The 288358-nt window shown below is 42.8% G+C and overlaps 4 protein-coding genes, 6 long non-coding RNA genes and 1 pseudogene across 22 annotated transcripts; 5 read left to right on the top strand and 6 right to left on the bottom strand.

Annotated features, from left to right (window-relative positions):
• Positions 1–4025: 4025 nt before the first annotated feature.
• Positions 4026–8068, top strand: LOC111839640 (retinoid isomerohydrolase-like; annotated as a pseudogene).
• Positions 8069–8705: 637 nt separating this feature from the next.
• Positions 8706–19458, bottom strand: LOC111839637 (probable methylcrotonoyl-CoA carboxylase beta chain, mitochondrial). Of its 5 annotated transcripts, XM_072699949.1 has the most exons (14): positions 19374–19458; positions 17791–18075; positions 17254–17450; positions 16623–16801; positions 16444–16524; positions 15915–16093; positions 15106–15298; positions 14928–15019; positions 13109–13265; positions 12416–12538; positions 12167–12291; positions 11962–12043; positions 9028–9140; positions 8706–8828 (listed from the first exon to the last, which is right to left on the bottom strand). In XM_072699949.1, the coding sequence occupies exons 1-13, from the start codon at positions 19403–19405 to the stop codon at positions 9054–9056; spliced, it is 1812 nt and encodes a 603-aa protein (XP_072556050.1). In that variant the 5' UTR covers positions 19406–19458; the 3' UTR covers positions 8706–8828; positions 9028–9053. The 5 variants fall into 5 exon arrangements, with proteins under 5 accessions (XP_072556050.1, XP_023659483.2, XP_072556051.1 ...); XM_023803715.2 differs by having other exon boundaries at positions 8706–9140; XM_072699950.1 differs by lacking the exon at positions 19374–19458 and adding an exon at positions 18195–18442 and having other exon boundaries at positions 8706–9140.
• A 26-nt stretch (positions 19459–19484) lies between these two features.
• LOC140578497 (uncharacterized) lies at positions 19485–23038 on the top strand. The gene is made up of 3 exons (XR_011982711.1): positions 19485–19574; positions 20066–20260; positions 22922–23038. It is a non-coding gene; the product is annotated as an uncharacterized lncRNA (long non-coding RNA).
• Positions 23039–25473: 2435 nt separating this feature from the next.
• LOC140578496 (uncharacterized) lies at positions 25474–26547 on the bottom strand. Its single transcript, XR_011982710.1, has 4 exons — positions 26493–26547; positions 26007–26060; positions 25797–25814; positions 25474–25717 (listed from the first exon to the last, which is right to left on the bottom strand). It is a non-coding gene; the product is annotated as an uncharacterized lncRNA (long non-coding RNA).
• A 31632-nt stretch (positions 26548–58179) lies between these two features.
• LOC140578542 (uncharacterized) lies at positions 58180–61924 on the bottom strand. The gene is made up of 5 exons (XR_011982802.1): positions 60266–61924; positions 59595–59648; positions 59089–59142; positions 58466–58519; positions 58180–58234 (listed from the first exon to the last, which is right to left on the bottom strand). It is a non-coding gene; the product is annotated as an uncharacterized lncRNA (long non-coding RNA).
• Positions 61925–88253: 26329 nt separating this feature from the next.
• On the top strand, positions 88254–93031 carry LOC140578520 (uncharacterized). The gene is made up of 3 exons (XR_011982758.1): positions 88254–88312; positions 88573–88641; positions 92726–93031. It is a non-coding gene; the product is annotated as an uncharacterized lncRNA (long non-coding RNA).
• On the bottom strand, positions 92973–124223 carry LOC111844610 (uncharacterized). Of its 5 annotated transcripts, none has more exons than XM_072699919.1 (46): positions 124166–124223; positions 123893–123937; positions 121894–121947; positions 121511–121618; positions 121355–121408; positions 121184–121237; positions 120954–120998; positions 120813–120858; positions 120381–120425; positions 120133–120186; positions 120003–120056; positions 119622–119675; positions 115594–115647; positions 115191–115244; positions 115058–115102; positions 114908–114952; positions 114566–114673; positions 113453–113506; positions 113278–113331; positions 112270–112323; positions 112037–112144; positions 111834–111887; positions 111468–111575; positions 111087–111140; positions 110893–110946; positions 109306–109359; positions 109155–109208; positions 108872–108979; positions 108709–108762; positions 104675–104728; positions 104169–104222; positions 103542–103595; positions 103257–103310; positions 103037–103090; positions 102758–102811; positions 96910–96963; positions 96754–96807; positions 96268–96321; positions 96058–96075; positions 95916–95978; positions 95586–95633; positions 95191–95371; positions 94949–95055; positions 94707–94787; positions 94286–94486; positions 92973–93647 (listed from the first exon to the last, which is right to left on the bottom strand). In XM_072699919.1, coding segments are annotated over exons 1-46 (3066 nt in total). In that variant the 5' UTR covers positions 124168–124223; the 3' UTR covers positions 92973–93497. The 5 variants fall into 5 exon arrangements, 4 of the variants coding, with proteins under 4 accessions (XP_072556020.1, XP_072556022.1, XP_072556021.1 ...); XM_072699921.1 differs by having other exon boundaries at positions 95191–95305; XM_072699920.1 differs by having other exon boundaries at positions 120805–120858; positions 123901–123937; positions 124166–124204.
• Positions 98400–101256, top strand: LOC140578519 (uncharacterized). Of its 2 annotated transcripts, XR_011982757.1 has the most exons (3): positions 98400–98658; positions 99015–99510; positions 99611–101256. It is a non-coding gene; the product is annotated as an uncharacterized lncRNA (long non-coding RNA). The 2 variants fall into 2 exon arrangements; XR_011982756.1 differs by lacking the exon at positions 98400–98658 and having other exon boundaries at positions 98911–99510.
• A 450-nt stretch (positions 124224–124673) lies between the features above and the next one.
• LOC140578498 (uncharacterized) lies at positions 124674–146406 on the bottom strand. 3 transcript variants are annotated; one of them, XM_072699803.1, is made up of 18 exons: positions 146006–146406; positions 136715–137759; positions 136370–136440; positions 134625–134678; positions 134307–134426; positions 132451–132489; positions 131793–131846; positions 131579–131632; positions 131043–131150; positions 130460–130513; positions 130147–130200; positions 129328–129372; positions 127993–128046; positions 127866–127910; positions 127716–127769; positions 125812–125856; positions 125358–125411; positions 124674–124754 (listed from the first exon to the last, which is right to left on the bottom strand). In XM_072699803.1, exons 1-18 carry the CDS (start codon positions 146042–146044, stop codon positions 124680–124682), a joined length of 2064 nt encoding a protein of 687 aa, XP_072555904.1. In that variant the 5' UTR covers positions 146045–146406; the 3' UTR covers positions 124674–124679. The 3 variants fall into 3 exon arrangements, 2 of the variants coding, with proteins under 2 accessions (XP_072555904.1, XP_072555905.1); XM_072699804.1 differs by lacking the exon at positions 146006–146406 and adding an exon at positions 140568–140851; XR_011982713.1 differs by lacking the exons at positions 124674–124754; positions 125358–125411; positions 125812–125856 and having other exon boundaries at positions 127719–127769; positions 130468–130513.
• A 9664-nt stretch (positions 146407–156070) lies between these two features.
• On the bottom strand, positions 156071–287513 carry cacna1ea (calcium channel, voltage-dependent, R type, alpha 1E subunit a). Of its 2 annotated transcripts, XM_072699682.1 has the most exons (47): positions 287411–287513; positions 258033–258298; positions 247111–247217; positions 246157–246296; positions 206720–206823; positions 205721–205879; positions 204187–204368; positions 195752–195855; positions 195492–195607; positions 194627–194680; positions 192035–192124; positions 191491–191700; positions 191080–191192; positions 189588–189700; positions 188241–188372; positions 187684–187753; positions 187320–187437; positions 186951–187018; positions 186691–186782; positions 181929–182723; positions 180944–181206; positions 178595–178706; positions 178117–178246; positions 176509–176568; positions 176030–176136; positions 174989–175085; positions 172311–172471; positions 171778–171915; positions 171460–171661; positions 169428–169592; positions 168612–168722; positions 168394–168474; positions 168148–168267; positions 167954–168019; positions 167760–167851; positions 167462–167654; positions 166985–167112; positions 164785–164881; positions 161434–161539; positions 160726–160833; positions 160347–160447; positions 160055–160161; positions 159303–159423; positions 157568–157696; positions 157142–157292; positions 156776–156963; positions 156071–156609 (listed from the first exon to the last, which is right to left on the bottom strand). In XM_072699682.1, the coding sequence occupies exons 2-47, from the start codon at positions 258295–258297 to the stop codon at positions 156097–156099; spliced, it is 6879 nt and encodes a 2292-aa protein (XP_072555783.1). In that variant the 5' UTR covers position 258298; positions 287411–287513; the 3' UTR covers positions 156071–156096. The 2 variants fall into 2 exon arrangements, with proteins under 2 accessions (XP_072555783.1, XP_072555782.1); XM_072699681.1 differs by lacking the exon at positions 287411–287513 and having other exon boundaries at positions 157142–157289; positions 258033–259208.
• Positions 172396–173232, top strand: LOC111844636 (uncharacterized). The gene is made up of 3 exons (XR_002838440.2): positions 172396–172516; positions 172802–172869; positions 173182–173232. It is a non-coding gene; the product is annotated as an uncharacterized lncRNA (long non-coding RNA).
• Positions 287514–288358: the final 845 nt, after the last annotated feature.

Below are 288358 nucleotides of genomic sequence, written 5' to 3'. Positions count from 1 at the left end.
AAGGTATGAAATACACAGGTCAGGAGCTTCAGTTAATGTTCACATCAAACACCAGAATGGGAAAGAAAGGTGATTTGAGTGGCTTTGAAATGCGGCATGGTCACTGGTGCCAGCCGGGCTGGTATGAGTATTTCAGAAACTGCTGACTTATTGGGATTTTCATGCACAACCATGTCTAGGGTTTACAGAGAATGGGCTGAAAAAGATAAAACACCCAGCAGGCAGTGGATCTCTGGGCGAAAATGACTTGTTGATGACAAAGGTCAGAAAGGAAAGGCTAGACTGGCTGGATCAAGCTGACAGAAAGGCAACAGTAACTGAAATAAGCACTAGTTACAAACAAGGTATGCAGAACAGTGTCTGAATACATAACATGCTGAACCTAGGGGCAGTGGTGGCCTAATGGCCAGGGAAGTGTGCTTGTGATTGAAATGTTGCTGGTTTGAATCCCTGACCAGCAAAGTACCACTGCGGTACTGTCCCCACACACTGCTCCCCAGGTGCTGAATTAACTGCCCACTGCTATTGCTACATATGGGTTAAATGCAGAGGACACATTGTTGTTGCTGTGCTGTGGTGTGTCAACAAGGACAATTAATTACTTTCACTCACTCTTTTACCTTTAAGCAAATGGGCTGCAGCAGCAGAAGACCACACCGGGTGCCACTCCTGTCAGGTAAGAACAGGAAACAGGCTACAGTGGGCACAGACTCACAAAAATCGGACAATAGAAGACTGGAAAAATGTTGCCTGGTCAGATGAGTCTCGACTTATGCCACAACATTCAGATGGTAGGGTAGCATGAATCCACAATCAGGCTGTATCAACAATTTAGGCTGCTGGTGGTGTGAAGGTATGGTGGCACACTTTGGGCCCCTTGGTACCAACTGAGCATTGTTTAAATGCCACAGTCTACCTGAGCATTGCTGCTGACCCTGTCCATCCCTTTGGCCAGTGTACCCAGCTTCTAATGGGTAGTTCCAGCAGGATAGCAGACCATGTCACAAAGCTCATATCATCTCAGACTAGTTTCTTGAACATGACAATGTGTTTACTGTACTCAAATGTCCTCCACAGTCACCAGATCTCAATTCAATAGAGCATCTATGGGATGTGGTGGAACGGGAGATTCGCATCACGAAAGCCGACAACATAAAGCCGACAAATCTGCAGCGACTGTGTGATGCCATCATGTCAAGATGAACCAAAGGCTCTGAGAAATGTTTCAAGCATCTTGTTGAATCTACGCCATGGAGAATTAAGACAGTTCGAAGGCAAAAGGGGGCCCAAATCACTAGTAACAACTTGTACCTAATAAAGTGGCCAGTGAGTGTACATCTCAATTAAATTCCGGCAAAACCTATGAAACTGCAACATTGCCTTCTTTCTGTTTCAATTATAAGGTAATTACTTTCTCTTGGATCTTGAACAACATAATTAGGATGGATCTGAACAAAAAAGTGATTAATTACAAGTTTGTCTGACCTTGGCCAGCACTTGCATTCAACTGATAATGACTGGACAAAATCAGTCTCATTAATCACATCACTATCAAGAAAAGGGAAAGCAGCCCCCCATTAGAGCAGTATACTTGTAAAATCATAATGAGTTTCCCTTCTTCACCATTTGTAATAAGGGACAGTGCAACAATACTATCCATTAACATTTATACGCTCTTTGTTTTTGATTTGTGTCCCAACTTGATAATACCTAAATAAATTCCCAATTTTTTACTATTAGCTAATAATAATCAATAATATTAATAGTGATTTAGCTAACATGCAAATTTAAGATGGTCATTAACCAGCATAGCTGTAAGGGAATACAGTCTGTACTTTTTAACACAAACAAGGATGAAACTAATTTTGCATTTTGCTCAAGTTAGTGTTGAGATGTAGTGCTGCTGTCAGTACAGGCACCGTTCTCATTTGGGAGAACGCTGTTGAAAGCCATTATCGTAAAGCCAAACACCAATGGAAAAACCTTAGGACTCAAAGGGATTGTTGTTCCACAGGGACTAAGGGATTTGATTGGCTGAGAAACATCTTTCACTCTGAGCTGCTGTGTTTGGGAAGCGACCTCCCTGAATTCTCAGTGTTTCCCCCCAAATGCAAAAAGTGGATTGTTCTTCATGCAAAATGGCTAGCCGGTGAGTACCCCTCCGCTTCATGCATGGTTTATATGCTTTAACTATGGAATTACTGGTCTGATACCACAGAAACATCTGAACTGAAAATGTTTCACTACCATCAGCAGTCACAAACAGAAATTATTTGAAGCAGGGAACTTACCATACATTTTAATCAATCTTGTAACCTACTGCACCATGTTTTGCATCCTAAGTTCGATCATTAAGTTTGATGTTTTCATTTCAACCAGATGAAGCAGGACTTCAGACAGCATAACCTGTAATTATTTGAATAATTGATAATTAGCCCGTATGCCTTAATAGATCAATTAAAAAGCCAAGTAGCTTCATTTACCCTAATGTTTTTTTGCTGTTTGGTTAATGAGTCAGATGGAGTTATGAGATATAAGAACCACGCTGTTCTTTTTCTTTAACTGCAGCATCGAGCTGCCAGGAGCTGCCACAGCCTATTCCCACTCAGGTCACAGGTCAGCTAGGGGATACATTACCCCTTGCATTGCTTTTCACTAGGTTCTTTAAACTGAATTGGTAAATCTGTAAGTGTTAAATAAGTGAGCAGAGGCTCTGGTTTCTCTTGCCCTGTGACCCTCTGGCCCCAGCACAACTGGTACTTTAAGCAAGGCTGCTGTGTCTTTCCAGGAACCATTCCACCCGAGGCTGGGGGGAGGGCTACTCCGTCTCGATCCCGGCTTATTCGAAGTGGGGGGGGGGGAGCCGCTTCCACACCTCGTTGATAGACAGGCCCTTATAAACAAGTTTGACTTCAAAAATGGCAAAGTTACCTACAATTGCAAGTACAAATTTTAACCTCATCATAATGCGATTTTAGGATATTTGTTTATTTTGGAGATTAAATAAAAAAGAGATGGTGAAGTATATAGAATAATGAAAAGTACCTAATAACTCATGAAAATGAAAGGGAATGTCAGAGTCGGTGTTGATCACATTATCAGATATATATAACACAACACTACAATGAGCAAACAGGATAAATTGTTAAATAACCTACATACAGTATAAAACAGACGTACATCATCCTAATGATAGAAAAAAAGTTAAACATGTTGAGTTATAGTTATAGATATTTTCATATTCACTGTCCACTGTCCAGGTTATGAATTGATTGTGAAATTAGGGTTATTTGATATGAACAGAGGCAGGATGCATCCAATTAGTGTCACATTCCTGTCCCAAACGTCCCCTGCCTTCATAACCAGTGGGCGCACACTGTCCACAGAATAAAAATGTTATGGGTTTTAATGCCAAAGGTATGAAGAAAAGTAAAAGAATTATTATTAAATTATTACATAACTATGTGCTATATTTAATATCAGTTAGAATATTTTACTCACGTCTTTAAAAGATATTTGAAAGTAGCGTTATTTAATGAAAATCCATTATTAATATCCTGTGCATATTTTGATTATTTTTAATGAATGCATTTCCAACAGTGCAATTAACCAAGTTTTATGTCATTTTAGATTTTTAGGAACAGATGCCTACTCTCGTGCCATGACAGAGAATTGGGTGGTAATGACAGAGTTTGGCACCGTTGCCGATCCGGACCCATGTAAAAACATCTTCTCTTGGTCTGTTATTTTCATCATTGCTGCTTAGTGGCTGCTAACATGCTATCCAAGCTAATGAGAAGATTTCTCTGTCACTGCACAGGTCTTCACTGTCCTAAAATATCAGATCATTGCTATATTGGTCTTAGAGAAGAGCAGGCATGCAGGGCTGCTTAATTTTGGCACTTAACTACACACTCACTGCTGAGAGAGTGTGCAGTTTCAGTGCTACCCAAGTGCATAGCTATAACACGAACCAACAAAACACTGCAGGACAGGATTTCTGAACCCGGTCCTCAGGGATCGCCATGACAGGCCAGCTTTACCGGGAGCTGGGAGGGAGCAAAAACGTGGGACTCACTGAGGACTAGTTTGAGAGACACTGACTTAGAAGACACAGCAGCTGGTTCTATATTTTAACATTTATGTTACCTGTATATCTTGGTGCTTGTGTGCAGGACAAGACAGGCACATCTAGTGACGTGTGTTTGCATCAGTGGACCCCAGGGAACAATGCACACCCCTTGGATTTTCAGCTTATTTTTCTCTGTACTAGTTATTGATTATCATATTGTATCCATTTAATGTGCAATGGGCCAATACACTAATGGGTTAACAGAACATAAACTAAACAAGATAGACACACCTAGTAAAGTGTGCTTTGAACAGTGGACTCTAAAGAACAATGCACACCCACTGGATTTACAGCTTATTTTTGCCTGTAATAGTTATTAGTTATTACATTATATGCATATTATATGCCACTGAGGCAATACATAGCTCTAAAACCAAATGAAACAGGCATGTTGTGTCAAGTGTGCTTTGAACAGTGGACTCTGGGGGACAATGCACACCCTTTGGATTTTCAGGGTAATTTTGTAATAATTATTAATTATATTATGTCCATATAATATCACATTGGGGCAATACACTAAGGGGTTAAGAACTCTAAAAACAAATGAGGCAGGCATGTTCTGTAAAGTTCGCTTTGATCTGTGGTAGGTGTGGGACAATGCACACCTCTTAGGTTTTTGGCTTATATATGCTTAAATGGGGCAAAATACAAACACATTCATAGCTCTAAAACTAAACATGATCATCTATGAATGGACTCTTTGGGAAAATATTAATATCTATCTATAGGTGTTCCTGAAAATCCAAAGGGGATGCATTGTCCCCCATCGTCCACCGATTAAAGCACACTTTGTTAGATCTGTCACTTGTATTTAGTTTCAGAGTCAATAGCCATTTAATGTCCTCCAACGCACAATGAATGGACAGAGAGTAATTAGTAATAAAAAGTGTAATGTAAATACATAATCTGAAAACCGAAAAACTTTGCATAGTCTCCCACAGTCCGCTATTCAAAGCATACTCTCATAAACTTCGCCTGTAATGCAATTTGGAATACCAATTAAGGGGTGTGCAACAGTTGCTATAAATCCAAAATGTTAAACCAGTACTTCGATCATTACAGCTCAAACGACACATTTTCATAGCTATTAACGAGATTCTGCACAAATTACGAAATGACTTGAAAAGCAAAAATAATCGGTGTGCATCGTCTGTGTACTGGTCATTAAAAACCTTCCATCTTACTTCCGTTATTAAAGTTATTAAAAGTTATTAAAGCCGGAAAACTTTTTATTGAATACGATGCTAACTTAACCGCGGTGTTACCATCATTATTTCAATAGTAGCTCTAGTGCTGCTAACTTTAAATACTGGCTCCCGATTTCGATATGTTACTAATACGACTTACATAATCTACATATTGTTTGTTCTGTCTTCATGAGGACAATATGTTATGAAAAACAACAACAATAATAATAATAATAATTTAAAAATATACTGCTGAAGAATCGTGAGTGAAAATCACATTACAGATTCTGAGTGACATAGTCGTATGAGTCATATATTTTATCCAGAATCGTGCAGGCCAATAATAGTTTTTTTTAATTGGGTGAGTAAGGATGATGGTGCAGAATGTGTATGAATAAGAACTCATTATATGGCTCAGAAATGTAGTGACTTGAAAGTAAAAGTCGCAACAACTTAAAATTCTCAAGTACAAATTCAGAAAAAGTACAGTAATGAAGTAGTTGTACTTTATGTTACTATAATTCCGGTAAAAACTTCATCGCGTTTCATGTTCTGAATGGCTGACTCTCACTTACTCCCTCATTCACGGATAAGTCTGATCCATTTCAGAAAGCAGAAGTCATTGTGCAATTTCTTAGCAGCGAGCGCTTTAAGCCTTTATGTGTCCATATAGGTTCGTTCAAATTCTTTGTGATGGTGTGATTTGTCCAAGAAGCTGAGTTACGGCACAAGCTTGACAGCTAACTAATGAAAATGATGCTTCTCTCAAATGAATCCCCTTTATAACACAAGAATGTAGCTAAATTACATCTCATAGCTGATTAACTGTAGGCAGGTTAGTAGGACTTGTTTAGCGATTAATGATTTCTTTGGTCAAGTATTTGTTCAAATCCAGTTTTGGAATCACTGAAAACTATTTTTGTTGAGACTCCAGTTAAGATCAACCTGCTAAAATTCCTGTGTGCCTGGGTAATACGGGAAACCAACTACATGGATTGTTTTGAGTCCAATGAAAACATGCGTGTAAGTGCAATAATTATTCGAAGAAACATCAATTTAGATGCATCATAATTCCATTCTGTTATATATATATATATATATATATATATATATATATATATATATACACATACACACACACACACAGTCATAAATGCCAGGTGAATATAAAGATTATAAATTCAGAACATCTGCCTTCAACCTCTTCCATCACACATCAACTGCTATGAGGACCAAGGATTCATTGTTATTGACTTACAGTATGTACCTGGAAGGGGTGAGGATTGTCTATATGTAATTATTTTGTGATAAAAATTAACTACCATTTTATTACAATCACTATTGTCTCCGTTGTGCTGGACTGTAGATTTCATTTTGTCTGTAACTACGGTACCTCTACCTGGTGAATCTCCGCAAAAACAGGGAGGTGGTTAAAAAATTTGCCATGGTGGCCCCCCAGCCTCAAGTGCGCCGATACATTGTACCCACCGAAGAGAACTGGGTGAGTCGATGTTCTCCAAGTCTCACATTCTTGATGACAGAATAACACTTCAGAACGATAGATACATGGGAAAACGGTGTCAGTGAAATTGGCATGTCCCATCCCACAATCTTCCTGTGACCGCTGAATGGTGTAAGCCCCCAACACACACACACACACACACACACACACACAATACTGCAGACTTTGCACAACTTATCTCTCTCTACTGGAGGAATGTCTTTTTCTCATATCTGTATCATCATCATACACAAACACACATACACACATCTCCTGTTCCTAAATGTTTATATGTTTACATTGCACAGTCTGTCTTTGATATGTCTTTTGTTTGATCTGTGTCAACTGTGCCCAGACGGAACATACAGAGTAAGATTTTCATTTTCATTACCACGCACAGGACAGTAAACAACAATCCTAGAGAGCAAAGGAGAAGAATCTGATTACTCTGCCCTACTCCACAGCCACTGCAGTCTTATGCAGTGATGGAACCATTTGGTTAGAACCAGAGGTTCTGTTCTCTGGCCCACGTCAGGGTACTTACAGTATGCGTTTTTTCTAAAAATGAATTCATTCAGAACATGCATACATGTACATCTTTTGTCATGTTCTGTAGCACTCTTATAGCCTATGTTGATTGACTGGTGATATACGCTAATGAGCTCACAATAAGAATTAGTCTTAGGGAAATGTATCTTTCTTCCAAAGCATTTGAATTCCCACAGAATAACTACCGTAATTTCTGTGGAAAGGACTACACTTACGCCTACGGACTTGGCCTCAACCACATCATCCCAGGCAGGGTGAGCACAGCAACCGTGCTCAAGAATGCCCGTGTGTTTCTAAAATAGCGATGCTAAAGGTCGTCAAAGCAGTTTTCCTTTCTTGTCGATTCCCAGATATGTAAACTAAACGTGAAAACGAAGGAGGCCTGGGTGTGGCAGGACGCAGACTCCTACCCCCCCCCCCCAGGCCGCTGTCTGCGCAGACTCCAAACAGGCCTAAGGAGAATGACAGGAAGCATGCAGACTGTAAGGCTTCTGCCAAAAGTGGGTTTAGCAGAGCCCTGCGTGATACTGCTGACTGGTTGCCTCTGCAGGAGATTTGCTGACCATCGCGGGGAACCCCAGGGCCGCCCAGAGGCCAGGATATCTGCTGATTCTCAACACCAAAGACCTGAGAGAGACTGCCTGGGCAGAGGTGGAGGTCACCTTCCCTGTGACCTTTCACAGCATGTACAAACCTTAAAGAGCATGTAAATATCATTACAGGTGCCTGAAGCATACACTCTCCTTGCCTAAATAAGAGTGGAAATAACTACATGTTTTTATTTATAGGATAGTAATATTAAACATTCTGTTTGCCCTGATTAAAGGTGACATTTAAACTTTTAAATTTAAACTTTACTCTTAGCTGCTAGAGACAAAAATCCCCTTAAGGGACGAGGCTCTCATTTGTTATGTTGTTTGTTAAAGGTAAATAGGACGTCAAGGGACAAACATACTGTAAGGCACTGTCCTATATGGCATTAAAATACTAGAATGAAAAGATTTTTGCAAATATAATGTATAATAAAAATATGTCAAACATTTTGTTGTTAATATAATCAGTCATCAATTACTCTTTTATTTGTCAAAAGGACAGACTGGTTTTCCAAAATGGTGCCTTGTTTCTAAAAACGTCTGTCGAGGCGCAAGTCAGTCAATCAACAGACAACATTCACAGTCAGATTATACAGATCCTTGGAAAAGCATTTATACCCTTCCTTAAAAGTTGTTAAAATGTCCATAAATTATTCTTTAATTACAAAATTATAAATACAAATATAGTAACAAACAAAATGTTATGCTTTGAAAAGGTAATTTTAGTTGGTGTTAGGACTGGGCAATATGGCAAAATATTTTATTGTGGTAATATTTTTTGGTATCTATATAATTTCACAGATTCTCAATAGAATTCAAGTCAAAAATAGATGCAACAATGAACTTTGCCTTTGTGTTTTGCATCACTGAAAGAAAAAGAACATTTGTCTGTATATTTATCATTGACAAGATATCAAACTGGGACATCACAGACAAGGTGTAAATAAGTAAAATATAAGGTAAGCAGCCTAAATTTGTCATTAAGCTGTATAATGCTTTTCATAAAACTTCATGTGCAGATTAAAAAACAAAAATAAAAACAAAAAAAAAACCTGAAATCAGCACCTTGGTACAGATGCACAGAAGCAGAGTTACATCCGTAGAACTGGAGAAGATTCTCTTCCTTTGGAAGTCTGGTAGTTTTGTTGCTTAATAATCTTCAAACAATTGCTCAACACCTGATAAAACACACAAAAAATCAAAACAAAGAACGACAAAGCTTACCAGCTACTTATTAAAAAAGCCAGCAATGATCTGAGCTCACTAAAAGTGATTAATACCAACGATTAGATTATTATTGTGATATATGGAAGAGGTGCACAGTTTTCTGCAGATTTTTACATTCTTGACTGAATTACCCAACAAAATGACTCCAGATTTAAATAACTTAAAAATTAATGTTGCCCAAAAGGCAGGGTTGGACAGACCTACTCTACAATATTTCAAACAATCATTCTTCCTTGTTCCCATTTCAGCCACTGTGATCCTTTTTCACTACTTTAGTTTAAGACTTCCAAAAATATTCCGCTGGATGAAAGAAAATTACATTGACGTATTGATGAACCAGTGGATAGATTTTTTTGCAGCACATGTTTTTTTTATTATAGCTAGAAAAGACGCTGTCGGAACTACCATGTATTCCCGGACAGCCCTGTAATCCCCCCCCCCCCCCCATCTACTCCCTACTACTCTAACACTCAACCCATGTTATTTATCCCAATCTTAGTCATGACACATAACTCTGAAACTACACCTATTCATTTTCTGCACATTCCACTTACATGCACAATCCTTCCCCACTGATTAGATGGTTAACTGTATTACTCTATGTATGCATTAATGTCCAGGTCTTAAGACCTCCATTTATATATAGTTTATATTCTTTATATGTGTAAACATTTATATTCAATTTCTCACTCACACTATGACCAACATTTTTCATGCCATAAGAGTAAAAGCTGTAACAGACATACCACTGGAATAACTAAATGTCAGCCACATTTCACGTCCTCTGCTGCCACCTATCGCTGCGGTTTCAATTTTTGGGGAGGTGTCAGATTTTCAGATGTATATTTTCATCCATACATTGTTTTTGTGAAGTGGCATTAATATCCATCAAAGATCAAATAGAGTAATAATATCAGAGTTTATCCTGTTCACAAGGTTAAGCATCAAAATCGATCGTCAAGCATCAATTTCGCTCAAAATCTGAACAGGTCCAGATTGTCTCCCTTACAATAGCTTGAAAAAGATCTGCCATGTATAATACACCTTTTGAGTTATTGCACTGGATAAGGATCTTTCTGGATCAAGTGTCTGAATCTGCCCTTTTATACTATCACTATGCACCGCTGCTTCAACTTTTGGGTGATCCATCTCAAAATTTTATCACTTCCAGTTTGCCTCCTATACAAAATGTCTGCAAGTTTGGTAAACTTACTTTTAAAGTGCGTTTTAAAGTGTTCCAGTGTCTTAAAAAGACACCCTGGTAACTGGGCTGGATGATATTCAGAAACTTGATACCAGTACTGATACCGATACTGTAGCTAGACATTGATATTGGTTCCTGAACAATACTTTTTCTTGATACCGATTCTATAAAATTTATTTTAACAAAAAGAAGTTTATATTACAGTACAAATTTTTAGTTTTATTTATATCTTTGTTTGGCAATGCTTCCACATTATCCTATTTAAAAAACCCATATATATTTGTTTTTCCTGCCAACATTTCACCTACTGCCTCACATTACCCGTACTGTACATAAATCACAAAACTGCATAAATCATGGGAAAGCAGTAGCGGTTTAAAAACAAAGATCCATTTGTTTGCAGTAGCCTATGAGCCCATTAAGGGTTAACTGGTCATAAACAACCTACAAAATCTTTGAGTGATTGACATTCGCCTATATTACGCCATAAGTTCATCATAGTTTACCAAATTATTCTCTTAGTAATTATGACTAAAGCAGGTCTGCCATTCACAAAAAAACACGCATTATACCGAACAAATTCCATGGAAGATTTAAACAAAATGCACGTTTAATATCAGCTTGATGACATTTACCCCTTAGCTATCAAAAATTTGGCAGCGAATGACCAGGCATTTTTCAATACTCAATAGTATCTAAGCAATTCGGTCGGTGCCAAAAAAGTGTCAATCCTCAGTATTCAGCACCACCAGGTCCGACTTTCAGATCAATCTGCTGGCCATAGACAGTTGATGACGTAGCACATGCTATAATCTGAAATATGAGACTGTGGGTGTGTCCGAAATTGCGCACTTGCCTCAGTGCACTGAGATGTAGTGCGCACTGCGCACTTCCTTCTGTAGTGCACACTACCATGGGTAAGTGCTGTCCTAAATGGAACACTAACGTTTTGCACTTACTGGAAGTGAAGGACTAGCATTTGATCGCTATTCTCCAGCGCGCCAAAATATCTGCCATGTGTTGTTTACAATGAATTTCCTTGTGGTTTTATTTGCGTGTATATAACCTATCTACTACCGCCTAACTGGCTAAAAAACTGCTAACATTTACGTGTGCAAACTCTTTTAAGTCGATATAAATTGCAAACTCAAAATTATCTATAACTGTCAGAGAGTGACAGGCTACACACCGCAGTATACATCAGTAAAATAATTTTATTAACGTTACTTAGATTTATATGAAGCAGTTGCCTCCGCTTGGGCTTACGTGTCTGTTGTTGTCCGCCTTAATTTAACAACGAAAACTTGCCGAAAGTCCCTCCCCTTCCGCTACGTAGTCAAAATGGCGTCCGTTTAGTGCGAGTAGTGTCCATCATTCTGCACCATCCGGGTACTTTCAGTGCACTGAATTTTGGCTTAGTTGTCAGTGTGAACGCACTACGCCCTAAAATCGCGCACCAAAAGTGCACAAGTGCGCGATTTCGGACACACCCTATGTATGGGTTGAGGCATTATGTCGGGCAATAATCTGACAGGCTTCCAGAAAGAGTTTTGCTCAGTAAGGTTTACCTTTCTAGTGTCTTGGGGCAGAATCACACCATCATCCCAAAGTCTTCCAGTTGAAAAGAAAGCAGAGCTTTCCTCATCTAACCTAAAGAAAGAATGAACATTTGCATCAATACATGTAACATTCTCTTAACATCTTCTCTTAACATCTTGATGTCCTGCTTTCACACAAACATCCCAAAGGCACTTCTGGTGGATCAGGGCTCACATGTCATTGATGCTCTGGATCTCATCTTGCTCTTGAAGCAGAGCTCCAGAATGCCCAGGTGCCACCAGCGACACCCTGGCATTGGGCCACAGGAATAAGAAGTTGGGATCAAAGGATCTGCCACACTAAAATAAAAGCAGACAACAGGCGTCCATGATGATGGGAGAGTCTACTTAGAGTATACAGTTAATGTTTAAGGTATTTACTGTGTAAAAAAACTGATAATGGATTCATAATAAACGTTACTACCATGGCATAACTCTCAGGTCCATGACACCCTCCAATGACCACGGTGATCTTTGGCGTGGAGGAGCACGCTACGGCTGAGATCATAGAGCTCTGGGCCTTCAGCCGGTTGGTGTTGAACCCCGCCTGCAGCAGAAATCACAGTTTCACTACAGTATTAGCAAACTTTAGAGTTTTGGCAAACATGTCGGGAAAGATGCATTTGGAAATCGTGCTACGCTGGGCGAAAAAAGAAATCGTGCTTTCCTTGCAGAAGCACTCAGACAAGAGGTTTATTGGTAAACCTCTGGTAGACCTGCTGGTCGTATGCAATGGCACCAGATCAGATTTTAAATAGAAGTTGGGATTTGTAATGGATTTGTTTCTAAAGAAGCCAAACCAGGAAAAGTCACCAGGTAAAGGAAACATTTCTCATCTGAAAATATTTATTTCTGCTCAGGCACCTGGAGTCTATTTACAGGACCTGCTGCTCTGAAAAGAGCCGGCTGTTAGGGGCAATAGACAAGTGGAAAGCTTCCGAAATAAATAGAGGTTTAAAACCAAGGACTTGCTGTGAGGCATTTGTCTATTCAGGTCATAGGGTCAGGATGTTCTGCTGTGACCTAAACTGAACTGCTTGAATAAATGGATAATCACAGCATTTACTGAGCACCCAACAAAGGTGTAAATACATCGTAAAATTATTGGGGGCAGTACCTGGGCTGCCGTCAGAGTGTGGGCCAGACCTGGAGGCGTGTTCTGCAGGAATATTATGGGAATATCTCGCTGGTCGCACAGCTGAACAAAGTGGCTTCCTTTCAGCGCTGCTTCATACCTCAGCTCTCCATTGTTTGCAACAATGCCAATGAGATGTCTGGGGCGGAAAATGAATTAAAATTAAAAATCATAAATTTTACACACAGCTTTTTCAAGAGTTTGACTTGTAAATTTTGGATAGTAAACATCACAGTTTGGTTAGATAATAAATGGTCACTGAATTCTCTGCCTAATCCTTTTCTGTCTATTCCTCCTTACTCTATTCTCTTTATTCCATCTAGGGTGGAATAAACTCGTCACATCAGAACATTCCTGCACCACAGCAACCAGCTGGTCAAAGGAAACTTTTTTTAATAAAAGAAAGCCAGCACAGAGCTGTTATTTTTTTTCCAATGTACATGTTTTCTGTTACAGAGGGTATTTATAATAAAAAAAAATCTCAATGTTGTCTAAAATGTTTGAGAATTCAAATAAATACATGAAAATACAGTACTGTGTGAAAGTCTTAGGCAGACAAAGTCATGTTTAAATGAGCTTCAGGTTGGTATAAAACTATAATATTGTAGCTGCCAAAGTGTGTCAGCTTAGCGATTTCAAAACCCCACCTAAAATGACCCCCGTATTTGCTGGAATTGCTCTGTAACTCTACGTGGTCTCCCACTTCGTGGCTGTGTTTCTGTTATTCCTAAATGCTTCCACTTTGCAATAATACCATTTACAGCTGACTGTGGAATATCTAGCAGGGAAGAATTTTCACAAATTGACTTATTGCAATAGTTGCATCCTATGACAGTACCACGCTTGAATTCACTGAGCTCTTTAGAATGACCCATTCTTTCACAAATGTTTGTAAACTTGACTGCAAGGCTAGGTGCTTGATTTATTCACCTGTGGCAATGGGTCTGAATGAAACACCTGAATTCATTGGTTAAGAGACATTCATAAAGTGTTTTTTAACTAGACCACTAGCACTCCATGTTTGGATAATCAATACCGCAGATTTATTAACTAACAACTAATTTAATTGATCAATTGATTGATTAATTGAGCTATAGTGAAATTTAAGGAATACATGGAATGGCAGGGGTGCCCCTAAGGAGAGATTTGGGAACTGAAGCGGTGTTCATCCAGCCATCCAACTAACAATATTCTTGTTCGTTTTTAATTGTGTTACTCTTCATATGCATGTGTTCTAATGTTAAATTGGGTTTATTTTCCTAAGCAACTGTACAGTTATTTTCTTTGACTACTTAAGTGTTATAACAGTAAGGTACATGTCCAAATGAGAAAAAAAAACATTTTAAATAATTATCTATTTTACCGAACAAATTAACTGGTACATTTAACCAGCAGATAATGATGTAAAATAAAGTCTGCCTGTAAACATTTAATTAGCATTATTCCTGTAATTAGTGATGAATTCATGAGCTGTAGAATTTCTATGCAAATAAACACAAAACTGGCAACTGCACTCAATGTGCAGACCGTCCCTCCAGCAAAGAACATCACACGAATCATGAAACGGCTCCATCTAAAACTCTAGGAATGAAAGGTACTGCACCCCAAATGCATCAGTCCCCTATGTACTGAAGAAGATGCTCTCACCTATTACAGACAGACTCACTCAGCCACATGTAAAAGCTACAGGACAGCTAATGCTATTATATACATTCCCGCTTTCATTTTGCAAATAAATATTTGTACTTATGTGGCTCTTTCTAGACAGGGTGATGCAGGTGGCATAGCCTATAGATCTTACCCTTCAATTCTGCCAAATCCAACAATGAGCGTCGTTCCGTAGCGAGCTTTGAATTCCTGAAACCTGCTGCCATCAGTCAGGCGACTCAGAATCTACACGTGACAGGAGGAGTGTTTTGAAACATCAGTGTACTGCCTTCCTGTGTCGTCTGTGTGAGACTGGTACACCATTTACATACCAGCCGGACATCCAAGCAGTGGCTGTAATCTTTCGGAGCCAAACCTCTCAGCTCCTCCGCACAGTAAAGTGGTTGCTCCACGCTGACGTCATTGTCACCGGGAAGCTCATAATTAAGCGTGGAGATGATGTTTCTGGTACATTCGTAAGCTTCAGTCTCCTCTTGGGCAAAGTGGTCCACGCAGCCACTCACTCTGGAATATCACAAATTATCGCTAAGGCCTCAGATTTCCTCTTCATTTGAACAAAACCTTTTAGTAGAAATGTATTTATCCAGTATGACTAATATATGCATGCCCTATCGGGGTCTCTGTTAAAAAGCTCATAATCCGGTGGATATAAATCAGAGAATTTAACTGGCATGATTTGCTAAGAACTCAGCATGCATGTGTTCTATACAGTAACTTTATAAAAGTTTTTTGTGACAGCAAACTCTTGTGTAGGGTGTTGGTGTGTCCCTGTATAATGTAAACTACATGCTTTGATGTGATTGGGTCACTTCACAAATATTAAATCCCTCAAAATCCAATTATATAACATGTTGGCTTGATAGAGGCTATATAATAGGCTGGGAGCACAGTTTAAAGGCACAGGATCACAGAAAAAAAAATGCTGAGAAATGGAAGATAGACAGAGGGGAGGAGAGGAGAGGATGAAGATCCCTGGTTGGTCAAAACAACAAAACTGATTGTACTTGTGTTTCTAAACAAAGAAACAAACACAGATAAATAAATTCTTTAAATTTAAACTGAGTATGAAGACACAGCAAAGGCTTTGTGCCTGTGATGAATGTTCCGGATGTTCACTTACTCAGCATGCAAACGGGCCCCTCCCAGATCCTCTGGAGAAACCTCCTCACCGGTGGCTGCCTTAACTAGCGGCGGCCCCCCTAAGAAAACGGTCCCGATCCTGTGCACCATGACAGCCTCCTCAGCCATAGTGGGAACGTAGGCGCCACCTGCTGTGCAGGACCCACAAACTACAGCTACCTGCAGATCACAGACACACATTAAAAGGGCAGCTCACACAACACGGGAAGTACAGAGTGTGAAACAGGGCACGCCCTCGACACAAGGCCAGTCCCTCACATGGCACACACGCATGTACATACTAAGGGGCCATTTAGAAATCCCAATTCACAAAAGACGACCTCCAGAAAACCCACATAAACACGGGGAGAATGAGGAGACGTCAGACAGGGCAGGGGCCGGAACAAAACAGATAACCCTGGAGCTATGAAGCAGCAATTCACAGTGGATAAAGATTTTAAATAAATCAATATATCATTATTCACATGCATGTAAACACACAGATACAGACATGCTGATTGTAACTGTACCTGCGGGACCTTCATGGCAGACATCAGTGCTTCGTTGTAAAAAGTCCGGCCGCCGTGGTTTTTGTCAGGAAAGATGTCTGACTGGTAAATAAATACAAAGTCACCATCCTCTAAGAAGTGCAGTATAAAGGAACCACAGCAAACAACAAATGCAGAAATTTGCCGTGGCCCTTCGGTACCTGAAGAGGTAGGAAGGCACCCCCGCTGTCGACCAAATAGATGCAGGGCAGGCGGTTCTGGATGGCCACCTCCTGAGCTCGGAGCTGCTTCTTCACTGTGATGGGGTACGCCGTGCCCCCCTTCACCGTGGCATCGTTGGCAATGAACACGCACCACAGGCCGCAGACCTTCCCAATGCCTTCCGGAGGCACGCAGAACAACAAAGGTATCCGTTTTCAGTACTGAACTATGGACATGCAATGCAAGATTTAGAAATTGAATTCTATCAATACAATGAATCACTTTTTTTTCCAATTACTTAATTTTTAAATTCCAAAGGCTTCACTCTGTTTAGTGTTGCAAGCTTGGGTACTTGAAGCCACCTCCCATGATTTTTTCAACAATGAATATGAATGAACTTCTTAGTAAATGATGCCTTATCAGATAAGTTTTTTAACTAGGATTTTTTGTTAACTGAAACCGGCTTAGGTAAATCGACTTACATTTATTCTAATGTTAGATGGATGGTCAGATTAGAAGTGTCTAAATTTCATAATTAAATTTAAAATATTTATAAGACGTAGTATAGTCTCCATGCCTTCATGTCTACGTCCAGGTATATAGCGAGACTTGCCCCAAGATGAACGTTACCAGTTACGCAGCCAGCTGAGGGGATGTCCCCATAGGGCAGGCCCAGGCCGGCAAAGGGGGAGAGCTCCAGAAAGTCCTTCCCATCCAGCAGCAGGCCGAGTCGGTCCCTCACTAGCAGTTTCTTGTTCCTTTGAGTATGGCGAGCTATTGCATTATCACCACCTCCCTTTCGCACCTTCTCTGCACACTCCATGTACCTATCAGAAACACCAGGGAAGAGGTAGAAAAAAAACCAGCAGCGGGTGAGAACGTGCCTGCAAGGATTGTAGAACCATAACTCAATTTGTCACTGTTTAGAAAAAAGAAAGCAGAAATTTCACCAGGTTGCATGGGTAATTCAAAGGAAAAAAAATCACTAATTCATTAGTCACCCAGTAAATCGATGCTACTCAGTAAATCAGAAACTTATCAGCAAATCAGTGTGTCGCAGTTTTATCATAGGCAGTTATGAGTTCACCCCAAAACTGAAAAAAATCCAGTTTTAGAGATCTGTCTAATGATGTTTAATGATGCATATGATGGGGATATCACACCTACTTCACATGGCACCTCACGCTGTTTCGCAGGTTCGCCTCGTACACATGCCGGTGGATAGGCTGCAGGTCCCCAAGCAGGACCGGGAAAGCGCCGATCGGACGTCCCCCTGCGCACCCGGTGCTCATCGAGCTGACGGACATCAGCCTGCGGAGCCGACCTTGGACTAACTGGGTGAAAGGCTGCGGCATGTCGTCGTGCGCCGATAGCCGTCCACCGCACACATCACCCCGCTGCGGGGTGGAATGGACATATGCGGAGCATAGTGCAGCCTCGGCTTTCACTGTCCTGCGAAGTTAATATATTAATCAGTCATACGGCATATAGACATAATAGAGCGACTTAATGAAGTTAAGTGCTTAAACTATATATGATGATACAACGTTACAATAAATTTTACTTTATACCTTTGATCGGGGCTACATTTCCTACCTTGAGATACTTCTGTACATAACTTGACTGACTGTCCAGCGAGACCGAACTAGATACTAGAACTAGAAGGACGAACGAGTAACTGCGGTGTTACAGTAAAGCGAGTCCGGGGGAACAACAAGCTTACGGAACCATTAAACGAGCGAGATGCACGGGGACATGATATCTATCCGCATCCATCCTCGCGAGCATTCTGAATCGTCCCTACTGAAAACGTCCCTACTCAATCCCTGCGTCTAGATCATGATCATTTTTATTACAAAGTGCCGTCCATGACATAAAATATAATGCATGTTTTGACCACAAGATGTAGGCCCTGTTCCCACCGGGTATTAACATACGTCTCTGCTTGCGTCTCGACTGACCGCTTGTAATCGGATCTCACTTTCCCGCAATCAAAAGCTATTGGTGCATTCCAGGGTAAACAAAATTTGTAAGAAGTTTATAATGAACGCCGTAAAATGAAATAAGTATATATATATATATATATATATATATATATATATATATATATATATATATATATATATATATATAAATGAATAAATAAGAATTTCAATGATTTGTCCTTTTATTTTTAAATAATAAAGGGTATTATCTTTCTTAATATCGTTTATGTTCTGAGTATAATATTTAAATTGTATTTCGTAATGACGTCATTATTATAAAATATTATTTTATATGATGCAAATGTGATTTCTTAAATAATTCAAACTATGTTTCATAAGTTCAACTTTTCACGTTCTATGTATGCACTTTTACACCGCGTCAGGTTAAAAATGCACGTGTTAAAAAAGGTCTTTCAATAGGCTACTTGATACTTATAATTATCTATTCAAGGGCAAAGGGTTAATTAGTCTATAATGCAGACTTGGTTGCCATATAATAACATTTCGACTTTTAATCAAAACCAATGAAGCTCAAAATTTGTGAAAAATTTCAAGGAAGAGGTTTTTTGTTTTGTCTGATACGTTGAATTATTATATGACTGACTTGGAGCATGCTAAGTAAATGAAGCGAAGTAGTCAGGACCGGACTGGAACTCAATTTCTGACCACAATCCAATATAAAACTATATAAACAATCACATTATTATAATAAAAATGTTTCCATTAACATATCCATTATGCAGGCTATTGAACGTACATTCTTACCTAAGCGCTTTAATTTTGCGTTCATGTGTCATGCCCCGCTCGTCCTACCATCCCGTGTGCCACGCCCCCTCATCTACCCTGTGTGGATTCCCTATCCGGTCATTAACGTTGCGTATGTTCCGCAAATAAATCCCTTTTTCGTATCCACGGCTTCCTTCGCCTGCTTCCCTGTGCCGATCGCGACATGCCTAATTTTTACAGGCAAGTTTAACTAACATTAATAAAGCGTGGAGCAGCTTTGACATAAGCAAGCTTCATCAAAGTGCACATTAAATATATGATCTTTGAAATTTTCAAAACATCTTTATTAAATCACTTCTTGCACAATTTATTTTTCCCTAATTTAGGCGGAACATTTTTTCCAAATTGATGAACTACGTTTCCATGCGATTGGGTCGCGACAGTCAGATATTAAACCAACTTCCCAGTATATTTGTAGCAGTGTTTAATCTGTGTCGTCTTAGTTTTGTGTTCTTTTAGTGAAAATAAATATCTGTTTGAACTTGCGGTGAGGTGAGTCAAGGTAGGAACTGAGGTAGTGTTGTGGTTTCCCAGCGGATTGGTTTTGAGACGTATTTTCTGGTTTTTGTTTTTCCGAGATTCGGGTGCCGATCGCTGGTGATGTTCGTGTTAAGGTGTTCTCCCACCTTTGCACGCAGCTGCTCCTCACGAATGTCATACCTCCTTTTCAGGAGCACCCAACACCTCTCCACTAGCGGGCGGGCCACTGGATCCCCCTGAAGTTCCAGCATATTGGTCCACCAAATGACCTCTTCGTCCAGGGTGAGATCCTCCCTGGCAGCGCTGAGCGTGTGAGAGAGATCTGTCATTCTGTCACGTTCGGAGACGGCGAGCCGGGAAGCAGACGAGAACAGCCAGGAAGTCGGGTAAACAGGGGTTTTAATAATCCAAGGAGAGACACGCTTGGACATTAACGAGTCACTACAATGACAGATTTGACAAGACTGATTGAGACTAGGACTAAATACAAGAGACAAGTGTTACGATCCAGTCTAGGGTTGGACCGCAACAAAGTGAAAGGGAAGGAGGGATTGGGGAGGACAGGACAACTAGGGCTAGGAGAAGGGAACACGGGACACAGAGGGAGTCTTTTTTTATAGTTTTTTTTTTTATAGTTTTTCCACAAACAATACAAACACTAGGTGTAACGAACGTCAGGAGTGACAAAGGCCAAAGAAACAAACAAAAACACATCTACCGAGTAACCCAAGCTGAGCTACCTAAGTGAACACAAAGAAAATGGTGAAACGAAACAACAATGCCTAAATCTATCTCCCTGACCAAACAAACAATAATCCCCACGTTAATGAATAAACAAAAAGGCAGACACTCCCTACACACCTAGTGAAACACGAAACACCAAGCCGAGGCAAAGGTATCAAAAGGGAAAACCGAGAGGCGAAGTCGAAACACACCACTAGCGCCGCACCACTTATCAAATAAGACGGCTTTCTCGCGTGCGAACTCCACGTATGTTTGGCTGGCGGATTTGGGAAGATTTCGAAAGTTCTGCCGATAAGCTTCCGGCACTAACTCATAAGCGCGAAGCACAGTAGCCTTCACAATGTCGTAATCCAGGCTCTGCTCTAACGCGAGAGCCGAACAAACCTCCTGCGCCTTACCCACAAGCTTACATTGCAGTAACAGTGACCAAAGGTGTTTGGGCCAGTTCAATGTCATAGCAATGCGCTCGAAAATGGAAAAGTAGGCGTCTACCTCATTTTCCCGAAACACAGGAACAAGACCGATGTGTCGGCTCACATCAAAGCTCGATCTACCAATTTCCGGGGAGACAGGCGAGCTCAAGGGAGACCGGGGACGGGGTCTAGGAGCGTCTTGGGCGTCAGCCTGGTCTCGGGCGGAGCGAGCTGCGGGTGGAGGTGTACCTGGTGTGGGTACCTTACGCGGAAGAGGCATTGGTTTTTGGTCGCCCATGCTCATCCGACGTAACTCCAGCTCCTTCTCAGCCTCCATCTCCATAGCCCGGACACGGAGTAGCTGAGCCTGGTACTCCTGTCTCTTAATCTCAAGCTCTAACTCCCGTAACTTAATTGTCAGCAGTAGGTCCTCCCTGGTTGAGCGGGGATCTCCAAGATCCATGCGGTGTCCACTCCCTGGATCGTCGCTGCTGGCCTCCGCTACAGCAGACATCCGAACCGGGGTGGCAGCAACACTAGGGGATCCACCTAACTCAGGCAGTATACCTTGCTGAACCAATTCATCGAGCAAAAATTGCTTAACGACCCGCTTGGAAGCCTCAGCGGGAACCAAAATGTTAAAGAAGTCTGCTATCTGTAGCAGATCATCCTTGCGGCACACATCAAATTGTTCGAGTGTGGGGTAAAGGGTGAACGCAACAAGGTCGAATTGGGCCATCACGATTACTGCAATCACCACAACACCCCCCCACACAAAAAAAATCCGCCAGACAAGCACGAAAGGGAAAGAAGGAAAGGACGAGCCCCCAATTTTGTTACGATCCAGTCTAGGGTTGGACCGCAACAAAGTGAAAGGGAAGGAGGGATTGGGGAGGACAGGACAACTAGGGCTAGGAGAAGGGAACACGGGACACAGAGGGAGTCTTTTTTTATAGTTTTTTTTTATAGTTTTTCACAAACACAATACAAACACTAGGTGTAACGAACGTCAGGAGTGACAAAGGCCAAAGAAACAAACAAAAACACATCTACCGAGTAACCCAAGCTGAGCTACCTAAGTGAACACAAAGAAAATGGTGAAACGAAACAACAATGCCTAAATCTATCTCCCTGACCAAACAAACAATAATCCCCACGTTAATGAATAAACAAAAAGGCAGACACTCCCTACACACCTAGTGAAACACGAAACACCAAGCCGAGGCAAAGGTATCAAAAGGGAAAACCGAGAGGCGAAGTCGAAACACAGGCGAAAGTCCAAAACCAATCAAGCAATCAGAGACCAAGGCGAAAGTACAAATAAGGGCGAGGCGAGAATCGGAAGTCAAGGGCAAAACAGTCATACACGATCAATCAAACAAAGCAAAAGCGAACAGAGAGCGAGCTAGCAGGCGAGAAGCAAGTAGCGGGCAGACGAAGGGACGAAGCGGCGAACTCTTTAGCCGGCGAACCGGAAACGGCTCCGAGGGCAAGGGAGGCGGGGTCAGGTCCTGAGGGCGGAGTCGAGGGGGCGGGCGACCAATCGGCGAGTGGGCAGGACGTCCGAAGGACCTGCAGGCATCCTCCTGAACTTACGGCACGTAACACTTACGGCACGTACCCGAAACTTACGGCACATATCCCTTACGGCACGTAACCAAAACTTACGGCACGTAACACAAGCCAGAAATAACAGGACACAGGTGATCACAATCAGGGCTGAACACGAGGTAACGAGGTGGGCGTGGCACACATTAGGAGCGGACGGAGCGGGGTGTGACACGGATGTATGACATACATATTTGTGTAGCTTAAAGATTTTTTCCATGTGTTGTTTTGTATTTTCATAACTGTGGTATATGCCACTGTGAACGCCCCCCTGCATCGAAGCCGCAGCATAAGAAGGTGCGAATAAGAGCCCGATTGGCGCCCCATCCTGGGTTGTTCCCTGCCTTGAGCCCGTAGCCTCCTGGATAGGCTCTGGACCCCCACAACCCTGAACAGGATAAGCGGTTTCAGAAAATGGATGGATGAATGACACCAAACAAATGTGGAAACTGCAAAGTAACCAATTTCAACCGCGTCAGCTTAAAACGGCAGTTATTGTTGAATTTTGCTTAACATGAATTCCCTGCAATGGTGAATAAAATACCTTTTATTAGGAAAGAATGTGCTGTCCATTAAAATATTGTAGAAAAAAATCCTTTTGACCCATGTACAGTATTTACCACAATAGTGGCCATGCGTCACACACGTGAAGACATCAAAATATCCCTGCAATGTTTTTAAATGTTCAGTAAATAATTTTGTGCATTATAGTTTTTACAATGGCATAGCAAATAGGTAAGTTGCACATAGGATACATATTATCCTGTAATCTTCAGACAAAGTTTAGGTTCAGATACATATAACAATCTGAATAAATGAAATTAATATTTTCTCAAGTCACTTCCCACATTAGAAATCATGATTTATGAGTCACTTCAAATCAAATTTTAAGAGATCAAACCATTTTTAATTCTGCCCAAAATTACTTTTGCTCCCATTGCCCTTAGCTTTGCTAGGGATATACAATCCAGTGTCCGTCCTCCATTGTTTCTCCTGTCTCAAATCAAAGCCTTAAAAAGCATGTCCCTCCATGTTGAACAGCTGCTTTTCATGGGATTCACTGCTCTGCAGTCTTTCATCCAGCTGTCACCCCAGCCTTTCATGCTTAGGTCTCTGATGGGTAGCTGGTCCATGGTCCCGTCCTGAGAGTCTGACCCGCTCTTCACAGCAAACCGTACCTCCATCTGCAGACACAAGAGAACATTTATTTCTGAATGAATGCTACTCTGTTCACAAGTCCTCATAAACACTGATTTAAGACTCCCTTTAACATCAAACATCATTTTGCCATGTCAAATGTACTAATTATGTTACATAATCTGTTATATGCTGGCATCTTGTGGCCAAAAGATTAATTACATTTGTAGAAAATCCATGGGTAGCGATTGGTTATTGGTAGGAGTAAATCAAAGCAATTGGACTTGCAGTAGAAAGGCATATCACTGCAGCCAGGAGCCGAATGCCGAGTGGGAGGGGCAATGTTGAGTACGAAGTGCAATTTGGGAGGGGTTTATAACTGTTGTTATCTGACACCGTAACCCTAACCCTCATTATATACCCCTCCAACCCCTCGTGATAAACCGCTCCTACATGACCTTGTCCCTCCTACTTGACACTCTGCTCCCGGCTGCAGTAACATATACATGAATGTTTGTGACACAGCTGTTGTGTGTTTGTTATGAATGTCAGACCTATATAGATAATGAACTGTGACTGCCAGTCATTGAAATTGACTACATGGAATATACAATGGAATACAAAATTAAGGAACTTTAGTGTCTTTATAACATATTTGGATCCCTTAACGGGCTACATTTCTCACCTCACAACCACGTAGCGACACGGTGCTGTAGGAGGAGTCCAAGGCTCTGATCTCATTTCCGTTGTCCCCCATAATATGTATTGTTTTGTTTCACAAACCCATAAAATCCAGTGGGTGCCCTACATATAAATGAGGCACAGCACCCTGAGCACCCCTGGTCCCCGATGGTATGATTTATCATCATATTTTACACCCAGCATGAGGATCTGATGCAGCTCAGCACCTGTGATCTGATGGGCGATATGCAGGTGGACCCTCCTGCTGTGAAGTTACAGAAGACATACAGGGCATCGAAAGGGCAGCCCTGATTGGGGTCCAAAAAAAAATGCCCTGCAAACAGGAAGTTGTGATAAAAATCATTTTTGTAGACCATCACCTACAGCTGAGTCTGAGTGGAGTGTCCCAGAGCACTGGGCTTTACAAGGCATGTATTTGTCTCAGGTGCTACCAGAACATACCACTCACCATCTTTTAAGAGGGGATGAGTTAGCTTGAGCTCTGAGCATGTCGTGGCAGGGCTGTCTTCGGTGCCCCGAGACCAGCTGAACATCTCCAAAAGTTCTGCTGCACTTTGGTCCTGCTGTGGATCAGAACCGCTCCAGGCCACAGTCACTAATCCCCGAACCAATGCAGACAGCCCAGAGTACTAAACCATTCCAGTCAAAAGACCAAAAATACATTTTACAACTGCAGAACTGGGATGAACTCACCGTTTCCTGTAAAAATACGGGCCAAAAATCACACTGGACATGTGTGAATATACAGAAATAAATGTAATTACTCTGACAAATCAGTTTCAAGTATTATAAATGGAATGACACAATAAAATAAAATGAAATATTGATATTGAAGCTGTACATCTGTATACCTACATTTAGGAGTTCGCTTTGTATGCTCTGTCCAGGAGGACCTGATTTTCCCTGTGAGAAATGATTCAGTTACATGTCATATTCTAAACCTTATAGATGAAACTAGCGGTACATTATTGCTTCCTAGTTGCACATGGCCTTTCTTTTAGTTATGTACTTGAAGCTTCCAGTAACGGTTCACAATGTATTATAATATCCATCATTAAAGAAAGCTGGGCTTTAGGGTTAGGGTTACGGTTCACATTTCGCTTTTTAAAAGCTCCTGATGTATCAGAGGTCACAGATTACTCTTATTATGGTGGATAACATACAGCACTTCCTTACTTTGGGGCCTCTGTGTCCTTTCTGTCCCTTTGCTCCAGCTATTCCCTGCATGCCTTTCATCCCCTGTGAATGAAGGTGCTTTGAGTGCTGGGAAACCCTTCAGTCCACCACATGCCCCCCGGAATCTCAACGGGCAAATTACCTTGTTTCCAGGAAGTCCCTGCAAAACAAATTCAAATCACTTTGAAATCCACCATGCAGGGAATTTACCGAGCTGGGTTTGCAAGAGGAACTTGAGACAAACAATGAAGTATTTTGGTTTCTTAATTTTTTTACACTAATGGAAATTATATTTGCCCTCATCCCACGGAGACTCAGTGGAAATAAAACAGGATGGAGCAGTGGAATTTACCGAAAAACCTGGAAGCCCTTTCCGTCCTGGTGGACCCTGAGGACCTGCGATACCCTTAAAGAAAGAAAGTAGTCATGACATATCCATCCATCCAACTCTCTTCCGTAAGCTTACCAAATACAGGGTTATGGTGGTCATATCATGACATTTTATTGGAGAACACAATGGATAATGAAGTTCATAGTGTATGACTGGGTGTGTGCCCTGCCATGGATTAGTATCCTGTCCAGGGTGTGCCCTGTGCTTACTGATGTAGAGTCCAGCCAGTCTGGAAATATGTATTAGCTAAGCAGTCGGGGATGGATGTATTTCAATTGCGAAATTCTGCTAAGTGTGTGAATGGTCATAGAAAATAGCATCTTCTGTTGTTGTTGCTATACACTGATTTAGATTACATACATTTTAGCTGTTGTACATCCTCCTGACAGAATAAACGGAATGATGTATTTAAACATCATCTCAAACAGAAAGTGAGACAGTCGATACCTGTTGGCCTTTAGGGCCAGGCGGACCTCTATATCCCGGCTGGCCTTGTTTCCCCTAAAGACACAGAGAACCCTTTTTCACCTGAAGTACACACTGGAACAGATTCTCGGTGAATCCTATCAGGTTATGTCTTTTTTGAAAGTTAATGGACTCCCCTGTGGGCCCACAGGTCCAGGAAGCCCTCTATTGCCAGGAAATCCCTATATAAAATAAGGAAATGCTGTGAAACAAGAAATGAGACGTGGTGGCAGCTGCATCACGGTCTGGTATGGAAACTGCACATTATGGAGGATCCCACACACACTCTTCACCCTCCTGCCTTCTGGCAAGAGGTATCAGAGCATTCGGCCCCTCACTGCCAGGCTGTGCAACAGTTTCTTCCCCCAAGCCATCAGACTCCTGAACAATCAGAGACTGGACTGAGACACACTCACACACACACACACCTTTATACACAACACTACCACAAGAACTTTTTGCACAACCCATTGCACTGTTGCACTGTTGCACTTAGCCTGTCTTACACATTATCATTTCTTCTATTTCCTCTTCCACTGTCTCATGTTGAACTGCAATGTTTGCACTTTTTGCACACGTGCACTCTATGTAGTCCTGTGTTGATATACTGTGATATGTAGCACCATGGTCCTGGAGGAACGTCATCTCGTTTCACTATGTACTGTATCACTGTATATTGTTAAAATGACAATAAAAACCACTTGACTTGACTTGGCTCAGTGGTTAGCACTGTTGTCTCACACCTCTGATATAGGGGTTCATGGCTCCATGTGTGTGGTGTTTGTATAATCTCCCTGTGTCATTGTGGTGTTGCCTCTGGGTATCCTGGTTTCCACTCAAAGTCCAAAAACATGTTGGGACTAATTGGAGTTACTAAACTGCTCCATAGGTGTGATTGTGTGAGTGAATGTTGTGTGAGTGTGCCCTGCAATGGGTTGGCGCGCCATCCTGGGCTGTTCTCTTCCTTGCGCTCATAGGCTCCAGATCCCCCATGACCCTGAATAGGATAAGCAGTTACAGAAAACAAAAGGATGGATGGGAGAAAAGATGCAAGAAAAGTTATTAAAGCTCCATGTCCTCATACGACAACCAATAGGAGGGATTGTAAAAGAACTGCTGTGGTTTGTACAGCAAACTAGCTGATTTACTTGTTCCACAAATCTGCTAAGATGGGTGGTATTTGCTTTGTGAAACATATTTGTGGACAGCGATTTACAGGAAAGTTTCTCAACTCGTGGGTTGCCACCAAAATTGTGGTCTGAAGAGGTCGAGAACCTTTGAATTGGAAAATTGTTAACCATTATTCTCCTACTTAAAATGTTAGAATGGCTCATTTATGAACAGAAACAATCACATTTTCAGATGTCTAGCTGTAGTAGGCATGATGTTGAATTTGAGAGAGCTGACTAGTTTTACTTTTTTTATTTAGCTTTACTACTTAACTATATAGGGACATGGCTGAGATGGAATGTTAAAAATTGGGTTTGACAGTACTGATATGAAATTTATGACATGTATGTGGTTCTTATACGTTTAATTTCAGTCAAAGCTCAGCATTGAATCCTCCAGACAAAATATGAAATAATAACATATCAGCACTGAGCAATTTCTCCACTATAACTGTTTTTTCTTAGGCCAAACATGGGTTACTCCCTGTGTCATACCTTCTGGGATAGGCTCCAAAAGTGAGTATAGAAAATACTATAATAAATATTACACATTTTCTAAATTACTGTAGAATTAACACAAAGGGGAGTATATGGGTCATTCTCATAAAGTCATTATTGTAACATATCAATTGTCTCTCCCTGCTAGGCAGAAATATCAATGAAACTCCCTCCCTAGCCAGCCTAGATATAGTTTATATACAAATTTGTTGTTGACTTTGGGTCTCCATGGTGTCTAGCATCTCAAATCATCACAAACATTCTGTAGAGGCATCAGCAGTATTTTACAGAATTTCAATCATAACACCAGACAGATTCAACAGATTCTGATGCTGAGTTCCTGCTCTGTGATAATTATTTTGCACGGAAATTTAAATGATGGTGAAAGTAAGTTTGCCAATTACAATTAGCATTTCTTTTAGCTTTTGTTAGCCGTAACTTTCATTTGTTACTTTGTATTACGGAGAAACGGGCGGTAAATCTGAAGAAGAAGAAAAGCTGGGAAGAAAATGCAGCCGATATCCCGGAATTTCGACCCTCGCCCCCCAAATCGCCATCGGACCCATTCCTGGAGGCTCTTCGGCAAGCCAGGGGGACGGAGCCGCTGAGGATCCACGGGCGCAGCGTAGAAGCGCACCGGGAGATATACCGCTGTGTCGTGGAACCGATGCTGCTCTATCCTTCTGGCCGGGCTCGGCCCTACTCCCTCGAGTTGGGGCGCAGGATTAAGCAGCGCCTCTGGGTGGCAGTCTCCTGCCCGAAATTTACTGAATTGGCGAGAGCTGAAAATACAATTGACATCACGGAGACCCTTGCCACCCCAGGGCGGAAGAGCTACGCGCCCCAAATTGAGGTGGACGTACGGGACGAGCCCCCGGCCGAAGAGCCTCGTAGGAAAAGAGCGAGACATTAGTCCCTGTTTGGTGTATATACTGTATATATGTAAATACATGTGTAAATACAGGAGGACGGAGCCGCTGAGGATCCACGGGCGCAGCGTAGAGGCGCCCCGGGAGATATACCGCTGTCTCGTGGATCCGATGCTGCTCTATCCTTCTGGCCGGGCTCGGCCCTACTCCCACGAGTTGAGGCGCAGGATTAAGCAGCGCCTCTGGGTGGCAGTCTCCTGCCCGAAATTTACAGAATTGGCGGGAGCGAAAAATATGATTGACATCGCGGAGACCCTTGCCACCCCGGGGCGGAAGAGCTACGCGCCCCTAATCGAGGTGGGCATACGGGACGAGCCCCCGGCCGAAGAGCCTCGTAGGAAAAGAGCGAGACATTAGTCCCTGTTTGGTGTATATACTGTATATATGTAAATACATGTGTAAATACAGGAGGACGGAGCCGCTGAGGATCCACGGGCGCAGCGTAGCCGTAGAGGCGCACCGGGAAATATACCGCTGTCTCGTGATGCCGATGCTGCTCTATCCTTCTGGCCGGGCTTGGCCCTACTCCCTCGAGTTGAGGCGCAGGATTAAGCAGCGCCTCTGGGTGGCAGTCTCCTGCCCGAAATTTACAGAATTGACGGGAGCGAAAAATACGATTGACATCGCGGAGACCCATGCCACCCCGGGGCGGAAGATCTACGCGCCCCTAATCGAGGTGGGCGTACCGGACGAGCCCCCGGCCGAAGAGCCTCGTAGGAAAAGAGCGAGACATTAGTCCCTGTTTGGTGTATATACTGTATATATGTAAATACATGTGTAAATACAGGAGGACGGAGCCGCTGAGGATCCACGGGCGCAGCGTAGAGGCGCACCGGGAGATATACCGCTGTCTCGTGGATCCGATGCTGCTCTGTCCTTCTGGCCAGACTTGGCCCTACTCCCTCGAGTTGAGGCACAGGATAAAGCGCAGCGCCTCTGGGTGGCAGTCTCCTGCCCGAAATTTACAGAATTGGCGGGAGCGAAAAATACGATTGACATCGCGGAGACCCTTGCCACCCCGGGGCGGAAGAGCTATGCGCCCCTAATCGAGGTGGGCGTAGGGACGAGCCCCCGGCCGAAGAGCCTCGCAGGAAAACAGCGAGGAATTAGTCCCTGCTCGGTGTATATATTGTATATTTGTAAATACATGTAAATAAATGTGTGTACATATTGCTGAAATGAACTTGCTTTTCTCCTGTGTTCAAATCTATTAGACTAGAGTTTGAAATGAGCTCATTTCAGTAATTCCCGCACGGATATCAATTGTACCATTCCTCGTTGACACACTTGTAAAATGGCACATTTTACAGATAGTCTTAATTTCGGAACCAGCGTTAGCAACGCTTCTCCATAGTTGAGGAGCTTTGGGGACAAATACCTCCGCGTCATCTGCATTAAAACGGTTTTTTTACCCCTCTAAAAATCTCACCTGGAAAACAACCAATGTTACGTTCTTCTGAGGACAGTTTTTGGACCTCACATTATATTAAAATGCGCATATATTGGCAGCATTTAAAATGAGGGCACTTTTATTCCACAATATCTCATTTAATGGACACGGATAATGTTAAAAACACAATGGGTAACCCAAAAAGATGGTTTAGTAACTAAGCAGGTAGTGACGGAAACCTGGGATTTTACGTAAAAACTGACATTAAAGTCTAGGTCAGTTAGTAGTGAAAGTTACTAACCTGAAGATAGTGTGACCGAGCGTTTGTGCAGGGTTCGCCTACGCACTTAAATAGAAATTAGGAAACAGTAAAACGAGAGCGTCTCAACCTTTTTATTATTCTTAACCACTTCACTAGGGAGAGGCCGAGAGAAAGCTTAAGAAATTCCTCTCTCCCCCAGCATGAAAAGTGCGCATGCCCCATGCCCGTCCATGGCAAGCCACGAGGGGAAAAATGCACCACATACACAATGAGCGCCAGTACACTCAGAACCAGTGCAACACAACAGCATGAAATAAAGTCTGTTACATACGTCCCCCCCTCACAAAATAAACGTCCCCATTTATGTGCCAGAATAACAAGGTCCACAATCAGAAACAATAGACCCCTGTGTACAATAAACACAAAACAGTACACAGCATACTGTCAACATGGCAAAAAAAAAAACCTATGCACAGAACACAACATGTGCTCCAAGAGCCATTACACTTTAGTTCGAACGCACTTTTCCTTGCACCGTTCTGCTTTATGTCGTTATTTTTTCCCCAATGATATTTATTTATTTTTGTTGCATTACATCTTAAAGTTGACACAGTAACATATCCCCACTCCGCTACTGCAAACCTTCTGTCTTCTTGCATAGAAACAACAGGCTCAGCAATAGAACAAGGACAGCCCAATGTCCCAGTACAAACAGTCATATCAGTACAGCACAAAATCTTCTAAATGGCCAGGAAGCCTACGAGCCCTCCCAGTTTCACTGACGCTTGGCTCAGCCCCCTTATCCGAACATTGCGAGCCAGACAACGCACTCAGTCCATCCTGGGGTGAAACACACTCCGCTCCACCAGAAACGTCACACTCCAGTAGAAGTGACTCAGGCTGCGAAGACGAAGCATCGGGCAGTGCCGGAGTTCGTGACAGGGCAGAAACAGGTAATGTGTACGGCCGCACCCTATCATAATGCACTACCTGTGCCCTTTCACCAGCATCAAAAGGATTTACAATCTGATAAGTCAGTCCCAGTTCACCACATGAATCCATGACTTGCACAATTTCATAAGGCCCTTTCCAATGGGGTGCCAGCTTCCTGCGGCTCTCCACTGGGTTGTGGAGCCACACCATGGCACCTACATCATAAGGCCGGTGACGCAAGCCAACATCATGGTACAGCTTCTGACGGTCATGAGCTGCCTCACTGTGCATCCGTGCACCACTAAAGGCAGAGTTCAGTCTTGTCAGCAATGTGGAAACAAATTCAGCATGTGACACTGACATATGAGAGACAAGAGCACGAGTGGGTAACAGGACATCTGCGGGAGCCTGTGCTTCCTGCCCATGGTTCAAGAAGAAAGGTGTGAAACGAGTGCTGGAGTGAGCCGTTGTATTGTAAGCAAATGCCACATGCTTCACATAATCGTCCCATTCACCCCCATAAGTCAAAAGCGTCTTAGCCAGTTGATCGATCAGAGTCCGATTGAACCGTTCAATCATACCATCTGACTTCGGATTGTATGGCGTGGTGCGAGTCTTTTTAATGTTCAGAAGATGGCAGAGAGTCTGGACCACCTCCGCCTCAAACTGACGACCCTGGTCCAAATGCAAAGTCTCAGGAACGCCATGAAGTAAAACATAGTCCTCAAACAGGCAATGCGCCACTGTCTGCGCTGACTGATTGGGCAAGGGATACAAGTTGACAAATTTAGTGAAGTAGTCCTCGATGACCAACACATACCGGTTTCCTTTCGAAGTCACAGGCAGCTCTAAGATATCCATAGCCACCCTTTCAAATGGCCGCACTGACAGGGATCCACCCATCGGCGCACGGTAGGCCGGAACAAGACTGCGCCATGTCTGACATGCCTTACACTGCTCACACCATCCCTTGATGTCTCTGTACATGGAAGGCCAGTAGCAAAACTGCCTCGCCTGTTCCCACACACGCTCCGATGAGAAATGGGCAGAAGCTGGAGCACCATGTAACTGCAACAGAATGTCAGAGATTAGTGCAGAGGGAACAACTATCTGGACTACAGGTTTACTTGTGAGGGGGCAGCGAACTGAGCGGCATAACAGCCCATCAATGATAGAAAGATGGTTGAATTCAGTCCAAAGCTTCCGTAAGCACTGAGAAGCTCCTTGTAATTTTTTTCTGGATGGTCTTTCGGAGTGCTCCACCCAGCTCAAGGCAGTCTTAATGTCAGGGTCAACATTCTGCATGGCTCTAACGTCAGATAAACTGTGGGACAACGCATTAAAGAGAGGCATGACACCTGAATTATCAGGTGACTTCTCCACAGTCGCATCACCCGCCGAATCAACAACTTCAGATGAACAGGAAATGTCAATGTCCGTTGGATCAGAGCTCACCACATTCACTTGCAGTGCACTAGTAACACTGCCCCTCCCCACGTCCATGTCGGATTCCTCAGGGCGGCGAGAAAGCGCATCCGCATTTTTGTGTTGATGTCCATCTCTGTGCACAATGACCCAATTCAACGGATCAAGCTCCAGGATCCATCTTGCTCTTCTTCCTGTAGGGTAGGCCTGGACGATATGGCAAAAATTTATATCACGATATATTTCCTAATTTTGGTCGATACGATATAATTCCGATATCGATATGGACAATATTAAAAAGCCTCAGGAAAAAACTGAAGAGGACACGCACAATGGTTGTCTGCAAACTGAATTTGCAAAGTCTATAATACCTCCAGGCTCCTCCTATTAAAATTATATAATTTTTTTTTTTAAATAAAAACAGTACAAAAAAAAAAGGTTCACTTTTTATTTGTATTTAGCCTTTACAAACAAGAAATGTGAAATAAACTATCAAATAAATAAAACTCTCAGACTCAGACTCAGCTTATTAACAATAATATATTTCCATTTAAACTAGAACAGGCTGATTATTCATATACAGTCGAACCCGGTTATGTCGCCGGCCTAGGGGGTTGCCAAAAAGCGTCGAGATAACCGAAAACCAATATGGCAGCAATATATTAGCATGTGCTTGAAATGTATTTATGTGTGTTAATAACTGAGAATGTACATGCACGGGTTTTTGGCATTGCCGCGATTTGTTTGACGCGATCGGCATGCTATAAATATGTACATACATCGGGGCCGGTTCTAGACATGCATATATGAGGGGGCAGACAGAAATGTGAAGGGGGCACATGGTGGCGACAAAGGCGGGAAAGGGGTGGGGTGGTGCTCTGGATAACTGTTTTTGTCATGTAATTGGATTGCACTTTGTCAGGCCTCTGCCCTAAGACCTGTCCAACTTGGGTGTCCCACCTGAAGGCTAAGCTTCTGCTGGTGTAGCTCTTAGGGTCACTGAGGCACGCAAAGCCCCTGACCACAGTAAGGTGGCAATCCCTCAGGGGGAAAACTGAAAAGTAAAACAAAAAATAAAATAAAATATTCCTCATCAGATTAAAAACAAGACATTTACCTTAATTGGATAGCCTATATCAAACATATTTGAACCCAACAAAACACTTTTCACTATTGCCAATATTACCAAAACTAAAAAGGGTAGGCTAAGTTATGAAAAAGAAAAAATCAATTCACCGAGTCTTGAAATATAAAACTGAAAAATAGGATCGGTCAGGGTTCATTTCACTACATGTTGTACTTGTTATAACTATGTATGTGACGAATAAAGAATCTTGAAATCACAACGAACAAGTCGCTCAATGAGAATGAATGACGTAACCGACTGGCTAAGCTGCTTCTAGCGCCAAGGTGGTTCAAATGGTACGATCCACACTAGGGGTGTCTAAAATCGTTTTACATAAAATTTTCCTACAAGGTGAGGTTCTTTCTTAAAAAAAAAAAAAAACAACCAGAAAAATGTTAATACCCCCCCCCCCCCCCAAACTGCTATTTTTGTCTATTTGGGGGAGGTCTTCATCGGGGGGTACTGGGGGGTACAGTACCCCCCGATCAAGACCCCCCCAAATAGACAAAAATAATTCGAACCATGATCTCACTAGTCACTATGATTTTGACGAGAGAGATTGCTGTTTCCTCCAAACCTTCCGCAATCACGCAGCTCATTTCGCTTTGCCCTGCCTACTGAGAAACTGGCTCATTTGCATACTAACAGTGATTGGATGTTTAGCTGGAGGGAGGGTGAGTGGGGGATCTGCCGAGTGCTGCGTGAGCCCGCGCACAAACAGAACGCGGAGGGAAAGAGCGAACAAGAAGTGAAACTTATCATCTCGTTTGTGCCTTTTTCAGTGGATTTTTCAGCTACTGTAGTAAATCTTGTCCATATTCAGTTTGTGGGTAATTATTATTTTCTTCAACTTCTAAAAGTTTGATTTAAGGGGGCAGGACGTTTGCTTAAGGGGGCGTTGCCCCAGCGTAGAGCCGGCCCCAACATACATGTTGGCTAACAAAAGGCATACCACCAACTAACAGCAGAGATTTACCAGTATACAATAAAAACCACCGTCGTTTCTTGATACAAACCTTTAATTATATTCTCCAACATTGAAAACACAAAGATCGCTCACAAAATCACAAAAAACCTGCGGGGTGTACTGTAGTTCGTTTTCACAAAAAGCTAACCAGTGTCAAAATTAAATTCACGAGTCATTTCCCTCTGATGCAGCTCTGAAAAGTATCATACACGTGGTTACTATGGTTTCTTTACAAAGTCTAAAATGCTTTGTTGCTTTTGCTTTTAACAGTCTGCTTGAAAACAAATGCTTCAATATTATTTATGCTGTCTAAAAAAGTTTTACCTGGATCACGTTTCACAGCTGCGTTGTTCAGCAAATTACCATGCGAATGCGATTTGAATACGCGCTGTTTAGCACTTGTGATACATTTTTAAAAGCCGGTGAATATATATAATATTCAAATGTATATCGAAATATCGGAAATGTGTTTAAAAATCGTATCACCGTTATCGAAAAAAATTATATCGCGATATATATTGATATCGAATTATTGTCCAGCCCTACTGTAGGGTCATCATCAATGGACATTTTCCGGAGAGCTAAGAGTGGTCGATGATCTGAGATAATGGTAAAAGAAGCAAGTCCAATGTAATGCTTGAATTCCCTTACCGCCCACACTATAGCCTACAACTCACGATCAAACGTGGACCAGCGCTTTTGTGTGGAATTCAATGCCCGACTGGCATATGCCACCACGTGCTCACGCCCATCCCTGTCCTGCGCAAGAACCGCACCGACAGCCAGATTGGAGGCATCAGTGTAGATTTTAAAGGGCACACTGAAGTCAGGCAACATCACAACAGGCTCAGACGACAACACATTCTTCAGGTGGGAAAATGATTGGTCACACGCAGTGGTCCATACAAAGGGCACATTTTTACAAACGAGTTGGTGCAGTGGCGCAGCAAGTTTAGAAAAGTCCTTGACGAAACGTCTGTAATAAGAACATAGTCCCACAAAAGCTCTCACTTCAGCAGGAGAATGGGGAACTGGCCAGTTCAAAACTTTCTCTGTGTTCTTCGGGTCAGGCTGAAGACCCTTTCGAGAAACTACATGGCCCAGGAAAACTACATGATCTCTGGCAAGGTGGCATTTGCTTGGGTTCAATCTCAACCCTGCAGAACGGATTCTTGAAAACACCTCGTTGAGGCTCGACAGGTGTTCCTCAAAGGTTTTATTGTAAATCAAAATATCATCGAGGTATACCATGCAGATATGCCACGGGAGCCCCCTGAGGACCAGCTCCATCAAACGTTGAAATGTGGCCGGGGCGTTGGAGAGGCCCATCGGCATAGATCTCCACTGATAGAGGCCCTGCCCTGTTGTAAAAGCAGTCTTTTCTCTGTCCTCCTCCGCAACTTCGACCTGCCAGTAACCATTAGAAAAGTCCAACGTGCTGAACCAGACAGCTCCTGCCAGTGCGTCCAATGTGTCGTCCACTCGGGGCAGAGGATGAGAGTCTTTAATAGTCACACTGTTTAAACGTCTATAATCCACACAGAAACGCCAGGTCCCACACTTCTTCCTCACCAAAACAACTGGCGACGCCCAAGGACTACAGCTCTCCTCAATCACACCGTCCGCAAGCAAACCAGCCACCTGTTTCTCTATCGCACGTTTTTCAGGGGATGTACGATGTGCACGCAGTTTGATAGGTGCCTGCTCACCAGTCCTGATGTAATGTTTCATCAGCTTACATCTGCCATCATTCTGTCTGGAGGAGCTGAAGATGTCATGAAATCCCAACAGCAATCTCGACAGTACAGCTTTCTCGGAATCAGAGATGGGTGAACCATCCAATGATACAGGAGGTGCAGTTGAGGCAGAGGTCGCTGCAGCTACATCAGCCGGGGCCTGTAACAGCTGAACATCACAATCATCAACTGAGTACAACTCACCCAGATGCATCCCTTGTTTCAGTGAAATGTCATGTCCCGTAGGATTCAAAATCCGAGCCTTCGTCAGTCCGTTGTGAACTCCAGCCACTGTGTGAGCTACTATTAGACTGGAAGAATCTGCCACATTGGGCTCTAAGTATCCAACAAAGTCACCTGCAACATGGGTTGTGTTAGGCAGACATACCTTAACTGGCACAATCGACTCACTGAGAGGTGGCAAATTTATAGTGGTGGCGAGTGACACATTGCAGCATGTTGGAACAAAGTCTTTCCTGGTAAGTAGAGGAACCGTGACATCCCACAATTGTAGCTCAGCACGACTGAGGTCCAGTAAGGCATGGTTTTTCAACAGAAAGTCCCAGCCTAGCAATACAGTCTGTGTGGTTTCTCTCAGCACATGAAATACATGCTGCCATGACTCAGTTCCCAGCTGGAATGCGACGGTGATGGTGCCCAATGTATCTAGCATCTGTCCATTCACTGCATGGGCCGACACATAGTCCTTTTTTAATGGCCGATTGCGAAGCGTTGGAATTGACATACGAAAATCCGCACTCATTAGAGACACACTAGAACCAGAGTCCACTAACATGTGAACCTCCACGCCTTCAATCACTCCTTTAACATATGATACTAACAGTTCCTGGCCAGTGTCTGTACTTACATCGCTGTTCCTCAACACAAAATTACAGTTGTCGACCATGTCACTTTGAGGGCCCATAGGAAACATGGCTGGTGTTTGGGCCGCAACATCAGCTACAGTCCGTTTCCCGGCTGATGGTGGCGCTCCACTTTGCTAGGCGACATGAAACGAACTCCCCGTTTCCTTGAATTATCCTCATAACTGTTCCACCGTCGAGAACCGGGGCCGGGGCTGTGTCTCGCAGGTGACAAAGGAGAGCGACAGTCTTTATAATTACGAACATCCAGGCCAGAAGTATGCTCATCACAGTTGGAGAACAATTTCCTCTCGGGTGAGCGGCCTCTCAGTGCACTATCAAAGACACGCGACTGACATCCACGACCCCCGCAGGCACACTGGCACCCTCTATTAGACAGAGAGCGGCCTCCATCCCACTCGTCCATTGCCCCCGAACTGACTCTCGCTCTCAGTTTTTGGTTTTCATCGCCCAAGCGCCTCAATTCCATTCTGACATCCCTCATTTCTTCCGCCAGTCGATCAACAGCTCTGTACAGTCCTCCATTATCAGTCACAGAATAAACAGCAGCTACAGGTCCCCCATCATTAGCACTCCCTGCACCAACAGCCATGTAATCAGGCCTTATAGCGTCTCTGGCATTTTCGCACCGACCAGCAATTATCACAGCCTCCCCTAAATCTGTTGCTCCTTGTTCATGGCATTTAGCTCTGAGGACAGGATCCAAACCCGCAAGAAAACGACGAAATTTTTCTTCGCTCTGGGCTCTGTCGCCGTACTCAGGAAAAGCTTCGTCCACTAACCTGCTGATCTCCGTCGCATACACTTCCAAACTTTCCCGCGGCACACGAGGGCGGGCCGATAGGCTGGCTCTGAAGCGATCCATAAACTGCCGCTGTCCAAAGGCCTCTTTAAGTCTTTCTCTAGAGGCTGCATAATCCATCTGAACAGTACGGGGAAGACTGTCCCACAAAAGAAATGCTGCGTTACTCAGCCACGTCGGTAGAATCCGCGCCAGTTCGTAATTATAGGACGCAACGCCGTCTCCCTCTGTGAGCGCTCTGACTGAGACCTCGAACTGCCGTGCCCAACATAAAAAAACTCTGCTTCTCATCCCCAGAGAACGGCGGCGGTAACTCAATTCTCACGTGTCTGTTAATCTTGTCGCGGTCCCGACTGGAGCAGAAATCATCCTCATCCTTACACCACATGATGGCCGTGTTCACGTTGACCCCGCGCGCGCTAACCTCACTAAGAACTTTAAACTAGTTTGTCCCACCGCTGCCACCAATGTGACCGAGCGTTTGTGCAGGGTTCGCCTACGCACTTAAATAGAAATTAGGAAACAGTAAAACGAGAGCGTCTCAACCTTTTTATTATTCTTAACCACTTCACTAGGGAGAGGCCGAGAGAAAGCTTAAGAAATTCCTCTCTCCCCCAGCATGAAAAGTGCGCATGCCCCATGCCCGTCCATGGCAAGCCCCGAGGGGAAAAATGCACCACATACACAATGAGCGCCAGTACACTCAGAACCAGTGCAACACAACAGCATGAAATAAAGTCTGTTACAATAGCTTGGTTCCGGACTTGGCTAAAGAAATTCGGGATGAACTGCTGAGCTCTGGTTTGGCCAAATGGTACCCGGTGTTTCCGGTTCGGGCAAAACCGGGCTCAGCCGTAACTACCGTTTTCTTAAGGTGCGTCACCATGTGGGTAAGCGCGCGGTTTAAAATGAAACTTTAGTCTGAAGAAACACCTCAAAGAAACGTGCCATAAATTTCAGTGAAGTCGAGAAATTGGCTAAGAAGAGCACAGAGACACTTAACAGGTAGTGATTTATATTTTAACATTAGAATCGATTCCCAAAATTAAACATTCAGATGGGAAGAATTGATGTTTCAGTATCGATCTGCACATCCATAATTATAGGTTTCTATTGAAAACTGTTGCTCATACTATGGGTATCATGCTTTAACATGATTAAAGAAAGAATAACGCGCAATTTTAAAAGTAACGCCATGCGTAAACAATTTCCCAGCCCTGTGTGTGTGTGTTTTACATTCCCTGATCATTTCTGAAGATGACAGTTGATTTGCAGGTAGTTCAGGACATACACGTCCTTCTCAAAAAATTAGCATATTGTGATAAAGTTCATTATTTTCTGTAATGGACTGATAAACATTAGACTTTCATATATGTTAGATTCATTACACACAACTGAAGTAGTTCAAGCCTTTTATTGTTTTAATATTGATGATTTTGGCATACAGCTCATGAAAACCCAAAATTCCTATCTCAAAAAATTAGCATATCATGAAAAGGTTCTCTAAACAAGCTATTAACCTAATCATTTGCATCAACTAATTAACTCTAAACACCTGCAAAAGATTCCTGAGGCTTTTAAAAACTCCCAGCCTGGTTCATTACTCAAAACCGCAATCATGGGTAAGACTGCCGACCTGACTGCTGTCCAGAAGGCCATTATTGACACCGTCAAGCAAGAGGGTAAGACACAGAAAGAAATTTCTGAATGAATAGGCTGTTCCCAGAGTGCTGTATCAAGGCACCTCAGTGGGAAGTCTGTGGGAAGGGAAAAGTGTGGCAGAAAATGCTGCACAACGAGAAGAGGTGACCGGACCCTGAGGAAGATCGTGGAGAAGGACCGATTCCAGACCTTGGGGGACCTGCGGAAGCAGTGGACTGAGTCTGGAGTAGAAACATCCAGAGCCACCGTGTACAGGCGTGTGCAGGAAATGGGCTACAGGTGCCGCATTCCCCAGGTCAAGCCACTTTTGAACCAGAAACAGCGGCAGAAGCACCTTTTTTTTTTTGAGAAGGACCTGTATGAACCAGGTGAGGTGACACCTGGACAGGATGCCAGTCCATCACATGGTACAAAGTAAGGGAAATTTAGACACAGCAATTACCACCTAAATCACCTGTTATTGAAGCCACTATAATATGGCCCAAACATGCTAGCTAAATACACCCACAGCCATTATTCTAAAATAGTCTTTTACTAGACGTAGATGGTTTATGAATACCGGACTACATGCTTTATGAATAATATTAACATATATTAAAACCTTTAATTTGCTGTTAGTGATTCTGTCCAGTGGGGGAGAGTTTAGAAATTAAAGTGCATCATAACTGAATCATAACCGTGAATAGGCAATGTGAAGACAAGAGCACAGGAGCAGGATAAACACGCTGGACAGCTGACGCTCTGTACTGGCCAGTATGGCTTTCAGAGGAGGCCTTCTTCAGTGGTAAATGGTACCTTTTGTCCCACACTGCCCCCTTGTCCCTGCTCTCCACTGAGTCCCTCAATGCCCTTATTAGGAAAAACACAGAAAACAAAAAAGTGGTGATGTTATGGTCAGGTTAAAAAAAGATTTGCAAATGCTAACCAGTCATGGACCTATGGGACAATGCAAGTAGTCACAGACTGATGTGAAATACTGAGTGGTCATGAACCTGTGTGGAATAAGTTTTATTGACGTATGTGAAATGCAAACAAGTCTTGCCATCAAGAACCTATAATAAAGAGTAATACCTTTGGCCCCACGTTTTCCTTTTGTGCCTGGAAAACCCTGAAAACAGCAAGTAAGTACTGTAAATTCATTCACTCTGTTTATTTCCTCCTCATTTTCCTGTAGTTTTTAATCACCTTGTAACTCATTTGCTGCAGTGGGCACATTATGGCAATTGTTACCTTAAAGCCATTTTTAAAGCCATGTATAATTAAAATGTAATATGTGTACCTTTGCACCTGGGGCCCCCAGGAATAAGAACATAAGAAATTTACAAACGAGAGGAGGCCATTCAGCCCATCAAGCTCGTTTGGGGAGAACTTAGCTAATAGCTCAGAGTTGTTAAAATCTTATCTAGCTCTGATTTAAAGGAACCCATGGTTATAGCTTCCACTACAATAGCAGGAAGACTATTCCATACTCTGACTACACGCTGTGTAAAGAAGTGCTTCCTCAAATTTGTTTTAAAATGTTCTCCCGCTAATTTCCACTTATGGCCACGAGTTCTAGTATTTAGACTAATATTGAAATAGTCATTTGGCTGAACAGCATCCAGACCCGTTAGAATCTTATAGACCTGAATCATATCCCCCCTTACTCTCCTTTGCTCAAGGCTGAACAGATTCAGTTCCGCTAACCTCTCCTCGTAAGACATTCCTCTAAGACCAGGAATCATTCTCCACGAATCCCCTTAAACCTGTTTGTCCCGGTGAGCCCTGAGAAATGACAATACTGTCACTTTAAGGATAATTTTTACTCTCGACTCACATGCACATATTACCAACATCCATCCATCACCATTTATCCTGATATTGCCAGGCATACAAATACAGAGGAGGCTTCTCAAAATGCAAATGAATCAAGTATGCATGTCTCTGGGGTCTGTAGCATTCTGTGTGCTGAAAATAAGAACCCAATAGGAACCCCTTACAGGGCAATGCACTCACCTGCCCCCCCTGCTGGCCAGGTCTCCCTAAGGCTCCCCTGTGACCAATATCACCCTGTGAATAGAACAATTTCTGAATTTAACATGTGATCACAAGGCCACTGAATAGCTACAGTATCAAGAGCGTGATTAGCTTGATGAAAGAAATGGTGCAAGAAATTACCATGCATTTTAACTTTTATATAGCAAAAGAAGTACAAATTAGCATATAAAGGTTAAAAAATCGTGAAAATTTCTTGTCATATCAGTGCAAATGCATATAAAATAAGTACGCATTTGCTATTTTACAACAATCAATTGGCACACGTACCGCTTTTAAAGGTGAATGCGTACTTGCATACCAGTTATGTGCACCCCTGACTATGAATCGGCAACAAACATCTGCACTATGTAAATGTTACTAGCTGTGGTACTTTAATGCCAGTACACTTAACACTAATTTGCCAATAGGCAGGCTAAATAAACCCACAACGTGTGATGGAGCTGTACCCCTTCTGATCATCTTAAATTATCTATAAACTATGCTTTTCCTGTGAGTGTAGTCAAGACGTGAGGCAGACAGATACAGGCTATCATTGCACAGAATGCATGAGATTCACAGTGGCATGATGACGAAGGTCTTACTGGATCGCCTTCATTTCCCTGAACTCCGAGGAGACCATCCACACCGCCATGACCCTATATCAGGGATGGAAAAAGAGACATAGTAATGTCTGTTTGTATATTTACAGCACAGTATAATAAAATGTTGTTTATAAGCTCTATATGTTGCTAATTATAATAATCGATCCTTTATTGTCCCCATGGGGAAATTATTTTTACACCTCCCTCAACTTGCTCATTGTAGAGTAAGCTGTTCGCGAAGGGCAGCCACCTGTTGGGGCACCCAGGGAGCGGGGGGCCAAGGGCCTTGCTCAAGGACCCGCAGATGTGCTGAGGCTGGGTTTGAACCGGCAACATTGTGGTAACAGGCTTAGCCCACTGAGCCACACGCTGCCTCTTATTATGAATAAGTCCTCTTTGTATTCTGAACATAATGCAATTTATTTAGCAGTGTCTTTCGAACCTGCATATTTGAAAGACCACAGTCAGATGGGACAGTGTGTCGATGTGCTTTGCGGTCCACATACCGCTGATCCAGGTGGGCCGATATGACCACGCCCCCCTCTGGCACCTTCACTGCCCTGCATCAGAGACAGGAGCCACATTATCGCATGTGCAACAGGGCATGGATATGATTTGTATTATTAATTATTTACAACAACAAACAACAATAATAACACTGGTATACAGTGATTTTGGTGCCAACGATGTTTGAACGGTTTTATATTAAGTTTATGGTGCTGAATAAGAATATGACTTTGGTTTTGCCAGATTGGCTCTAGTTTCTGAGGTGTTTAATAGTTAATTAATTAACTATTAATTAATTAACTAGGTCCAGGAAGCCCTCTATTGCCAGGAAATCCCTATATAAAATAAGGAAATGCTGTGAAACAAGAAATGAGACGTGGTGGCAGCTGCATCACGGTCTGGTATGGAAACTGCACATTATGGAGGATCCCACACACCCCACACACACTCTTCACCCTCCTGCCTTCTGGCAAGAGGTATCAGAGCATTCGGCCCCTCACTGCCAGACTGTGCAACAGTTTCTTCCCCCAAGCCATCAGACTCCTGAACAATCAGAGACTGGACTGAGACACACTCACACACACACACACCTTTATACACCCCACTACCTCAAGAACTTTTTGCACAACCCATTGCACTGTTGCACTTAGCCTGTCTTACACATTATCATTTCTTCTATTTCCTCTTCCACTGTCTCATGTTGAACTGCAATGTTTGCACTTTTTGCACACGTGCACTCTATGTAGTCCTGTGTTGATATACTGTGATATGTAGCACCATGGTCCTGGAGGAACGTCATCTCGTTTCACTATGTACTGTATCACTGAATTATTGTTAAAATGACAATAAAAACCACTTGACTTGACTTGGCTCAGTGGTTAGCACTGTTGTCTCACACCTCTGATATAGGGGTTCATGGCTCCATGTGTGTGGTGTTTGTATAATCTCCCTGTGTCATTGTGGTGTTGCCTCTGGGTATCCTGGTTTCCACTCAAAGTCCAAAAACATGTTGGGGCTAATTGGAGTTACTAAACTGCTCCATAGGTGTGATTGTGTGAGTGAATGTTGTGTGAGTGTGCCCTGCAATGGGTTGGCGCGCCATCCTGGGCTGTTCTCTTCCTTGCGCTCATAGGCTCCAGATCCCCCATGACCCTGAATAGGATAAGCAGTTACAGAAAACAAAAGGATGGATGGGAGAAAAGATGCAAGAAAAGTTATTAAAGCTCCATGTCCTCATACGACAACCAATAGGAGGGATTGTAAAAGAACTGCTGTGGTTTGTACAGCAAACTAGCTGATTTACTTGTTCCACAAATCTGCTAAGATGGGTGGTATTTGCTTTGTGAAACATATTTGTGGACAGCGATTTACAGGAAAGTTTCTCAACTCGTGGGTTGCCACCAAAATTGTGGTCTGAAGAGGTCGAGAACCTTTGAATTGGAAAATTGTTAACCATTATTCTCCTACTTAAAATGTTAGAATGGCTCATTTATGAACAGAAACAATCACATTTTCAGATGTCTAACTGTAGTAGGCATGATGTTGAATTTGAGAGAGCTGACTAGTTTTACTTTTTTATTTAGCTTTACTACTTAACTATATAGGGACATGGCTGAGATGGAATGTTAAAAATTGGGTTTGACAGTACTGATATGAAATTTATGACATGTATGTGGTTCTTATACGTTTAATTTCAGTCAAAGCTCAGCATTGAATCCTCCAGACAAAATATGAAATAATAACATATCAGCACTGAGCAATTTCTCCACTATAACTGTTTTTTCTTAGGCCAAACATGGGTTACTCCCTGTGTCATACCTTCTGGGATAGGCTCCAAAAGTGAGTATAGAAAATACTATAATAAATATTACACATTTTCTAAATTACTGTAGAATTAACACAAAGGGGAGTATATGGGTCATTCTCATAAAGTCATTATTGTAACATATCAATTGTCTCTCCCTGCTAGGCAGAAGTATCAATGAAACTCCCTCCCTAGCCAGCCTAGATATAGTTTATATACAAATTTGTTGTTGACTTTGGGTCTCCATGGTGTCTAGCATCTCAAATCATCACAAACATTCTGTAGAGTCATCAGCAGTATTTTACAGAATTTCAATCATAACACCAGACAGATTCAACAGATTCTGATGCTGAGTTCCTGCTCTGTGATAATTATTTTGCACGGAAATTTAAATGATGGTGAAAGTAAGTTTGCCAATTACAATTAGCATTTCTTTTAGCTTTTGTTAGCCGTAACTTTCATTTGTTACTTTGTATTACATATATATGTTTCTTTGTTTTACGGAGAAACGGGCGGTAAAGCTGAAGAAGAAGAAAAGCTGGGAAGAAAATGCAGCCGATATCCCGGAACTTCGACCCTCGCCCCCCAAATCGCCATCGGACCCATTCCTGGAGGCTCTTCGGCAAGCCAGGGGGACGGAGCCGCTGAGGATCCACGGGCGCAGCGTAGAGGCGCACCGGGAGATATACCGCCGTGTCGTGGAACCGATGCTGCTCTATCCTTCTGGCCGGGCTCGGCCCTACTCCCTCGAGTTGGGGCGCAGGATTAAGCAGCGCCTCTGGGTGGCAGTCTCCTGCCCGAAATTTACAGAATTGGCGAGAGCTGAAAATACAATTGACATCACGGAGACCCTTGCCACCCCGGGGCGGAAGAGCTACGCGCCCCAAATTGAGGTGGACGTACGGGACGAGCCCCCGGCCGAAGAGCCTCGCAGGAAAAGAGCGAGACATTAGTCCCTGTTTGGTGTATATACTGTATATATGTAAATACATGTGTAAATACAGGAGGACGGAGCCGCTGAGGATCCACGGGCGCAGCGTAGAGGCGCACCGGGAGATATACCGCTGTCTCGTGGATCCGATGCTGCTCTATCCTTCTGGCCGGGCTCGGCCCTACTCCCACGAGTTGAGGCGCAGGATTAAGCAGCGCCTCTGGGTGGCAGTCTCCTGCCCGAAATTTACAGAATTGGCGGGAGCGAAAAATACGATTGACATCGCGGAGATCCTTGCCACCCCGGGGCGGAAGAGCTACGCGCCCCTAATCGAGGTGGGCGTACGGGACGAGCCCCCGGCCGAAGAGCCTCGCAGGAAAAGAGCGAGACATTAGTCCCTGTTTGGTGTATATACTGTATATATGTAAATACATGTGTAAATACAGGAGGACGGAGCCGCTGAGGATCCACGGGCGCAGCGTAGAGGCGCACCGGGAGATATACCGCTGTCTCGTGGATCCGATGCTGCTCTGTCCTTCTGGCCGGGCTTGGCCCTACTCCCTCGAGTTGAGGCACAGGATAAAGCGCAGCGCCTCTGGGTGGCAGTCTCCTGCCCGAAATTTACAGAATTGGCGGGAGCGAAAAATACGATTGACATCGCGGAGACCCTTGCCACCCCGGGGCGGAAGAGCTACGCGCCCCTAATCGAGGTGGGCGTAGGGACGAGCCCCCGGCCGAAGAGCCTCGCAGGAAAAGAGCGAGACATTAGTCCCTGTTTGGTGTATATACTGTATATATGTAAATACATGTGTAAATACAGGAGGACGGAGCCGCTGAGGATCCACGGGCGCAGCGTAGAGGCGCACCGGGAGATATACCGCTGTCTCGTGGATCCGATGCTGCTCTGTCCTTCTGGCCGGGCTTGGCCCTACTCCCTCGAGTTGAGGCACAGGATAAAGCGCAGCGCCTCTGGGTGGCAGTCTCCTGCCCGAAATTTACAGAATTGGCGGGAGCGAAAAATACGATTGACATCGCGGAGACCCTTGCCACCCCGGGGCGGAAGAGCTACGCGCCCCTAATCGAGGTGGGCGTAGGGACGAGCCCCCGGCCGAAGAGCCTCGCAGGAAAACAGCGAGGAATTAGTCCCTGCTCGGTGTATATATTGTATATTTGTAAATACATGTAAATAAATGTGTGTACATATTGCTGAAATGAACTTGCTTTTCTCCTGTGTTCAAGTCTATTAGACTAGAGTTTGAAATAAGCTCATTTCAGTAATTCCCGCACGGATATCAATTGTACCATTCCTCGTTAACACACTTGTAAAATGGCACATTTTACAGATAGCCTTAATTTCGGAACCAGCGTTAGCAACGCTTCTCCATAGTTGAGGAGCTTTGGGGACAAATACCTCCGCGTCATTTGCATTAAAACGGTTTTTTTACCCCTCTAAAAATCTCACCTGGAAAACAACCAATGTTACGTTCTTCTGAGGACAGTTTTTGGACCTCACATTATATTAAAATGCGCATATATTGGCAGCATTTAAAATGAGGGCACTTTTATTCCACAATATCTCATTTAATGGACACGGATAATGTTAAAAACACAATGGGTAACCCAGAAAGATGGTTTAGTAACTAAGCAGGTAGTGACGGAAACCTGGGATTTTACGTAAAAACTGACATTAAAGTCTAGGTTAGTTAGTAGTGAAAGTTACTAACCTGAAGATAGCTTGGTTCCGGACTTGGCTAAAGAAATTCGGGATGAACTGCTGAGCTCTGGTTTGGCCAAATGGTACCCGGTGTTTCCGGTTCGGGCAAAACCGGGCTCAGCCGTAACTACCGTTTTCTTAAGGTGCGTCACCATGTGGGTAAGCGCGCGGTTTAAAATGAAGCTTTAGTCTGAAGAAACACCTCAAAGAAACGTGCCATAAATTTCAGTCGAGAAATTGGCTAAGAAGAGCACAGAGACACTTAACAGGTAGTGATTTATATTTTAACATTAGAATCGATTCCCAAAATTAAACATTCAGATGGGAAGAATTGATGTTTCAGTATCGATCTGCACATCCATAATTATAGGTTTCTATTGAAAACTGTTGCTCATACTATGGGTATCATGCTTTAACATGATTAAAGAAAGAATAACGCGCAATTTTAAAAGTAACGCCATGCGTAAACAATTTCCCAGCCCTGTGTGTGTGTGTGTGTGTGTTTTACATTCCCTGATCATTTCTGAAGATGACAGTTGATTTGCAGGTAGTTCAGGACATACACGTCCTTCTCAAAAAATTAGCATATTGTGATAAAGTTCATTATTTTCTGTAATGGACTGATAAACATTAGACTTTCATATATGTTAGATTCATTACACACAACTGAAGTAGTTCAAGCCTTTTATTGTTTTAATATTGATGATTTTGGCATACAGCTCATGAAAACCCAAAATTCCTATCTCAAAAAATTAGCATATCATGAAAAGGTTCCCTAAACGAGCTATTAACCTAATCATCTGCATCAACTAATTAACTCTAAACACCTGCAAAATGTTCCTGAGGCTTTTAAAAACTCCCAGCCTGGTTCATTACTCAAAACCGGAATCATGGGTAAGACTGCCGACCTGACTGCTGTCCAGAAGGCCATCATTGACACCGTCAAGCAAGAGGGTAAGACACAGAAAGAAATTTCTGAACGAATAGGCTGTTCCCAGAGTGCTGTATCAAGGCACCTCAGTGGGAAGTCTGTGGGAAGGGAAAAGTGTGGCAGAAAATGCTGCACAACGAGAAGAGGTGACTGGACCCTGAGGAAGATTGTGGAGAAGGACCGATTCCAGACCTTGGGGGACCTGCGGAAGCAGTGGACTGAGTCTGGAGTAGAAACATCCAGAGCCACCGTGTACAGGCGTGTGCAGGAAATGGGCTACAGGTGCCGCATTCCCCAGGTCAAGCCACTTTTGAACCAGAAACAGCGGCAGAAGCACCTTTTTTTTTTTTGAGAAGGACCTGTATGAACCAGGTGAGGTGACACCTGGACAGGATGCCAGTCCGTCACATGGTACAAAGTAAGGGAAATTTAGACACAGCAATTACCACCTAAATCACCTGTTATTGAAGCCACTATAATATGGCCCAAACATGCTAGCTAAATACACCCACAGCCATTATTCTAAAATAGTCTTTTAGTAGACGTAGATGGTTTATGAATACCAGACTACATGCTTTATGAATAATATTAACATATATAAAACCTTTAATTTGCTGTTACAGTGATTCTGTCCAGTGGGGGAGAGTTTAGAAATTAAAGTGCATCATAACTGAATCATAACTGTGAATAGGCAATGTGAAGACAAGAGCACAGGAGCTGGATAAACACGCTGGACAGCTGACGCTCTGTACTGGCCAGTATGGCTTTCAGAGGAGGCCTTCTTCAGTGGTAAATGGTACCTTTTGTCCCACACTGCCCCCTTGTCCCTGCTCTCCGCTGAGTCCCTCAATGCCCTTATTAGGGAAAAACACAGAAAACAAAAAAGTGGTGATGTTATGGTCAGGTTAAAAAAAGATTTGCAAATGCTAATCAGTCATGGACCTATGGGACAATGCAAGTAGTCACAGACTGATGTGAAATACTGAGTGGTCATGAACCTGTGTGGAATGATAAGTTTTATTGACGTATGTGAAATGCAAACAAGTCTTGCCATCAAGAACCTATAATAAAGAGTAATACCTTTGGCCCCACGTTTTCCTTTTGTGCCTGGAAAACCCTGAAAACAGCAAGTAAGTACTGTAAATTCATTCACTCTGTTTATTTCCTCCTCATTTTCCTGTAGTTTTTAATCACCTTGTAACTCATTTGCTGCAGTGGGCACATTATGGCAATTGTTACCTTAAAGCCATTTTTAAAGCCATGTATAATTAAAATGTAATATGTGTACCTTTGGACCTGGGGCCCCCTGGAATCCCCTTAAACCTGTTTGTCCCGGTGAGCCCTGAGAAATGACAATACTGTCACTTTAAGGATAATTTTTACTCTCGACTCACATGCACATATTACCAACATCCATCCATCACCATTTATCCTGATATTGCCAGGCATACAAATACAGAGGAGGCTTCTCAAAATGCAAATGAATCAAGTATGCATGTCTCTGGGGTCTGTAGCATTCTGTGTGCTGAAAATAAGAACCCAATAGGAGCCCCTTACAGGGCAATGCACTCACCTGCCCCCCCTGCTGGCCAGGTCTCCCTAAGGCTCCCCTGTGACCAATATCACCCTGTGAATAGAACAATTTCTGAATTTAACATGTGATCACAAGGCCACTGAATAGCTACAGTATCAAGAGCGTGATTAGCTTGATGAAAGAAATGGTGCAAGAAATTACCATGCATTTTAACTTTTATACAGCAAAAGAAGTACAAATTAGCATATAAAGGTAAAAAAATCATGAAAATTTCTTGTCATATCAGTGCAAATGCATATAAAATAAGTACGCATTTGCTATGTTACAACAATCAATTGGCGTACGTACCGCTTTTAAAGGTGAATGCGTACTTGCATACCAGTTATGTGCATCCCTGACTATGAATCGGCAACAAACATCTGCACTATGTAAATGTTACTAGCTGTGGTACTTTAATGCCAGTACACTTAACACTAATTTGCCAATAGGCAGGCTAAATAAACCCACAACGTGTGATGGAGCTGTACCCCTTCTGATCATCTTAAATGATCTATAAACTATGCTTTTCCTGTGAGTGTAGTCAAGACGTGAGGCAGACAGATACAGGCTATCATTGCACAGAATGCATGAGATTCACAGTGGCATGATGACGAAGGTCTTACTGGATCGCCCTCATTTCCCTGAACTCCGAGGAGACCATCCACACCGCCATGACCCTATATCAGGGATGGAAAAAGAGACATAGTAATGTCTGTTTGTATATTTACAGCACAGTATAATAAAATGTTGTTTATAAGCTCTATATGTTGCTAATTATAATAATCGATCCTTTATTGTCCCCATGGGGAAATTCTTTTTACACCTCCCTCAACTTGCTCATTGTAGAGTAAGCTGTTCGCGAAGGGCAGCCACCTGTTGGGGCACCCAGGGAGCGGGGGGCCAAGGGCCTTGCTCAAGGACCCGCAGATGTGCTGAGGCTGGGTTTGAACCGGCAACATTGTGGTAACAGGCTTAGCCCACTGAGCCACACGCTGCCTCTTATTATGAATAAGTCCTCTTTGTATTCTGAACATAATGCAATTTATTTAGCAGTGTCTTTCGAACCTGCATATTTGAAAGACCACAGTCAGATGGGACAGTGTGTCGATGTGCTTTGCGGTCCACATACCGCTGATCCAGGTGGGCCGATATGACCACGCCCCCCTCTGGCACCTTCACTGCCCTGCATCAGAGACAGGAGCCACATTATCGCATGTGCAACAGGGCATGGATATGATTTGTATTATTAATTATTTACAACAACAAACAACAATAATAACACTGGTATACAGTGATTTTGGTGCCAACGATGTTTGAACGGTTTTATATTAAGTTTATGGTGCTGAATAAGAATATGACTTTGGTTTTGCCAGATTGGCTCTAGTTTCTGAGGTGTTTAATAGTTAATTAATTAACTATTAATTAATTAACTAGGTCCAGGAAGCCCTCTATTGCCAGGAAATCCCTATATAAAATAAGGAAATGCTGTGAAACAAGAAATGAGACGTGGTGGCAGCTGCATCACGGTCTGGTATGGAAACTGCACATTATGGAGGATCCCACACACCCCACACACACTCTTCACCCTCCTGCCTTCTGGCAAGAGGTATCAGAGCATTCGGCCCCTCACTGCCAGACTGTGCAACAGTTTCTTCCCCCAAGCCATCAGACTCCTGAACAATCAGAGACTGGACTGAGACACACTCACACACACACACACACCTTTATACACCCCACTACCTCAAGAACTTTTTGCACAACCCATTGCACTGTTGCACTGTTGCACTTAGCCTGTCTTACACATTATCATTTCTTCTATTTCCTCTTCCACTGTCTCATGTTGAACTGCAATGTTTGCACTTTTTGCACACGTGCACTCTATGTAGTCCTGTGTTGATATACTGTGATATGTAGCACCATGGTCCTGGAGGAACGTCATCTCGTTTCACTATGTACTGTATCACTGTATATTGTTAAAATGACAATAAAAACCACTTGACTTGACTTGGCTCAGTGGTTAGCACTGTTGTCTCACACCTCTGATATAGGGGTTCATGGCTCCATGTGTGTGGTGTTTGTATAATCTCCCTGTGTCATTGTGGTGTTGCCTCTGGGTATCCTGGTTTCCACTCAAAGTCCAAAAACATGTTGGGGCTAATTGGAGTTACTAAACTGCTCCATAGGTGTGATTGTGTGAGTGAATGTTGTGTGAGTGTGCCCTGCAATGGGTTGGCGCGCCATCCTGGGCTGTTCTCTTCCTTGCGCTCATAGGCTCCAGATCCCCCATGACCCTGAATAGGATAAGCAGTTACAGAAAACAAAAGGATGGATGGGAGAAAAGATGCAAGAAAAGTTATTAAAGCTCCATGTCCTCATACGACAACCAATAGGAGGGATTGTAAAAGAACTGCTGTGGTTTGTACAGCAAACTAGCTGATTTACTTGTTCCACAAATCTGCTAAGATGGGTGGTATTTGCTTTGTGAAACATATTTGTGGACAGCGATTTACAGGAAAGTTTCTCAACTCGTGGGTTGCCACCAAAATTGTGGTCTGAAGAGGTCGAGAACCTTTGAATTGGAAAATTGTTAACCATTATTCTCCTACTTAAAATGTTAGAATGGCTCATTTATGAACAGAAACAATCACATTTTCAGATGTCTAACTGTAGTAGGCATGATGTTGAATTTGAGAGAGCTGACTAGTTTTACTTTTTTATTTAGCTTTACTACTTAACTATATAGGGACATGGCTGAGATGGAATGTTAAAAATTGGGTTTGACAGTACTGATATGAAATTTATGACATGTATGTGGTTCTTATACGTTTAATTTCAGTCAAAGCTCAGCATTGAATCCTCCAGACAAAATATGAAATAATAACATATCAGCACTGAGCAATTTCTCCACTATAACTGTTTTTTCTTAGGCCAAACATGGGTTACTCCCTGTGTCATACCTTCTGGGATAGGCTCCAAAAGTGAGTATAGAAAATACTATAATAAATATTACACATTTTCTAAATTACTGTAGAATTAACACAAAGGGGAGTATATGGGTCATTCTCATAAAGTCATTATTGTAACATATCAATTGTCTCTCCCTGCTAGGCAGAAGTATCAATGAAACTCCCTCCCTAGCCAGCCTAGATATAGTTTATATACAAATTTGTTGTTGACTTTGGGTCTCCATGGTGTCTAGCATCTCAAATCATCACAAACATTCTGTAGAGTCATCAGCAGTATTTTACAGAATTTCAATCATAACACCAGACAGATTCAACAGATTCTGATGCTGAGTTCCTGCTCTGTGATAATTATTTTGCACGGAAATTTAAATGATGGTGAAAGTAAGTTTGCCAATTACAATTAGCATTTCTTTTAGCTTTTGTTAGCCGTAACTTTCATTTGTTACTTTGTATTACATATATATGTTTCTTTGTTTTACGGAGAAACGGGCGGTAAAGCTGAAGAAGAAGAAAAGCTGGGAAGAAAATGCAGCCGATATCCCGGAACTTCGACCCTCGCCCCCCAAATCGCCATCGGACCCATTCCTGGAGGCTCTTCGGCAAGCCAGGGGGACGGAGCCGCTGAGGATCCACGGGCGCAGCGTAGAGGCACACCGGGAGATATACCGCCGTGTCGTGGAACCGATGCTGCTCTATCCTTCTGGCCGGGCTCGGCCCTACTCCCTCGAGTTGGGGCGCAGGATTAAGCAGCGCCTCTGGGTGGCAGTCTCCTGCCCGAAATTTACAGAATTGGCGAGAGCTGAAAATACAATTGACATCACGGAGACCCTTGCCACCCCGGGGCGGAAGAGCTACGCGCCCCAAATTGAGGTGGACGTACGGGACGAGCCCCCGGCCGAAGAGCCTCGCAGGAAAAGAGCGAGACATTAGTCCCTGTTTGGTGTATATACTGTATATATGTAAATACATGTGTAAATACAGGAGGACTGAGCCGCTGAGGATCCACGGGCGCAGCGTAGAGGCGCACCGGGAGATATACCGCTGTCTCGTGGATCCGATGCTGCTCTATCCTTCTGGCCGGGCTCGGCCCTACTCCCACGAGTTGAGGCGCAGGATTAAGCAGCGCCTCTGGGTGGCAGTCTCCTGCCCGAAATTTACAGAATTGGCGGGAGCGAAAAATACGATTGACATCGCGGAGACCCTTGCCACCCCGGGGCGGAAGAGCTACGCGCCCCTAATCGAGGTGGGCGTACGGGACGAGCCCCCGGCCGAAGAGCCTCGCAGGAAAAGAGCGAGACATTAGTCCCTGTTTGGTGTATATACTGTATATATGTAAATACATGTGTAAATACAGGAGGACGGAGCCGCTGAGGATCCACGGGCGCAGCGTAGAGGCGCACCGGGAGATATACCGCTGTCTCGTGGATCCGATGCTGCTCTGTCCTTCTGGCCGGGCTTGGCCCTACTCCCTCGAGTTGAGGCACAGGATAAAGCGCAGCGCCTCTGGGTGGCAGTCTCCTGCCCGAAATTTACAGAATTGGCGGGAGCGAAAAATACGATTGACATCGCGGAGACCCTTGCCACCCCGGGGCGGAAGAGCTACGCGCCCCTAATCGAGGTGGGCGTAGGGACGAGCCCCCGGCCGAAGAGCCTCGCAGGAAAAGAGCGAGACATTAGTCCCTGTTTGGTGTATATACTGTATATATGTAAATACATGTGTAAATACAGGAGGACGGAGCCGCTGAGGATCCACGGGCGCAGCGTAGAGGCGCACCGGGAGATATACCGCTGTCTCGTGGATCCGATGCTGCTCTGTCCTTCTGGCCGGGCTTGGCCCTACTCCCTCGAGTTGAGGCACAGGATAAAGCGCAGCGCCTCTGGGTGGCAGTCTCCTGCCCGAAATTTACAGAATTGGCGGGAGCGAAAAATACGATTGACATCGCGGAGACCCTTGCCACCCCGGGGCGGAAGAGCTACGCGCCCCTAATCGAGGTGGGCGTAGGGACGAGCCCCCGGCCGAAGAGCCTCGCAGGAAAACAGCGAGGAATTAGTCCCTGCTCGGTGTATATATTGTATATTTGTAAATACATGTAAATAAATGTGTGTACATATTGCTGAAATGAACTTGCTTTTCTCCTGTGTTCAAATCTATTAGACTAGAGTTTGAAATAAGCTCATTTCAGTAATTCCCGCACGGATATCAATTGTACCATTCCTCGTTAACACACTTGTAAAATGGCACATTTTACAGATAGTCTTAATTTCGGAACCAGCGTTAGCAACGCTTCTCCATAGTTGAGGAGCTTTGGGGACAAATACCCCCGCGTCATCTGCATTAAAACGGTTTTTTTACCCCTCTAAAAATCTCACCTGGAAAACAACCAATGTTACGTTCTTCTGAGGACAGTTTTTGGACCTCACATTATATTAAAATGCGCATATATTGGCAGCATTTAAAATGAGGGCACTTTTATTCCACAATATCTCATTTAATGGACACGGATAATGTTAAAAACACAATGGGTAACCCAGAAAGATGGTTTAGTAACTAAGCAGGTAGTGACGGAAACCTGGGATTTTACGTAAAAACTGACATTAAAGTCTAGGTTAGTTAGTAGTGAAAGTTACTAACCTGAAGATAGCTTGGTTCCGGACTTGGCTAAAGAAATTCGGGATGAACTGCTGAGCTCTGGTTTGGCCAAATGGTACCCGGTGTTTCCGGTTCGGGCAAAACCGGGCTCAGCCGTAACTACCGTTTTCTTAAGGTGCGTCACCATGTGGGTAAGCGCGCGGTTTAAAATGAAGCTTTAGTCTGAAGAAACACCTCAAAGAAACGTGGCATAAATTTCAGTCGAGAAATTGGCTAAGAAGAGCACAGAGACACTTAACAGGTAGTGATTTATATTTTAACATTAGAATCGATTCCCAAAATTAAACATTCAGATGGGAAGAATTGATGTTTCAGTATCGATCTGCACATCCATAATTATAGGTTTCTATTGAAAACTGTTGCTCATACTATGGGTATCATGCTTTAACATGATTAAAGAAAGAATAACGCGCAATTTTAAAAGTAACGCCATGCGTAAACAATTTCCCAGCCCTGTGTGTGTGTGTGTGTGTTTTACATTCCCTGATCATTTCTGAAGATGACAGTTGATTTGCAGGTAGTTCAGGACATACACGTCCTTCTCAAAAAATTAGCATATTGTGATAAAGTTCATTATTTTCTGTAATGGACTGATAAACATTAGACTTTCATATATGTTAGATTCATTACACACAACTGAAGTAGTTCAAGCCTTTTATTGTTTTAATATTGATGATTTTGGCATACAGCTCATGAAAACCCAAAATTCCTATCTCAAAAAATTAGCATATCATGAAAAGGTTCCCTAAACGAGCTATTAACCTAATCATCTGCATCAACTAATTAACTCTAAACACCTGCAAAATGTTCCTGAGGCTTTTAAAAACTCCCAGCCTGGTTCATTACTCAAAACCGGAATCATGGGTAAGACTGCCGACCTGACTGCTGTCCAGAAGGCCATCATTGACACCGTCAAGCAAGAGGGTAAGACACAGAAAGAAATTTCTGAACGAATAGGCTGTTCCCAGAGTGCTGTATCAAGGCACCTCAGTGGGAAGTCTGTGGGAAGGGAAAAGTGTGGCAGAAAATGCTGCACAACGAGAAGAGGTGACCGGACCCTGAGGAAGATTGTGGAGAAGGACCGATTCCAGACCTTGGGGGACCTGCGGAAGCAGTGGACTGAGTCTGGAGTAGAAACATCCAGAGCCACCGTGTACAGGCGTGTGCAGGAAATGGGCTACAGGTGCCGCATTCCCCAGGTCAAGCCACTTTTGAACCAGAAACAGCGGCAGAAGCACCTTTTTTTTTTTTGAGAAGGACCTGTATGAACCAGGTGAGGTGACACCTGGACAGGATGCCAGTCCATCACATGGTACAAAGTAAGGGAAATTTAGACACAGCAATTACCACCTAAATCACCTGTTATTGAAGCCACTATAATATGGCCCAAACATGCTAGCTAAATACACCCACAGCCATTATTCTAAAATAGTCTTTTAGTAGACGTAGATGGTTTATGAATACCAGACTACATGCTTTATGAATAATATTAACATATATAAAACCTTTAATTTGCTGTTACAGTGATTCTGTCCAGTGGGGGAGAGTTTAGAAATTAAAGTGCATCATAACTGAATCATAACTGTGAATAGGCAATGTGAAGACAAGAGCACAGGAGCAGGATATACACACTGGACAGCTGACGCTCTGTACTGGCCAGTATGGCTTTCAGAGGAGGCCTTCTTCAGTGGTAAATGGTACCTTTTGTCCCACACTGCCCCCTTGTCCCTGCTCTCCGCTGAGTCCCTCAATGCCCTTATTAGGAAAAACACAGAAAACAAAAAAGTGGTGATGTTATGGTCAGGTTAAAAAAAGATTTGCAAATGCTAACCAGTCATGGACCTATGGGACAATGCAAGTAGTCACAGACTGATGTGAAATACTGAGTGGTCATGAACCTGTGTGGAATGATAAGTTTTATTGACGTATGTGAAATGCAAACAAGTCTTGCCATCAAGAACCTATAATAAAGAGTAATACCCCACGTTTGGCCCCACGTTTTCCTTTTGTGCCTGGAAAACCCTGAAAACAGCAAGTAAGTACTGTAAATTCATTCACTCTGTTTATTTCCTCCTCATTTTCCTGTAGTTTTTAATCACCTTGTAACTAATTTGCTGCAGTGGGCACATTATGGCAATTGTTACCTTAAAGCCATTTTTAAAGCCATGTATAATTAAAATGTAATATGTGTACCTTTGGACCTGGGGCCCCCTGGAATCCCCTTAAACCTGTTTGTCCCGGTGAGCCCTGAGAAATGACAATACTGTCACTTTAAGGATAATTTTTACTCTCGACTCACATGCACATATTACCAACATCCATCCATCACCATTTATCCTGATATTGCCAGGCATACAAATACAGAGGAGGCTTCTCAAAATGCAAATGAATCAAGTATGCATGTCTCTGGGGTCTGTAGCATTCTGTGTGCTGAAAATAAGAACCCAATAGGAGCCCCTTACAGGGCAATGCACTCACCTGCCCCCCCTGCTGGCCAGGTCTCCCTAAGGCTCCCCTGTGACCAATATCACCCTGTGAATAGAACAATTTCTGAATTTAACATGTGATCACAAGGCCACTGAATAGCTACAGTATCAAGAGCGTGATTAGCTTGATGAAAGAAATGGTGCAAGAAATTACCATGCATTTTAACTTTTATACAGCAAAAGAAGTACAAATTAGCATATAAAGGTTAAAAAATCGTGAAAATTTCTTGTCATATCAGTGCAAATGCATATAAAATAAGTACGCATTTGCTATGTTACAACAATCAATTGGCGTACGTACCGCTTTTAAAGGTGAATGCGTACTTGCATACCAGTTATGTGCATCCCTGACTATGAATCGGCAACAAACATCTGCACTATGTAAATGTTACTAGCTGTGGTACTTTAATGCCAGTACACTTAACACTAATTTGCCAATAGGCAGGCTAAATAAACCCACAACGTGTGATGGAGCTGTACCCCTTCTGATCATCTTAAATGATCTATAAACTATGCTTTTCCTGTGAGTGTAGTCAAGACGTGAGGCAGACAGATACAGGCTATCATTGCACAGAATGCATGAGATTCACAGTGGCATGATGACGAAGGTCTTACTGGATCGCCCTCATTTCCCTGAACTCCGAGGAGACCATCCACACCGCCATGACCCTATATCAGGGATGGAAAAAGAGACATAGTAATGTCTGTTTGTATATTTACAGCACAGTATAATAAAATGTTGTTTATAAGCTCTATATGTTGCTAATTATAATAATCGATCCTTTATTGTCCCCATGGGGAAATTCTTTTTACACCTCCCTCAACTTGCTCATTGTAGAGTAAGCTGTTCGCGAAGGGCAGCCACCTGTTGGGGCACCCAGGGAGCGGGGGGCCAAGGGCCTTGCTCAAGGACCCGCAGATGTGCTGAGGCTGGGTTTGAACCGGCAACATTGTGGTAACAGGCTTAGCCCACTGAGCCACACGCTGCCTCTTATTATGAATAAGTCCTCTTTGTATTCTGAACATAATGCAATTTATTTAGCAGTGTCTTTCGAACCTGCATATTTGAAAGACCACAGTCAGATGGGACAGTGTGTCGATGTGCTTTGCGGTCCACATACCGCTGATCCAGGTGGGCCGATATGACCACGCCCCCCTCTGGCACCTTCACTGCCCTGCATCAGAGACAGGAGCCACATTATCGCATGTGCAACAGGGCATGGATATGATTTGTATTATTAATTATTTACAACAACAAACAACAATAATAACACTGGTATACAGTGATTTTGGTGCCAAAGATGTTTGAACGGTTTTATATTAAGTTTATGGTGCTGAATAAGAATATGACTTTGGTTTTGCCAGATTGGCTCTAGTTTCTGAGGTGTTTAATAGTTAATTAATTAACTATTAATTAATTAACTAGGTCCAGGAAGCCCTCTATTGCCAGGAAATCCCTATATAAAATAAGGAAATGCTGTGAAACAAGAAATGAGACGTGGTGGCAGCTGCATCACGGTCTGGTATGGAAACTGCACATTATGGAGGATCCCACACACCCCACACACACTCTTCACCCTCCTGCCTTCTGGCAAGAGGTATCAGAGCATTCGGCCCCTCACTGCCAGACTGTGCAACAGTTTCTTCCCCCAAGCCATCAGACTCCTGAACAATCAGAGACTGGACTGAGACACACTCACACACACACACACACCTTTATACACCCCACTACCTCAAGAACTTTTTGCACAACCCATTGCACTGTTGCACTGTTGCACTTAGCCTGTCTTACACATTATCATTTCTTCTATTTCCTCTTCCACTGTCTCATGTTGAACTGCAATGTTTGCACTTTTTGCACACGTGCACTCTATGTAGTCCTGTGTTGATATACTGTGATATGTAGCACCATGGTCCTGGAGGAACGTCATCTCGTTTCACTATGTACTGTATCACTGTATATTGTTAAAATGACAATAAAAACCACTTGACTTGACTTGGCTCAGTGGTTAGCACTGTTGTCTCACACCTCTGATATAGGGGTTCATGGCTCCATGTGTGTGGTGTTTGTATAATCTCCCTGTGTCATTGTGGTGTTGCCTCTGGGTATCCTGGTTTCCACTCAAAGTCCAAAAACATGTTGGGGCTAATTGGAGTTACTAAACTGCTCCATAGGTGTGATTGTGTGAGTGAATGTTGTGTGAGTGTGCCCTGCAATGGGTTGGCGCGCCATCCTGGGCTGTTCTCTTCCTTGCGCTCATAGGCTCCAGATCCCCCATGACCCTGAATAGGATAAGCAGTTACAGAAAACAAAAGGATGGATGGGAGAAAAGATGCAAGAAAAGTTATTAAAGCTCCATGTCCTCATACGACAACCAATAGGAGGGATTGTAAAAGAACTGCTGTGGTTTGTACAGCAAACTAGCTGATTTACTTGTTCCACAAATCTGCTAAGATGGGTGGTATTTGCTTTGTGAAACATATTTGTGGACAGCGATTTACAGGAAAGTTTCTCAACTCGTGGGTTGCCACCAAAATTGTGGTCTGAAGAGGTCGAGAACCTTTGAATTGGAAAATTGTTAACCATTATTCTCCTACTTAAAATGTTAGAATGGCTCATTTATGAACAGAAACAATCACATTTTCAGATGTCTAACTGTAGTAGGCATGATGTTGAATTTGAGAGAGCTGACTAGTTTTACTTTTTTATTTAGCTTTACTACTTAACTATATAGGGACATGGCTGAGATGGAATGTTAAAAATTGGGTTTGACAGTACTGATATGAAATTTATGACATGTATGTGGTTCTTATACGTTTAATTTCAGTCAAAGCTCAGCATTGAATCCTCCAGACAAAATATGAAATAATAACATATCAGCACTGAGCAATTTCTCCACTATAACTGTTTTTTCTTAGGCCAAACATGGGTTACTCCCTGTGTCATACCTTCTGGGATAGGCTCCAAAAGTGAGTATAGAAAATACTATAATAAATATTACACATTTTCTAAATTACTGTAGAATTAACACAAAGGGGAGTATATGGGTCATTCTCATAAAGTCATTATTGTAACATATCAATTGTCTCTCCCTGCTAGGCAGAAGTATCAATGAAACTCCCTCCCTAGCCAGCCTAGATATAGTTTATATACAAATTTGTTGTTGACTTTGGGTCTCCATGGTGTCTAGCATCTCAAATCATCACAAACATTCTGTAGAGTCATCAGCAGTATTTTACAGAATTTCAATCATAACACCAGACAGATTCAACAGATTCTGATGCTGAGTTCCTGCTCTGTGATAATTATTTTGCACGGAAATTTAAATGATGGTGAAAGTAAGTTTGCCAATTACAATTAGCATTTCTTTTAGCTTTTGTTAGCCGTAACTTTCATTTGTTACTTTGTATTACATATATATGTTTCTTTGTTTTACGGAGAAACGGGCGGTAAAGCTGAAGAAGAAGAAAAGCTGGGAAGAAAATGCAGCCGATATCCCGGAACTTCGACCCTCGCCCCCCAAATCGCCATCGGACCCATTCCTGGAGGCTCTTCGGCAAGCCAGGGGGACGGAGCCGCTGAGGATCCACGGGCGCAGCGTAGAGGCGCACCGGGAGATATACCGCCGTGTCGTGGAACCGATGCTGCTCTATCCTTCTGGCCGGGCTCGGCCCTACTCCCTCGAGTTGGGGCGCAGGATTAAGCAGCGCCTCTGGGTGGCAGTCTCCTGCCCGAAATTTACAGAATTGGCGAGAGCTGAAAATACAATTGACATCACGGAGACCCTTGCCACCCCGGGGCGGAAGAGCTACGCGCCCCAAATTGAGGTGGACGTACGGGACGAGCCCCCGGCCGAAGAGCCTCGCAGGAAAAGAGCGAGACATTAGTCCCTGTTTGGTGTATATACTGTATATATGTAAATACATGTGTAAATACAGGAGGACGGAGCCGCTGAGGATCCACGGGCGCAGCGTAGAGGCGCACCGGGAGATATACCGCTGTCTCGTGGATCCGATGCTGCTCTATCCTTCTGGCCGGGCTCGGCCCTACTCCCACGAGTTGAGGCGCAGGATTAAGCAGCGCCTCTGGGTGGCAGTCTCCTGCCCGAAATTTACAGAATTGGCGGGAGCGAAAAATACGATTGACATCGCGGAGACCCTTGCCACCCCGGGGCGGAAGAGCTACGCGCCCCTAATCGAGGTGGGCGTACGGGACGAGCCCCCGGCCGAAGAGCCTCGCAGGAAAAGAGCGAGACATTAGTCCCTGTTTGGTGTATATACTGTATATATGTAAATACATGTGTAAATACAGGAGGACGGAGCCGCTGAGGATCCACGGGCGCAGCGTAGAGGCGCACCGGGAGATATACCGCTGTCTCGTGGATCCGATGCTGCTCTGTCCTTCTGGCCGGGCTTGGCCCTACTCCCTCGAGTTGAGGCACAGGATAAAGCGCAGCGCCTCTGGGTGGCAGTCTCCTGCCCGAAATTTACAGAATTGGCGGGAGCGAAAAATACGATTGACATCGCGGAGACCCTTGCCACCCCGGGGCGGAAGAGCTACGCGCCCCTAATCGAGGTGGGCGTAGGGACGAGCCCCCGGCCGAAGAGCCTCGCAGGAAAAGAGCGAGACATTAGTCCCTGTTTGGTGTATATACTGTATATATGTAAATACATGTGTAAATACAGGAGGACGGAGCCGCTGAGGATCCACGGGCGCAGCGTAGAGGCGCACCGGGAGATATACCGCTGTCTCGTGGATCCGATGCTGCTCTGTCCTTCTGGCCGGGCTTGGCCCTACTCCCTCGAGTTGAGGCACAGGATAAAGCGCAGCGCCTCTGGGTGGCAGTCTCCTGCCCGAAATTTACAGAATTGGCGGGAGCGAAAAATACGATTGACATCGCGGAGACCCTTGCCACCCCGGGGCGGAAGAGCTACGCGCCCCTAATCGAGGTGGGCGTAGGGACGAGCCCCCGGCCGAAGAGCCTCGCAGGAAAACAGCGAGGAATTAGTCCCTGCTCGGTGTATATATTGTATATTTGTAAATACATGTAAATAAATGTGTGTACATATTGCTGAAATGAACTTGCTTTTCTCCTGTGTTCAAATCTATTAGACTAGAGTTTGAAATAAGCTCATTTCAGTAATTCCCGCACGGATATCAATTGTACCATTCCTCGTTAACACACTTGTAAAATGGCACATTTTACAGATAGTCTTAATTTCGGAACCAGCGTTAGCAACGCTTCTCCATAGTTGAGGAGCTTTGGGGACAAATACCCCCGCGTCATCTGCATTAAAACGGTTTTTTTACCCCTCTAAAAATCTCACCTGGAAAACAACCAATGTTACGTTCTTCTGAGGACAGTTTTTGGACCTCACATTATATTAAAATGCGCATATATTGGCAGCATTTAAAATGAGGGCACTTTTATTCCACAATATCTCATTTAATGGACACGGATAATGTTAAAAACACAATGGGTAACCCAGAAAGATGGTTTAGTAACTAAGCAGGTAGTGACGGAAACCTGGGATTTTACGTAAAAACTGACATTAAAGTCTAGGTTAGTTAGTAGTGAAAGTTACTAACCTGAAGATAGCTTGGTTCCGGACTTGGCTAAAGAAATTCGGGATGAACTGCTGAGCTCTGGTTTGGCCAAATGGTACCCGGTGTTTCCGGTTCGGGCAAAACCGGGCTCAGCCGTAACTACCGTTTTCTTAAGGTGCGTCACCATGTGGGTAAGCGCGCGGTTTAAAATGAAGCTTTAGTCTGAAGAAACACCTCAAAGAAACGTGGCATAAATTTCAGTCGAGAAATTGGCTAAGAAGAGCACAGAGACACTTAACAGGTAGTGATTTATATTTTAACATTAGAATCGATTCCCAAAATTAAACATTCAGATGGGAAGAATTGATGTTTCAGTATCGATCTGCACATCCATAATTATAGGTTTCTATTGAAAACTGTTGCTCATACTATGGGTATCATGCTTTAACATGATTAAAGAAAGAATAACGCGCAATTTTAAAAGTAACGCCATGCGTAAACAATTTCCCAGCCCTGTGTGTGTGTGTGTGTGTTTTACATTCCCTGATCATTTCTGAAGATGACAGTTGATTTGCAGGTAGTTCAGGACATACACGTCCTTCTCAAAAAATTAGCATATTGTGATAAAGTTCATTATTTTCTGTAATGGACTGATAAACATTAGACTTTCATATATGTTAGATTCATTACACACAACTGAAGTAGTTCAAGCCTTTTATTGTTTTAATATTGATGATTTTGGCATACAGCTCATGAAAACCCAAAATTCCTATCTCAAAAAATTAGCATATCATGAAAAGGTTCCCTAAACGAGCTATTAACCTAATCATCTGCATCAACTAATTAACTCTAAACACCTGCAAAATGTTCCTGAGGCTTTTAAAAACTCCCAGCCTGGTTCATTACTCAAAACCGGAATCATGGGTAAGACTGCCGACCTGACTGCTGTCCAGAAGGCCATCATTGACACCGTCAAGCAAGAGGGTAAGACACAGAAAGAAATTTCTGAACGAATAGGCTGTTCCCAGAGTGCTGTATCAAGGCACCTCAGTGGGAAGTCTGTGGGAAGGGAAAAGTGTGGCAGAAAATGCTGCACAACGAGAAGAGGTGACCGGACCCTGAGGAAGATTGTGGAGAAGGACCGATTCCAGACCTTGGGGGACCTGCGGAAGCAGTGGACTGAGTCTGGAGTAGAAACATCCAGAGCCACCGTGTACAGGCGTGTGCAGGAAATGGGCTACAGGTGCCGCATTCCCCAGGTCAAGCCACTTTTGAACCAGAAACAGCGGCAGAAGCACCTTTTTTTTTTTTGAGAAGGACCTGTATGAACCAGGTGAGGTGACACCTGGACAGGATGCCAGTCCATCACATGGTACAAAGTAAGGGAAATTTAGACACAGCAATTACCACCTAAATCACCTGTTATTGAAGCCACTATAATATGGCCCAAACATGCTAGCTAAATACACCCACAGCCATTATTCTAAAATAGTCTTTTAGTAGACGTAGATGGTTTATGAATACCAGACTACATGCTTTATGAATAATATTAACATATATAAAACCTTTAATTTGCTGTTACAGTGATTCTGTCCAGTGGGGGAGAGTTTAGAAATTAAAGTGCATCATAACTGTGAATAGGCAATGTGAAGACAAGAGCACAGGAGCAGGATATACACACTGGACAGCTGACGCTCTGTACTGGCCAGTATGGCTTTCAGAGGAGGCCTTCTTCAGTGGTAAATGGTACCTTTTGTCCCACACTGCCCCCTTGTCCCTGCTCTCCGCTGAGTCCCTCAATGCCCTTATTAGGAAAAACACAGAAAACAAAAAAGTGGTGATGTTATGGTCAGGTTAAAAAAAGATTTGCAAATGCTAACCAGTCATGGACCTATGGGACAATGCAAGTAGTCACAGACTGATGTGAAATACTGAGTGGTCATGAACCTGTGTGGAATGATAAGTTTTATTGACGTATGTGAAATGCAAACAAGTCTTGCCATCAAGAACCTATAATAAAGAGTAATACCCCACGTTTGGCCCCACGTTTTCCTTTTGTGCCTGGAAAACCCTGAAAACAGCAAGTAAGTACTGTAAATTCATTCACTCTGTTTATTTCCTCCTCATTTTCCTGTAGTTTTTAATCACCTTGTAACTCATTTGCTGCAGTGGGCACATTATGGCAATTGTTACCTTAAAGCCATTTTTAAAGCCATGTATAATTAAAATGTAATATGTGTACCTTTGGACCTGGGGCCCCCTGGAATCCCCTTAAACCTGTTTGTCCCGGTGAGCCCTGAGAAATGACAATACTGTCACTTTAAGGATAATTTTTACTCTCGACTCACATGCACATATTACCAACATCCATCCATCACCATTTATCCTGATATTGCCAGGCATACAAATACAGAGGAGGCTTCTCAAAATGCAAATGAATCAAGTATGCATGTCTCTGGGGTCTGTAGCATTCTGTGTGCTGAAAATAAGAACCCAATAGGAGCCCCTTACAGGGCAATGCACTCACCTGCCCCCCCTGCTGGCCAGGTCTCCCTAAGGCTCCCCTGTGACCAATATCACCCTGTGAATAGAACAATTTCTGAATTTAACATGTGATCACAAGGCCACTGAATAGCTACAGTATCAAGAGCGTGATTAGCTTGATGAAAGAAATGGTGCAAGAAATTACCATGCATTTTAACTTTTATACAGCAAAAGAAGTACAAATTAGCATATAAAGCTTAAAAAATCGTGAAAATTTCTTGTCATATCAGTGCAAATGCATATAAAATAAGTACGCATTTGCTATGTTACAACAATCAATTGGCGCACGTACCGCTTTTAAAGGTGAATGCGTACTTGCATACCAGTTATGTGCATCCCTGACTATGAATCGGCAACAAACATCTGCACTATGTAAATGTTACTAGCTGTGGTACTTTAATGCCAGTACACTTAACACTAATTTGCCAATAGGCAGGCTAAATAAACCCACAACGTGTGATGGAGCTGTACCCCTTCTGATCATCTTAAATGATCTATAAACTATGCTTTTCCTGTGAGTGTAGTCAAGACGTGAGGCAGACAGATACAGGCTATCATTGCACAGAATGCATGAGATTCACAGTGGCATGATGACGAAGGTCTTACTGGATCGCCTTCATTTCCCTGAACTCCGAGGAGACCATCCACACCGCCATGACCCTATATCAGGGATGGAAAAAGAGACATAGTAATGTCTGTTTGTATATTTACAGCACAGTATAATAAAATGTTGTTTATAAGCTCTATATGTTGCTAATTATAATAATCGATCCTTTATTGTCCCCATGGGGAAATTATTTTTACACCTCCCTCAACTTGCTCATTGTAGAGTAAGCTGTTCGCGAAGGGCAGCCACCTGTTGGGGCACCCAGGGAGCGGGGGGCCAAGGGCCTTGCTCAAGGACCCGCAGATGTGCTGAGGCTGGGTTTGAACCGGCAACATTGTGGTAACAGGCTTAGCCCACTGAGCCACACGCTGCCTCTTATTATGAATAAGTCCTCTTTGTATTCTGAACATAATGCAATTTATTTAGCAGTGTTTTTCGAACCTGCATATTTGAAAGACCACAGTCAGATGGGACAGTGTGTCGATGTGCTTTGCGGTCCACATACCGGTGATCCAGGTGGGCCGATATGACCACACCCCCCTCTGGCACCTTCACTGCCCTGCATCAGAGACAGGAGCCACATTATCGCATGTGCAACAGGGCATGGATATGATTTGTATTATTAATTATTTACAACAACAAACAACAATAATAACACTGGTATACAGTGATTTTGGTGCCAACGATGTTTGAACGGTTTTATATTAAGTTTATGGTGCTGAATAAGAATATGACTTTGGTTTTGCCAGATTGGCTCTAGTTTCTGAGGTGTTTAATAGTTAATTAATTAATTAACAATACATTTGAAAAGCATTCAGAATTGCAAGAATATTTTTATTTTAGTTACAACTAGTAAGTAAACAGTCTAATATCATACAAAAAAGAAATTTAAAATATCTTAACAGTGACAGGAAAGAGTTATGTATGATTTGATTAAATAATACAATATTAATTAGTTATTTATTGCTATTAATATCAATGCTTCAAAAAAAAAGTACTGTGGCTGGTTGAAAAAAATGACTAATGTCTACGAAGCGTGATGCGACCTTTGTAAAAAAGTCATCAAACTGGCAACAATGGGCTCTAAAGCCATCGACTCACATATCAGGGGAGAGAAGCACAAGCGTTTTGTCGACAGTCGGACAACAACTGTCCCCATTCAGTTGTTCGCCAGTCCTGCAAGTACAACCTCTACAGATAAGCCTACACCCGCTTTGGCAGTGAGTAATTGTAGGAAGTTGCGGCCCACATACCCTTCACAACTTATTCAAGACTGGTTTTGTAGTGTGGATAGTGGAGAAAGTGCTCAAAGCACTACATTTTGTTTTCCACTCTGCACGAACAAGAAGGGAGGACTTCACAGCTGTAACATCATCCTCAAAATTCCCTCTACCTTTCTGTGGCCATCGGTGGCTTGTAAATTTGCCAGCTGTCGAACAAGCATTGGAAGTCTGGTCCTCTATTGTGAAATATGTGGACCTGGTGAAGTCAAAAAAGGTGAAAAACCCAGGGACATCTTCTTTTGACTGCATTTGTGAAGCCCGAATGAATCCTCTTCTTCTGGCCAAACTACATTTTTTCGTGGCCCTATCACGAGCATTTCAACCATTTCTGGTTAAGTACCAGACAGGTGTTCCCATGATGCCCTTCCTTTAGATTAGCAGATTTGATCTAGGTAAATATTCACCACCACAGTAACAACAGTAATAAATGAACATGCAAACATGCACATGTGAACTTAACTCAAATTTTATTTTCAGACTCTCCTTCAACGCTTCATCATTCATTTCATTACCTAAGTGTCATGACCTGCGCGTCCAGTCCTCGTGTGTGCCACGCCCAACTTGTTACCCATGTGTGAATTGCCATCGTACCAACTATCTTGCGTTTCTTCTGATGTCATGTCCTGTATTTAGTCCACATTCAAGTCTGTTTCCCCAGGTCTGTCATTGACGTTGCATGTTCCTAGTCTGTTTCCCTGACAATAAACCCCATTTGCCCTTCTTCACGGCTCGTTTCGCCTGCTTCCCCATTCCGACATAACACTAAGACACTGTTAAAGAGTCAAAAGACAGACCAAAAGCTATTGCATTTGTTATCGCACACAAGTCGCATTGGGGGAATGCATTATTTTTATGGATGTCCATTATCTCAAAAACTAGAACCAATTCAGCAAAAGTAATGGTATTTTTTAAGTTCAGCACCCTCAAAATACCCTAAATCTATTTAAAAAAAAACCTTGGCACCTGAAAGGAATTACTCTTGGTAGACCTGTGTAATAATAATTAATAACTTACCGGTTTACCAATTCCTTTGCTGCCTTTCAAGCCCTCCAAAAATGTTAAGAAATGGAATTTAGCCAAAAACCCTAAACAACGATGCTAGAATATTCTTATTCTGTTAAAATGATATAAGAAGACTGGTTTTAACAAATCTGACTTTTGGGCCTGGTCTCCCTTGATGGCCCTTGCCTCCATGTGGCCCTGGTGGTCCTTTCCTGCCTTTGGGGCCCAGAGCCCCACTGAATCCTCTAGGCCCAACGGAGCCCTATTTAATATACAAGAGCTATCAGCTCAGGCTTAGGTGCGATTACAGAGGCTGGTGTATTTCAATAAGAGTGACACTGATAGTGAAACCACCATTGATACCAGTGACATCAGAACAAGTTAGCTTTCATTCTAGTGTCCAAAACCATGTTTCCCCATTCAAAGCTGTATCTCACCATGTGTCCTCTCATTCCCAAGTCTCCTTTATGTCCCTTAGGACCTATAAGACCCTGTTGGGAAAACAAAAGGGCTGATTAACTCAAGCTAAGCTAGGGATGTGGAACATGCACTCTGCACTGTAAGAGCACAGATATAGATTAAACACACCTTTTGTCCTTTAACACCAGGAAACCCAGGCTTTCCTTGTCTCCTAGAATTCCCCTGTGGTGAAACATCAACAACATACCTTCAATCATCAGTAAAACAAAGTGCACCATGTCAAGGGGAATTTAACATCCTTGAATGACATTTAGTCCAGCTGTCTTCCATCTTTACTGCATATCCAGTGCGGGATTACCTGGAGCCAGCCAGGCCAGGCTGCTAGTCCAGTACAGGACACAGACCCATACATTCATACACACTACAACAACACCAATTCATTCCCAGATGCAAAAATGCAAGTTCCAAGCGCGATGGCATGGGGGATCATCTCATACCCCTGGGGTGCAAATATACAGTGCAACACATATTACTGTACATACAGTATGTATTTCTTTAACAGCTCACACTAAATTTAAATTAACATATTAGTGACTAATTGTTGCTTCACAAACCAAGTAATCATAACACTTACTTTGATTTGGTTGAGAAAAAATGAATAATAATGTCTTCTGCAGAAATATTCGCTAAAGAACAAGCAAATTAACTTCTAAATAGCTAATAGTTAACCAGCTATTTTATAGATAAACAAAACAGCTAGAATACTGCAGCTGTTCTGTGGGAGAAAGAGCTGAAACAATGGGTTCTTTGCAGAGCCTCAAAGTGAAGGCAGAACCTCCAGAAATATACACTATTCAGTAACACTTCACGTTAATTTCACCTTTATAATGCATTCATTATGCATTAATAGAACAGTCAGTGTACCTTCATAATGCATTCATAGAAAACTCATAAGCAACATGCAAGTATATCTTAGCATGTCTTAAAGCATTGCATTCATAATAGGTTCAATGTACAAGACATGACAGCTGTAATATACATTAATAACATTATAATTGTATCATAACATCTGTTAAGCTATGATAGGATGTTACGGTATACTTATATGCTGCGTATGAATGTTCTATAAATGCATTATAAAGGCATTACGGAAGCGTAGTTAATATAAAGCCTTATTTGGTATTTGTTAAGGGGATAATTTCTCCTATCAAGCATTTAAAAAGTTACACGCCTTGGGGTTAAGCGTATTACCCCCCTAATAGGCCTGGACATGCCCACCACACTTAACCCAAAGAAGAAGATGCAGCTGTGCAAGAAGTATAATTAGTTTATTAAGCAAGAATGGTTTACTTTGATCTTAAAACTGGTACTGTGTCTGTGCTGGTGAGGAGAGTATACGCTTAACTCAAATGCGCATAACTTTGTAAGCTTTTTTCACATAAGTGCTTGATGGGAGAATCAAACACTCTTTCTATAACTCTGTATGAAACACTCTGTTAGAACTTTAAGCCCCATCTGTTACAAGGTGACCTCATCATGTCACGGAAGTAAGGGCTGGAATTCCAACAAAGTGTTTCAGGCAGAGTAGAGAAGAGTGGTTTCTGTGGTCAGAGTTACTCCTTTTGGAGTGTACTTTGGGCCTTAAGACTCTGCAGACCATTCACATGCACATAAAGCTATACAACACACTAAAGGAAAGGGATAAACCGGAAAATCATAATAGATATTCTTTATTACCATTACTATAAAAATGCATGACTATTAAATATAGTAATATTCACCAAATAGCATTATGACATCCCGTACCTTAGGCCCACCACGTCCATCAGTTCCCACAATGTCTGCTTTTCCTTGCAAACCCTAGGTCCAAATAATAAAAAAAAATGACTCCGGATTAAATCTGATTTGGTTAAACCCCCTTCATAGTACAGGCCCCAGGGGAGCAACAATCACTCCCGCTGCCATATGCAGCCGAACCTGAGAAACATAAACGAGGATATAACATTACACACCAGAGTATGCAATAAATGGCAGTATATGCTGGAACATAGCCACCAATACGCCAAAACCACTGCCCTGAAAACAGAGGGAAGGGAAAGCCGCAACCTCCACGAGGTTGAGAACAGCAGGCCAGAGACCAGAATTAAAATCAAGAAACTGCAACCCAGCCAAGGCTCACAAGATGCAATAAGCCAGTGGTTCTCAACCGGTGGGGCACACTCTCGCGGGGGGGCGCAAGTAGGCTACAGGATGGGAGGAAAAAGAACTGAAAAAATAATTGCAAATTTGTGATTTGTTTGGATTCATCGGATCTATTTTCGTTGCTAAAATAGACCAAAACGGTCATTATTTCATCAAAAATGTAAGTGACTTAATATTATTAACTTGTTTGTTGAACTGTTATATGAAATCAGTGTCACATTTTCAATCGTGAGGTGATGGTAAATTAAGTGATGGTCAATTGTCAGCTCTCTTGGTCGTCAGGTCGTGTGATGTATGTTGCTGAACTGTATTCAAATGTTATAAATATAAAAACACCACATTTTGAAATTTAACTGCAGTATGTCAATTTAGTTTATTTGTGTGTGCTGCGCTCATAGACTTTAGAAAACGGCGCTCATTTGTTTGATTTCTCCTCGAGAAGCTGCGCAAGCCTCAAAAGTTTAAGGTCCTTGCACCCTGACTGAGTCCGAAATTGTCGTATTCGTTTTTCATATTCGTCATTTGGTGGCTCTCAATTGTCAAAAACACCCCTCAAAATATTTGCTACGGATACGAAAATTGCAGAAAATCGAACCATCCGAATTAATTTTTTGCAGAGGAAGTTGCAGAGGCTGCAAACGTATAAAACGTGAGGTCGTATTTAGTTATATATATATATATATATATATATATATATATGTGTGTGTGTGTGTGTGTGTGTGTACAGTATATATAAAAAAACTAATAAACTAGTCAGAATATAGGCTACAGTTAAAGCTTTCCTTTAGTTTTTGTGAAATACACGCACGCACGCAGCCACGCACACACAAACATGTTTAAATACATTTATGTTAATAAATAAACAACAATAAATTGTTGTAACAGCAATATCGCCAAGTTTTGTTTTTCACTGTAAAAATGTAATGATTTGCCAATGCAAAGTGAGTACCGCCACCTTTTCCCCCACTTCAAGCACTGATTATAGCACAAACAAATCATCCTCCTGACCACTTTTTTTCAAAAGCGACAAATCCAGTGACTTTTACTGGTGTTTTTGGAGACTTTTGTGGTGAGAACAATTTGCGACGTACTTTAAAGAGGATTATCGCTCTTTTGCGTGGGTTCGAGATCCGTTTGTGTGCACAGCAAACGAGCTATCAATTGATATGCAGGAACAGCTTATTGAGCTGAAGAGTGACAGTAGACTGAAGGAACTCTTTAGCTCCTGCCCTCTTTCGTCATTCTGGGCAGCATTGATGCAGGAATATCCTGAACTCTGTGACGTCGCCTTTAAGATTCTCCTTCCTTTCGCGTCGACATATTTGTGTGAGGCAGGATTCTCAAAAATGACTGCACTCAAAACTAAATCGTGCACAAATCGAGGATGATTTGAGGCTATGTTTATCAAACATTGAGCCAAGAATTGAGGATCTTTGCAAGGCAAAGCAGGCTCAGGTCTCACATTAACATCACCTACCTGCAAGCTTCTGTAAAAAATGCAGATGATGCCTACTATTAGGCCTAGTAATAATAACAATAATAAAGCATAAATTAATATCAGAGGTCTGGTGTCAATTCCCAATTATAGCAATAGCCTAGTAATGATAATAGGCCTATACTGATGATAATAATAATAATAATAATAATAATAACAACAACAATAAAGCATGTAACCTCATTATTATATAGCAATAGCCTAGTAATGATGATAGGCCTACTACTACTCATAATAATAATAATGTCTGCAAGCTCACATTAGACGTCTGGTGCTACTGCCAATTATAACAATAGCCTAGTAATGATAATAGGCCTACCTACCGCTACTGATGATGATAATAAATAATAATAATAATAATAATAATGTGCGCCTAAAAATAATAGCCTAGGGCTATCTATCTATCTATCTATCTATCTATCTATGCAAGGTGGTGTTTGGGATGGGGGGCACTGGGACCCCAACTGCAATGAGCCAGCTTTGGGGGGGACCAGCTTGCAAAAGGTTGAGAACCACTGCAATAAGCGATCTACCTCAAACACCGATACCAAAACATGAGGCACACAGCGACCGATATACCCCCAGTGTGCCACAGGCTAGGTGCGCTACAAAGCGAATCCAGAAAAGAAGTCATGCAAATTACACCGTTAAATCTTAGAGAAGCACTAAAACGGCATACTTCAATGACGGACAAAAATGCCTTTGCCCACACCACCAACGTGGAAACTGAACTTCCCGGCACCACGCAAACGTCAGCAAAATATTTACCCGGAAGGAATTATCCCCCGCTATATGGCATCCCCTAGCTCCGCCCACCAATCTAAAAGCCCTCAGACCAATAAATACTAATTAAAATATTAGGTTTACACCTTCATATAGAAAGCAATAACCAATATTTCGACCTGTCACATATGTATAAGACATTGAAATGTATTTTTAGCTAGATTGCAATTGCAGCGCATGGCATGTTACCATATGACTGTGCAATCAATAAAATATTCTTCTTGAATCAATCTCCCGCAATAAGTGTTTTTTATTTTTATGTTTCTTGCCCTTGTCATTCAGATGTTTTGTGCATCAGAAAATGTTTAGATTGTGCCAATTTTATATTGATAACATGACTTTACATTTTGGCTGTCATCTCCGTGAACGATGATTCATGGACTTGGGGTTTTGATGGCATTGACATACTAAGTGATGTGAATACTTGCATTTGAGGCATTGACTAAGGATTCTGAAGAGGATACTTGCTTTTGCCGGTCATCCATGATGTTTTACCATGTGTAAAACATCAAAGTGTTTTGAGAAATGCACTCACTGTATGGAATATCATTTAGCACTATAAAACATAGAACACAATCATTATGATATTATTTAAAAGCATGCCAAATACTCATAATGTAATCAAGACAATGTAATCAATTGAGTATGTATTTGCACATTATGTTAGCCTCAAAGTTTCTGTTAGCTACTTTATGTTAGCCCTGAATGTATGAATATCCACCTTTCACTATGTTGAAGGACAAATATAATATCAACCCTCTAGTTAGACAATGTGCAACTAGCTGAAGCTGCCAAGGTTTGCTCTGCTCCTGAAGGGAGCAAACCTTACCTGCGTCCTCATCATAAAATCCAATGTCAGAAGTATGCAACAGAACATCTACAGAAACCTGATGCGTTTTGGAAACAAGTGCTGTGGACTGATGAAGTAAAAAAATTACTCTTTGGCCACAATCTGCAAAGGCATGTTTGAAGAAAAAATGAGCAGCATTTCATGAAAAGAACACCTTGCCAACTACAACAGCAAATTCTGGAAGCAAACATCACACCATCTATAAAAAAGCTGAAGCTGAAAAGAGGATGGCTTCTACAACAGGACGACAAATGATCCTAAACATACCTCGAAATCCACCATGGACTACCTCAAGAGATGCAAGCTGAAGGTTTTGGAATGGCCACCACAGTCCCCTGATTTAAACATCATTTAAAATTTGTAGACCAAAGAATATTACAGAACTAGAAGCCTTTTGCAAGGAAGAATAGGAGAAAATCCCAAGTACAAGAATTGAAAGCCTTTTGCTGGCTATAAAAAGCGTTTGCAAGCTGTTATATCTGCCAGAGAAGGTGTTACTAAGTACTGATTATGTAGGGTGCCCAAACTTTTGCAGAGTGCCATAATAATGTTTTTATTTTTTATCTTTGTTCAATGTATGACATAAAAAGTAACTATGCATCAATGTTTGCATTTTTTCCATTTCCTAGAGAGACTATGTTTACATCTTTTCAAATAAAAAATGACCAAAACATGTTATTTATCGAGGGGTGGCCAAACTTTTGCATAATACTGTATGTAACAGAAATACACAACTCCTGGGCTCATACTTTTACTGTTGTATGTAATCATTAGTGTCACTATTTTTTTCATTAGTTGTTTTTGTATTTTTAAGCCAAGCCAATGAAAGATCTTGGGGCCAATTCTCTCCAATTATAGCCCATGTTACCATGCCATTTCCTCCCAAATACTACTGTCCCTGATAAGTCAGATCAGGCACACTGGGTAACCTGCACGTAATAATAATAAACCTGAACGCAAAAATAATGGCAAATATGAATGCATTATCACAAGGAGTCACAGACTGTCTGTAGATTCTCCTAGAATCGCTGGTGTAGTGAACTGGTGATGGAGCTACAGTTACTCAACCCGGTCCGCCGAGTGTTCAGGGGAACAGCCAGGACAGGACAATCTCATAGATAATTTGTGAAATTAACTTACATGCTTCATATCTATTATTGTTTATGCAGGTGAACGGTAGAATTTGCTAATGCTCAAAAGTCAAAGAACCTAACAACTATATTTTAGCTTGTGGTCAAAGGGCATGGGTAACCTTACACATCATGCATTTTGGTACTTGTGAAATCTGTAGAAAATTTGTGAAATTAGCTTATTGTCACAACCACAGACAAGCAGGGAACGGGGAATCAGGATCCGGGAAATGGAGAGTCAGGAACAAGGGGTTTATTGCAGAAAACAACACAGCCAGGTGCAAAATGGTGGAGATGTCAATGACAAGACTGGCGAAACATACTCTGACATGGACATAAATACAGATGACTTAATGGAAACAAGAAACAGCTGGTAACGATCAGGATTTCACATGAGGTTAATGAGGGGGCGTGGCACACAGGAGGATCGGACGAGCAGATCGTGACACTTATATGTCTCAAATCCATTATTTTCTAAGCAGGTGGAACATACAGAATCCTAATGCTCAAAAACCAAATAAAACCAGCCACTGAATTTCAAGTTGTGGTCAAATGGCATGAGTAAACCTACATATATCATGCACTTTGGTACTTGTGAAACCTGCAGGTTGTCATGACGGGAAACACGGAAGCAAGAGTAGGGAGACGTAGGATCAGGAATGAGGGATTTATTGTAGGAATCAATCCTAGTACAGGACATAGACACACGTAACGTCAATGACTCGACTGGAAAAAAAGACTTGAACACGGACTGAAATACACAAGACTAATTGGAAATAACAAAAAACAGTTGATGACATCGGGATTTCACACGAGGTTAACGAGGGGGGCGTGGCACACAGGAGGATCATACGAGCCGAGTGTGACAGAACCCCCCCCAAAGGCGTGCACACTGGGAGTGCCTAAGGGGAGTGAAGGGACGAGACCGGGGACACGGGACCTGGAAAACAAAAGCAAAACATCAATGGGGCACTGGGAACAGGACAGACACGCAGAAAAGACACAAAGGCAGTAACCAAGACAACAACTGACAAATGATGGGGAAAGCAAACAGGCATGGGGGCACCAAAAAAGGAGACACGGGGGGAACACCAACGGGAAGAATGAAGGGGCCAGGAGTGAAAGAAGGTGAAACAGAAGGACGAGGAGCAGACACAGGGGGCACAAAACCAGGAGGCAAGAAGGCAGAGGACGGGGGGAAACGGGGAGCCCGAGGGAACCCCAGTGGGTGAGAGGCGGCAGCTGTAGGGGCAGTAGGTGATCTCGAGGCCGGAGCCGGAGGCACTCTCGTGACAGCGAGGGGGCGAGGAGGCAAACAGAGGGACAGGCGGAGGAGGTGAGGAGGAAAGTGAAGGGGACACCGGCGAAGGGGAGCAGGAAGGTGAAGCCGCGGCAGGCGACAGTGCAGCCACAGTTGGCGAGGGCGCAGTCGACCGACGAGCCGGAGTGGGGGGACCCGCAGGTGACCAATGAGGCATCGGAGCTAGGGCTGAAGGCAGCTGACAAGGCATCGGAGGGGGACCCACAGGCAACCGCCAAGCAGGAGCCCGGGGAACTGCAGGTGACCACCGAGCAGGAGCCGGAGGGCTCACAGGCACCCCTTGAGCCACAGCCCAAGAGACCAAGGGCGAGCCATGGGGCAGGGCAGGTGGGACACAACCCCGGCGCAGGTGTCCTCTCCCCTTCCAGGAGAACGAAAGGTGGGGACCTCACCGGGATCTACCATGCAGGGGTGGTGGCTGGGATACTCCACCGGAAGGGTCCATTGAGACCATCATGAAAACCTCTGAGGGGTCCCTTTCAAGCTCCTCCTCCCCCAAGGGGAAGGAGCAGTGGTCTGATAGTCTGGGACTTTCTCAGAGACAGGGACTGGGGTCATGGGAGCTCGGGGCATGGGAGCTGGGTCCAGGGGATTGGGGACTGGAGCCTCAGGGGACAGAGCAGAAGTGACAGAAACAGGGGCAGGCCCTGCGGGGGGCGGAGCCGGTGGGTCAGGAACCGTGGGGAGCAGAGCAGGCACCAGCGGCGGAGGCGCAGGAACTTCGGATGAAGGCGCAGGAACCTTTGGCGACGTTGCTGCTTTAAGAGCCTTGGGAATCCATGGGATGGCATCCCAAACTGACCTGGCCCCTTTAACGGGCAGGTACATCCCTAGGGAGGGGTGAGCTGCCGGTGTCGGCCGCAGAGCAGCGGGCACATGCTAGGGGTTGGAGGAAGCAGCTTCTGGTGCAAACACCGGCGGATTTAAAATCAGGAGGGGCTTCTCCCGACGCCCGGCGGGAGCAGAAGCAGAGACGGAGACAGCTCCCAGGAATACGACCGGTGTGTCGTCTGGTCGCTGTTTTTTCCGCTTCTTCTTTCTGCTGGGGGTTTGTGGTGGACACGGGGGCTCCTTCTGGGGGCTCCACCATGAGGTGCACATCTTCAGCAAAGGACATCCCCTCAAGGATGGGCTCTGGCCAGTTCCGGCTGGCCAGAGCCCAAACCTCAGGATCGACTCGGACTTCGAGCTGGGCGAGCCAGTAGGTGATCTCATCAACCAAACTGAGATAGTGATCCTCGGTCGGGGGGGTACCTTTTTTGTGATCCCCTTACGGGCAGTAACCCTCTCGCTTTCCTCCCCCGCCGGGTGCTCGCCTGAGCCCCGTCCTATCCTGGACCCGGCGGTGTTTGTGCTGGCTGAAGCGCGCACAGAACCGGCTTTCGCCGAACGCTATTTCACCCTCCAGAAGCTCTACTGGAGGGTGATCGAGGAGCCGGCCCTGCTGGCCACGAGTCGGCGGTGCGTGCTGCGGCGCCCCCTGCTGGCCACGAATCGGTGGTTCCTGTTGCGCTGCCCAAGCTCCCGGCTCCGCCTGCAGCTGCTTCACCCGATGCTCTGCCTGTTTCACCCGTCCATGCTCTGCTTATCTGGCTCAACCTGCCTACCTGCCCGGACAGTGGCAGCACCTGTGAACCCCGAGATAGACCCACCTTCCTGCGGGGTCCCTGCCCCGACCTGTGTGTCGCTACCCAGCTGGGTCCCAGTCCCAGTGGTGGATGCATGGCCTTCGAGGGCACCCCTGCACTCACCGTCTCCTCCACCTGAGGCCCCTGCCGCGCCTCCTGCTCCGCCCGATGCCCCGGCTCCAGAGGCTCCGGTACCAGCAGCTGCTGCACAACCCTGGATTCGTCCTGGCTGCTGCGTCGCCACCTACCAGGGTTCCTGCTGTGCCTGTGGCCCTGCCCCTTACTTTGCCCGGGGCTCTGATGGCTCCGCCCGCAGCAACCAAGGTTCCGGCGCCGCCTCCGCCTACAGCTTCGCCCGATGCTCTGCCTGATGCTCTGCCCGTGGCTCCACCTGCCGCTCCACCGGAAGTCCCAGCGCCGCCTGCAACTCCGCCCATGCCGGAGGTCCCGGCTACGCCCGCTGCCCCTGCTACAATACCGCCCACTGCTACACCCGCGGCCTCTGCTACGGCTTCGCCCGAGGCCCTGGCTCCTGCTCCAGGTCAGCCCGCGCCTGATGTCCGGGCTCCGCTGTTATGTTCAAATGACCTACTGTGTTCTGTAGGTACTATATTATGCGTAGTAACATGGCACTATGTTTTCCTATCAAGCTGCGGATTGATACCGCTCTCAGTGATGTATGGAGTGTACCAGTTCAAGTGATGCTACAGTAAAAGAAAGAGTTTTGTGAACCGCCTATCCGTATGATTATTACGTTGTTGTTAAGAGTAGAAAAACACAACAAATTGGCGACGAGGATTCGCTGAATCCATGTGTGCAGTGAATGTTACACGCACCGAGTGAGAAGTTTGTCGACTGTCTCTTTTCGTCTGTTTTTGCCTACCCCGCTGTGAATGGTAGTACACTGGCCGGACCAGCTAGCTGGCTATCGTTAAACAGGACCGGAGGAGGGACACGGAACGCAGAGAAAAGACCAGGGAGCGGCAACGAAAATACTAAAAGACGAAAACGTCTACATATTGTAAGTTAAAAGACAAACATATTAAAGCAAGATGGCTGGATGTGTAGGGCAAATGGACAGTTTTGATAGCACTGTGGAAGACTGGGCTACGTACATTGAACGACTTGAGCAGTATTGCATTGCTAACAAAATAGAAGACGACAGAAAAGTAGCCGTGCTATTGAGCGTCATGGGTCCAAAAACATATAGATTGTTACGGAACTTGTTGGCGCCGGATAAACCAGCTTCGAAGGGTTTCACGGACATTGTAAAAGTGTTACAGGAGCACTTGAACCCAAAACCGCTGGTCATAGCAGAAAGGTTTAGATTTCACAATCGAAATCAAAACGAAACAGAGTCAATCACGGAATATATGGCCGAATTGCGCAGGTTATTAGCACATTGCCAATTTAGAGACGGATTGTCCGACGCACTGAGAGATAGATTGGTGTGCGGACTGCAACATGAAGGCACACAGAAGCGGCTCCTTACAGAGAGAGACCTTACACTTGCGCGGGCACTGGAAGTAGCCATATCCATGGAAACAGCTGCAAAAGACGCACTGGAGTTACGAAAGAAAACAACGAGTGAATGCACAGTGAACAAAATTGCAACAAAACGACCAGAGGAAATTACATGTTACCGCTGTGGAAAGAAATCACATAGCTCTGGTAACTGCTGGTTTAAAGACAAAGACTGTAACGCATGCAACAAAAAGGGCCATATACAGAAAATGTGCCGAACCAGACGGTATGAAAAGAAGTCACACTTCAACAGGAAACACAAAAAGGTAAATGAACTTAATGAAGTTCACTCAAATGAGACAGATTCTGATGCATATGAGAAAGACTTGGCATGCTTGGAGCTTCATACTGTGAAGGACAATGAACACAGAGTCATTTGGGTGCGTCCAGAAGTGGAAGGGAAGAAACTAAGAATGGAGCTGGACACTGGGTCAGCCCTGTCTATCATTTCACGCAAAGACTATCAAGACAAGTTTGCCAAAGTGAAACTGAGACGCACATCAGTGACGTTGAAGACATACACAAGGGAAAAAGTTGTTCCACTGGGCAAACTAGAGGTGAAAGTAAAATATGAAAATACAAAACGAGTGCTGGACTTGTATGTTGTGCAAAATGACAACGTCCCCTTGTTTGGGAGGGAATGGCTGCGAAACATCCAGCTTAACTGGAAGTCAATCAAAAGGATGGAGACGACTGAGAAAGGAGTGCAGCCTACCCCAGAGAGACTGAAAAACTTACTAGATCGTTTCTCACCAGTTTTTCAAGATGGAGTTGGAACACTTGCACAAATTAAGGCCAAAATTGCCATAGAGGAAAATGCACAGCCAAAATTCCACAAAGCACGCACTCTACCCTATGCCTTACGGCCAAAGGTTGAAGCAGAGCTCAAGTGCCTAGAGGACCAAGGTATCCTGCCAAAGGTGGAGTGGTCAGAGTGAGCAACGCCCATCGTGCCTGTGGTGAAGAAAACTGGCGCGCTGCGCATTTGCGGTGATTTTAAGGTCAGTATAAATCCAGTACTCCACACTGACCAGTATCCGCTACCCCGTATAGAGGACATTTTCGCCTCCCTCGCAGGAGGTCAGCACTTTTCTAAGATAGATTTAGCGCAAGCCTACTTACAAATGGAGTTGGAAGAATCCTCAAAGAAATATCTGACCATTAACACTCATAAGGGACTGTTCCAATACAACAGGCTTGTTTTTGGAGTAGCCTCTGCCCCAGCTGTATGGCAGAGAGCTATTGACCAGGTTTTGCAAGGCATTCCTGGAACGCAATGTTATTTAGACAACATAATTTTGACAGGCCGTGATGAAAGTGAGCATTTGTCCAACCTAGAAGCAGTCTTAAAGAGACTATTAGAGTTCGGATTGAGGGCAAACAAAGAGAAATGTGAGTTCTTCAAAGACTCAATTGAATACTGCGGACACAAGATTGACAAGGAAGGTCTTCATAAGGCACAAGACAAGATGGATGCTGTCCTGAGGGCACCCCGCCCTGAAAATGTGAGTCAATTGCGCTCCTTCTTGGGCCTTGTTAATTATTACGCTAAGTTTTTGCCAAATGTAGCTACAGTGCTGCACCCCTTAAATAGCTTGCTGCAGGTGAAACATTCCTGGAAATGGACAAAAGTATGTGAACAAGCGTTTAAGACTGCAAAAGACCTCATAACCTCAGACAAGGTACTGACTCATTACAACCCAGACCTGCCCTTGCGTTTAGCCTGCGATGCATCACCATATGGTATTGGGGCTGTTTTATCGCATAAAATGACTGCTGGTGCTGAACGGCCTATTGCTTTTGCTTCAAGATCGTTAAACAAGGCTGAACAGAATTATGCCCAAATTGACAGGGAAGGCTTGAGTCTGGTCTGGGGAGTAAAGAAATTTCATCAATACCTTTATGGCAAGCGTTTCACACTGATCACGGACCATCAGCCTTTGGTGGCTATTTTCAACCCCAGCAAGGCAGTTCCTGCCATGATGGCTGCACGTCTGCAGCGATGGGCATTATTTTTAGGTGCCCATGACTACGCCATTGAGTTCAAAGGCACAAAGCTGCATGGAAACGCAGATGGGCTATCGCGTCTTCCTCATGAGCCAGGTGACACTACGGCATCCACAGACCCAGCTGACCTTTTCCATCTGTCTCAAATCGAAAGTCTCCCTGTGACCTGTATTGAAGTTAGAAGAGAGACAGGCAGGGATCCCACACTGGCGAGGGTCTATGATTTAACAGTGAAGGGGTGGCCACAGAAGGATGATGTACACTTACCTGAGTACGCAAACCGTAGAAATCAGCTGTCCGTGTGTCAAGGCTGTGTCATGTGGGGCGCTAGGGTCATCATACCTCCTAAGCTTCGTTCCAGAGTGCTTGAATCTCTTCATGGAGGGCATTTAGGCGTAGTTAAAATGAAGAGCTTGGCCAGAAGCTACATCTGGTGGCCTGGCATTGATCGTGAAATAGAGGACATCGCTAAGTCATGTCCAGGATGTCAACAAACACAACGCCAGCCGCAAGTAGCTCCCCTACACACCTGGGAGTGGCCCAAGTCAGTGTGGCAACGAATTCACGTTGACTACGCAGGTCCTCTTCTGGATAAGATGTTCCTCGTAGTAGTCGATGCCTACTCAAAATGGCCTGAAGTGTTCCCAGTAAAGAATGCAACATCAGCAGAGACAATAGATGTTCTTTGTACTCTGTTTGCTCGTACAGGACTGCCACAACAATTGGTAAGCGATAATGGAAGTCAGTTTACCTCTGGAGAATTTCAGTGGTTCACCAAAAAGAATGGAATTAAGCACATCACTACCGTGCCATTCCATCCTGCAACAAATGGGCTCGCCGAGCATTTTTGTAAACCTTCAAACAGTCCATGAAAGCCATGGCAAGCACCAAAATGTCCATATCAGAGAAACTGGCCAACTTCCTGCTGTCTTACCGCAACACTGACCATTCCACTACTGGTCAGGCACCTGCCGTTCTTTTTATGGGGCGAACTCTCAGGTCACGCCTGGATCTCTTAAAGCCAGACCTACACCGGGACGTGTCGAGAAGACTAAGTGGCCAAATGAAGAAACAGTCGCCGGCACTACGAACATTTGAAGTGGGACAATCAGTGCTTGCCAGGGACTACCGCCAAGGTAAACAGAGATGGGAATCTGGTGAGATTGTCTCTAAAACAGGACCCCTCACTTACACTGTGAAAGTGTCCCCTGGACTGATCTGGCGCAGGCACGTAGATCAGTTACTGGACAGTACGACCCGACACTCTAACCGAGTCAACACAGAGAGTGGTGCGGATGGCACCGACGACACTGAGGTGTTCCCATCCTTTGCATCAGACACACCACCTGCGATAGACACGCCTACCTCAGAGACTGTAAACCCAGCAGCGTCCCCTAGGCCTGCTCCTGAGTCACAAGACCGGCGTTATCTGGTCCGTCTCCGACTCCCGCCACAAAGATTAGATATGTAGTGTCAATGAAGTAGTTATTCAGGTTAAACCGTGGTATGTGATCAACCTGTTTGATATGGTATGATTTAAATGATATCTTTACATTGCAGTTGAAGTGAAGTTTCCCCAGATCTTTCATTAACATTACATGTTTACCACGAATAAATCGTTTTCTAGTATTCACGGCTCCCTTCACCTGCTTCCCTGCAAACCGATCGTAACACATGATATGTAGGTTTACTCATGTTAGCTAATGTAACCGGGTGGAAAATCAGTCTCTATTTTGGATGTTAGCACTGGTTTGAAGTGGGGAAAAAGGACTTTGTTTTCGCTTTGGATAGGTACACTCTCTCCCTTTAAGGTGTTAGTCTTGTCTGCGTTGGGAACCACCCGGAGGTTATGTTTGTTTTTTTTTGGTATTCCTCTGCCCCGCCCCTTTTTGGAGAAAACATGGCCGCGAAGCACATAGGGAGTGAGGCTGGGGTGATCCTCACAGAGTAAATGTAAGTTTCCCTCATGATATTGATATGTAATTGTAAAAATAATATAGTATGTGTCTTGGAGGGGATTAGTGACAATCTGGTAGGTAATACTGTTTGGATGATTCTCGATTTAAGTGTAAATCTTTACATTGCAGTTGAAGTGAAAAGAAAAAAAAAAAAAGAAAAAAAAAAAAAAAAGGGCTTCTGTATTCTACATAAGGAATGTTCGAGACTTGTTTGTGATGTACTTACATGCTAGAAAGGAAGGAGTTGTTATGTTCAAATGACCTACTGTGTTCTGTAGGTACTATATTATGCATAGTAACATGGCACTATGTTTTCCTATCAAGCTGCGGATTGATACCGCTCTCAGTGATGTATGGAGTGTACCAGTTCAAGTGATGCTACAGTAAAAGAAAGAGTTTTGTGAACCGCCTATCCGTATGATTATTACGTTGTTGTTAAGAGTAAAAAAACACAATATCCGCCCTTGCCTGATGCCCCGGCCCAGGCTGTAACAATCCCGGTCCCTGCTCCTGCAGCGCAAACCCCAGCTCCAGCCCTAATGGTCTCTGTGCTGCCTGAACCGTCTCCGGCCCCTCTGGCCCCAGTTCCCCCAGTTCCGGACCTCGCTCTGGCCTTGCTAGCTCCCCAGACTCTTGGCCCTGTACTCCAGGAGGGCCATGACTGTGGGGCCATCGTTCTTCCTCCCTTGCTGGGTGGAGAGGAGGAGCTCAAAGGGGGCCCCTCCAGGACTTCCTTAAAGGCCCCAACGGATTTCCCCTGAAAGAGGACTCCTCCACCATCGCCCCGGAAGGGTCGATGCCGGCCTGATTTCCATCTTTCGGTGTCCCGGAAGAGGAGGGGACACCGGCGCTGGGATCTGAGCTCATCAGTAATCCCTCCAGCTCCTGCTCGGCGTTCGCCTGCGGGTCCCCCACCGCTGGTTCACTTACAGCCCTCGGTACAGCCTCCGACGCCATGTCAGTCGCCTGTGGCTTCCCCCAATCCTGCTTGACGCAGCAGGGGCCCTCTCTGGCAGTGACCACATGGTCGCCTGCGGCGACTGCTCCTCCCTCCAGGTCCGCACGACCGTCCCTTCAGGCTGCCTCCTCAACTCCTCTCCCTGTCCCTCGGCCTGTTTTCTCACCAGCCTCGAGTTCTGTGTTTCGGTTTTGTTCCCTGTGCCTCGTTAATGGTTTTGTCCTGTTTCTCCAGGTCCTGTTTTCCCGGTTATGTCTCTCCGTTCCATCGAGGCGCGCCCGGAGTTCGCACCTTTGTGGGGGGGTTCTGTCACACCCTGCCTGTACCACGCCTACCTCGTTAACCCCGTGTGGAATCCTTCCGTTTACCTGTTGTGTTGCATTTCCTGCTTGTAGTCCTGTGTATATTAGTCCGCGTTCAAGTCTGTTTCCCCAGATCTTTCATTAACATTACATGTTTACCACGAATAAATCGTTTTCTAGTATTCACGGCTCCCTTCACCTGCTTCCCTGCAAACCGATCGTAACACATGATATGTAGGTTTACTCATGTTAGCTAATGTAACCGGGTGGAAAATCAGTCTCTATTTTGGATGTTAGCACTGGTTTGAAGTGGGGAAAAAGGACTTTGTTTTCGCTTTGGATAGGTACACTCTCTCCCTTTAAGGTGTTAGTCTTGTCTGCGTTGGGAACCACCCGGAGGTTATGTTTGTTTTTTTTTGGTATTCCTCTGCCCCGCCCCTTTTTGGAGAAAACATGGCCGCGAAGCACATAGGGAGTGAGGCTGGGGTGATCCTCACAGAGTAAATGTAAGTTTCCCTCATGATATTGATATGTAATTGTAAAAATAATATAGTATGTGTCTTGGAGGGGATTAGTGACAATCTGGTAGGTAATACTGTTTGGATGATTCTCGATTTAAGTGTAAATCTTTACATTGCAGTTGAAGTGAAAAGAAAAAAAAAAAAAGAAAAAAAAAAAAAAAAGGGCTTCTGTATTCTACATAAGGAATGTTCGAGACTTGTTTGTGATGTACTTACATGCTAGAAAGGAAGGAGTTGTTATGTTCAAATGACCTACTGTGTTCTGTAGGTACTATATTATGCGTAGTAACATGGCACTATGTTTTCCTATCAAGCTGCGGATTGATACCGCTCTCAGTGATGTATGGAGTGTACCAGTTCAAGTGATGCTACAGTAAAAGAAAGAGTTTTGTGAACCGCCTATCCGTATGATTATTACGTTGTTGTTAAGAGTAAAAAAACACAATATCCGCCCTTGCCTGATGCCCCGGCCCAGGCTGTAACAATCCCGGTCCCTGCTCCTGCAGCGCAAACCCCAGCTCCAGCCCTAATGGTCTCTGTGCTGCCTGAACCGTCTCCGGCCCCTCTGGCCCCAGTTCCCCCAGTTCCGGACCTCGCTCTGGCCTTGCTAGCTCCCCAGACTCTTGGCCCTGTACTCCAGGAGGGCCATGACTGTGGGGCCATCGTTCTTCCTCCCTTGCTGGGTGGAGAGGAGGAGCTCAAAGGGGGCCCCTCCAGGACTTCCTTAAAGGCCCCAACGGATTTCCCCTGAAAGAGGACTCCTCCACCATCGCCCCGGAAGGGTCGATGCCGGCCTGATTTCCATCTTTCGGTGTCCCGGAAGAGGAGGGGACACCGGCGCTGGGATCTGAGCTCATCAGTAATCCCTCCAGCTCCTGCTCGGCGTTCACCTGCGGGTCCCCCACCGCTGGTTCACTTACAGCCCTCGGTACAGCCTCCGACGCCATGTCAGTCGCCTGTGGCTTCCCCCAATCCTGCTTGACGCAGCAGGGGCCCTCTCTGGCAGTGACCACATGGTCGCCTGCGGCGACTGCTCCTCCCTCCAGGTCCGCACGACCGTCCCTTCAGGCTGCCTCCTCAACTCCTCTCCCTGTCCCTCGGCCTGTTTTCTCACCAGCCTCGAGTTCTGTGTTTCGGTTTTGTTCCCTGTGCCTCGTTAATGGTTTTGTCCTGTTTCTCCAGGTCCTGTTTTCCCGGTTATGTCTCTCCGTTCCATCGAGGCGCGCCCGGAGTTCGCACCTTTGTGGGGGGGTTCTGTCACACCCTGCCTGTACCACGCCTACCTCGTTAACCCCGTGTGGAATCCTTCCGTTTACCTGTTGTGTTGCATTTCCTGCTTGTAGTCCTGTGTATATTAGTCCGCGTTCAAGTCTGTTTCCCCAGATCTTTCATTAACATTACATGTTTACCACGAATAAATCGTTTTCTAGTATTCACGGCTCCCTTCACCTGCTTCCCTGCAAACCGATCGTAACACATGATATGTAGGTTTACTCATGTTAGCTAATGTAACCGGGTGGAAAATCAGTCTCTATTTTGGATGTTAGCACTGGTTTGAAGTGGGGAAAAAGGACTTTGTTTTCGCTTTGGATAGGTACACTCTCTCCCTTTAAGGTGTTAGTCTTGTCTGCGTTGGGAACCACCCGGAGGTTATGTTTGTTTTTTTTTGGTATTCCTCTGCCCCGCCCCTTTTTGGAGAAAACATGGCCGCGAAGCACATAGGGAGTGAGGCTGGGGTGATCCTCACAGAGTAAATGTAAGTTTCCCTCATGATATTGATATGTAATTGTAAAAATAATATAGTATGTGTCTTGGAGGGGATTAGTGACAATCTGGTAGGTAATACTGTTTGGATGATTCTCGATTTAAGTGTAAAACAAGGATTGTACGTCCGTTTAGCATCTGTGTGTCAGTAAAGCGGAATGCAGTGTAAATATGTTTTTTTATTAATTCACATTAATGCATTGTTTTTTGTTTCATGGCATGTTTGTAATCCATGAATGGGTGTGTGAATAGCCTGGGGCTTTCATGAAAGCCATTCGGAGGGGAGCAAACCATATAGGGAGAGACGCGAGATACTGAGATGTAAGTTAAAAGGGCGCTATTATTCATTTTTGTATTAAATGTGTATATCCTAGTATTCAAGACCAACGGTTGTATGTACTTTTGTATTTCCTTGTGCAGTTCCAGTCCACTGCCGTATTCTACACACTGTTCAAAAATACAGAGTTTGATTTATTTTATTACTAGTATTTGTTGCTGGGCAAAGTTGATCTGTACCCGTGTAGTGATATCGCGTATCACTGTACCGCACGGTAAAAATTTGTGAAGGAAGGAACGGGAAAACTCCGCTCAGCTGCCCTTCTATTTTCTTTGGGCGGCCAGCAAATTAAGAACCCCAAATAATTTGTCTGTGTGATGTAACATTCCCTCAAAGTCCCCAAATTATTTGTGTTTATCTGTGTGATGTAATTAAATTGCACTGGCTACACTTATACCATTACTTACAGTTTCATGAGTGTTAGTTGGCCCTGTATGTGCTTGTCATTTCATGTAAGCATATAACGCATCGGAATGGCATTTCAAAGTCTTAAATAATCCCTCTCAAATCTAGAAAGACCACTTCATACAGGGAGTGATATCTTGTTGCAGGGGACAAGGTGGGACAGTGTATGCTACTTAAAACAATATCCTTTCTGGATAGGAGGTCATGAGAGTCTTTATTTTTGTTTGCGGTAAATAAAGTAACAGCCTGAGCAAAACAAGGAATAAGGGGTTTTAAGAACTTACCATGAACGTTCCTTATAAGTCCCCTAATGTTCACTGGATGTCACATGAACGTCCCCTGAGAACGTCTAAAGACCTTACCATGAACATTCCCTCAAAGTCCCCGAATGTTTACTGGACGTCCTGTGAGAATGTCCTAATGACGTTTCATGCACTCCACAAAAAATGTCTTGGGGATGTTTGTCATGACCTGCTCGTACGATCCTCGTGTGTGCCACGCCCCCTCCTTATGAAAATATTTGCTGATATAAACTCAAATGGTGTCATCATCATGCTTCACCGTGGGTGTGGTGTTCTTTTGGTGATGCACAGTGTTGTTTTTGCACCAAACATACCTTTTGTAACTGTGGCCAAAAGGTTCAATCTTGGTTTCATCATAACCAAAACACATTCCTAATGATTATTTTGATAATCTATTAATCTGTCGATTACTTTTTCGATTAATCGGGGGGCAAAAACCAATTTGATTTCGATTAAGTCAACCAATTGTCCTGTGTGCTTTTTCTCCAAGTGTGGAGATATCCTTGTTATTTTGTATAATTGATAAATGTGTGCACTGTATTTGCTTAGTTGCACTAAATGTACTATTTTTCCACTTTGTCTTTATTTTGCATTATATGTTTAGAGTCATGCACTTTCTGCGCTTTGCTGCTGTAGATATCGAGAATTTGCCTTTCACATCAAAAAAGTGAATCTGATCTTATACTCTTCGTATAAGTACAACTACAGTATCACATTTACCCTGAGCTGAATCAACAACAATTTAAATACAATCGTACCTCAGTTCTCAAACTCATTATAACTCAAATTTCTTAAAAGTCGAAACAACCAGTTCGAAAAAAAATTACCTACAGCTCGATCTGAATCTCAGAAGTCAAACCGTGAATGCCGACCTAAGATAACTTGTACGCGCGGGGAAATGAGTCACGCGGCACGTCTCTCAGCGGAAACAAAGGGCTTCAGTGTCAGCCTCGCATTCGCTGTGATAGTATCATGCATGTTTACACTAGCTAAATACATATATTTACACAGTAAAAATACATTTATACAATGATAGACAGTAACAGTAATTATTATTATATAAAATATATTTTGAAATAAAGATTTCTTATTCATTATTTTAATACTAATAATAAACTATTAATACGTTTAATTATAATAATATTGTTGTGCCGAGCGGGGACGGAACGGAGACAGCTGATCACACAGGGATTCCACACGGGGTTAACGAGGGGGCGTGGCACACAGAAGGAGCAGATGATCGGGACATGACACATTGTTTGGATATATTTATTTTCTTACTTTACAAATGACTGTTTTGTTAGATGTGCTTAGATATGTTTAGTACAGTATATGCTCTTCTTGTTTTATCCGGTTCATTTTGTGTTTAAATGTTAAAAAAACATATTTAGGTGTAATTTTTTTGGGGCCGGGAACCAATTAATTGGTTTTCCATTATTTCTTTTGGGGAAAATTCGATCACAACTCAAACTTTTTAGGATTCGATCCGGAGTTCTGAACGGATTAAATTCGAGTTCTGAGGTACCATTGTATAACCTTTGGGAAACAAAGAAATCATTTGATTTTTTGTTTCTGTGGTGACTTAACAATACATGCTGGTTCATTATTATTAGGTACCATTCCTTTAAACGTTGAAACTGAAGCCTTAGTCTGAGCATGATGTGAGTCCATAAGAATGCATTTATTTCTTATCAAAACAGAAACTTCCATGTCTAAAGAAGACAACTATTCCCCAATTATTTTAAATGGATATACCTGTAAATCATCAAAGACCACACACACCAATAACCATCTGTTTACCCTTTTGCCATCAGGCAGACAATGCAGAAATTATACCTGAATAATGTTTCTACCCATGAGCTGTTGCCTTGCTGAACCAGCAGTAATCAGTCTTGTCTGCCCTACTGTCACATAATATACTGCCGTGTCTTTTTTGCATCACTGTCTTTTGCCTTTCTGTCTTCTGTTGTCTTTCTCTCAGCTGTTGTTACTGCTGACTTTGAAATATTGCAATATTACCTCATAGTTAGACCTTGCGCTTTACTCGTCCACTAGTCTTTTATATCCTTTATACACACACACACACACATACACTGTACAGCCAAAAAATCAGAATTTTTTGTTGGACCGCCTTTAGCTTTGATTATGGCGCACATTTGTCAAGGCATTGTTTCCACAGGATTAAGCAACATCTCACCCTTTATTTTCATCCAGATTTGCATTAATTTCTCACTGAGATCCTGTTTTGACAAGCGAGTTGAACCACTCCATAAAGCCTCCTTCAGCACATCCCAAAGACCTCCAATGAGGTTAAGGTCACAACTCTGTGGTTCCAAATGATTCCTCATGCTCCTTAATCATCCACTCTTTGACAATTCCATTGATGATGGATGGAGGTGTAACCTGGCCATTCAGTCGATTCAGGTACTCAGCTGACTTCACTTTATTGCTGTATAACGTTGCTGAGCTGTAATAATGATACAGTCATTGGCTCTTAAGTATTTGCTGATATAAACTCAAATGGCGACTTTTTTTTGGCCAGGCAGTGTATTTGATTCATTATTTTCATAATTTTCTTCTTACACATTATCATTGGAGTGGCATTCCAAATTTTGCTGGACACTGTATGGCGATAATAAAAGTACAGTAATACCTCGGATTGTGAGCATAATTAATTCCGGAAACTATCCAAAGCACTCGTATATCAAAGCGAATTTTCCCATTAGAATGATGATTCATTCCACAACCCAAAAATATTCATAAAAAATTATTAATACAAAATATAAAGTAAAAATACTTAAAACAAATTAACCTGCAAGTACCAGCTCTGCATTCTGAACATGCTAACTAGGACTTTTTCAGCATCTGCCATTGAAAAGGTGAAAACACACAGCTCCTTTCTTACCTTTCATTTTTTCTCCATCACACACCCCACAGGGGGAGTCATTTCTGAATCAGCATCCTCCATTTTTGTGGTCAGTGCTGGGCCAGACCAGATAATAATAATAATAATTATTTATTATGGTCTCATTTTTTACATCACAAAAACCTGCCTTTTTAACAGGGATGTGTATGCTTTTTGTACCCGCTGTGTACTATGCGTTTCACATTTGCCTGGTCGAAGTTGAATAAGACCTCCAGATTCAAATTGGAATTGTGGCTTATTTAAGTGAATTTGTCCAATTGCTTACCATGTGATGCTATCTGGTTACTATTACAAAAGAAAAATCACAGTATGTGTATTCCACTGTTAAAATTATAAGCGGATGTATGACATACATGTTTGTGTAGCTTAAAGATTTTTTCCATGTGTTGTTTTGTATTTTCATAACTGTGGTATGTGCCACTGTGAACATCGAAGCCGCAGCATAACAAGGTGCGAATAAGAGCCCGATTGGCGCCCCATCCTGGGTTGTTCCCTGCCTTGAGCCCGTAGCCTCCTGGATAGGCTCTGGACCCCCACAACCCTGAACAGGATAAGCGGTTTCAGAAAATGGATGGATGAATGACACCAAACAAATGTGGAAACTGCAAAGTAACCAATTTCAGCCTCGTCAGCTTAAAACGGCAGTTATTGTTGAATTTTGCTTAACATGAATTCCCTGCAATGGTGAATAAAATACCTTTTATTAGGAAAGAATGTGCTGTCCAATAAAATATTGTAGAAAAAAAATCCTTTTGACCCATGTATTTACCACAATAGTGGCCATGCGTCACACACGTGAAGACATCAAAATATCCCTGGAATGTTTTTAAATGTTCAGTAAATAATTTTGTGCATTATAGTTTTTACAATGGCATAGCAAATAGGTAAATAGCACATAGGATACATATTATCCTGTAATCTTCAGACAAAGTTTAGCTTCAGATACATATAACGATCTGAATAAATTAAATTAATATTTTCTCAAGTCACTTCCCACATTAGAAATCATGATTTATGAGTCACTTCAAATCAAATTTTAAGAGATCAAACCATTTATACTGCCCAAAATTCCTTTTGCTCCCATTGCCCTTAGCTTTGCCAGGGATATACAATCCAGTGTCCGTCCTCCATTGTTTCTCCTGTCTCAAATCAAAGCCTTAAAAAGCATGTCCCTCCATGTTGAACAGCTGCTTTTCATGGGATTCAGCTATAAAAAGCACAAGGGTCCTAAGACTGCTCTGCAGTCTTTCATCCAGCTGTCACCCCAGCCTTTCATGCTTAGGTCTCTGATGGGTAGCAGGTCCATGGTCCCATCCCGAGAGTCTGACCCGCTCTTCACAGCAAACTGTACCTCCATCTGCAGACACAAGAGAACATTTATTTCTGAATGAATGCTACTCTGTTCACAAGTCCTCATAAACACTGATTTAAGACTCCCTTTAACATCAAACATCATTTTGCCATGTCAAATGTACTAATTATGTTACATAATCTGTTATATGCTGGCATCTTGTGGCCAAAAGATTAATTACATTTGTAGAAAATCCATGGGTAGCGATTGGTTATTGGTAGGAGTAAATCAAAGCAATTGGACTTGCAGTAGAAAGGCATATCACTGCAGCCAGGAGCCGAATGCCGAGTGGGAGGGGCAATGTTGAGTACGAAGTGCAATTTGGGAGGGGTTTATAACTGTTGTTATCTGACACCGTAACCCTAACCCTCATTATATACCCCTCCAACCCCTCGTGATAAACCGCTCCTACATGACCTTGTCCCTCCTACTTGACACTCTGCTCCCGGCTGCAGTAACATATACATGAATGTTTGTGACACAGCTGTTGTGTGTTTGTTATGAATGTCAGACCTATATAGATAATGAACTGTGACTGCCAGTCATTGAAATTGACTACATGGAATATACAATGGAATACAAAATTAAGGAACTTTAGTGTCTTTATAACATATTTGGATCCCTTAACGGGCTACATTTCTCACCTCACAACCACGTAGCGACACGGTGCTGTAGGAGGAGTCCGAGGCTCTGATCTCATTTCCGTTGTCCCCCATAATGTGTATTGTTTTGTTAGTCATTGTATTGTGGTTGGAAGGACAAGCTATGGTCAAACGCTGTGAGGCTGAGTGACTGTGTAGCCGTAGAAACCGGAGCTGGACTGGATTAAGACCTGTATATTCAAACTGAGACATCACACGAATGTGCTTAAAATCACTGAGGAAGAGTAAATATAATAATGATTATTATTTCTTATCTGACTTTTGTAACAGCTGGATATTTTACTGGAGCAAAGTTACGTAACCACAGGAGGGCCACTACACAGGTTAGTGAGTATTATTGATCTATAAAGAATTAAACCGTGCTTTCTCTGGTGTTTGGGTGATGGCAAAAGCAGCTTCTTACTCTGAATCCCCCTTTAAGCTGACTGAACCATGTGCCAGAGGCGTAAGAGTCCTCCTGCTCTGATTCCCAACCTCCTGTGACCTGTGGAGAAATCACAGTTCCTCTCATTTCACAAACCCATAAAATCCAGTGGGTGCCCTACATATAAATGAGGCACAGCACCCTGAGCACCCCTGGTCCCCGATGGTATGATTTATCATCATATTTTACACCCAGCATGAGGATCTGATGCAGCTCAGCACCTGTGATCTGATGGGCGATATGCAGGTGGACCCTCCTGCTGTGAAGTTACAGAAGACATACAGGGCATCGAAAGGGCAGCCCTGATTGGGGTCCAAAAAAAAATGCCCTGCAAACAGGAAGTTGTGATAAAAATCATTTTTGTAGACCATCACCTACAGCTGAGTCTGAGTGGAGTGTCCCAGGGCACTGGGCTTTACAAGGCATGTATTTGTCTCAGGTGCTACCAGAACATACCACTCACCATCTTTTAAGAGGGGATGAGTTAGCTTGAGCTCTGAGCATGTCGTGGCAGGGCTGTCCTCGGTGCCCCGAGACCAGCTGAACATCTCCAAAAGTTCTGCTGCACTTTGGTCCTGCTGTGGATCAGAACCGCTCCAGGCCACAGTCACTAATCCCCGAACCAATGCAGACAGCCCAGAGTACTAAACCATTCCAGTCAAAAGACCAAAAATACATTTTACAACTGCAGAACTGGGATGAACTCACCGTTTCCTGTAAAAATCACACTGGACATGTGTGAATATACAGAAATAAATGTAATTACTTCTGACAAATCAGTTTCAAGTATTATAAATGGAATGACACAATAAAATAAAATTAAATATTGATATTGAAGCTGTACATCTGTATACCTACATTTAGGAGTTCGCTTTGTATGCTCTGTCCAGGAGGACCTGATTTTCCCTGTGAGAAATGATTCAGTTACATGTCATATTCTAAACCTTATACTGTAGATGAAACTAGCGGTACATTATTGCTTCCTAGTTGCACATGGCCTTTCTTTTAGTTATGTACTCGAAGCTTCCAGTAACGGTTCACAATGTATTATAATATCCATCATTAAAGAAAGCTGGGCTTTAGGGTTAGGGTTACGGTTCACATATCGCTTTTTAAAAGCTCCTGATGTATCAGAGGTCACAGATTACTCTTAGCCTATGTGGTGGATAACATACAGCACTTCCTTACTTTGGGGCCTCTGTGTCCTTTCAGTCCCTTTGCTCCGGCTATTCCCTGCATGCCTTTCATCCCCTGTGAATGAAGGTGCTTTGAGTGCTGGGAAACCCTTCAGTTCACCACATGCCCCCCGGAATCTCAACGGGCAAATTACCTTGTTTCCAGGAAGTCCCTGCAAAACAAATTCAAATCACTTTGAAATCCACCATGCAGGGAATTTACCGAGCTGGGTTTGCAAGAGGAACTTGAGACAAACAATGAAGCATTTTGGTTTCTTAATTTTTTTACACTAATGGAAATTATATTTGCCCTCATCCCACGGAGACTCAGTGGAAATAAAACAGGATGGAGCAGTGGAATTTACCGAAAGACCTGGAAGCCCTTTCCGTCCTGGTGGACCCTGAGGACCTGCGATACCCTTAAAGAAAGAAAGTAGTCATGACATATCCATCCATCCAACTCTCTTCCGTAAGCTTACCCAATACAGGGTCATGGTGGTCATATCATGACATTTTATTGGAGAACACAATGGATAATGAAGCTCATAGTGTATGACAGGGTGTGTGCCCTGCCATGGATTAGTATCCTGTCCAGGGTGTGCCCTGTGCTTACTGATGTAGAGTCCAGACAGTCTGGAAATATGTATTAGCTAAGCAGTCGGGGATGGATGTATTTCAATTGCGAAATTCTGCTAAGTGTGTGAATGGTCATAGAAAATAGCATCTTCTGTTGTTGTTGCTATACACTGATTTAGATTACATACATTTTAGCTGTTGTACATCCTCCTGACAGAATAAATGGAATGATGTATTTAAACATCATCTCAAACAGAAAGTGAGACAGTCGATACCTGTTGGCCTTTAGGGCCAGGCGGACCTCTATATCCCGGCTGGCCTTGTTTCCCCTAAAAGACACAGAGAACCCTTTTTCACCTGAAGTACACACTGGAACAGATTCCCGGTGAATCCTATCAGGTTATGTCTTTTTTGAAAGTTAATGGACTCACTTTCATCCCCTGTGGGCCCACAGGTCCAGGAAGCCCTCTATTGCCAGGAAATCCCTATATAAAATAAGGAAATGCTGTGAAACAAGAAATGAGACGTGGTGGCAGCTGCATCACGGTCTGGTATGGAAACTGCACATTATGGAAGATCCCACACACCCCTCACACACACTCTTCACCCTCCTGCCTTCTGGCAAGAGGTACCAGAGCATTCGGCCCCTCACTGCCAGACTGTGCAACAGTTTCTTCCCCCAAGCCATCAGACTCCTGAACAATCAGAGACTGGACTGAGACACACTCACACACACACACACCTTTATACACCCCACTACCTCAAGAACTTTTTGCACAACCCATTGCACTGTTGCACTTAGCCTGTCTTACACATTATCATTTCTTCTATATCCTCTTCCACTGTCTCATGTTGAACTGCAATGTTTGCACTTTTTGCACACGTGCACTCTATGTAGTCCTGTGTTGATATACTGTTATATGTAGCACCATGGTCCTGGAGGAACGTCATCTCGTTTCACTATGTACTGTATCACTGTATATTGTTAAAATGACAATAAAAACCACTTGACTTGACTTGGCTCAGTGGTTAGCACTGTTGTCTCACACCTCTGATATAGGGGTTCATGGCTCCATGTGTGTGGTGTTTGTATAATCTCCCTGTGTCATTGTGGTGTTGCCTCTGGGTATCCTGGTTTCCACTCAAAGTCCAAAAACATGTTGGGGTTAATTGGAGTTACTAAACTGCTCCATAGGTGTGATTGTGTGAGTGAATGTTGTGTGAGTGTGCCCTGCAATGGGTTGGCGCCCCATCCTGGGCTGTTCTCTTCCTTGCGCTCATAGGCTCCAGATCCCCCATGACCCTGAATAGGATAAGCAGTTACAGAAAACAGAAGGATGGATGGAAGAAAAGATGCAAGAAAAGTTATTAAAGCTCCATGTCCTCATACGACAACCAATAGGAGGGATTGTAAAAGAACTGCTGTGGTTTGTACAGCAAACTAGCTGATTTACTTGTTCCACAAATCTGCTAAGATGGGTGGTATTTGCTTTGTGAAACATATTTGTGGACAGCGATTTACAGGAAAGTTTCTCAACTCGTGGGTTGCCACCAAAATTGTGGTCTGAAGAGGTCGAGAACCTTTGAATTGGAAAATTGTTAACCATTATTCTCCTACTTAAAATGTTAGAATGGCTCATTTATGAACAGAAACAATCACATTTTCAGATGTCTAACTATAGTAGGCATGATGTTGAATTTAAGAGAGCTGACTAGTTTTACTTTTTTATTTAGCTTTACTACTTAACTATATAGGGACATGGCTGAGATGGAATGTTAAAAATTGGGTTTGATAGCAGGGGCGTAGATTTAGGGTGGACGGAGGGGATGTGTCCCCACCAATATCCTCCGACCATTGAAATGTCCCCACCAATAATTTAATCCACTTAAAAAAAAAAAAAAAAACAATCTTGCTGTCAACATTAACCTAGACACGCAGAAAGGGATAAATCACGTTCTCTCCTTGAGTCCTCCCGCCCCCAAAACACATATGAACATTTTGATTGGCTGTGCATTTCCCTGCTATCATGTGAGAGGCTGGGGCTGCGTTCAGATACAAGCAGCGCCAAATGCAGTGGATTTTTTCCCCGTGCAAGAAGGTGTGTTGGGTGACACATGTGAGGATGGCGGCAGCAAAAAAAAAGAAGCTGAACATAAGGAGCTTTTTTTCAAAGAAAAGTGTAAGTCACTTCAAGTTCGCTAGTGAATCCATCAAAATAACGAACGTTAATGCTAGTGGGGTTTTGACATTACATTATTCCTTAATTTAACTTAATGAATTGCATTTCGAGTGGATTAATATCAATCGAAGCATTGCTAGTATTAATGTAAAGTGATTTTGCATTTTGCAGCATATTAAAAAAACATGCATTCCGTGGACGGAGTTGGGGTGGCGGGGTTGGTGGGTGGGGCAGGGGATGGGGGGCGGGGGGTGGAGTCATAGGTCCCCACCAATGTCCAGAGCAAATCTACGCCCTTGTTTGACAGTACTGATATGAAATTTATGACATGTATGTGGTTCTACGTTTAATTTCAGTCAAAGCTCAGCATTGAATCCTCCAGACAAAATATGAAATAATAACATATCAGCACTGAGCAATTTCTCCACTATAACCAAACATGGGTTACTCCCTGCGTCATACCTTCTGGGATAGGCTCCAAAAGTGAGTATAGAAAATACTATAATAAATATTACACATTTTCTAAATTACTGTAGAATTAACACAAAGGGGAGTATATGGGTCATTCTCATAAAGTCATTATTGTAACATATCAATTGTCTCTCCCTGCTAGGCAGAAATATCAATGAAACTCCCTCCCTAGCCAGCCTAGATATAGTTTATATACAAATTTGTTGTTGACTTTGGGTCTCCATGGTGTCTAGCATCTCAAATCATCACAAACATTCTGTAGAGTCATCAGCAGTATTTTACAGAATTTCAATCATAACACCAGACAGATTCAACAGATTCTGATGCTGAGTTCCTGCCCTGTGATAATTATTTTGCACCGAAATTTAAATGATGGTGAAAGTAAGTTTGCCAATTACAATTAGCATTTCTGTTAGCTTTTGTTAGCCGTAACTTTCATTTGTTACTTTGTATTACATATATGTTTCTTTGTTTTACGGAGAAACGGGCGGTAAAGCTGAAGAAGAAGAAAAGCTGGGAAGAAAATGCAGCCGATATCCCGGAACTTCGACCCTCGCCCCCCAAATCGCCATCGGACCCATTCCTGGAGGCTCTTCGGCAAGCCAGGGGGACGGAGCCGCTGAGGATCCACGGGCGCAGCGTAGAGGCGCACCGGGAGATATACCGCCGTGTCGTGGATCCGATGCTGCTCTATCCTTCTGGCCGGGCTCGGCCCTACTCCCTCGAATTGGGGCGCAGGATTAAGCAGCGCCTCTGGGTGGCAGTCTCCTGCCCGAAATTTACAGAATTGGCAAGAGCTGAAAATACAATTGACATCACGGAGACCCTTGCCACCCCGGGGCGGAAGAGCTACGCGCCCCAAATTGAGGTGGACGTACGGGACGAGCCCCCGGCCGAAGAGCCTCGTAGGAAAAGAGCGAGACATTAGTCCCTGTTTGGTGTATATACTGTATATATGTAAATACATGTGTAAATACAGGAGGATGGAGCCGCTGAGGATCCACGGGCGCAGCGTAGAGGCGCACCGGGAGATATACCGCTGTCTCGTGGATCCGATGCTGCTCTATCCTTCTGGCCGGGCTTGGCCTTACTCCCTCGAGTTGAGGCGCAGGATTAAGCGCAGCGCCTCTGGGTGGCAGTCTCCTGCCCGAAATTTACAGAATTGGCGGGAGCGAAAAATACGATTGACATCGCGGAGACCCTTGCCACCCCGGGGCGGAAGAGCTACACGCCCCTAATCGAGGTGGGCGTACGGGACGAGCCCCCGGCCGAAGAGCCTCGTAGGAAAAGAGCGAGGCATTAGTCCCTGTTTGGTGTATATACTGTATATATGTAAATACATGTGTAAATACAGGAGGACGGAGCCGCTTAGGATCCACGGGCGCAGCGTAGCCGTAGAGGCGCACCGGGAAATGTACCGCTGTCTCGTGGAGCCGATGCTGCTCTGTCCTTCTGGCCGGGCTTGGCCCTACTCCCTCGAGTTGAGGCGCAGGATTAAGCAGCGCCTCTGGCTGGCAGTCTCCTGCCCGAAATTTACAGAATTGGCGGGAGCGAAAAATACGATTGACATCGCGGAGACCCTTGCCACCCCGGGGCAGAAGAGCTACGCGCCCCTAATCGAGGTGGGCGTACGGGACGAGCCCCCGGCCGAAGAGCCTCGTAGGAAAAGCGAGACATTAGTCCCTGTTTGGTGTATATACTGTATATATGTAAATACATGTGTAAATACAGGAGGACGGAGCCGCTGAGGATCCACGGGCGCAGCGTAGAGGCGCACCGGGAGATATACCGCTGTCTCGTGGATCCGATGCTGCTCTGTCCTTCTGGCCGGGCTTGGCCCTACTCCCTCGAGTTGAGGCACAGGATAAAGCGCAGCGCCTCTGGGTGGCAGTCTCCTGCCCGAAATTTACAGAATTGGCGGGAGCGAAAAATACGATTGACATCGCGGAGACCCTTGCCACCCCGGGGCGGAAGAGCTACGCGCCCCTAATCGAGGTGGGCGTAGGGGCGAGCCCCCGGCCGAAGAGCCTCGCAGGAAAACAGCGAGGAATTAGTCCCTGCTCGGTGTATATATTGTATATTTGTAAATACATGTAAATAAATGTGTGTACATATTGCTGAAATGAACTTGCTGTTCTCCTGTGTTCAAATCTATTAGACTAGAGTTTGAAATGAGCTCATTTCAGTAATTCCCGCACGGATATCAATTGTACCATTCCTCGTTGACACACTTGTAAAATGGCACATTTTACAGATAGTCTTAATTTCGGAACCAGCGTTAGCAACGCTTCTCCATAGTTGAGGAGCTTTGGGGACAAATACCTCCGCGTCATCTGCATTAAAACGGTTTTTTTACCCCTCTAAAAATCTCACCTGGAAAACAACCAATGTTACGTTCTTCTGAGGACAGTTTTTGGACCTCACATTATATTAACGGTAAAAGCGCATATTGGCAGCATTTAAAATGAGGGCACTTTTATTCCACAATATCTCATTTAATGGACACGGATAATGTTAAAAACACAATGGGTAACCCAGAAAGATGGTTTAGTAACTAAGCAGGTAGTGACGGAAACCTGGGATTTTACGCAAAAACTGACATTATAGTCTAGGTCAGTTAGTAGTGAAAGTTACTAACCTGAAGATAGCCTGGTTCCGGACTTGGCTAAAGAAATTCGGGATGAACTGCTGAGCTCTGGTTTGGCTAAATGGTACCCGGTGTTTCCGGTTCGGGCAAAACCGGGCTCAGCCGTAACTACCGTTTTCTTAAGGTGCGTCACCATGTGGGTAAGCGCGCGGTTTAAAATGAAGCTTTAGTCTGAAGAAACACCTCAAAGAAACGTGCCATAAATTTCAGTCGAGAAATTGGCTAAGAAGAGCACAGAGACACTTAACAGGTAGTGATTTATATTTTAACATTAGAATCGATTCCCAAAATTAAACATTCAGATGGGAAGAATTGATGTTTCAGTATCGATCTGCACATCCCTAATTATAGGTTTCTATTGAGAACTGTTGCTCATACTATGGGTATCATGCTTTAACATGATTAAAGAAAGAATAACGCGCAATTTTTAAAGTAACGCCATGCGTAAACAATTTCCCAGCCCTGTGTGTGTGTGTGTGTGTGTTTTACATTCCCTGATCATTTCTGAAGATGACAGTTGATTTGCAGGTAGTTCAGGACATATGAACCAGGTGAGGTGACACCTGGACAGGATGCCAGTCCATCACATGGTACAAAGTAACCAAGAAATTTAGACACAGCAATTACCACCTAAATCACCTGTTTTTGAAGCCACTATAATATGGCCTGAACATGCTAGCTAAATACACCTACAGCCATTATTCTAAAATAGTCTTTTACTAGACGTAGATGGTTTATGAATACCAGACTACATGCTTTATGAATAATATTAACATATATAAAACCTTTAATTTGCTGTTACAGTGATTCTGTCCAGTGGGGGAGAGTTTAGAAATTAAAGTGCATCATAACTGAATCATAACCGTGAATAGGCAATGTGAAGACAAGAGCACAGGAGCAGGATAAACACACTGGACAGCTGACGCTCTGTACTGGCCAGTATGGCTTTCAGAGGAGGCCTTCTTCAGTGGTAAATGGTACCTTTTGTCCCACACTGCCCCCTTGTCCCTGCTCTCCGCTGAGTCCCTCAATGCCCTTATTAGGAAAAACACAGAAAACAAAAAGGTGTTGATGTTATGGTCAGGTTAAAAAAAGATTTGCAAATGCTAACCAGTCATGGACCTATGGGACAATGCAAGTAGTCACAGACTGATGTGAAATACTGAGTGGTCATGAACCTGTGTGGAATGATAAGTTTTATTGACGTATGTGAAATGCAAACAAGTCTTGCCATCAAGAACCTATAATAAAGAGTAATACCTTTGGCCCCATGGGCCCAGCAGGGCCACGTTTTCCTTTTGTGCCTGGAAAACCCTGAAAACAGCAAGTAAGTAAATTCATTCACTCTGTTTATTTCCTCCTCATTTTCCTGTAGTTTTTAATCACCTTGTAACTCATTTGCTGCAGTGGGCACATTATGGCAGTTGTTACCTTAAAGCCATTTTTAAAGCCATGTATAATTAAAATGTAATATGTGTACCTTTGGACCTGGGGCCCCCTGGAATCCCCTTAAACCTGTTTGTCCTGGTGAGCCCTGAGAAATGACAATACTGTCACTTTAAGGATAATTTTTACTCTCGACTCACATGCACATATTACCAACATCCATCCATTACCATTTATCCTGATATTGCCAGGCATACAAATACAGAGGAGGCTTCTCAAAATGCAAATGAATCAAGTATGCATGTCTCTGGGGTCTGTAGCATTCTGTGTGCTGAAAATAAGAACCCAATAGGAACCCCTTACAGGGCAATGCACTCACCTGCCCCCCCTGCTGGCCAGGTCTCCCTAAGGCTCCCCTGTGACCAATATCACCCTGTGAATAGAACAATTTCTGAATTTAACATGTGATCACAAGGCCACTGAATAGCTACAGTATCAAGAGCGTGATTAGCTTGATGAAAGAAATGGTGCAAGAAATTACCATGCATTTTAACTTTTATACAGCAAAAGAAGTACAAATTAGCATATAAAGGTTAAAAAATCATGATAATTTCTTGTCATATCAGTGCAAATGCATATAAAATAAGTACGCATTTGCTATGTTACAACAATCAATTGGCGCACGTACCGCTTTTAAAGGTGAATGCGTACTTGCATACCAGTCGATTAGTTACATCCCTGACTATGAATCGGCAACAAACATCTGCACTATGTAAATGTTACTAGCTGTGGTACTTTAATGCCAGTACACATAACACAAATTTGCCAATAGGCAGGCTAAATAAACCCACAACGTGTGATGGAGCTGTACCCCTTCTGATCATCTTAAATGATCTATAAACTATGCTTTTCCTGTGAGTGTAGTCAAGACGTGAGGCAGACTGATACAGGCTATCATTGCACAGAATGCATGAGATTCCCAGTGGCATGATGACGAAGGTCTTACTGGATCGCCTTCATTTCCCTGAACTCCGAGGAGACCATCCACACCGCCATGACCCTATATCAGGGATGGAAAAAGAGACATAGTAATGTCTGTTTGTATATTTACAGCACAGTATAATAAAATGTTGTTTATAAGCTCTATATGTTGCTAATTATAATAATCGATCCTTTATTGTCCCCATGGGGAAATTCTTTTTACACCTCCCTCAACTTGCTCATTGTAGAGTAAGCTGTTCGCGAAGGGCAGCCACCTGTTGGGGCACCCAGGGAGCGGGGGGCCAAGGGCCTTGCTCAAGGACCCGCAGATGTGCTGAGGCTGGGTTTGAACCGGCAACATTGTGGTTACAGGCTTAGCCCACTGAGCCACACGCTGCCTCTTATTATGAATAAGTCCTCTTTGTATTCTGAACATACTGCAATTTATTTAGCAGTGTTTTTCGAACCTGCATATTTGAAAGACCACAGTCAGATGGGACAGTGTGTCGATGTGCTTTGCGGTCCACATACCGGTGGTCCAGGTGGGCCGATATGACCACGCCCCCCTCTGGCACCTTCACTGCCCTGCATCAGAGACAGGAGCCACATTATCGCATGTGCAACAGGGCATGGATATGATTTGTATTATTAATTATTTACAACAACAAACAACAATAATAACACTGGTATACAGTGATTTTGGTGCCAACGATGTTTGAACTAGTGATGCTCCGATTGATCGGCCACCGATCATGATCGGCCGATATTGGCTAAAAATAGCTTGATCGGCAAACAACAGCAGAGCGGAGCTTACTAGTGGCAACATGAGTTCTCCCGTCTGGAAGTTTTTCAAAGTGTCCGATAAAGACGTAAAGTTAGCCGTTTACAATGTATGTCGTGATGAAATCCCTCGAGGTGGAAGCAAGCAACGGCATTTTAACACCACTAACATGATTAGGCATCTTAGAACACGACATACAACTGAATATGCCGAGTATGAGAAACTTATCCACTCTGCTCTTGGGGAACATTTCATGTGTTGACCCTGGAGGTGTCAGGCAACAGTGCTGACCAAAGTGTCACTGCCCCTCCTTCAGTGTGGGGCGCCAAGTGTCAAGCGCTTGATTCTTCGAGATCTTGACTGTAGCCTATTTCTACAGTTTTTTTTTTCAATATATTTAATTTAGAGTTAGTTTCATTTCTACAAATGGTGCAAACTCTGCTAGATTATAGATAAAAGATTCCCATTCCCCTGCCATTCTGTGATCGGCAGTGATCGGCAATCGGCAGATCATGATCTTGGTGATCGGTAATCGGTGATCGGCCCCAAAAATGCTGATCGGAGCATCTCTAGTTTGAACGGTTTTATATTAAGTTTATGGTGCTGAATAAGAATATGACTTTGGTTTTGCCAGATTGGCTCTAGTTTCTGAGGTGTTTAATAGTTAATTAATTAATTAATTAATTAATTAATTAACACAATACATTTGAAAAGCATTCAGAATTGCAAGAATATTTGTATTTTAGTTACAACTAGTAAGTAAACAGTCTAACATCATACAAAAAAGAAATTTAAAATATCTTAACAGTGACAGGAAAAAGTTATGTATGATTTGATTAAATAATACAATATTAATTAGTTATTTATTGCTATTAATATCAATGCTTCAAAAAAAAAGTACTGTGGCTGGTTGAAAAAAATGACTAATGTCTATGAAGCGTGATGCGACCTTTGTAAAAAAGTCATCAAACTGGCAACAATGGGCTCTAAAGCCATCGACTCACATATCAGGGGAGAGAAGCACAAGCGTTTTGTCGACAGTCGGACAACAACTGTCCCCATTCAGTTGTTCGCCAGTCCTGCAAGTACAACCTCTACAGATAAGCCTACACCCGCTTTGGCAGTGAGTAATTGTAGGAAGTTGCGGCCCACATACCCTTCACAACTCATTCAAGACTGGTTTTGTAGTGTGGATAGTGGAGAAAGTGCTCAAACCTTCGGCTTTTAGTGGAGAGGGTGACGGAGAGAAGGCTCACGCCGATATTGCTCAGCAGGGAGCAGTGCTCAGAGCCGTGGGTCCCCTCCAAGTTAACCCAACCACCGCAGTCAGCCACAAGCCGGAGGAAAAACAAGAGGAAGGAGGCGGAAGGACAGAGGGAAGAACCGGCAATCTTCCTCTGGGCCGTTTCTCTTGCCGCCTCCGCATCTATCCCGCAAGTATCCGAAGCCCGCAACTCTGCTGCCTTGCTGCCAGCGCCGGCAGCTTATCCGTTCCAGGGAACGCGCCTGGCCCTTAAAGGGGCCAGGTCAGTTGGGGTAGCCATCCCGCGGGTTCCCAAAATCCCCAGGAAGATGGCGCCCGCGGCCTGGGTGCAGTCTCCTGCTCCACCCCCCGCTATTCCTGCACTGGCGGTCAAGGCTCCGCCCCTCTCGGTTCCTAATCTACCTGCTCCAAGTTCGCCTGCTCTGCCTGTTCCTGACCCGCCTGTCCTGCCTGTCCCGCCGGTGCCTGACGTGCCTTACCTGCATGTCCAACCTACTTTTGTCTTGCTTGTCCTGCCCGTCTTGCCTGATCTGCCTATATTGCCGGTGCCGCCCAGTGAGGCTACGGCCACTGTGGTGCCCCCTGATGGCTCTGAGTCGGCGGTTCCTCAAGTGCCCCCTGCTGGCCCTGAGTCGGCGGCGCCTGCTATGGCCCCGCCTCCTGCTGTGCCAGAGGCGCCTGCTATGGCCCCGCCTCCTGCTGCGCCCGAGACTCCCGCTGCGGCTGCAGCGACGCCTGCGCCCGACGCTCTGCCCGTGGCTCCGCCTGCAGCTCCGCCCGAGGTCCCGGCGCTGCCTGCAGCTCCGCCTACGCCCGAGGTACAGGCTACACCAGCGGCTCCTGCTACGGCACCGCCCGCGGCCCCTGCTATGGCACCGCCTGCTGCTACGCCCACGGCCCCTGCTCCGGCTCCGCCCAAGGCTCTGGTTCCTGCTCCGGCTCCACCCGCGCCTGATGCCCAGGCTCTGACCGTACCTGATGCCCCGGCCCAGGCTCTGTCCGTCCCGGTCCCTGACCCTGCTCCAGTTCCCCTGGCACCAGTCCCAGTCCCCGAGGAGGTCCCAGACAGTCTGACCACTGCTCCTTCCCCCTTGGTGGAGGAGGAGCTCGAGTGGGACCCCTCGGGGACCTCCCTAATGACTCCTCTGCCCTCGCCTCAGCGAGGTCGATCCTGACCAGTACCCCGCATTTCAGTGTCCCGAAAGGGGAGAGGACACAGGCGCAGGTCCCGCCTGCCCTGCCCCCTGGCTCGCCCTCTCTTGCTTTGGCTGGGACTTGGGGGGCGCCTGCGGGTCCTTTGGCTCCGGTTCTGCGGTCGCCTGTGGATCCCTCTCCGCCATCAAGAACAGTCGACAGTCCTTGGTCCCGCCTCCAATGCCTCGTTGGTCGCCTGCGGGTTCCCTGACGTCGACTCGTCAGTTGCCTGCAGCTCCCCCTCCCCCAACTCGTCGGTTGGCTGCGCCTTCGCCGACTGTGACTGCGCTGTCGCCTGCTGCGGCTCCACCTCCCTCCTTGCCTGCGTCGGGGTCCCCTCCGACTCCCTCCTTGCCTCCCCTGGTGCCCCATCTGACTCCCTCCTCGTCCCCTTTGTCTGTCCCTCGGCCAGTCTCCTTGCCCCCTTCGTGATCCCCTCCTGCTCCTGCTTCCCGGTCACCTGCGGCCCATCCGGCTGCTGCCCATAGCCCACCTGGCTCCCTTTGTCCCCAACCTATCCCGTTAGGCCTCCTGTGTTTCCTCCTCATCCCTCTGTGTCTCCTGTCTCAGCTCCTTGTTGTCTTGTCGTGTCTCCGTTCACTCTTGGTCCTTTTGTCCCTTCCGTTGGTGTCTCACTTCCTGGTCTGCCTGTCCGCGTTCCCTGTGCTTTGTCAGGTTTTGTCGTGGTTTCTGCCCTTGTGTCTGTTTTGTGTTTCGGTCCTGTTTCCTGTGTCCCGGTAACGGTCTTGTCTTGTTTTCCTGGTTCATCTTGTTCCTGGTCTCGTCCTGTCTGCCGCTCCCCTTGGGGCACGCCCAGAGTGCATGCCTTGGGGGGGGGTTCTGTCATGACCTGCGCGTCCAGTCCTCGTGTGTGCCATGCCCACCTCATTACCCATGTGTGAATTCCCATCGTACCAGCTGTCTTGCATTTCTTCTGATGTCATGTCCTGTATTTAGTCCGCATTCAAGTCTGTTTCCCCAAGTCTGTTATTGACGTTGCATGTTCCTAGTCTGTTTCCCTGACCCCATTTGCCCTTCTTCACGGCTCGTTTTGCCTGCTTCCCCATTCCGACGTAACACACTGTTAAAGAGTCGAAAGACAGACCAAAAGCTATTGCATTTGTTATCACACACAAGTCGCATTGGGGGAATGCATTATTTTTATGGATGTCCATTATCTCAAAAACTAGAACCAATTCAGCAAAAGTAATGGTATTTTTAAATTCAGCACCCTCAAAATACCCTAAATCTATTTTAAAAAAACCTTGGCACCTGAAAGGAATTACTTTTGGTAGACCTGTGTAATAATAATTTATAATAACTTACCGGTTTACCAATGGCACCTTTCCTTCCTTTAATTCCTTTGCTGCCTTTCAAGCCCTCCAAAAATGTTAAGAAATGGAATTTAGCCAAAAACCCTAAACAACGATGCTAGAAAATTCTTATTCTGTTAAAATGATATAAGAAGACTGGTTTTAACAAATCTGACTTTTGGGCCTGGTCTCCCTTGATGGCCCTTGCCTCCATGTGGCCCTGGTGGTCCTTTCCTGCCTTTGGGGCCCAGAGCCCCACTGAATCCTCTAGGCCCAACGGAGCCCTATTTAAGATACAAGAGCTATCAGCTCAGGCTTAGGTGCGATTACAGAGGCTGGTGTATTTCAATAAGAGTGACACTGATAGTGAAACCACCATTGATACCAGTGACATCAGAACAAGTTAGCTTTCATTCTAGTGTCCAAAACCATGTTTCCCCATTCAAAGCTGTATCTCACCATGTGTCCTCTCATTCCCAAGTCTCCTTTATGTCCCTTAGGACCTATAAGACCCTGTTGGGAAAACAAAAGGGCTGGTTAACTCAAGCTAAGCTAGGGCTGTGGAACATGCACTCTGCACTGCAAGAGCACAGATATAGATTAAACACACCTTTTGTCCTTTAACACCAGGAAACCCAGGCTTTCCTTGTCTCCTAGAATTCCCCTGTGGTGAAACATCAACAACATACCTTCAATCATCAGTAAAACAAAGTGCACCATGTCAAGGGGAATTTAACATCCTTGAATGACATTTAGTCCAGCTGTCTTCCATCTTTACTTCATATCCAGTGCGGGATTACCTGGAGCCAGCCAGGCCAGGCTGCTAGTCCAGTACAGGACACAGACCCATACATTCATACACATTACAACAACACCAATTCATTCCCAGATGCAAAAATGCAAGTTCCAAGCGCGATGGCATGGGGGATCATCTCATACCCCTGGGGTGCAAATATACAGTGCAACACATATTACTGTACATATGTATTTCTTTAACAGCTCACACTAAATTTAAATTAACATATTAGTGACTAATTGTTGCTTCACAAACCAAGTAATCATAACACTTACTTTGATTTGGTTGAGAAAAAATTAATAATAATGTTTTCTGCAGAAATATTCGCTAAAGAACAAGCAAATTAACTTCTAAATAGCTAATAGTTAACCGGCTATTTTACAGATAAACAAAACAGCTAGAATACTGCAGCTGTTCTGTGGGAGAAAGAGCTGAAACAATGGGTTCTTTGCAGAGCCTGAAAGTGAAGGCAGAACCTCCAGAAATATACACTATTCAGTAACGCTTCACGTTAATTTCACCTTTATAATGCATTCATTATGCATTAATAGAACAGTCAGTGTACCTTCATAATGCATTCATAGAAAACTCATAAGCAGCATGCCAGTATATCTTAGCATGTCTTAAAACATTCCATTCATAATAGGTTTAATGTACAAGACATGACAGCTGTAATATACATTAATAACAAACATTATAATTGTATCATAACGTCTGTTAAGCTATGATAGGATGTTACGGTATACTTATATGCTGCGTATGAATGTTCTATAAATGCATTATAAAGGCATTACGGAAGCGTAGTTAATATAAAGCCTTATTTGGTATTTGTTAAGGGGATAATTTCTCCTATCAAGCATTTAAAAAGTTACACGCCTTGGGGTTAAGCGTATTACCCCCCTAATAGGCGTGGACATGCCCACCACACTTAACCCAAAGAAGAAGATGCAGCTGTGTAAGAAGTATAATTAGTTTATTAAGCAAGAATGGTTTACTTTGATCTTAAAACTGGTACTGTGTCTGTGCTGGTGAGGGGAGTATACGCTTAACTCAAATGCGCATAACTTTGTAAGCTTTTTTCACATAAGTGCTTGATGGGAGAAGCCCCATCTGTTACAAGGTGACCTCATCATGTCACGGAAGTAAGGGCTGGAATTCCAACAAAGTGTTTCAGGCAAAGTAGAGAAGAGTGGTTTCTGTGGTCAGAGTTACTCCTTTTGGAGTGTACTTTGGGCCTTAAGACTCTGCAGACCATTCACATGCACATAAAGCTATACAACACACTAAAGGAAAGGGATAAACCGAAAAATCATAATAGATATTCTTTATTACCATTACTATAAAAATGTATGACTATTAAATATAGTAATATTTACCAAATAGCATTATGACATCCCGTACCTTAGGCCCACCACGTCCATCAGTTCCCACAATGCCTTCTTTTCCTTGCAAACCCTGTTAGGAAAGCGTAAAGTGTTTCTTCTGTTTTCTGTTCCATAAACCCAGTGCCCCATATAATTACATGTATTTATTATGTAATATTACATTTACATGTTGTCTACTTGTGATTAAGCAAAAATGGTGGGATATCTTACATTCTTCCCCTTTTGTCCCTGAAGGCCAGACAAACCCAGCCTGCCAGGTGGACCCTGGAATAAATATAAAAATTGCTACCATGTCCACCTACTCCAGTTTTTACCTGTCAGTTGTTACCCCACTGGAGGAGAGAAGCAGGGCACAGTTTGGTTCAGTACATAGCACATCTAAATAGTATCCAGATTGGTATCCTACAGTATAACCAGCAGGAACTATCATGTAACTTTATTATTGTAATATTACCATGAATTTTTCGATGAAAAATAAAAACAATTAACCCAAAAAACAGAAGCAAGCAAGCTAGGCAAGTTATTTGGGAATGCTGCCTATTTGTCACAAGAATGAATGATCTCTTGCCCTCTGAGTGACAATGTACTTACAGTCAGGCCTCGAAAGCCTTTGTCTCCCGCTGCCCCACCTACGCCGATCTCACCCCCAGGTCCATATCTCCCCGGGAGCCCTGTCGAACCCAGAGCACCCTGCTGGCCCTGTAGACATGTAACAAGTGCCTTCACCCATCACAAACGCTGAGTTTCCTATGAATCACTATGGATAAAAGTACTTGCCAAATGGATACATACAACTAATAGTTTCTGATTTTAGCATTTAGTGTCATTTAGTGTTGTATTTGCCAATGTTCAGAAAGGGTGACCGACCAGCTGGTTTATAAAACAGTATTTGCAAACACATTTGTCCTACTTATAGGTCAGTGCTGAGGGAAGGCAGTGTGTCCATTCATCACTCACCTTCTCTCCAGTGAGCCCGGATTCTCCTCTCTTTCCTGGAGAGCCTGTGTAGCCCTGAAAAAAAGTCGGACAAGACTGTGAACATCATTCCTTTCAAAAATGTCAGCACTGTATAAACTTAGCTTCAGTGACTCTGCACATTTGCAGTCCAGTCAAAGTACTGTGTTGCTGCAGTATTGTAATAGAAAGACTACCAAAGCTACCTGACTCCCAGGCGGTCCCTCTGCACCCTGTTTTCCTCTGCTGCCCCTCTCTCCAGGGGCACCCTTCACACCCTCACCACCAGGGGAGCCGCGCTTCCCTTTCTCTCCCTGCATTCAGCATGCGAAAGACATCTTGAGGATGACATCACATTCTGATAGAGTCACTCTTGTTGAAGCAGTTCATGAGCAAATCATATCACCACTGAATGCATTTGAATCTGGATGATACTCACAAGCTGCCCCTTTACCCCGGATGGTCCCATGACCCCCCTCGATCCAGGTGGCCCCTGAAACACAGATATACTTATCTCCTGCTTGGAAATCTTGGAAAATTCTTTATCAAGATTTTTTTTTAGTTTATCTTGGACTAAAAAGCCTAATTTGAAAATACAGTGTTTACAGGTTCTAAAATAGCAGATGATTATAAACAGTACCAGTCAAAAGTTTGGACATACCCACCCATAGAAAGGTTTATTTCTACTATTCTCTACATATTGAAATAATTATATAGACATCAAAACTAAAAAATAACATATATGTACTTATGTAGCCCCGCGATAGGTTGGCACCCCATCCTGGGTTGTTCCCTGCTTTGCGCCTGTAGCCTCTGAGATAGGCTCCAAACCCCCTGTGACCCAGAACAGGATAAGTGGTTTTAGAAAATGGATGGATAGATTGATGGAATTATGCACTGAACAAAAAAAGTATTAAACAAAAAAATAATAATTTGTTAGGTAGGGGCAGTGATGCAGGTTGGGACTCAGATGGTTACCGGTTCAAATCCCTGGGTCAGCAGAGTGATCCCACCATTGGGCCTTTGAGCAAGGCCCTTAACCCCAATTGCTCCAGGGACTGGCTGGCCCTACTGTCTCCTCTATGTCTCCTCTTTCATGAGGTGGCCTCAGGGTAGGGCTGGCCAATTAATATAAAAATGAATCAAAACCGACATTAAGAACCTCTAATTGACGTAATGCTTTTCCAGCTGTCCTGAAGGAGGTCCCACATATAAGCTAAGCACACATTAGCCACTTTTCCTTCACTCTCGGGTCAAACGCCTCCAAAACCATTTCTGCTGTGTTTAGGTCAGGTGGCCTGGTCATGTTATGGGACACTCCACTGGCCTTTGCAGGTAACTTGGCATGTCCAAACTTTTGACTGGCACTGTATATAACTACAGTATTACTGTGTGATATTATTGTATGGTGGTGTTATTACAGTAATTCAACAATCAATCAATCTACCTCCTCACCATCGACACCAGCAACTCCTTTCTGTCCCTCAGATCCTTCTAATCCCTGAAAAAAAACAGTACTTAAATTAGATGAAAGTAACTAGTGCCTTCAAAAGTACAATACAAATAAAGATTTTAGCAGTTATGACCCTGTGATCACATCAGTCATCTCTGACTAAGCTTACCTTATCTCCCTTACTTCCAACAACTCCACTTGATCCGGGAGGTCCATCCATACCCTTCAAAGTGGAAATGGAACAAAGCGTCAGGTGTAGCAACCAAAATATATTTTGCAATTATTTTTTCCACATCAAAACTTTCATAAAGTAACTATTTAAGTGTGTAAATTGCATCAATCATTAATTATTTGTTTCCTTAATTATATGTCCCCTGACTCCGTTGGGAGAGAAGAGAATTTCTGCTGGAGGTGTGAGTTGAAGATCTCCCAGGCAGAGCCTCCGACAGATGATCCCAGCACACCATCACTATGCGTTTGGGTCTGTCAGGTCTATCCAGCATCCTCCCCCGCCTTTGGATCCAATTCACCACCAGGTGGTGATCAGCTGACAGCTCAGCTCCTTTCTACACCCAAGTGTCCAAAACATACGAACACAAATCCGAGGATACGATTACAAAATCAATCATTGAACTTTGGCCTTGGGTGCTCTGGTGCCAGGTTACCCTTATGCTTGAACATGGTGTTCGTTATGGACAAGCTGTGATTAGCACAAAAGTCCACTAACAGAGCACCACTCAGATTCCGATCGGGCAGGTCGTTCCTCCCAATCACACCCTTCCAGGTTACACTGTCATTAGCAACGTGAGCATTAAAGTCCTCCAGCATTCTAGCACCCCCTCCAAGGCCTCCAAGAAGGCTGGATACTCCGAAGTGGTGTTCAGCGCATATGCATAGACCTCTATCAGAGTCTGTCCCCCGGCATGAAGTCGAAGGGAGGCAACCCTCTCATCCACCGGGGTAAACGCCAACGCACTGGCACCGAACTGGGAGGGCTACAAGTAGCCCCATCCCTGCCTGGCGCCTTTCACCATGGGCAACTCCAGAGTGGAACAGAGTGTAGCCCCTCTCCAAGAGTTTGGTTCCAAAGTCCAACTATATCTAGTCGGTATCTCTCTACCTCCCGCACCAGCTCAGGCTCCATTCTCACCAGAGAGGTTATGTGCAATGTCTGGGGGTCCCCAATGACTAGGCTGAGAAACACTGATGTAAAGAGAATCTCTCTATAGCACCTATAACTAATACTCATGACCAAAAACCCCAGGGATGTTGAAGCACTCACGGGATAGCCAGTAGCTCCTTGTGGACCTATTACTCCAGGAGGGCCTTTGTCTCCTGGTGGTCCTTGGAGACCCACTTCTCCCCAAGGTCCAATATTACCCTGCATACCCTGCAAAGAAGAAATACCTAAAGGTTGTGATGTTTATGTATAATCTTAAATCCAGACATTTTATTTATTCAGCAAAGGCTCCAAATCCAATGACAAAGCAGGGTCACCCAGACCCTTGAGCAATAGGAGGGCAATAGAGAGTGTTATGTTTTCATATACCTATGATTGTACCCATATGAGTCAATGTTAACCTACTTAATTCAGTAGTTTAAATAAGATGTGACATTTTCTTACAGGAGATCCAGTGTATCCTTTGGGTCCTGGCACGCCTTGCCGACCCTGTGGCAGACAGTGAGGAGAGATTGACATCAGAACCACCACCTGCATTGTCAGGAACAAGACAAAAGAATCACTGGAGAAGACACTGTAGAAGTAGACACTTACTGGACTTCCAGGTGCCCCCTTTGCACCTTCTGGACCTCTGTGCCCCTGAACAGAAGGTTTTACAAATTGCTGTTATCTTCTCTGCTTTCTCTTTTTTAGAATGGCATAATTCTTATTGCTTATTTCTTATTACCTTTTGAGCAGGATTCCCTGAAAATCCTTTTGGTCCTGGTTTACCTTGTACACCCTAAAACAACAGAAGAATTGAAAGGTGGTGACTGTTTGTTTAAAACATATAAGGTTTGAGGTTAAAATGTATACGTAAAAGTACATAAAATGGTCATAAAAAAGCAATAAATAATTAATAATTAATGGTCATAAATAAAGCTATGTCAAGCATTAGTCCTCAAGGACCATATCACACACTAGTAATGATTGCATTCAGTTACCTCTTTCTTCCATGTAAACCTTGCTCTATTTGGACTTACTCAGGCATGGTAATGATCCAACAAACTTGGTAATCATTTTCTGAAGGGAACAGCAATGACTACAGACAGGGGGCACTGCAGCTCCCTCATTATGTGCCCCGTACCAACCTTGATCCCTGGTCTTCCTGGGCTGCCAGTCTCTCCTCTCCCACCAGCTTCCCCCTATCAGAGGACAGCAGCACAAGATGATTAGTGTTATTCTACATGGATTCCTCAAGGCATGGTAACATTATGTTTTAAATTTGGAAAGCGAGAGTTTTATTGAATTAGCTTATTGAGAAATAAAGGATCATCTATAATTTCAATACTTTAGTTGTGTTTGCTATTCGCTCATTGCAATATACGAGTAGATTTTCAATTCAATTCAATATATTCTTACATAGCACCATTCACAACAGTCGCCCCAAAGCGCTATATAAAAATAAATTACTTTATTGTAGTGGATTCATTACCATGTTCACAAGGCAAGGAGATCTCCCGATCAGCAACTCATCCTACTTCATCAGCAATGTGATTAGCTGGTATCCTTGTGCCTCCAAAAGACTCTGATCTCTACTGACTTTTCCATTACCAGTACAGATATCCCCCACTTTACGAACGTTCGCTTTACTCCACTTTACTCTTATGAAAGACCTACATTAGCACTAAGTTTTTGCTAACCAAAAGGAATCTGAAGAGGATTTTTGCTTTTTTGAAAAACTAGAAAAGCAAAAATAGTGTCTAGCATTTGTTCATCAATGAGTCAATAATAAATATACAGTCACGCACTACATAACAACGTTTGTTAGAATTCCTAAATTCTATCACCTACCTATGTCGTAGCTGTTGAAATGTCATAGCACAACGCATTACTCATGTGTTTGTGGTGGTGATGGTGTAAACAAACCTGTGCTGTCAGTCGTATAAAAGGACAGCACATTCAATTATGTACAGTACTTAATACTTGATAATGGCAATAACTATGTTACTGGTTTATGTATTTAGTATACTGTACTTTTTAATCGTTATTTAGGTTATACCATATAGCCTAGGTGTGCAGTAGCCTATACCATCTATAGGCTTGTGTAAGTATACTCTATGCTCTATGGCAGGGGTCACCCACATGGTGCCCGCGGGCACCAGGATGCCCCCAAAGACCACATGAGTCGCAAAACATTAATAAGTGCTTTGTGTCCGAGTGAAATACAAAAGATGGAATTTTGGCCTATTTATAGACTAATAAGTATAGACGTAAACGATACCGACATGTCCAGTTAAGTGTGCGTTAAGCATTAAACTTTGGGGGAAAATGCACACCATGTAACTTTCATATTATGTGTTGTTATTCACATTAATTATTATTATTTTTTTTTCTCCCTCCTCCACCCCCCCTCTGCGGAGGACTACTTTATTTGTATTTTTTTTTTTTTTTTATTTTTTTTTATTTTTATTTTTTTTTTTTTATAATTTTTTATTTTTTATTTTTTAATTTTTTTTTTATTTGGTTCCTCAAAAGAAGGAGAGGGAGGGGGGGAGGGAACAAAGGAGAAGAAGGGGGGAAGAGAGAGAGAGGGATAGAGAGGAAAAGAAAAAAGAAAGAAAAAAGGAGAGAAAAGGAAAAAAAAAAACAAAACAGATAATCTGCTTCCATGTCTGCTGAAAAAAGAAAGACAACATACAACACCTGTACTAACCACAACAACCATCAAACGTTAAATGTTATTGAACAGTACACACAACCCGCATTACAACACATGCCCAGAAGCAACAGCCGGTCAAGACAGTGTGTGTCCGTGAGCAGGTGTCTGTGAGCACCTGTGTGCACACCTGTGTGTGTCAGCGTGCTGGTGTTCCTAAGGTTTCTCCATGTAACTGTCTAGTAGTGTGTGTGGGGAGCCACAGCCCCGCCCACCCAGGACATGAAGCCGACATGGAGGAGACCCGGGCCCCAGACATCCAGAGGCCCCCCAGGGCACGGGAACCCCAGGAGGACCACCGCAGGGACGATTGCAGCCCCCACCCAGAAAAAGGCAGAGGAGCGCTCCGGAGGGGGGCCATCCGGCAGCCACATCGCAGGAGCCCCAGGGGGCCGTGGCGGCGAGCACGCAGGCTCTGCCGGCAGCCGGCCACACCAGGGCAGACCGGACCCCGGGCCCAGAGGACCAAGGGCCCCCCCACCCCCCAGCTGGGACCCTACAGAGCCGGAAGGACCAGGCCCCGACAGGCAACCGCCGAGAGTGAGTCAGCACACACCAGAGCATCCAGCCCCGGACATCGAGAACCACCAACGCATCGGCAGCCGGGGGCCCCATCCACCAGCAGGGAGTGTGGCGGGGGGTAATAGAGCCTGAGATGTTATTTCAGGTGGAGTCTAAGACCCAACCTGACACCTGCGTAAAGACAAACAGGCACACACATACACAAGCATACGTTCCCACCCTCATGCACACATAATCAAATATTCACCCATTCGCCCAACATAAAGACACACAGAAATAACCGCCGTACACACACTCACACTCCCCATATATACTCTATACACCGAGATCCAGGCACCACCACCCCCAGAGGGGCAATCCGCCACCAGACCTCGGAGATGGATCCCTTTTTTCCTCTGGCATGGGGACAAGAAGACCACCCCAGACCCCACAGCAGCCGAGAAGCACCAGCCCAGACCCCGACCGGACGGCCAGCCCCCCCCAGCCCCCGGCTCCAGATGGCGAACAGAGAACGGGGGTGTGAAAAGACCCCATGCTTCCCTCCGCCCGCTCATATGTGGTGTTGGTGCGTGTTGTTCTAAAGTGTTTTAAAACAGGGGAAGGGCATGGTGCTAACCACCCTCTTCACATTAATTTATTAATAATTGCACAGTGTCTATTCACTTTCAGTGACCGTAAGAAAGACAGCTGGGCTATTGATCATAAAGTGCACACACCACCACTGAAATATTCATTAAATATTCGACCGTAAATAAATCTGAAAAATGGGTGTTGTTCGCTTTTGTTGAAAGTTATGGCAGCTGGAAAACTGAATAAAGTTAATATTACTGCGGTGCTAGAGTTAAGGTTTAAATTCGAACCCACTTTCATGTACTGTATGCCTCCCTGATATTCTCCATTGATGATGTATACATGTATGGAAATGGAATTTCAACACCGCGGTAAAGTTAGCTTTATATGCAGTTTTCTGGCTGTAATATCTTTCAGCGTGTTTTTTATATATATATTTCAATGTTTGTGTGCACACTTAATGTTCAACAGCCCATCTGTCTTGCTTAAAGTCACTGGCAGTAAATTAGTATAAATAAATGAGTATAAAAACACCTAATATGAAAGTTACGTGGTGTGCATTGTCCCCCAAAGTTTAATGCTAACTGGACATGTCTGTATCATTTACGTTTATACTTATTAGTCGATAGATAGGCCAAAATGCCATCTTTTGTATTTCAAATGGACACAGCACTGTTATTAATGTTTTGTGAGGTCTCGCAAATGTATATTTTTTTTTGTTTTTTTCCTCCCATGTCCCCTCCCGGGCTCCATAGATTTGAAAATGACAATATCTAAAAAAAAGCATTTTAAACATGTTTATTATACTGAGCAAATTTGTTATTTAAGAAGAGTGTATCAAACTGGTAGCCCTTTGTATGGCTCAGTACCCATGAAGTACCTCTCAGTTTCAAAAAGGTTGGTGACCCCTGCTCTGTGGTCTTCTCAAAAGGGTGAAATCGTCAAATGACACATTTTTCAGAGCGCATCCTTGTCATTAAGCGATGCTTGACTGTATTGATTCTGGTATGTGAAATTACACTGATGCATCATTTCTACTTTATGCAGACTGCGTATTTATCATATCACTCCTGCTTTCACTATACTGTATGTTAGTGTTATTTTAGGTTTCGTGTGTTACTTGGTATGATTTGGTAGGTTATATTTTTGGGTCAGGGAATGCTCAAAAAATTAAGTTAATGGTAATTGTCTCCTTTTTACGTCATTTCAGCCTATGGAAGGTTTCATAGGAATGCTCTACTTTCATATAGGGGATACCTGTATCATTAAATAACAATAACAATACCAGCCATTTCTGACTCAGTATAAAAATATTGGAAAATTATAATGATATTAAAGTTAAAGTGATGGCAGGATTTGTCTACTCACAATATTCCCAACAGGACCTTGACGTCCAGCAGCTCCAGGCTTCCCCTCAACACCCTGTTAATTACAAGCCAACAGGACCAAGTAGTACTCAAATTAGGAGAGTTATCTACTTTAAATAATTTGCTACTTAACAAAGCACTAAAGAGAATATGTTTTCATCTGTATCACTGAATTTATTGTCCACCAAACCATTATTATTTATAAGCAATTAAAGTAACTTTCATGCAGTAGTCAACACGTAAATGCATTATGTGTAGGGTAACCCCTTAATAAAATTTCTTCACATCACATTCTTTTCTTATGATATGCAGTTGCAGTTACACAATTGGGAAATGGTACTGAAAATTTTAAAAAGTGGTAACAATGCTAATAGAAGACTACCTTTGGACCTGGAGGTCCGGTTTCTCCAACTAAACCTGGTTCTCCAACAGGCCCCTGGAGGAGAGACTCATTTCATTGTTAAATCGGCATATGGCAACTTTCACCCCAGGACGACATTTCAGGATCTTACTGGTGCTCCATGTAGTCCATCAGCACCTTGAATCCCAGGGAGACCTTGCAATCCCTTAAGTAAAAGGCAGTAAATAAAAATCACATGTTAAATATTTTTACAGTGGACTTGGAATTGCATATTTTCTGACACAATATCTCTACGATTCCCAAGATTTTGTTTATTTTTCTGTTCCCTATCAACAGTTGCATCAATGAAATCAATTGAATCAGTTCAACCAATCAGAAATCAGAACAACATGGATGCACCTTGAGCCGCCAAGCTCCAGGCAAACCTGGAAGTCCTGGCTTTCCCTAAGAAATACAAAGATCTTTTTAGTCAAGGCTGCTGGATTAATCATGAAGTAAATAATTATAATAACTATAAAAATATCCACATGCTTTGGTGCCCCCCAGTTCAAGGACACCAGAGATGGTGTGTGGCTCAGTCAGTTAGGATGCTGTGTCTGTGATGGGATGGATTTTTATTTATTTATTTATTTTTTCCGTAGGCCAGTTTGGGTAAAAGCGTCGGTTAAATAAATTTAATTCACACTGGAGAATTGAAATTCCTCTTAATGTACAAATGTGAGCACTGAACCCTGCAAATGACTGTTATCCTTAGTTGTCAAACTCATATTAGTCATTCATTGATAGATTAAAAATAAAGTAACAAGCTAAGGTACACAGGAACCTTAATACCGGGATCTCCTTCAGGTCCTCTTTGTCCTGATTTCCCCATCTCTCCCTGGAAACATCGTAAAGCTTTGAGTCAATAACACATGTTATTGCTTTCTCAATAAAGTTGGACACTGATGAAGGCATCAGTAGTTTCTCTCTTACCAAGGGGCCAGGCAAACCAGCAAATCCTCCACGGCCTGGACGACCCTGTGGGAGAAGTTGGACAAATCAGCCTGCAGTCATGCGTGGCTATGAAGTCGTTCGTCAATCTGTAAAAGACTTTCCTAAGACGCCCTTCTCTTTAGTGAAAATGCAGCTTCATCTACATGTTGACTCCTGTCAAATGAAATCATGAATAATGACCCCACAGTCATTTAGATACATGTTTCTACCTTTTCACCTCTGGAGCCAGGAATTCCCTGTACACCTTGTCGACCCCTGTCACCCTACAGAGAGAAGTTTGGGCAAATATCGGCAAATCATGCAGGACAGATTTGTGGACTTTTCCAAATACAAAATTTTTTAGCAGTTGTGTTTTGGACCATCTCAGTAGGTACACTGACCTTAAGCCCATCCTGTCCCTGCTTTCCTTGCTCCCCCATTGTCCCATCATAGCCCTATAGAGTATGAATACACTTCATTAAATTCCAACAGAAAAGCATCTGGGAGCATCCAACACACATCCCCTCTTGGGCCCTCAGGAAGGAAACCTCACTCACCTTGGTGCCTGTCTGTCCCCGGTCACCGTGACGCCCTGTGTCACCTTGGAAACCAGATGGTCCTGCCCTGCCTTTGAACCCTCTTTTACCCGGAAGTCCAGGAAGTCCCTGTCACAAAAAACAAGAACGTAAAGAAAAGGTACTCTTAATGAGAGAATAGAGTAGCTATTCTGAAAACATACAAAACATGATAAACTCAATATAATTTTCTTTGGGGTTCATGCAGACTTATAATTCAGAGAGCCATTTTAAAATACTTATTTCTATCAACATTAAGTGGCATTGAACAAAGTATATAATTTATTTCTGCAATCTTAGTATCACGCTCATAGACATACATAAAAATCAGTACCACGGTGTGTAGTTAATAGGACACGTCTTACCTGGTCTCCCTGTATCCCAGGTTCACCCTTTTGGGCCTTCTGGCCTTTGGGTCCCTGAAGGTGAATCCAGAAAGCACTGAGAGGCACGTGTATACCAAACACAGATATAAAGGGCCCTTAACAAAGGACAAGACCCCAAGGGACTGTTTACATAGTCATGAACTGCAAGGGGTGGATTATGTTTTCCCCATGTCAACATATTTTTCCCCACCATTCCCGTACCCATACCGTGGTGTTCTCAAAACCTGAAGATCTAATGCCATTCTATGCCAGAAATATTCAGAAAATCATATCTGACCAAACTTTTTCCTGAGGAGTAAGACAACAGCCATAAAAGGGGGTAACTTTTTTTTGGAAACAGGGGTTTCCTTTCCATTAAATAAATTCTGGATTTTAGTTATATCCCTCAATATTATCTTGAAGCCTGTCAAATGGTATTTCCATACTGGCACCAGCTACACCAGACTATGTGTCAAGCATCTGCGGGGTGTGTTGGACCTACAAGTCCAATCCGCAGCTATGTAGCCTTATACACACTGTGTGTCGAGACACATTAGTCCCCTGACCATCATCAAAATTATCTGCCATTTGTGCCACAGTTGCCCTTCTGCTGGTTCGTACCAAATGGAACACGCCTTCGCTCACATGTTGCACTGACAGGTCTTATCCGCCTAACCACTCTCAGCAGGTAGTCACCATGGCTGACCATGAGCAACCCTCTGGCCTTGCTGTTTCGGGGATGCTCTTACCCAGTCGACCCAGTTGACCCTTATTAAAGTGACTCAGGTCTATTCCTGCCCGGTTCTCCTGCATTCAATACACTGGCTATGAGTACCAAATGTTGGCTTACCATGTAATATATCCCAGACCTTGAGAGACACAATTCAATTCAAAATTATTCACATCACGTGGGGTTGGGCTTAATGTTTTGGCTAATCAGAGAGTGTACAAAACATTCGATTTTCCATTTCTATTTCAATATGCTAATCCAACATAGCATGGAACTATTTATTTCACTAATCCTGCCAGGATAGGGCCAAGATCCCCCTTGAGCTTGCCTAGGATAAATGGTTCATTAATCCAGCTCAGGGGTCAAAGTGACGTAAAAAAAGACAGCAGCAGAGCTGAGGGAGGTTGAAAACACAAACATCGTCGACTCTTGATATTTGTTCAGCATCCGTTGGCGTCTTCAGAAAGACACAAATGAATTTAATACAGCAAAGCTGCAATATCAAGTAACAGGATTTATCTGCCATCACCATAAATTCCACCACGGTGTTCCAGTCAATGTTTTCAAGTCCAATAACTAACCCATGAACTAACCCATTATAAATAAAACAAATCATAGTTGAATAGTAAGATTGGACTTAGGGCAGCAATGAACTCAGTGTACAGTATGACTGAGGTTGTGGTGATCGTGGGGGCCGGGGGGTGAAGAGGCTCATTTTAGGATCAGAAAATATATAACACATCTAAATAACTCAAGGCAGCGTTTTGCAGTGTTTGCCATTTTGTAATGCACTGAGTGATACGTGCATAAATCTCCTAATTTATTTGCATGAAAATTTATGTCAGAATCTACTGTTATATAATTGCTTTGTGGCACTGTGCTAAATGAAACATTTAGTTGAAGGGTGATTTCATTCCACAGTGTATGAAAGATTGAGGTGATTTGACTGAAATGAAATGTACTGTATGCTGCAGAGATGCAGTATAATATTCTAAACAAAATTATATGCATGAAATTAAGCATGTGCCAATACTCTAAGTGCAGCCCTGCAGCCTGACGTCAGAAGTGTGGAATTTCTGAACCATCAGCTTTCTTATGTAGCCATTTTCTATTTTATACTTAAATAAAATTATTTTTCACTGGACTGCTTTCATGGAACTGTTTTATATGTCACTGAACTGCTTTCATGGAACCTTTCATGAGACCCCCAGCTATTAATAATGCAAAGGAAGCATGGAAAGGGGAAAGAAGTGCATTAAGGAATCTTACTGGATCACCTGAGGGTCCTGGTTTTCCTGCTTGGCCATTGGCTCCCTGGAAATCATAGGGAAAACAAGGTAGCTGGAAAAGCGTCACCCAAAACAAACGGAATGTGTGTACATCAGTCATCCGTGCATAGGGCTCCTGGGAAGCTTTTGATCAGCCCTGCTTGAATGGATTTGCAGCTTCCCATTCAGAGCTCACAGAAGACATTGGGGATGAAGGCTCCCGCAAACTTCATGTATGTGTGGGACGGTGGTGGAAAGACCCCCAGGAGCTCACATTGTCACCAGGGAGTCCAGGTTCCCCTATGTCTCCCTCATCACCTGGTCCTCCCTGAAGAAACACAGAGGAGCCCATCAACCCTGACATTTTCTAAAGCCTACAGTTTGGGGTTTCCATTGACATATCAAATAGACATACTTTATACATTCCCGTAGGGATATTGTGTAGGTTTCACTCATCTCATCTTACCCTCCATGACAGGCATAGATAAGAGCAAGTTTTGGGGTCAGAGGGTTAGGGTTAGGGTTAGCCAGCTTCCAGCGCCCTTGGGGCGATCGTGGGTTAAGGGACCAATAGCGATACAATTACGATACAGGATTAAATTCCATATAATTAAGATACAGGATTAAATGCCACAACTTTCCCAGAAATGGATACAAATCTATAATCTGCTGAATGACGCCATTCCCCCCCCACCACCACCGCCACTGCACACTATATTGTATAACACTATATTGTCCTGCATACAATGCCAGCATAATACACCTTATACTGGCGTAATCAGTGCAGTTTAACATATACAGGGTGGAAAAACACTTGCTTGATCTCCTTTGTTACCGGGGGGACCTTCCTCGCCCGATTTGCCCTGTGGTGTTACAAAAAAGCCAAACTGTCAATATAATTCACATTGCCAATAATTACAGTACCATATTGAACAAAAGTTATTTTGTTATTTTCATATGTTATGAACAATAGTATGAACTATGAGTGTAAAACATCCCACCATTGATGATCTAAAATGCAAAACAGGAAAATCAAGAAACACTACATAGGAAAAATTTATTTCTTATGTAAACTTCCATTTAAAAAACAGTGCATCCTGTTTTAGTGTCTACAGCTACTCAGGTAGAGTGGACAGCTAAAGGTACAAAATCACTGCATAGATTCTCCAGAATAGCATATACAGTACAGCCTATATCAGTCAATCAGGAAAGTGTCAAGAAGCAGCAGTATGCATGTATAACTACAGTACATACGTGTCTGCATGTTTTCTTATAGTATACCGTATACACAGTATACAGTATACATTTTCTACCTTAAAATCATCAGTGGGTTTTAGTAAAACAGCCCTTTTAGAGTGTAAATGAATGAAATTATTTCTTTCTGTCATTTTTATCTTCACAAAATGTTTGAAGTGAAATATTCCTGTGGAACAAGGTAATTAATAAGGCAATGTAATTGTAATTACCTGTGGCCCTTGTACTCCAGAAAATCCGACCATACCATCCAAGCCGGGTTCTCCCTACGTAAAGGTACAGTTGTAATCACAGTCACGTTGAAACAGCAGGGTACTTTAAAACGAGCCCTTCACCTAATACAGTGTATATATTTCAGGTCCATTACAATGGTACAACAGGCAATATTACACTGCATTTCCAAGTTAAATGCAATTTAGTTCACACTAAATCAGGAGGGCTTTGTTGGGCACATAATCTGACTAGTGCATTGTTAAAACCAGCATTTGACTTTAAATTTAAGAGACTTATTATGAAGCTTGGTTGTCATAATTTCCCTAAACCTCCCTATCAAGTGGCTTGACTATTTTGACTTTCAGTGTGCAAAATGGAGCATGCAGAAGAAGAACTGAGTGATGCAATGCGATGGTTGCACACATGAGTGTTGGTGAAAATGATAATACTCACTGGGGGGGCAGCTGGTCCCCTGGGTCCTCGAAATCCCGGCTGGCCCTAAAACACAGTCACACGTTCGTTGGTGTAAGGCTGGAGGCCTTGCAGGCCCCGTCGACCTGAGCCCTGACAAGCCTGCAACACTCCACCCAGTGCTCTGAAGCAAAGACCCACCGGCTCCGACAAGACTGGACCCAAATCACCCGATCACCACATCAAAAGGGACACCTCACCCCCACTGGGCAGCCAGAACCCCACAGTCAAATTCTAGTAATAAGGCCTGGCTGCGTCAAGACACAGATGCATCCTACATGCACTAACTCACACTAACACATGAGGTATACATTAGAGACACATACACCCATGTTTGGTCTCGTTTGAATGGTCACAGTACGACGGGCACAATACTCTCAACCTTAAAGCGGCATGTTGTCACATAAGAGAGATATAGAAAATAAGACTAAAACCCACCAAAGCGGAGGATCTTATCACCTGGTAGAACAAAGGAGTTGTCACATTCCTCCTAAAGCAATCTGATTGGCTGAGGGTCTGAGAATTGATAAGATCAACAGTTCTCCAGGACACACACACAAGATCAGAGCAGGCCCTAAAATAATCAATCACAACCTTTGATACAGCCTGTCACCTGGTTTGGAATACTTAAGGAAGAGCTCGAGAGTAGCACGGGGAGTCACTCTGTAATCAGAGCTCCCACATTGTACTGTATGAATCTTCATCTATAATCAGATATTTTCTGCAGTTACTATGTGTCCACTCAGCTGAGGTATGGAATTGTTGTATACTTTTAATTGGATTATCTAGTTTAGGAATTGTGGCCACATGTTAAAATTCTTGCAACGCTATACTTGTTTAAATTGATGTAATGTATATTAATTGTGAATAACCTGGGTTTGATTACTTCTTGGCTGTCTGACTTTGCTGAACCTCTGCATGTTCCTCAGAGACTGGGGTTATTCTAACACTCTCTTGCAGCCTCTGAATCTACCCCGTTTCTCCGAGACCCAATGCGGCTGCCCAAGTTGAGTTACGGTGTATGTCGACTCAGCCTCTGAGGTGCGCACACGCTGGGTTACGGTAAAAGACCCGCTCAGCCCCTGAGGTGCACACACGCTGGGTTACGGCGGGTCCGGCCCAGCCTCTGAGGTGCGCACAAGCTGAGTTACGGCACAAAGTCCGGCTCAGCCTCTGAGGTACGCACACGCTGGGTTACGGTAGATCGTCCCAGCCTCTGAGGCGTGCACACGCTGAGTTCCGACTCAAAGTCCGGCTCAGCCTCTGAGGTGCGCACACGCTGGGTTACGGTAATAGACCGGCCCAGCCTCTGAGGCGTACACACGCTGAGTTACGGCACCAAATCCGGCCCAGCCTCTGAGGCGTGCACACGCTGAGTTACGGCAGACATCGGCTTAACCTCTGTGGCCCTCACTAGCTCGGATTCGGCAATGGTCAGCTGAGCCTCTGGGGCGTTAAGGGCCGCCGGGTCAGGACGGGTATCCAGGCTAGCAGTGGATTACCTTATAGTGGTTGTCCAACATCTAAACCTACATAGCAGAGTCACGGATCGCCTTCTCGGCCGAGGCGAATCCGATGTGCCCCACCGTCCGGGATTAGTGGGAGTTCAGCAATAGAAGGCACAGCCCAGAAGTAATCTAAATAACAGACATGTCATGACTGAAATTACCAATAAAGATCTTTTATTAAATTGGAGTCAGATATAATTTGGTCTTTACCTACAACGGGTAAGTAATTTTACAGAAGCGCTCGGAAGGATCCACACGCATTTCAAGCCTTCGGCTGTCCAATTGGATTCCGCCATTGGGCCAGTGGACGGTTCCCCTACATTGGTGATGAAATACTGGCTCGTGTCCGGCGGCTTTTATTGCTTATTCAGCTCTTACCGGGGCCCCGCTGACGCCTGGGACTCCCCTTATCCCTCTTGGCCCCATGATTCCCTAAAAAATATTGGGCAGATTGGCATTTGATTGGTTGAATAAGGGGTAAATGGTAGAGTGTTATTTATAAAAAGGGGATGAAAAAGTGGGCCTTACAGGAGGTCCTGGTGGTCCGGTGAATCCAGGCGGTCCAGTTTCGCCCTTTAAGAAAACCATTCGGAATAATACAATTATTTGCTGATATGAGAAGCAGGTTAAGCAGGGTGGGAAATGTGGTGCTCACCATGATGCCAGGCATTCCCATAAATCCTGGGGGGCCTCTAGCTCCAGGCAGCCCCTGGAAAACACAAGGAAGTTAGTCTTGGGTGGGGGCACAGGAGAGATTTTTGAAGTGGGTGGGGGACCAAACAGTGAGCACAAGGTCTCAACTCTTAAGCTTATCCGGCCATGCTTGATGAGGCACTTGGCGTGATTTAATATACTAAACATTTAGTTTGACATATACAATGTTACACTGTTGGCTGGTATGGAGCTGCCAATCACCCAGAAATGGCCTATTAGACAATAGCCTAAACAACAGATTTCTGCAAGCTTATATTTACTCAGCCCCAGTATTCTGTAATGTTACATATTATGTGAGGACGCATTCATACATTTATAGCTTTACTCTAACAGACATAATTTAATGTTAGCTCAAACTTGGGTGAAGTCGTTTTCTTTGTTGCAGTAACATAAATTAGCCTGTCAGAGAAATGGGGAAATTATGTTGACAATTGAATCCGACATAGGCTTGGTATAGGTTAAGCCTATATAGAATTTTCATTACTTGCTATTTGAAAGAACACTGTGACAGATCTTTGTTTTTTTCTGGGTTGCTTGTGTGCTGTATTGCATACCGCTTTGGTTTGTGTGACTAAACCTGCATCCGGCACAATTTAAGCAGCTCTGTTCTCAGCTTGTTCAAAACCCAAAACCCGCAACAGCAGAATACAAACAGAATGCACGAAGTTACAAATGCAGCAAGTATAGATGTTTCTGAATAAAATGTTTTAGAGAGTGATCTCGGTGTTTGAGTTATTTATCCTTCGTTAAATTGGTAGGTCTTCGTTTAAGTGAAACCTTTTAAAGCCATGTGTAAGCTAATAGGAATGCAAGCATTTCACTCTGTCTACCTACAAATGAGATAAAGGGAGACAGTGGGAGCACGCGTGTGCATGCACAGGGATGCACACGCGTGTGATGGGACTCCAACCTGCAGCAAACACGTGCTATGAGTTGTTTGTGATGGTCCACACAGTTTTATGAGCTTGAACTTCACAGTATTTAATCCTATTTAGGGATGCTACTTATCAAAGTTATGTTATTTTTCCCCCCTGAAAACTGGGAGGAGGGATCGGAATCCACAATAATACATGAATATCCCAAGTTCTTGACAAGTATCTTCATGTGTCTGCTCTCAAACCAGAGCCACCACCAACGACAGGATACTATGTTTACCTTTATTTGTTCATGCATATATCAGAGTGTTAGCTTCGCTTTTGTATTTAATCTTAAGTAATATGATGGCATGCTCTCCAGTACATGACTGAGAAAGAGTGCTGTGTGACTTGACTCTCACCATGTTTCCCATAATGCCGAGCAGGCCCCTCTCTCCCTTCTTCCCCTACAGACGCAAAAGAGCAGCAGGAATTAAGGCACCGCTCCCCAGACTTCACACGGATGACAGATTCTGCTGGGAATGGTTATCTTCAATGTTTTCAGTCCTGTCTCGATGCCTAAGATGCCTTCATGAATTAAGAACTAATTCAGCTTATCAATTGTATCAGAATTCAGGGTAATATTCATAAAATTAAAATGATGTTCTGATTTTTTTTTATTTTTTTTTATCAGCTAGGAAATTTCATTAACGCAGAATCTCTGCATGTCCCCGGTTTTTCAGAATATTAAACATTCTTGAGAGATCATTAAATGTGTATATATACAGATATGTATACAACGGGCCTAAGTGTTTTCTTAAATTTGTTCTTGAGAAAGTTCCAAAAATGTCTACATAAGATTCACAACGCATAATTGTTTGCAAATGTGTTCTTACAATGATGAATACCGTTGTCCCCATTAATTAAAAACGCGTGCCAGTTACAAAGTAGTGCAGGTAAACTCCCTGCTGATCCCCATGAAAGGGCATGAGATTGCTGGGTCGTTTGCTGTATTATGAAGGATAAAAATACTATTGTAGTTTAACTCCTATATTATACAATCGTAGAATGAAAAAAATGGCAATATAAAGAAATTTCTTCTTAACAAGTCACTGTTGGTGAATGTGGCCCAGTGTGCTTTATACTTTGCAGTGAGGTTTTCAAATGGTTTGCCTATTTGCATTAACTGTCAAAGAAAAAAGAAACTGTCAAATAACAACTGTGGTGTTCACAGGTCTGACCTGCTCTCCTTTTGCCCCTTTGTCTCCTTGTGGCCCCGTTTCTCCTTGGTAACCCTGAAAAGGAGAGACAATGCATTTAAACACTGCAATCTATCAGCGGAAATGAATCATTAGCATTAATTCTCAGTGTAAAGACAGCTTGAAAGGCATTAGACAAAGAAAGAGCAGATATGGCCTAAGAATAAACTGTCTATAAACTTTTAGCCCTTGTAGATCCAAAAAGAAGAGGTGTATTTAGCTTCTACAAAGGTGGCCATCATCGCAGTCTCAAGGAGAAGTGTGAAATCCACAAATAAATGAAGTGCAGTCTTACCCACTCACCCGGCTCCCCTTTGCTGCCCATCTCGCCCCTGTAGCCCCTCGGACCCTGGAGGAAGAAACGCGTGGGTCATTCAAACAGATCTTTTTGTCAAATAGAACATTCCCTGCTTTGAAGTAATATTGCAGCAAAGCATGTTTTATGGTAACCGTGTTTAAAATATCACTCAGCAAAGTTCAGTGAGCCTCCATCAGTCCAATTCTGTGCTATTAGCACCGTCTGCAACGTTTGGTGCCGGCCCACCCTGCTACAGGCATGTGCTGAGACTCAGACCCTTCAGATTGGTGACGGCTGCACAGCTGAAGTCACTGCTTGCATTCAGGAGGCGTAAATGTAGCAGATGGCGAATATGAATCCTCTGTCATAGTGACATCAGCCACTAGCATCTGCGGTATTTCATATGGTTAATTAGCCACTTATCGATCTATCACTGGGATTGTGATTCTGTGTAAAGCAATGCTATAGGCTTGAACTGCACATTACACTGGCAGGGTCACATGTTTGACTAAGTGACATTCACATTCACAACCACTATATGAATATATTACTGTGAATACTGAAAGTGCATGTTTCTCACCTTCATTCCTGACGGTCCAGCTGGACTATCGACAGCATCAATCCCTGGGATTCCATCTCTGCCCGGTCTACCTGAGGGCCCTGGAATTCCTGGGGGCCCCGGTGGCCCCTGACCGACACAGACGCATGTACATTTTATGTAATCGTGTAACTGAAATAACTTATGTAGGAATATGTAGGAAGAGAGGACAAATAAATGTGCAAAAAAACAAAAAACAAAACTTTATTTTTGGGAAATAATAAGGGCACTTTGGACCCATGATTCCACAAAATTTGCTCTTGCTGGTGGATCTTACTGCCTTTGTGAGGTCCCCCCCCCCCTCCCGCAGCAGGGTATATAACCCCTCACCCCTAGCAGGGTATATACCCCCTCCCCCCTAGCAGGGTATATAACCCCTCCCCCACAGCAGGGTATATAAACCCTCCACCCTAGTAGGATATATAAACTTCCTGGCCAGGTGGGGGAAGGAAACATGAATTAGCAATGGCAGTATAATATAGGTGTGGTTAGTTACTGAAGAAAACAGAGATACCTACGATTTTCCCTCCATCTCCTTTGCTCCCCTGTTTTCCAGGTACCCCTGGAGGCCCCTGGAAAGAGAGACAGAAGCTGAATGTTTTTTTGTATAAAGCAAAATATTACTGAAATTAAATGTCCACAAAAATTTGAGCTTTAATCAAAAAAAATCTATATTTCCAAAATTTCATATTAACACAATCATGCCCCTGAGATGATTGTCATCATACTTACAGGTGGCCCTGGATCCCCCTGGGGTCCGAAATGTCCTGGGGGCCCTTTCATTCTCTGAAGATAACACACAATAAGTGTATATAATGCATATAAACACATATGTTTACTATTTGTTATTTAAGTGGATATTTTAGATTCATATTTTTTACATTGAGATAATTCTCTAATTTTTGGTCCAAGAAGTAATTACACCAGGGACGTTGCTTGGGTCTTAAGACATCAGAGGCTTAGCCCAGAACCTTAGGGGGTGTTACCTGAAGCTGGATTTCTTGCTTACCCAGACAACTTGTTGGATTTAGTCTGGGATAAATGAAAGTGAACAAAGACAAAGTCCATCTAGGCCAGACTACCTTAAACCCAACAAGTTATCCGGCTAGGCAAGAAATCCTACTGTGTGAAACATCCTCCTGATTTGCCCGAGGGTCATCATGCTGAATTCTCCATATGGTGATCAAATCAGTCTGGTCAGCTGACAAAGTGAATACTGATTGGATCAGTTTCTCCACATGGATCATTGAATTCCCACATGGTAAGTGTGTAGCTCAATAGACAGATGGTACTGAAAAGCTGCTGAAGTCCAAGTCATACCTGGTGCCTAAAACCTCAATGATTGCAGAAGAACTTAAAGAGAAAGAAGTTATCCATAGAATAAACTTACCGGCCAGGCTGCAACAAACTTTCTGTAAAATGTATTATTCTGTAATAAAATTGGACATGACGAAATCAATTAGCAAACAGTTGTGTGCACAATATAAATAGCATTCGGCCTGTCACGTTAACTTCTGTTGGACGATATATTGTCTCAAAAACAATTACGCTAAATAATATTACTGTCATTTTAAGATAATTTTATACCACTGATATAATGATAACATGATAATGCAAGAATATTCTCAAGGCTTTGTTAACAAAAATTGCATTATATATTAATCATTTGGCACAGGGGTATAAAGAGTCATTCATTCTGTTACAGACAATATGCTGCCGACCCAGTTTTGCAGAGGCTCCACTCAGTGAAGCGAATGAAATTCCATTGTTTATCTGCCAGGGCAAATGGAACAATAAGTTGTAAATCTTATTATTAACTGTATTTTGCTATTGAGTAAATTTTTTCATCCATAAGTGCAGATTCGTAAGAACACCCCAATTTTTTCTTTTTTCCACAACTAACTCCTCTCCTTTTTTGGTGTGTTGGTTCACATGAAGAATAAAATTGCAGTGAGACATTTACAGCTGGTTGAGGACTTTAATTTGTTGGAAGAATTTTGATCTTAGTTCCATTGTGCTCAGATATTTTTCATACTATGGATGTTATCTGGATGGTTTTGCGCCTTTTTGTTTGAATAATTACATTTTGAGCATTAATTAAAAAAAGCTTAAAAAAAAAGGAACAGAAAGTCAGAAAAGTCGGACCAAATATTGTATATAAATAACTTTTAAAATTCCTTTTCTACCCTTTATGATCAGAATGATAACAAAAATGGCTAGCCGGTTTGAAGAATGGTTGATTGCGTAAGTCTGGAAATATCGACATTTGTTGGATTCCTCGCTGCAGGATTATAAAGACTCCCAGATGGCTGCAAACTGAACTAAAATATGTTTGCACTGTAACGCCATATACCTGTGCATGTTATTGTGCCAGTGTTATTGTTCTGATGTTTTAAATTTAGTTTTTATATGATATTTTGTTTTCATTTGAAATTTAGTTTTGTTTTAGGTGTGGGTTCATTAGTGTTTATTTTAAAAATGTAAATATATTTAGTTGCTGTATATTTTACTTTAGGTTTTAGTGATTTTATTTCTAGGGAGAGATGGAAAGTTGTAAGACTTTGCTGGCCACTGCAAAATGTGGTAAAGTGGTGGCGTTGGCTACTTATGGCTCAGGCTCATTGGACAAGATGCACAAAGACAAACAATGAAATCATTACTTTGTTTAAGTAGTTAAAAGTTAAGGGGAAGTATTTGACATTTGATTTTATCTCAGTTTTGGAACCAATATTTATAGTTGTAGTTTACTTGTGGTTTTCTCATCTTATTTTATTTCAGTTTATTGAAATGTTTTCGTTGACGATTATAACCCTGCCTTGTGTACTGAAAGAACATAGTGCACATTAGTTTTTGTAATATTATTTATTCTTATAACACCTATACCACACCTAATAAACTTGACTTTTAAAACCAGTGTTGGTGCTAGGAGTATGAACATCCAGGTCTAGGCATGGTGCAGCACTGCGTTGCATGCATTGCGGCGCATATGCTTTCCCGTGAATGAATCAACCCCAGCGCGAATGGCTAAAATGTTGGGGGCATTCATTCTTACGTAAACACAATTTTCCAATATTGAGGCCTTTTTCATATCAGGCTTTTGAAAAAGAAACCACATATTGTGCGATGATTCCTTAATGAAATTATCAAGACAGGCCGATATATCAGTCCATAGAGGATGCTCTTAGCTGTTCATTCAAACAGGTGTGTTTGTCTCTACTTGTCTGTAGACACATGACCTAGTGGTACCTTAAAGGCCTGCCACTCTTCTACAGAGGTCTTCCACACGATGATGGCGGGCATTCCAGGAGGACCAACGGGTCCCCGGTAGCCTGTATGCCCTGTTTGGCCCATGACTCCTGGGTAGCCCTGGGGTCAGACAGAAGAACCAATCCCAAGACACTTTGTCATGAGGGCTGCATCAAGAAGAACCAATGAACAAATCTGTGTCACTTTGTTTAGTATTAATTATACCCAATAGGAAGACAGCTAACATTTGATTGGTTTACAACTAAAGTATTTGCAACAAATAGTGACTGACAACAGGAATTCTTTGACTATACCTACTTTGTCTCCTTTTTGCCCAGGTGGTCCAGGTAGTCCAGGAGGGCCCTGGTGCCCCTGAAAAACATGGTAAAGGGACAATAGTCATCATTAAATCACTATAGACGTGATATATTAATGTTAAATATCAAGCCTTGACTTTGTTATTGAAAATGATTTTATTGTCAGTCACTGCTGGGTTAATTCTGAGATATTTCTGCCCAGCCTAGAGCAGAAGGTAGGGGGGGCACCAACAGCCCGGACCAGGCCCATTGCGCTGCTATTTCTATGTTGTAAGGCATTGCTTTTGGAAAGACCAGCAGTTTGTTTGACCAGCACTAAGAGGGCAGACCAAACCATATTTTTCCCGTTATAGGGAGGGAAAGTAAAATTGTTTTTGACTTAGAAAATTAGGAAGATAAAAGTAACAAGATTTTATGTGATTCACAAATACTATATTATGTTTTCACAAAAATATATTTTACAGATGATTATTTAAAGGCCCAGCAGGGAGGGCCATTCAGAGACACCCATTAGCCTTTGGTCTTTGGCCTAAGAGAGGAAACCCGGATGATTCAGAAGAATATACGAGCTCTACACACAGACCAGAAGTGGGATTCAACCCCCAAACCCTTGGGGTGTAAGGTAACTTTGCATTTTATATGTTACATTACATACAAAACAATAAGAAATATATAATGTTAAAGATCTTTAAACAGGTAACTTATTTTTTGCTTCTGTGAGTCACGAAAGCAAACTTGTGTCAATGTCGCCAAAATAAGTCGGCTGCTTTAGTCTTGCGCCCCCAAGACACGAATGCTGTAGTAACACCAAAACACCAGAAGAGGGCAGGGGTGACAAGCTGTTCTCCTTGTACGTTTCCTCCAGATTGCCATGTTGCTATGAGACGCTACAGTATGCAGTCAGAATGCACCCTCTATTTAATAAATTCTGGGAAATAGGCATCTTGAGGTCAAGTTTTGCCAGTAGCTTGATTGTTAATGAGAAACCAGTCTGGGCTCAGGAGAACTCCACTCCAGAATGATATCTCATTTTATCACACTGAGTGATGTAAACATACCATGAAAGTGCACGAAAATACTGTTTTTTCCTGCTTTGCTTTTTCGTTTGATTTATATGACTTTGAATTCTCTGGAGCTCACAACAAAATGTTATGGATTTACAACCATCAGAGAGAAATATTCACTACAGGAAATGACCCTTGATACAGGAACACTACGGGAAATTACCCTTGGTGACTTCATAGAAGAAGAAAAAAACATCACACCAGACTCATAGCTTTAACTAGCTTTTCAAACTCAGTTCATGTTATTTGCAAATTTACCTTAAACTTGTTTACAATATGAAGTATGTTTTGAAGCAACACATCATAAATTAATATATAATCCACCCCTCTTCCAGCTGCTTATGCTGGTTAGTGTTGCAGGGGGCAGCACATGGTACAAGACTGAGGACCACTCCAGATAGGATGCCAGTCCATCACAGGACACAGACATGCACACTCTGACTATGCTGCTCACTATTCCTAACTGCATGTCCTTGGACTGCAGGAGAAAACCTCACAGACATGAGAAGAAAATGCAGACTTCAGATACAGACTCTAGACTGAACTCAAACCATCAACTCTGGAGATGTGAGGTAAAGCCACCCATAACAGAACAGTAGGACCAAGACAAACCCCCAAATAACCATAAATTCTGCATGCCAAAGCTGTGCCACTTTTTCTGTGAGAGACATTGTTTTCTTACCCTTGGCCCTGGAGGTCCAGCTATGGAGGGTAGTCTTCTGTCCACATCGGCATGTCCTGGTGGCAAATTGCCTGAAAGGAAAGGATCAAAGTCAACTTTCATCTTAGGCATCTTCTGAGATTTATAGCAGACAAACTAATTTCCAAGGGACAACATCTGATAAATGACCAGCTGCTACTTTGACTGTGTTCCCTCTAGTACCACAAACCGCTTCTTAGAGCAGCTGACCAATGAGAAGTAACGTCCCCAGAATAAGACTGGCAACCTCACAGGCTTCCCACACAAACTTTAGTGCTAACCATCTTTTCTCTGTGGAAGTCAGAGTGACCACATTCTGCATGTTACCTGAAACATGACCTTGGCTTTCTGGGGACTTTTCTGGCAATTCTGTAATGCTCACAGTTCCGTCTAAATCTGCAGGTAGCCTCATAGTGTCAATCTTCCCTGTTACGTCTCTCTCTTTTTTGGGGTCTCCGGAGGCCACTTGTGGTTCGCTCTGTGACATGTCCCCTGACACTGTCATTTCTCCCTCTGTTCCTGTTGTTATTGTCTCCATTGCTGGATCATCTGGCAGTTCCGTTGGTAGTACTTGGGTGATTTCCTCTGCAGCTGTTTTCTCAAACTCACTTTTCCCTGTCGATTTTCTGAGATTCTCAGATTTTCCCATCATTTCAGAATCTCTCACACCCAGAACTCTGGGCCACTCATGTGAGGTTTTTACGGCAAATCCTCCTGGGCTATGTGTCAGATTTTGAGAAGGTAATATTTGTAACACAGTGGAATTTGCTTTCTCATTTGTAAAATGTCTTGTCCCTGCAGACTCTCTTCTTTCTGTTTGAAGAACTCTCCCTTTGGAATCTGGTGACTTCTGCGTTTGTGTTCTTTCTGACAAATTTTTTGGTCCATCAATTTTACCTACAACATCTTCTGAATCACCTGTCTCGGGACTCCTCATCAGTTCAGTCTGACCTTCTAGATCTGCAGGAGATGGAATGGTTTTTTCCACTGATTCAGTAGGAGTCTTGATCTCTTCTTTGCCTGCTTTCTGTGATGTTGTGTTTGAAATTGTGCTTGGGGCTGACAAAGGTGGATTATCAGTAGTTCTGTAGTTCTTACTGAGTGTTCCTGAACCAGCCAGTCTCACGATCCCTTCTGGAAATGACAGTGGAGGTAAAGGCTCTGTCAAGGTTTCTGTTACAGGTCCCTCTGTTGTGGTTTTTATGTCATCTGAAGTCTTTGTGACGCCTGACATTCCTTTATTTCCCATCCCAATCCTTTGTCCTGTAGGACCCAACTTTACAACCTTCTGTCTTTGGGCAGATCCCAGCGTTTGGTTCCCAACACTTCTTGATGGTATCATGACTTCAGCTTGTTTGCTTACACCTGTCAACTTCACAGTCAAAAAAGAGGTGAAAATTAGCTGTATTAATTAATAAACTGTATTCTATTGCAACAATCACCTCTAATCTTAATCATTTCTAAAAACAGAAATAAATACTAGGGTGTCATAATGAGTTAACAATATCATTAAAAGTAAAAAAGATACAACATCGAAAGTGCCTTGGGATTGAATTTCATCATTTGCAAGCTAACTAACATTGGTTTTCATACTGAAATTAAATTTATATGATGACAATCTTGATTTTTAATTTCAGAGTAAAGTGACTGGAGTAAACTCCCAAAAACAGAGAGTGAAATCCTTGGTAACAGGTGGAAGATGGATGGGTGTTGTACCAATCAGGTAGCCAGAGAAGCTGATTATTTTGTTTGCCCTGGTCTAGATACTGTAGCTGAGTTAGGTTGTTGCATACAGCAACAATCGTCCATCAACCGATGATTAAAAATGAACCGATATTTACTGTCGACAATTCCCTTTAAAATGGTAACCCATATTGCTTTGAACACCCATGTACTTCATTGCTGGATAGAATAATTTTAACATCATTAGAAATGCATTTTGCAAACATTGTGCATTCATACAAATTAAAAATAATTAAGTAAAAAGGTGTTGAGTAGCTGAGAGAGGGGGACATTTATTAATTTTATTAGACAGGCTGTAACCCTATTATTATCATGCTTAAAAATGACTTCATCCAGAAGATTACCCTACCCTACATGAAAAGCCCATTAACCTGCTTAGTGGTGCATAGCTAGCCAGATGATACTACTGGTATACTACTGTACCATGGCCTCATATACCTTATATTATTCATGTACTGTATATAGCAGCATTTCTTTTCATACACAGCAAGGACTTCATTTCCCTCTGGTGCCATATATTATTATATTCAGCTGTCAATAGCAACTTCACAATGTGACACATTCGTCAAACATCTAAATTTAGATTAATAGACAGTAGTGGACCTCCTGTGTGTCTGGATTTCACTTGCAGGTGATGTTTCTATATTTGTATGTATAACTGCTATATTTTATAATGTAATCTACATAACATACATTAAGTGAAGTGTAATATTGATGATTAACCTTCTTCACCTCCCAGTTTGTCCCAGTACAGGGTGAGTCTCGAGTCTATCCTAGACACCACTAGACATGAGACACCCTTGACGGTATACATGTCCGTCGCAAGTTACACATTCGCGTATTTTTGGAGTGCAGGAAGAAACTTGCAGGAACAATGAGAGGACATGCAAATTACTCGCACAGAGCCAGAGGCAAGAACCGAAGCCCAGCTCGGAAGGCTTGACGCCAGCGCGTTACCCATTCAGGCAGCCCGAATAACACAGCGCACGATGCCTGCAAAAACCGCCGCAACAAATTTACAAGGTGCAGCTGAAGTGCCCCGAGGACTCGTCATGGTATTTTAGGAACAAGCCGGCGACTTTAACGTCACAAGATAAAAAGCTTGAGGAAGTCATGGAATACTGCAGAAATTAAAGAAGGAAAAACTTCCCAGTGGCTGTGTCTGTACAGTACGTGTGGCACGCAGCGCAGTGAATTATCCCGACAATAGGACAGCATTAGCTAAAGCACAAGGTATAACATCAGTAACTGTAAAGCTGTAATGAAATTAGAGCACATTAACCCAATATCTGTGTACGTGTTTAATCTTAAAGGGCTTTCAGTGTGATCAATACTTTAATATAAAATTATAACCTAAAAGAGAGATGGATACAGCTGATCGAGGTGTTCTGACGAGTTGAGCTACATATCGAGACGTGCTATCGAGCCTTTCGGACCGTGTGCAGTTAAACCATCTTGGAGTTAGGTTTTAGGGGTTACGGTTAAGGTTAAGGGTAGGGTTTTTTGGGGGGTTAGGGTTAGAGCTATCGATTAGCACTACGGTAGTTCAACTCGGCGGTACACCACCGCGGGTCAGAAAACAGCGGGAGACCAAAATACAGAAAATATATAGGCTTATAATTGTTCTGGTCATTTTATAGTTTATTATATAAAATAAAATCAATAACAATAATAATAAAAAATAACCGTGGAGTACAGCCATATTTATTGTTTTAGAGAAGTCAAGGAGAATAAATTCAAAATGAACATGGAAACGCAGTTAATAGAACAATAGCTACAGTATACAAGGCGCGTTTTTTATTTTGCTGAAAAAAATACAACCTCCTTTTATGAAACCGCTTGTGTTACACACAGACTTCTGGCCGGTGTTTATGTTATGTATTACAAAGAAAAAGTAAATATAATCTGATATAAACATTTCTCAGAAGCAGATTATTCAAAATTCAAAATACTTCTGCCCTGTTTTCATTCAGAGTAATTCAGACGTTTTCCTTGCGTTTGGTACTGTAGGTTGAATATGCACAGTACTCTACAGCTGAACGTCTCAAGTACCATTATCATCAATGACCTCTGAAAAGTAAATCTCCATTAATATACCCTGCCCAATGGAGAGAATAGCTATAAAGTTAACCACTCAACAAGCTCTTTCGCAAGTGGCCCATATTTTTATGAGAATATTCAATATTGTCAGGAAAACAACGTTTTGACTGGTATATTGTAAAAAGCAGTGTGTTGGCTTGAATTATACAGAATTAGTATTAAAATCATGCCCATTTCCCAGGGCATGATGGGATTACAAAGCTAACAGCATGTTTTATGGAGCCTGAAAATAATAATAGCACTGGGGGCATAGAGACAGTTAAATGGCTGGCTGTGTAAATGTGATTTACAAGGAAAAAGCAGGGGACTGTATCACAAAGCCGGATTTCTTACTTACATGGATAACTTTGAGGCTAAGTAGAGGCAACTCCAGTTTTCTGATTTCACAACGCTGGTTCTCTTCTTAGCGATACAACTCATGCTACATGCCTAACTGGCTCCAGAGTAGGTTATGAGTCAGGTTCACAGATCAGGTTCAGCATTTTGAGTTGATAGCAACCCATGCACTCCCCTTGGTTTTCCAGATTACCTTACGGGAGAATTTTAATCAATATTTGAATGTTTGTATGTGCACTTCACGTTCAATAACTGTCACAGTCTTACAGTCACTGGTAGTGAATGGGCACAGTGCATTCCATAACAAAAATGTATAGGAATTCACAGCTTTCTGTGATTAATCTTGATTAACTTTAAGATATTAATTTTATCTATTTTTTAAAATTAGTTTGAATAGAGCCTCAAATTATACTTCATTGTCAAAACTGTCAGTTTTGCGTCTACGGTCAATTCTGTTTTGTTACCACTAATTTATGCAATAAACAAAATATTTCATCCAATCAAGTGCAAAAGTTACTGAGTTAATGAGAAAAAAATGACAAAACTAATAAAAAAAACTGAGCAAAATTTATCTTTAATCTTATACGAACTGATTGTTTATTGTGGGTTACATGCAATGAAGTTGAAATATTTAAAAACATTTTCTGCATTTTGTGTTACAAATTTTTGGCTACCTATTTGGAGAAAATTGTTTAAAATGTCAAATCAGAGCAACAAATGACATGATTTTAATATACCTAAAAAGGTATAATAGGGTAATAAACCTCCTGTCTCTGGCCTCCACCAAGCCTGAGAAGATAATATTGGCTGTGAGATTTCTGATGAGTGTTGGCAGAATTGCTAGTGCTAGATACATCCATGCCTCATCTTTTTGTGTAAGAAATGGTCTTATGCAATTTAAGGTTGTGCATTGTCTTCACTTATCCAGAGCTAAACTATCTTTTTTGCAGTGGATCAAATAAGTGCATTGTGGAACATTGTGTTCCAGCTCACAAAAAGTGTATAAAAACTTGGTTAGCTTGGTCATCAGTTTTGTGGAGTCTTTGTAGATGTCTTAGTGGGGTGGAGCCCAGTTATTTCGGTGCCTTTAAAGAGTTCTGAAAGGGAGGACCCTTTTCTTCCCTTTCTTGAGACTAAGAAGTGCCTTGGGTGGGGAACTGATGTCTGTACCTCTATAAAGTGTATAAATAAAGGGGAAAAAATCCCACATTTGTGAGAATGACCCATATTTTAATATTTGTTTTATGATTTAACGTAAACACCAGATGTACAGATTAATTTCATTCATTATGACTTTAAAATCTATGCCATGTGTTAATACAATACATTTCCCAGCTGTACTGTATATAATATATAAATATTGTCACGCCCTGCATTCCTTTCCCCTCATTCTCTCCATTGTGTAGCTCAAATGAGCCACATCTGTTACTTATTTAATCTTGCCTCTTGTTACAACCCTTGTGTGGATCACCCCAGGTGCCTCTCGTCTGCTCCCTCGTCAGTGGCGTATATAATGCCTCCCTGTCTTGAGCTCCCCAGTCCAGTCACTGATGTCGCTGCCTGCGTGTGCCCTGTACCCGATCCTTCCTACCCCGTTTTGACCCCTCATGGTCCATTTTCCTTTTACCCTGCCTGTACGTTCATTTAACAAAGCCGCCTTTGGTTTTCCCCATGCCTGCCTTTGCCTCCATCCTTGCTCATGACGTGATAAATATATACCTATATAAAGAAAGGAATAAATAAATATTTAAACAATTAATTGTGTCCTTTTATTTTTAAATAATTCAATAAAATGTATATTTCTAAATAACTAATGTCATCTATGTATAATCCGTAAAACTGTATTTCAAAATAATGCTGTGATTTTCATTACGCTGCCATAAGATATTACTTTACATAATGCAAACTTATCACATTCATATATTTTCAAATGATGGTTTTCTGATCCAGCTTTTTATTATTTCATAATGCATCTTCTATAATAATTATGTGCTCTGTCAATCACTTTGTGGGAGAGGACCTTTTGCTTGTGATTGGATCAAGTGTTCACTATGAATGAAGACAGAACATCGAACAAGCACAATGGTGCTGTCATCTCAAATTTCTTCCTCCATCTGACTTTGGGGGTTGCAAGTTGCTCAGTAGGCTAAGCTTCTGTGCCTGTAACCAGAAGGCTGCAGGTCCAGGCCCCCTCACATGTTTATGGGTCCTTGAGTGAGGCCCTTAACCCCCAGCTCCCTAAGTGCTGTAACAGGTGGCTGCCCTTCACAGCCAGCTTGTTCATACGTGTAGAGAGCAAGTTGGGGGGAGGCATAAAAAGAATTTTCCCACAGGGATTGATGGAGTATCTATTACTATTCCTCCCCCCTCTGACATATTACTCGACTGTTTAGCTGATTACTAGAAGTACATAATCTGAAAATCAAGTGGTGTACACTGCCCTCCTAGTCCATTGGTTAAACCACACTTTATTAAACACATGTCTGTCTTATTTATTTGTATATTTATTGTTTTTTTTATTGTACCCTTTCCACTTTCAGTGGTGTAATTATAAATGATGCTCTTCCAAAATATGCCAAAACCTTTGTCATCTTCACCGGCCAAATACCCATGCTGTGTGTGTGTGTTTGTGTGTGTGTGATGGACAAAGGAATATTGAATAATATAATTTGATTATGAATATGAATAAAAAGACTAAAAATAATTACAAAAACCACAAAGTACATATAATGATATGACTGTTCATAATCACAATATGATATTTTACAGATAAATCGCCCAGCCCTAGTTTCATACCTTATGCCTGCCTTGTACCCTTTTCTCTGGACCCTAACTAGATAAGTGATCATTGAAAAATGTTGATTGAATTTTTATATTTAACCTCTACAGCCTGGGTGGGATGCCTATATACTGTGGTACATCCTGGGTGGGATGCCTATATACTGTGGTACATCCTGGGTGGGATGCCTATATACTGTGGTACATCCTGGGTGGAATGCCTATATACTGTGGTACATCCTGGGTGGGATCCTCCACATACCGTAATCCGTCGTGTTTGTGCTGTTTGCATGTCCAGCCGCATGGTGGCTGTAGCTCAGGCTACCGGCAATGAACAAGTCAGTCAGTTCGTTACGTTGAAGTTACTATGCAATTCTTGTGAGTCTCATACTATCCATAGAAGATGTTTGTAATATAATTTATTAACATATTAATTAAAATGCATATAATTATGTCATTGGCCACTGGTATCACTGTTTTAATTAACTCATTAATTTTGTTTGATGTAAGTTAATCAGTTTTGGAGTCGCATTCTCTTAACCATAATTTCCCAGTTGGATATGTGTATATTTTATGCTGCAAGCAAGTCCTACGTAGATAATCCGACTAGAGAGTTGGTTAATCATAATTATGACATGACGCGTGTTCAAGTGGTTAATTCGGAGCAAAATGGAGGCGTTGAGAGCTACTTTTTGTTTTGCTGCCAAACGCATTCCTGTTAATTGAACTTTTCATAATCCCTTGCTCAAACATCAGGGAGCTGACAAGCTACAGTATAGGCCTACAGTATGTATCTAATAGTAAGACAAAAACCTGTCATTATTTTTCAAGCTACATAATTTAATAATCTCCTCGACATTCAAAGAAATTAAGAGTTTTGCAATGACACGCTACATAAAATTTACTACTTTCAAAATCATTTGCCTTTCACAGTGGAGCCTATATCCATTGCCTCCACCATGACTATTGTAATGACATGCCCCCAACTCGGGAACTCAGGGCTTTACGAAAGTCCTGAATTTCCCACTGGTAAATACAACATCGCAGTGACATTGATTTGCTCTCATCTCGTATTTTCGATTTCCCCCCAATTTTCGTGAATGTGAGGTTTTTCAGGAACGCATTAGTCACGTTGAAGTGGGACTGCCAGTCCTGTACATGGATATATCTGTAATGTAAGCAGTGCCAAAATCCACACCTGAAATCCTACACACACACACGCACACAAATACACACAAACAGGTTTGTAATTAATGTAATATCTTTGAGGGGACTCTCCATTCATTTCTATGGGGAAAACTCTTGACGACCAACATGACGACCGTAACCCCTACCCAGCCCTAACCTTAACCATAAGTAAGAAAATACAATTTTTACTTTTTTGATTGCATTCACAGATCCTTGTGGGGACCTGAAAAATGGTCCCTCACAAAGTCAAACAATAGGTTTTTAAACACACTGTGAGGGATATTTGGTCCCCACAATGTAATATAAACCTAATCCACACACACACACACACACACACACTCAGGAACCATTATTTTTTTTATCATTTTAAATGTTATTTACAGAGATGTTTTTTTTTTATCATCAAAGTGCTAACTTATATATCGATCAAGTCTATTTCTTGACCAGCTTGAAGAAAACAGGACTTTTTGTATTGTGAACTTCTCTGTACATTTTGGTGTCTGACTGTCAATTTCAGGGCTAAGCACCAGAGTGGAAATTAATTCACCTTTGTGAGGGAATTTTGCTGAGATATAATTATAATTTACTATTTTAAAATTATCATGTTATCCATCCATCTAATTTCCTTAATCGCTTATCCAGTCATGCTGATCCTGGAGCCTATTTTAGGAAGCATGGGATAGAATGAGCAAGGGGATTGTGGGAGAAAATAAGAGAGGGCCAGAGTACCCAGAGGGATCGAACCCGCAGCCCTAGAGCGGTGGGCCATATTATACACAAAATGTACTTTTTTTGATTGAGGTAAATAAATTAGTGACCAAGGTTACTCTTACACAATTTGGTTCAGTTCTGTTTCAGCTTCACTTAAAGAACAAATAAGAGCACCAAATAAAAATCTGTCTGAAAAGCTTTTATAAAAAAGAGCAGTAAAATATGGTGAAGCATAAAGAGCTATGTTTGTTATTTTATGCCGATGTCTGGCTTAGTATGGCATGCAGAATAATTCAGCCTTTTCATCGTTTGATCTTTGAGACTGTCACATGACTGTGAAAGATTGCTCTCTCTTGCCAGTGTCCATTCACAGGCAGGTGATAAGGGCTTTGGTTTTCATCCAGGATGTGCCTGATTCACCAGATGGTTAGCTCCTGAAAGAACTGACACATTTCTCCAGCGGAGTGAACACAGAACACAGACACATTTTAACACTCGGTGGTGGATTTGCCCCGATTCCAAAATATGGGGAAAAATGATGACCACAAACCAGGCCAAAGTCTGGCTAAATTTTACCAATAATATTGAACTTTGCCTCATTTTAAGGTATTTTATCTATGGAATCACATTATATTCCATAGCTTCTAAAGCAATCAGATTACATCATTTTTTTCAACAATAAACAAGGAAACCTATGGCAGACTCTCAGTTAGTTGACCAGGTCTTGGCCATTAGAAGATGAAAAATGAAAATTTGACTTACACAGGAAAGCAGCAGAAGGAACGGGGCTGAAGCTTGCATTGTCAGAGGTGGACAGGTGCAGTGTCTCTAATGCGCCCAGAGAATGCTAAAACAGAGCCCACTTTGGATCAGAAGCAGCGCCTTGACACTTTTCACATTCAGAGGCCATTGTAGAGGAGACAGTCTGCAAAGATATCCGTCAGAGGCTCCCAGAACGCATCCACAAGGCTAGGTATCCAGTGGTCCCTGTGACGCCTCGGAAAAAGGTCCAAACACATTACCCCCCACTTTCACACTGTAATTCTCTGTGTATAGATTCCTTAAAATATTCACCACAAGTACTTATATTGTGCAATTCTTTTTTTTCCCCTTTAAACCGTGTCCTCTGTTGTTCAGTATGTTCAGGTGTACATGCTTTTTTCCTTACTGTCTGTCACTGTGAAGACAGAAGACAGAGTGGGAATGGTTTTTATACAGCATGAGAGGGGACCGGTTACCCACAATGCAGTGGGTTGGCTGGGGAATGTCATCGTGTCTCACCCAGATGCCGCTCACACACAGGGGTCTTTGCACACACATGCAAAGGCAGACCAGCCATTATTACCTTGCAATTCATCACTTCATTGCAGCACCTTTTTGATTAAAGCTATTTATTCAGGTCATAAAACATGCAAAAGACACTATAGTTACAAATCTACTAAATGTTAACATTAACCTTTCTCCAGGTAACTCCAAATATGGTCCAAATATTCATACACACACACACACGGTACATAAATGTATATTGCTCATATATATGTGTGTCTGTGTGTATATATATTTTATTCAGTTATGTGGATGCAGGGGCACCATATAGGATGGGACGGTTAGGGCAATTCCAAGGTCCCAGAATCACAGGGGCCCTAAAATTTGGGAACATAATCAGATTGATCTGGGTTGTCGGCCCAGTATAATATGCTTCTATGGGGCATAAAATCTCTAACTGCATCCCTAATTGCATGTGGCATAGAAGGAAGTGAGAGAATTGAACTGATTATTCAAAAGATACTTGATCTTTGATACTTGGGAAACGGCTGAATATTTGCAGGATTCAGTGGCATTAAGGTTCAGGGCTGGCACGTCTGGATTCAGTGGCATTAAGGTTCAGGGCTGGCACGCCTGGATTCAGTGGCATTAAGGTTCAGGGCTGGCACGCCTGGATTCAGTGGCATTAAGGTTCAGGGCTGGCACGCCTGGATTCAGTGGCATTAAGGTTCAGGGCTGGCACGCCTGGATTCAGTGGCATTAAGGTTCAGGGCTGGCACGCCTGGATTCAGTGGCATTAAGGTTCAGGGCTGGCACGTCTGGATTCAGTGGCATTAAGGTTCAGGGCTGGCACGTCTGGATTCAGTGGCATTAAGGTTCAGGGCTGGCACGCCTGGATTCAGTGGCATTAAGGTTCAGGGCTGGCATGCCTGGATTCAGTGGCACTAAGGTTCAGGGCTGGCACGCCTGGATTCAGTGGCATTAAGGTTCAGGGCTGGCACGTCTGGATTCAGTGGCATTAAGGTTCAGGGCTGGCATGCCTGGATTCAGTGGCATTACGGTTCAGGGCTGGCACGCCTGGATTCAGTGGCATTAAGGTTCAGGGCTGGCACGCCTGGATTCAGTGGCATTAAGGTTCAGGGCTGGCACGCCTGGATTCAGTGGCATTAAGGTTCAGGGCTGGCACGCCTGGATTCAGTGGCATTAAGGTTCAGGGCTGGCACGCCTGGATTCAGTGGCATTAAGGTTCAGGGCTGGCACGCCTGGATTCAGTGGCATTAAGGTTCAGGGCTGGCACGCCTGGATCCGGTGGCATTAAGGTTCAGGGCTGGCACGCCTGGGTGATGGGCCTGACCTAATGTGCTTCAATAACCACATCCAGGTTTATAAATCTGAAGAGCTACACCGTCTTCTAGTGAGTTCCGTTTGCCATGCATCTCTGCATATTGCCCCCTACTTCTGAGGATACTTTAGAAGTCACTTCACTCCTGCCTCCCCCCTTTTCCCTGGGTAGGGTACTGAAGGTTGTGTCAGCAGTGAGGAATGTCACGTAGAGGTTACAGAAGCAACTACCTTATGGGTAGGGGTGTGTGGAGAAGCTGGGCAGCCCTGCCTGTCAGAATGAGGCCCCTGAGTGAATCTCCGAAGGCACAACTGCACCAAAGTTATTGGAAAAGGGATGAGAGGATACAAAGACCTGTAATCAAAAGACAAACCCCCCTTCCGTAAATACATGACTGCTGACTTCATCAACTCTAAAATAGAATGATGGGAAATTCTGTCAGACCACTAATTAATTTTTAATACCATTGGGAGCTGTGTGTCTCTGCACATTGGCCTTAGACACAAGCTCCTTCTGAATGGCAGCGCTGCCATAAATTCCCACTTTGCAAAGCTCACAATGTACAGCTTTTGTGGAAACTGGGTCACGGAGGTGCTGATTCAGTGCTGCGGTTCTTTTGATGCTGAACTTTTGTGGTGTTTAACAGCTATTATGTTAATTGTCCATCAATCTCTGTTTATTCATGTCCAGCAGACACTAAATTCTTTAAATAGTTCCCCCAACACATTATATAATTTAGTATTTTTTGGACTGATACACCTGTAACTGGGACATCAATACACTGGCTTTGTTGCTTGTCTCATACTGCTGTGAAAATTCACATATCAAAGTGCTCAGTGTCGGACCTTGTTTATATATAGTAACTAATTAGCATTTAATGTAATATTACTTACCTCTGCATGTAGCTACGTTTGCAATTACAGTTTAGTCTTTTTTGCGTGGTGTTTCCATTGCAGTTTGTTCACTGCCATACATACTGTAGTGTAAGATTTAGTATATGTTCATATATTTATTTCCACGTTTATGTTCAATAATGTATTTGGATCCAGAGGGATGATAAAACTGCCTGTTGCTAATCAGATCCAATCAGATTCATTCCTTTTTTTTTTTTTTTTTTTTGCAGAATCAGTTAAGTTCCTGTCTCTGACTCAAGGTACAATTTAACCGGAACTTAAGGTGTGATTGTGCCTGAACTAGAATAAAATGTACTAAGGACATTATAGGTGAGTCATATGACTGAGAGGTCTGATGGAACTAAATCCTATAGTAGGGATTGTACTATAAATGGGGTTTGGGCTGGGAGGAGTAGCCTACTGGCCAAGAGTTTTTAAGCCAAATGATCTAATTGCAAAAGGGTTACAGTAACGATACTTTTAGTTGAACTGAACTGCATGAAAAGTACCATTCTCCTATAAACCTTGACTGACCTCACTATATGGACCTTCTCCTTTCAGTCTAACTTCACAGCTCTCTGTAAAGTCTTTCAGGAAGATGACAGATTTACCTCACCATAACAGTGTGACACCTAACGTTCAAGTTCACGTCTCTTGCTAACACTCTTCATGTAACATTATTTTTAAAGGCACAACCTTTAATATGAAAACACGCCAAGAACAAAATGAAAAAACAGACATTGATATCACAATTCATCATATCCTTTCTAAATAAAAGTCTAGCATTTATAGCCATCAGACATATGTTTTGGTTCCAATTTAATTATGGGAATTAATTAGTCATGAAAATTAATTAGTGAACCAAATTCAATTAAAATTTTATTACAAGCTCACATCAAACAAGCTGCTTCTTTGAGATGCTGTTTTTGCCATCAATGGTGCACCAATGTATAGGTACAATCAGTGGCGTGCACAGACATTTTGGGGGGCAAGTGCTCCAGGGGGAAAAAAGGGCAGTTTTTGCATATGTGGAAAACCTTTTCTTTTTATAATAAAAAAAACGCACAGGTTAAATGCAATTTGACTTTTATTTCAAAACATTCTCTAAAAATAGACCAAAATGTATGAGAACGAATAAGACTGACTGTGGTCATTACAAGAACAGGGCAGAATGGTCGTTTTCACAGGCAATTGGGAACTGCCTATTTTTCCTTTAGCAAATTAATGTGTTAATGTTGCCAATATGTTACACCAAAAAAAATTAACATGTCTAACCAGTGCTTCTCAAAACTTTTAACATGCACCCCCAACACCGTACCCTTCAAACTACCAATAACAACGTCACTGTTCTGTCACAATCAGGTCACAACACAGTGCGTAAATGTCTGCGAGCATCGCTGAGTCAGTAACAACCAGTTAGGCTAAAGACTGCATCTTTAGACAGTTGGACGGTGTTCTAACTTTCTCACAGGAGACACCTACTAAAGACAGTCAAAGACATTAATTTCAATCTTACCAAAGTAGGACAGTAGTTGACGTTAGTTATGGAAAGGCTAATCCACAAAAACGGAGAAACGTCCATAATTCTATTATTCATAATCATGTCAAGGTTTTAGGTTTTTCTGCAGTTCCATCTCTAAAAAGTGTGATGTCTTCCCGTCACTGACTTCAGTTTGAAAACTTTGTATTTATTCACAGATTTCCGTGAGATCATCCTAAAATTTGTAACAAAAAATGGGCTCAAAAGAGCCCTCTGCCTAACGGCATGTAGCCTATAGCATAACGTACGTGATATTTTCAATAGTGTATGCAAAAAGGTCGGAATTGATGGAGAGTGGGGTTGCCTAAATGGTTTAGGTTACATTTTAAATGTGTCGTTTTTTTGTTTATCCATATGGATGGATGGAGGGGGCAAGCTGGCAAAGTTTGTCATGTGCAGTTTCTGACAGGCTACTTCACAACAAAACAATTGCAGGTTGGTCTTAGAGGGCAAACAGAATAATTTCACTCGATTCATGGGTTACCTGACTGGTTGGGAAGGGAAAGAGCTGCCGTGTTGTCCGCCGTGGCTCCCAGTCGCTATAGTTAGCCTACTATGCCTACTCCAAGTAGTCCTATGTCATGCCGCTGCTACACGCCTCACAACAAATGAACTGCAAGCGTGTTCACGTGACACGGTGACAGTGAAAAAGCGACAGGGTTCGGGTGTCTTTGAAGAAGGGGCACAAATCAAGCCATTATTTTCACACCTTTTTAAATCGCGCAGCTTTAAAAAAAAAAAAAATCACGTCTTTCAAAAGGGCACTTTTTTGGACTGAGGGCAAAAGGGCAAGTGCTTCAGCACCACCTCGTCTCTATCTGTGCACGCCAGTGGGTACAATAACACAGTACGACCTAATAGATTGAATACATCTGCTTGAAACCATATTTTTATGTATTCTTTGAACTGTAGACACTTATCTATTAATACTTAATACAGTATTTCATTGTATAATATATGCATTTATACAAAAAACCAATCGCTGCATTTCAAAAATTCAAGATGGAAGTCATAATCGTAACGCGTAAATATCTTTAAAGCAGTCATTTAAATGCAGAGTCATGTATTTCAGGTCCAGAGAGTAAAAGTCCAGACCAAGATTTTGTTTCATCCAACCAGCTGAGAATAAGGAGTCACAGGCACAGAGTACTCAACTGGTAGGTTGAAACAAAAATTCTGGTCTGGACTTTTACTTTCTGGACCTGAATTACCAAACTCTGTATAAATTCCAACTGTTTGAAATACTGGCACTCATGAAGATCAAACAAAAACCAGAAGCCTGTTGGTGATCTTCACCAAATACAGAGAGATGTCAACTAGCATGCCTATAATTACCTTCTTCAGAGTTATGCCATTCCACCAGTATTAAGATTAAAGCAGCCTTTCAATCATCAGTAAGATCTTAAAAACCCACCTTCAAATAGTGAGAGAATTATCTGCCAGAACTTCGGGAAAACTCCAGCTGATGAGTTCACTAACCCTGGCCCAAGCCCTCAACCCCAGAGAACTTGTACAGGATAATCTGGGTAGCAGAATCAGAACAAAACCCACAAGTACCCCAGACTTGTAGGAATGACTGCAGCAGAGGGCAGAAGATGTGTTGGGTGATTTCCTACTAAAACTCATGTATGTGGAACTCGTAGCAAGGCGATCGCTAGCCATTTTGAAGAACTTTGTTACTCATTTTGTTCTATTTTGTATATTGAAATCCATCCATGATCTATACCGCTTTATCCATCTGGGTCGCGGGGAAGCTGGAGCCAATCCCAGCATCATCAGGCGAGAGGCGGGGATATTGAAATGTATATTTTCATTTTAAAGTAAAACATAAGACTGTATGATACCTCTATTATTCCACATCATTATTACTCCGGAACTGATTTACAGCGACTTACAGTATGTAACGTTAAATATGTCAAGTGTGGTTAACAGATCCTGCAGACCACATGTGGGAACTTCTCAGCCAGAAATACCTTTGGAGGCTTACAGGTCTGTGCAAACTTGCTTGTTTGCATAACATGTTAGGTCTGGAATGTGAATAATGTTGTCTAGAAAGTTAATGTTTGAATTATGAGATCTATTTGGGATGAGAATTCACTAAGTGATAAATTTTTATAAAGTCTTCTTGAAAAGGCATTTTCAGAGATACACCCAAATACGCACAACAAAACCACTTAAACGGATAACTTTAGAGATTAAGTACTTGCCTAAATGTGTACCATGGATTTGTCTCACTATTTCAATCAGCTAAGTGCTCCTTACTGTCAAACTTAAGATTAATAAAATCCAAAATATATAGGACACTAATCATTTAAAGATCCAGAACCCGGCCCTTTTATGAAGGTTATGAAAGGAAAAGCACAGAGGGACTGCAGATGGAGAAAACAAAGATGTTAGCAAGTGATGCTGCTTTTCATTGCTTGTGAGCATGAGTATGACCTTGGGTGGCTGGAGAGAGCAGCTCCAAAGTAAATGCAGACTGGACTTGAACAAGCAAAACTGCAGAACAATGGGAACAGGAGCATATGATGGACTGTTCCAGATGCCAAGCTGCTCGTAGACACCTCAGAGACCATTTTTATAAAAAATATTGATGATCAAAGACATGTGGAAAATACAGATGCTTAGGCCGATTAATCTCTGATGTTCTATACCAACTATTTAACAGACATACTCATCCCAAAATATGTACATACCACCATTGCATAAAAATAAATACAAGTGAAAACTATACATTACTGCTACATTAAGTAAAGATAAACTTCTTTCAATAACCTTATTTATAAATCACATACAGTACATTCACTCCTATGAAAAACCACTCATCAATCACTAATCACTCATCAATCACCGAGCCTGTAATATTTCATGACTGTTTGTGCATCACTTGTCTGTCGTTCTCAGAACACTGTGTGCAGTAAGAAACACGTTTTTCCAAAGCTCAGGTGTCATTTTATTAAAGAACAGTAATAATTTTGATAGGCTCTTTACACAGAGAAATGTAAAACATGTTTCCTTCACAAAACAAAGTGTCATTTATTTTTGTCAAAGATATAGACAGGCATCTATTTTGGAATATAAACAGTGGAATAAATGATACGGGTAAGCTTGTTCAAACCAGAGTCAGGTGCAACATAAAACCGTTCACAAAACTGTGACCTCATATAAAACATTTACCAAATACTTCTAATTCAAACATTTTAGAAACATCCACAAAAACAAAGTACGCCACATTACTTAATATATATTTGCTTTTTGGGATATAATGTATATTCAAGTGACAAAATGTTGGCTTTTCTTTTAAAATTTCAATACCATATAATTATTTCTTTGTCTATTTATTTTGTATGTTCTTGGATATTGAGTCAATGAAATGTCTTTCCATTAAACATTTCAAATATAACTCATATACAAAATATATTCAATTAATGTTAAAAAATAAATGTCTGAAAAGATTTCAGCACCTAAATTTGGTTTTCATTTTCTCTCCATGTGACAGATGTCCCCGTAGAAAAGAATACTAGCTTAGCTGACTGTGTTGACACACTGTTTACACAGAGGTTGGTGACATCATAACGTACGTCAGGAAGGCTTTTGGGTGGAGAAGCATTCTGCTTCATGCAGGTAAAGACTGAGCATATTAAGTAAGCTCTTTGTTCATTTAATTGACTTTCAGATGAAACCATTGCCAGGGTAACCCATTACATGTTGAAAATATTTTCATGGTCACAAAGACTTAGGGGCCAATTCTGTCACCATATGCATATGGTACTATGGACATTACTGATAGACAAAACAGGAGCATTTAAAAATAGTTTAGAGTCATATTTTAGTATATAAAAACCATAAATAGCATATATGTGTTAACAAACATTAAATTATTCAAGCTACAAAATATTTTGAGGGAGGAGCTTATTTTGAGGGCCACAAGATAAATCTCAGACATTTGTAACCTACATTGAATAAATTATATCTGCGGAAGCCTTACATTACTTTACGGGTATCTTCTCTCACCTGCATTTATAGAGCTGTTATCCCAAACCAGTGACCCAAACATCGAAATGTCAAATTGCATTTAGACATAAAATGCAGTCGGAATTTTCATGTGAAGAAACCCACTAATTTTACAGTGTTGTTATACATCAGAGCTGTTTGGAAAGATAAATGTGTTATGTAGGTGGTCTCTAAAGATATGGTAATGGTTCACTTAGTACTGGGAATAATGTATTTCAGATCCTTTGAGGAAAAGCGACTTTACATTGATTTAGCCATCCAAATGTATGGCTGCAATAACTGAGATAACCGAACTTAAATGCTGAAGTAAAAACTGAAGTATTGCTAACAACTCAATATTTTTAAAAGCTACGACAAGCTACTTCCTTTTGACCTCTGGCACTGTGATGAAAGGAACAGCTGGATATGGAAACAGGAAAATGTCTCTGAGTCTGTTCCATACTCTGTGCTACTTTTACAAGTTGGGGTGCTTCAGGACAGCTCTTGTGAAGGCAGCATGTAGACTCAAGAACATCACCTACCCTAATAGTTGTTCTTTGCAGCAGTTTGTTGGGTCACTTATATTTAGGGTTACAGTGACATAACTGTTGTGACTGCATGTAATATTACTTGTCACATAACATAAAAAACTTCTAAAGAAATAAAGAGAGAATCTTGTTAAATAAAGCACACTTTAAAATTTCTTCTCATTACATGGATAGATATTTGGAATTGTTGTTGCACAAAGATCAACATGTCCCTGGAACATTTTATTGTATATACAAAAGAGCATGGCTTTTTAAAGTCTATTATATGTATCCAGTAGACGAACACACAAGTTCGGGTGTTTACATATTATACAGAGGACCAGTATCTCTTTCCACTGAAGGCCGATGTCAATGTGGCAGACCCTGACCTAGTCATCCCAGTACTCCACAAAGCCTCTGTTATCCAGCCTTCAGCAGTGGGCAAGTGAGCAGACCTGGTCTTGCATTGTATTTATGCTAAACCTTTCATGATGGCCATTACCAAACTTTTTTTAGCATGAGTTCATAATAAGCTGTTCTTTTCAAGAGAACTTTGTGTGTTTTGACAGGTCGTGTTCATTTGTGGCTTGAGTTTAGCAGAAGCTATTCAACTCTTGCATCTTTCTGAAGGATATATTAAGAAAATAGACCTGGGATCAGGTAACTTGGAACTTAGATATTTGAAAAATATTTGTGATCAGTGTGAAACTCCTCTTAGGAGATAGAGGGCAAGGCAATCCTAGGTTTGGTTTCTGAAGCTGCAAACCTTCTAAAACCTCCTAAAATCTATTTTGGTGCAAGTATGGCTGCTTCCATAGCACAGTTCCACATGAGCCATTGTAACATCGCTCTCACGACAGCGTTCCACTCTGAGATGGAGGGGAATCCCTCATTCATGCTATTTAGGATGAGTAAAACCCTGCTACGTCAACATTCATTGGGTACAGTTCTTAACAGCACTGAATAATACTGATTACTAGCTTATAACTTTCAAATGACTTAGTGACCATATTGAAAAAAAAAATGGAATTACCATTCACTTGACCATTTTGAATTCCACTATGTTTTACTTCTAACGCTTATTAGGGGTGTGAAATTTCTATTGTAAAAAAACTACATCTTCAGCAGGTCCCTCTTCCTCTTGAAACTTTGGCAAACATACCCATGCACTTTGTCACAAAGAAAAACCATAAAAACCTGTGTTTCCTTTTTCTGGGGATGGTCCTTTGTCCTGGCACTGTCCTCTGCCTTGCTGTGCCCCTCCCCCCCCCCCCCCCGTCTCTCACTCATCCTTAACAGCGATCGTCCTCGTCACTATCGCTAACCGGCTGGCAGCCAGCAGAGCCGGACTGACCCAGGCGTTTCTGAAAATGCCCATTGTGGACCTGCCACGTGTGCCGGAGCGGCGGCGCCGAGCTGATGGTGTTGGAACGTCCCAAACTTGTCGCCATTGCAGCTTCGAAAGTGAGAGTCTCCTCAAGCCCACTGGAGTCCGGGCTGTTGTACTCCTCGTGCAGCGGCAGGTACGGCTCAGAGATGTAGCGGTGGGGGGTTGAGAGGTGACTCCCCTCTTCCCCCTGGCAAGCCCCAGAGGCTGCCCCTCTCATCTGCCAGGAGAGGTCCTCGCTCTCCCCACCTTCATGGGTCCGTGGACTGTTCCCGTTGTCTGAGGGCATGCAGAGGTGGGCACGACACACCAGAGGGGAGTACGAGATGTGGGGGCGTGGCTGCGAGGGCGTCTGGGGCAGCTGGCGTCTGCTACGCGGGGTGCCTGAATCGGGAACCAAGTTGTCCGAACTGTTCGCCTATGGAAAATACGGGTAAGTCCGTCACTGTTTAGTATAGACCCACAAGGCTGAAGAAGGTAGGAGTGACTGAAGACATGGAAAAGTAGTATGAAAATGGAGGACATTAGGACTTGAATCAGCAAAATTGTCTCCAGAAGCTGACTGACTCAAAGCCACCACCGACCTGTCTGTGCAGGACGCCAGCCCGACCCTCGCTGGGCGACCGTGATTGGCTGCGCGACCGTGATTGGCTGCGCTCCCGTGACTGGTGCTGGCTCCTCTCCTCTGAGTTGCAGCGTGATGTGTCTGGGGACAGCAGGTGGCGCCGCTCCTTAGACCGCCCCCGTTCCTTGCCTCCGTGTTGCTGGTGGTCTGCAGAAACAGTGATGAAGAAAGATGAATTCAACAAGACTGCTTTGCACAGTAGCGAGGTATTAGACAGATCAGGGCATGAGAAACTGGGGACGGAATATTAGCGGTAATACATCCCGCAGGAAGTACAGACATTAAGAGCAGCAGCGCTGATAATGCAGATGAATGGTAGACTGACCGGCTCCCCTGTAGTTCCTTTGCCGCGGTCTGTAGAGGCGGTCAGGGCTGACCCGTTCCAGCGAGTACTCATCCTGCCACAACCCATTTGCACACTGGTCACCGACCGTGGAAAATGAGCGCTTCATGGAGCCACGCTCTGTCCCCAGCTGCTACACAGATGAAAAAAGGAACGGCTGTGAACTCAGGTCACCAAAACCACAAATTTGATGACTCCATCATTAGGAGCTGTTGTCTGTCTTTGTAGAAACTGTCAGAATCTGGAAAATGGATCAGGAGTGGTGTGGGTACCATTTGCAAAACACTCTACTCTCCAACACCAGGCTAGGGACCATACCAAGGGCTCTTGTACTGCCTTTGCATTTTATGAAACTCTACATGTCCAACCTACATGAAAGGTTCAGAAGAGATATATATGTGATCGTACCTGTGGTTCTACCGCAAGTCGGGGCATCGAGGAGGCACGGATAGATACTCCCCTCCCCGGTACTTCAAGAGGAGCACCCTGTCTGATCCTGGGGCAAAGGAAGTGGTTAATCTCTTTGCACTCCGGCACCTATGGTATCAGAGAAAGAAAGATAGAAACAGCTGTGAAGACTGGGGCAAGCATGGAGTAATACCATAAAATGGCCAGGAGGGGGCAATCACTGCTGGTGTGACATGTGGGTAATGGACTTTCTACATGGACTGTAAAAATAGTGGGACTCCAAGTGGCTCAAGTTGCTAAGATTGTATGCTTGCAATATTTCTGAATATGATGTCCATTCATACATCAGGCTAGATGGAACCAGAGATCTTCCGAAAACATCTATCCATCCATCCATCCAATTGTGAAGCCCTCCCTCCAAAAAAAGAAACAAATGGATTTTTACACATCAGACGAGAATAAGGGAAGATGATTAACACACATATAAAAGATTAGGACAGAGTTTTTGTGATGCAGTTGGGCATAATATCATTACAAACATGCAGTAAATAAATATAACTGGACTCTGTTTTGTACTAAAGTATGTTTTGGACACATAGTATACATAAGAAGAAGGCAACCTGCTAAAAAGACATAAATACCAGAGGGGAGCCCCTCCACTAATAAAATATAATAGACATCAATACTTCCATATCAGAGAAGCACCACAAAGCAATACGACTCAACTAGGACTCTCTCTAGACCTCATGCTGTTTGTCTTTAAATCTTGTATCGCTGTTCAGTTTCCAGCATTCTGACCTTGTCACCAGACCACCCATAAAAAGCTCAAAGTGCTCAGTCATGACATAAGCCAAAAGAAAACTGTAGACAAATTACAGAGGACAGAATTCCATCGAGAGAAGATTAACGATGATGTGATAGGCAAAGAAAAGAGAAGGAGGAGAGAACTGATGGCAGAATGAATAACAACTTCAGAGCAGTTAGAAGAGAGGATGTCAGAGGGACCAGTACACAGCCAGGAAACCAAATCCCAGTGGAGCAGCAGAATGTATGCTGTGGTCGTATGAGACCCAGTGTTCCACTGGGCTAATAGAACATGTTCTACTCTACATCAGTAGTCTGCTGTCTGCGGGTCCCCAAGGACTGGTTTGAGAAACACTGCACTACATGATGGTACAATGGTGCTAATTACAACAATAACCAATAAAAAATTCTGTAAAGAAAGGAAAATATTAGAAACAATTTTTTTAAAAATCCTGCATCATTGTTTGGACAAATAAAATATATAATGACCAAACAATTTTGAGAGAAGTTCAGCTTTTTTGGAATTTTATGCAAAACTATTATATCATGAAAAGTGTGCTAAAATATTTTAAAATATTTCGTCTTTGAAGATATTTATAACATTTTAAGTATTTCTTAAATATTAACTTAACAATTCATATTCTTTAACAATTTCATCACTGAAGCACTGAAAGATGAACTGAAGAGTGTATAATGATCTAGATGGGTCACTTTTTTAATAGTATGGGGTAGATTTATTATTAATTTAAAAAATGAATAATGAAATAGTACCGTACACCATCCATAGCGGTTTTGGTGCTGAGCACATGATTGGGACTTGCAAAGATGGGTTAGCTAGCCTGTGATATTCTGGGCCTTTTTGGAACAATTGTTTGGCACAAGATCATGTGACAGTGTTATTCCATGAAGCTGTCTGGGGTCTCTTCCCTACCAGAGAGTAGTGGTGCTGGTGATGGTGGAAGTCACCCTTGTCTTCCACCTCGGGTGTCCTGGGCTGCACGAACATTTCCTGAGGGGAGATTGGGCTGAGGGCCACAAAGCCGCCTCTGGTCCTAAAAAGAGACACCAGGGCAGAGAAATTCAGATATTTCAGGATTCAGAATTCCTTACTCTTGTTTGGTGTTAGATATTCATGTACACCACTCATATTAAACACCTTTTCGATATGTGGTTTGTGTGAAACCTGAAATCGAGAGCGGTTCTACTGAGCTTTGTACCATATGACTGAAATCTAAGACATGACAGGTGTATTGATGCTAGACTGGAGAATGAAGAAAAATGAAGAGTAATAGTCCTGTGTCTCACGGGATATATCCATTCTGATGAATTTGCATGCCTGGTTTCACCGGTAAGACTCTGGCTGTTCAATAAGAGGACACAGTCGTCTTATGTGGTCTGGACCCACTGCCTCACTAACGAGGCAAAACTCATGCGATGTCAGACATCCTGAGGATCATCTGCATCAGCTCATTCAGAACTTCTTCCAAACTAAACTTATACTGGTGGTTTCTAGCAACAAAACAACAATCAGGTAGAGGTGTGCTTTGATTCCTCAATATCTTCAGACCATTAAAATACCATGTCCGTGGAGTCCAGAGACCCTACTGAGTAATAATGTGTCCATTTTTGGGCAAAGACGTATAAGTGAAGAGCAAATATGGGCTTTAATTAATAAACAATTACAGGGCTGATCCAGCATTGTGCGATATGAAAGGCAGAGCTTTGGCACTGGTGAGGATGTCCTGAGGAAGTGAGGATGCGTCCATACGCTGGAACATTGGAGCATGTTTCTGTGGAAAATAAAAGTAGCGGTTAGCTTTGGTGGCTGGACCAGGAGATCAGAGACCACCTAAGAATCATCATATGGATATGCTCAGTTTTGTATGCTCTAGTTGCATTTCAATTAAAAAGGGGCTCCTATAGCACTAATGAGACTGGTGTGATTGCAAGAAGGAAACCATAGTGGATCTTCTACCTGTTCTTCCAACTGCTGCCTCAGCTTCTTGGCTTTGCTCTGCTTGTAGTAGTCCATAATCATCATGGCCGCATAGATCTTTCCAACTGTCATGTCGCTGGCTGGAATGCCGTTAGTCATTGAAACCATGTTAAGCTTAGAGATTAAAGATGTCAGCAATAAACATGAAGTAACATAAAGCCAAGATATTTGTTTTAATATCTACATAGTACACCAGTTAACTTCTTTCTAAAGAATCCTCAAGGCTACTATATGGTAGGAGAATATAATGGCTGAAGATACAAATTCCCCAGTGCTGTTTTGTGTACATTTATTGATTATTAATTATACACCATATTTTTGTATAACTGTTTTTTTGAATGATAACTTTGTAGTGAACCTTTATGTATAGGAACAAGCAGGTCCAAGGTCTTCTGGGAAAGATGTGGCCAAATAACACTGATCTCCTTCTGCAGCTCAACGTCCATTTGGCCACGGTCCTCATCTCCTTCACACCAGAGAGAGAGAGAGAGAGAGAGGGTCAAACACTACTGAATGTGACCAAATACCATTCACTGTACAGGATGTAACTTCATTTAAACGCATCTCACTTAAAATTCCACACATAAGTACCAGAGGGATCACTGTGTTCTAACTGAGCCATTGATTTCTGGTGAAGCTCTGCTGTTTATGATCTGTGTTGGTTCTGGGTGCTGAATTTGGTGGGCGCTTAAAACCCTCCTTTCAAATGTCTTTCTTGTATATGATTACATGAAATAGAATTTCTTATTGTCTTTTTGCATGGATGGCTCACTGTTAATAATCCATAAGTTAGTTTGAAACCTTTGGGGTGGTGAAAACATCCGCGCAACATGGGGACTGGAAGATGGAACGTGGGATTTTATTTGGTGCCCCCGCTGCCTTGTAGGCGAACTAAAGTACAACCAAATACACTTTTTCTCTCTAATTTAAACAAGCAAAGGCGTCTGTTTCAGAGAAACAAGCTTACTTTGCACAACTATCAGCTAAGAATTCTTCAACCTGCTGCATTTCACAGTTAGACATGACAGAAAGGACACCAAGCTCATCACCCAGCACTGTTTCATACCTATAGCTATTTTGATCTTCAAGGCGGTCCGGATGAGAGCCATCAAGGTGGAGGTGAAATGGACCGACAATTCCTCGTCCACTGGCATGTTCATGAGCATCAGCCGCTGGTGACATTCACACAAAGGGAAAATTGTGAACTTGACAGAGGCATGAAGACTAAACCAGCTGTCAGTGGTTAGGAGCACAGATGAAGGAACAGGAGCGCTCGCAACGGGAGTATCGCTGCTGCATTGTTATGAAGATATTTGTTGTAAAGACAACAAGAGCAGAAGGGGAGCAAAAACTTGCAAGAGACCTTGAGTTGTTTTTGAAGTTTATAGAATGACTGTCCTTCTTTTTAGGTGTTTTGCTTTCTGCAAGGTCTCTCTTAAAGAAAATAATTTCCTTTAATATAAAAACTGCTCTCATGCGTGACTATAAAAACATAAATATTGCCATTCAAGAAAGCTTACAGAAGTTAACACAGTCTGAGTACAGGCATCTGTGTTTCTGTACAGTATCCTACTAGATAACTAGCAGCAATCTAAGAAGCTCAAATCTTCACAGTGCAGCAGGAAATATTATTATTGTCACTGGACCATTTTTAGACATACAGACCTCATCACAATCACAGATCAGCATAAGGAAAGGGGCTTTTTACCACACAGCATGCTGGAAAGGAGCGTGTTTTCTTTTCTCTAACGCCAAGGTCATGCACATAGCAAGATTATGGAGAGCCAGGCAATGAGAGAGAGAAAGCAGCAAACACATAGCCTTTGGGATAATGACAAGGAATTGTGGCTTTGGGAGAAATACTACTGCATTTGGACTCTCACAAACATGGCTCCACGGGACTATCATGAATGTCTTTCTTGTTGCATATAGTGCCTGGTTACCATGACGCCCCTTACAAATGAGGGGTTCGAAATACCTTACACAAAACGAGCCCCAAGTAAGGGCAGCACAGCTGTAGCAGGACAATCACATTGCCACTGTGCTGCAGCACAAACACAAACTGAAAACCATATATAATAATGACCCAAAAATCCAGCAAAATTTAACTCAAAATTACTCCAATTTTCTGTATAACAGTACCCCTTGGAACAATCTTCCACTGGCACTGAGATCGGTGGAATCAGCCGAACAGTTTAAATGTAAGCTCAGGGCGCACTTGTTTATGATGGCCATTGGGGTTGTTTGGCTTTGTGTATTTTTTGTTTATGATGGCCATTGGGGTTGTTTTGCTTTGTGTATTTTTTGTTTATGATGGCCATTGGGGTTGTTTTGCTTTGTGTATTTTTTGTTTATGATGGCCATTGGGATTGTTTGGCTTTGTGTATTTTTTGTTTATGATGGCCATTGGGGTTGTTTTGCTTCGTGTATTTTTTGTTTATGATGGCCATTGGGGTTGTTTTGCTTTGTGTATTTTTTGTTTATGATGGCCATTGGGGTTGTTTTGCTTTGTGTATTTTTTGTTTATGATGGCCATTGGGGTTGTTTTGCTTTGTGTATTTTTTTGTTTATGATGGCCATTGGGGTTGTTTTGCTTTGTGTATTTTTTGTTTATGATGGCCATTGGGGTTGTTTTGCTTTGTGTATTTTTTGTTTATGATGGCCATTGGGATTGTTTTGCTTTGTGTGTTTTTTGTTTAGGATGTTTTTGCTTTCGTGTCCAGTACTATGTGATGCTCAACTGTGAAACAAACTATAGAAATACATATATTTACTTAATTGCATACTTGTCTTGTAATAGTAGTGATTTATTGGAAAATGCAATCATATCTCTTTGTATTTGACTCACAGACACAGACTCAAACCTTCATCCTACTATCTGCTCTGAAAGACCACTTCCAGCCCACATCCGTGCATGTATATTGTTTTGTTAGATAGCAGTATTGTAATTACTTAAGATTAATTTAAATATGGCTTAATTTGTGCATTCATTTCAAGCTGCCCCATTCAAAGCCTTTTTTCAAAGACTCTTCTTGGCACAGTCACTCATTATCAGAAACCTACTGGTTTGTGGTGTCATCGGTAATTAAAAAGTGTCCTTGGCAACACTTTTCTAGACCTACTGCTGATTTAATACAACTTTATTGTTAATGTAAATTAACTGAACAATACAAACACGAAGACTTCCCGATATGTAAAAAAATAATAATAATAAAAATGTAAAAATTAGACAAACAGTAATACAGGAACGATTTAGACACACAGCCCCTCTGTGTATTTTTGCATGACCCCTTTTCCACCAAACAGAAAGCAGAGCTCAGCTTTTCAGAAGCGATTCACGGACACTTTATTCCTCAGTCTACCTTATAAGCCACTTTGGAAGGACATTTCTTGCCGAGGCCTAGCGGGGGCGACATGTTGGTCAGCATCTCATACATGTCAGTGTAATGAATGCGCCCACTGGGGAGATGCCAGGGAGCAATGCAGATGAGGAAGAGGAAGAACAGGGCAGGCATTTCCAGGGGAGAACCGAGGAGGGGAAAGAACATGGAGGAGGAGGAGGAGGAGGACAAAAACAGGAGGGGAACATTGGAAAAGGGAAGAAATAACAGAAAAGAGGTTATTCACAGCAAGTTATATAAAAACAGAAAAGAAGGGAAAGAAACCAGTCAAATGAAGCATTGTAGTCGTTCTATGCAATTTCTGCATAGAAACCAAAGGACAAAGACCTCAGATTGACCAAAGGAATGACTGACCAGCCCATGTGACCTGGGAGCTCATCCCACCTGCGCTAACATGCTAAACAAGCAAGGCGACACGGCAGGGGCGTTACAAGCACTGTCCCGCCCCAGCCCTCATCAAACCCCAAACCTCAGTTCATGACCAATCATGCCCAAGGTTCCCAGAGAGATCAGGGTGCAAAGCCTGATGACTTCCAGTATCCGAGCCAAGTATCTGAGTCCTTGCGTGAGGCTGGAGACTCCCTGTATAGGGAAGCCTCTCAGTGACAATCGCAATGTGAGAACTGCAGGAAATAGTGAAGTAAATATGAAAGGGTGTCCAATCACACAGTGTTATACATTAAAGTATTTCAAGCTTTAGAAATGGATCTCATGTTTAGGCCCCCCAGTATTCAGATGTGCTCACAATGTCCCCCTCAGTATATATTTTAATTATAGCCTTGGTCCCGCCCAATGTTGATTCTATGGCATGGTCAACCTTGACTCATTGGAAGGCCAACTCTTTGCACCACAAGGCCACATCTCAGTCATTCCTTGGCCTGGAAAAAAAAACAATTTCCGAACAGTGCAGGTGAACCAATGGAAGGACTGGCGGGCAGAGGAGCGGGGCAGGGGGTTTGGAGGCACTGGGTGCTGAGGCTGAGGGGGTGGCGGGGGGAGTTAGTGGGGAGCCAAACCTTGCACGCCACCCTGTAGGGGCAGTTCTTTCCAAAGCCCAGAGGAGGCGAAATTGTTCGCACTACTTTGTACATCTCCTTATAGTGAATCCTTCCACTGGAAAGAAAACACATAATGTTAGGGATGCAGGGTTTGCCCTCTGCTGGGCAATGCAGGAAAGAATGCAAATTCTTCCTCGGCAGCTGGATCTGCAAAGTGCCAGGACAGAGGAAAAACAGCAGGACACAGCAGCACGATGAGCTGTAACCACGGCCTGCATCACCTGTGAGCATCTATCCCCAGCCGAGCTCTATCTGACTCATGCCTGTACCCTGCCATCTGCACTGGGTTGTGTACTTCCTGTTTGTTTATTTATTTGTTTGTTTAATTTGGGGGGGGGGCTGTTCTGTTGGACAACAAATATCCCCCCTTGCGTCATGGATTAATAAAGTTTAATCTCCACTGTGTGAGTGAGCAGTCTGCTGTAGAAGCGTTTATTACTATCACCTCTAAACTTACTCTATGGTGTACAAGCACTGCAACATCATAACAGCAACTATAACAACCATCTTGTAGCTGCATAGACAGTCCCATGTTGTGGGTGGGGGGTCTGGAGCCTATCCCAGGCAACACAGGGAGTAAGGCTGGGAGATGGGATGCCAGCTCATCGCAGGGCACGTACACACACAAAGAAACACGCTACAGGGAATTCAGAAACGCCAATTCACCTAACTGCACGTCATCGAACTATGAGAAATGACTGGAGTGTTTGGAGGAAACCCATGCAAAATGGAGGGAAGACGGAAAGTCGACACATGCAGAGTGGCCACACTGCCAACCCTGGAGGTGTGAGGCAACAGTGCTGCCCACTGAGCCACCGTGCTGCTCATTGACGCTCTGCCTTTAATCTGACATCATTCGCCAATTTATAGCCCTGGCAGTTCGATCCAAGTGCCATTCATACTTGAGAAACTGCAGGCTCCCTTAGTCAAACATGTCCTTTGGGTGGACATATGGTCCGATGTGTACCATACAGGAGTGAGAGGGTGGGGGCTCACAGCACGTTGCCCTCTCAGGCCCAGATAACTGATGGTGTGGTCCCACAGAGAAGGGAACGCGTCCAATGAGGACAAGAGCCCAGATGCTGGACTGTAGAACCTACTGCCGCTGACCTGCTTGCAAGCTAAATCCAAGCCATGTGGTGAGCAGAAGTTCAGGAGGACACAAGATCAGTATCATTCCATGAGACCTTCACTGAAGCCCCAGTCAGATGTCCACCAAATTCATTTATATTAGTGACAGTGTTACATAACATTCATAATGCTTATGCTCATCTCATATTCATATTTTAACAGGGTCAGATTTGGCAACAGACCCGTGATAGGATTTCAGCAAAACATATTTATTTTGGATTTTCATAAAATTATGTGCGAAAGCTAGAAAAACACAAATCTGAGAAAACCATAGCCAGATTCTAGGATTAGATGTAGAAATGAATGTGCTTTACAGGCAGTCCCTGGGTTAAGAATGCCTGACTTACTGACATCTTCTACTTACGAAAGGAAGCATGAAGCCTACATTAAAAATTTGGGTTAAATACAATGGTTCATAAAAACAAACGCACTGTTTTGTGCTGCTTCTGAACACATTGCACAGCTTCAGCAGTTCGTTGGTTTGAGGTACATTAGTACCGTACATAGCTACTTTTACTATTAATGCATACTATTAGCAACTTGCCTATTATTATTATTATTATTATTATTCCAACTTACCTATAAATTCAACTTAAAGACAGACTTAGAGAACAGATGTTGTTCCTAACCTAGGGACTGCCTATACTGATATTCAGCGAAGATGCATGTTTTATGATAAAATATTTAATTACAAAACTAGTGATCAACTGATATCAACAAGAAAAATTTGGAAGTTGTTTTAACCGGCAAACATGAGTTTGTAGTGTTGAATCACTGAACATTGTTTTTAAAAGTGTTTATAGACAAACATATGCAAGAACCGTGTTAGCAATGCGAAAACATTAAAGAGCGTATTTGTTACAGTATGGTTTAAGTAGGTGGTGGAGAAGTACAACGGCATCAACCAATGAGGCATGATTATTTTAATGAGGCGGTGACCCACCCTGCATTGATGCTGGCATACAGCATCATGTTTAGGGTATATTGTGGAAGGTAGTGGGATGCTGGGATGATATGACGACATTACCATGCTGCACGGTCGTACTCTCCCCAAATGCGCACAAACTCGTCCAGGTGATGTGGACCCAGGATGGAGGAGTCACGGGTCAGGTACTCAAAGTTGTCCATGATCACAGCCACGAAGAGATTCAGCATCTGCAGTGAGAGGTGCCATTACTGATCATGATCTTAGGTGTTTCTCAATATGCATACTTGACAGTACTTGTATTCTTGTTCCAATACTCAAGAACAGAAGTAAAGACGAGGTAAAACGTAAAAATCCACGGATGTCATTCTTGCCCCGCCCCAAATATCAAGGATACATTGGTTGCATCCTCACCGAATGAGACCAATGCCATGATTCACTGTGCCCCAAGTGCGTTCTTGGAAGGCAAGTTAATAAGAGAGGTCTTGCCAAGACCACAAGTACAATCTTCATTCTTGGTATTGAGAAACACCCCTTCTCTAGTGCACTCTTTTCATTTGCCTGTATGAGCACGCTCACCAGGAACGAGCTGAAGAAGATGAAGGAAACAAAGTAGAAGTAGGCAAATTCTGTGCCGCAACCCGTGTTATGGTCAGAAGCTTCAGATGTGCCAGAAGCATTGAGACTTGACTGAATCGTGCTGTCTGCCTCACATTCTTGACCACCCAAACAGGACAACATGATCTCCTGCCAAGATTCCCCAGTTGCACTCCTGTAAGGAAAGCAACACAACAGCCACAGACACCAACAGAGCCTCCACGTTAAAACCACAAGAATAAATGTGTTCATTGATACATACTCAGGCTAATCCCCCAACCTGAACAACAGCATCAGTGCACCGAAGAAGGTCTTGAAATTGTTGTGCCTGTTGATGGTACGGTCGTCTCTCAGCTTGATGTTTCCAAACACCTTCGGTGACATTTAGAAAGCACTCGAGTGAGCCCGTTGCACAAAGCGTGACATTAGCAGCCATGACTGCAGTAAACTAAAGGAACCTAGGCCAGAGCTCACCTGCATTCCAATAATTGCATATATAAAGAACAGCATGGCAATGAGCAGGCAGACGTAGGGAAGAGCCTGTGACAGGAAGACAAAGATACTGTTTCCAAATCTCCTTTGAGACAATATCATTGAAATGGTTCTTGATGGATGTCTTGTACCACATGTCATTTGGCAGGTTTGGCTGTCAGGCGAGGGCAGCTCACCTTGAACGACTGAACGAACGTCCATAGCAGGATGCGTATGGTGTAGCCCTGTCTCAGTAGCTTGATTAGCCGGGCTGCCCGGAAGAGCTTCAGGAAGCTCATGTTGAACATTTTCAGCGACTCGGGGGTTGATAAAAGGCACAAGACAATTAATTTACCCAAAGAGGTGGAGATCAGACATAGAAAAGCATGCCTGTTAGATGCAATCAAATGCCAGCATCACGATGCAAAGTGCTAAAAACTTACCAGCCAATCAACCACTATTTCCGTAATGCTGCCAAGTACAGTAATAAAGTCAAATATGTTCCATGTGTCTCGAAAGTAATTCTGTAAAAGAGGAGGCAAGCTGTAACTGTGGCAACTGGGGTGATTGACAGTATGAATTTCTCGATGAGGCAGACAAAGGGAGCGGCTCTTTTTTCTGTATTCCTCGTTGAGGATCCAACTGTTCGCAGCAGCATTACCACAAAGCCAAAGGCCAGAATCTTCAGGATGCACTCCAGGGAGAAGAGCATAGTGAAGGCTGTGTTGAGGTGCTTCAGCGCAGCTTCGTAATTCATCGGTGCCAAATAGTACTGCAGGCAAGAAGTGGAAGGAAGTGAGGGAGCAAGAAGGTTAAGAGTCACACAACCTCCGCCTGAAACAAATCAGCAGCATAAAGTATTGCAAACGGTAACTAGGATACTGGGGACACCTTTGGGGCCATCTGAGAGGGACATTCACCCTTTTAGTGTGATTTATGGCTCTGTGTAACGCCAAGGGTCCCATGTGCGCTGAGCCAAACTGGCCTATAAGCATGAACTAGCACAGAAGGCATCCCCTCACATTAACGGCAGGGAGAATTTAGGCTGTATCTGCCACACCGTCAGAGGTGTAAGTCTTCTGTGAGATGCAAGGAGAATTAATGAGGGCAGGTGAAATATCAGACAGGGGGTTCAGATCATTATTTAATAGGCACTGACTCATGGTGTCTGACCAGACTGTCTGACTCAGTGTCATTTCCAGGAATGATTGCTTGCAGGAGAGCGAGCGAGAGAGAGAGAGAAAGAGAGGGAATGAGAGTAAGAGGGCAGGAGGGAGAGAGAAGGGGAAAAGCTGCAACTGGAGACTGGAATAACTTTGCATTTAACTGATCTTCCCGGTGTGGGACACACCTTCAAACTATATAGACTACAGTATGTATTAGCAAAGGTAAGCAAAATTGTGGGAATGGCTTCCATGTTGCACTGTTACAAGGACAAATAGAGTGAGTGAGAGAAAGGTAACTAGAATATTCTTACCTTCATCATCAGGACGACCGTGTTGAGAGCGATCATGGTCAGCACGGTGTACTCAAAAGACGGGGAGACTACAAAGTGCCACAGTCTGTACTGGAAACTATGCCTGTTCTGAGGCATATAGCGAGTCAGCGGCTTGGCACTAATGGCGAAGTCTATGCAAGCCCTCTGAGAACGACAGAGAGAAGGAAACAAGCGGAAAGACAAGCCTTTAGCTGGAACAGCACAACTCAAATGGCCTGTATCTGACTGTCATGTGAATGCATCTGTTCTCGGAAATGGCACGCATGCACACATTGATGCATCTGTGTCACCAACAACAAAAAAACCACACAAATGCCAATCTGACCATCCTCATTCATGTCGCATGGATGTCAATTGGATACGCAGCCGATCTAGGATCACATATAAAAGTCATAGGAAACTGAGAAACACCCCTTGGAAAAGATCGGATTTTTGTATCCACATTAAGGTAAAAAATCAGATTCAAGTCACTTCAGCCTGGTAATGCGAATGTAGCCTTAGACCATGTTCGTCATAGACTGGCTGAGGGAAACTCTTTGTAGTTTCAATGGTACTTCTCCAAACTATGTCATTGTGACTTAACAACATGCCAAAGAGTGGTTCACACTGTGATGTAAAAGTGCGGAATCAGAAACATCTCGCTCACATGTGTGCTTCTGTCTGTGGGAGGCGGGTGGCCTATGAGAGGATCTTTGAAACTCCTGGGAGACGGTCAATATTTAAGGAGGGACACTTCCTGGAGGGAAGCCCTGTGATCCCAATGAGTTTCCATGGGCCTCCACATCTGAACATTGGAGGAGTTCAACTTCAAGCCACTGGTGTCATTTTTATGTAAGTATAACATTCCACCAGCAAACCATAAACATACACAAACACACTATGATGTGCCGTGGATTATACTTTTAAAGCCTCCTTTCAAAAATGTTTATTCTCTGTGTTGTACGATTCTGTCAATGTCCAACTATCCATCCATTTTCTGGAACCACTTGTCCTGTTCAGAGTTGTGTGGCGTCTGGAGCCTGTGAGCACAAGGCAGAAAACAACCCAGAATGGGATGCCAACCCATTGCAGGGCGCAGTCACACACCTATGGGAAATTTGGTATCTCCAATTAACCTCATTGTTTTTGGACTGTGGGGGGAAACCGGAGTACCCAGAGGAAATGCCATGACGGAACAGGGAGACTGTAACCCAGGTCTCAGGGGTGTGAGACAACAGTGCCAACCACTGCATCACCATGCTGACCCATTTGTCAATTTTCCAAAATTTCCAAAATAAAAACAGGTCTTTACATTGCACCAAGGAGACTGCCTCTGTTTGGTTAAAGACACTGCTGACATAAACAAAAGGCAGGACACATGCTGAAGTTCAATTTTTATTGCAATATAAAGCATTGCTTGCTTTTATGATCCTTTTCTACTTTGTGGTTTTTAAGGGATTCCTGGTATGTGGTATAGGTGCGCATATATAGAAGCCGTTTAGTAAACACATATATTATTAATTTCTATATTAAAGATGCTCCGATCAATAGGCCATCAATCATTATCGGGCGATATTCCTTTGAAATAATTTGATTGGCGCTGTATATAAAGGCCGATCAGAAGCGCCGATCAGATGACGCGATATAAGTGGCTAAAATGGCATCACCAGTCTTCCTATATAAAACGGGGACCATCCATTCATTTCTATGAGGAAAAACCCTAAACCCAATAACGACACCCTAACCCCTACCCATCCCTAACCTTAACCGTAGGTAACCAACCCAAATACAAGACTTTTGGCATTTTTTACTTTTTTTGATTGCATTCACAGATTTTTATAAAAGTGAGGTTATCCAAATGGGGACCTCAAAAGATGTCCCCAAAAGTAGGGAAATTTCAGGTTTTACTACACTTTGGGAACAATTTGGTCCTCAAATGTGATCTATGCAAGCCCACACACACACACACACACACACACACATATACATATAGTGTATATACTGCATATATAAAATGTGCAGAAACAATCACCTCATTCTTCTCTAAACTGCACTCCTCCATCATCTTGTCCCCTTGCTCTTGGAAGGTGATTATGATGAGGGCCACAAAGATGTTGACGAAGAAGAATGGGAAGACCACAAAATAGATGACGTAGAAGATGGACATTTCCATGCGATTTCCCCGGCTGGGACCCCGGTCTTCCTCCGTCACATCTATAGAGTGCTGCAGGACCCTGTATCAGACGCGAGGTAGGAAACCACCTTTAACAAGTCAAACTGCAACATGAGATGGGTCATGACTAGAGTTTTGTGCACCTTGCTCTTCATACAAAATGATGGAGTCACTCACTGCGGCCAGCCTTCCCCAGTTGACACGGTAAACAGGGTGAGAAGGGCCCAGATGATGTTGTCATAGTGGAAATCATGTCTTTTCCATTCCCTTTCCTTTACCTGCTTCTTATCCTTCTCATAGTCAATATAGAAGCCCCTGTATGACACACAATGACAATGACTTGGATGAGGCATTTGACAGAACTCAAAAAGGACACAGTAATACAGGAAAAGAGGCGTCCCTACAAAGCATGCAAACAGACCTCAAACTGATGGAACACGTCTGGGACAAAAAAGAAAGGAGACCTCTTAAATCATGGAGCCTATTGATGCATTAAAGAAGATGAGTACAAGACCACCCAGTTGGTATTCAGGAATGAGTATAATTTCTTTCACGATGCTTTGTGGCCAAAGGCAGGCTAACACAATGTTCAATCACTTTTGATTCATGAAACGTATGAATAGGACAGTAGAGTCCTAAAGGATGTTGCACCATGTGTTTGAAAGCAGGACATTTGGATGGATGTGATAAAAGACTCAGCAGGCACCTACTGGCAGTCTTTCTGTGTGTCCTTAGACCCATCTGTGCAATAGAAGAACTTCCCCTTGAAAAGCTGCACTGCAATGACGGCAAAGATGAACATGAAGAGCTTGTAGACAATGAGGATGTTGAAGACGTTCTTGAGGGAGTTCACCACACAGTCAAACACTGCCTACAAAGGAAGCCAAGGAGAGAATACAGATACAATGGGAAATAGGTGGAGAAAATGCAGTCAACTGGGAACATGGATATTATCTTACATACTGAATGTGAAGGCAATTTACATCGCAGTTTTACCACTGTAATAAGGCCATTAGGTCAGAGTTCCATTGAAACACAGACATTCCGGATGTAAAGGTCTAGGCTCTTATCATAAGTGATTCATTCTTAAATCAAACCACTCCTCTCTAAGAGGAAGTAATTATATATTTAAAAAACACCGTAATGAAAACCTTCCTAAATCAGCAACTGGCCAATAATTCTTTCTCTCTTTTTTTACCAGCCCCTGCAGCAAAAATGAGCAATTTTTCCAACTCATGATACTAATATCAGCTGAACTTTGTTCAATTAGTAAGTCATCCTTCTCTTCATTTCCTCTATATTCAATAGAGCCTGCTTTGCCCTGAGAGGAAAGGGATGGGTAAGTTTGGGGAAACTGAGGCCAATTAAACCTTCTTTGGTTGCTCCAATTTATTACACTGTCAGTCTCTTTTTAGTTTTCTAGTTGATTATACAGCCCCCATATGGAGAAGATAGAAAGCTTCTTTATTTAAAAACAATATAAATTTATGAAGCAGTGCACTCACTTTCCCCACATTTATACCTACAGGGCCATTGTAGTCTGCCTCAATTGCTAAATATTGTTCCCTGTCATTTCTGCAGCAACCTTCCAGACGGTGAACATTTCCCATATCAGCTGAGGTCAAGAATCACTGAGGATCGTATCTCAAAGGTGCCAAATGGATTATTACATATCCTCTTTGCTGCAGCGAAGGTGCTTATCTGCCCAGTGTTAGGGAGGTCCCATGTGGACTGCACCTGACCATTAAAACCCATAAAGAAGACATGCTCAAAAAGTACCTTGAGGACACATGGTCCAGCTTGGCCTTTAGTTTTTTGGATGGTAAGGTGAAGCTTTAGATTCCAAATCTAGTGGATGGTTTTGCAGGAAACACTAATTACCTGCTGGTTTTGGCCACATTGGTCACACTAATCACCCAGTGTTTGCATGCAGACTGCATCTCTGTGATGTCTCCAGAACAGGGAAGATATTTACTAAGACATTTATAAATTATTTAATAGTTTCAGTTTCAGGGAATGGCATGGTGCTAAAATGGGTAAGACATGAAATGAAATTAGGTAAACTGGCATTTCTGTAGTGTGTGTGTGTGTGTGTGTGTAGTCCAGTTTCCTAGTCCCCATATGGGAAAACTCTATTTTATAAAAATCTGTGACTGCAGTGAAAAAACTAAGAATGCTAAACTGCAATATTTTGTTTGGTTACTTATGGTTATGGCTAGGGCTGGGTAGGGGTTAAGGCTGTCATAGTTAGCATTAGCATGTGTGCGTGTGTGTGAGTGTGCCCTGTGATAAAATTGCATCATATCCAAAATGTTACCCTGTCTTGTCCTCTATTAGACCTGGGATAAGTTCCATGGCCAACCCAAAATGTATTTTGTCCTAAAATACTCATTTTCTAAATGATTAGCATTTATTTGAATGGACACCAGACAAGCCATTAGTCAGATGTACCACAATACCCATTACATAGCCATCGTCTTTAGAATGACATTAATATTCGGATTTATTCAATTAAACGATCGGTACCACTTTACCCGAAAGGGGTACATGTAAATTAATGAACAAATATAACAACTGAATGAAATACATGAACCGTTATGACTGATTAATGACGATTGAATATAAATCAATACATAACTAACACTAAGTTTCTTAATACATTAAGTAAGAGTGTACTACTGCATTATTTGTGTCATCTCAAGTAAAGTGTTACCAAAAGATCTGATGGAGTAACCACTGCAAATATATGAATGCAACTGTCTTTGTTGTAGCTTGCTCTGAATTTTGCTATTGTTAATGACATGTATATTACCATACCTAGTGAATCATAGTCCTTTAACCTTTCATTCACACAGTCATTTCATTCCTCAACACGATTCAGAAGCCGTCCAGCCTTCCAGCTTGACTGTGTTGCCTGTAAGCTACGCCTACTGTACCTACTTGAGCACTTTGGGAAAAAACAATTGGTCCCTTGGGCTTTGAATTTGTGAGATGAGGGGGTGTTTTTTTGTTTGCTGTTGTGGAGGTGTGAGCTTTGTCTCTAAACATGGAGCTGGGCAGAATGAGGCTGCTACTTTTGCATGGGGTTTTATGCATCTTGAAGGCCTACAGAATGAGAGGTGATGTGTTTTAAAGCTGTAATCCACCCAGACTAGGCAGAGGCAAGTGGTGATCCTCAGCACCCATTACTATTCCAGTGGAACTCATCCTGATGGTCCATCACAGAATGGCAGGAAGGGGCAAAGACTAGTGTCTTCAAATCAATAACTTTTTGTAAATGAAATCCTTTGAAGCTGATAAAACCATATTTGTTTGACTTTACATATTGTATGTCATCATGTTACTGATTAATGTTTCTAGGAGCCTGGTCCATACATTAGCACCGTACCTTAAGTTTGGGAAGTCGCTTTATGGTCTTTAGAGGCCGGAGGACACGGAGGACACGAAGAGACTTTATAGTCTTGATGTCCCGACCTTTGCTATTCCTGCAGACATTGATACACAATCAAGTAGATCCACCTTTTGCGTGAGAAAATATTTAAACCCATCCATTACATGGATGTGCATCTCTATTTCTATGGCAATGCAATAAACACCTCAATACACTGCTAATGGTACAACACATTAAAGATTCAAGTTAAGCAATTACAATTGCAATACAATGCGATTCACCCCTATTGCAATGCAGTGTAATGCAACACTGTGGTTGGTATAATGACCCCCAGAAACATTAATAACACAATAATACAAAATTAATAAAGAAAAATGATTTCACTCACTATTCTACATTAATACATCGGATTTTACTGCTGCAAAGACATTACAAACGATGCATCCCAAGTTCATCCCATATTGTATCAAGTATACACTTTTTTAATCAGGGCAGTCGCATCGTAAACTTTTATGCCGGTGCACCGATGCGAATCGGTGAATCTTACCATCCCTACTTTGCTAAGCTATGGTCATCAAGATTAGAAATACACAGTAATCCAGAAATAACCATTGAAGATAAATCAACAAAAGTTTTGAGAAAGCCTTGCTATGATTGCCGATTTTCAGGGAAAAAAAACAGGTTATGTCAAGTTAAAAAGTTAAAAAGAAATGACAATAAGAAATGGAAAATGTTTTACCCAATCACGTTCCTGGAAGGTACGCAGCAATAAAATCAGAAAGAATAAGAAACAGATAAAACGTAAGCAGTTATTCACAGACCAGAGCTCAATTATGAACTGCACTATAAGAGTTCAGCTTCATCATGACTTTCTGTAGCTTATGCAGTGTCTGTAGCATTAGCAGGGCTTCCACGTGCACCTCAGTCATTCAGAATCCCCTCAAACTGCTTGCTGGATGCATGCACATCAGTTGCAATGTGCAATGCACATTGGTTCCACATTGAGGCAATGACATTCCGGAAAGTCGGGGGACTCACGTTAGAGCAAAAGCAATCAGAGCTCCGACCACCACAATGAAGTCCAGGATGTTCCACAAATCACGGAAGTAGGAGCCTTCATGTAGGATCAAGCCTTGGTCGATCATCTGTGGACATGGAATGCAGGCTTACATTAGCTAACATTCAGCCTGTAACTGCATCCCAGCCAATGATAATAACACATACATAAAAAATAGGTTCAACAGATCAACTAGAATCTGGGTGCTGTCTGGAAATCATGACCGACACCTAAAATATTAATCGAAAGAAAGGAAGTTTGTGATAAATAACTATATATGGTGCATATTGAACTTTCATTAAAAATTAAAAACAGCTGATTTTGTTACACAGAAATCATTTCAAATATATTTGAATATTTTAAATTAAACTCAAGTAGGTCATTAAAAATATCCACTTCCTCTGGAAATCAGCACATACAGTTTTAAGAAAAAAAATATCTGTATATTTGAATCACCCACCTTAATTATCATCTCAAAGGTGAAGACCCCAGTAAAAACATAGTCAAAGTAGCGCAAGACCTGCAAAATGCAAAGGGGAAGCAGTCATTCAGTCATGCATCTGGAGCAACAGGGACATGTAGCACTAAATTTGAGAAAGTTCAGATGAACTCTGCAAAGCAGTGCAATGGTTTTCACTGAGTCCTCCCAAGTTCTTCAGTTACTGCTTATAAAACCAGTCCTAATAAAGGCCTTTGCAAACCAGGTCTGAATTTTATGTGTGTTTTTTAATTTGTCATCTGATAAAAATCATTACGCACAGAAACCTAGTCCGACTCATTTAACTATTATATAATTGTGAAAATTCACAATACAAGACAAAATGGAGTTGTCAAGCAGTGAGGATGATTCTGTGGTTGTCTCACTTCTCATGAGTTGGAATAAAATAAAGAAAATACTGGATCTATCAATTTCAACTGCTGATACGGGAACTGCGGAATTATCTCCATTGTTTCACAGTGTAATTTAGAATGTCAGTGGTCCAGTTTGATAAGCTGCTAACAATACTGGGATCATTCCAATGTCCGTGACCCAGCTGGTCCTGACCAGCAGCAGGCGGTATGTTTAAGGTAGACACACACACACACACACAAGTTTAATGGCCAATCCAAATTGTGCCATTGGAAAGTACACTCAAGGTGATCGGCAGATATTCAAAAAAATTAATGACGGACGAAAGGTGTAAATTTGGTGTGTTAACGTGATTGACAAAATGTGAGGTATTTATTTTTAAACATGTGACAATTTTGGACAAAAAATACAGACTTGAAATGGCCTTAAATCAAGTGTTTGCATGTTTTTGTTGCAAAAAGCAGTCGATCTCCGTGTAAAATTCACTTTTGCTGCAGCCCTGAACAGCATAAGTGGGTGGAACGCAAATGGATGGATTCACTGTGGAGAACTTTCAGTATGTACTCCTCACAAATGTAGGAACAAGACACTTCAGTTCCTGTCTGAAAAGCTGGAATTGGCTACTGGCGTCTTCTGTTATTTAACTGTTTCCATGGCAACGGCAAGTATCCATTTCAGCACCACAATCGTCATCTTCAATGCTAATGACGATTACGGTAATACCCATTCCATTCGTGTCTTACACTAATTGTCTGTCACTGTTCGTCTTCATTTTTTGCCCCTCCCACCCCCCCATCTGCTTTCTTATAGCAGGTGTTCAGCTTTTCTCTAGTTTTCCTCCTCGTAATTTCAGTTATCCTGTTGAGAGTCTCCCATTAAGTCCTGATAGGGGCCTTTAACAAAGCCCATTAACTCAACTGTTATCATGGCTGAGTTGATTTGAGCAGAAATTTCAAAACTTGCGGTAATTTGATTTCATCCTGCAGTGGAGGGGGTATGTTTCTGTAATACCTTAAAAATGATTATCACCATTAAAAAGAGTATAAACCATTTGCATTAGGCCATAACTGCATATCTCCTTGGTTTTTAGAGGGAAACAAGACAGCATCCTCGAGCAATGACAGCTCTTCAGAAACAGAGATGGTTGCACAGATAGCCGAGGCACGTCCTGTATGAAAATGCTGGGGTGAGTGCTGGCTGGCTGGCTGGGGCGCTCACCTTGTTCCAGTCGGAGTTGGTGTGCACGGGGTCTTCGGCAGCCAGGGCGATGCTGCTGGCCGCGATCACCGCCAGGATGCACATCTCAAAATAGCGCAGGTTCACCACGTAGTGACATGCTGTCCGAACTCTAGGGGCGTGAAAGAGAGGAACAGAAAACTGGCCAGCGGCTCAGAGAGGCGCTGGCTGATTCAAGATCCCTAATAGCTTCTGCTATGGGACCAGTGAGCAACTCACTTGACCCAAATTGGTTCCAAGAGACGGTAAAACTAAATGTGAAGCAGTTTCCTTGCATGAAAGCATCTGCCAAGAAACCGAGATAAAATGAAGCCAATCAAGCCGGAACGCACTGGCTCTCACTGTGAGAATGTGGTCGGGCATGTGGCTGTGCGTGGCCAGCTGGGTGTGTCATGTGTGCAGAGCCTGTGGGGTGATTCTCCGCAGAATGGACCCAGATCGTCTACGAATGCGACCTTACGGGTTATCGGGTTTAAAGATGAACATGCTGTTGGGTGGGGCAGACTTGGGCGGGCTGGAGCCCTCCTCGTCCTCCTTCTCAGATTTGGCAGTCTCCACATCTTTACTGTTCACTGCAAAACACAAGGAAGGTTCATGAATTGCCTCGTCCAATTCATGCAGTGTGCAGTGTCGCCTATCTGACACAGGGATAGGCAGTATTCTTGAAATTCGGATATTCTTAAGGGCACATACAAAAGTTAATTACAGATCTTTTTTCAGTGCTTAAATAAAAAATGCTTTGATGTTTACCTGCTGCTACACTGCACCCTGCCTCACACCAGTGCACAGGCTCTACAGGACTGATGGTTCTCACTTCTCAAAGCAAACCGCCCCTGACTGGCGACGGTCGGAAATAACTCGGCCGTCGTTTCGCGATATCCCATAAAACACCAACCGAGCCGAGACGAGAAAATCTGGGCGTATGTGTGACATATATCACTGCCATCCAAAGACTGTCTGACCGCATGTGCTCCATGAATAGAGGCCCTGTCCTCCCTGAAGATGCTCTGAGGCGAATAAAAACACTGTTATCTGCAAGGCGCGTCGCTAAAAGCCATTCGCTATCGTTTACCATTAACCTACTATGAAAAATGCTAATAAAATCATACGAAAAGGGAACTCGGCAGCAAGGAACTCATTTATTTACAAAATACTCCCATTTCAGGCTTAGAGGGGGATGGGGCAGGTTCCTGCTAATATGAATGAGTCTGAAACAAGACAGCTTGGTTCACAAACAATGAAGGAAAACAACAAATAAATAGAGACTGATACATTGTAGCAGAGGGGAAATGAACTAGTAGAGAGAGATTACTGGGCTTGGGGCTGGCGTCACTGGTTCCTAGGTTACACAGGGCCAAACGAAACAGAAAATGCCAGCGTAAAGAGGGACAGGTGGAACCAATCGATACAATTAAAGAGCTGGAGACCCTGCCCCTCTGCTCAGGGAAGGATCCCAAAGCGCTCCTGGGAAAAAACACCTTCCAAGCATGCAGGATGAGGGGGATTCATTCACCGCCAGCCCAGGGATGCAGGTCTGCGTGGCTCCTTAGGCCTCCTTGTCAGGAACAAGAGTGGGATCGTTCATCCCACCAGAAAACACCACACTCCAAAGCAGCCACAAATTTGTACTGTCAGCTGTCAGGGGCAGGTTCAGTTGTATTGTTTTACAATAAAAATATCCCATCCATCCATTTTCTGAAACTGCTTGTCCTATTCAGGGTTGCCGGGGTTCGGAGCCTATCCCGGGGGCTTTGGGCACAAGGCAGGGAACAACAAAGGATGGGGCGCCAACCAATCGCAGGGCACACTCACACACCGGCCACACCTATGGGCAATTTGGTAACTCTAATTCACCTTAGCATGTTCTTGTGCTGTGGGGAAGAAAAACTGGAGTACGCGGTAGAAACCCGGCGACAACATGGGGAGAACATGCAAACTCCACACACATGGAGCCACACCAGACACCTGAACCCAGGTCCCAGAACAGTATGCCAGCAGTGCTAACCACTGCACCACCATGCCACCCAATTAAAAAGGCAAAACATAATTAATCAAAAATATCATTACTCTTAAAATCTTTCAGTTATAGGTGTTTTTGGGTCCAATATTTTGTTATTATTTCTATTTTAGAGTACATTAATCTCTGAAGTAGTTTTAATGTTTGCATCATTAACAGATACATGCTGATATTTTTTTAATCTATGCCTACCTTTCATCCTCTGTGGCTTTAATATACCAGAAATTAATGTGAATAAATGAGTTATAAATACTAAAACTCCTGGGATTAGCGTAGCGACCACTGTGGATCTCATCCAGTGAAACACACTTACTGATATCTGAACACCAGCTGGTTTGCTTATCAATACTACTGGCTTTTGGGTATGTGGGAGCTAAAGCCACAACTCTGATACAGGATCCATGATCTTCAAAACACTGCCACACAACACCATGAAATTTCTCACTAATGAGTGGCGCTGGTAACATACTACTGACTCAAGAAAAAATATTATATCTGACTGCTGTGAACCCTGGCCAAACGTTGCCTTTATACACCATAAGGACAATGAAAAATCACACTCACTTCAACCTAAAGCCAGCTGCTGACCTACAGTACATCCTGAACATGATCATTTTCACGGGTGAGTAGTGCAGTCCCTGTTTGATGCTGTAATTGTGACCAGTGTTTCTGCAGGCCGCTGTGTAGCGGCCATAAATCGATAACTCAGAGCGTGCCCCTACCCTTGTGCCCAGACGGACCCCCAGTATCCACACCACAGAGCCGGGGAGGGGAAGTGGGCTGTCCGAATACCTGCGATAGGGGTCAGCTCCAGGGCTGGCTGAACGTCGGTCACCTCGATCACCACGCTCGTGTTCAGTGGTGACTTCTCCTGGTTCAGGCTGTTCTCAGCTTCAGCTTGGCCCTCCTTCTTGACAGTATCCCTGGGGATCTGCAGGTCCGTGTGCCCTGTGGCCAGGTCCCTAGCTGCTTCGCCATTGTGACCCGGGGAGTTGTTCAGGTTGGGCTTGGGTTTGAGGGAATCACGGCAACCTGGGGACTCCAGACTATTCAATCTGGACACAAAAAGATGAGCACTTTTCTATACTAAGACAGAAAAGACAGTTATGCATTTCTGAATGTGGCATGGAAGATCGAAAGCATCGATCCATCCATCTTCATAGACAGATGTACTGGTGAGGGTCACGATGAGATATGAAAGCATTTTTTATATATAATTTAAATAACGGCATATATATGCAAGACACAAAAACACATACTTTTTGTCTACAAATGTCATGTAATATCCCAATGCAGTAGCTGTAAGACGTTTTAGGAGATTTACAAAAAAAAAAATAATAAGGAAGAAATAGGATCTGATGTCCTCCAGAAAATGTGAATTGCCTTGTTCAGTGCCATCAAGTGGACAGTGGAGCTCACTGCTTAAATCAGTAATAAACCACATTTCATTTTCATTTCAGAATGAACTTTGCAGCTGAATAAAAAGGTAGTATGTACAGTACTCCCACTGGAAAGACACTCTACTGAAGATGTGTCACTAAGGTCAGCCTTTTTAAAAAATACTAATCGGTGCATTTCTGTGTTCAGGCAACCCTGACCAGGGTAAGTGGCTAGATGATGGATGGATGGACATTTTAGTGTCATCGCTTGGTGAGGTTAGGGTTCCTGAAGGTGCCCCGGCCTCTTCTTGCAGGTTATATTAAAGCACAGATCTGGAAATGTGCTTCTTGTCCCGTTACTTTTGGGATTTGAACCCATGTCCCTCCGCACCTCTTACCCATTTTCAGACTCTCCTCTTTCTTGCTGCCTGGTGCCCCCATCACTGGCCGCTTTCCAGTCCTCCTCTTCCGTGTCGCCAGCATCGCTCCGTTCCTCGCTGTGGGGAGAGGGCTTCTCGGTGCCAGCTTGTGCCTCCCGGTGCCGGTGCCTCCTGGGGCGGACGCACGAGTCCGGGGACAGCGTGTCCCCTAGGGGGGGTCGAATCTTGCGGGCCACTCGCTGCCTCCTCTCGCCATTCAGCCGGGGGCTCCGGTGAACGTCCAGCGGCGCGTGGCAGTGATTCCCCACCTTCTCGTCCGGCGCCGGCAGCTGTGCCAAGTCCGACTCCGCGGGCACGGGAAGGGTGACTTCCACAGGCAGGGGTGAGTCTGGCAGCAGCATGGTCACGGCAGTCGGGTCCTCGGTTGAGGGCACGTCGCTGGGCATGGGGGGCTCGGGCCCCTTCAGCGCCACGGACCTGGGGGGCTCCTGAGAGCCATGCAGGCTGCCCATGGGTGTGGGGTTATTGTGATGGGGGCAGCCCGGGGACGTGTCCTGGTCCTCTTTGGGGGTGCCGTAGAGCACCTCTCGATTCGACATCTGCCGATGCCTCCGTAGCTGGCTGGTCCTCTGTTCCCACACGGACATGGTCATGCGCCTTCTCCTCTCCCTCCTGGACATGAAAGAGTTAGAGGCATTGAAGGACTGGCCCCGGGGGCCACGCGACAGGCTCTCCGCCGCGGCCTCCATAACGTAGGCCGGCCTGCTCCTGTGTATGGCTCGCTTTCTGTACAGATAGGGCCTCCTCCTGCTGCTGAAAGAGAAGGACAGACACAGCGTCAGTCCTGTGCCGCACAGGCCGTCACACATCATCACTTTAAAAAGGTCAACGGCACAGCATCCTCTTAATGCATTTCCTAATGCCTTCCTCCTCAAACTGCGACCCACCCCTGTATAAGCGTTTCAGCATTTAGCATTTATAGGAAATTTTCGCAGCGGGCCGCGTGCAGGGAATGCCCTCCTCAATTTGAATCGACTCGAAAAAACAACCCAAAACAACCTAAGGCCTGGTGGCATTTCATGAAAGTTGCCATCTGTAGCAGTAACGTTAAAGCTATTCATTATGCTGTAATAACAATAAAACGAGGTGTAGAGGACAGGAGGTCTACATCTCATAAAAAACAAAAACAAATGGTAACAGCAGGCAGCAGAGTAAAACAGTTACAGGATTTAAACGAGATTCAGGCAAGATGTTTCAGAAAAGAAGTGAACAGACAGCATTACTTACTCACTCACACCCGTACTCTTGTTCAGTCCGTGTAATCAATGAGCGATTGGTTGAAAACAAGACATTAGTGTTTTGGTGAACAAACACAGAACAATCCCAGTGACACAGTCCATAACAAGGTGAAAATTAGGTAAAACTGAAAAAAACAGAAAGAAATTAGATTCTGACAAGGTTAGCACAGTAAAATTTAAATTGTTCAGATATTTGCATGTAAAGTAATATATCAATGGATAAAAATATATCTAAGCCTTTGTTTCTTGGGAATCGTTTATACATGTAAAACATGTAAAAAGTAAATTTGTTATCTTATTATTATTTAACAGAAATGATTCTTTTTAGAAAGAAGTTTTGGTCTATGTCACTTGGCGGGCAAAGTCACATGACAACAAGATGGTAGCAGTATTAGATCAGAACAACATCAACAGAAGCAACACATACAGTATTCAGATAGTTTTGAAATGTTAAGACTCTCAGGAATATGGCACAGGAATAAAACATAGAAATGAATTTCACAACCTAACGCACAACTTAGGACCCCCAGGAACGAATGGTGAATCGTGTCTGACCCCCCCCCAATTCTGTCTTCCTGACTCCAACATTCAACGTGGACTGGAGGCCATGCTCAGCAGAGCCATGCGCTGGTTTCTCATCTCCATGTTGCCCACTGCATGCAGCGGACTAAACCCAACCTGGCTTGGTGCCTGATCTCTGAGATCAAAGCTGCCTTTCCGCTATGGTGCCTGAAGCTACGTGACAAGCAAAGTTAAAGTAAGTGGCTGGGAATATCATGCTACCGGAGTTAGCCAGTGAGAATATGCAAGTTTATTGTTTTTTATAGCTGATAACTGGCCATCGTGGTTTCATGGTTAGCATGTGCGCCTCATGCCTCTGTGACGGTTCCCGTCCAGCCGCCTGCTCCACGTGTATCATTTCCGTGGTCCTGCAGCTTCCATCCTGATACTCTGAATTCCTCCCATGCTTCAAATAGGTTAGGTGAAGTGATTGTGAGTGTGGCTTCTGTGACTAGCCTGTGACTAGCATCCCAACCATGACCTGATCATTTATCTGGGAGCCCAAGGCTGACGTCAGCATGGTGTGTCCAGGACGTGGCCCCGATGTTCACCGGACCATAAGCTACAGCCTAGGATAGCTTATACAGTATGGTGTACATAGTGTGTCTGATGTTCTCCCAGTGTATCTGAAACATGAAACCCTCCTGCATCATACCAACCTGGTGCCATCTGGTCTGCTCACTCTCTCACATCATCGCTTCTGACATGCAAGGACCATGCAGTTGTTGACGTCTGTGTATTTATAAAGTATGCGACATGCATAATACCTGACCCTGGGAGACGTTCCAAGACTGCCATTTTGTCCTTAACTTGGGCTAGTCGATCTAAGCACAGAAATCTTAATTTGATGTATCTACCAAATCGTGAGCTTGGGACTCATGGCGTAATGCCAAGTTGTGAGTGGCAGCTAAGGGCAAAGGGCATGGCAGCTGGACCAGATGACCTCCCGGGCTCCTGCATGCATGGGCGTGCTGTTCCATGCTCATACACAATCAGGTTACAGCTTATACTTTGGTGCCATAGGAAATATAGTGAAGACTTCCTGCTGTACTTTGCTTTGATAAACTATTTCAAGGTTTAGTTTTTAGTCATAGGTCAATAAATAGAGAATGAGCTACTGCCACACACTCACATTCCTCTACCTTACAGTAAGTACCATTTAACGTTCGGCAAGTGAAATTTGACCGGTTTGATGTGTATCTTAGATGTACCAATCTTTAAAATAAATTCCACACCTCGGACATACATCTACAGAAAAATATTCCCTTTGTTGAAAAGGAAACACACTGCTCGCATTAAATTTGGATGATGTATATTCCGTGGGATTGCAGTAGAGATGCAGAGTGGACTGCTGTTCATAGATCCATAAATATTTGCTGTTCTATACTTAATTGCCTGCTTAGCAGGGCTAGTAAAACTAGTAATATATTTTACTAAATATGAATACTAAAATAAATAGAAAAAACTGTAAATACTAGTATTAATCATTTTGTACTGTTTCTTTCTATCTATAAACAAGAGATTTCATGAAACCTTGTTAGCCAATCAGTGGGGCTATAATGGAATAACTGTTTGTATGTATTTGTCTTCCCGACTAGGATAACCAGTTAGAAGTGAAATGGATGGAAATATGCTATACATGTCTGACCACATGACAGCAAACCATAAACAAAATACAATTAAAATGCTACACTGTTACACATATAACAGCTGAACTTAGCGACTAAGGCTTCCACACAGCCTCCACTGCTTATCGCAGTCGATCCCACTTTAAAGGTTCACCATTTGGTCGCCTATAAACCCGTCTCTATGACAACAGTTGAGCCCCTCCTCTGCAGTTACTGGGAAGCCTGCCAGTAGCTATGGTGACCCACTGGTCAATTTATAGCACCTCAGAGTAACCGAAGCAAGTCGAAGGGGAAATAATGGGACCTCAGGAAAAAGACCTAGATCCAAGATTTTGAGACAGTGCCATCTGATCCAATAACTTTCTCACTGTCCCGTGGGCCTTGTTTAACACAATGCAGCATGTTTATTGATCTGTGCCAAACACTGTGCAAAACAGAGAAGGAAAATATTCATTAAACTGCTCCTGTCACCTCAGTGTCTGAGTTAACCTCTATCCTAAAGGAATAGCCTAATACGCTAATACCTAAAACCCATATGATCCCAATATCTCAGAAAGAAGCATGAATGTGCCTCTGTTCGCCATTTAACACTCATCGCGGTGTTAGGGTTGTGCAGCACGTTAGCTGAAGTGGTCCATTTTGCCAAAGGCATGATGGGAAAATGCAAAGTCCTGCCCATTGTTTAAAACACTAATGCAGACGCTATTTGTCATAAAATAGAATGTGTAAAGGATAAACTGCTCTGTGAAATAGGTTACGCTGTAAGGTCCATGTCGGGAATGTGTCCCTATTACACAGCATCGTTATGGCGTGCGCCATTACCGTTACTGCATTTTTAATACACTATGCTTTCGTAGAAACAGAATAATTTACCTGGCAGTGATGAATTACATAACCAAATGTATAAGGAGAGAATGAAGGCTTTTAAGTCTAAAAAACAGCAAAGCCAGCCTCTACAGACAATACGTGTTCTGAGCCTTTTCTGCTTCAGTAGGCAGGTCATCCGCCTTCCGTTTATTTTTATTATTAAAGGCAATATTGTGCCAAATTGTGCGTCAGACATTGTGTGTGTGTGTGTGTGTGTGGTGGTGGGGGGGGGGGGTGGTTGGGGGCGCTGCCTCGTTTAATTAATGTGAATGTTTTATGAAAACTCAAATAAGGGCTCCTCCAACATTACCATCCAAGCTGTAGAATCGGTCCAGGCTAACATGTTTGGCTGTTAGTACTGTTAGTGCAGGGGATGGGGGGGTTACAGGCAGGTGGGGGAATGGGGGGGGGGCACAGACCACTTACTCTGATGACATGAAGGAGGACATGGGGCCGACCTCCTTCGCTTTCTGTAGGGCGTGTTTTTGATTAAAGGCCTCTTCCTCCTCCTCTTCATCCTGACAAAAGACATTCATTTTGTCACCTCTAATAGCCTCTGATTCACTTCATTTTAACACATCACCAGACGCCCAGTCCCACATGGCATGTAGGGTGATTGCCAAAGGAAGAGGGTCACATATCATACATAGCTGGGGGTGGGTGGCTGATGGGGCATGGCAAGTTACCTTGGTAAGTTCCTGAGCGTTGGCCAGGTTGTCAACAGCAATGGCCAAGAAGACGTTAAGAAGCGTATCTGGTCACAGCTGCGTCAAGGAAATGGCGGGAACCAGTTGTGCCATAACAAGGCAAACAAACAACTGGCAAACAAACAAACAACAAGCAAACAACTGGCATACAAACAACCAAGAGGCAAACAACTGGGAAACAAATTGGCAAACAACCAACAAGCAAACAACTGCCAAACAAACAACTGACAAGCAAACAAACAATTGGCAAACAAACAACAATTAAAAAACAATGGACTAGCAAACAATCGACTATCACCTACGACCTTCTGACCTCCATCTTCACAACACGACTTCTCAAATGGATACAGTTCCCAAACAGCGTGAGCACAATGAAGTATATGGAGGACCACATTCCTGTCTTCACACCGCCCTGGGAGCGAATCCCGTTGTACATCACCTCGTTCCAGTCCTCCCCAGTAAGTATCTGGATGAGCAGAAGCACATCCAGGCACACTAACTTAATCTTTAATCTCCAGTGCATTGTGCACAAGGGCCTCCTGTGCTGTCTCATGTAAAACAAGACATCTGACCCATGTCTGCCAGCAATATTCTCTGTGATGCTCATTTTATTATTTACTACGAATCATGGTATTACGGCCTCAAGCTAACAGATCGTACGGATTCTCTTTATTTAACACAGTCATACACGGTCGAGGTTTCCAAACCGAACCTGAAACACTGTCATGATGGCAGCTGGGAAAGTATCAAAATGGGTTGGGGTGTAATCTTCAAAGATGAACCTGTGGGAAAGACAGGAGCACGGGTGACGTCTGAGTAGGACGCACATTGCACAAGGTGACTGTTTTCTTGCCCGAGCCCAAGCAATACTCCGACATTGTCGAGGATTTCTAAAGATACATTGTTGTTTCTGTAAAACGATGGGTGTTACAATGGTTTAGGCCACAAAATATTTCAACAGAATGTCCTCATCATCGTGACAAGCTGTAGGCAAACTTGTGCACCCAAAATATACACTTCACTCGTTATGACTTCCAGCCACACAGCAGTGCTTGGGAAGTGGATTGTTAAACTTTGTCCAGCAGAAACCGGCTTTTGACATACAAAAATATAACTTGGGGACCACAAAGAAACAGTGTCTGCCATGTTAGGCAAACAGCTTGACATGAATAGGAATTAACTTGATTGCATCAAAGGCAGCCCTGAAGCAGTGCTTCTGGCCGTAAAACCACAAGTGATAGTGATGGGGTGGGAGATCCGGTTCTATACCTGCCCCCAAACAGCTGCATGCCCAGCAGAGCGAAGACCACAATGAAGAGGAAGAGCAGGAAGAGCAGGCTGATGATGGACTTCATGGAGTTCATCAACGACACCACCAGGTTCCTCAGAGATGCCCAGTACCTGCACCAAGCAAGCACCCAGAGTTTACAGTCACTCTTGTGCTGCGTACCACCACTGCCACATGACGACATGATTCGTCATAGCTAACCTCTCTAATTAAGGCTACAAACATTATCAGCTGATTAATTAGCCCCTGTCTTCCCCAATCGCAATACCAAAATAAGGTGCAGGCCTGCAATGATCTGCTAAAAATCAATGAGGGATATATGTGGCTCATCACTTTTAAATTTTCATTTCTTCTGCAGACAGTGAATATGGACTCAAACATGCCTGTACCAGGAATAAAAATTTTAGCGCGATTTTGGACATCAAAGGAGTGTGATTCACAAAAGACTCCGAACTCCTGTATCAAATATAGAGGGAAAGGTGCCTCCCCATCTCCTGTCTGTCTCCAATACATAATACTGTTTAAAGCTCAAGAATGACTGTGATTCAGGGAAGTGACTATGTCACTGGGATTGTTTCCTGCACCATTTATAGGGATGCAGCACCCCTCCCCCCCTTCACACTTTTAGCTTTGTCCCCTGGCCTGTGAAGTGTTTAAGCAGTGGCCAATCAGATCTGCTCAGACACATAAATCTGAATAACAAATCTGGCACAGTCAGAGCGAGGCTGACGTAACCTGACGCGGCGCATGTTTTTTAGTGTTTTAATGACGCTGTCGTGTTTACACAAAGCACAGTCTGCAAGATCCAACATCATCTGAATAGTATTTAATTTGCCCTCAGTAAAAAATGCACACCCCCCTGCCATTTTTGCTGCCATTTCTATGAAAAATATGAACTAAATCAGAGTGTTAATTAACGGTAATTACAATCTTTGACACTTTCTGACAAGCGGCGCAGTTCAATCTCCAGTGATTAACTTTTTAAAAGCAGCAACGGAGATGACAATTAAAATATCGCTTTTCAGGGTGAGTACATTGTTAAGAATAATTTCAGTCTTTTGAGGAGAACAATTTCTATTTTTGCGGAACAGATCTCTGCACAAGTCACCCAGTTGTCTCATTCATTAGCATGACATCACAAACGAACAGAAACACACAAGCCTTAATTACTAAAGAAATAAATGAACACTGACCCCACTGATCTGGTGTCATAACTGGTTCATGGTTGTCCTTTTTGCTTACCAAATAATGACGGGGCCCAGTTCCCTCCCAGCATGCTCAGAAGTGCCCCCCCCCCCCCCACCACCAGCCAACATGGTGCTACTCACTTGGTGATCTTGAATATCCTAAGCAAACGTAGAGCCCGCAGAACACTGATCCCAAACGACGTTCCAGGCCGGAAGAATCCCCACAGTACCTCAAAAATGCTTCCTACAATGACCTGTGAATACACTGTAATTAAGGCCAGTGGTCCCCAAGTGCAAAGAGTCAGTTATACCGATATGCAGAAGCAGGACCTATCCATCATGTTCTCGGTTACACTAAATTAAACTTTATTCAGCTGTAATGTGCTTTCTTTTATCTTAATTACACTGCAATTGTAATACACAAAAAGAGTGTTGACACAATTGGCTGATAAAACATCAGAATCTAAAGTCAGGCTTGAAAAATTGAAAATGTGCAGATAAAATACAAAATAACAAATGAATGAAACCCATTATAGTGTTCTAAACATTTCAGAGAATAAGTAACAGGCCTTTGATAACCATTTCATACTGATCCGTATCCATACCATCGTGCTGAGTAACAACGTTTACTATAATGATCCTCCCATCCCCTAAAAGGCACAGCATAATTTAATGTAACACATCATACAATGACTGAACAAATAAACATGGCAGAAAATTCCATCTCCAAAGCTAAGACATCATTTATTTAATCATTTATTGCTATCAAAGATTATCATTTTGTGGCGTACTGTTCTCCAAAACTACTCATACTTTTTTATACTGATTAAGGCTGGATAGGATTTTTCTGTAACACTTATCTAAACATCTGATGTGTCCCAAAGAGAGAAAACCTTGAGATTGATATCTGCTCTACCTGTTGATAGATTTTACTGGGCAGCACTGACTAGTCATTTAAAAACATCTGATTAGTTTTTAAAGTGAAACAATGAATTGTTATTATTTTACTGCACCTCAGAAAAGTTACTATGGAGTAGAGATGCTTCAAATGATCAGCAGCCCATTAAAATTTAAATCGGCCGATTTTCAGTCTTAATTACTCAAACGGCGGCCTTTAATTTGACCGATCTCAATACCAATTTTGTGGATGACGTACAATTAGGGATACTCTGACCCATCAAAATGATCATTAGCTGCCAATATTCATTATAAATAGTTTGATCGGAGCTCTCTATAAAGGCCAATCAGAGGAACCAATCAGATGACAAAATACGTGAGACACACCTCCGTGCGTCACAAAAGAAGCTCAGTAAAATGGCTCTACCAGTCTAGCAGTTCTACAAGGTGTTCTAAAAAGCCTATAAAATCGCTATAGAAATCCCTCATGGTGGAACGCAAGAACTTGGGGTGAAGTTACACTTTAGATGGAAGACCCCCCCCCCCCCCCGCCATAATTGGTATCAGCCAATCTGATTCCAGTGATCAGCAATCAGATCCAAAAACTCTGATCGGAGCACCCCAGTATTTTATAGTGAGACTAGATCACTATATTAAGATGATAATCTCTCACTTTCCTTGCCCTAGCTTTGCCATTCTGAAAGAAAAAAAATGAAAGAAAAATAAAGGAACTCACTCCACAGTCAAAACAGTTGAAGGATGAGTGGAAGTAGAGCCTGGGTCCAAGACCATACATCTTTAAGAACATCTCCATTAGGAACAGACCCAAGAAGAGGAACTCTGCATAGTCTGCAAAACAAAACATCAGTGGTGATTCTCGTGGCCTGGAGGGTTTGTCCATTAGTCATGTCTGACAACATGCATCCCTCAGTCTTTATTTTGTCAAGCAAGTGTGCAAAAACTGGCCACACAGACCTTAGCTCCTGTCAGCTGGTAACTAAGGCAAGCTGAGCAGAGGACGTGGGAAGTCTGCCATCTTGGATGTTTCGGTTGACAGCTTCAGCCATGACGCGCGACACATATGGGCTGAGACTTTTGAAGGCTGGCTTTTCGAGACAGACGCGAACAGATACGGCGTACGACTTACAGAGGAGGGTGGAGAGCCACTGGGGTTGGTTGTGATGCACGATGGCTACGCAGAGAGTGTTGAGGGCAACCAGGCCCAGCACGGTCCAGTAGAAGGTGTGCGTCTTGACCATGCGGCGGACGGAGATGCGTAGCATGCGTTCCTTCCGCCGGACATAGGCGGTGGGACCCCGTCCCACACTCCTGATGCTAGCCCTGGCCAAAGGTCCACCTGTAAGCAGAGGAAACCCTCATCAGGCCAATGGTCAAGTATTCAGTTCTTATACATACATCTAACCCTACATTTTAAGAATGTTTATAGTGCCTCACACAACACATTACTAAAAGACTATTGCCTCAAATCCAAAATTTCCATGAAAACAAATCAAGCTTACTATGATTTTAGACTGGAATAAGTGATAGCCCAGAAAAGACACACATCCTATCAGCATCAGGATGGATGTTCAGATTTGCTATGACCAATATACCGTATTATTTATGTATTATATTATTATATGTTACATTAATATTTATCAGTTTGTTATATTTGTGGTGCGCTGACTCACCCACAGAGGAGATGTCAACATATTGGTCCTCCCCCGGCCCATGTCTGACAGCATCTAGACGACCTCTCTTGATGGTGGCCCGTTTGAGCACTGCAGCCACACAGTTCACAATCAAACACGTCGTCAGTGAAACAGCATACCCATCCACTGAGATCAAAACAGCCATCATTCAAAGAACATGTAATCATATGATTAATAAAATAACAGAGCAAAAGACTCCAGGACTCAAACCCATGACCTCAAATACATTTAGGGAATACAAAAAAGAATACAAAAACAGACTGGCAACTGGCACAGGTGGACTAAAGATCAAGTCCACAGCCGACACATAGAATCATAATAAGGGAACCATTAGGACACTTAAATTATAACCCACAGTGCAATTTTACATTTGCTACATTTGAATATTTAGCTTTCATTGAAATTGAATCAGTCCTAAAGAGTCCCTGCTAACTGTAGGTACAATAATGGTTTTCGGAGACCTCTGGGTGGGTTGTTATTACCTTTGTTTCTATTTCAAAGAGGCAAACAAACAATACAGAAATGATTGCTTACAGAAGGCAAACAGCACAAGGACCCAGGCTTTTCATCACACAGTTACCAAGACGACACATGTGCACTTCTTAATCAGAGTAATAGCTTATTATGTGTTCACTTCCACAGTGATATTGGGACCTTCTATACTGTGACATTTTGTTCCTACTGAAATGTCTTTTTGGAGGCAAGTAAGAACAGATCCCGTCCTTACATGTATTGGTAGTTTGTCGAATGACGACAAGCTCGATTAGACCCTCACACCCCAAAGTGGGGATGATTGAAAAATAACAATGGGCAGCGAGGATCTGTAAAAGTGAAGTCGTGATTCACCATGGTTACTGACTGCATTCCACGCAGACTGTCTATTGGTTGCTGTCAGTCAACATTTAATAAAACAAGATTGTTTATCTGGAAGAATGGCTCAATTTTTATGGCCACAGCTTCACTTGTGTACATAGGGAACTCAATAAAAACATCGACAATTGGGGAAACATTTGGCGCTTCACAGTGGAGGCGGAGTGATCTCAAATAAGTGTCAGCCCTACTTAGGATGTTTTTCTCTTTTGGAACTTGAAGGTGACTTTAATTAATTCAACATAAATGTTGAGTTTATTCTGTGAACCAAATACAACAACAGCATTTTGTACCTGGCATTTAAATGTAAATATACAATACAAAATAATACATTCCATAAAAAGAGAAAAACAAAACAAAAACCCTCAATATTAAAGTAGTGAAAAGTAACTATTTATTCCATCCATCCATCCATCCATATTCTAACCCCTTATACTGGGTAGCCTGGAGTCTATCCCAGGTAACAAGGACACAAGCCTAGGTTACACCCTGGATGGGATACCAGTCCATAACTGTATTTAATATGGACATTTTTATAAGTAACAATAATTTAACAAGAGTATCATTACCATTCCATAAATATGAATGACAAAAAAGAATAACCTAAAACACTGACTGGACATGTGCATTTAGGTGCAATTTTTTAAACATAAAATGTAACATTTCTCCAGGATAATCTCCGGGCCCCCCATGACCCTGAATAGGATAGTTGATATCATAAAATGGATGGATGGGTGGATGGATGGATGGAGAGACCTCTTGTTTTATATGTCTGTCTTTATATATTAAAATAGATACAAGAGATACATAACAATGAAAATCAGGACAAACCGCCTAAAAAAAATTATATTTCATAAGTGCAATTTGTACAGTAAGTGCAATTTGTATATTTTTAATATATTCTTTTATTACTCTTATGCCTCACATTGAGTCACCTGCATTTTCTCAATTTCGTTGTCAAGTGACAATGACAATAAAGATTATCTCATCTCATCTTATCTCATCCATTTCCAAATATCCATTATTTCAGGAGTGCAAAAAAAACATATTTTCAACTACTTTAAAAAATAAACCTTAAACCAAAAATGTCAATGTTAACAAGATACAAACTAATCTTGTTTGATATTCACAATTAACAATGTTGTTAAGTATCTAGCCATCTAGCTATCAACGTTACGTTGTTAAAATTAGCGATATAAAGTAATCCTTACAAATAATCATCATAAATACAAATGTTAACTAATACATAAATGCAAGCTAAATATATGACTTCACAAAACATCTTTTCATTGGTCAATTAGATATTAACACAGAGGACAATGGGAGAATTTCACCTATAGTAAAAATTCACAGTCATGAAAAATTGGACATACGCAGTTTACATCAGAAAGCAACAATACTATCAATGCTTTCCTTGCAAAAAAAAAAAAAAACAAGAAACATTCTTTGAGATCTGTATGCTTCATATTCTTCATGTTACTTTAGCTATTAACAATCATATACAGGACAATTACTGTTCAAACTGATATAAAGAGGGAATGGGAAATGATGGGAACGACATTGACAGTTACAACAGATATTTACAGAGAGGAAAAAGCGAATGATGTACACTTAAATACTGAAAAGCGTATCATGTAAAAAAAATTTGCACACCACATTATCCATGTGCAAGTTTTAGAATTTATGCGCAAAGTGTCTCACCATCCAGAGCTGATGTTCCAGAGTTTTTATTCTCTTCTGCCAGCATCACCTCCTCTGAAATGCATAATTACAAAGCAACAGCTAACGATAATGATGCTGTTTAATCCTAGTAGCTAAATCATGAGAAATGAGAAGTTCTTGCTGACTGAACCTTGCCCTTGTTATAAGTGATATTTATCAGCTATACAATATGAATTTAAATGGTGTTGAGATAACCAAACCAATAATAATAACTGCCAAATTAATTATTAATGAGCTACAGTTTGAGAATTGATTCAGGCAGGTACATTTTTGGAGAGCTGTCTGTTCCTCTGATGTATATAATTCCAACACTTCCCTATTTAATTTCATATAAATGACTGTGAAGTTAATAGATAAATTCATATACAGTGATGCCCTGCTTATCGCAGAAGTTACGTTCCAGACCCATCAGCGATAGGTGAAAATCTGCAATATAGAAATAGCAAATAACATTTTTTTATAGTTTAAGCCATAAAATACCCCTCTCACATGCTTTAAACACATGTAAACTTATTAAACACACTTTGTAAACACATATGATATGTGGATGTCAGGCTAAGGATATGAGTAACATAACAATAATAATAATAACAATAATAATAATAATATGTAACGTATATGTATATATATACACACATCACAGAGAACTGGTATGTGTCGGGGAAAAATCCGCGATATAGCGGGGGTGCGATAGCTGAACCGCGATATAGCGGGGGATCGTTAATGTTACAGCCATACACTGCAATACAAATATTTCTGATTAGTAAAAACGATGGAATGAAATCAAGGAAAAAAACTATGCTAATATCCCCGTTACAGTCTGCCCCCATTTGCTTGGCCTCACCTGCCCGGTCGATCCACGCTCGGTACCCATTCAGCTCCCTCTCGATCTGCTGCTGTCTCCTAAGCTTCATGAAGGCCCTCCGGTTCTCCACCCGCTCCCTCTCTTTGGCAAACTCCCTGCAAGACCCACGTGTGAGGGTTATCGCCGTCGGTGATATTCAGCCCTCTCGTCTGCCTTCTGTGGCCAAACGATTAACGTGACTCCCAGGCTACTTGGTATCTCAAGGAAACCTGCAGCAGTCTGAAGTGCAATGAACTCACCCTGAGAGAACTCCCAACACCAGGTTCAGCACAAAAAAGGATCCAATTATTATTAGAGGGATAAAATAAAGCCAATTCCATGTAGGGCCTAAGGCATCATTGGTCTGCAAAGAGAGGGAACAAAGGTTTAAAAAAAAAACATGAGGTGGACAACAGGCAAGCAGTTCAGGGGGATATAAAGCAATATAATGAATGTACCTTAATGCAAAGGCTAAACACAATTGAAAAGTGTGCCCTTACTGCTTTCATATTCTATGATGGACATATTGAAATAAAAAACAGACAAACTGACTTCAAAGAAATCCCTGTGGGCAAGCTGCAGTTCTTCCTGAGCATGGCAACAGCGATCTTTAACAAGCCACGAGCGACCCTCAACATAGCTGTAAAAGCCCCCAAAGCACCACTGATGTATGTCTTGCTCACTTGACCAGGCCAGTTTAACAGATTACTACCAGAGGCAGACATTAACAAGGAGACACCACTTCTTTATAGTGTGAAGATGGCTGTTAATGTCCTGTGGCTGTGTTGGTCATCATGAAGACAGAAAACAGAATTCTTTGCCAACATTTATCACTCAAAATATTAGTTAACAGTAACAACTTTGCAGCAATGGGACCTGAAGGGAACGGCAGCCGGGTACAGCTGGGAAAACCTCTGCTGAGTAATAATGCAGGGAACTTTGCATTTACTTATTATGAGACAATTTTATCCAGAACAACAAATAAGTGAGGAAAGCTTGTGTTCAGAGGTCAGGCTTATCCGACATCCCCAGAACAGTTGCAGCTGAAGGCCTTGAGTTTACATGCCCAGACTGTGCCACTTATTTAACCGACACTTCTATCCAAAACAATGTAAAAGGAAAGCGTGCGGTCAGACTGCAGGCCAGCCAGCATCCCTGGAGCTGCTGGTGTTAAAGACCTTGCTTACTGGCCCAGTAATAACTTAATTATTATGTTGGTCGGAGGATTCGAGTCCCCCCCTGTCACTGAACAGGCACAGATCCTTAACACACTTAGCTACACACCACCCTAGGTGGGTTGCATGTACTTTTTCTGTGAATTATGAGTGTCAAACTTACACCTCTAGGTATCACTGGGTGGTGGAGGCGGTCCCACAATGAATATTTAAACCAAACAGGAGAACCAATATCTCCTTTTATCTATAAGAACAAAACTTAACAGCAACCAAACTCGTATTTATGTTGCAGTTGGCTCATCCTCTTGGTGTTGCTATTTGATATACAGCCTCACAATCCAAGGGAGCCTTTCTCTGTGGCAGTACAGTTTATATCTAATTCTGCTTTGTGGACAAGGAAGGAGAAAAGGAAGGAGATGATTGACACAAATGGCCCCATCATCATAATGTCAGAACTGATTCACTGAGATCCTTCACAAAGGAACCTTGCAAGAATCGATAGGAATTATTAACATCCTGTGTCAAACCTCGGCCAAAGCAAAGGCTGAAATTCAGGGGCCTCTGACTAGAAGCAAGTGGCCAGTGCCACCATGTCATACTCTGCTGTGACGTCAGAGCGCATACATCATGAGAGGAAGGCAGGTATGCTGGAGAAGCTCTGTGTAGACTGCATGATTTTGGACAGACAGATAGACAGATAGGCGGGCTGATAGACGGGCAGGCAGAGAGACAGGCTGGCACACAGACAGACAGACAGTCTAAGATAGATTAGATAGATAGATAGATAGATAGATAGATTAGATAGATAGATAGATACAGTAGATAGATAGATAGATAGATAGATAGATAGATAGTTGATAGATAGATAGATAGATAGATAGATAGATAGATAGATAGATAGATAGATAGATAGATAGATAGATAGATAGATAGATAGATAGATAGATAGATAGATAGATAGATAGATAGATAGATAGATAGATAGATAGATAGATAGATAGATAGATAGATAGATAGATAGATAGATAGATAGATAGATAGATAGATAGATAGATAGATAGATAGATAGATAGATAGCACAGAGTCAGCCATTCTTCTGGTGCCCTCAAAGCAGTTTTTGTGTTTAAGGGCCGTAAAGTGACATGATTACTCTGCCAGCCAGGGGATTTTAAAATAAAGAAACAGTCTTACAGGAGCATTATATGCACTGCATCTGGTGGTTGAAATAACAACAGATTTATAACACCCACAGTCTTTTGTAGGCACAGAGTTTGATATTCCCTTCAGATGTTTCACAATACTGTGATGAAAAATATAAAAACAAACACCCAGCATTTGCCAAGTTTAGCATGCGTGCTGTTTTATTTGGTCGCTGATGCTTAGAACTATGTTGAGAAATACATATTTGCCGCATAATCCCTCTCAACGCTTCTGCAAGTTTACAGAGACGACAAATGTTGCCTATTTTTACCGTTTCGCAGACCAGACTGCAGTAAAGACCCCTGAGAGGGAGCATACCCAACCTATGATCCCCTCGAAATCACTGAACAAATACCGCCAGCTTTGCTACAGGAAAAACAGCAACTGTGACCTACCAATAGCCATTCAGAAGTGGAGCCGCAATCACATGCATTCTAAATTTAAAAAAAGGAGTAAATAATGAATTCTGGAAAGACAAACTCAGTGATTTACAAACCAGAATTAACACTGCGTACTGCTTAAGACCAGCTGTCTATAATTCTGAATTCTGCTGTCAAGCATGTTGAAAGGGGACAAAAATGCTGATTGGAACATGGAGAAAGCTTGTCGGGTCTAACGGAAGCCGCAAAACCATCCTACACACTGCCTTCTCCACCCCACAGCCTCGACACCACACTGATTCCGCTCAGTCAGTTTAATGCATTCTCTGTTATATCAGTAAGGCTTTCGCCATCTTTCTCTGCTGAAGGCCCTTTGGAAAGTGAATGGTGAGAGAAATAACCTCTGTATTGATTCACGGCTTGTCTCGGCTGTACCTATGAGCAGACTCCGTAGGCATTAAATTATATCTGAGGAAACATTCCATCTTTCATTCCAGCTTCTGAATTCAGCCAGTATTTGACGAGAGCTGAGAAATGTGCTTGTTAAATAAGACAAAAACCATCCTTTCTACTGTATGCTCTACAGTACATCAGTGTTTCCCAACCCGGTCCATGGGGACCGCCAGACAGTCCACATTTTTGCTCCCTCCCAGCTCCTGAAGCACAAACATGGACTGTCTAGCAGGGAACCTGGAGGGAGCAAAAATGCGGACCGTCTGGCGGTCCCCATGGACTGGGTTGGGAAACACTACAGTATACTGCATGTCTGTTTAACATTTATATTAACCTTATTTGGCTGAAAAAACAAACCAGGATTTAAATTTACATTTAGATTAGTGTAGTGTTTTGGGGCCCCTCTATAAACACCACATGAAAAAGGACTTTGAAATAATTAAAGCACAATTACAAGCGCAGCTACTAAGGTGACTCATATTTGGTTGAATGCCAATTAACAGTATGTGTCAGATATGAAAGTGGCCTGACAATCTGCACTTTATTGTGAGTTTTCTAAGCAACATGAAGAAACTAATGGAGACCAAGAGGCCTTAACGTCATTGCCCCAAACGGCATCACTGAAAAACCGCAACATCACTTGACATGTCAAGGGGAAGAGTGTGAGGAATCACGATGGGTTTGCCAAACACAGACAAGCTACACCAGCAGAGAGGAACAGTGGTCACAAGTCAAAGCTCACTGATAGATGAACAGAATATCTGTAAAACACCAAAATAGCATAACGCATCTGTAATCCAGTCTGGACCAAAACTGTACATCATGAGTTTCACAAGGCCTCACAGAGCTAGAATTTATGGCAATACTGCCACTTGGAAACCTTTCGTATCGAAGGCCAACACACAAGGATGCATAATGTTGTGTGAGAAGCATAAATACTCGACCTTGAGCAATGAAAAAAGTATTTCAGTACAGTCTAATATGTCATCTTTCAATCCCTTATGAGAAAATAAAGTATGCCTTCCACAATGTCTATTGTAAGGGCAGCCATCTTGTGGGAGTATATAGGTTCATTTCAATGGGCCAGGTCTACCATTCTGTGTAAACACTGTTCCCTCACTATGTTCTCATATTCAAAGATGATAATGACTCCATATACATTGATAATCAAATTCAAGAGTAGTTTAATTAAATATAGGGTAAGGTTAACAGCCTTTAATGGCCCTCCACCAGATCTAAACTTCAAGGAAACTCATGGAAAGTTTTGGAGTACATAGTGCCAAGCAGATTTCCATCTTCAACATCCAAAGAACTGTAATTTTTTTTCTTTGGGTAACACTTTACTTAAAGCACCCAGGTATAATGCATTCTAGATACCTTCATAATGCATTATAATGGCATATACTGACCATTATAAAGCATTTTGAAGGTAACGACAGTGCATTATAGATGAGCACTTCATAGAGCATTCATATTGCATAATAAACATGGCTATAATGTGTTGTGCCTTTTTATAAATAGTTGTAGCCATGTTTACAATACTGCATTATTATGCCTCATGAAGGTATGTATAAAGCATTATGATGACTGCTTTAAGTAAAGTGTTACCAAACAGTGCAATATGCCCTTACACACAGTGCAGAGAGGAGAACAGAGACTCTTACAAAGGCAGAGTTTGGCCCTTGATATTGATGTAGCATTCGGTACTTCAATTTTCTCTCTATCCCTCTATTATATACTGTATAGTGTACAGCATAGAAAGTGGTAAGTACTTATCATCTTGCTATCATCTTGCAAAATATCAATCCATCAGCACAAATGAAGGATGTTATATTAAAAGAGGAACAGGTCATCAATTTTTTAAATAAAAAAAAAATCCAAAACTTGTCTTTTGCTCTTTAATGCTGAAATGTCCTTCAAACCAAAAACATTCTCCACGAAACTTCAATGAATTGAAGTAATCAAAACAGAAAAGCAACATACTGTACTATCTTTATAATAAACATACAAAGAGATTCTGTGTAGTGTACAGTATACAAATCTATTAAATCTTAACCTGCCTAGGGTCATAGTGATGATTCAATTACTCAAGGAGAGCATAGGCTACAGCTTCACTCACAGCTACGCAACATCACACACTAGCAGATCACCTAAATAAACAAACTCGCATGACCCTACAAGCCACATAAACACTCAGACCTGGAACGATATTTAAAAGCAAAGCAAAGTGTCAGCGTTAGCTATCAAGACACCTAGTATCACAGTTTACTAGATATATAGGTTATTAGTAATTGATAACAGCCATCTGCATGTGCTATAGGGGAAAGGCAGGACTGTTTTCACCACTCAGGCTTGGGAGGTTAGCCTAAGTAAGAGTCCATGGTCCTGTAGCTGGGAGGCGAACCCACCACCTACTGGGTCGCTGTGCTGATTTCCCTGCTGAGCCCCTCTTCTGCCTCAGTGTGCTGTGGTTTTATTTCTGTTCCTTGGTTTAAGTCACAGGCCAAAGGCAGTACTCCACCGGGTGGCCCTTGAAATAGCACATAGTTGATTTTAACACCTCCAACTGATACTCGAGATGCTGGGCTGTGTGGGAATCGGATGGTGATTAGCAATGCCATGCCAGATGTTGGCACCGGAAGGCCCTGTTTCTCCTCAGCTTGCTGACATTGAGGAGTTCAGTAGGTGAAGATGACATCATCATCCATGAAAGTTTTGTGTAATCGATGCTTCTGATTAACGCCATCACTAAATATAATGAAATAATTTGAAATGAAATATTAACCAAATTGCATACATGAGTGGTGTCATTATGTTTCAAAGGATTTGATATGGAAGAAAACATATTATGGAATAATTAGACATGAGTTCGCAAAAAAATTGCCAGACTAGGGGAGCACTGCGTGGTAATCATACCGGAGATGAGATCACCTTGTTCCTTTTAAGATCATCCTGTTCCTTTCATTTGAAACAAAAAGAACAAAACTCAGTCCCAGTAATGGCCATTTAATGCTCTACTTTGGGAATCTAATTAGAGGTCGTCAGGTGCCCCGTGAGGCTAGTAGACACCCACCCCAAGTCCATTCTCAAATGCTTTGTTAATTACCATGGAAGTCTGATGTTTTCCATGACACAATGCTAGAGATTTCTACTGTACATCAAGGGTTAAACCACCCTTTTGGTAGTTGGGCTGATGCCGGATATACGATGATTTGTTTTGAAGTCATCCACTTTGAAGCTTTATATTTCGGTGCATCCAATCCAATTATTCTTCTATGCTTTCTACCCACCTCATCTCTGCCGAATATCTATTATGCCCTCAAAATCATTTTAAAAAGATGACGGAGACTGGATTAGTGAGGTTAGCAGGTTAGCATTAACACATCCTAAAAACACCAGTCCGATTTTGGACATATTCCCTCGCGGAAGCCTTTGCGGGTGCAGAGCACTTCTGCGAAATGCCACGTGTGCATTCTTGACGTTACCGAGCCGTGATTCACCAGCAGGCCTTTTTTCTGTGGCAGGGGAGCGAACGAGCCGGAAGCCGCGGAGCTAACGACCCGCTGGCGTGTCATCGCTTGCACCAGAGATAATTAGTAAGCTGGCTTGTCATGTCATGCTAAGCTAGTGAGCTGCGCAGTGCCTCCTCATGCAGTTATAAACTGCCTCACATACACCCGCTTGTAATTAAATTCCCTCATATTTCATAAACAGTTAAGCTACTGCTGTGAGTTGATACTCATTAGTTACTTCAATTAATGCTGTTTTGACATTAATGGGAATTCTATGAGCTAATCCTTATTAGTCCTTGTTACTCTACCAGTTAATTAGCAGTGACCAAGTCCTTCGTTACTTGTCAAGGTTTAAACAGACTATGCAGTAGCACTGTCTGCAGTACGATATGGAGTAATGTAACAGAACGGTCTTTCCAGTAGCTTGCCTGGATCATGATGTAACTCTTTTGTGTTCAGCCTTTTCTATAAATGGGGGGGTGTTCTTCCTACACAAATGCTCAAAGACTTTCTCTTGACAGTCCCTAGAGCAAGTACCATCTTTCAGCAATTAGCCGACAATTTTTGTTTGGCCAACATTGTTCTGAAGAAAGGAACAGCAATTCTAAATATGAGACGATTTTCTGAGTCCCTCCTGCTGTTGCATGATTAGCTGCTGATGTAGCCCACTAGTTTAAGGTGTCTATCCAACATGATATTCATCCAAATCAACATTCACCTTTCAGCCACACAAGTATAAGCCTCAGACAGGGACTCATGCCAGATGAATTATTGCAGCCGTTTCAGGTTTCGGCTGTCAGACTGTGGCATATGTCATTCTCGGCAGCGCACTTTGGCCAGGATGCTTCACAAAACATGCTTAACGCTAACAAGCTGTACCGGAATTAGTCACACATTTAACAGCACACCATCAAGTCTGCCTACCATTGCCTCACCTTTCAAAGACTGAATTTTAGACCTGCAACTGACAAGGACACTTCTGACATTAGTAAGGCAAGGAACTCCTTTAATATGCCACGACACAGAGAAAGCCTGCTTCTTTGGGTATGAGCAAGCATTATCATCTTTAAAAACATAAATAACCTCTGCCGCATTTTACATAAAACTACATATTTGACTACAGTGATACTCCATCCATCCATTTTACGTAACTGCTAATACTACTCAGAGTCGCATCCCAGAAGCTACGGGCGCAAGGCAGGAAACAACCAAGAATGAGGGGCCACTCCATCGCAGGGCACACAGTGATACTCACTGTCTATAATTCTTTCTTATCTCTGTTAGGAGAAGCAGATATTTTCAAATGTAATATAAGACCTTTCAGCGTTTATCATCATTAGGGCAAAGGGGAGGAAATGACCAATATCACAGCATTGCCAGAAGGAAATTTTGGAGCAAACTGGACATAACTGATAACGAAAGCTTCACCGACTCCCTGACACAGAGGGCAAATACACAAACCAAAACCGAAGATGTGCAAAAGCAGCCTCACATTTGGCATCCGCTGTACGTGCTTCTATTGACAGTGCCGGAAAAAATAAAAATAAAAAATGGAAGACATTCCATTTTTGGCTAAACTTGATTTGATTTGATTGATTTTGATTACACAGATGATGCTAGGCAGATCGCAGTCACAAGGGCGTTAAAACTACACCTTTGCATTTCTATTTTTCAAGCCCTCTTTAAACAGGTGAGTCCAGAAAATTATTCTAAATTGTTCAATTTCCCAGCAGCTGCTAGTTTATAAAAAACACATCGAATGAAACTGATTTCTCCTTCTGGACAATCCACCGCTCGACACGAAACACGTGGCACAGAGAAGCTGTATTTGATTACAGATTAGGATTTCTGTAGTTCTGAAAGAAGTGGAATTCACAAAAGCAGTTTTTGTGTAAATGTTACCTCTACCTCCCCCCAGAGACCCTAGCCTGCAACAGTGACAGATTGTACTAGGAGGTGTGGAGAGGAAACTCACGTTGTAGAGCACGTTGGTCCACCCCTCCATGGTGATGCACTGGAAGACCGTCAACACAGAGAACAAGATGTTGTCGAACTGGGTGATGCCATCATTGGGCCCGATCCAGGGTCCAGTGCAGGTATAGCTTTCGGGACATTTCCTCTCCCCGCACGGGAACTCAAATTCCAGCGTTTCGTTTCCTGGAAGAGTCCGACAGGTAAGGCAACCTTTTGGTGATTTAAATTTACCAAACATCTGAATGTCAAGGCACATTAATGATATAGATCAGTGTCCCAGTCTGGTCCTCGGGAACCCACAGACAGCACACAGGCACAGACAATTTTGTTCAGGAGCTGGGAGGCAGCAAAAATGTGGACAGTCTGGCAGGGAGCTCGGAAGGAGCAAAAATGAGGACTGATTGGGAAACACTGATATAGATAATATTCTGGCAAACATAACTAATTATTATAGTACTGTAATAAACTTTTAAGCTACAGCTTATGGCCAATATTTAGACCTGCCCTGTATGTTGTCACAGTAGATTTGAGCAGAATATGTGACACAGATGGTTTTAGTGATAATACACAGAACTTTCATGATGGACTGAAAAACACCTTGAGACACGTTTTGGTTTGTGGAGACCTTGGTCTGCAATGGATATTGGCTCGTGCACAAAAGGATCTTTTGTTGTAAACTACTGCTTCCCTGAGAAATGACACCAAATATGTGCTCAGGTGTTGCTCACACTGGCTGTATGATTGTCAGAAAAGCCCGGAGAGCTGAAGTCGAACCAAAAACCTCTGCCAAAGGAACCAGGGGCGTCAACTGAGCACGTAATTCATGCCAGATGACATTTAAATAGGGACGTTATTTCATTATTTTGCCTGTGATGATTAATTTACCTTCACCGACATATTCAGAGGGGACATCTCTTGGTCTACTCACTGATTGCAAAATGCCTTTCAAAGGTTTGGATTTCATCATATCTTTCATTCTTTTCGCTGTGTACTAGGTAATGTGAGTAATTAATACTTATCCAGCTATATTCAGTCTACACCTGCTTATCCAGTACAGGACTATATACTGTATTTTTTCATATATAACATTTGCTTGGATTATATATCAATCTGCTAATGGCTCTTTTGTGTCATTGTCTTTAGAGCTGAAATGTCTCCCAGCGGGTAAGAACCTCAGCCAGCGCCGAAGGCTTGCATCAGCTATTACACTTTTTGATCAAAACAATTACATGTAGAGCCAGTGCTGCCCTGCGGATAAACTCAGGAAGCAACACCGAGGAATTAATTAACACGCACAAGTATAAATACACACCAGACTCATACAAGCACCAGCGTGAGCAGATATGTGTATATAGATTTATATTGTTTGCAACCAATACATTTCAGAACCATGAATAATATAACTACAGTTAATATAACTACAATAAACAGCCATTATAATTTAATCACAGAAATAATAAATGTTAAACATATTTAAACAATGAAGCACTTCCAGGGCGCTCCTGCAGGGTGCAGAATCTCTCCTGCTTCCTTACTGGTGACATTTTCCAAGACCACGCAGGTGAAATGCAGTTTCCCACTGTAGAACTCCAGGCCGATGATGGCGAACATGAGGATGGCGAAGAAGAGCAGCAGGCCGATTTGCAGCAAGGGCACCATGGCCTTCATGATGGACTTCAGGACTATCTGAAGGCCTGGTGACACACGGAGGAGCAGAGAAACAGGGGGACCACATTCAAACTGCTCTCCCATGACGCCTCCAGCTGACCAGTTTACAGAAATGGAGAAATGTAACTGTAGTAACAGTTTAGAGATACAAGAACAAGGTAATTCCACAGTTTCTAAGTAATGTCAAGATATACTGAACACCCAAATGCCCTGACTGACTGGCTTGGTATTTGCTTGGTCAAGAAACTGAAATTATAACCAGATTTCTGGTTCCAGTTTTTTCTTGTTCTTGATTTATGTGACTATTGTCAAAGCACCCAGATGATTGTGTGATGATGATAGTGTTGATGACCAACTTTGGACTGAGAAATGGTATTTTTAGTGTCCTTTAGTATCCTGAGACACTTTTGGGTCTCACCCACCCTGATCCCCACCGGGTTCTCGTTGGAGCTGTCAGTTCCTCTGTGGGGAACAAACTTGTCTTGTCAAGACAATGGATTTGTTGTTTTGCCCCTTCAATAAAAACTCAAAACTGTGTAAAATTAGCTGCTTCTGCAACACTGTATGCAGCCAACTTGTATTATGGTATTTAAATATGAACACATTCATTATGGTATTCAATATTTTTATATAAAACACTCTATAATATGATTAATTTTTTGTGTGCGTTTATTAGCATGTTTAGCACGTTTAGTAGCTTATAAAAATTTTTTTTAAATACATACTACTGTTCTCATATGTGCTGACTTGTATGACACTTAAAAAATAAGTAAAAGCAAGTACGAATTAAATACTTTTAAAAATATTGCCACATTTTGCCCAAGAACACAGAACTGACAAGTGTGGGTGACCAATAAGATACTCACTGGGAATGCCAGAGACCAGTTTGAGGGGCCTCAGTACACGCACGGCCCTCAGCGTCCGCAGATCAACAGGGATGTTCATGTGAGCTCCAGCTGCGGCAAGAATCCTGCATGAGACACAGAGTGACAGTATTCATGCATGAAACACGCCTTTAAAACTTAAGTATAACAATGTAACAACCATTTATCCAGTACTGAGTCCCAGTGAGCCTGAACCTTATCCCAAACCTCACACGACACAAGGCAAGGGAATAACTGTCAGGATCAGTCCCTGCTTTGTCCTGTACCAGAGCATGTGAGCGGAGCGGAGCGGTCGGAATTTAGTCAGAGCGCGGAATTGTCTCGCTCCAATTTCGCTCCGATACCGCTCACACTACGATTCTGAGGCGTGCCCAAATCTACCCAGAATTCATCTGTACAATTATCAAGACTATTACAGAAATTGGCCGAGATGGAATTCGCAAAGTATTTCACAAAGGAAACTGATAGATCATACAAGCAGTGCTTGAAGTGGGCCGGAACTTCTGTATTTTCGTCTTTTGGGTTCCGCCACTTTTTTCTGCGTTCCGGTACTTACTGAAACTGATCCGACGCAGCGACAGTGGCCCGAGAAAATTAGAGTTCCTGCACTTATTTTTCCCCACTTCAAGCACTGCATACAAGTGTAATATTTTTATCAAACGTATAGATGATAATAATGTACAGCAAGAATAACAAGGTGGTGAAACTGTTTCAGTGAGTAAAGATTCACTTTGGAATCATTTTTCTCAGAAACACGAGAGTGTTTTATGCGAACAGACGGAAGCCAGAGCAAAACGTGAGCAAGTTTTATATGGTTGTAGTATATCAAGTCTATAAATTAAAGTATAAAAGCCTATATTGGTAATCAAATAAATTCGTTTTGTCATTCAAAGAGGTCTAATAGGATTTTTTAAATTTCACGTAAAACTGTCAGTGAAATTTTATTTTATAGAGACGCAGCAGCAGCAGCATCTACAGAAAAAAATGAGAAATTTAAAACGTAGATGCTTAGCCTGTATATTCTTTAGACTATTAAAACCATTGAATCCTTTATTTTTTAAGCCTATTTTTGTGTGGAATGCCATTGCCAAACGTGTCCGTTGTTGCCTATACTGTATATGTTGCTTAAAAATAAATATTTTCTGAGTGCCAATGTTGCCGTTGCTCATATTTCTTTATGATATAAGGCTTCGGTTTAAGGTGACATTTGTTAGGCATGCAGATTATTTGTCCCTCTTTAAAATTGGAGCGAGCGTGGAGCGATTTGACTGGAGCGGGAGGAAATTTTAGTTGAGCGGAGCGGCGTAGTGCGAATTACAGCGGAGGAGCGGGCGGAGCCAACAGCCTAGTGAGCGAGGAGCGGAAATTCTCACCGCTCCACTCCGCTCACATGCTCTGTCCTGTTCTGTCCAGCCTTTCCCCATTTGGCCAGCAGGTGTCACTAGATATCCCGTTCTTTTCTGTTTGTCCTGGGTTTAGCACCTCTCACAGTGCCTATTGTTTTACTCTACTCACCAGGCTGCCATGTGGCTGAATAGACTGTGTGTGAAACTGAACTCTGTGCATTCCTAACTGTCTTGGGTTTGAGGATGGCCAGGGGCGGGCTTCAACTATACTGGATATTTCATCTTTTATTTTAACTGAAGGTTAATTACCTTGTGTTCATTTATTTCAGTATTGGTGTTTGCTTCTGTGTCTTGGTTCTTATTTGTTCCTGCCTGTGCCTAGTTTTATAGGCTATTTTCCTTGTAACTCCTGGTGTTTGAGTCCGTAGTGCTTCTTTATGACCCTGTCCTTTTTCCTATAGCTCCTAGTGCCTAGTATGTGCAGGTGTACTGTAATAGCCCACACCTGTCCCGTGTTGAAGACCTGGTTCTTGGGGTATTTTTGTGCTTTCCCCTGTCCTGTCCCTTGTCAGCTATTGCAAGGAATTTGCTGTTAGGGTGCATTTATCCTCAACACTTCACTTACTCATGGCCATCACGCTTATCCTGTGTTCATTCCATGCATTGTAAATGCGACTACATGCTACATGACCCCCTTCTAAGTCCGTGTTCTTACACTGTGATTCCGTATCTTCAGCTTTTGTCCTTGGTAGTTTTTGTGTTGCCTTCCTGCCTTTGTTTAGTCCCTTTTGTTTCTTGTTCCTTTTAGTTTTGTTTTATAATAATGTTCCATGTTTCTGGAAGCCATCTAGTGGATTGTCATTAATCAGTCTCTGTCAGGGCTCTCAAGCTTCATTAGAAGTTTGTAGTGAGATTACATCTGGGGCGGACCGTATTTGTCATGGCCAATGCATGAGATCTGAGGGACCTGCCTACCACATTCATCGGATCCTGGTCTTCGACTTTGTCGGCACTCTGTGTGTGTACACATCCGTGTAAAAACGTGCTTGCAGCAGGATCACATATACCTTATTTTGGAATTTACCCAGAAACAACAAACACTATTTTCTGATTGGCTGGTAGGTAGCTAATAACATGCTTGCAGCAAGATCACATGTACCTTATTTTGGAATTAACCCGGAAACAACAAATGCTATTTTCTGATTGGCTGGTAGGTAGCTATTAACTCTGTATAACTGGGACAGCTATGAACTTGACCGCAAACTCTGTATGCCTGCGCATCCTCCATTGATTCTATATAAGGGGACACCCTAGGGGGCGTTATCCCTTACTTCTCAGCATGAGAAACACAAGGTGTGGCATGTGAACTGGTTGAAATGCATGTGTCTCTTGGTCAGTGTGTGAGACTTGGGAAACCTGGCCCTTGTCAAGATAACACTTGTTGTCCACAGCACTCATTCTCAGCAGTTGAGGTCACCAATTCATGCAGAGCCTGAGGTGGGATTTGAACCCACAACCATACAGCTGTGATGCCTACATTTTTCTAGTTGAACCCCCTGGTCTGCTTAACACTGGCTTACAGATCCTGTTAAAGAAGAACGTTGAAAATTTCCACATACACTAAGCTAATCAATAAGCAATGTTACAGGCTTCCAGGAAGATCTGGAGTTCGTCAGTGTGTAGGCGGGTAGCTGACGTCCAGGAGAGTTCCTGCATCGAGCCTTAGTGTATGTGTCGTGGTCATTACATTTCATCTGAAGCGACACCCAGTCCCATGCTAAACGGACACGTCTCACTACACGATTTAGCCGTGCGATTATCACTTAGCGCTGGATGGCATTTCGCCTCTCTGGCCTAATTATCAGTCATCCCGTGTACGTGGCACAAACTCATTTGCAGAAACACTCGAGACAGCCCTCAGCTTAGTCTCTGATTGTCTATTCACCAGTAACCTTTCGCTCTGCCTTGCTGAGTGTCTATGCGCTCTGTTGCTCGTCATTCCTTCTTCATAATGAGACCCACCTGCAGGATTTCGCTCACGTTTTTACTCAAAGCTGATGGGATCAGACTTGTGCAGGCGGCCAGATTCTGATATAATTACCAAAATAAAAAAGATTACAGTGATTCTCTTTCATTGATCAGTAATTCCAGGCAAAACAAGCTATCATGGATGTGATCCTCTGAAATCCCCTGCATTATTCTGGCTGCTACACATGGGACACACCCCCAACACAGGAAGGGATCCGGAGCGTGGCTAACAGGCTGGAGTGCACACCCCCACACCCATAACCTCTGGGTCAAAAGCCTGACGACCTACAGAATCTCACTCAAGGTGCAGTGATAAATAAAACAACCCAATGAAAGTCTTGATTGTCATTAAAAAGAATGTTGTCATCGAAATTAAATTACAACAAGGCCTCAAAATAAACATTTTCACTGAAATACAACCAATTTCTTACATCAGTAATTTTTATAGCAACAGTTTCAGAGCTGTCCTTAAAACTCACATCAGAAGCCTGAACCCAACTAATTATGTTTTATCAATTTATATCATTTACTTTTACACACCAATATAAATCAAATGAGGTTAATTCTTTTCTTATTGCCGTAATTATCGTTTCTTTAACTGGTCACTTCTTTTAAACCCTTTATTGCTAAAGATCTTCCTCTCACAGAAATGAATTTGCATTATTTCCAGCTAATTTCTGGCAGAATGTTAGATCACCAACACGATCCCTGTGTTTTTATCCCACCAAAAACATTTTAATTAATCGAATCTCTTTGTGAACAGGTAGGTGTTAGAATTCCCAGAAAGAAACTGAATATCATCAGACATGTTTGGCATGGGAATTCAAGGGAAATGCACTTCTTCATAAAAGCGAATTTGCTTCTTTCTTGCAGACAAAATAAGCCTAAACACCAGATTATCATGTATCAAATCTGAAGAAACTTACTAAATTTCATTGACTACGATCTAGGTTTTAAGATGCAAAACACACATTTACAGCCATTATTAATTTCATTCAGCTTTAAAATGCAAATATATTCATCTAGGTGCTAATAATGTGCTGCTTATTCCAAATATATATCAGAATTCATAATAACATGACTGAACATAAACATTTATCATTCTAAATACAAATAACACAAATCTAACTTCAAACTATTGTCCACCCAGGCATCCATCTTTTAACTGCTTATTCTGGTGAGGATCACGGGGGTCTGGAGTCCATCCCAGGCAGCACAGGGCTGGGGTACAGCCTGGATGGGCTACCAGTCCATCGCTGGCTAGATGAATACACATAGAATTGTACAATATGGGAAACTTGGAGACATCAGTTAGCTTAACTGCATGCATCTGGACTGCAGGAGTAAACCAGGCTTCATGGAGGGTCCCCACACAACACAGGGGAACACGCATACAGTACTTCACAGACACAGAGGCAGCATTCAGATACCTGACGCTAGATATGTGAGGCAACCATGATACATGCTGAGCCACCATACCACCCTCAATGTATTTTATTCCTAATTTAATAAAAATGGTAATAAGATCACATGTTTCTTTTCTAAAATTAACACACTTGATATTCGGGCTCTGCTTTGAAAGTAGAAATGGAAACAGAGTCAGTTATGGAACACCCCTGAGAGAATGGTTTGGCCAAAAGAAACAGAAACCCACTAGGGTGTGTAACATTTGTGGGAGAGTCCATAACAAAACACAAATGTTATTGTGGGGTGGCCTGGTGAACAAGTATATTCATATTCATTATTTTCTCTCATCGGTGACTTTAGAAATTTGGTGTTCTGTTTTGTTTTGTTTTTCCTGGCAGACATTTCCGAAACCTTCCCCCCGTGCTTCAGTAGTTTGCCTGGACTGAAACGTCAGCGCTGACCTTTCAGTTCTATCATCCCTCTTCCTGGATTTTGTGATTATGTGTGTGCCATGCTGGCGCCGTTCCCCTATTTCCCAGGAAATATTCATAATAACCACATGCCTCACTCCTAAGGTCTTACATTATGATTCCTGTCAACCCCCATCCTGACCCAAGACCCTCTCACAGTCGTCCTTTTTGAAGTTCCCCCCGGCTCACTATTTTGAGGGAAAGAGTCCAGCTCACTCATTAAACCCACAGCAGTAGACCACCACTCTGAAACCAGCGCACTTCACCCGGGGGACCTGTGATGCTGCTCACCAGCACAGAGAAGACAATTACAGTCAGCAATCACCTCACGCTGCTTCCCACCGAATTCATTTCACATCACCATAATGCTCTCGCCAAAGTGTCCAGGACTCTTTCCAAACAGTTAAGAAACTCAAATGTTATTATTCTCACGGGAGAAATATCACAGCTGTAAACTATAAAAGCGAGTAATAGCATTGCAAAATCCAAATTCTATGGAAATTAGCTAACCCATCGTCCGAATGATTAATATGATAAAGTATGATATGGAAAACCGGCTATGGCATTTCAACCGCTAGCTACTTACGATAACGCAATTACAATAATTTGTCGTATGCTAAAGCTTAAATAGACTTAATTTAAACTTGTTTTCTTTCTGAAGTGAATTTTTGGCAGGGAGCTTTGGACTCGAGTAATTCGGTACCAGTGGCAGTTTCTTTAAGATGACAAGTGAAGCACAGTTTCACCAAAAGAAAAGAAAAGAAATGTAACATTCATATCACATAAAATGTCATTTTAATGCCAATATATAAACAATGACCATTCCCTAATAGTGCTGCTGTGCAAAAAATGTTTGACAAAGTTTTGTGCAGAACAGCACCACCTTTAGGTTGATAAAGGGAACTTCAGTGAAGCAAAACATTTTCTTCCTCGCTAAGCCCATAGACTTCAATGTATTTCTCATCACCTTCTATTTACTAGTGATGCACGATAATGCATTTTTCAACCGATACCGATAATCGATAATTTGCTCCTCCTTACAGCCGATAGCCGATAATGTCAAACCGATATTTGTATTAAAAGACCTAATAAAAAAAGTACAGAAAAACAAGAACAAATGTAACTTTACAAAAGCAGAATTTATTTATACTTTTTCACATTAATGTGGACAGGCATCAAATCCAACATCCAACCTACAACAAATTGTCAATATCTAATGGTAAGCTTTTAGGAAAAAAAAAAAATTAAATACTTCATTGCACAACAAGGCTCTTAAAAGGGCCATTTATTGTAATGTTGAACATAACATTAAAGAATAATGCGAAGTCAGTGTCAACATAATTGGTCTATTCACAGGACAGAATATAACAACAAAATTCATACTAGTGAAAATCAAAATAACACTCAAAGTGCAAGAAAATGCAATGTGGCTCAATTTAAATCCAAAACAAGCTCAAAATGCTACTCTTCAACCTCTTTTTTTTTTAACTGAGGGTGAATCAGTGGAAGATTTCTCTTGATAAATAGAAGCTGCTCTGCCTTCTCACAACTTAAGCGGTTTCTTTTTTCGTTCATTACATTTGCACGGAAAAGTAGACCCATACTGGTGAAGGAACCGCCATGTTATCTTAAGCATCACACATGCGACATGAGCAGTGATGGCGCCGCAGTAGGATCTGTGCAGAATTACAGTAGTAGGAACTGCGCAAATTTGGAGGCTAAATTAAGTTCATAATTATCGGATTTCATTATCAGTTGAATTTTTCGTTATCAAAATTATCGGTGTGACGTCATAATTGCCATTATCGGCCGATAATTATCGGTGACCGATATTATCGTGCATCCCTACTATTTACTAAGTGATTAGACAGTTATGGAATATGAGCTTCCCACTACGACAGTGTTCTGGCTTTTGTTGGTGCGTTTGTGTAGCACATAAAAATGTAGAGCAAAACAGTAAAGTAAAGCTGCATAGGTTACTCGTATTTAGGGTGACCACCTAATTCATGTAAGGGAGGACATTGTGAACTACTTCAGCTTTTACAAACTACTTTAAAACTGAAAGGCTCCAATGCTTGGCTAATTACTGCAATTCGTCTTTACTGGTTTGTAGACTTGTAGTCAAGACCGCCTAAACCAAGACCAAGACACTACCAAGACCAGAGGGTATCGAGACCAAGACAAGACCAAGACTAAGACCAAGACAGACCGAGTCAAGACCAAGACAAAGTCGAGACGAGACCAAGACCGAGACCGAAAAAAAAGACTCCCTTAACTTTTGTGTGCTGTTGAGGACTGACATGACGGGCACTGACTGGTCCCAAAGTCATCTGACAAATCAGCTAACCCCTCCAAAAACTGTCTAAAGGATGGGAAATATGTAACTGATTTCAATTATACTTAATTTGTAGATGAAATTGTAACATCAAATTGAAGATACACAATTATAAACTTGAAATTGCATCATGTCCCATTGTAGTAGTACTAGCCAAATGACACTGTATGATATCAACTTCCCTGAAATGAATTAGGCCTGTTAAGTCAACACAACGTGATATGCAGATGTTATTTAAAACATTTATTTAGTCAAACACCATTTTAAGTAAAATACTGTAATCAAACAATATAAATTCATGTGCACACATCACATGAATAAAATGCAAACTACAAACACTATATACCAATACAAGCTGCACATCAAATTGTGCATTAATAAGAATAAGGACAAGTGCTTAAAAGATTCTGACATCTTGATGTCTGCAGTGGCATGTTAGTACACATTTAACTAGGGCTGGACGATTTATCGATTTCAAATAGAAATCGCAATTTGAAACAATGCGATTAGCAAGTCGCAAAAATTGAGATTTAGGATATACATTAAACAGCACGTCGGACCCAGGGTTTAAAACAACAGGGTTTTACAAATTCATGCCATGCTCCCTGTGTGACAGTCATTCTCACCAATCACAAGCGCCGTGCTTCTCGCCTGCCAGTCATGCTCACCAATCAGAAGTGGCCCAAGAAGGCGTATAGGCCCACAAACAGCAAACACGTGAAACCCAAGGAAAATGTTACATTCGCGGTGCGGAAAAATACTGATTCCGCTACTGAGCTATAAGTAGATTGCATTCCTATTTCATGGTCCGAGATTGTTTCAGAAAGGTCCTATCATCAATAGAACCGGCGAGCTCCTTTTAAACACCAGTTGCAATATTCTTCAGCGTATGACACCTTTGGTTTTTGTTAATAGGCAATAGCATTAGTATACCGCTAACCCATCAAAACAACGAGACAGTAATTCTCGTTCCAAAAAAGCCGTAAAACCCACAATACAGTCGTGTTTATGTCATATGTTTTTGTGCTTATTAAATTTAAGTGTTTCCAACACTAATAAAATAAAACTTTATAAAATAAAATGGAAGTAAAATGGAAGTATCACACAGAGCTTTACTTGAAGGGTTCAAGTAACAGTGTCATGTGGCGTGAAACACGGACCAGGGAAGTAGGCGGACAAAAGCAGGAATGGGGTTAAATAAAAGGGTTTAATTGGGGAATGCAAGGGCATAAGGAAAAAACAACCAGATAATGTAAAATATAATGTCAGATGAGGACATATAATTCAACAGATTACATGACATGAATAGTAAGATCACGGAATTTCGTCCGACGGAAAGATCTTTTGGGAATCTGTTCCCACACGTCGGACGTTCTTTGAGACAACGCTAAACTAAGCGAGACAGTTAGCCTGGTCCGGACCAGGCTTGTTCGCAGGCCTAAATTACCATGGTAATTCAGCGGGGATTCATTTAAGACACGTTGATGGAACGGAACTCTCACTTAAGTAAGACTGATTTGTCGAAATAAGTCAGACTTTCCCTTAAGCCTGCTTCATGGGATACCCCTGGGTATGGTTGTAACATGGGGAGAGTTGTAACGCCACCAATTCCACCAATCAGGAATAGGATGAGAGTCATGTGATCATTTCAGTGTTTACATACTCCCTCCCTAAACCCACATGATGGATATCAAGGCTGGAAACAGGTACATGCATTTTGAGGTAAGAAAGTAATTTTTTGACCAAGACTATATTTTGTTTAGTATTTATACTATTGCAGATAAAATCATATGACTTAAATAAGATTAGTTTCTCAGGTGAACTGTGATGTATTTTTCCCCTGCTAATTTCAAACCACTATCCTACTACAGCTAGCTGAACAATAGCTAAGAGGGGTGGGCTGGGTTGTAACACATCTTTAAAAAGTGTTACAACCCTCCCCTTACATATAACTGAGGACACTTTCTTGATTTTAATAATTTTACAGAATGTCTAGACAGTGGAAAAGGTGTGTCTGTCAGTGTTTTAAAAAAAAGCATTTGATGAGGTCACAAGGAAGGGCAAGTCAGTCAGGTCACTGAGCAGATACTGCAAATCACTGCAGAAGCTGAGAGACCAGGGGTCCAGTGATCTTCCCAGTGTGGGTTACCACAGCAGGTGCAGGAGAAGGTGCTGGCATAATATTTGACTCAGGCGGCAGACCTGTATAATGGTCTGACAGTTTTTGGGCCCACCAAGCCTGTACTCCAGGGATACCAAGATTCATTTGTCAGCATAGTGACTCTGATTAAGAATACACACATACACACATTAGACTTACATGTTTTTTTTTGCACAGATGTATTGTGGTAGAGTGTTGATTGAGCATACATACCATTAAGGAAGTTTGTTCTAGCAGACTGGTGGATTTGAGTTATGGTAAGTCACAGAGACATTGTTCTGGATTGTTCGCTTATTTCAATAAACCTCTTTTTGAAGTATATAACATGGTACGGCCAATGTTTTTGCTTCTTTTGTCTGACTGTTACAACTTACCCCAGCATGTGTTACATCCTACCCCGGTAGTGGGGCAGGTTGTAACAAAGGAGCACCATGTATTTGTCATGAACTCAAGATGTCTGTGATATTCTCAGGTTTGACTTGGTGCAGTTTGTAGCAAGCAAATGTGGCTACTTTATATAAAAGTTTCAAACCTCTAGCTCAAAAATTCAGTGAGTTATAGGTGGTAAAGCAAAATGTGTTACAACCATACCCGGTCTCCCCTACATTTTTTGTTTCACCTGAATTTATTTGTATAGAAAATAACCCTATACAGGTGTCAAAAAGCGGGAACTTTGACCAACATGAAATCACCAATAAACGACTTCTATTTATTCAACATTTTATAAAATGCATACTACGTTAAAAATTTCCAGCTTTACGGTTTCAGGACTGAACAGCCTCTCTGTTATGAACATTACGGGTTTTTGAGTGTTATTAGTGTTAATAACAGCAGCTAACAACACAATAGCGCAAACAAAAGGGCTGCATACACCGAAGTAGTTCTTACTTGTTCATTGACGTGGGAAAAGGCGGTTCTAGTGTTATTAGGAGGGTAGTAAGTGCTACTTGCAAGATCACTATTTTTATTATAATAATAATTATAATATAATTATTATAATATATTAATATTATAATTATAATTGTTTTTATTATTACTTTATTTAACTTGACACATCACATCTTTAAATTCTCATCCTTGCATTAGAACGTAGACCAGTTAATACTGATTGATGATATCTCATGCTGCGTCATGTTTTAAAATGACTACACACTGAATATTGAACTGAAGCTTGACATAAAAAATTAAATCGCAAATCAAATCGTAATCGCAATTTCTGTCAGAAAAATCGCAATTCAATATTTTCCCCAAATCGTGCAGCCCTACATTTAACTACATTTAACGTTTAACTTTTAACACTTATTTTGCGCGTATAACGCGTATTTTGATTGGATGAGCGCCAATGTCTGAATCACAACAAAATGCATGTATGTCATTGATTGGTTGCATTTGAAGGGCGCGAAAAGCGAAATAATAATAATGTTTCATTATCGAACATTACGTTGTGTGTCATGGATACTTTTCGCTCCAAATCTCCCGACCACTATGTCGATCTGAGACAGCAAGACCAAGACAGCGAGACCAAGACAAGACCGAGGGATCCAAGACAAGACCAAGACCATAGACCGTCGAGACTGTGACAAGACCAAGACAGCGTAAAAGTGGTCTTGAGATCAAGACCGGTCTCGAGACATCCAACTCTACTGGTTTGTTACCTTGATTGAAAGACTCATCCAGCTGTTTCATATTAACATTAGTGATATATACATGATTATAGGCGACTGACCAATCAGCACACAGCAAGAACTCAGTGCTAATGTGAAATCTAGGTCTTTTTAATTGAAATAGTAGTTTACAAACCCTGTCCCAGCTCATAGTATCTGCCCTGTCATGGATTAATGTTCACCCTACTTGTATTTTAATCAAGTCACTCCATTAATTGTACTTATATTAATTGTACTATATTTCTATAATGGCTGTATTTCAGAAAAGGGTGTACCCGTTAAAAAACAATTTTTGTCAGCATCACTTTCTAAGCATCAGCTCACCAGGTTCATATTTACATGACTGAAGGCTCAGATACAAACTAAATACAATTTGAATGAAACCAGCGACCAATGGAAAATGTTCACAGTAACACTTTACTTAAGGCAATGTTTTTGTAATTTATAAACACATTCATAATGCATTATAATGCATAAACATGGCTATACATATTTATTAAAAGGCATAACACATGATAACCATATTTATTATGCATTATGACTGCCTTGTAGAGGTCTCATCTATAATGCACTATAGATACCTTCATAACAAGTTCATAACAGGCTCCTAGAAGCAGGACTGAAGTCCCATAAAGCAAGGAAGCAGCCCTTCATCAATGAGGAGCAGGGAAATGCCTGGTCGCAGTTTGCAAAAAAATATTTTTTTTTTCCCACAGGCGCATACCCATAAATTGAGAAATGAGTGAAAATGAAAAATTTTACAGAGCTGCATGATGTGAGATCCTCTACTAAACGGTTTATTATTATTATTTTTTGTAAAAATAAAAATAAAAAATCATAAATTAAGAATTCCAGGAGATCCAGGGGTGTAGCTCCAGATGCACAGACCTACGACACCCCAATATAATTAAACTTAAATTAATTTGAGTCAAACATTGGAAGAATTGCAAATTGAACTAAAGAAATGTATAATTATAAAATCCTTTATGTTGTTTGATTTTGTTGACATACATCCACCTAAATTAGTATGTTTTGCTTATCTGACTTTTGATTGGAAAGGGAAAAACCGCACCACATGTGCTCAAAAGAATCTACTTCTTGGCCACAAAAAAGGTGACATCACATGCCATGTTGTTATTGAAAAATAATTAAAAGAAAATGTCCAAAAGATAGAGTAATACTTAGAATTTTTTGGTAAAGTGACAGAGTCATTGGAACCCAAACAGAGCAGAAATGAACCAGAAAACCTGAGGAGCAGTGTTTGTGGATGCTAATGCTAATGAAAGCAAGCAGAGACAGCAAGGAGAGGAGCAGTGTTTGTGGATGCTAATGCTAATGAGAGCAAGCAGAGACAGCGAGGAGAGGAGCAGTGTTTGTGGATGCTAATGCTAATGAAAGCAAGCAGAGACAGCAAGGAGAGGAGCAGTGTTTGTGGATGCTAATGCTAATGAGAGCAAGCAGAGACAGCGAGGAGAGGAGCAGTGTTTGTGGATGCTAATGCTAATGAGAGCAAGCAGAGACAGCGAGGAGAGGAGCAGTGTTTGTGGATGCTAATGCTAATGAGAGCAAGCAGAGACAGCGAGCAGAGGAGCAGTGTTTGCGGATGCTAATGCTAATGAGAGCAAGCAGAGACAGGGAGGAGAGGAGCAGTGTTTGCGGATGCTAATGCTAATGAGACCAAGCAGAGACAGCGAGGAGAGGAGCAGTGTTTGCGGATGCTAATGCTAATGAGAGCAAGCAGAGACAGCGAGGAGAGGAGCAGTGTTTGTGGATGCTAATGCCAATGAGAGCAAGCAGAGACAGCGAGGAGAGGAGCAGTGTTTGTGGATGCTAATGCTAATGAGAAAAACCACAAAAAAGAGCAAGAAAAATGCAACACAGGTGAAAAGTTTGATGTAACTAACAGATAGAAAATACTGCATTGTTACGTGTTTAATTAATTAATAGCGTATTATCGTTGTTAAAGACTGATTAGTGTATATTACATAATCAAGGTTTTTATGAGCTCTGACACCTGAGAGTTTACAAATTAAGCACTGAGTGCATTAGCAATTCAACACCATGCTCACCCCGCAAAGACTGATTGAGAGGAGGATGAAGTGCAATGCAGATGATGCAAGTTTGATATAAGGAACAGGTGACAATAGAAAATATTGCATTCTTATGTGTATAAGAAATTGATACAGTATTGAATTATCATTGTTAAAGACCCATTTGTGTGTGACATCATCATGGTCATTATGAGTTCCGGCGTTATGGTTTATGTGGTCCTGTTAACTGGTGATACATGCATTCAAAGCCAATGTTTACGTATTTGGTGATGGCAGATTGATCAGTTTTGAAAAAGTGAAATTTGTAAACATTTGGAATTGCCCATGCATATACTTCAGGTTACTTTAAACTTATACTCGAATAGTAATCTTTTCTCATAAGGTTTTCAATTCTATATTCATCAGCTGCTATATCACCTTTCCAACTGCATGCATGTTTGTCATATTTTACAAACGTGCTGGAAAAGTTGTATTTGTATTGTATTTGGATTTCCAAACTTGACAAATCTGATACTATCTTTTTGCAAAAATAAGTGACTGCATGCCGGTTGAACACACTTGTCACCAGTTAATAGAATCACCGCATAAACCATTTCACTGGCAGCTCAGAGTTTACAAATTAAGCACCGAGTAGATTAGGAATTCAACACCCTGCTCACATGAAGAATGTTTGAGAGAATATTTCATAGATGAGAGAAAAGATCCTAATATGAACTAATCTAGCAGTATGTCTCTTAAAATAAACTTGTGTTCCTACAAATTTAAGGAGGGCTCTTATTGGACTTGCTTTATGGGGGATTATCTAATTCAATTTGAAAATGAATCAAAAGGGGAATTTTATGTTTCCAGTAAGAACAGATGGAATATTTCAGATTGGGTGTAAAAGACCATTAACATCCATGTTCTCTGCTTAGCAGGGAAGAGAAGTTGGTGAATCCTTCAGGTTTTAGCATAGAGATTCGCCCTCAGAACCAGCATGAGGTCCAGGGTCTCACGTCCCTTGATCTTGTGTCTCAGCCAGACTCGTGCAGTAAAGTGCCGTAATGAGCAGCCTTTTCAAGGTGACCCTCAGAACGCATCCTTGAGCAGACATTTTGATGGAGACTTCCTGATAAATTAATGCATAGACCCCTACATCGCAAACACAAGCTGTGCAAAAAAAGCCTTTGTTCTCTGTTCGCCTTTATGGCATTTCACACACACACACACACACACACACACACACACACTTCCAGAGTAATTTAGAAGGTGACAGATAACTTGCAAAGTAGATTCCAAAGATATCACAGAGCATGAGGAGAGACGTCACAGAGGGAGGAGGAGAGTTCAGGTTTACTGGGGCCATTTTCAGGTATAAAAGTAAAAAAAAAAAACAATAGATGTTTCTAATGTCATCCGTTTCTATTACAATAATGTCTGGACTGGGAATTAATTTTAAAATAGTCTGGTAACACATGACTCTTTACGGCCAGATTCACTATATTTTCTTTGCCATTAAATAGATCAGACATCCCCTGACATCAAAACCACTAATCCATACTGTGGACATGGCCCTGTTAAAATCTAGCTTTCTGTTCATCAGGCTTTCTGTTCATTTTTTCTTTATCAATAAGATGGGGTTGGCTGCAACTAGCATGTAGATCTATTTTTGTTCTGCTGGAGTCATATGTCTTGAATAAAATTAGTCACATTCGAGGTGTCGAGTCACTTGCCTGATTTAGCTTAATTAAGTTTCCCAGGAAAGGTATTAAAATAGCAGACAGCCCCTTAAAGGAAAGGGGGCGTGGCTGGCAAAGGCCCCTCCCCTCCCACTGCAGAGATTCCATGCAGTTCTTATGGAGAATGTAGGTCAGAGCACTGTAATTGGCCAGTGATCTTTCTGTTTTGTGTCTGTCAACACGAGCTGTAAACTAAGCCTGAGGCGATACCATGACAGCTCTCAGGAAATGACAAAATACACCTCAGTATTTACTATGAGAATAAATACTCAGATTGCTGTATTTAGTTGTTTATATACTCCATATTTCACCATATAGACTAACTTTGCCAAACACAAAAGGCTCAACATGTTGATTAGAAACTGACAGAAGCCATGATGGAACTAGTATGTTAATATAAATATAACAGGAATGCCATTATTAAAAATTAAGCACATTTATGTATAAAATAGCATCCGATATACATACAACAGGTGTTGACAATGATACAAAAAAACATTAATCTGCTGGAAACAGTCTGCACTGTGTCCATTGAGGCTAAATTTGTGATATACTTAAATATACTTCAGAAAGCTCTAAATTGTCAAATACCTGTTCTTCCATGCTGCCATCATTAACATCCTGTGACAAACCATCAAAGATCAAGAAGTAGCAAAGTAGCATCCAAAGGTTTCATTGAAGTATTGAGATTGTGGTTAGACTATATAAGGGTACAACAGATATGACCAGATAGCATAATGTAGCTTAATGCAAGCTCTAGTTCATTAGTATCAAAACAAGCATGTGCTACGGCAATCCTATTTAACATCATAGCCTGGGCTGCAATATACAGTCAGTAGTGTCACCTGGTGCATTTAGAAAGTCGGTGGATGCATCAACAATACCATGCATGGTATGCAGATGGACGGTCGGGTGAAAGAAGCGCCCACTGCCTACTGCACTGGCCTAACTAATTACAGGCCATTTTGACACACCTCACAGACTCTGCGCCTTGATAGAAGCTCACCTCACATCGACATGCTGCTCGGTGCCAGATGGCTTATGAATCATTCAAGCTACACCTGATCAATTATTCATAACAGCTAAAGAGCAAACACTTAGCTAATTGTCCCGCAACTACTACCGAAAACGAAAGGCACGTGCATAGAGTTAATCGGTAAAGATGAGTAGCATTTATGCTACATATACAAGGCATCAACCAGGGATGGTAAATTCCCCTTATCATCCAGAATCTGGAATGAGTGCCGAATTCAAATTCCTTTTATTATCTGTCACCACCGGGTGGCGGGGCGGTTAGGAGAAACAGCAACCGGAGCCCCAAACAAGGATTCTGCTTCCCTCGAATGTCACATTTGGCGCCATGCTCCACGGTGTCCTCCTTACTCAACCTCAGCCGTGACTTCACAGCATGGTCTTCCACAGAGCACAGTGCCAAGGATGACATTCCAAAGAGACGGGATCGTGGTGTGAGGCAGCCTCTTGTGCTCTCCGTGGCCAATGTGGCGTACTGATGCCTTCTGCCAGCTCTGTGATGCCTGGCTTTACACACAAGGGTTCATCTAATGCTCGAGTCTGACAGTGATCTGTATAAATGTTTGACAAACTGGTTTGTGGGGGAAAAACACCAAATGTTCACAAGATTGCCTGTCCTCTTATATCCCAAGAAACACCTCCAGGATGAACAGGAGGACATCAGATGTATGCTGTATATAATACTGATTTTTATTTCATGGCTGGTCACTGGGAGGCCTATAGCAGACTCAATACAATGGATGCAATGGATGTGCTGTGAAATGCTTTAGGAATAAACTGGATAAGTACACGTGAAGCACTGGAATTTTTGTGTAGAAAATATCTCCTTTACAACCTTTTTTTGCAGAACTGCTTACCCAGTGCATGGTCAAGGATAGTCTGGAGCTTATCCAAGCAAGCACAGGCCACAAGGCAGGGGACACTAGGGATAGGATGCCAGTCTGTCACAGGGCATGGGTACACACACACGCACGCGCACACACACACACAAACACTCACACACACACACACACACACACACACAAACACTCACACAAATGAATTTTTAAAGACCGCAATTCACCTAACCTGCACCTGTCTCTGGCTAGTGTATTTCTAGAGTACTCAGAGTACATTTTGACCTGAAAGCCCAGGAAAGAGTCTCGTCCTTGAATCTCTGAATTCACCCCCGTCACCGCTGAGTGCCAGCGCCTCTCCCACGGACTGTCACCGGCTGGGCGCCGTCCCAGATCCCAGCGTTTGTCAGGCCCGACCAGCACACAGCTTGGGTCACACCATGCCTGAAGCAAACATACCGTAGGATGTTAATTCATAAGCTTATCAGGGGAAGAGCCGTGCCTGAGGTGGATTCAGAATGGAGGATACACAGCCCTGCTGTTTCAATCGACTGCCTTCTTTGTTTGATTTAGCATGAACGTTAAAGATATCTGTATTTAACCCTTCGCTACACATATTCTAACTTGCACTATGTGCCTCCATTCTGCTGTTCGGTCCTGCTTTTACCGCAGAATTTCAGGTGTTCGACAGTGGAGCATTTCCATACCCGTGTCCCCAAACTGTGCGCAGCTATTCCACAGCGTAGCTGGCTGTCAGGCGAAGCTGTCGAGGCTGCAAAGGAAAGTCAGTCTCCTTTGCTGACACTCAGGGAACCCTGCCTCCTATGATGAGCATTCGCATGGCGGAGCCGCTGCCTTTATGCTGGGCTCCTCCATGTTGAAGGTTTAGCTGCAGAAAATCCTGCAACCTGAGCTTGATATTCTGCAGAAATTCCTCTTTCAGATTCCCTTCCAGGAATGTGATCCCGCGATCAAGCAACATTATACGTTCCTTCCAGTTTTTTGGAGGTTGTCATTTGGTTGCCGCTTAAATATATAAACATTAATACATACATACACACATACATACACACTCTTTCTATATACACTCACCTAAAGGATTATTAGGAACACCTGTTCAATTTCTCATTAATGCAATTATCTAATCAACCAATCACATGCCAGTTGCTTCAATGCATTTAGGGGTGTGGTCCTGGTCAAGACAATCTCCTGAACTCCAAACTGAATGTCAGAATGGGAAAGAAAGGTGATTTAAGCAATTTTGAGCGTGGCATGGTTGTTGGTGCCAGATGGGCCGGTCTGAGTATTTCACAATCTGCTCAGTTACTGGGATTTTCATGCACAACCATTTCTAGGGTTTACAAAGAATGGTGTGCAAAGGGAAAAGCATCCAGTATGCAGCAGTCCTGTGGGCGAAAATGCCTTGTTGATGCTAGAGGTCAAAGGAGAATGGGCCGACTGATTCAAGCTGATAGAAGAGCAACTTTGACTGAAATAACCACTCGTTACAACCGAGGTATGCAGCAAAGCATTTGTGAAGCCACAACACACACAACCTTGAGGCGGATGGGCTACAACAGCAGAAGACCCCACCGGGTACCACTCATCTCCACTACAAATAGGAAAAAGAGGCTACAATTTGCACGAGCTCACCAAAATTGGACAGTTGAAGACTGGAAAAATGTTGCCTGGTCTGATGAGTCTCGATTTCTGTTGAGACATTCAAATGGTAGAGTCAGAATTTGGCGTAAACAGAATGAGAACATGGATCCATCATGCCTTGTTACCACTGTGCAGGCTGGTGGTGGTGGTGTAATGGTGTGGGGGATGTTTTCTTGGCACACTTTAGGCCCCTTAGTGGCAATTGGGCATCGTTTAAATGCCAAGGCCTACCTGAGCATTGTTTCTGACCATGTCCATCCCTTTATGACCACCATGTACCCATCCTCTGATGGCTACTTCCAGCAGGATAATGCACCACGTCACAAAGCTCGAATCATTTCAAATTGGTTTCTTGAACATGACAATGAGTTCACTGTACTAAAATGGCCCCCACAGTCACCAGATCTCAACCCAATAGAGCATCTTTGGGATGTGGTGGAACGGGAGCTTTGTGCCCTGGATGTGCATCCCACAAATCTCCATCAACTGCAAGATGCTATCCTATCAATGTGGGCCAACATTTCTAAAGAATGCTTTCAGCACCTTGTTGAATCAATGCCACGTAGAATTAAGGCAGTTCTGAAGGCGAAAGGGGGTCAAACACCGTATTAGTATGGTGTTCCTAATAATCCTTTAGGTGAGTGTATATATAGACAGAACACATTCTGAATGCATTGAAATCATTGTATTAGATGTGTGGGATGTCCTGTCTCATTTGCATAATTTTAGGCAACCATGAGATGGCACCAATCGTAAATTTCCTGTCGAATTTCTAAATGAGATAATTACCCCCTGTAACACACTGAACACATCTGGCTTACATTTCTATGCGTATCTATGACCTAAATCAAACTTTCCTGAAACACAAAAAGCCGACATTCCGAAAATATCCCAGGCCTAAAATTATCCATGCGAAAGCTGCCCGGCTCGGAGCCACCGGCTGTCCAGCCAGAGCGCATCCGTCACGCAGCGGCACCTCGCGTCCAGCGGGCGCCACAAAGCGCGCGGATTGACATTTGTATCCCCACCCTGCGGCAGGTTAATCCACAGCTTCCTTCTCTGTTGCGTAATCACCCCACACAGAGTTAAAAGAGCTGCTGGGTTTATCCTCAGACATCGCCAGAGAGCTCCCCCCCCCCAACTGCATGTGGGGTTGGGTGGAATTTACCCACCATCTGGGTCTATCCTGGAGATCCCAATCCCTATAGCCACACTGCACTCACAGTGTCGGGACGGAGGGGCGTAATTTAGTCAAACATGACATTTTGTGTACCCGGTAAACCCAGGGTGGGGGCTCCTGCTCATCAGAAGGGGTTTGAATTATTGATATCAAGTCTGAATCCACCCCGCCGCCCTATACTTAATGCTCTCATCCAGCTCCTTCTGGCAGGCTGGGGTAAGGGATGGTTTATCCTGTCGGTCAGGCCCCAATCCATCCCTCAACTGTTTCCCATTTTAGACCACAAGACATGGTCCTTGCCCTGCTGTTCATTCTACTTCACCATAGCCCACAAAATCCTATAATTTGGCAAGTTTCTAGAAACCACCAGCCCCACTGCCTGAATCGCAATGCATCTATTGCCAACTGAGTGCCCCTGCTAGCTAGTCAACCTCAGTGATGAAATGATATGAATAGCATAGCTCACTCCTTCACAACTCAGGGTGTCTTTACTCCAACAAATCTTGAAAGATTATTGAGGCTTAACTCCAAAATGTTAGAAATAACAGCCAATAGACTTGATCTTTAACTCACCAAATAAAAGCTACTTTAATGTATCCTGACACTACATTGTAACTACCTTTACCTTTATGAAGATGCGTTTCAATTTTTTTTCTATTATTTATATGTTTCAGTGAGTGAATAATTCATGATTTGCTGCTACGCAATGAGATTCTGTTCATCTAAGACAGATAACAACTGTGATCTTAGCACTGTGATCATCAAACATCTTGCAATGTAGTGATGTATGACATCAGAGAAAGGATAGACAAAACGCTGGCCTACGAAAGCAGGTTCTGTGCATTTCCACAAGGTGTATATAAACCATACATTACCAGTTGGCAAAGGAAATGTGTTATTAACTGATTAACTGAGTTACAATTATGCATATTAATCAGAATAATCAGTACTTTAACTAGCCCAGATGAGAGATTGCTCTGTAAAAACAAGGAGAGAACACTTATTAAGCAATTCCATGGGACAAAAAAAATGAATCTTGAATTTTTTGAACAGCAAAGTTTTCAGCACAACACAGAAGGAGCCATTTAGTAAGTGATCAAGATCTTCCTTGAGTTTCAACCCATTTGTCCTTGTGAGGACACTCTGAATGTTCTGCTCTGTATAAATTCTTGGGGAGCAGTCATGTCAACAAAGGATCCAGAATTATAACAGCTCCAACAAAAGTAGAGTCGGGGAAATTGTCACGATGGCACAGTGCAAAGGACTAGACCGCAGCTGAGCAAAATTTACAATCCATAAGCTCTGAAGAGAAATACATCATAAAGTTATGATATTACACAATAACATTAAACTACAGCTGTCTGACTCCCCTTAAAACCACATTCTTATTGAAACAACAGTGCATACCATGGTTCTTGAAATCAAATAAATCTGGTTAAACAAATGTATCTTAATCCATTACATCCTACTGAATAAAATTATTTTAATACTGAGGAAGATAATGACATGTGGTCTTACATATTTATCTCTAAATCAAAGAAGATGAACTAAGCAGTTAACTCTCAAATGGATTACAAAAAAGCAAGTAAAAATATGAAATCATGTTCAGCATGAAAGAATAACGATGTTTCAGGGCATACGCAAATGGCCACAGCAATATATGATAAACAATCGACATAAGGAACAGGTTTAATGAATATGAAATCAGCAGATTCTCCCTCTCACGATGAAGACTGTCTACACGAAAAGCCATCAGTTATTTTCTGGGAATCAGTCCTTAACATTTTACATTGTCAAACACTAATGACAAGAGAATCAGTAGTAATCAGCCGTGAATCAGATACAAAGGTCACTGCTACTGTATGTGGATGGAAACCACAAACAAAGTTTATGGTCAACTGTAAACTGAACATCATAAAAGAAATATATATAAGAAAATGTTAACCTCAGTAAATGTCTGTAAGAAAACATATTTAAGTTTGTGCTTTTTGAAGGTTTTTTTTTATTTTCTTAATAGCTGTTAGCTTTGACCCTATTCCTGTTGTTTTAAAGCCCTGTGGAATATTGTGCTCTGTGGTTTAGTGCTTGTACTTGTGTATTTTATTGTTAAGTATAAATTGTTTTCATGAATTAGTGAATATGACTCATTTTCGCCTTAACACCTTGTCTGTGGTGTAAATTTAAAACAAATCACAGCTCACCACCCCATCCATGCCTGAAGTAAAGGGTAGCTGTCACCTGTTTTATTTTCCTCTGTCTCCTTTGTCCTGATACTAAAACAGCCTTCCTTTGTTTTTGTGTCCCCACCTTTTTTATAAACCAGTTTCCTCACCTGCACTCATATAAATATCCCAGTCCCTTCCTCCCATCAATGTGCCATGTGATTCTGCTCACTATCTAACCTGGAACTAGTTTTAAACTGCAATCTCATAATCTCATGTGCCTTATTGTCAACTTATTTGATCAGACAAAGTATTAATGTGCTGTTGAATAAAGCTGATGAAAGGCTTTACAATAGCTCCAATATTTTGAAAAGGATGTTTCTCATGCTGTCATACCTGCTATTATCATACCTATTAAACTAGTATTAAAACATATAATGAGAGATACTGGACCCTTTACTTGAAGGGATATAAATAATGTAGTAGTAAACGCTTACTTAATGCATTAATTAACCAGTAACTAAGTATTTGTTAAGTACTGATCCCATGCTCAATCATTAATCAATCCTGACAGTTCATTTATTTCATGGGAAAAAATGTGTAAGTTCATGATTTTCCTTGAATGGTTAAAAAGTTAAGTAATTTTGCCCACTCAAGTGAAGTCTTACCATTATTAACTAACTAATACAGTGTCTGAAAGGAATACATGAACTGGAATACTGATTCATTAATGACGAACAAGCAAGCGATTACACATAGTTACTGGCTAATCAATGCATTAAGTAAGCATGTACACATGTACCCTCAAGTAAAGTGTGACTGACAATGGAGGACTGAGGATTGGTGGAACAAATATCAGCAACCTAATATTGATGGAACCATATGTACATATAAAGAATACGAAGAAAGTAAGTTTATAGACAAGTGTAGGATCCAGCAGTCAAGAAATATATCACAGTCTGGCATTCGACAGAGAACCTAGAAAAACTTGTCAAAAGTTTTGACACGTTTCTAAGAACAAAGACAGGAATTGTGCAGAATGTTTTCTGTGGCTCTTTGTCAAAATGAAAGCTGGTTAATGAAGAAGCAGTACATTGAGATGATTGATGCCTTTGAATGTTAAACACAGATTTTTAAGAAATGCATAGAAAACAAGGAAAACAAGTGGATTCTTGTGAAAATGAAGACTGATCTTTCACTTGAAGCACAAATGACCAGATTGAAGCTGTCATATTGTGAGAAGACCCACTGCATTGGAGATTTGTGACTATGCAGGTTAGGACTCTGCATCTGCGATCAGAAGGTCATTAGTTCCAATCCTGCGGCTAACATAGAGATATCAATATTAAGAGCTTGATCTAGGCTGTTGATCCTTATTACTCCATAGACATTGGCTGACCCTGCTCTCTGATCCACACTTCTATGTCACTTTAGACAAAAGGATAAGCTAAATAAATAAATGTGAAGAGGATGCCTGGCCACAAGGTGGATGACCTCTCTCATCAGAACAAAGGACTTCTGGGAAACCTGAAGACAGGGATGGAAAACAGATCATTCTGAAAATTTCTATCTATATGGTCACCTGAAACAAGCATGCAAAAATGTATTTTTAAACCTCAGTGACATTAACTCTTCCATAACTCAGTGACTAATTAACCCAAAAAGCACACATTCATTCATTGAGTACTTAGAAAAATGTCAGATGATCAGACTAAAAACAGAGTAAGTGTATTAACAGAGAACTGAAGCTGGATGCAAGCCGGTAATGGCAAGACTGCAACAGAACAGCCTAAGATACAGTGAAACCCACTTCTCTTATAAAGTTGTTGGGTAGAGGGGTGTGGCCTTCACAGGAGAAGTTAGGTGACTATGGTTGACTAGCCTCACTGGTTAACAATGTTCTCACACCAATGACAGTTTTCAAGGGGCAGGTGCTCGAACAGAGGGGCGTGGCCAAATGCCCCGGGGGGTGGAGTTTCATTCATTCAGGCAAAAGGGGCCAGGGGCCAGGGCTCAGGCATCCAACCCTCCCCCCACCTCCACATGCTTGTCTCACGCTGAGGTTCCAGTCTGCATATACTTTCTGTGTTCGTTTCCCATGGGCACTTTGATGTCCTCCCACAGTCTATAAATGTGAGGTTAAGTGAATTTGTGATTCGAAATTGCCCATAAAGTGTAAGTGTGAGCCCCGTGAGGAAATGGTATCCCATTCTGGGTGTCCTCTGCCTCCTGCCCTGTGTTTCCTGGGATAGGCTCCCGGCTCAAACCCTGTGCTGGATAAGTACTTATGCGAGACAGATAGTTCTGCCTCTCCCTTGTGCCTGCAGCAGGTAAAATTGGAGTGTTGAATTTCTTGTATCCCCAGTAACCTCAACAGTGCTCATTTTTTAAAACTGGGTGCTTTTTTCCATGCCTGCATTTTTCCTTAACACTCCAAAAATGAAAATCCTTGGAACATCCCAAATATTCTTCAGTTTTCAGTTTATTGATGGCTCACAAGAAACTAGTAAAGGCTGAGAACCTTGTGGACACTAGACAGAGACCATACTATAGAAGTATCGGGAGGTAATTTTATTGTAAAATTACTAAAAAGCATCTCAAATGAAAGAAGTCATCAGTCATTTAATGTCAACTTGCAGCTATAGGTTTCTGTCTGAGGGCTACCCACATACAGTACCGTCTGTTGTCCTCTCCTTTGTCTCCTGTCGCTCAGGTCTCGCACTATAGGCTCACACTAACCCACATTACACTTGTATGAACCTCAGGACACTCTCTCCAAGACACTGGTATCACATACATTGTGCGCTGGTGCAAGCTGAAGGGTCTAATGCATGCAAATTCATGTAGTGTCACCATAAACCAGACCTGCAACAGATTTCAATATCAAAGTATTTGGCTTATTGCCATATTGTATTTATAATATTTCTTGATAATACACAAATAAGTGTATATTTTTAACAATCTGAACAAACAGCTTGGTTGAATTAACACATATTTCTTGTTTTGGATGGTTACACATTGCAGTGTGAGACTTTCACACAAACATTGAAAACAATGCAATATTAACAGGAGATAACCATGCTAGACTTTAAAGGCGGCAACTTTCCATCAAAAGCAGAAGTTGGTCCATCTACTTAGCTGAGCAACACTATTAAAATATAATATAACATGGGACAGCGCACAAACACTTGCAAACCCTTTCTACGCTTATTGTGACCCCATCCAGCTTTTGTGACCTTGCTTTATTCCCTTGCACCAGAATGGTTGTCCATCTCCTTCAACAAGACTTTCAGGAACAGTAAGCTCTTCTAACTGGAACTTCCTGAGACCGGAACCTAAAGCAACCATCCTGCCATTTCAGTCAAATATCTCTCATGAATTTAAGGATCTATAAGGATCTCGAGTCAGTATCTTCTGTTATCCTCACATTTATTAACTCCCTATTCAAAACCTTCATGCCTTTCAATCTTCCATTAGGAGTAACCCAAGGATCAGTTGTTGGACCATCTCCAACTGTTCTAGATTTCTAGACACTTCATTACCCATGCACCCCCCCCCCCACACACACACACATTGAAGACACTAAAATTACTCCCGTTCTTCTCTCTTCCTATTTGCAGACCTCACAACAATTTTCATTCTGTCTGCAGGAAAGCAGCACTGACATGCCACAAGCCAGAATGAGGACGTTCTACATTCCAGCTGCTCATTTCAGGAATCTCACCACCTGCTTCTGGCAGCTGATTCAAAACCAGCAGCAGCCCTGAGCATGTGGAATCTCCATATCTTTCCCTGCAAATCATCAAATATATAATATATGTGCCAAGACACAATGGTGATGTAAATTAAAAACTGTGAAGTTCTATGACCATGTTTAGCAAATATGTATTCACTCTGTCAGGGCCTGGCATCTCATCCAGATGTGAGCCCTGTACTTATCATCCTGCTGCGCCCACAACAGGCTCTGGACAAGGGGTTACTGGAGATCCATTAAAGGATGGTATAACACTTGGCTTGCGTCATACTTTTCTGACTCGCTGAAGATTTCATTTTTTATTAGTTTGATTTTTACCAGTAAACTACTTACATTCATATCCTTGCTTTGCTCGTCTCTGTAGTCACAACATGTACAGTGTGAGACTTACACACAGACACAAAACAGACAGCGGGTCTTGGGAAATGCAGCAAGGTTTGGGCTCTTGGGAATGGGGGCCAAATAAAAATGTGGGGGATTGTTACCTGGCTCTGGCATCCATTCCCTCCCCTCCCTTCACAAACAGCAGCCTTGTTAAAGTTCACATGAATTAAGGACTTTATATATCACCTAGTCTGCAGCTTCAAAACTTACACTATTTATGATCTACTGAATCTCCAAGAAGATGCTCATGGAGCAGTTCAAAGCTCTGAGTAAATTTTGTTTATTTGGAGACAGCTAATTCAATTGTCTTTGGTGTATTGTATTATGTCCTAACTCTCATCCATATTATTGGTTGTGAAAATGGGGTGATGTATGAATATTGTTTGATCACAAAGTTTCAACGCATCAAAAGTCAATACATTTAATTAGTGTATCCTGTTGCCCTTCCTGCCTGTGGCTCATTTCTTTATTTAATTATTATTTATGGACCCATGGAAGGAAATACCAGCTAGCATGACCTTTTGGCCCAGTCCTAGTTTCCCCGCTGTCGCATTTCATCTTTGTGTCATTTTATTTTTTAGTCATTTCTTTCTGTCTATTCTGTTCAGCCCGGGGGCGTTTGCTGAATTGGAATCTTCTCCCCGCACGTCACAGTAAAACATCACCCACAGAATTCAATAAGCCTGATTTTATGGCGTAAACAGGATGGATGTAGATGCTTCTGCGGGGCAATGTCTGTGCCTTGCGGTGACACCTTCCAAAGATGAGGACAGGGAGGGGAAAACAGGTATGGAAAGCATGATTCCAAATGACAAACACATTTGAGGGAACCAAGAAAATATCCAAATCCCTTGGAGGAATAAATTTCATAAGAAGCAATTACCTAGTATGTCACTTTAAATAAATCTAAGATAAATGTTTATATATACTTCTAAGATTAGACCTTATCTGAAAATTAATAATATATCAAATTCTGATGGAATAAAATAATTGCATGCATATAATAAAAATACTATTAATGTTATATATTTACGTAATTCACATGTGATAAAATTTTGCTAACAGAATACAGGGGTGGAAGAATGGCATTATGGGAAAAAAGCAGAAGTACTGTAGCACCACCTAGTCACAGCAATTATCACACTTTCAGTGCTGACGGCTGGCAGAGAACGCTAACGGAGGGGGAGAGGCAGCGAGGGGCCGGCGAGCCTCCCCAGCGCGGATGGCCCAGGCGCCTAAAAGGGAGCATGGTGAGATATCACACCGCGAGGGTTACGGCAGTGCGGTGGCAGAGGGAGGCAGCTGTGGGTGCATCTACACATAATAATAACGACAGATTACATTTATAAGGTGCCTTTCTCAAAGGCAAGGTCGCGCTACATGGAGGAGGGAGCTGCGGTGTGTCGTCTCGTTCCGTCATCGTCTTAAAACATTCAGGAGGAATGTGTCCTCTGTTAATGTTTTTATGTCTGTTTGTTGGGTGCTGCGTGAAAAATGACGCCAGCGAGTCTTAGAAAGACAAACAACATTCTCTGTCATCCATGTTTAAAACCGCTAATTGTTTGACCTTGGAAATAAATTAAACGGCTGTTTCCAGAAGGTTTCCACAAATCAGGCGATGAGATGGGAAAACGAAGACAGCGAGGATCCAGACAGATAATGTAGGGTTTAATCCAACATCTCGATGTGGCTCCCGTCGTTCCACTAGTTTACATGACATGGGCTTGGCAGCTGTGAGCCACCTTGTCTGAAAGGTCATGTGACTTTTAGCTTTAAAACAAGCAGACAGTCTCATCGTCGCTTAGCTTGTCATAAAATTTATGCCAAAAGAAAAACAAGAAAATACATTTCAGCTACTGGAGGTGAAATGCGATGTTTGTAACAGAGTAGGGAAACTCTCCTTGCAAAAGGCCTGATCACTTTGCTCCCAAAAATTCTGGCAGCCAATGGTGGTATGAGGACAACTCACACAGGGAAGAGGGATCCAGCAGGAAGACACCATGATAACGACAGATGTCTGTGTCACAGAGAAAGCTTTTCACCTCCCTTGTCCTGCCATTGCACTAATTAATGTCTCATAACATACGTTAAGTGTCCATTTAACTTCAAATAGCATAGCAGACTACCAGTGGTTCAGAAGCTTGACTCCTATGGGACAATTTTACCACTTTTAGCAGTACTGATGGTGGGCAATAAAAACAGAAGTGTCAAAGCTCAGATTATCCATCCATCCATCCATCCATCATGACAATAGTGGTTTTGTTACATGAAGGATAGGATCAAGCACTTTTGAGTGAACCTCTTGACTGAGTCCATAGTAACCCAGAAAGCTCTTGAGAGTTTTCATCCAGTCAGACCACTTTGCTGGTTCTAAGATGAAAACTGAGAATTGAGTCATATTCACAGTAAATATTCATTAAGAGCTTATCTGGTACTCAGCTTTTGGCTTGCAGCTCTTACCTTCAAAGCTGTCTCACAGCAACAATAAAGATTTTATAGCTGCCATTTTAATCAGTTTTACAGATGTTATTGCTTGTGCTATCAAAACATCCTGCTTGGTAAATGAACTAAGCAGAGGTCATAGGGTTTGCGCCACTCTGGAGAAGATCTGGTCTCATTATTCATGACAGAAGATGATCCATCTATTTACTGTTGGCATCTAGTGTAGGTGCTGCAAAACTGACAGCCAGAAAAAGCTTAAAAAATGAAATGATCTAATTCTGCACCACATTGGGTTTCAGAATCATTCTGGTGGTTATTCCTACAAAGTTAAATGGCATTATTAGATCTGATGCACAATTGCTCAATTTGGGGATGAGATATTTCCATTGCCTAGACCAGTGTTTCCCAACCCAGTCCTCAGGGACCCCAAGACAGTCCACATTTTTGCTCATCCAACCCAGCACCCAGCAAGCAGGGAGATAGGAGGGAGCAAATCCTGACAACCGGGTTGGAAAACACTGGTTAAGCCACCAGAATACACACCAAGACATAAAACAACTAAGTAAAACACACAACCAGACCAGTGTCATCCTTCACATTGAGAAGAAACACAGCCATAGAGGTGGGAGAAGGGCCCTCCCTTCTTGACCTTTAGAGGAAAACACAGTTTTTCTGGCTTCCGTGCTGAAGTGAATCTCAGCAATGAGAATGAATTGCTGTAAAGGAACACGGTGAATGACTATTCACCGGAACCAGATGGGAATACCGTGACCTTTAAAAATTCAATATTAGCCTTAGGTTTCTTCTTCATTTCAGACCACGATTTTTTTTTTTTATCCAGAGGTGGCCCAAGGATGGTGAGCTAAGCGAGAGGACAAATAAAATAAAGTCATTGAATTAGGCATTCTGTTCATTTCCACATACCTTCCTGGATGACAATGCTGGCTTCTTTAAAGGCCATTCCTTCTGTAAAATATCACCAACTAACAGATCATCTGATCATCACTGCCATAAAACCTATTATATCAGAACCTTCTAAACACTGTAATCACTGTTGCACTTTACGTCACTGTGTCCTTCTTCAACTGCCCTGTGTTCCTTAATTGCCCCTCGGGGACAAAAAAAGTTTTTTGAATTGAATTGAATATATTAAACATTTGGGTTAAATACAATGGTTCATAATAACAAACACACACATTGCTTTATGATGCTCCTGAAAGCATTGCACAGTTTCAGCAGTTTGTCGGACTGAGGTACAGTACAGTACAATATGCAGTTACTTTTATTTTTACTGTACAGTAAGAATTAATATGTATTGTATTATTATTATTCTGAATACCTACAAATTTGACTTAAAGACAGACTTAGGGAAAGGGTATCATTCGTAACCTGGGAGCTGCCTGTATTTATTTTAAAAAATTCTCTAGAAACAATGTAAGTTGTCATAAAACGGGCAATAGAGAACCCGCACTCTCATTTATGCAGGCTATAGGCTGACTGATGAACTACAGTGGCCAACTAAAGATGGTAGGAGCTCGGTTGCTGGAAACGGTGAAGCTCTGCAGAACAAAAACCTGAACATTCCCAGCAGATCACCCATGGAGAAGTGCTCCTCCACTGAAGGCCCCATCCTAACTCAGCGCTCAGATCCTTCCAGAAATGTTCAACAAAGCTGTGGTCCAAGATCTCAGCCGGCCTCTACAATATTCTGATGCAATTCCCTGTAAACCAAAACACGCTCAGATACGGCAGCGACACTTGTTTGTGTGCAAAGAGAGGAGAGGCCTGTGGCTTATATGGGAAAGAGTTCTGCCCTGTCAGACACATAACAAGACCTCTGAAAGAGGACTATCACCACACTATTACTGCTGAGCTACTGCGGTGTCTACAGCTTGAAGGAAATATCCATCTATCTTCAATATCCAGGAGCCTGTACTGGGAAGCAGGGAGTACAGGATAGAGTGCTCTCTGGGAAATGGCCCCCAGGAAAGCCATAAGGAGAACAGGAAAGTGGGGAAAACAGCCAACCTGCATACACAGGGCTGCAACTGTCATGGGAAGCAATCATGAGCAACCCTGAAAAAATAATAATAATAAAAAAAATAACAGTAATAATCTATGCTGTTGTTATAACTAAATAAAAAAATTAAGCTAATAATATTATAGCTATTTCTTAGGCCCTGTTTACACTTCATTTTAAAGTGTGTCTTAGGCAATCGAATCGCAAGTGGACAACAGTAAATACAAGTGTACATGACCACCCAGACGCATTGTGATCCCATCACTCAAAGCACTTGCTTGCAAGTTGGTCTGGGACGCATTTGACCACATATCTTTTGTAGTGTAAACGCTAATGTGTCCTGATGCATCCCCAGTAAGGATGTCATAATGCAGGGGGCCATTTGACCTTCTAGAGGAAATGACGTAGGCAGTAATGAATATGAGAAGTAAGCTGGACACCCTGGAGATGCATGATAGACAGAAGGGTAAATGGCATTGTGTTTCAATTGCCTGCTTGTGTTTCGATCGCCCAGGACGCATTCTAAAACCAACTGCTAAGAGGGCCTTAGTTTCTTACTATGCACACTTCTGAAGACACATGAAACCTGAGTCTTTATAAGCACTCAAACAGAATGAGAGGCTACATGAAATATTCCAGAGAGAGTCACCCCTGGGGTGACACTGAGGCCAATGGGGTCACTGTTCCGTGGGGTCGAGACACCCCCGCCTTGTCCGTCCGGATCAGTGGAGCTGACAGTTGCTGAAACCTGCTTCAGCATGTCATGGCACGATGTTGCAGACACCCAGCATGACGGGGATTGACAGCAACCCGGGGGGAAGTGAGGTGACAGACTGATGTAGAAAGGCAAGGGAAGTTTCAACTACTGAAGGAACTACTAAGGAACTGCTGAAGGGACAAGTCATGAATAAAATACTGATGTCATGTTTGATCACCATTAATGAATTGACACCGTTTATCTCAAGCAGTTACGGTATTTGTTCATGATTTGTACTTTAGTAGTAACTGAGTTATTACTAAGTATTTGTGTCCTGTGTTACCATAAACACGAATGGCAATATCCAGCGTTGGGTCAGTCAATCATCAAACAGACACCCTTTATACATTAGAGCTGCACCAAGGTTAAGGTTCTACAGCGATGGCTCCCAGAACATCTCATATCAAAGGAGCTAAAAAGCGTCATTCTCTCTAGGAAGCACAAAGCTGCATAATTATAGTGTGTGTCAAGATAACGGCTGAACATGTCTTCAGGTTGAGGGACAGAAGCGTTGAAGGAAGTGCACCATGTTCTCTGCTGAACAAGTGGGCTCTGGAAAGGGTACAGTCACCTCCAAACTCATTTGGCTTCAAAGTGGTGATACCTCAACATGAGTAGGATGAAGAAAAGTGAACTGGAATTAGATTATCACCGGATGTGCATCATTACAGTTCATGCCATCATGAAGTTACAGTAGGACAGTGAAAATGGAGACAAGCCCATTATTTTCTCTTTAACCATCCAGCCTGTCTTGTCCCTCTCAGCCCTTATGCCTTAAAAATATCCCTGGTATGAAAACCTGACAAGACAATGTAGCTGATAATCCTGACAGCTGTCTGTCCAATCCACACGAAAACCTCCACAATGCAGCGATAGCTTACAGACATGTCAGAGACACACCAAAGCTTCATCACTGACACTCAGAAAGTCACAAGTTGCATGTTTGTGGGAGAGTTCAGTGCAGCCTGGTTTGGAGATAACTTCTTGGTCTTGGTTTCATGTGGCTCGGTGCGATTTGAAAATATGTTTTCACTGCCAGGAATGAAAAAATACAACTATTTATATTAGGCTATATAAAGAGAATAGCTTATATATCCATCCATCTTCCAACTGCCTGTCCAGTACAGGTTTGCAAGGTTGCTTATACAGACGCTCCTCTACTTACGAATGAGATACGTTCCGAACGGCCGTTCGTAACTTGAAATGTTCGTAAGTCGTTATTCAGCATCATTTTAAGGGTATACGCGAATACAAAGAACTAGGATGCTGGGAGTACGCACGCTACGCTGCTGCGCGGCGGGAGTAACGGCCAGAAGTTGTACTAGGCAGAATTGACGTGCAGAAAAAAAAAATTGATGTTGCGAACAGGAAGCGGGAGCCCAATGAACACAATTTGGACTTACAGATCTGTTTGTTCGTATGCCTGAAAGTTCGTAAGTTGAAAGTTCGTAAGTAGAGTAGCGTCTGTATACTGTATGTAAAAAAAAAGACAGCAAAAAATATGCTCCAGTAAATATGTGTTATTCAGAGTCATAAGTCACATAATACACAATAGTTTCCTGGTGCCCCCTTAACAACCTGGGAGACTTCAGCAGTGATTGATCTCAACCCATTGGTGTTGAATCCCGATTCACTTTCCATTTTCCTAAAATCTTCGGTAATCTGAAATCCTGCCGAATTCCCACCACAATTCTCAATGAAGTCTGGGAGAAAAATGCACTTTTTGTGCCCTTGCATGTCGTGAAGGTCAGATGCCATTTCTGTCCTGTAGAGTTCAGTATTCAGTATTGTAATGTTGTGAATGTAAACATGGAAGGCGCTGTAATCCACTCCGTACCAGGCTCCTCTGCTAACCCGGCGTCCAGCAGAGGCAGCTGAAGAAGGCAGACAAAGAGGCCGCAGGCAGCCAGCGACCCACTGGGTAACACAGGATGGACGTGCTTGGCTCCAGCTGCACTATTCCCGCACAATTGGAGCCGACGGCAAAACCGACCAGAGCGACTCTTCTTCTTTGTTTGTCCAGGTGCTGACGCTAACGGACTTTAAAGGTTTTCTAAGCAAAACCTGGATTGACATGCGAAAAATCAGCCCAGGTTTGGTGCAACCCTCAGAGCCGCCTTCCCCAAAGTCGCAGCCAGTTAATCTCGGTCTCTAGTAAACAAAAACGATGACACACGAGGCAATATGGAAGAATTATCTGAACTGGCACCGTTACAGAGGGGCACCGTCAGGAGCGGCTGCAGTGTCACGCGCTATGTTGAGGTGGGAGGGGATTGTGTTGGAACAAGGGTACCAATTAATGTCATTAGTAACTGGGTATTCTTCTTCTTCAACATTCTGGGTGCCCATTCACTTGCAACTGGGCCTGAGATTACAGAGACCAAAGTAACATTTAAATGACTACAGTCCTGAGCCAGGATATAACAGGTTTTAGACACTATTGCCAATCCATTTACCCACCCACTCCCGCCGACTGCACAGTACTTATCAGGCAGTTACACCCTGCTGTACACTGTGGAAATTGCCCTTCTTGTAGCTAAGCTCATACTCAAGACGTCTGTTGAAATCTGCCTCTCATGCTTAGCAGTTGAAAGATTTATGGCAGTGTTTCCGCAATATATTAATTCAAAAGCCTCATGAACCAAAAATACGAGGATTCAATTCAAAGTACAGCTTGACTGGGTTAGCCAGTAGCCGGTTTGTTAAGAACTACACGTTTGCCAACTTTCATGAATCTGGCATGACACTTACGCTTTCTGACTTTCACACAGAAGAAATCTTACTGAAAATCTATATTATTCCATTATAAACCTAAAATTAGATACATCAAAAGCGTTGGGGTAGTTTGCAAACCCTTCAGCCTATTTACAAGGTAATAAAACTGTTACATACATTTAAATGTTTGTGCAGACTGTCTCGAATTGAAAATATCACTCCAGTCAGCTGACAAAAGTTGACAAGCCTGAAAGTAGGTCTCACAGCTTGAAGACCAACAGCGGGAACCCTGCAGTATCTGCTGTATTAACATATACCTTAGACACTTCACTGGAATCACTCCGATAAAACAGTTAATTGTAAATGTGAAAAATTGCCAATTGTTTTGGATAAAGCAAAACAGAAATCAATCAGGTACTAAGGGACTACTATTTGTTTCACTGTCTCTCAGTCTGTTGTCACTGTCTGACTGAGATCTTCTCTGCATCCCTATGAATCTGTGAGTATGAATAAGCGAATTAGCTGCAGAGGGCCGCAGGCACCCCTAGGGCGTGGTCCGTGACCCTTCGGCAGATCCGGCCGCGTGCGACGGTACCCCTACTCTGACCACCTGAGTTCCGGGCAGGAGACCCCTGCTCACTAATGGCTGATAGCTGTTAATGACCCATCCAGAAGTAGCAGTGAAACTCATGAAGTCGTATCGCTGCTTAATAAAGAGGCAGCCTGCCCTGACAGTGGCTATAGTGTGTCTGAGATAAAGAAAGACAGAGACACAGAAACAGAGAGAGAGGAGATACAAGAAGCTAGCTACCTGCATATGTTTTTCTGCACATGTTAGCCATGTTTTCTCTTACAGTACACTGGCCCAGTCCGAATACATCTGGCATCTTTTTCTCAGAACTCAAACTCCTGTCTGAACGACGAAAAAATGCAGGAGAGTGTAATATTAAAGGGAAATGAAAATCTTCCACTTTGCCGAGGTTAATTTATGACCTTTAATATTCTAAACGAAAGGTGCTTCCCTAAATCCTCAGGCGTAAAGCATGTACATGTTATTCCTCCTTTCAAAAATGTATTTCATGATGTATTTTAGATCTATCAATATTACACTGTGCTCTTAAAAATAATCAAGCCTGTATACCTGCCTCTAAAATATTAAACAAATTATCCAGATAATAATGAGTAAATTAAATAAAAGAGCTCTGGATGTTTATTGGTTATGGCCACAGAATCACAATTATAAGTATATTTAACTTTACCATAGTTAATCACATGACACAACATTTTTAATACGCAGTAAATAAAACTACTGGCATCTGTCCATCCACAGTTCATAACTGGTTATCCAGTACGGAGGACACTCAGGACACCAATCCAAACAACTGCCTGTTTTTGGAATCGGTACTCGAACGTAGCCGCCCTTCTGGAGGTGTGAGTCCACGGCGGCCTAGTACACCATCACGCTGGCCTGTCATATTACGCTAAGCTAATATTAAACCGGGAGCTCTGGTAATTATTTTATCTCCATGATGGGGCGTGTAGATATACTTCAAAATCCAATCGTCAGAAATCAGTGTCACTGCAGGTATATTATAAACTCCTTTTAACCTCTTACTCTGCTGCAGGTGCTGAGAGGCTGGTGTGTAGAGAGACAGAGAGAGAGCGAGGCAGAGAGAGAGAGAGAGAGAGAGAGCGAAGCAGAGAGAGAGAGAGCGAAGCACAGAGAGAGAGAGAGACAGCAAACTGAGGAAAACAGCTCTGCTAAAGAAAGCAGGATTACTCTGCTCCAGCGTTCTCATACATCACTGTAACCCTCTGCAAAATGAGCTTAATACTGAAGGAAAACAAAATGTATTTATTTATTTACCTTTATTTTACCAGGAAGTCCCATTGAGATATAAAATCTCTTTTACAAGAGATGAGTAGAGGAGCTTCATGCACATCTGCTTCCCTCTGCTGTTTTTATTGCTATATTATTTCATTATGTTCATTTAAATATTCATTATTCCCACTGAAGCCTTGTTCCCTGTGCCGCCTGGGAGGGGCTCCAGGCCCCAACGTGCACCTGACCGGGATAAGCGGGTGGGAGACGGACGGAGGGAAGGATGGATCATTCCCACTGAATGTGTTATACATGGCATGCATGGGTGCTTATTCGATTAGCCTCGATGCCAAATTGTGATTATGACGAGTTCTGCCTGGCTGATCCCTCCTGAAAGGCTTCCACATGTGTACGTAAGCATGGGTCACGTGCCGAGATTTACTCAAACACCAGCTAACATGGCGGCCATGTCACGTGTCCCACAGATATATGTGGATTCCGCACACATGGCCCTTGCAGGCACCGAGCTCTCGACCTCCAGCAAGAGGCGCTGGTCCATGCTTTCAGACCGTTACTCCATTCCCTGTCACGTCGGTGCCTGAGGCTCCCATCAAGCAGACACCTCCCCTCACATCAGTCTACAGCTGCGGACCGTGAACAAACCAATGATGGCTAGTGACACGCAACAGGCCATGAACAGCTATTGAATCCCTTAGTGCGGAATGAGAAATTGCCTTTAATACAGCTTTCAGATGCTGAAGAATAAATATAGGAACACTTTGCAATCGAAATGCAACAGAAAAGACGGCAGGACTTTTTCTTGTAACGGGAACAATAAAATGATAAAAACAATAAAACATTTATAATTTATGTGCCACTGTCTGCAGTAAGAAAATACTTTTCATATTTGGGTAGACATGCAGCAGATATGAAAAATGACTGCTCTTTGATGAAACCGTGCCTTCACTCTGCCCTTTCACAATGAATCTTACCTTCCTAAGAATAACACGCCATCTAAGATGCACTGAAATAAAATGACATTGTGTCTCCTGACCTCTCAGATCAGCGTGTTTGTCGGGCTTTAGTTAGCGGGGAACCACAGTCCCCTGCTCACTGTGGCCCCCAGGTGCTCTGGTGCAGGCGATAGGCTTAAAACTGCTTTTGTTACACAGGTGAAATTGTCAGTGGCAGCATTGTCTGCGGAGACCTTTGCTTCAGGGAACGTGATGCCTTTCCGACCAGCAAAACATTTGCTCTCACTGACGGTCTGTCCGCCAAGTGTTGTTAAGATCCTTGAATAGCCCGAGAGAGACAATTCACTTTCTGGAAATTACCTGGGAGATTTGGGCCAATTTTAAAATTTCTCAGTTAAAGTTTGCTTGAAAAACAACTTTCCTTCAATACCAACAGCCACGTTCCAGGTTCCACTTCCAGCAGGTCAATCTGCATATCCCATAGGTGCATATCCACCCTCAGCTTCCCTTATATGGACTAATCCTATGATTATGAAGCACTGGCACACCAAGTCAGCTTTTAAGAAGGCTTGAAATATGGGGGCCCTTTAAAAGGTATTCCCGCCAAATGCATATTGAAGTGTGATTGGCTGATCGTGCTGTTTCTCTTAGCTTTACACAATCGAAATGAGCATCTGGAGGCATGGCGATCAGCTTTAAATTTGCATTATCCAATAGAAACCTATTACTGGAAAGTCTCTTATAGCACATTACAACCATTCCTGCCTGCTTAGCAAACAATTATACTTTAGATAATTAAATATTTAAAATACTAATAGTTAATATTATGCTTAGCACACTGATAGGAAACAGTTAATACTTTGATACCTACAGAAGGGCCTTGGGGAGCCTTTGCTGGGTGATTTCATTAAAGCTTGTGTTTATTTTGAATGTAGAATGCCACATGTTTGGGGGATGATCTGTCTGATAACACAGCATAAAGCTGATGCAATGTGACGAACGTCTTCGGAACAGACCGCTAACGAGCTGCAAAGCCCTCCCCTACAGAGGACGCGCGCTCTGGGGACGATGAATAGCAGTTCTGTGAGGAGACCGGGTCTCTTTGTACTTTGCTGCTACGGAATAGATGAATATTCCATTGCTCTCTGTTTACACGTGTGTTCGTGCGCAGGCGAGCAGAAACCAAAAAGAAAAGGAAGCGACCCACGCGAATGAGATCGGGCGTGAGTCAGCATGGTGTAATATGTTCATAATTCATCGTAGTACGAGGGGAAGCATCGGGAGAGCCTGACTCATACAGTCTGTGGCCCATACTGCAGTCATAAGGGCCGAACTTGTGTTAACAGATATTTTGGCAACACAGCATGGGGGGAGATACAGAAAAGCAGGGACACTAGCTGGTTTCCGAGCAATCGAGGATGCGAGTCTGTAGCTAAGTGATGTTTTTGGCACCGCTCCCAAACGGATCTCTGCCTTTGTTCCCTCAACATAATGTACTTAACTTGCAATCATTGTAATGAAACGACCAACTGTGCCACTTGCTTTTGATAAAAGCGTCATGAAAGAGCTCTTCCTGATTTTGCGGATGAGACAGGTAAGGGGTAGGTATGCTGCTAACCGTGTCTGTGCACACAACGGCAGCTGGGTCCATGTCCTCGGGGCCTTCAGAGTCACATTTCAATTAGAATGAATTCACACGCTGTTCTCCAATCTAAGGACATTACAACTTGAACAGATACCCAAACCGCAGCGAACAGACTCATTCTATCGACACCGTAGGGCGGCTCTCACAGAACATGGTCACAGCTAGAAAACACATCGACTAATAAGCACCAGCAACCAGACAGAAATGTTTAATATGCCGTGGCAGGGAATATGGCTGCACAATAAGTATGACGACGCAGAGAAGCGCTTGAATGAGATTTCATTTACACTTCAATGTGTCAGACCCACGCACCATCGTCAGTGCCCTCCCTTCCACCAGCAGAATACACAATGCACTGCTCCACTCTCTTGATCTCTGTTTTCACCTGTGTCTCTTCATCGCCATTTAAACCCCCGTACCCTTGCCTTACTTGCAGAGTCTTGTTTCTCCTTAGAGTAGCTGATTGAGCATTAGTTCTGGTTTAGGACTGGCTTGGGCATGACTCGTTTCCTGTTTATTCGACCTACAATCCCTGATTTCCCTTCAGCGCTCTGTACTTGATCGACCCTCGCCTGACTAAGGACTTGGAGAATTGGATTTGTGTTTCGGCCCTTGGGGATAAGCTCATTGCATTCTCACATTTTGGAGCTCTGTCCGTGCTACAAATGACATAATACTGGTGTAATCAAAAGCTATAGCTACCGGTGCTCTAGTCCGAATGACGCTACTGAGTCGGCAAGCTCCCGCGCGGCATCTGAATCATTCATGAGCCGTCCAGGGGCCTTTATCTTCCCTGTGAAGTCACGCCCTACAGCATACGGAAACCACGGCAACTGTGGCGGTGTGCCACTCACCCGCTCAGCACCACGATGAAGTCCATGACGTTCCAGCCGTTTCTCAGGTACGAGCCTTTGTGGAACACAAACCCCAAGGCCACGATTTTAATCCCAGCTTCAAAACAAAATATCCCAATGAAGTAAGGCTCTGTTTTCTCCTAAAATAAAAAAAAAAACATCCGTCAGACTCCAGATAAAGCCATGACTCAGAATTACATTTGATTTGCGTATATAGATGTACATTGTGTAATCCCTTAATTAATGGCAGTATATTCTTGTTACTACTGTTTGACAAATTTAAGTTATTACAGGTAAATGAATTGACTAAATCAGTTACATGATTAAGATGCTGATGAACCTAATACACTTCTCAATAGTGACAAATGGTCAGTTTTTCAAAACCAAAATTTGTCACTTGTGCAATGGTGAAATGATGGAAGATGTGCATTTGGACTAAAAAAATATGTTCTCCTTATTTGTAACTGTAATAACGTTCTAATAAATCTAATAATTGTCTAATAACTTTAATAAAAAGTAAGCAAAAGTGGATAGATTTGAATTAAACTTATATTAATCAATTTGTAAGACATAACTCGGATCTTTTATTAATCTTCAATTAATAAAGAATAATGTGCAAAGCAATCACTAGGATTGTGTATCTAATCATCTTCACCTCTGAGAGGAATTCATCAACTGAGGTGTAACTTAGGTAAAAAATCCTGAAAATAGTACACTGAGGTTAACACTTATTGAACAGATTCTCAGAGACTCATGACTAATTAATCAAAGATAAATAATTAACAGCACTCCCAGCGCACATTATGGTTGGCTGGTTCTCGGTTGTTAGATGTTAAATGTTGCATTAAAACCCTCATAATTAAAGTTCCTATCTACTCTAAAACATGCAGATTCGGGTTTGTACTGGACCCTTCATGAGGATGGCAGGTGCGTTTAGGGAAAGTGTGGCCTCACCAGTTTCTTTGACATGGGCGTCTTGTCATCAGCAGGCAGATGCTGCTCCAGAGCCAAGACGATGCAGTTGGCGATGATGGTGGATAGGATCATGTACTCAAACGGAGTGGCAAGCAGAGAGTCAAGGATGCAAGTCTGCGTTTGATTACGTGGAAGACATTGAGACATAACATCAGGGTTTGTTACCAATTCACTCAGGGGAAAGTGTATACGCAATATAAACATCAGCATATACAGACGCTCCCCAGGTTACAGTGGGGATACGTTCCGATAAACATATCGTAAGGTGCAAATATCGGAAGGTGAAAATGCTTAATAATATAGTACTACAGTACACCTAACCTAACAAACATCATAGCCTAGCCTACCTCAAACATGATTAGAATACTTAGTTTAGCCTACAATTGAATGTTGAGTGTTGAATATCTCTTGTAATTTATTGAATAATGCACTGAAAGTGAAAAACAGAATGCAATTGGAATACCCATCGCAAAATATCGTAACACGGACGATCGTAATCTGGGGCGTTACACCTTCGCTTGGACGCCAGCTGCTCTGTTGTGCGGCTTGGTCTTTAAGAGATGATTTTAAAAACCTTCTAACAAAGCGTTCCAAAAAGTCTTCTGAGTATCGTCTGTTCATTCATGCCCATAATGTTCCCATTCCCCTGTGTAGACCACAATGGTTATTTTTTTAACTGGGACAACTTGACAAAACCAGTATAATTGGGTACCACCGCCGAGACATCTGCCGTGTGCCTGAAACAGCCGTATAGCGCTTCCCAGAACACTCCCAGTTGATTTCACAGCAAAGACGTTTTCTTTGGATTAGCGCAGTGACGGGCGTCACCTGAGATGGGACTGCACTGTGCTGGGGCGGACTGGAATGGCAATGAGTCATCATGATAAAGGCAGTTTGATGTCTGAAGGCAATTCACGCTGAAAGTTTTAAGTTGGTGCGCTGAGCATTAGTTCTGAGAGAAGGATCGAGGTGTTTGAGTTAAATGAGGTTCACAGTGAACGACGCAGATAAAATTACAACAGTAATGAAAAGGGGGATAATAACCACCAATGCGTGACAGTGCATTCAAAATTATCTGAAGAAAATAATCCTAATTATATGTAAAATTCCCCCTCAGCCATCTGGCACCAGCAGCAGGATGCAGCGTCGCTCGCCTCCCTCGGACCTGATCTGAAAACCCTTCAGCAATGCGGGCCGGCTTTGGAAGGGGAGCCGCACAGCATTCGGGGGCGGCGGGTGGAGCGCGAATCCTCCTCTGCATTCTCAGCTGCGGCCGGGGAGCAGAGGAGGAGGCCGGATGCAGAGGTGAGGAAAAGTTGAATAAGGGGGCCCAGGTTCTCCCTAAGCACGACGAATGGACCACTCCCAAGGGCCGCTCCCAAGGGCCATGCTCAAGGGCCAAAGCCAAGGGCCGCTCCCAAAGGACACTCCCAAGGGCCACTGTTGACTGCGGCTTTCAGTCGGGGTGGGGAATTCGCTAGTTATCGGGGTCCTGTACAGACGCTGACTGATCAACAAGCAACAACAAGGGCTGAGGCGGAGATCTTGAGGAAGTCACATTTACATAATCCTGCATGAAGGTGGAAATCTTGCTGGAAAAACTGTGATTTAAAACAAATAAATAGTGTGACTAAGAACAGAAACACGATATGGCTTGTGGCTCTGTGGGTCTTTAAGGGCCGGCGATCGGAAGGTTGTCAGTTCAAATCCTGTCGTTGGCACACCCCAAGTGCTCCAGGGATGCTGCTGTCTGACTCGAAGATATACACCGTTTTGGATAAAAGTGTCTCCTAAATAAATACAGTGGTACCTCAGTTCTCAAACTCAAAGTTGAATTTTAAGAAACTTGAATTTCTTAATTAAAAGTCGAACCAACCAGTTAGAAAAAAAATTATCTAGAGCTCGATCTGAATCTCAGAAGTCAAACCGTGAACCCCGACCTAAGATAACTTGTATGTGCGGGAAAATGAGTCACGCAGCACATCTCTCAGCGGAAACGAAGGGTAACGCTTCAGTCTCAGCCATGCATTAGCTGCGATAGCATCCTGCATGTTTACACTAGCTGAATACATATATTTAGACAGTAAAAATACATTTTGACAATGATAGACAGTAACAGTAATTATTATTATATAATAAAATACATTTAAAAATAAAGATTTCTTATTCATTATTTTAATATTAATAATAAACCATTAATACGTTTAATTATAATAATATTGTTGTGCCGAGCGGGGACGGAACGGAGACAAAGGCGCAGACGTCAGGGTATCGGGGAATACGGGGTTTAATTACAGGTAAGGCAGGCAAAACGCAGACGGACAATACAATGACCGGACTGGGGAAACAAGCTGAAACGCGGACGAAATACAGAGGGCTAATGACAACAACTAGAAACAGCTGATCACACGGGGATTCCACACGGAGTTAAGGAGGGGGCGTGGCACACGGAAGGAGTGGACGATCAGGGCAGGACACATTGTTTTTTTTAACTTTACACATTGTTTGGATACATTTATTTTCTTACTTTACAAATTGCTGTTTTGATAAACATGCTTAGATGTGTTAAGTACAGTATATGCTCTTGTTTTGTGTTTAAATGCTAAAAAAAAAAAAAATTAGGTGTAATATTTTGGGACCGGGAACCAATTAATTGGTTTTCCATTATTTCCTATGGGGATAATTCGATCAGAACTCTAACTTTTTAGGATTCGATCCGTAGTTCTGAACGGATTAAGTTCGAGTTCTGAGGTACCACTGTATATATAAAATAAATAAAACGTATGGATGTGTTAAATCCTGGATCACAGGAAGGATCGTCAAACATCTTGTTCCCAATTTATTAAGGCTTGAAAAAACTAAACATGCACTCATGCTACCAGTACACAACAGGACTGAGAATATTTAAACAACATTTAAGAATTATCCAGTGGGATGCGGGTGAACCATGCGTCCCTATTGGTCACTGACTGGATCCCCACCCCACCCCACCCCCCACCAGTGCTTCCAGTTACGGCCCTGGATTGCAGCCAGGCCCCACATCCCCCTCAGACACACCAGCAGGTGCCGGTGTGGAGGACCACCAACGGTCCTCGAGGTGGAGGAGCCGTATCCACGGCAACAGACTCTCTCCCTGCTCAGCCAAAAGTCAGAGATTTAATAAGACACAGATGTACTGCAGCCCCCACCCCCCCGCCACCTCATGTTACCGTAACAACCTCAGGAATCAGCCCAGTCCTCCTTTTATTAATTCTATTTGTTACTGAATTACCGGCGCGTGTGTGCTGGCGTTCTGAGGTCCGCTAATGCCGATTGGAGGGAACAGGGGGAGGTTTACCTGGAGATGTGGGGGGGGGGGCATGACGGCCGCTTCTGTTTTAATACCCCCCCATTTGAGTCAGTGAAAGTGGTGCCGTTTGCTCACAAAGGGGGCCTGTAATAAGGGCTTCTGGGATCGGCGCCTCACGCTGACAGCCCAGGTTAAAAATAGCGCCGGCTGCGGGGATGGGGTGCGGCATGGCTATCGTCTGCGCGAGCGGCCATCTTACCTTCATGCTGGATTCAGGCCTAATTGCATTAAAATCACAGCTCGCTGGCGTGCTGAGGTAGGCGAAGTGAGACGAACGGGAGGGTGGAGGGGTGGGCTTTCCAAAACACCTCGTCACCCGTGCCTTTCACCAAGCGGTTAACCAGTTAGCTCTTTAACCACGTTAGCTGGGTCCTGGGATTCCATCCTGCTGTCCTGGCATTTGGTTCTGGAGAAATGCCGTTTCTCCAGCAGACGGAAACAGCGCTTCCGGCCTGACGTCAAGCTCCCACACCCCCCCAGAGGCCCGTCAGGGCGTCAGAGCCGGACAAGGTCAGTGGAAGGTCAGCTGTGCCCAGGGTGTGGATAAACACCCCATCGCGTCGGGTCGAGCCCTCGTTGTTGGGCAGCCGCTGGACTTCGGCAAGGTGTCACTCGTAATGATGACTGATAGCCGGGGCATCTGCACCCCGGCTGCACGCAGGGAGCCCCCCAGGATAGGCAGAAATTATAGCCTTCCTTTTTTGGGTGGGGAGGGGCTTCCCTTTTTCCAAAATGTTTAATACCATATCCGCATAGGGTAAATAAATATTTCATATACACATTATACATCCAATATCCATGATATAAGCAAAACGTGCTACAACAATAATGATGGTTTGTGCCTCTAGGAGAATGAATTAATATATATTTGTAGGTAAATGCTGCATTTTTTAAGTTTCTGTGATGGTGACCAAGAAGTGTCTCCTCCACTCTGAAGAGCCCAGGTCCTGGTACAGACCCCCCCCCCCAAACTGGTTCAATGATAAACTTCCCCCACCAGGCCCTCACCAGCTGGCCGCCCCCTGTGACCCCCCTCACCGCTTACACTTCTCATTAATTTGACTCCTCTGCTCCCCATAATTGACCCCCACATCCACCCCCCTGACAGCACTCGCGGGGGCACAGAAAGGTCCCGTCGATCTATCCCTCTTAATTGAGGGGCTAAAGCCTGATTAACCCCGTGGTTTTGCATGCATATCCGTGAGATCTTTTCACACCGGCAGGTTTACTGGGCATCAACGTGAGTGGCTCCACACTTCCAAGCATAACCTCCATTCAGAGTCTCGTCAGGGAGATATTTGAGAATTCTGACATTATCAGCACCGGGTCAAAACCAGGCACTAGCTCTAAAACTACACCAGATCAAAACTTACACAAGAATACACCTGACTGGTTCCAGTTCTGGTGAAGTAATAAATGGAAAACTCAAGCTCTGGCTGTGTGGGCATTAGGACAAGACCAGACCCTTAAGCGCACAGTTTAAGCACCTGGGAGACCTCACCAGGAATAAAATAGTGAAAAAGCCACAACCTGTTTAGATTGTTTAGGGCACTTTTCACTCTAGACCACCACAACCTGTGAAATCTCAAAACACAAAGGAAATAACTCCTTCCTGTACTGTCAAGACAGCCCATCTCACTCTGTCAGTCCTGACAGAGCCTATATTTCTGCCTCCAGTATAACAAACAGGCGGGTCTCTTTGAGCATTCAAAGAAGCCTCTGCTTTCATATCTGATCTCCGTGTTCATGCTTTGTTTATATGTGCCTCTAGTTTTAATTGCAGGAGCAAGGGAGGCTCCACATGAGATCACCACGGATTCCTCACAGCCGAATGGGGTTGTGTATAAAACCAATTTTGCATCATTAGGTGTAATATTGGTGGATCAGAGTTAATTACATAAAACAAGACACAAATGAAATCCATCGAGAGATGTCTGATCACCAGCTAGCCAGCAATCAGCGGAAAATTAGAAAACCAAATCTAGCGCAGCCAGGCGTCAGGGCTATGACACAATAATAACAAAAAAAATGTTTTCTAAAGGCTGCATATATATATATAAATATATAAATACACACACACACACACACATATATACTTTTATACATATGGCTAAAGGGTGCCATTTCATTTCAAGTTAGCTACCCTGATGGTTTCCTGCAGGGGGCGCTAGCACAAGAGCGTGGGACCTGCTGTCACGTCAGCGACACACAAGGCTGCGGCATGGCGCCAAAATGAAATGGCCTGCACTCATTAACCCACTCCAGTGTCACGGCGAGCGGCACACGGCCTTTGGGCTGACATCAGGGGGGATGGGGGAGAGTGGGGGGGAGGGACATTGCCACATGTGCAATCTGCCTGCAGGCGGCACACTCAGAGACGGTCACTCTCAGAGCGTCACTGCCCTTCGGCAAGCACAAATCAAGCCGCTCATTAATAAAAACTTTCAACAAATAATTTATTGCAAAAGCCAAACCCTCTGAGTATCTCCGCCCCCTTAGAGCCGTGATAGAAGCAGCAAAGCTAAGCAGCACGTTACTCAGCGTTTAGAGAGATTATCAGCACAGGCTTCTGCAGGTGTGTGGCGGCTACACTGGGAAAGCGCACTCTGCTTCCGGAATGTGGGCAGAGGTCTGCAGCACTTTGATATCCTGCCAGATAATTAGCCAACTAACGGGGCCCCCATTCCTCTCCATATCAACAATGCAAAGTTACATCTGAAAACCAAAGAAATTGGCTGATCTCAGCAACAGCTGAGCCCCAGTGTAACCAACTCATTAGTTCCATCAAAACAAAAAAAGTAATAATTCAGATAAACGTGTCTAATCCGCTCTCTTCCAGCACCCAGGGAGAACGATTCCTCCAAACATTAATCTGGCCACAGCCGTCATTCACTGTCTCTGTGATAACAAACATCTGGCTGCATTGCCAAAACCATAATCTTTCTACCAGACACCACACATTAATATCAAAACTGTTCAAAGACACCTAATAATCACTCAGTGAACAGTGAACAAAACACAGTCTGAGTAAGTAAATAGATTTTGCCACCAACAAGTGGGACTCCACCCTAATAGTTGTTTTTCTTGTTATTTGTATTCTCAAAGCTGAAGCCACACTTCTACTTACAAAGTGTTTGACAGAAATGCCCCAAGAGCTTCTGCATCAGATCGAGCTGCAATGTCTTCACTTTCAGATGAGAACTGATTTTTTTTTTAGTTTAAACAAAACTAGCAGAATCTCCTTCTCATGACCTTACCTGTTCTTTGAAAATACATTTTGAAATATATCCTAGATTTATAACAAGTTTACCTAACTGTTATAAGTAGAATATAAACATCTACGGTAATATATTATTATAAATGGATCAGTGACACAGACGCAGAAAGGTTACGGGCGGCAAACAGGCAGCAGATGGTGTGGGAGTCAAAATACAATTCTACAATATTACATGTGCTCATTGTTGTAAATTGTGCATAGCATTGTCTCCTCAGCTAGTGATTGCTTTTCAGGGATTTAAATCAAAAACAGAGAACATCAACAGGCATTTATATGTTTAAGCAGTAATTTTGTGAAGAGCGATATCTGAATACTCTGAATGTTATGGGTATTTACTTATGGATGTCCAGTAACACATAAGCTGTCTTAAGGAATTTTTTTATAATACTTTCCCTGGTGCTGTGTCCAAGTGCAGAGTGACAGTCTTATGAAAAACACTCACCAACATTTCTCATTTAATAATCTACGCAAATTAGGCACACGTTATTTGATATGGAGTTATATTACAGAAAATGTGACAAACGATTTATAAACGATCAAACTGACAATTTATATCTTTATACCAGTATCATGTTAAATGTTTAAGGTCCTTAATCTGAATATACCTAGTACAACAATCCAGCCTCAGAATTAAGTATGATGTTAGTAACTATGAATTATCGACTGAGCAGTGAAACACTAGCAAATGCAAACAAAAGTTACTTCTATCACTATGTGCCACTGAGGGACACATCATAAACTTGAATAAACATAAAACAGAAATAAAATCCAATTTAAAAAAGCTTTCAGATGTGTGAAGTGGGCTCACTTTCATTATGGGTCAGGCATTCCTATACTCTGGCTGCATCAGATTATTAATGGGGCAAATTTATATGTAGGCAGCCAAGATATTGTACATGCAATACGTTTTACCTACTTGAGTGTTTTATAAATGAGGGTGTAGCGAGGTCAACGGGGTTTACAAATGACAAGTGACAATAAAAATCCTATTATTTCTGTAGTAAAATTATTTGATAACCAATAATTTCCAGGTACAGTGGTACCTCAGTTCTCGAACTCATTAGAACTCGAATTTTTTAAAAGTCGAACCAACCAGTTCGAAAAAAAATGACCTAGAACTTGATCTGAATCTCAGAAGTCAAACCGTGAACGCCGACCTAAGATAATTTGTACGCGCGGAGACGCGGCACGTCTCTCAGCGGAAACAAGGGGTAAAGCTTCAGTCTCAGCCTCGCATTCGCTGTGATAGCATCGTGCATGTTTACATTAGCTGAATACATATATTTAGACAGTAAAAATACATTTAGACAATGATAGACAGTAACAGTAATTAATTATTATATAATAAAATACATTTTAAAATAAAGATTTCTTATTCATTATTTTAATATCAATAATAAACCAGTAATACATTTAATTATAATAATATTGTCGTGCCAAGCGGGGACGGAACGGAGACAAAGGCGCAGACGTCAGAGTATCGGGGAATACGGGGTTTAATTACAGGTCAGGCAGGAAAAACGCAGACGGACAATACAATGACCGGACTGGGGGGAACAAACTGAAACAGCTGATCACACAGGGATTCCACAAGGGGTTAACGAGGGGGCGTGGCACACGGAAGGAGCGGACGATCGGGGCAGGACACATTGTTTTTTTTTTTTTACTTTACACATTGTTTGAACACAAGAAAATAAGAACTATACAAACGAGAGGAGGCCATTCGGCCCATCGAGCTCGCTTGGGGAGAACTTAACTAATAGCTCAGAGTTGTTAAAATCTTATCTATCTTATCTTATCTATTTTCTTACTTTACAAATTACTGTTTTGATAAATGTGCTTAGATGTGTTTAGTACAGTATATGCTCTTCTTGTTTTATTCGGTTCATTTTGTGTTTAAATGCTAAAAAAAAAAACATATTTAGGTGTATTTTTTGGGGGGGCCGGGAACCAATTAATTGGTTTTCCATTATTCTTTATGGGGAAAATTCGATCAGAACTCGAACTTTTTAGGATTCGATCTGGAGTTCTGAACAGACTAAGTTTGAGTTCTGAGGTACCACTGTCTTTTTTTAATGACACATTCTAAAGTATGTTTAGATTTGATAAGTAACATCTGCCCAGCTAATATGAGAGGAGCTTGCAGAAGCATGGAGGACAGAGACTCTACAAGCTAACCTGGAACGTGGACCTGGAACGTGGACCTGGAACCTGCTTCAGATGTACAACAGCAGCATCAGATAGAGTTATATTCTCTCTCTCTAACTAGTACCAAATGTCCCATCCTCAACTTCACTTTGGTCGTGTGAGGCAGGGGTGGGGTGGGATTTGACATCATTCCCCACACCACTCTTAACATCATCCTGCATTTGCTGGAGCTACACGTTCTACATCTAAAGGCTTGAACAGCTGTTGCTTACTCAGAGACACCTGCCTGAGCCTGTCTGCGATCACACAGAGCGTTTACACCACTGGATTCTTAATGTGCTCATGTCTACCTATAAACTTGCACTACTGTGGATTAGTGAATGAACACTAGATACTGTCACTGTAAAGCATTTTTCTTAACTTTAATTTAATCCACAGTAGTGCATATGTAACTACGTCATGATGGCTCATGTTTTCATCCAGGAATTATACTAGTTCATGATTTGTTCTTGAGTAGTGACTGAGTAACTAAGCTATTTGTGCTGCCTCAGAGTGTTGCCATTGCCTCTGCAATTTCTTTTTCAAATCCCACCCACGAAAATCTGCGATTGCTTTTGCTAAAAAAATATTTTAATTATTATGACAGGGTTAAAAAATCAGTGTCTGTAGTCGGGGGAACTGGAGTGGGGGAGGCGTTTCTAACTATTGAATTTTTTGTTTGTTTGTTTTTCTTCAGGAAGACTGAATGGTGGAAGTATAATCGGGGCTAGGTTTAAAATGGAACGTTGCAATGGGGGCCATTTGCGTTTAAGACCTAGGGGCTCTCCATTTGTACGGGCGGGCTAAAGAATTCTGATTAGCCTCCGTCTTCGTTTTCTATTCCTCTTTTTGCTAATTAAGTTATACTGTGTTCTCGAGACAGTCTGTTTCTCGGTGTAATTAAAGATGTAAGAGCGCAATAACAAAATAGGAGATGGGAAAGATGCACCTGCCAAATCCGGACGCGTCACCCCCCCATGACAGAGCACGGCGACAGACGCGTGACTCTGAGTCACAATTACTCGTGTCACTTACGCCTGTGACGACAAACTATCTTTGTGGTGCTTTTATAAACGGATTTACTCTTTCTAGACACTCCGTGTGGAAATAAACTAGATAGACAAATCACCTCCACTAGCCATTTTACATTTAAGCCGCACTTAGTGCGAGTGAAATGAAGGAGCAGCGCACCGGAGTGACGCCCTGCACACGCCGCCTGAATACAGGCAAAACTCTGGTGCAGGATCGCGGAATAAAGAAGGAAGGACGGCACCTGCATGCTGGGGCAGGGTGGAAAGGGATGGGCTGGGGGAGGGAGCAACAGATCCCGCTCAGATCGCAATGCATTTCCTCACCCTTATAGTGCAGCACAACAAGACATGTACAATTAACACAAACAGATCTGGATGCGTGTGGGTTTATGAGCAGGATCAGCCTCTGCATTAACGCCAGAGAGACGCTGCTGACCTTGGTGCTGAAATCCTGACTGCGCCGTCTTACTGCTGCTTCCGTTTCCTAAATATAGTTTGTTTTTCAAATAAAAGTTATAATTTTAAGGAGAAACCGTAGATATGGCCAATGTGAAATTCCAATTCACTCACCCAGGAATCCGAGTAGTATATAGCGCAATTCTCCTCCACACACGTTACATTAATCGCCTTTTCAGTATGCATGGGTGGCAAAGTAGTCTAGTTGTGGGCACTAACTTTGATGCGGATCATAGCGTCCTTAGTAGCGTAAATGCAGACCATTCGAACATGCTGAAAAACATTCACCACCGTAGCAATGTGAGAAACTATAGGCACATTAGCAAAGGTCAACCAATTATATGAAATGGTTCACTGATTTTCGCAGATTTAACACTTATTGTACGAAATATGTGGATTGGTAAACCAATTTTATACATCCAGGCAAACTGAAATCTGGTGGCCACATAGTACTAGTAACATTGAGAATGTACTTACTGTTTATTGATGCATAAGTAGACCAGAAAGTATATGAGTGCTGCTTAAAGCAGCAGTATTACAGTGTGTACCTGTTTGTTGTAGGGGTGGTGGACATTGCACCAACGTATATTAAAAGGATATGGCCACTCAATGATCTTCTTTGCGTATTTTCGAATAACGTTGTCTTCTCCGAAGATGAAGAGCGATCGGTTGACGGTGAAACAGTTTTGTCTTACGGGAATGGGGTTGTACAGGGCCATGGTGCGGGCTCTCTGCGCTTTAGTTTGCTTAAACGCCGGTGAAACACCACCTGTAGACACCGCAGCTCCTTCGCGGTTCCTGTTGCGCTCGGATCCCCCTTCCCCGGGTCCCAGCAAGCCCGGGACGTCGTCTCCAAATCGGGCCATTCTGCCAGGAGAGGAGCAGACGGGGAGAAGAGGAAAAAGAAGGATTAGTCCCAAGAAAACCGATCAGCAAGGTGACATGGGATTCAAGAAGGAAAAATGCTCCCTCTTATTTCAGTCCATGATGATCCCCCAGTTAGTCACCCCGCGGGGGTTAGCATGATCGCATCCCCCAAAAAAACAGGATGAAAAGATGTTAATCCTTTAAAACACAAAGTCGGATCTCCGTTGCCTTTTTTCTGCCTCAACTCCGGTATGATTTTTCTAAGGAAAGCGAGGCAGACTCTCTCTAGCGCGCCTTCATCCGTCGGAGAAATTCAGGTAGCGCATCTTCAACCCAGTCGCAAATCCACGCTGGGTCTAATGTTTTTCTCTCTCTGCAGCACATCACATGGGCCGTAAAACAGTGGGAAAAAGTTTCTTTGCACTTCAAAACTCTTTCAAACCCTAGATCTTTCTCCTTAAATATGACAATCCCGCCTGAAGACCAACTGCGGGCTTTCACCGTCCAAATCCCGTTATTTCCTATCAGTCTCTAAACGTCACCGCTCTTCCCAGTTAAATTACATTTGCTTGCAAGAAGACTGCACAATTAAAACGAAAGACGCTATTTGGCTTGTTTTTCCAGCCTAGCTCGATAGCACAAAATATCGCTTATTATCTCATTGCAATCCGATCTCTCTTGCTCTCCACCCCAAACTGAATGCAACCCCTCCATCACCTCCAGATCATAAAAAGCCCTCTCTTATCATAACGCTAAACTTATTCTTCTAGTGCCAGTGCTACACTGTTCACCTAATAGTACGGTAAAGCAGCTGAAATGCAACGAGCTTTCTAATATAGAAATATTGCAAATAAACCGGAGGGTAGCGATTTCATGCACCTATGTCATTAGACAAGCCGGTGTAAAACACCCCACATGTCGTAAAGAAAACGAATCATGTGTACAAAACATGATGGGGGGGAATAGGCTGTCCCTTCCCCTACCTCCCGTTCCATATTGATTTTTTTTTTTTTACATTTTATTATCGTGCTAATTTATTTAATACAACGTTCCGCATCTTAAGGAAAATTAAACAGTACGGTAACCATGGAGATATCCTTTTATTAGGATCTTTTAAAGGTCAAACTAATTTTCCCCAACCTAACTGTAATAAACTAATGGCATTACACTGGTATCCACTGATGAAAGAAACACGTTTACTTTATGATAATAGATTAGTAATATAAATATTAGCTGATTCCTGAGTCGTTTTGTCTAATAGACCTCTTATCGTTTTATATATTATTGGAGAAAGAAAGTATACTGCGTATCGGACGAAACCATTAAAATTATAATATTATTATATTAATGTTATGGTTTTACGCATTTGCTTGTTAAACGCGAATGAAAAAAATCGAAGTTCACCATCACTGCACCCCAATGCACTTTCAGAAGTGACAATCATGCCAGTAACAGATGTACAATAGCCCACTATTCATTTTAGCGCTTATTCACGTAGCGCCCTTCCGCATAAGGACGTGATGAAAGGTACAGTACTGGTGCAAAACATAACAGGACCTTCCAATGAGTCCTTTTCTGCAGGCAGAGAGAGTTGGTATGAGTCGGTCATAAATGGGCATGCAGCCTGCGCAAGGTGAGTTACAAATCTAGATGCCGTCCCCATAAAATGGTTTGGCAATTCCTGCCAAAATGTGCACATTTCGTTTAATGTTCTTAATATTCTCTAAGTTAGGCTTATATATTAAAAGAACAATGTTTAAGAAGTAAGAAGGATTTAACATGAGTAATTAAGGCGTTGGTTAAAAAAGCTGTCAGATAAAACAAAACTAAGATTCATACATTATAAGTACATTCAGTATAAACAATTAATTACGAATAATACGTTTTAAATAGGTTCCACAACTGACGCGAGTGACACAAAAACAGATCCCAAGTTAATGTAGAGACCGGAGTCTGGCTTGAATAGACAGAGGCTGTGACCCCAAATAGATGTCAGTGAGGATTAGCACCTCAGCAATGATAATGAGCTCCACACTAATAAGGCTCCAGCATCTCCATTATTTAAGATAGAGGCCTTTTCCCTTGGGATACTCCTACATCGTGCAGAACAACCCAAAAACTGCAAAGGAACCACATAATTCTGATTTTATTAGGCAGAAAATTAACTGTCAAAAGAAAAAAAGCAAAAACAGATAAAGAGATTGGGTCAGGATGCTTGGAGTGGTGTGGGGGGGTCCAATTAGGAAATGAACGATCCTTATTTATCTGAAAGTTTGATGATAGGAGGGGAAAGAGAAAGTCAGAAGTCATGCTGAGGGGGCGAAAACCCGAAATTAATGTTATGTCTAGGCGGCACTAATAAAGGCCGGATTGGTCATTGGAAATTCAGGCCGTTACAGCGAGAGCAATACACCTAGGCATTTAAAAACAGAAAGAGAAGATGCATCTTATGGCTGCTGTCTGTGAGCTAAAAGCAGAAATGCACTTTTTTAAGGGAAATTCACGTTTGAGACTGACTTGCTTTTTAAGGGAGATAACCTCGAGAACACAGAGTGAAACCCCTCACACTGACACCCTGTTTCCGAGCCCACACCCTACACACACCCACACACACCCGCTTTCCGCATAAAGGACCCCTAAGATGAATGCAATGCTCATCTACAAATTTTTGATAAGAGTGATCTGAAAAACGCATCCTCTTCAGAGCATCATTCCTGGCAACTACTAATGGAAGAGAATAATTGAACCTTCTCAGTTCTATATCTACCTAGAACAGCCACACAAATCATGCTCAAAACCAAGGAAGGGGATGTTCCCGGTGGCACAAATCTAAATCACGTTGATGAATAATGTACCGTTAGTTAGAAACCTGGCCATTAAATACAACGTTAGTCTGTGTGCTGCTTCACAATCTCTTCCGGGAATCTGCCGTAGAACCCGAAGCAGATGTCCAGAACTTTCTGGATTGCTAAATAAACCATTTGCCACAGAGAGGTTCTCCTAACGAACAGCGACAGGTGTGAGGAGCCCCAGCCCTCGGTTTTGTCAGGCAAACACTTCGTGATGGGGGGGTGGGGGGTGAAGAAAAAAGCCAGATGTATGTTGCCGGGAATGCTGGGAGGCCGGCACAGCGGCTCTGGGGGAGGTGAGTGTCAACGCGCTTTCATAGCGCTCTGCCCAAAGCCTCTGATGACAGGGAGCAGGCAGCCAACAGAAAGGATATCACAGCCATGGGGGCGCCCTGTTTGCACGGGGGGGGGGGGGCGGGGGGGCGACCCTGAAGAGCCTGTCCCTCATAACCGGCTGGCCTGACCGAGGGCACACCGCCCTGAAGGTGAGCAGATGGAGAGACAAATGTTTAATTTCTAAGGCAAAACAAGGGAGAAAAAGGGAAATAAACAGGAAAAACCATTACTGAGAAAATGTGATCATAAGAAAATCGCACATTATACAGTTCATAACATCTGCGGTTAAGCTTTATTAAACATCCAGTGTTACCCATAACTACACAGAAATCGCGAGCAGAGTTAAGGCACTAATGTCCTCTCCCTGCTCCCCAAAAGCCTGGTGTCAGAGATACAGAACAGAACCCCGTTTATCCATCTGCTTATCCCAGTAAGTGTCGGGGGGGGGGTCAGCACAGGGCGAAAGGCTGGGGTACACCCTGGACAGGATGGGAGGCCATCGCAGGGCCTCATACACGCACAGGACCACAGTCACCCACCGCGGGCAATTTGAAGTCACCAGGCAGCCTGTCGGTGTAGCTGGAGAAACCCCAGTCAAGGCGTTTTTGAGGTTCAACTCATTGGGAGAAAGGAGGGAGGATGGATGAGGAAATGCAGTCAGAATAATCAGGCTAAATTACAGGCAGGTGCTGGAGGAAAAGATACTAAAACATTTTGCGGGGCTGTCGGGGAGTGGGGGTTGGGAGGGGGGGGGGGGTTGGAGAAAAAAGCAGATGCTGAAAAAGACACAGCCCTCGTCCAAAAAAAGGACAGGGCACAGACCCTCTGCATGGGGGGCCAAATCTGCCAGGGGGCTGCAACCATCTGGGCCAAAGGAGAGAACTCAGCGAGGAGCGAAACCAGCCCCCCCCCACCCCACCCCCTCTTTAATTACACAGAACCAGGAACGGGCTACAGAGAGCCGGCAGACAGGAGCCCTTCTGTGTGTTGTTCACAGTGGTAATGGAGTAAAAAGCACGCCATTACACTGAAAGAAAAAGAAGAATGCTTATGTTAACTGGACTCACCCTCGATACTTCATGTAATCATATACATATGAGGATTTATAAAAACATGCCTCTATATGTAATCAATCAATAAAACACATATATGTTTATATATAGATATATGCTGTGATATATTGGAGGTAATATATGATTTGTGTTTTGATGAACTGGGGAGCTGACTGGGATTAGCAGAAAGGCCTGAGTTGTGTTAGCATGCGGCATGGTCAGTGCTGTGATGTCACTCAGTGCCAGATCCCATCATTCAGGGCCACCCGTAGGGTGCCTCCTGCGACACGTAGAGTTTCGTTCTTTTTTGTCCCTGGAGCGGTTTCCATGGAGACAATACACCTTGCAATTCACGATTGCCCACATACCGCCGTCTCTTTGCCCGACCTCTCTGCCGGGGAGTGCTTTTCCCTAATGGGGACGTTAATGGTGGCGTCGTGTCCCCGGCTGACGGACGGCGGCCTTTTTCTGGCAGGACCATCCACTTACTGCCAATATGTGCAATTAAGACTTTGCAAACCACTTAATGATCTGGTGCTGCAAATGAAGGACTCACTGGAAAAAATAATATTTTTCCTGCAAAGATTACAATTAAATATAACTATCTGAAGAGAGTGACGGCGTATTTAAGTTTATACATGGGAAGCTGATGTAGACGGGAGAATGGCGGACTTGGCTGTTGCAAAGGAGCATCTCTCATGGCCAAAGGGACACGGTGGCAAAATAAACTCATCTGGTCATTTAAGGTGGATGGATGAGGAAATGCAGTCAGAATAATCAGGCTAAATTACAGGCAGGTGCTGGAGCAAAAGATACTAAAACATTTTGCGGGGCTGTTGATGTTCTGAACTAAAATCGTTCACATAGATTCCTTTTTATGAATGAATGAATGTTACACTTCAAGATCAAACTGTCCAAGGCAAAGTGAAACTGGGGGTACAGTTTATTGGGAGCAGTGCTGCAGTGAAGCCTGCCTAGGGATCCACATGGGCTTCCACTGGCACTGGAGTTGACCTTATTGATACTTCTAAAAGACAAACTGCATCACAATGAGCACATTCCCATAATCCTGGTTAATGATAAAAGGATGAAATTGGTCACTTATGTTCAAGTCAGTGCTTGACCTGGCAGACTAAAACGTCATGCCCCCTCTAGTGGTGGAGCCTGACACGACACCCTTGGCCCAGCCACATCCCCTGTGAATTGTTGAATTGTTGTCGCAGTTGATGCGGCGATTGAGGAGTGCACCCAAATTCACAATAAACGCTTAGCTGCCAGCTGAGAAATTACTGCTGTAGTCTTCAGCAGGCTCAAATTGCCCCCATAAATAGCTAGCCGCATGTATGTATACGTCCGATATTTCCTCTCATTTTGTTTCAGTGAAGCGCTTCTGACCAGCAGGTAAGTTATGTATGTCCTGTCCTTTCTCCACTCAAGGGACAGACACCATTAGATACAAAGTAAACACTTTACAGCACCAAAACCACACACAGACAACCTGCCACAGAGATAGATCATTTTAATGGTTTATGTTTCTTTCCCCTGCGACCCTAACCAGAATAAACAATTGGTTCTACTACAGACAAATGTTAAAAACATTTTGATAACAGCCTCACTTATATGCCCATTTTATGTTTACCCTCTATTTGTAACCACAGAAAAGCTTCTGCAATGTTTGAAACTATGAACTGAATATTCACCTCCGTCCTTATTAGTGTTTTGGTGCTTCTTTGGGTTACCTAGCAACACTAAAGACAACCATTATCCTAGCATTTAACTGTTACCACATGAGCAGAAACATATCTATTCACTGCTCAGAACTGAAGCACTGGCTGCTCTGCATACTGTGGGAATTTTGGACCGTTTTTGACCTTACACCTCACACCACATCTTCTACTGCCCACAGCTCCCATAGTGTATTTCTCTCATTCATACTCCCACCTGTAGATGGCAGTGTTGCACAGTGCAGATTAGGTGATGTGGCACTAAAAGGGGAAAGGGACACAAACTAGCCAAAGGAGGCACTGATGCTGATCAGTCCCATCCCTAGGGCTCCTGACAGCTGCAGTCTACATAAAACCAGTGGTCGATAGCAGAGTGACTCATGAACTACAGGATGAGCTCAGAATGAAGGGCAAGACTGCAAGATCATGCAATACCTAGATGTTTGCATGCATACCAATGAGACTAAAGTAAAAGTATACATTATGCAGAATCTGCTCCACAGAGATGCAGAAATTTCCGTCTGGCTGCGACAACAATGCTGCTAATCAGCCTCACCACCCTAGTCCCTAAGACCTTTTAAAAATTGGAAATGTATATTTTTCAAATGAATATCCTTTATGTTACCAACTACCGTATCAGACATGGCACCACTCTGTAAAATGACACCGTAATAACAAATTCTAATACAAACAACAAGCCAGCTCAGACACCGAGATCCCAAAATATTTGGAAATCAAGATTCTCCAAAGTTCATGTAACTTGACCACAGAAGGACCATGAAAAGATCCATACAACATGGCTTACATAAAACAAATATACTTCTTTAATGTGGGACACGGATATGAAATACTGCAGACTTTACCTTTAGGCTCACAGAATTAAAAAGGAGAAACGAAGTGTTGGCAGAGATTTCATTAATACTCAGGAGATGTTGTAAGAGGTCCTTATTGAATGACATTAGGCATTGCTGAAGGCATACATCATTCTGGGTCATGAGGCTGCATGTCTAGATCTTTGGCTCCCCCTGCTGGTACTTAAAAGCTGCTCACTGAAGTGAAACACTTCAACCACGGCCAGCTGGATGACCAAACGGAATTGCTAAGGCATTAATATTCAAGATGGGACATTGCTGGTGATTGAACCTGTGCCTGAAAGCACTTTCAATGCTACTCAAAGACAATCATGTCATGGCAGGAAAAAAACCAAAGCTGATAACCATGACGTCACACCTGAAGAACATCAGCTGGGAAAGATAAACAAATGCTGTTATACTAATACTAATACTAATGGCTACGGGCGATAAGACGTGTAGGCCTACCCAAAACACACACACATGCCTGCATTTATATCAGCACACTATCTGCTCATTTACAGCAAAGATGTCAGAGATCAAACAGTCCAACCAAAGATGGCCTTCTCACCATCTCACTCAAAATCCAGTCATGAAAATCATTTTGAGCCAGTAAAAGTGCCTCTGCACTGCGTGTTCCTCTCCGTCTGCTGGAAATCTGGGAAAAGCTGCTTCTCGGAGCGTTTGAACTCAACGGTAAGCAGGTCTGTCATGGTGAGGGGGGAGACCAGATCTTAAAGCCACCGGGATGTGGTCCACTGGCTCAAGGAAGACAGTCCAGAAGTAGAGAGAGAGAAGAAGTTTTGTTCTTTTTACTAATGATTACTTAAGTCAGAACAACTGGGTTATCTCCAGAAGAACTAACCAGACCACACACACTTTTGTCATTTCTGTGTAAAACTGTGAAACCTGGTTTTAAAACCACTGAGGTAACGTCATCACAGGAGCCATTCACATTCCCATCTCGGGCCACAGTGAATGGCGTGGGGGGGGTAGAAGACGCCCCTGGCAAAAGCGACCCCCCCCTGGGACAAGTGTCAGGGAGAGGCTAGTGTACCAAAAGGGGGACAGATGGCGGTTTGGGCAAAGCCAGCTCCTGACAGAGGGCTGCGGGGCCGGCAGCTCGGGGAGCATGAAAGCTTAGTGTGGCGGGATGGGGATGCCTCTCAGGCTCCAGTGAAAATCGTGGCGATTCAGCTTGGCGGTGGCTCTGCCGTTTCCATGGGATACGGGGGATGGGCAATGACCTTGTTATGCCTCATGAAAACAGCGCTGACCTTTAACCCCTTAGAATATGCATAAATTCAGATAGAAAACAATGATCAGTATCCCGAGTTTTGGAATAACAATTTATACTGAAAACAGAAGCGTTAGAGTCTGAACAGAAGCAGTGCGGGTTTCAGAGTGCGGTGAGTCCCAGCACAGCCTCGGAGTCCCGGCACAGCCTCAGAGAGTTCTGGTACAGCCTCAGAGAGTCCCAGCACAGCCTCGGAGAGTCCCAGCCTCAGAGAATCCCAGCACAGCCTCAGAGAGTCCCGACACAGCCTCGGAGGGTCCCAGCACAGCCTCAGAGAGTCCCAGCCTCGAAGAGTCCCAGCACAGCCTCTGAGAGTTCCAGCCTCAGAGAGTCCCAGCACAGCCTCAGAGAGTCCCGACACAGCCTCGAAGAGTCCCAGCACAGCCTCAGAGAGTCCTGGCACAGCCTCGGGGAGTCCCAGCCTTGGAGAATCCCAGCACAGCCTCAGAGAGTCCTGGCACAGCCTCGGGGAGTCCCAGCCTTGGAGAATCCCAGCACAGCCTCAGAGAGTCCCGGCACAGCCTCAGAGAGTCCCAGCACTGCCTTGGAGAGTTCCAGCCTCAGAGTCCCAGCACAGCCTCGGAGAGTCCCAGCACAGCCTCAGAGAGTCCTGCCACAGCCTCGGAGAGTCCCAGCCTCGGAGAATCCCAGCACAGCCTCAGAGAGTCCTGGCACAGCCTCGGAGAGTCCCAGCACAGCCTCAGAGAGTCCCGCACAGCCTCAGAGAGTCCCAGCACTGCCTTGGAGAGTTCCAGCCTCAGAGTCCCGGCACAGCCTCAGAGAGTCCCAGCACAGCCTCGGAGAGTCCCAGCACAGCCTCGGAGAGTCCCGGCACAGCCTCGGAGAGTGCCGCTCAGCTTGTGTGGATTGATTGACACATGGGTCTGACCCGACGCAAATACAAGCTGCTGAAGTGTAACCTGCCTGCGCGGCAGCTGGGGGGGAAGGCGAGGGCAGGCAGGAGGTGCAAGTCGAAGCTCTCTCCTGCCATCAGTAGCCTCATGAACAGCAAGCTGGGGGAAGTGGGGGCTACTAGTCATGGCAGGGGCACTCGTGGGAACACAGAAAGCTGTTTGGCAGCAAAGCTGGGATGATATTTCAGGCTCGTACTGCAGCATTTGCTACTGCCATGCAGTAGATATCAACATTTGAACTTGATTAAAATGTGCTAATTTTACATGGTCCGTCCATCTTGTAACTGCTTAGTGTTGGGGGGTGGGGGGCAGGGGGATGCGAGAAAAACCAGCATAACGCAGGAAGAGCATGCTAAATGTTACACCAGAAGGGAGGTGTGTTCCAAACCCCCAAGCCAGCAGGTGACAGACAACAGTGTAACCCACTGAGCTACCATAAGCAATGAACAGCTACAGACAACAACTAAACTATATATATATATATATATATATATATATATATATATATATATATATATATATATATATATATATATATAATGTATCTTTATTATGATTTTGAACAGATGATTAATGAAAAACATAGTATAGTAGAAATAATTTTAAGTGTAAATTGAACTGCAGAAAGTGAAGGGCTATACGTCGACTTTCTGTAATCACTTATTCAATATTCAATTCCATGGGGCATCGAGCCTGGAGCTTATTTCAAGAGAAACATGGGGCATAATAGAGGGATCCCCGCTACAAACACACTTTAATGGCAGCTCATGCTAACTGAGGCTCTTTGGACTGCGGGAGGAAAAACACACGCAGACATGGGAAGAACACATGAAGCCCACAGACTCAGGGCAGAAGACAGATAGAGAGCAGGGAAGCCCTGCAGGTCTGTGGCCACTGTATCAGCCCACCGGCGGAACTTATGTTGCAGTTCGTTACACTATTTAGACATTCTATCAGGACGTGTCCTAACAACCCATCATGTTCCCATTTGGCCAGGAGAGGTCGCTGGCCATCCCAAAATCACCGTATTGTTTCCAGCCTAATGTGTTAACCGTCCACAACTGTCTGTGTCTTGTTACCGATGTACATACACTATATCGACAAAAGTATTGGGACACACCTCTTAATCACTGAATTCCGGTGTTTCATTCAGACCCATTGCCACAGATGTATAAGCACCTAGTCATGCAGTCAGGTTTACAAACATTTGTGAAGGAAGAGGTCGTTCTGAAGAACTCAGTGAATTCAAGTGTGGTACTATCATAGGATGCCACCTATGCAATAAATCAGTTCATGAAATTTCTTTCATGCTATATATTCCATGATCAACTGTAAGTGGTATTATTGTCTTGCATTATTGCAAGTGGAAGCATTTAGGAAGAACAGAAACTCAGCCACAAAGTGACCTCAACCCCAACAAACACCTTTGGGATGAAGTAGAACAGAGAGTGCAAGCCAGGCCTTCATGTCTAACATCAGTGCCTGACCTCACAAATTCTCTTCTGGATAAATCAGCAAAAAATCCCACAGACACTCTCCAAAATCCTGTGGAAAGCCTTCACAGAAGAGCGGCAGCTGTTATAACTGCAGAGGGGGGACCAACTCCATATTGGTGCCTATGGATTTAGAATGGAGTGTCATAATAGTTCCCATAGGTGCAATGGCCAGGTGTCCCAATACTTTTGTCCATATAGTCCAGGGGTCTCCAACTCCGGTCCTGGAGAGCTACTATCCAGTAGGTTTTCTATCCTACCTGGCTTCCGATGAACCACACCAGTTCTAAGGTAAATACCAGGAGCAGGTGTGGCTCATCAGAAGCCAAGTAGGATCGAAAACCTACTGGATGGTAGCTCTCCAGGACCGGAGTTGGAGACCCCTGGTCTAGTGTATTCCCCAGCTCGGTCATTATTGTGTGTTATGGTTTGTATGACTGTTTCTAGTCATGAATAAATAAAATGTCCTTTTGCAGAAACCAGCACCGCTGCCTGGATCGTCGCTCTTTCCTGGTTCCCAGACGTGACACATGAACTATTGTTTCAAGAACGGTGTCTGAAAGCCGTTTATATTAATATTAATAATAATATATGACAGTCGGAACAGTTAAAAGTTCTGGGACAGATCCGTGTTAAAACAGTCTCTCGTTACGAAAGCCCTTCGCAATTAAAAACGGAAAACAAACACGAAAACAAGACCCACATCTTATTTCAGCTCGTCTCTTAGCAGCGCTAAGATCAGTTCCCAGGAATTCCACAAGAGGGCGCTTTAAAGGCAGAAGTATGACCACACGCCGAAGAACCTGTGTGTGCTACCGCTTTTCATCAGATCCCCAAAGATAAATTACTCACTGAGGGTGAGCAATTACCCTGAGTAGTTTTCGCACTATTTGGAAAGCCAGCAAGACAGATTTCCTATTCAGGAAAAGTAATCACACTCTAGTTTGATTCCTCCACATAATTCCCCACAGTTTGAGTTACTCAGGATTTATCTTAAGATACCCAGGCCCAGAGATTTAATCTGTCCAAGGTTTCTCAAACTGAGAGCACAGCTAGGCTGTAATTTCTGCGCTAAGCTTTGGAGGTAGCATGATGCCTGAAGGGGCAGCACCTCTTGAGTTAGGGGTTCAAATCCCTTCTCTGCCCTGGCATGACTCCAGTCCCAAGCCCTGACCGTGAGACACACGCATTTCAACCAGTTCACACGCTCACACGCCACACCTTGTGTTTCTCACACTGAGGAGTAAGGGATAACCCCCACCAGGGGGGTCCCATTATATAGAATTAATGGAATACAGAGTGGAGTTCTCCGCCAATTTAATAACTGTCCTGAGTTACACAGAATTAATATCCACCTACCAGCCAATCAGAAGATAGCATTTGTTGTTTCTGGGTAAATTCCAGCATAAGTTACATGTGATCCCATTGCAAGCAAGTTATTACATGAATGCGTACATACAGAGTGCAGACAAGGTGGAAATGGCAGAGCAGGATGCAATAAATGTGGTGAACAGGACAGAAGAAAATATCACGCATTGACCGTGAGACACAGGCTCCGCCCCTAACAGATGTGATCTCACTCCAAACTTTTGATGAAACTTGAGAGCCCTGCCTGGGTATGTGGTTTTTGCACATTTTCCTGTGTTACATGGTTCCCTGCAGGGTTGCACGATATCACATTATATGTCGATATCAGTTATATTGTAGGTCTAAATAAACGTCGGTATAGTACGGAAAAGCCAGCATCCGGACAAAGTTTCATGTCCATCACCTAGAGCCCTTGTGTTCATTGAGCAGGTGCCCATATCACAGCGCGATAACGTGCCGCCATAGCTCCCACGAGCCACTCCTATAGCGGGTATGTGCCCTGCGATGGACTGGTATTCTGTCCAGCGGTACCACAGCCTCATGCCCTGTGCTTTCTGGAATAGTGCTTGGGCCGACCGGCACCCCGTACTGGATATGTGGATGGTTGGACAAAGTCTTACATCTGTGCTTCATTAACAAAAACTAAAATGAGTTTATTCAGCTCTGTCTATTTGTTTTTTTAAAAAAATTTTATGTGCTGGGCAATTTGTATGTGGCAGGTCACAGGTTCATTCATTTTTTGTTTTTTACCCCCATGAAAGGACATTGAATAAAGGCATCATTTTCCCGCTATTACACCAGCAAAGAACATGGTTTTACCTTTGATATTTAAATCCGCTCTAAACACTCAGGTCGGCGATGCTGCCGCAAAGGGTGAAGAGACTGCTCATCTTTACATTAGAGCAGAGCAAGGCAGTACGCAGAAAACAGCACAGTATTGTTAGGAAACGTTCCCTCGAGGTTGTTACAGTACATCTTCCAAAAAATTTCATAAACAGAACATTTCATAAGAACGTACTGAGGCTCCAGAATGTTTCGCTGTTGCTGTGAAAAATTATTTCAGTCTTAAAAGATAAACGGTGATGTGGATGCTCTCTGTGGCAAAATAGTGACCAGAGAGAAAATGGATGAATTCACATGAAAGGAACAGAAACTGCAAATTTGCAAGAACCACAAACCGTCAACAGGGAAAGTTCCTCAGATAAATACCAATTAGCACTAAGCAGCATATGGTTCTGCTCGAGGACAAATTGATTTATTTGCCTTCCAGCTTGTTTATGTGACAGATTTCTGAACATCTGGACACTGCCCATTCTTTATGACACAATCTGGCCATCGGAGTCATGCACACTACTTAGTCGCTATCTGGAAGATGTTTCAAAGTAGAGTTGTCATTAGATAACTGAGTGAAAAACATTCCAGAAGAACTGGAGCAGACCTTATTGAAAGTCTTCTTCAAATTCCAAAAAAAACGTATACTTAAACATGGAGACTGCAGAGCAGAGAGAAAAGGGAGATGGAATGTTTGGAGATATCAGACATTTTGATTTTATGGATCTGGCCTCCTTCCTGAGTAGTACTATTGTAAACAACACTTTCCCAGCGCAGAGGTCAAGCAGACTCTCCAGAAAGGACTGTAGGAAAGGAGAGCTGTCACAAATCACCCTCAGAGTGCCAATGTCATGTAAACCAAGTGACAGAAAGACACATATGTGTAAATAAAGGATGTGTAAAACATAATGTTAGTGGAGTTACTATAGACTCTGAGCTTGTATCCAAGCAATCCATAATTAAAGATATTTCTCTCAATAAATGAACGATTGAGGAAGGCAGTGATGTTAATATGTGTTTCCTCTTGTTACTTCCAAGACATATTTGAACACGAAATAAATGGCTGTTGATTATGTCAGTACTGTTCCTCCCAAAGTCCTTTCATCTCTAACATAAGGAGTCTCTGTTCTTCACTCTCAGAAAAACAGTACCGATTTGTACCTCAAGGGTCTGCCACCCTTAGCTGTAGATAATGGTAGCTCTCTGAGGAACATTCTTGTACCATTGGGGGTACATTAATGTTGTTTGTACCTCTTGAAAGGTACAGAATAGTAAGGTACAACTCCAGTGACAAACAAAGGTACAAACTGGAACCCTTTTTTCATATCATGTATCACAGAAACTTGGTGTAATTCAGTCATTTCCTATGCACTTCCCTTTCTCTCAGCCTCTTAAGAATCTTAGATAATGAACCAGTGAGCACAAGATCACAAGCTTCCAGTCATCATAAAGTACAGTCCCTCTCCCAGCCCAAGTTCTTCCGAAGTAAGATTCCGAAATATGTCTGACATCTGTTCCAAGGCGAGGTGAAAGAGGCCAGTGGCCCCTGGGCACTTTAGCAGAGAAATGCATCCAACCGATGAGAATCATGAAGAGCTTCAGCAGAGGTCATCAGCGCAGATTAATATCAGCAATAAAGCAAACCTTCACTGGTGGACATGACTGAACCAGAAAGACCTTTACAAAAGGAGCGGCTAACATCCTTGTGTTTCACATTGCCTCTAGCCACGCAGTGCAAAGAACCATAAATACAATTATCAAATAATAATATGTTAAATAATGAAACATGGACAAAGCTGGGCATAAATAAATACATATGCAGCGCAGAATCGCATGAATACAGCAGAGTACAGTGAGACGTTCCTGTCTGACCCCAGCAGGAGCTTTGTCCCTTCCTGCAGGACTCCCGAACGTCACCGTGCTCCCGAACGTCACCGTGTTCCCGAACGTCACCGTGCACCCGAACGTCACCGTGCTCCCGAACGTCACCGTGCTCCCGAAGGTCACCATGTTCCCGAACGTCACCGTGCACCCGAACGTCACCGTGTTCCCGAACGTCACCGTGCTCCCGAACGTCACCGTGTTCCCGAACGTCACCGTGCTCCCGAACGTCACCGTGCACCCGAACGTCACCGTGTTCCTGAACGTCACCGTGCACCTGAACGTCACCATGCACCTGAATGTCACCGTGTTCCTGAACGTCACCGTGCACCTGAACGTCACCAACTAATCTCATTGTACAAATAAATGAATCCTGCAATGAACAGCAGATAGAAGCAACTGCTGACTTGCAATTCAGGCCAGTTCTCACAGGACAACAGGACAGCATGAAAAATGACTTCAAAACCAATCATCTAATATTCACATTCTCTGCCGCCCTCCTTTAGCAAAGGCAATAATCATTTTACTCAGGTAGCATACCTGAGTTATTAAAATTCCATGGAACATAAAGTAAAATATAAGATGCTAAATGAAATTTACAAGGGCTGTGACAGACTTTTTCATCTTCGCAGGCACAATTTGTGAAAGATTATTCATGGTAAGTTTGTGCTCTGTATTCTGTTTTTGCATTATCCTTTATTGTACAACCTGATTTATTTTTCATTCTTGGATACTCCCCTCCTCTTTGCACAATTAAAAGATTCTTCATTTATACTGCAAGAAGATTGCTTTGTAAATACAGAAACAGCAAGTGATGACCCCAGTCTGAGCTTAGCACAGACTGAAGAATACATTGAAAAACTACAGAAAATGCATGAAAACACAGAAATTCAATAAAAATGTTCCTGGCTCTTTTCTGGGTGTCATGTCCTGTTTACCTGCCCATTCCATTCCTCCCTAGCAGGGCTCTAATAAGCCACGCCCTGTTCTGTGTTTGTCTCTCCTCTTCTTCCTGCCCCCTAATTAACTCACTCCAGCTGCCTGCTGATTAACCCCTCGTTAACCCAGTGTATAAGTGCCTGCCAGTGTTGTCTTCCCCAGTACTGTCATTGATGTTGTGTCCTGTTGTGTCCATGTTTGACTCTGTTACTCAGTGTTAGTATTTTTGATCCTGTGTGATCCCTTTCGTTTCTTACCCTGGTTCCTTTGATCTCAATAATGTTCACATGTTTCCCCTTAATCCTGCTTCTGTGTCCTCATGTGACACTGGGTTCTGTTGTCCTAAAGTTTTTTTTTTCCTTTTTGACACAGAGACTTACATTTGCAGTTAGATAATACAGCACATTGCAAAAATTCATGAGGTCAAGGAATCAATAGGCATAAATGCAGATAGACTGAGGTTCAGTCCAAGTTTAAGGCTAAGTAGTTACTGGAGATACTGAACAGCTAAACAACTACATTCATAAGTATTAACAAAGTGAAAACCTATTAAGACTATGCAAGGGCCAGTAAATGCAACATAAGGGCACTCAAAGAACAATCCAGTTAGTAAAGGAACTCCGGGAACAGATGGGTCCGAAGTTGGGTTGTATCGTCCATGCACTTTCAGATCGATCCCGTGCTGCCTTAAGTGTTTGGCTAGTTTGGCAGTGCAGTCATGTGAGCAGCTCTTTAGTTTCATGCATGTATTGCACTCTTTTTGTAAAGCCTTATCCTTTTCTTGTCAAGTGAAGTGAAGACACTCTTTTGAGTGTTTGACACAGTTCATGTTTGAGACCAGCATGCATTCTAGCCCACAGTATGTTTTTTTAATCAATTCGACAAGGATGGTAGTTGGGAAGTTTTGTGTTAAATAAGTAGTTGACAAATGAGTGAACTGGCAGAAGTAAAGAAAGTAACACCATGTGAAATTAATGTGTTTATTTGGGCTGAGCTGCTATCCCGTTAGCTTGGCAACTAGTATATAATGAGGTTTTGGCAGCATTGATTTAGTAATATCAGCAGTCCTGTAATTTAAGAATAGATTCCATGTGTGTCAATTGTCGTTTTCTTTAATAAAGTGAAACTACACTTTTGCCCATTCACTCTCTATCTTTCACACTGTTTCACGCATGCCAGCTTCAACCAAACATTGAAAAAAAAATTGGGCTACTCAGTACCGGGTATTTTTTTATCGGTTCTAATTTGGATCCTATTTTTCAATTCCCAACCCTAGTCGCAAGGCACTTCGGTGGAGAGGAAGGCAGCTTGTTCTACCACTGGGGAACCATAAAGGAGAACCGTGTGGAGTGACCATTCTCGCGTGGTGGAGGGAATGATGGAATGGGGCAAGATGGGATGTAGGTCATGAGGAGCCTTTTGATGGAGATGGGTGACTGTCCCTTAATGGATCCGTAAGCCAGCAGCAAGGACTTGATGCTGATAGGGAGCCAGTGAAGGGAGACCAGGAGGGGTGTGACAGCAGACATGCTGCAGCATTTTGAATTACCTGCAGTGGTCTGTTAGCACAAGCTGGTAGATTATAATTCTATTAAATATCATTTTCCTGGTGGAATACCTTCATCTTACTCTCTGTGAGTGATTATGACCCACTGACAGCCAAAACACTGCAATGGAAAATAAAGAATTTCCATCCACAGTGATCAGTGATTATGGCTTCCTTTGGTGTTACATTCCCTTTCTGAATCAGTTAAAGCTCAGTTGATTGTTATTATTAATTAATAAAAACCATTATTATCATTTCTAAAAGAAACTAGCTTGACAAAGTCAGACATGCATTTTATCTACAGGTGTAATTCTTTTACTGTGGTCCAAACTGAGAGATCAGTGGAGGTTACGAAGCGGGATTACTGGCATACCGGGGTAACTTGTTGTATTTAAGGTCGTCTGGGCAAAATGTAAGTGAGCGAATATGAAGTCCATTTAAACTGTGGTACCTTAAATCCGACAAGTTACCCTGATAAGCCAGTAACCCCGCTTTGTAGTACAGGCCCCCGATCAGTCAGACAGGAATAGTACGTTTTTGTCTGCCTGAAAAACACCAGGATGAACCACAATAGGTTGTCCACAGGAGTGAGTTTCTCTCTAGGCTTTCTGAGGTTCCACTCATTGAAGCAGCCATCAGCACTGGAAGAAGAATCTATTTTTATAAATACCTAATAATGCTAATTGATATGAAGGCTTCATGGGTGTCATTAGGATTCCAGGGATATTTTCTTTTTTGCAAGTACCAGGCTTTAAATACATGAAATGAGTGCTTAATTGGCATTTGTTGTATGAATTAAACTCTCTGTTGTGCTAAAATGAAGTAAAATATTTAAAAATGCTTATATTTCTGCAGTGCTATTGTTTAACTAGACTTGATAGCAACTCAAGCTACAGTTATGTGATCAAAAAAAAATGTAGGACATGAATATAAAAACAATTTATATTTGTGTATGTGTGGCGTTTAATTATCTGATATGCAATCCCTAAGAATATAGAGTCAGGGTCTCCAACCAACGTATGTTTCCAAGTACTCATCCTAAATGTAAAGCACTGATCCCAGATATCGCAGCCTATCTAGTGTCTGAACTCAGTCCCATGTAAGATGTCTGCAAAAACACTTTCATCTGAAGCCCCTGTGGTACTAAAACCCTAATCACTTCATATTTAAAGAGTGACCACAGAACCGGACCAGATCATTATCAGGACCAGAGGCTTGTGGATACCATGCTCATCCTAAAAAGGTAGGCCCAGCCCAAACTGGGACCCTGCGGCGGTGTTGGGCCCTCAGCCCTGAAAACGTATCCAGAGGCGCTACATAAACTGCTCTCACCTGTGTATGTGTGTCTCACAGGAGACTCAAATCAGATGTATGAAAACTAAACAAATGGCAAGATTAAGTATTATTTTATGACAGGAAAGCAAAGGTTCAATAGCCTGGGTGTGCCTACACATGCACAAGTTATCGTTACACGAAATGCGTGTAAGTATCTGAAGCACAGTTGAGATTTTTTGCTGAAACAAAACACAGCATTCTAATGTCATACCAATCTTTGTGGGAATGAGGGAGTGGCGGGAAAAACCTTGGTCAGCTGATCCACCCTCCACCAATCAGCCACTGCTTTCCACTGTGTGTCTTTTAGTTCATCTGTGGAAACAAGTACCGGTGAGTGTAGAAACTGTTCCACACAGTCCCCAAGTCAGACCCATGAAACTGTCACGCCCCGCTCCGTCCGCTCCCCCTGGATATCCCCGGCTCGCCTTCTCCGCCAGTGTGACAGTGTCACGCCCCGCTCCGTCCGCTCCCCCTGGATATCCCCGGCTCGCCTTCTCCGCCAGTGTGGCACTGTCACGTCCCGCTCCGTCCGCTCCCCCTGGATATCCCCGGCTCGCCTTCTCCGCCAGTGTGACACTGTCACGCCCCGCTCCGTCCGCTCCCCCTGGATATCCCCGGCTCGCCTTCTCCGCCAGTGTGGCACTGTCACGTCCCGCTCCGTCCGCTCCCCCTGGATATCCCCGGCTCGCCTTCTCCGCCAGTGTGACAGTGTCACGCCCCGCTCCGTCCGCTCCCCCTGGATATCCCCGGCTCGCCTTCTCCGCCAGTGTGACAGAAACGATGTATCATATTTCCATCTGGCTTCTGCCTCTTGCCAAAATTACTGAAAAATAACTGCCTTCAAAAAAAAACCAATATAAATAAAAGTTTTATTTCATCTTTTCCATATTAACATAAAGGAACTACCAAGAAAATCATTGTCTATTTCAGATAATAACCTTCGACAGGAGGAGAGACTCAAAGGCAAAGGTCAAACTGCAATTCTGTGACGCTCCCTGGCAGTGACATTCTGTAGCACACACGCAGACACAGGTACACACACAAACAGGCACTGCTCCACTGTTCATATCATTGTGGGGACTCTATCCATTTCTATGGGCATGACTAGGGCTGAAAGATTTGTCGATTTCAAATCGAATTAGCAAATCGCAAATGCTGTGATTTAGGATATGTATTATACAGCGTCTCACCCAGGCAGGGACGCCATATGGTGTGTGTGGGGGTGGGGGGGGGGGGGGTGTTAGGGCGATTCCAAGGGCCCTGGAGATACAGGGGCCCTAAAAAATTAGGACAATAACTGGATTGTTCTGGACTGGGGGGCCCAATATGATACGCTTTCATGGGGCCCAAAATCTGTAGCAACACCCCTGCACCCAGAGTTTAAAATTGTCTTGAGAAAAGTTTTACAAATTCATTGTTACGTGCGGTAAGTGTTTCGGATATGTCTACAGGACATCCCTACAACACTTACGGCACGTACCTTCCTTACGGCACATGACAATTTTTCCCTAGGTGTAACATCATGCTGTCCTCCTTATGTGACAGTCATTCTGACCAATCAGAAGTGCCGTACTTCTCTCATGTCAGTCATGTTTACCAATCCAAAGTGGCCCAAGGCGGCTGCGTATACGCCCACAAACAACAAGTACATGAAACCTGAGGAAAACGTTACACTTGTGGTGCAAAAAAACTATTGATCCTGCTGCTGAGCTGTAAGTGAATTAGCTGCTTATATCATGGTCAGAGATTGTTTACAGAAAGGTCCTATTATTAGGGGTCCAAGCAGAATTAACTGCTGTCTTTTTCATACTGGAATTGTTTTACTTTCATTATTATTACTTTATCAACTTAACACAGTCACAGCATTTGTGATAATTGTTTTATGTTTTATTGTCTGCTAATTTAACTTCTGGGCTCCTCCAATGACATCTCTGTATCAGAGGTGAAGATTTCAGGTCCAGAAAGTACAAATCCAGACCAAGATTTTGTTTCCCAACCAGTTGAGTACTCTGTGACTGTGACTCTTTATACTCAACTGGTTGGTTGAAGCATGGCAGTATTTCATCTGCCCATATCCTATAAGCACTTAGAAAAAGCAAGCAGGGTCACAGTGAGCTTGGAGGAATGGGGACAGACACCCAAAGAACGAAACGGCGTGTCTGGAGCAACGAATGTGGAGAGAGCATGGAAAGTCCATGTGCAGAGGGTTCAGGTATCAAACCGCACTGTGTTGCTCCTCCCACCACTGCTTCAACCATTTTAACTCAACCATCCAGTCATCAGTGCAAAGACAGCAACTTTTGCAGTTTTATGTTGTTCTACTTTCAGTTCAGTGGTTTCTTCTGCTACCCAGCAAACATCTGGATCCAGTTTAATTAGATCAGCTCCATGTGTCACACAAAGATGCCTGATGCTGCCGTTTCCAGTGCCTGCGATTCTCAGGCAGAGGAGCAAACTTGCCTGGCAATAGAATTATTCAATCGCAACACCCTGTATGACGTCCTGTTTCACACCCCGGGAAACATGGCTGAAATCTATGGCAAGCAAAGGTGACATCGCACTTCTGATTAAGGATGGCCACCTCCAGATGGACCTTTCAGAGACCAAGCTCCTTGAGTCCCCCCCCCCCCACCAACCATTCTTCATGACATCACTGTCAAGCTTGCATCTTTGACCTTGTCTCCACTATGGTTTAGTAGGGATGACAGGTGACCTTTCCTTTCCTGACCACAAAGCAGCTACCTCCTGATCTCTTGTAGATTTACTTGGTGTAACACCATTAAGACCTTATTTGTCAGAAAATGCAGCTCAGTTCCTAATCCAGGCGACTGAGTTACTGTAACTCATTACAAACCGCTGCAGATTATTCAAAATACCACTCTCATGTTAGACCTAGTTCAAATCCCTGGTGCCAAGCACCTAGAACCATCAGGACCTACATTCCACCCCACCATCCCAGTAAGTCCCTGATCCCTCCACTGCATGAAAACAAGTTTGACCCTAAACATTTTTCCAGTATGCTTCCTAGATGGGGGACCGAGCCACCCAGCAACATATGGCCTGCAGAGTCCCTCACGACCTTCAAGAAACGTCTTAAGATCCATCTTCTCTGGAAGCACTTCAAATAACTTCATCCCATTATTGAGCCTCACCATCTCACTGTCACCTGCTTGGTTCCTCCTGCTCTGTTCTTTGATCTCTTACTATATTCTCACGGGGTAAATTATCTGTATCTTTTTTCTGAAATTAAGCTCTAAACAGAATCTTGTGTAGCCTGTGTTCCCATAACTATCTTGAACTATTTACTGGTCCCTCATCAGAAGCTCAGCCTATCAGCACTTGTGCTCATGTTGGTTCCTTCACAACATGGTTCCTATCACCTACAGTACCTCACTTATATGCTGCTTTGGACAAAAAGATCCACTAAATAAATATAAATCAAACTGTAAATGTAAAGCATTGGAATTTTACAATGATTTTTAAATGTGCCAGTTATGATAATCATCTGATATTTATATTCAAACAACAAATAAAAACAATGTTTTTTATTCCACATACTGCAGTCCCACTGATTAAAAGTCACTATTATGTAATCAATTTCTAACACCTTATTAATTTATTTGTTTTTGCTTATTTGTTCTTTGCTAGGACTCTTTGGAACATCTGCAGTATTCCAACAAAAGATTAGTCATCGGCGTATGCAGCAAGTGAGTGGAAAAAAACCCCACTGATCCCAGTTCAGTTTCATTCAGTTTTTCCAAATCCTGAGGATAACAACGGATATTACACACAGTCCAAAGATGTCCGTCTTTATAAAAGGATGAAATATGGGGAGGCTCCGGGCTGTCTTCATGGATTGTGAATGAATTGTTTTAGTGGTTTGTTGCCAGAGATTTTTCGGGGAGGGAGATATACAGGAGATGAAAGAGACAGCGAGAAGAGAAGTTGGGGTTTGACAGGCAGCTGCTGCAGGCTGCCAGCAGGGGGAGCTCATATGGGAATGGTTACAGAGGCAGGTCAATATCAGGGAAGTAAATGGCGAAGGACAGATACAAAAAGTAAAGGGATTAAAAATCAAAATGAAAGTAAAGGGAAAGGTGAACGCACTGTGAGGTCATCAAGATGGCTACAGCTTTCAGGCAGTTTCCTCATTAATATTCTGGTGTCCTCATCCTCAGTCACTAGCTGTATGTTCAAATTACAAAAAAGCTTATTATGTTTACTCAGACTAAAATAAAAGCTATATTTGTGTAAAATTCAAGCAGGATGTCATGCTTAGGTTTTACTTATTCTGTACTGTACAGTACCAGTCAAAAGTTTGGCCACACCTACCCATAAAAGGTTTATTTGTACTATTTTCTACATTTTAGAATAATTTTAAAGATATCAAAACTATGAAATAACATATATGGAATTACACACTGACCAAAAAGTATTAAACAAAAAAGAAAAATTTGCTTATGGGGGGGGGGGGCAGCTCTGTGGATGGGGACTAAAAAGGTTGTTGGGTTAAATCCCTGGGTTGGCCCTTGAACAAGGCCCTTAACCCCAACTGCTCCAGGGACTGGCTGACCCTACTGTCTCCTCTACACCAGTTCCATGAGGTGGCCTCCCGGGATGCTTTTCCAGCTGTCCTGAAGGAGGTCACACATATATGCTGAATGCTCATTGGCTGCTTTTCCTTCACTCTCCAGTCAAACTCCCCCCAAACCATTTCTACTGTGCTAAAATCAGGTGGCCAAATCATGAGATGCGACACTCTATCACTCCATTGTAGGCTTGCCGTGTCCAAACATTTGACTGGCACTGTAGCTATATTTGGGATGTCACATCCTTTATGATACCTACACCCACCATCCCTTGTCCAGAGAGCAAATGTGCATTTTGTAGGATCCTCTAATACCAGTTTGGGTCTTTGGGTCTTGCCTAATTAACTAAAACCAACCGTTAAAGATGGTCCAGTTTAGCTTAAATGTAAAACACTTTAACAATTAGCTTTTTCCATTTTAAACTGGTCACAAGCGTTACAAATTCTGCTTCAGCTGCTGTCCAATCAACAGCATAAAGAAAGTGTCAAGTTGTGTGTAATTTCTTTTTTACACGCAACTCACAAATTGTCAGGTACCGTCATTTTTATGTCAGATGTGGCTGCAGCCTAATTTGAAGATAAGTACTTCTGTAATCCGCATTCAGTAGCTGAGTTCTCTCAAATAATAAGGCAGTTTATCAAACAATGGACGAGGAATGCAAAATTTGTATGTATTATTTTAACAAGTATTACTAAAAGGACGTATTGCATATACAGCATTAAGGGGAACTTGAACATGATAAAAATGGTATTTTTTTAAGTTTCGTAAAATTAAAAATAAAGAAACCACATTAGTAAACCGATGTGTTGAAAACAGGTGTTTGCGTGCAGAAGTGGTCGATTAAGCGATTACTCATCATGTTTACAGTCATGATTAAAACTGTAGGCAGGATAAAATGTCCATGGATAAAAGGTCTCAGTGACACTGATTTTTGAGACACTTTTGGCAGGATGATGATGAACAAAGTCTCATTAACCTGCTGGCGTTTCAACAGTGGTTTATGGTCGCATGAAGGGGCATCCGCACCAAGGGGAAACAGTATATGAAAGCACATACTCCTAGACCATAATTACATTATTATTTGTTCATCAAGCAACAAAAACATGTGGCTGACTGTGAGTTAACTGACCACAAAGTATAGTTTGAGTCTATTGAGAACTTACGAGAAAAAGATACTGTCTCTGTAGTACATAAACCCCTTATTACACCTAAAAATCCCCTTTGGTGAGTAGGGAGATGCCAAACACACAAGCAGGGGGTAACTGTAGACCGGACACAATTCCTTTTGTCAGGTGAGTCATCCTGTCCTTTGCGCCACTCGCGACGAGCGAGCACTCGTGACGTACACCAAAACAAGCTCACAGGTCCAAGTACCTGATTCACCACGGTGTGTGGGTCCGGTGACTATGGTTTGGCCTTCCGTGCAATGTCACATTGTCATTTAACTCCTATCAGCCCCTTATACTGTAAGACCATCGCACAGAAATATGACTATTCAAAGCAATCATATTCCTAATATTTCTACCCCAGTGCAATGGAATCTTTTAGTTTGATGAGAGCCCAAACCATTTCATACCAGTGGGAGCGACACCCATTCACAGTGATCTGTAAATTCCCAAGATCACATTCAAGACTCATTAATGCAGCAGTCGAGGGGCTTTTAGAAGCAGCAAGGGCCCTTATTAAGTTATTGAGAGAATAGACAAGAAAAATGTCCACAGCTTTTGTTCCCAAAACTGCAAATAAAAATGAAAGTACCTCTGCAGTGCTGTCAGAGAATTTTTTATTTAGTTTACTTCATTTTTTTTTTATAGTACCCAGTGATTGTCTAGCTCGTCACTCTGGATTTCACAGTTATAATTACTAACAATAACCTAAGTATCTTTCTGCTTAAGGTGCAAATGTGGAAGCTGTACACATGAAAAGCAAGTTAAGGTGGTAGGGGCAGGTGGGGTCATAGATGGCCATAGAGGACCCTGATTTTCCATCTTCCACAGTCTGTAGCCCAGCCTGCCCCCGGCAACACAGGCAGGAAAACATCCTCACCAGGACACCAGCTCAATACAGGGCACACGCTTACAGACTGCGACACACAAAGGGCAATTTAGAGACACCAATTCTTCTAACACACAGTCTGGACTGTGGGTGGAAACTGAGGCACCCAGAGGAACCAGTGCAAACAAGGGGAGGAAAGATCATATTGCAGACAGTAAAAATAATTCACAGAAATATTGCAGATGTATAATGGAGCTTACAGTGCAGCGGTATTGCCTGACAGCGCCCCCTGGTGCTGTCCTTGTGGAGTTAGCGCGCTTCCTCGAAGGTCTGTGTGGGCTCCCTCACATGTGCCAAAGACACGCCATTCTACTAAATCGCCCCAGTACTGTCACTGTCACCTGGCAAAGCCATTTAACGCCGATCTTTGCTGGAGAACCATGTCAGGGAGGAAATTTGCTTCTTGACGTAACCGCAGGAAGCACACTCAAATCGGAGATTAATGAGGAAAGCTATTGGTTGAACATAGCAGCTACTGACTAAAATCACGGTAAATCAATGTGAAAGGTAGAGCATGCGGCCAATTTCATCTGACAGTAAGGATTTCTCCTGTCTAGAACATCACCCGTTTGTTTTACAGGGTTTTAAAAGTCCTCTAGCAAAATATTCTCCAGGTTTTCTTTAAATTAGCACTAAATTATGGTTTTAAAACAATTATTTACAGTTCGGAAAGGGACAGACAGAACCCTTTGATGCATTTCCAAATGGTCCTTTGTTGCTGAATTTCTCCCCCAAAAGTGCAGCTGCATTCCCTCTGTAACCACGACGCTGTCATGCACAGCCCGTGATTGGTTGGAGTGGTGAGTAGATGCCACAGCGAGCCGAGCCCCCCCCCCTGCACCCGCCCACCCTCCTGCCTGGCTGTTTCTGCCGCTCCCTGTGCCCACAAGCCCGTGGGGGCTCCGGGGCAGAGAGGTACTGCTCTATACGGCCTACAGGGGGCCTTCCGGAGGAGGCCAATCATTCTAGCGAGTCCACAGTCACACATTTCACTGCTCCGCAGGGACCGAGTCAGCCCCCCCCCCCACCCTACCCCGACCCCCCAGCACAATGCACGAGTGCGGCTTCGTCTACAGGAAAGCTGATCTCATGTTCTTTTTCTCAAGCTGTCAATTATACATGCTATACAGTGCTAGATAAACACAAAATGGTGTGGGTGAGCCCAATACATTTATACATATACTGTATACATACACTCACCTAAAGGATTATTAGGAACACCATACTAATACGGTGTTTGACCCCCTTTCGCCTTCAGAACTGCCTTAATTCTACGTGGCATTGATTCAACAAGGTGCTGAAAGCATTCTTTAGAAATGTTGGCCCATATTGATAGGATAGCATCTTGCAGTTGATGGAGATTTGTGGGATGCACATCCAGGGCACGAAGCTCCCGTTCCACCACATCCCAAAGATGCTCTATTGGGTTGAGATCTGGTGACTGTGGGGGCCATTTTAGTACAGTGAACTCATTATCATGTTCAAGAAACCAATTTGAAATGATTCGAGCTTTGTGACATGGTGCATTATCCTGCTGGAAGTAGCCATCAGAGGATGGGTACATGGTGGTCATAAAGGGATGGACATGGTCAGAAACAATGCTGAGGTAGGCCGTGGCATGTAAACGATGCCCAATTGGCACTAAGGGGCCTAAAGTGTGCCAAGAAAACATCCCCCACACCATTACACCACCACCACCAGCCTGCACAGTGGTAACAAGGCATGATGGATCCATGTTCTCATTCTGTTTACGCCAAATTCTGACTCTACCATTTGAATGTCTCAACAGAAATCGAGACTCATCAGACCAGGCAACATTTTTCCAGTCTTCAACTGTCCAATTTTGGTGAGCTTGCGCAAATTGTAGCCTCTTTTTCCTATTTGTAGTGGAGATGAGTGGTACCCGGTGGGGTCTTCTGCTGTTGTAGCCCATCCGCCTCAAAGTTGTGCGTGTTGTGGCTTCACAAATGCTTTGCTGCATACCTCGGTTGTAACGAGTGGTTATTTCAGTCAAAGTTGCTCTTCTATCAGCTTGAATCAGTCGGCCCATTCTCCTCTGACGTCTAGCATCAACAAGGCATTTTCGCCCACAGGATTGCCGCATACTGGATGTTTATCCCTTTGCACACCATTCTTTGTAAACCCTAGAAATGGTTGTGCGTGAAAATCCCAGTAACTGGGCAGATTGTGAAATACTCAGACCGGCCTGTCTGGCACCAACAACCATGCCACGCTCAAAATTGCTTAAATCACCTTTCTTTCCCATTCTGACATTCAGTTTGGAGTTCAGGAGATTGTCTTGACCAGGACCACACCCCTAAATGCATTGAAGCAACTGCCATGTGATTGGTTGATTAGATAATTGCATTAATGAGAAATTTAACAGGTGTTCCTAATAATCCTTTAGGTGAGTGTATATACATATATACATATATACATATATACAGATGCAGAGCTTTCTGTCAACATTTAATAGATTTAATCCATCCATCTTCTAGCTGTTCATCCTGGTCAAGCTCATAGGGCAATATATCTTTGCAGATACAGTTTGTCTTTAATTTAATTAAAATTCCCAAATAGTCTGTAAAATGCTGCCAACACATTCCAATATTTTATTTCAGATTTTATGTACCTCCAAATATTTGGATTTCATCAGTGAAAGAATAATTATGCTAAGCAGCAGGCATGCTGATTGATAGCCCATCCGGAGGGGGCCCTGCCTGGGACAGACCCCAAGCTCACCCCTCCCTCTACTGAATAAGCAGGTAAGGAAGATGGATGGATGGATGGATGGATAGTATGCAAGTGAACTCATGTTTAATTAAGATACTGAGTATATGACTTTTAAACCCTAACTATAGTATTGATTGTGTTGCTAAAATAACTTAGCAAACGTTCTGTATTGGCAAGTCAGTACAGCCTGTCGGGACTATTGACTGGAGTCTGCACTTATCCTACCAAGTATAATATATCAGCTTTGCAGAAAATTGCATTGGCAAGTAAAATAACTTCCTCACTTCCTGTCGCCCTGTTTGGGTCTGAGCGGCAGCAGCACGGGATGTGCGTCTGTTCTCATCGACGCCATAGTCTGGCCAGGCCTAACCAATCGATGCCCGAGCTCAATACACGCCATCCGCCGTAGTGCTTCTGAAACGGCCTTAATGTGAACGGCAGTGGTGTTACTACGGAAACCCTCTGCGGCGGGTTCCCACGCAGCCCGGGTTCGGGCAGCACCGTCACGGGGTGAGCAGAGGTCCGGATGAAGGCAGCCGCAGCGTCTCCACGTGACCGCTGCTTCCCCCGGAGTCGATGGGAAGCTTCCCTGAATAGTTCCTTTTTTAATCGGGGACACGACGCCAACACCATCTCTGTGGTGGGGAAAATAACAAGCTAACCAAGACTAGAGAAAGAGATCCTCACTGTGCCTCCCTTAGCTGTCGTTACCATAATATCCTGCAGCAGCACTATGAGTCTCAGCCTCATCAGTTCATGTTTTTCTGCTCTGGCAGTTTTTTTTTTTTTACAATGATCAATGTTTTGTGAAAGCAATACTTCTATAGATGAAATGTTATGGTTTTCTAAGGGGGCAAAACGGCCTGGGAAATTGTTTGCTTGTTTAAATTCATTCATTGGAGGGAATGAATCATTCTGTCAGCAGCGCTTGAATTCTGTTGAGCCTTGAATTTTAAAAGTAGAATCCATACAGGCATTTGTGTGTTTATCCATCTTCCAGAAGGATCTCCTGTGGGGGTGGGGAGAGGGAGGGTGGAGGCTGGAGTATAGAATGGGATACCAGGGCAGCCTTAGCTGAATTTTTCTGGGCTGGGGGAGCAAATGAGCGTGCAAAGAAGGAACCCACACAATACAGGGAAAGCGTGCAGATTGCAAAGACATACAGCAGAGGTGGGATTCGAACCCACAACCTTGGAGCTGCACTGGAGCAGTGCAGCCCTAACTGTGCACTCAGAATGAGAGCTGAAAAAATGATAGCAGAGGAGGTCTGTGACACTGTCAGCCCTTTAGCCCCCCCCCCCCCCATGTGATGTACTCACTCCCACTCCTTGCGGCGAGCCTGCGGGGTGCTCTGGATCTTATGTGCCTGGTGGGCCTTGATGATGTCCCGCTGCTCGATGAGGCCGCCCCGTCTCCGCTTGATGACATTTGGGCTGACGGGGAAGTCGCCCTCGGGCCCCAGGGGCAGGATCTCACCGGGGCCTCTCCAGTCCTCGCTCAGGCAGTCCGGGACCTGCAGCCGGGGGCCCGGGAAGGGGCCCTCGGCCAGGCCCAGACGGTGCTTGCGCCAACCCTCCGACTCGGGCGGCAGCAGGAAGTAACGGTGCTGCGCGGGGGGGGCTCTGGGGCCGGCGCGCTCGGACTGGGGGTGTCCGCTCGCAGGACAGACGCCCAGTTCCAACATGGTGGAGGGTGGCTTTCAGCATGGCGATGCAAACACTAGCGAAGAGAGAGGGGTGGGAGACACAGGGAGAGCCGTAAACATCATGTGTGGGTTTGGTATAACAGGAAAGACAGAACACTGGACATTGGCAGCCATTGTGGCTGAGCTGGCAGAACCATTGCAGATTCTTAGGCAACGGGAGAGGATTATCCATCCATCCATCCATCCATCCATTTGCTATACCTGCTTCTCCCAGGCAGGGTCATGGAGGACCAGGGTCTATCACAGAATAACCGGGGGTAATTTGCAACTCCAAGCCCCTCACTGTTTTTTGTTTTGCTTTTTTTTAACAACCAAATGTAGCGAAAAGGGAATGCAGTTCATGCAATGAACTTTGACTAAAAAAGAAACTTGCCTAAAAGGTTAATTTGACCGCATAATGAGAACGGACTCTTTGTGAGCTGTATGTCAGATAATGATGTTGACTGTGTTTCACGCTACCTACCGTGTGGCCCCAGCAGACCCCTCACACGCGCTTCGGAAGAGGGAACAACCTGAAACACCATCTGGGGCCATTAAGCAAAAATGGCAAAAATCCCCCACC

This window comes from Paramormyrops kingsleyae, chromosome 15, assembly GCF_048594095.1.
Source record: "Paramormyrops kingsleyae isolate MSU_618 chromosome 15, PKINGS_0.4, whole genome shotgun sequence".
Classification (NCBI taxonomy): Eukaryota; Metazoa; Chordata; class Actinopteri; order Osteoglossiformes; family Mormyridae; genus Paramormyrops; species Paramormyrops kingsleyae.
Note: the sequence above shows the minus strand (reverse complement) of the source record. Positions and strands in the feature narration are given on the sequence as shown.

Bases quoted from the DNA above. Each gene is read 5' to 3' on its own strand.
- LOC111839637 (XM_023803715.2), bottom strand. From the start codon at position 19,405: ATGACACATGAACGCAAAATTAAAGCGCTTAG. The intron at 18,076-19,373 runs GTAAGAATGTAC...TTAACTTCGCAG, and splicing joins CGCAAAATTAAAGCGCTTAG to GACAGTGAAAGCCGAGGCTG. The intron at 13,266-14,927 runs GTAAGATCTATA...TTTCCGCCCCAG, and splicing joins GGATTTGGCAGAATTGAAGG to ACATCTCATTGGCATTGTTG.
- LOC111844610 (XM_072699919.1), bottom strand. The intron at 120,187-120,380 runs GTGCATCCATGT...CTTTTACTTAAG, and splicing joins CTGGAGCTTGGCGGCTCAAG to GGATTGCAAGGTCTCCCTGG. The intron at 108,980-109,154 runs GTGAGATACAGC...TATCTTAAATAG, and splicing joins TGGGAATGAGAGGACACATG to GGCTCCGTTGGGCCTAGAGG.
- LOC140578498 (XM_072699803.1), bottom strand. From the start codon at position 146,044: ATGCAAGCTTCAGCCCCGTTCCTTCTGCTGCTTTCCTGT. The intron at 132,490-134,306 runs GTACCACTAGGT...ATTTTATTACAG, and splicing joins AAGAGTGGCAGGCCTTTAAG to AATAATACATTTTACAGAAA. The intron at 131,847-132,450 runs GTAAGTTTATTC...TGTTATCTTCAG, and splicing joins AGTTTGTTGCAGCCTGGCCG to AGAATGAAAGGGCCCCCAGG.
- cacna1ea (XM_072699682.1), bottom strand. From the start codon at position 258,297: ATGGCCCGATTTGGAGACGACGTCCCGGGCTTGCTGGGACCCGGGGAA. The intron at 195,608-195,751 runs GTGAGTTCATTG...TGGGTCTTGCAG, and splicing joins GTGTTGGGAGTTCTCTCAGG to GGAGTTTGCCAAAGAGAGGG. The intron at 187,438-187,683 runs GTTCGGTTTGGA...CTGCTCATCCAG, and splicing joins CCATCATGACAGTGTTTCAG to ATACTTACTGGGGAGGACTG.